This window comes from Bombina bombina, chromosome 3 (assembly GCF_027579735.1).
Source record: "Bombina bombina isolate aBomBom1 chromosome 3, aBomBom1.pri, whole genome shotgun sequence".
Classification (NCBI taxonomy): domain Eukaryota; kingdom Metazoa; phylum Chordata; class Amphibia; order Anura; family Bombinatoridae; genus Bombina; species Bombina bombina.
Window position 1 is genome coordinate 684,318,469 of NC_069501.1, and position 270,178 is coordinate 684,588,646.

The 270,178-nt window shown below is 38.4% G+C and overlaps 1 protein-coding gene across 2 annotated transcripts; it reads right to left on the minus strand.

Moving 5' to 3' along the window:
* Positions 1-73,069: 73,069 nt before the first annotated feature.
* On the minus strand, positions 73,070-223,665 carry PSPH (phosphoserine phosphatase). Of its 2 annotated transcripts, none has more exons than XM_053707456.1 (7): positions 223,425-223,665; positions 193,632-193,671; positions 191,933-192,088; positions 133,721-133,855; positions 114,446-114,591; positions 85,545-85,693; positions 73,070-73,456 (listed from the first exon to the last, which is right to left on the minus strand). In XM_053707456.1, exons 2-7 carry the CDS (start codon positions 193,646-193,648, stop codon positions 73,313-73,315), a joined length of 747 nt encoding a protein of 248 aa, XP_053563431.1. In that variant the 5' UTR covers positions 193,649-193,671; positions 223,425-223,665; the 3' UTR covers positions 73,070-73,312. The 2 variants fall into 2 exon arrangements, with proteins under 2 accessions (XP_053563431.1, XP_053563432.1); XM_053707457.1 differs by lacking the exon at positions 223,425-223,665 and adding an exon at positions 223,135-223,244.
* Positions 223,666-270,178: the final 46,513 nt, after the last annotated feature.

Consider the following 270,178-nt stretch of genomic DNA (forward strand, 5'->3'; position numbering starts at 1 on the left):
CTAATATAGCTACAATATAACTAATAGTTACATTGTAGCTATTTTAGGATTTATTTTTATTTTACAGGCAACTTTGTATTTATTTTAACTAGGCACAATAGTTATTAAATAGATATTAACTATTTAATAAATACCTAGATAAAATAAATACAAATATACCTGTAAAATAAACCCTAACCTAAGTTACAATTACACCTAACACTACTCTATAATTAAATTAATTACCTAAACTACCTACAATTAAATACAATTAAATTAAATAAATTACGAAAAAAAACAAACACTAAATTACAGAAAATAAAAAAGAAATTACAATATTTTAAACTACACCTACTCTAATCCCCCTAATAAAATAAAAAAGCCCCCCAAAATAATAAAATTCCCTACCCTACACTAAATTACAAATAGCCCTTAAAAGGGCCTTTTGCGGGGCATTGCCCCAAAGTAATCAGCTCTTTTACCAGCCCTTAAAAGGGCTTTTTGCGGGGCATTGCCCCAAAGTAATCAGCTCTTTTACCTGTAAAAAAAATACAATACCCCCCCAACATTAAAACCCACCACCCATATACCCCTACTCTAAAACCCACCCAATCCCCCCCTGAAAAAAACTAACACTAACCCCCTGAAGATCACCCTACCTTGAGCCGTCTTCACCCAGCCGGGCTGAACTCTTCATCCAATCCGGCAAGAAGAGGTCCTCCAGAGGGTCCGAAGTCTTCATCCTATCCGGGCAGAAGAGGACATCCAGACCGGAAGAAATCTTCATTCAAGCGGCATCTTCTTTCTTCATCCTTCCGGAGCGGAGCGGCACCATCTTGAAGACCTCCGACATGGAACATCCTCCTTGCCCGACGACTAGACGACGAATGACAGTTCCTTTAAATGACGTCATCCAAGATGGCGTCCCTCGAATTCCGATTGGCTGATAGGATTCTATCAGCCAATCGGAATTAAGGTAGGAAAAATCCAATTGGCTGATCCAATCAGCCAATTGGATTGACCTTGCATTCTATTGGCTGATCGAAACAGCCAATAGAATGCAAGGTCAATCCGATTGGCTGATTGGATCAGCCAATCGGATTGAACTTCAATCCGATTGGCTGATTGAATCAGCCAATCGGATATTTGTCTTTATTTTAACTAGGAAGTTATTAAATAGTTAATATCTATTTAATAACTATTGTGCCTAGTTAAAATAAATACAAAGTTGCCTGTAAAATAAAAATAAATCCTAAAATAGCTACAATGTAACTATTAGTTATATTGTAGCTATATTAGGGTTTATTTTATAGGTAAGTATTTAGTTTGAAATAGGAATAATTTATTTAATTATAGTAATTTTATTTAGATTTATTAAAAATAGATTTAAGTTAGGGGGGTGTTAGGGTTAGGGTTAGACTTAGGTTTAGGGTTTAATAACTTTATTATAGTAGCGGCAACGTTGGGGTCGGAAGATTAGGGGTTAATAATTGTAGGTAGGTGTCGGCGACGTTGGGGGGGCAGATTAGGGGTTAATAAAATTTAACTAGTGTTTGCGAGGCAGGAGTGCGGCGGTTTAGGGGTTAATACATTTATTATAGTGGCGGCGATGTCCGGTCGGTAGATTAGGGGTTAATAATTGTAGTTAGGTGGCGGCGAGGTTGGGGGCGGCAGATTAGGGGTTAATACATATAATGTAGGTGTCGGATATGTTGGGGGCAGCAGATTAGGGGTTCATAGGTATAATGTAGGTGGCGGCGGTGTCCGGGTGTCGGATATGTTGTTAGGGTGTTAGGTGTAGACTTAGAAAGTATTTCCCCATAGGAAACAATGGGGCTGCTTTAGGAGCTGAACGCTGCTTTTTTGCAGGTGTTAGTTTTTTTTCAGACAGCTCAGCCCCATTGTATCCTATGGGGAAATCGTGCACGAGCACGTTTTGCCAGCTTACCGCTACCGTAAGCAACGCTGGTATTACAGGTAGAAGTGGCGCTAAATTTGCTCAACGCTCCCTTTTCTGAGGCTAACGCAGCCATTCAGAAAACTTGTAATACCAGCGTTGTGTAAAGTGTGTGCTGGAAAAAAAAGGCCTGTTAGCAACGCACGTTTTTACCAACAAAACTTGTAATCTAGCCGATACTGTGTTCAAGTGAGTACAAATCAAAAGAAACAAAAGTACAAGTTGATTTATATAAAAAATGGTTTTTACCCCTGTCATTTATGTACAGCATGTAAATATAGTTGCAAGACTGTTAAATCATCTGTAACACAAAAAGAATACACTATAAAATATATGATCAGATGTAGAGATAAGGTAGTAATTTATTTAATAGAATGTTTATGTTCCAAACAATATTTAGGCCAAACTAGCCAATGTCTCAAAGATAGGATTTGTGAACACCTTAATAATATAAAAAATGGGTTTGAAGGACATCTAAACATTTTAAAGAGGTACATAAAAAAGCACTGTAGGTTTTAAATTTTGGGGCATTAAACTGATTAAGAAAAATTAGAGAGGGGGTAATCATGAACGTAATTTTTTATATAGTGAGGCAGAACTGAAATACAATTTTAAAACCCTTCATCCATTAGGATTAAATGCTGAATTAGACCTAAATCCCTTTATACATTAACAAGATCCTTTTAAACAGAAATATAATTATGAAGGAGGCGTGGATATATCCATTTTTAAAAAAAAATTATATAAAAAATGATTACCAGTTTTAATAGTATTTTCTATATTTTTTTATTATTTTTTTATTATATTTTTTTATTACAATAATGAGTTTTAAATATATAGTATTTTTATAAATAATATCGAAGATTGTCCCTTTAAGAAGTTTCTTGATATTTATTTTATAGAGACAATATATTTCTTCATGCTCTTTTAAGAATAAGAATCAAAGGCCTAGATTTGGAGTTTGGCGTTAGCCGTGAAAACCAGCGTTAGAGGCTCCTAACGCTGGTTTTAGGCTACCTCTGGTATTTGGAGTCATTAAAAAAAGGGTCTAACGCTCACTTTTCAGCCGCGACTTTTCCATACCGCAGATCCCCTTACGTAAATTGCGTATCCTATCTTTTCAATGGGATTTTTCTAACTCCGGTATTTAGAGTCGTGTCTGAAGTGAGCGTTAGAATTCTAACGACAAAACTCCAGCCGCAGAAAAAAGTCAGTAGTTAAGAGCTTTCTGGGCTAACGCCGGTTCATAAAGCTCTTAACTACTGTACTCTAAAGTACACTAACACCCATAAACTACCTATGTACCCCTAAACCGAGGTCCCCCCACATCGCCGCAACTCGATTACATTTTTTTAACCCCTAATCTGCCGACTGCCACCTACGTTATCCTTATGTACCCCTAATCTGCTGCCCCTAACACCGCCGACCCCTATATTATATTTATTAACCCCTAATCTGCCCCCCACAACGTCGCCGCCAGCTACCTACACTTATTAACCCCTAATCTGCCGTCCGCACGCCGCCGCCAGCTACATTATCCCTATGTACCCCTAATCTGCTGCCCTAACATCGCCGACCCCTATATTATATTTATTAACCCCTAACCTACCCCCCACAACGTCGCAGCCAGCTACCTACAATAATTAACCCCTAATCTGCCGACCGCAAAGCGCCGCCACCTACGTTATACTTATGTACCCCTAATCTGCTGCCCCTAACACCGCCGACCCCTATATTATATTTATTAACCCCTAACCTGCCCTCCCTAACATCGCCGACACCTAACTTAAATTATTAACCCCTAATCTGCCGACCGAATCTCGCCGCTATTCTAATAAATGTATTAACCCCTAAAGCTAAGTCTAACCCTAACACTAACACCCCCCTAAATTAAATATAATTTTAATCTAACGAAATTAATTCACTCTTATTAAATAAATTATTCCTATTTAAAGCTAAATACCTGTAAAATAAACCCTAATATAGCTACAATATAAATTATAATTATATTATAGCTATTTTAGGATTAATATTTATTTTACAGGTAACTTTGTATTTATTTTAACCAGGTACAATAGCTATTAAATAGTTAAGAACTATTTAATAGCTAAAATAGTTAAAATAATTACAAATTTACCTGTAAAATAAATCCTAACCTATGTTACCAATTAAACCTAACACTACACTATCAATAAATTAATTAAATAAAATACCTACAATTACCTACAATTAAACCTAACACTACACTATCAATAAATAAATTAAATACAATACCTACAAATAACTACAATGAAATAAACTAACTAAAGTACAAAAAATAAAAAAGAACTAAGTTACAAAAAATAAAAAAATATTTACAAACATATGAAAAATATTACAACAATTTTAAACTAATTACACCTACTCTAAGCCCCCTAATAAAATAACAAAGCCCCCCAAAAATAAAAAAATGCCCTACCCTATTCTAAATTACTAAAGTTCAAAGCTCTTTTACCTTACCAGCCCTGAACAGGGCCCTTTGCGGGGCATGTCCCAAGATTGAGCTCGCATTCTAGTGGCTGATCGGAACAGCCAATAGAATGCAAGCTCAATCTGATTGGCTGATTGGATCAGCCAATCGGATTGAACTTGATTCTGATTGGCTGATTCCATCAGCCAATCAGAATATTCCTACCTTAATTCCGATTGGCTGATAGAATCCTATCAGCCAATCGGAATTCGAGGGACGCCATCTTGGATGACGTCCCTTAAAGGAACCGTCATTCTTCAGTTGGACGTCGCCGGATGAAGATGGGTCCGCGGTGGAGGTCTTCAGGATGGAGTCGGTCATCATCGGATGAAGATAGAAGATGCCGCTTGGAAGATGATGGTTGCCGGTCCGGATCTACTCTTCTTCCCGGATAGGATGAAGACTTTGGACCCTCTTCTGGACTTCTTAAGTGGATGTCTAGCCCCCGCTTGGGTTGGATGAAGATATCGGAGCCAGGACGGATCGGTGATACCCGGTGAGGTGAAGACAAGGTAGGATGATCTTCAGGGGCTTAGTGTTAGGTTTATTTAAGGGGGGTTTGGGTTAGATTAGGGGTATGTGGGTGGTGGGTTGTAATGTTGGGGGGGGTATTGTATGTTTTTTTTTACAGGCAAAAGAGCTGAACTTCTTGGGGCATGCCCCGCAAAGGGCCCTGTTCAGGGCTGGTAAGGTAAAAGAGCTTTGAACTTTAGTAATTTAGAATAGGGTAGGGCATTTTTATTTATTTAATAAGAGATAATTAATTTCGTTAGATGTAAATTATATTTAACTTAGGGGGGTGTTAGTGTTAGGGTTAGACTTAGCTTTAGGGGTTAATACATTTATTAGAATAGCGGTGAGCTCCAGTCGGCAGATTAGGGGTTAATAATTGAAGTTAGGTGTCGGTGATGTTAGGGAGGGCAGATTAGGGGTTAATACTATTTATTATAGGGTTAGTGAGGCGGATTAGGGGTTAATAACTTTATCATAGTAGCGCTCAGGTCCGCTCGGCAGATTAGGGGTTAATAAGTGTAGGCAGGTGGAGGCGACGTTGTGGGGGGCAGATTAGGGGTTAATAAATATAATATAGGGGTCGGCGATGTTAGGGCAGCAGATTAGGGGTACATAGGGATAATGTAAGTAGCGGCGGTTTACGGAGCGGCAGATTAGGGGTTAATAATAATATGCAGGTGTCAACGATAGCGGGGGCGGCAGATTAGGGGTTAATAAGTGTAAGGCTAGGGGTGTTTAGACTCGGGGTACATGTTAGAGTGTTAGGTGCAGACGTAGGAAGTGTTTCCGCATAGCAAACAATGGGGCTGCGTTAGGAGCTGAACGCGGCTTTTTTGCAGGTGTTAGGATTTTTTTCAGCTCAAACAGCCCCATTGTTTTCTATGGGGGAATCGTGCACGAGCACGTTTTTGAGACTGGCCGCTTGCGTAAGCAACTCTGGTATCGAGAGTTGAAGCTGCATTAAATATGCTCTACGCTCCTTTTTTGGAGCCTAACGCAGCCTTTATGTGGACTCTCAATACCAGAGTTATTTTTATGGTGCGGCCAGAAAAAAGCCGGCGTTAGCTTTTCGGGTCGTTACCGACAAAACTCTAAATCTAGCCGAAAGAGAGTTGATCTAGATGAGAATATTAATTTAAATGTCCCTATAAGAACATAACGATCTCTTACAAACATTCTTTTATGCCCTGTTAAAAGAAAAAGATTCATAGAGAGTGGATCTAAGATGAGACTATAATTTTAGATGTCCCTTTAAGAATAATACAATATCTTTTACACATAAATTTCATGCATTGTTAGTTAAGGTAGCTCTCAAATAGGGTAATATAGTCAATTTAAGATATTTTATTATGAAATTGTTTTTACTATGAAATTGTTTTTATAGTTGTGAAATTAGAACTGTTTATATTAAAATTAGAAATATATTGTTTGTAATATAGTTGTTTTATAACAGAATTTTATTTGTATCTTCTTGGTATATTTATACATTGTATGAAATGCCTTTAAAATGTCCATTTAAGAGGAGATTGACAGCTCTTGCCCTCGCGATTGGCTGTGCGCGGGCAGGGGGCAGGATTGCACGCGAGCGCAAAATTGCGCTTGTGTGCAATGCCGAATACCTGCGGGTATTTTCGCCCCGCCACAGGCGAGCTGAGACGTACAGGGGCACGTATACGCGCCCCTGTACGCCTCAGCTTTAATAAATCTAGCCCACAGTGTCATCGGAAGGCAGAGAAGTACAGATCTCATATCCCGAAGGTTAGAACACAGGTAACATTTATTGGGAGTAAAAAGGTAACAGCGAAAGACAGTGTGAGAATATAACCAAAGCAACATAACATCATTCAGAAATTAAGGATCGAGAATCTGTTTTCATAAAAGAAGTTTTTTGGTAACAGTAAAAAGATCCTGGAATTTGTATAAAGCGCTTTATACTGTGACATTGTTTTCAGATACAAAGAAGATTAACCGTTACATTTTGAAACTTATAGTAACGAGTAACTCAGCTTCCTATTGGCCCAAAATTAGACACGTGTCTCTTTAGGCATTAATACAAGGGCATTGACAACATATAAACAGGAAATTACCATTTGTTTTTAAGAAGTAATTTTAATTTATGTAGAGTGCGCACTCATAGTATTAACTATATTGCATGTATGTATTTTTAGTGAATGAGATGCCATTGGATTTTAATAATATCTAACTATATTGTATGTATGTATTATTAGTGAATGAAATGCCATTGGGTTTTTAATAATATTTAAGTATTTAGAATTTACTTCAGAGTGTTAAATAAATTGATTATTATAATTGTGAAAATCCTGTGTCTTTAGCTTTTTTAGCGCTTCTTAAATCTATTTTCTATTAATATAAGGTCATTTACTGTTATACAGGAACAGTGTTTTGAGGAGTTTGACACTTTACTATCCCACTACCGTATATTGTATATTCACCGCCGCTATAATAAACCTATTAACCACTAAACCGCAAGCCCCCCACAACGAAATATACTAAACTAAACTATTAACCCATAAAACGTCCGGCCTCCCACATCACTACATAAATATATTAACCCCTAAGTCTAACCCTCACCCTAACACCCCCTAACTTAAATATAATTAAAATAAATCTAAATAAAACTTACAATTATTACCTAAATAATTCCTATTCAAAACTAAATACTTACCTATAAAATAAAACCTAAGCTAGCTACAAAATAACTTATAGTTACATTGTAGCTAGCTTAGGTTTTATTTTTATTTCACAAGTAAGTTTGTATTTATTTTAACTAGGTAGACTAGTTAGTAAATAGTTATTAACTATTTAATAACTTCCTAGTTAAAATAAAGACAAATATCCGATTGGCTGATTGAATCCGATCAGCCAATAGAATGCAAGGTCAATCCTATTGGCTGATTGGATCAGCCAATTGGATTTTTCCTACCTTAATTTTTCCTACCTTAATTCCGATTGGCTGATAGAATCCTGTAGTAGAGATCAGTCCCAGCTGCTCCGGAAAACCGGAAGTGGAACAGAAGCGTCCGTAAGACCAACCTCTCCTGGAGAGCCATAACAATGTAACAGATGAACCAATCCGCAAGTAAAGTATAAAAGTAGAAGGATGTAGGCACTGCAGCCAGTTACTTTGCATATAGAATCCACAAATTTATTGTAAAAAACATGGTAAATACCAATACAACAGCTCTTGGATAGATCCAACAAAAGTGAACTATCAGACATGCAACGGTGTGGAACAAAGGCGTGTGTCTGACGTGTTTCGTGCCCCCTAGAGGCGCTTACTCATAGACATAATACATGCATTAAAGGATGTGCTATTTATACCCCAAGGGAAAAGGAAATTAACCCTAAAATAACCGTTATACAATTAAAAAGTAAACAATGGATAATAACTATCCGATCGTTCTTAAACAAGCACTATTAGCAGAAGTATGTGCTAGCCATATATAACCCATATAGTTTATAATAACCCAGATGATAAATATATGTGTATGTCTCTAATATTAACACCTGAGATACTAAGGTGAAACATTTGAGAAATATGATAAACTTTTAGATATATTACTAATAGATTACAGTGGTCATGAAAAAAGACCCTAGACCATCTGCTATATTATCTCTTCAAGTTTTCATATTGTATACAGTACAGAGAAAACTCAAATAGCAGTAAGTAATAAGGAAAGTTATAAGGTATAAGAGGACTTAACAATAACTAAGAAAAACGCGTCAGACACACGCCTATGTTCCACACCGTTGCATGTCTGATAGTTCACTTTTGTTGGATCTATCCAAGAACTGTTTGGGTGAGGTATGCAGCTCAACGCCACCATATCGCCTGCACAAGCCGGGTTTTTCAAAACCTGTAATAGCAGCGCTATAGGGAGGTGAAATAACGCTGCTTTTGTGCCGGTCGTTAATTTCCCTATAGCGCTCAAAACTCGTAATCTAGCTGACAGTTAACAGCATGGGATCATGATTTCCTAAATATTTCAAACACACTTAAAGGAACAGTAAAGTCAAAATGAAATGTGAATTGACTGTATAAAGTATGACATTTTAAACAACTTTCCAATTTACTTCTATTATCAATTTTGAAATTAATGCTAACAGTGGAACCATTAAAGGGATGATACCCCTAGCAACCCCTAAATTCTGCTTTTCATCATCTCATCTGAGGCATTCGAAACCTGAAATGCATACTACATTAATTCTGACTGTGTGTGTATAGGGTAATCTACTGTGAGTTTCAAATGAAACCTTAGAACAGTCTCTGATTGGCCACAGCAGGGAAGACCAGGAACTTGAATTCCCAGAGGAATAACCCTGAAGGGGTCAGTAAAATGAAAGCCCTGAACATTTTACTACATTTTATTTTATACACATATATTTTGAATGAATATATCTTACTACAGATAGAAAGCGCAAAAATAAGTGATATGTGTCTGTGTTAAAACTCTCTGGAACTATAACATAACAAAAAAGAGACGCTACTCTCTTTTCATTTGCTGTTATAAGCAGAATTAGAATATATTTTAGCAGCAGCGTTTAATACTACTATACAGTTTTGTCCTATATTTTTGACATTGGTTGATATTACTGAGATATAGTTTATGAATATTCCTTTTTATAATATATTTGATGGCGTGGGATCCATCAGTTTTAATTTAATACTGAATGGGGGCATATGGGATCCATTTGGTGAACTGCGGGATATGAATATTTGTGTCCAATATGAACTACTAGTGCTCTTATGTTTCTCTAAATGGACACGATAAACCCTCTGGTTAGGTAGTACAAGTTGAAAGTAAATGCAATCGCTTGAGCGCAATTGAAGTTAACGCTTAGTGCAACCTCAGAGCTCTGGTTAACTTACCTGATAATTTAATTTCTTTCATATTGGCAAGAGTCCATGAGCTAGTGACGTATGGGATATACAATTCTACCAGGAGGGGCAAAGTTTCCCAAACCTCAAAATGCCTATAAATACACCCCTCACCACACCCACAATTCAGTTTAATGAATAGCCAAGTAGTGGGGTGATAAAGAAAGGAGTAAAAAGCATCAACAAAGGAATTTGGAAATAATTGTGCTTTATGCAAAAAATCATAACCACCATAAAAAGGGTGGGTCTCATGGACTCTTGCCAATATGAAAGAAATTAATTTATCAGGTAAGTTCTTACATAAATTATGTTTTCTTTCATGTAATTGGCAAGAGTCCATGAGCTAGTGACGTATGGGATAGCAATACCCAAGATGTGGAACTCCACAGAAGAGTCACTAGAGAGGGAGGGATAAAATAATAACAGCCATTTTCCACTGAAAAAAATTAATCCATAACCCAAAATATAAGTTTATTCTCATAATGAAAAAAGAAAAAACTTAAACATAAGCAGAGGAATCAAACTGAAACAGCTGCCTGAAGAACTTTTCTACCAAAAACTGCTTCTGAGGAAGCAAATACATCAAAACGGTAGAATTTAGTAAGTGTATGCAAAGAAGACCAAGTTGCTGCTTTGCAAATCTGATCAACTGAAGCTTCATTCTTAAAAGCCCACGAAGTGGAGACTGACCTAGTAAAATGAGCTGTAATTCTCTGAGGCAGGGCCTGACCCGACTCCAAATAAGTCTGATCAAAAGCTTTAACCAGGATGCCAAGGAAATGGCAGAAGCTTTCTGACCTTTCCTAGTACCAAAAAAACAACAAAGAGACTAGAACTCTTCCTGAAATCTTTAGTAGCTTCAACATAATATTTCAAAGCTCTTACAATATCCAAATAATGTAAGGATTTCTCCAAAGAATTCTTAGGATTAGGACACAAAGAAGGAACAACAATTTCTCTATTAATGTTAGAATTCACAACCTTAGGAAGAAAATTATATGAAGTCTGCAAAACTGCCTTATCCTGATGTAAAATCAAAAAAGGAGATTCACAGGAAAAAGCAGATAATTCAGAAACTCTTCTAGCAGAAGAGATGGCCAAAAGGAACAACACTTTCCAAGAAAGTAGTTTAATGTCAAAAGAATGCATAGACTCAAACGGAGGAGCCTGTAAAGCCTTCAAAACCAAATTAAGACTCCAAGGAGGAGAGATTGATTTAACGACAGGCTTGATACGGACCAAAGCCTGCACAAAACAGTGAATATCAGGAAGCTTAGCAATCTTTCTGTGAAATAAAACAGAAAGAGCAGAGATTTGTCCCTTCAAGGAACTTGCAGACAAACCTTTATCCAAACCATCCTGAAGAAACTGTAAAATTCTCGGAATTCTAAAAGAATGCCAGGAGAATTTATGAGAATTACACCATGAAATATAAGTCTTCCAAACTCGATAATAAATCTTCTTAGAAACAGATTTATGAGCCTGTAACATAGTATTAATCACTGAGTCAGAGAAACCTCTATGACTAAGCACTAGGCGTTCAATTTCCATACCTTCAAATTTAATGATTTGAGATCCTGATGGAAAAACGGACCTTGAGACAGAAGGTCTGGCCCTAATGGAAGTGGCCAAGGTTGGCAACTGGACATCCGAGCAAGATCCGCATACCAAAACCTGTGAGGCCATGTGGAGCAACCAGCAACACAAACTAATGTTCCATGATGATCTTGGAAATCACTCTTGGAAGGAGAACTAGAAGCGGGAAGATATAAGCAGGTTGGTAACACCAAGGAACTGCTAACGCATCCACCGCCTCCACCTGAGAATCCCTGGACCTGGACAGGTACCTGGGAAGTTTCTTGTTTAGATGAGAAGCCATTAGATCTATTTCTAGAAGACCCCACATCTGAACAATCTGAGAAAACACATCTGGATGGAGCGACCACTCCCCCGGATGTAAAGTCTGACGGCTGAGATAATCCACTTCCCAATTGTCTATACCTGGGATATGAACCATAGAAACTAGACAGGAGCTGGATTTTGCCCAAGCAAGTATCCAAGATACTTCTTTCATAGCTTGGGGACTGTGAGTCCCACCCTGATGATTGACATATGCCACAGTTGTGATATTGTCTGTCTGAAAACAAATGAACGGTTCTCTCTTCAACAGAGGCCAAACCTGAAGAGCCCTGAAAATAGCACGGAGTCCTAAAATATTTATTGGTAATGTCGCCACTTGAGATTTCCAAACCCCTTGTGTTGTCAGCGATCCCCAGACAGCTCCCCAACCTGAAAGACTTGCATCTGTTGTGATCACAGTCCAGGTTGGATGAACAAAAGAGACCCCTTGAACTATATGATGGTGATCTGACCACCAAGTCAGAGAGAGTTGAACATTGGGATTTAAGGATATTAATTGTGATATCTTTGTATAATCCCTGCACCATTGGTTCAGCATACAAAGCTGGAGAGGTCTCATATGAAATCTAGCAAAGGGGATCGCGTCCGATGCTGCAGTTATGAGACCTAAAACTTTCATGCACATAGCTACTGAAGGGAATGATTCAGACTGAAGGTTCTGACAAGCTGAAACCAATTTTAATCGTCTCTTGTCTGTTAGAGACAGAGGCATGGATACTGAATCTATCTGGAAACCTAAAAAGGTGACCCTTGTCTGAGGAATCAAATAGCTTTTTGGTAAATTGATCCTCCAACCATGTCTTTTAAGAAACAACACTAGTTGATTTGTGTGAGATTCTGCAGAATGTAAAGACTGAGCTAGTACCAAGATATCGTCCAAATAAGGAAACACCGCAATACCCCATTCTCTGATTATAGAGAGTAGGGCACTGAGAACCTTTGAAAAGATTCTCGGAGCTGTTGCTAGGCCAAATGGAAGAGCAACAAATTGGTAATGCATGTCTAAAAAAGAGAATCTCAGAAACTGATAGTGATCTGGATGAATCAGAATATGAAGATATCCTGTAAGTCTATAGTTGACATATAATGCCCTTGCTGAACAAAAGGCAGAATAGTCCTTATAGTCACCATTTTGAAAGTTGGCACTCTTACATAATGATTAAAAATTTTCAGATTTAGAACTGGCCTGAATGAATGTTCTTTCTTTGGGACAATGAATAGATTTGAATAAAATCCCAGACCCTGTTCCTGAAACGGAACAGGTATGATTACCCCTGAAAGCTCCAGGTCTGAAACACACTTCAGAAAGCCTGAGCCTTTGCTGGATTTGCTGGGATGCGTGAGAGAAAAAATCTTCTCATAGGAGGTTATACTCGGAATCCTATTCGGTACCCTTGAGAGACAATACTCTGATTCCATTGATTTTGGACAGAATCTGCCCAAATGTTTTGAAAGAATCTTAATCTGCCCCCTACCAGCTGAGCTGGAATAAGGGCCGCACCTTCATGCAGACTTGGGGGCTGGCTTTGGTTTCTTAAATGGTTTTGATTTACTCCAACTTGAAGAAGGTTTCCAATTGGAACCAGATTCTTTGGGGGAAGGATTAGGTTTCTGTTCCTTATTTTGTCGAAAGGAACGAAAACGGTTAGAAGCTTAGGTCTTTTATCCTGAGGCAAAAAACTCCCTTCCCCCAGTGACAGTGGAAATAATCGAATCCAACTGAGAACCAAATAATTTATTACCTTGGAGAGAAAGAGATAGTAATCTAGACTTAGATACCATGTCAGCATTCCAATATTTGAGCCACAAAGCTCTTCTAGCTAAAATAGCTAAAGACATAGATTTAATATCAATTTTGATGATATAAAAAATGGCATCACAGATAAAATGATTAGCATGTTGAAGCAAGCGAACAATGCTAGACAAATAAGGATCCATTTCCTGTTGCGCTAAGCTTTCCAACCAAAAAGCTGATGCAGCTGCAACATCAGCTATTGTCATGTTCTGTCTCAGGATATCATGTGAGAGCCTCATTGTCTGGAACAGTTGCTTTAAAGGAAGATTAGTAGAAGCCATACTGATTGAAAATGATAAATTTATTTAAACAACAAAATACTTTGTTTAAGCAAATACTTGCAGAATATTTAAATATGCTACTCAGGTATGTTAAGACCACATACAGCAGGAGTGAAAATAAACAAACAAAGTAAGCAGAGATGCAGATTCAAAAAGGAAAGTCTTTCTCCTGATAATAACTGAAATGTAAGATTTGCACAAGGCAGAAAACAACTTGTAAACAGGTAGCAGGTTTAAAGGTAAAGTCTTTCTCCTGGTTATAGTTGAGTGCAGGAATTGCACAAGGCAGGATACAAACTTGTGAACTGGTAACAGGTTTAAAGGTAAAGTCTTTCTCCTGGTTATAGTTGAGTGCAGGAATTGCACAAGGCAGGATACAAACTTGTGAACTGGTAACAGGTTTAAAGGTAAAGTCTTTCTCCTGGTTATAGTTGAGTGCAGGAATTGCACAAGGCAGGATACAAACTTGTGAACTGGTAACAGGTTTAAAGGTAAAGGCTTTCTCCTGGTAATACCTTGTAAACAGGTGCAAAGGTGAAGTCTTTCTCCAAAGAAGTACAGGAAACAGATTCTGACTTGACAAAACAGATCCAATGTGAAGACACCAATGCAGACTAAAAGCCATCCTTAAATAGAGAGGTTTTGCACAGGGTTGGTTCTGATTAATTCCAGAATTGAGAACACCTGTGTGTTGCACAGGTGTAATAACAAGTAAGGCAAATAGTTATTTATCAGATCTTTTAAGTTCCTTGCTATTCCTAGAACTGGCTGTGGCTCAACACACAAGCAAACCGACTTGCAAGCAAACAGGAATAGTAACCACAGAGCCACAGGTTCAAATCCCCACACAGCCCTTCTTAGCAGAATGCCTCCCAGACCTTTTCTTTTTCTTTTTAATCTGGAGGCTTGGTTCCTGACAGATGCCCCCTCCAAAGAGCGCACTCTGGGCGCTCAAAGCCTGTTCAAACATCTGAAGGTGGGATTTACTAACAAGTGTTCCATTTGAAGCCCTAATACAATCAGACGGAATGGATTCTTTGCTTGGAACAGCTGCCTGAGATTGGGGACCCTTAGAAGATATCCCTGTAGACATAACAAGAGCTGAAAAACCAAGACAGTTTTGATTTAGAGGTTCTTGATTATACCCAGCAGCTTGCAATGGATTGGCTGATGGGCAGAGTACCTCCGGGTAAAGTATGACCTCTCCTTCAGAGTCCAGGAATTTATTTTCTGTGTCATTTATATCCAATTCAACCATCTCATTCAATTCTTTCTCAGTCAATGAGTAGCTGGGTGAAGGTGGTGCAGGGAGGTGTGGAACTTTAGATTTGTCAGGGTCTGATTCAGCTGGAAGATTTGTCACTTTTATGTCTGATGAGTGACTTTTGTTAGATGGATCTCCAACCAAGGCAGAAACAAGGTAATGTGCAGGATTTCCAGGAGGTGTTTTTGCAGAGTTCCCCAATGTGGTAGATGCAGAAACAGAGGCAGTGGCATGGATAGTGGATGTTGTTGAAGTTGTACTGCCAACAACCATCTGTTTCAAATCAGGTACCATTTCTTGAAGCGTGTTAGAAACGGTTGCTTGTAGAATAGATGTATTCTCAGTAGCTGGATCCTCTCCAGTTGTATCTTTAAGTTTGCTAGTGGAAGAATAATTTGTTCCCTTAACATCAGAGCCCATTTTAAACTTGGCTGTATCTCGACTTGATCCTCTAGGGGGTCTTACTGGACACCCTGTGATGCGGTGACCAGTTCCCCCACAATAGAAACAGAGGTTAAGCTGTCTTCGCCGAGTCTTTTCCTCTTCTGTTAAGGGTTCTTTAAAACCTTTCCTTGTTTGGGAGGTAACTTCAGACAAGGTTTTGGTTGGGAGAGATAACATTTCCACCAGCTCCATGAAGTTAATCAGTATGTCCTTAATAAACTTTAACACTGATTCCAATACAGCAATAATCCCAGAGGGCTCTCTTTTTGGGTCTTCACATTCTGTCATGTTCTGTCTCAGGATATCATGTGAGAGCCTCATTCTCTGGAACAGTTGCTTTAAAGGAAGATTAGTAGAAGCCATACTGATTGAAAATGATAAATTTATTTAAACAACAAAATACTTTGTTTAAGCAAATACTTGCAGAATATTTAAATATGCTACTCAGGTATGTTAAGACCACATACAGCAGGAGTGAAAATAAACAAACAAAGTAAGCAGAGATGCAGATTCAAAAAGGAAAGTCTTTCTCCTGATAATAACTGAAATGTAAGATTTGCACAAGGCAGAAAACAACTTGTAAACAGGTAGCAGGTTTAAAGGTAAAGTCTTTCTCCTGGTTATAGTTGAGTGCAGGAATTGCACAAGGCAGGATACAAACTTGTGAACTGGTAACAGGTTTAAAGGTAAAGTCTTTCTCCTGGTTATAGTTGAGTGCAGGAATTGCACAAGGCAGGATACAAACTTGTGAACTGGTAACAGGTTTAAAGGTAAAGTCTTTCTCCTGGTTATAGTTGAGTGCAGGAATTGCACAAGGCAGGATACAAACTTGTGAACTGGTAACAGGTTTAAAGGTAAAGGCTTTCTCCTGGTAATACCTTATAAACAGGTGCAAAGGTGAAGTCTTTCTCCAAAGAAGTACAGGAAACAGATTCTGACTTGACAAAACAGATCCAATGTGAAGACACCAATGCAGACTAAAAGCCATCCTTAAATAGGGAGGTTTTGCACAGGGTTGGTTCTGATTAATTCCAGAATAGAGAACACCTGTGTGTTGCACAGGTGTAATAACAAGTAAGGCAAATAGTTATTTATCAGATCTTTTAAGTTCCTTGCTATTCCTAGAACTGGCTGTGGCTCAACACACAAGCAAACCGACTTGCAAGCAAACAGGAATAGTAACCACAGAGCCACAGGTTCAAATCCCCACACAGCCCTTCTTAGCAGAATGCCTCCCAGACCATTTCTTTTTCTTTTTGATCTGGAGGCTTGGTTCCTGACAAAGGGCATTGCTGCAAAAATAGTTCTTGGAACATTAAGTCCAGCAGGGTGTGGTATTTATCGACCCCACATCCCTCCACCCACTGAGTCCCATACAAGGCCATGCAAGCCCCATATTCCACGTAGGACTCTTGGGTAACTTTTCCTCAGTCCTGATCCCATCAATCTGATCCGTCCCATCGACAAATTTCCCCAAACTGTGGTGGTCCACTCAGGGGGGCCGATTGCTCCCCATTGACAAGGTGAGAGTGGGGTGCTGTTCCATGAATGGCTGCCAACATCCGAATTCCCTCATCGGTTGTTGCCTCCTCTCCCCATGAGGCCAGGAGTGCGGTGAGTCCAGTAGCCACAGGGACTACCCTGTCCGCGCTCCCCAAAACAAGTCTATCCGTATGCAGATGGTCACCATCACCCTCCACATGTCCTTCTACCACCGGGGCTGGATTAATCTCCTGCACCCTGGGTTGTCTGCTGGCTGCTGCCACTGCAGCTGAGGGGCCCTTCCCCTCCAGACTAGCAAATCCTGCTTCATGAGCTTCCAAGTCCTGCTCCAGCTCTGTCTTGGACTGTCTGTCCGTTGGTAGCCCATAGCTGCTACACCAGTCCACAATCCTGGTGCGGTCCCATGATCGGAATCATCCTGACCACTGGTCCATGTTCACCTGCTGGCACTAAGCTAAGTGACAGAGAGAATCTGTGCCTTTCCTGATCTGTGTAACGTGTGTAAGTCACTATTCATTTTGAGGGCTTGCAATCTGCAAGCTCTCTTTTATGTTAGACCCCACTGCCACTATTAATTTCCTTTTAGAGACTGTCACAGAGACCAGCGCTCTATACCGTTTAACTGGGATCATTTCTTTTTCTTTTTTTTAAATCTTCATTTATTTGGTTTCTTTAAAGAAAAAGAGAAAGAATTATCCACATACAAAAGGAAAAAATCAAATCAAATATATACCATGATCAACAAAAAAAAACTTATATACATTCAGCAAGGTCACATGAAATACATTTCATCTCAAATTCTACTTATATTGACACCAAGTGACCCTTACTTCCATACAGTTTAGTTAACTGGTACTTTTACCCAAAAGAAAAAGAGAAATATATATTATGATATTACTGGCTAAAGAAGAAGAGTAGAGGGGGAAGGAGGAGGGAGACACCAAAAAAAAAAAAAAGAAAGGAGGGGGGGGGATACCCCTTGATCTAGTTAGAGGATATCCAATGTGGAGGCAGTACACCCGCTACTATCAAATTCAGAAAGGGTATAGTATCTTTAAATGGTGCAATGAATTGATGTTGAGAGATTAAGGGCAGTAAACATATATATTTTTTAAATTTTTTGAAAAATGCCCAATTTGTTTCTCTGTACCCTGCTTCAGTCTTATTTGCTCGAGGGTAATCTGCATTCTCATATTACTTTGAAATTCCTTTATAGATGGAGATTTTTTTATTTTCCAGCACTTACATATTAAGGCCTAGATTTGGAGTTTGGCGTTAGCCATGAAAACCAGCGTTAGAGGCCCCTAACGCTGGTTTCTTACGGACTCTGGTATTTCGAGTTCAGTTACCGACACTCAAAAATCACCTAACGCTCAAATTTCTACCGACACCTCAGACCCAGTAGTAAACATATACCGACAAAATAAACATCCACGAATCACAAAACAAATATTACACAAACTACACTTACACTCATACAAACACGACACTATATTTATTTTTCAGATTTAATAATTTTTCATCAAAATACAAAGGATTAAAGTTGCGAGATCTCGGGTGTTAGAAAAAAAACAACACAAATCCATTTTCCCATTGACTTACATTGACACACGGGAAAAGACCCTCGTATACCTACATCTAACTAATAACATTATCACAAACATACACTCATCGATGCATACAAACAATATACACCACATGACATACAAAAAATATTTATTTATCACAAAAAGAACACGATTTAGTTACTTTTTCACACAAGCTCATGACGTCACTCACTTTACGAGGAAAACCAGTCTTAGAAAAAAAAAATTACCAATTTTTAGAGCCTCCATTGACTTCTATTGGGAAGACGTGCTCGTGCACGCGAAACCCACATTTCCCTAACGCACGCAAATAGCGTAGACTGAAAAACTCCAAATACCAGCGCTAGAAAATACATGATTTCATGCGTTAGACCCAGCTATGATAAATAGATCAAGAAATGACTATTTCCCTATGGTGGATTTATGGATTTTACTTATTGAATATTCACAACACCATTGAATTGTTTCAGACTTTTATATTACATCAACTACAAATCAACATCACTAGTAACAAACTTTTATTTTAAAAAATATTACATTTAAACGGACACAAAAATAATGTCAACTTTTCAGGATTCACAAATAGTACACAATGGGAAACAATTCTCATTTACCTTTATTATTGCATTTCAGTTATTCAACTCATATGCTTGCAGCAACAGCATATCTACATAGGCTTAACACATGATCAGTCATGGATGCACATACATTACTTTTAACATTCACTCATACATGTGCATTCAAATGATGGGGGAAAAACACATTACATTCTCTATAGGAATCACAAAACAGAACATATGGATTTTACTGTACTTTTAACATCATGATTCCATCACCAGAAACCATTAGGAATTACGAACATCATTACACCAGATTACAGATGTCACTTTATGGGAAGGAACAACAATGCCAGACCGCTATATAGAAGTCAGCATATGTGGGACACAATCACAATATATATGTACATGTACATAACACGCATCACCCATCACGCAACCACAAAGCACACATTTAGATTTTATTCAGCACACAATAACAATGTAGTCAAATACAACAACACAATGAGGATTTCAGAACTACATAGGCAGGTTAATAATATCATGACGTCATTAGAAGATTCAACCATACACATCACAGATTCACGACTGTACCGCCCCTTTCGGAACTTTAACACTCAATACTACAATACAACATATACGTAAAGAACAGTTTGGAACAGCATTATTAGGGAGATTTGAATGGGACAATTAATAAATATTGTCAGATCGCAAATCACTTATATATATAATACTACAGATGACAGCCGGAAGTTATTCAGCATTAGTGCAATTTGAAAGGGACGCATACAATATTGACAGCTCGGCAATCACTTATATACACAATACTACAGATGACAGCCGGAAGTTATTCAGTATTAGTGCCATTTTAATGGGACGCATACAATATTGACAGCTCGGCAATCACTTATATATACAATACTACAGATGACAGCCGTAAGTTATTCAGTATTAGTGCCATTTTAAATGGACGAGTACAATATTGACAGCTCGGCAATCACTTATATATATAATACTACAGATGACAGCCGGAAGTTCTTCAGTATTAGTGCGATTTGAAAGGGACGCATACAATATTGACAGCTCAGCAATCACTTATATATACAATACTACAGATGGCAGACGGGAAGTTCTGAATTATTATTGCGATTTGAAAGGGACGCATACAATATTGACTGCTCGGCAATCACTTATATATACAATACTACAGACGACAGCCGGAAGTTATTCAGTATTAGTGCCATTTGAATGGGACGCATACAATATTGACATCTCGGCAATCATTTATATATACAATACTACAGATGACAGCCGGAAGTTATTCAGTATTAGTGCAATTTGAATGGGACGCATACAATATTGACTGCTCGGCAATCACTTATATATACAATACTACAGATGGCAGACGGGAAGTTCTGAATTATTATTGCGATTTGAAAGGGACGCATACAATATTGCCAGCTCGGCAATCACTTATATATACAATACTACAGATGGCAGACGGGAAGTTCTGAATTCTTATTGCGATTTTAAAGGGACGCATACAATATTGACTGCTCAGCAATCACTTATATATACAATACTACAGATGGCAGACGGGAAGTTCAGAATTCTTATTGCGATTTTAAAGGGACGCATACAATATTGACTGCTCGGCAATCACTTATATATATACAATACTACAGATGGCAGATGTTACTTTATCGTTTACAAACAATGTTGCAGCAACATTGATCGATCACATTCGATGCACATTTTACACAACTATGCACTTTCATTCATGTTAGCCTGGACGTGTGCTTGTTACTATAAGATCGCGTTTAAGAAATATTGATTACGCATATGATCAAACATTACAAACATGCACTGTATGTGTGATATTTGACACTTTCACATTGAGATTCATTGGGGGAAAACAACATTTCAGCAAACAACAAATAAACGCCCACTGTGAAAGCATTCGCGCCGCTCACATACAAACAAGTGAATACAATTAGCAATCATTACTAACTCACTACCATTGGACTAATTGTACTATAAATCCCCCAAACAACATGGCCAAAGCATCACTTGTGATCCACATCAGATCAAGTGCATACCTTGTTACGCTGTTTTGAAAGATGGATGACGATGACATGGTAGACGCTGCTGGTGCTGCTATTGGCGAACTAGCTGTTGGTCGAATCAGGCAGCCTCGGCGGCTCAGACTGAGACGAAGGGGTCGTCTGGTTCGAGGTCCTCCTGTCTACAGGGTGAGACCCACCTTGGAAAACATGAGCGACTTTGAGGTTTATGATAAGTATCGGCTCGATCGCGAACAGGTCATTGGCCTTTACGATCTTCTTAAACCTCATTTGGAGCCACGTATAAGAATAAGGACTGCTGTTCCCGCCATGAGTAAGATGCTAAGCTGTCTATACGTCCTGGCCTCCGGGAGTTTTCAATCTGGAGAACTGTACATGCATAGCCTGGCTCAAGGTACATTCTCTGTGGTGTTTGATAACTTTCTGGACGCCATGGTACGTATCAGTAAGCACTACATAGGATTCCCACAGAATGATGGTGATTGGAGGCGCCTGAAGCGGGAATTCTTTGATATTGCTGAATTGCCCAATGTCTTGGGAGCCATAGATTGTACCCACATTGCGCTGCGTGCTCCAATTGATGACTTGCCCTTCAGAAATCGCAAACATTTTCATAGCCTCAACGTGCAGTATGTTTGTGACGCACGGATGAGGATTATGCATGTGTGTGCGAATTTTGGAGGGGCTAGTCATGATGCCCGCATCCTCTCTCTGTCGTCCCTGTGGAGACCGTTTGAGGAAAGACAAATGTCCCCTGGTTATCTCGTTGGTGAGTATTTGTGCACAACATGGTTAATTAGTTTGACAATTGCCACTGTAGTTTTAAAATGTTAGCGTAATGTTCAGCTATAGGATGCAATTTAACCATATATTTCCCCCCCGCTAATGTCTACTTTTAGTTCAATGCATGTCTTACCTTAAATGCTCAGATAGAGAATGCAATGTAACCATGTAGTTTGCATTTTACACAAGGCTTGATTTAGGAGAAATACGCATATGTAGCATGTCTTAGCTGAAATGGGAAGATATTAGCTAATGCAATTTAACCATGTCATTGTCTCTTTCCGCTAATGTCTTTTAGTTCAATGCAGATATGTAGCATGTCTTACCTTAAATGCTCAGATAGAGAATGCAATGTAACCATGTAGTTTGCATTTTACACAAGGCTTGATTTAGGAGAAATACGCATATGTAGCATGTCTTAGCTGAAATGGGAAGATATTAGCGAATGCAATTTAACCATGTCATTGTCTCTTTCCGCTAATGTCTTTTAGTTCAATGCAGATATGTAGCATGTCTTACCTTAAATGCTCAGATAGAGAATGCAATGTAACCATGTAGTTTGCATTTTACACAAGGCTTGATTTAGGAGAAATACGCATATGTAGCATGTCTTAGCTGAAATGGGAAGATATTAGCGAATGCAATTTAACCATGTCATTGTCTCTTTCCGCTAATGTCTTTTAGTTCAATGCAGATATGTAGCATGTCTTACCTTAAATGCTCAGATAGAGAATGCAATGTAACCATGTAGTTTGCATTTTACACAAGGCTTGATTTAGGAGAAATACGCATATGTAGCATGTCTTAGCTGAAATGGGAAGATATTAGCGAATGCAATTTAACCATGTCATTGTCTCTTTCCGCTAATGTCTTTTAGTTCAATGCAGATATGTAGCATGTCTTACCTTAAATGCTCAGATAGAGAATGCAATGTAACCATGTAGTTTGCATTTTACACAAGGCTTGATTTAGGAGAAATACGCATATGTAGCATGTCTTAGCTGAAATGGGAAGATATTAGCTAATGCAATTTAACCATGTCATTGTCTCTTTCCGCTAATGTCTTTTAGTTCAATGCAGATATGTAGCATGTCTTACCTTAAATGCTCAGATAGAGAATGCAATGTAACCATGTAGTTTGCATTTTACACAAGGCTTGATTTAGGAGAAATACTCATATGTAGCATGTCTTAGCTGAAATGGGAAGATATTAGCTAATGCAATTTAACCATGTCATTGTCTCTTTCCGCTAATGTCTTTTAGTTCAATGCAGATATGTAGCATGTCTTACCTTAAATGCTCAGATAGAGAATGCAATGTAACCATGTAGTTTGCATTTTACACAAGGCTTGATTTAGGAGAAATACGCATATGTAGCATGTCTTAGATGAAATGGGAAGATAGAGAATAATATTGAACTAGATTTTTTAATTTTAAAATAAACATTTGTTACTGGATTATCGTGTACAAAACTTTTTATTGGACTCCAAATACTATTTTGAGGATTCTGTTAGAATTATGTTCTGTTCATAATTTATAGGTGATTCTGGGTACATGAGCCGGCCTTGGCTCATTACCCCCTAGCGTAGCCCGACTGATGTGTCTGAGGAGCGCTACAATAGGGCTCATAAGAGAACCAGGGCGGTGGTTGAACGGATGTTCGGGCTCCTGAAGATGAGGTTCAGGTGCCTGGACAGGTCGGGAGGAGCCCTCCAGTACAACCCAAAGAAGGTGGCTAAGATCGTTGTAGCCTGTAGCGTCCTGCATAATATTGCACAGCGGGCTGGGATGCTGCAGGCCGTCCGGCCGGACAGAAACCTCCTCAGAGATGAGGAGGATGATCCTGTTCTAGAGGGGCCATTCCGGGACGAGGGGCTCAATGTCAGAGCAGACATCATCAACCGCAACTTTAGACGGTAAAGAATAGAAGTTAGACTGGAGTATTGTCAATAGATGTGAACTCTAGGGAAATGACAAGTAGAGAATTGTGCAAACATGTTAGGATTGTTCATCAAATGCTAAAAATGTGTTTCATTTATTAATATAGGTGATGCTCTGGGCATTGGGTCCTGTAGCGAGTCTTTGCCACCTGGTTTTTAAAGAGGACATCAGCTGGTAAGTATAAATGTATGGACTGTTGCTGGCATGAATTGTACACAAATACATCATATGGCATACATTTTCTAAACTAGTATTTAGTTTACACATTACTTAAAATGTAAATACTCAGAAAGGGATCCTCTAGCATGACTATGGTTCAATGTCACACATTAGAGGTTTGTTCTGCTCAATATGACTCATCTTCACACTTGATAGAACATAACACAAGATGCTACACACGCTTAGTAAGCTAGTGACAGAAATTTATTCTGAAATGGGGGGTGGGAGAGGGGTACAGAAATGATTCACACACTTGTAGTAATTTTTATTAAACTTTTTCTGCCATTAGGGAGCTGACTTAATCTAAAGACTGAAAGGGAAGAATTAGAAGCCTGACAGTGAAGATTGCCCAGACTGACAGTGGAAAAAGCCAAGATTGAAATTGAAGTATACCAATGGGATCATGTCTGGCATTATCTTTCCAATCTGCTGACCTTGAAAACCATACAAAGACATGTTCACATGGTAAGTGCCAACTATTTGATAGAATAAGGCTGTGGAGGCATCCTATTGGAGACACTTAGATGATTTTCTAATTTTTAGATGGTATTTCACAGTCCTCTATTTTTGAAATGATGAATAAGACACCTATTGAAGATCAACTGTTTAGCCCTGAATTGACTTTCAAAGACCATGCATTATCCAGGTTGGTGTACCAATGCATGCTAGTTAAGAATCACAGGAAGAATGTTGAATATTAGTAGCTTACATACATTAGTCATATTTAGTTCTTAATTAGATATTTAGGGATCACAATCAGACGCTTAGCTGATTTTACTTTTTTAGATGGTATTTCACAGTCCTCTATTTTTGAAATGATGAATAAGACACCTATTGAAGATCAACTGTTTAGCCCTGAATTGACTTTCAAAGACCATGCATTATCCAGGTTGGTGTACCAATGCATGCTAGTTAAGAATCACAGGAAGAATGTTGAATATTAGTAGCTTACATACATTAGTCATATTTAGTTCTTAATTAGATATTGAGGGATCACAATCAGACACTTAGAAGATTTTACTTTTTTAGATGGTATTTCACAGTTCTCTTTTTTTGAAATGATGAATAAGACACCTATTGAAGATCAACTGTTTACCCCTGAATTGACTTTCAAAGACCATGCATTATCCAGGTTGGTGTACCAATGCATGCTAGTTAAGAATCACAGGAAGAATGTCGATTATTGGTAGCTTACATACATTAGTCATACTTATTTCATCATTAGATATTTAGGGATCACAATCCGAAAAAGGAATACATATTATAGTTGATATAGAGGTATTTGAATGGACATGAAATATGACATTTATGTTCAACATATATATTATTGAAATGTGATATACATTATTATGTATAATTAGAAATTCAGATATTTTAATTTATTTTTTATTACACAATATAATGGTGTATGTTTTTTTTTTTTTTTTTTTAAATTTTAATTAATAAATATCTTGAACAAATGTTGAACAAAGTTAGAGCATAGACACAAGATGATTGTAAATGTATTTTATGAATATTTGACAACGTGTGTATTAACTTTGTTAAAAAAAAAAATTTAATTTCAGATTGTCATCTGATGACTTCCAGGAATATTTTTTTGTTTTTGTTTCAGAAACTTTTAATTTTTTAAATGGTAATAATAAACATTTTATTATTAAATACACTCTTTTGAACAGATTATAATAAATATCCATATAATCTGTCAATAAAAAACAATTTGACTCCCATGACTGGTAGTTGTCTATTTGACAAGCACATGCATAAGATCAAATAATGCATTAATTTTAGAAAATCCACTGATTCAGAAAATATTACATTAAACTATCTTTTTTAACATTAATTGGGGAGTGAGATCCATCGATGCTTTTCTTTGGAAATTCTTAGATGTTAAAATAATTTCGGATATGTAGTCAAAATTTGTCATAAATTATTTGTTTTCACTTTTAAGAAGGGGAAGTGGTTCAATTACATTAAAGTGACAGTGTTGTTGAATGTAAAATTAATTTTATAAGATCTTGTATCTTCCTTAGGTATCTCAAAACATTATTTGCTAAATTATTTTAATTTTTACATTTATAAATGGTAGGTCATTTAACTTGATATTTTTCACAAGCTAGTTATTGGATGCCAGGTTAATCGATTTGATTTTCTAGTGGAGTCATTTAACTATAGTTATTAATATTATGTAGTTTTTAAAATCTTACCTCTTGGGTTAGACATCACATATCTATATATCATTTTCATTCCCCTTTAGTTTATTTTGACAATGTTAAATCAACATTCCAAATGTTTTGGTCCTTAAAGGGACATTCACAAAGTATATTGTGTATTGATTTTTAAATAATTCATAAAAGAATTTAAACATATTTAGAAAGTACTATAGAATTACATTCAGTCTTTAAATATACTTTGAAAAAAATACATCAATGCACATATCTTAGTCAATTACATAAGGCATCTATGTACAACCAACAATCAGCATCAAAATAGCCTATGTAGATATGTATTTAATCCAAGAATATATATAATTACAATCTAATGATTGAATACCAAAACATATTAAGTTGTTCAAATATTATAATCTTATCCAAAATGCATACATAACATATAGCTTAATGTCCCTCTAAGCTGAAGACTCCGAAATACCTCCTTTACAATATATATTTCAGTCAGTGTGTAAAACAATCCAGAAGTTAATCTAAATTTGCTTTACTCATATGTTATACTAATTTAGCAAAAGGAAGGTGCCTAGGTTTCTGATATTTCAAGCATTATTGTGAAATGTTTATTTAAAGGGACATGAACTCAAAATATACTTAAAGGGAGACAGTTAAAAAATTAATGATTTATACATTCTGAATGAGTATTCTATTTTAAGCAACTTTAAAAATTGTCTCATATTATGAATGCTCCTTGTGATGTTGCTATCATTACTTTAAAAATAAGGCATTAAATAGATAATTTATTTGCTTCAGTACTCTGGACAGAACTTGTTTTTTTGTGGTGGATTAATTTATCCAACAATCATCAAGGACAACCCAGGTTTTTTGCAACAATTGTCCGTAATCTAAAATATCATTATTGATTTGCAAAGAAAGATAACAAGATAATTCTTAACATTTGAGAATCGGATTAAAATATAAAGTTGCTTAACATTTCATGCTCAATCTGAATCACCAACGCTAAATTTGTTTGGACAGTGTCCCTTTAAGAGATTTAAAGAGTGTATTTACTTCTCTTCTTATCTTGACATACTTTGCTTGAAAAGCATATCGAGATAGGCTCAGTAGATGAAGATTGGTGGATGCACAGAGATGCCTTATGTGATTGGCTCAACCATGTGCATTTAAATTTCTTCTGTTGAGGATATCTAAATACTAAGATAAATTGATTTACATTTTAAAGTCTAAACAATTTTCTATCTCTACAGATCATTAGATAACATTGTTTGGTTGTAATGTCTATTTAAAAATAAAGACGCCATTGCACAATAACATATATGAGCACTTCAGACAAATACAAGCTCGAGGTTTATTTACTAATAACAAACAAACCTGTAGTTTAACATTTATAAACAGATTATCCAAGTTACTGACATTATAACCTGAATTTGAACATTCAGAAATATTGCGTGGGAAACGCATCTTGAAACACCAGATTAGCATCTTTAAACATTAGAGTCTAATGTCACGCAATAGCACACAATCAATGTGCATTATGAAATACATTGAATAGAGCAATATCAATACTTCACAATAAGTCAAGAAATGGATTTTATGAACAATAAAGACATACAATATTAAATGTGTATTTGTATTAAAGAAACCGACCGTTATTAAACCGAGAAATGTCTACAACATTTAATAATGTGACAGTATTAGATTTTAAAGAGAATTTAATCATTAATATTTAACGGATCACGGATATTAAATCTGCGTCACACATATCCGCATGACAGGCCCATGAGTTACAAATAAGTCTACATGAAAAATGAAGTTACAGCACCACCAGGAGGTATGTGTAAGGAAGTTACTAAGATATGAAACATTAAGGAACGGCCAATCAGAGTTCATCACACAAACACAACTTGAGTCAGGATGGTCTCACAGACATTCTAACAATATTTCAAACTTTTATCCAATCAGATGTACAGATAACTTGTCCCATGGTGCATCTCATGTTTACTTCACCATATAAAAGTCCATTACACGTTGCCATCTTTGTCAGTTCTCTAATGCCTGCAGGCAGTATATAATATTTTTCAAAAAGTATATTCGACAACCCAGCAGGCATGTCAGCTCCCAGGTTCACCAAGGAGGAGAGCGCTGCACTGGTCCACGCCATCAAGGACTTTTATCCCCAGCTGTTTGGGAACAAGAGGAGGTTGACAGATGCGCATGTTAAGAAGGCCCTCTGGGAGTCTATCACCAATGCGGTTAGATTGGTGTGTGACGTCCAGAGGACCCAGGATCAGATCATGAGGAGATTCGGAGATATGAGGTTGCGGTTAACAAAAAAAGTCAACCTCATAAGGGACTGGGTACAAGCCCGTAAAAGAGGGGGCAAAAGAGAGGCCCCGCGGAAACTGTAACTACTCCCTTATGAGGTGACTTTATGCGAGCTCCTCAATCTCCGGGTCCCCAAAAGATTTAGATCCTCGCCATCCTCGGCCTCCTCTTCTTCCCTCCCAGCTGCGGGATCTGAAAGTCCTGACGCGGGGGCCAGGGCAGCTGCTTCTCCGTCCGGTGGCCTGGGAGGAGATGGAGAATCTGAACCAGGTAATTATCCAACTTCATATAATATCTTAATATTTGATTGTTTTTTAAAAAAATGTGTATATAGTCAGATACTAAACCTATACAGATCTCACAACATACACTACATATGATGTTTAGATATCTGATTTTAGATTAGTGACACATGAAATAGGAATGATGTGTCTTGCGCTCTACAGAATATGCGTCACAGAGCGAAAATGGAATAGCGCATACACGTTAACATGGGTTAGCTGTAAGTGGCATTGCTTTATACATGTTGGTCAAATGACGGATGCGTAATTCCGCATGGAATCATTGCGCAATGATCGCGAAAATGGAATTTCGCATACACGTTAACATGGGTTAGCTGTAAGTGGCATTGCTTTATACATGTTGGTCAAATGACGGAGGCGTAATTCCGCTTGGAATCATTGCGCAATGATCGCGAAAATGGAATTTCGCATACACGTTAACATGGGTTTGCTGTAAGTGGCATTGCTTTATACATGTTGGTCAAATGACGGATGCGTAATTCCGCATGGAATCATTGCGCAATGATCGCGAAAATGGAATTTTGCATACACGTTAACATGGGTTTGCTGTAAGTGGCATTGCTTTATACATGTTGGTCAAAATGAAATGTGAATTATTATATATGTGAAGAATACAGTATTCTTATTTTCAATATTATACATAATAAAAAAAGAAGAATCCAAATAAATTATAGCATATGCCCATCAATTGATGAGAATGAAATAACACCAAAAAATAATTAAAGCTACAGTAAACAACACAACTGATTGAAAATAAGAGTACAGGATATATTTATCATGAATTGAATTGAGGAAACAATTAACTCATGGGACTACCAAAGGATTAATATTTTTAAATTGATTTGCTAATAATGTAAAGATTTTAAACATGGCATGATTTGTATTAATGATATCCAATCCTCATTTAATATATTACAGATCTGGATGTTGGTGCTGGATCCTTAAGGCAGGGCTTGTCACAGTATGGTATGTCTCATTTTTATTGACATTTGTCTTAGAAACATGGACAGAACATTACATACTAAATCCACATTGTTCAATATTTATATGTATCTGCATAATGGATTTTAAAACTTTTTGCAAATAAGAATAATAAAAAAAAAAAATTGGATTACATTGTATGACTACTCTGATTTTGTTTTGAATTTAAGATATCCCATCTATTCTGGATGTCTTAATTTTAATGTAAGATTCTTTGAATGTCCAATTTATGTTCTTCCCTTGTGTATTGCTTAATCTTATTTGTATACATTTTTAAATAATACACACAATTTTGCATATGTTTAGATTTTAAAAATATAGATTCAATTATTGAAATTGATCACGTCATTTAAGGGACATGCCAACTAAATTTTACATAGAATTATTTTTAAACGTGATTTTATTGTTTTGTTTAAACATTTTATGAGCTACATTGGTTCAGTCTATTGTTTTAGTTCATAAAAAAATTAACGGATTTTGGTTTAGGTTAAACAATGCATTACTGGTATTATCCGGCTGTTTTTCTATGCATAAATTGGCATATTTGCAAAAGTTAAAATCATGTGTTCAGTTAACAGTAGTACATAGTTTCAAAAAGTATACAATTACACATTTAGAGCTTAATGTCCCTTTAATAGATGAAAATTAAATAATTCTTCGGATATCCTTAAATAACATATTAGATTGGAATTGCATGCTCAATCCCATTCATTACATCAACATATGGAGTAGAGAATTCATTAACACCAACATTGTCAAATCAATATAATTTTATATTAAAGGGATACTGAGCTAAAATTATTAATGTTGTCATTCAGATAGAGTATGCAATATTAATAAACATTTAAATATAATACTATAATCATATGTGAAATATTCTATTGCTAAATGTATTTTAAAATCAAGAATGTACGTTTATCTGCAGCTCAATTTTGGTTGACCAACCTGGGTTTTGATTGATGATTGGTGGATACCTTCAACAAACAATATTTATTGAATCCAATATTGCTTATCTGCCTTTAAGATTAAAATGTAGCAACATTCAAATTATAATAGGAGTCAATGTTAAATCATTTTGAACAGTTTGAACAGTGAAATCAATGATTTAAATAAATCATGTCAGTGTCCCTTTAAGAAACAATAGATTCATTCATCTTTACATTCTTTGGATTAAACAATATTGATATATAATTCACATATTCACTGTTGGAGTTACTTTATAGATATCAGCATACTCTAACAGCACCATGATTACATATTTGTACTAATCAATTTGGTTTTGTATTGTGATAAATATGTGTTGTGTCCTAAACAAGATTACTGTACATTGCACAAATGGCTCGATGTGCCACATGTCTTTGTTTATATTTGTCAACAGCTGTTCTTCAAAATGTGGTTTGTGTGTATTCTTTTAAGAACATTGATCAATGGGTATATTTAGATATGCAATAGCATCGTATGAGATGAGTTTGATGTCTAATATAGTCAGAAATTAAACATATGTTCAATACATCATTTTTAACAGAATCCCCTTGATTCAATCAAGCATTTTTTTGTTTAATGACTGCTCTATTCTTCACATTTTCAAGTTGATTATTCTTAAAATTCGCTACAGATGTGATTTAGTGATATCCCAAATGTGTTCACTAATATATATCTATATCATTCATAGAGAGAGTTGGTGTGGGGAGCCCACAGGAATCCAGCAGTGACACAGAGCCGCCTTTGCGGTCTCCTGGTAAGTCCATTGACTCATTTATATGTCATTGAAGGTGTATTGGTAATCAATATTATGACCATGATTCTGATGAAGCATAACATTTGAAACAAACATATAATTTACTCCTCTGATTATATATTATTTTTCTTTGAATATTGAAAGATTAATAATTAAAACTTTCTTAGTCTACACATTTGTTATTCAGAAGATGTATAGCATATGTTTGTTTCCATGTTCATTTTTGACAACAGTCATCAAGTGATACACACATGAGAAATCTTAAATGTTCTATGTACTATGCTTTTATGATTTTTAAATTAATACAAACAATACATCGAAAATCTGAATCATTGAGAATAACAAATCTAATGTAATTTGTATGCTCCATCAAAATGATGTAAATCATAACTTTGGGTGTGTATATCTTTAATGCAACATTGATGTGTGTCTTTGATCAACAGTAACATATGTTATAATATCTGATCTTAACGTGTACACAACATGTTATGTTTTACAGAGATTGATTTAACATGTGTGACAGAGGAGGAAGAGGCTGCCTTGAAGTCTGATGGTATGTGAAATATATCTATCATGTTTCCAACATGTTGCTTTATTGGAAATCATTTTATTGAAGACATTCAAAGTCTACAGCTTTTGCACTTTAAAAAGGAAGATTATTTGTCTGTTCAAATACACTACTGCCCCCTTTCTATATCAGGCAGCATGAATTTTTTTTTATTATTTTTTTTTTATTTTAAAATTTATAATTCATGCCATCATTATGTCACATGCATATTCCAGGCCAAAACACAATAATAATGTTATAATTGTACAGACAGTCATTGATATTCATCTGAGTGCCTATATGCATACCATATCCTCATTTCATAATTGTTTAGAAATTCAAACACACTTCGAAGTATATTGAAAACATAATCAATTTGAAATGCGTTGATTTGATTTCATGATGTATGAGATGTTAATATTTTTGGATTATTTTTTTCAGATGGATCCTCCACCTCTGGTCATCTGGTTTCCGCCCCTGCCCAGTCCCCTGACCAGTCACAGACCCCTGCCCATGCCCAGACCACTGCCCAGGCCCAGACCCCTGCCCATGCCCAGACCACTGCCCAGGCCCAGACCCCTGCCCATGCCCAGACCACTGCCCAGGCCCAGACCCCTGCCCAGACCCAGACCCCTGCCGGCCCTTCCCATTTGTCATTTCCTGTCCCTCCCAAAAAACGCCCCTTCACCACCCTTCGCTGCGCTCCCCGTATTATGGGCCGTACAGCTGCCCAGACCCCAACTCACCACTCCCCAGCTGTACGGCCTACCCCAGAGCAGCAGCTCATCCCTCCCCAATCCCATCCCTCCCCAACACAATCCCATCCCTCCCCAACACAATCCCATCCCTCCCCCCTGTCTCAACCTTCATTGTCCTGGGTGTCGGATTGTCCTTCCCAGGCACAGCTGTAAGTATCATTCAAAATCAACATTATAAGATACTTAAAGGTACACTGAAGGAAAATTGTTTCTATTGTGATTCAAATAGAGCATGCAATGTTAATCAAATTTATAATTTACTACTCTTATGAATTATTCTTCATTCTCTTGCTATCTTTATTGAAACAAAGAAATGCCTAGAATTAATTTTAAATAGAAAATAATTTTGGACATCATTTCTTTATTGTTGGATGAATGTATCCATCAACCAGCAGGGACAACCAAAGTTGATAAACAAATATGGCCTGCCCGTAAAACCTACATTCTTGCATTCAAAATCTAGCTAGAGAATTCTAACATTTAAAGAATATGTTTAATTTTTTCTTATTTGTAATGTCATGCTCTATCTGAATCAGTCAATTAAATATTTAGGTTCAGTGTCCCTTTAATTTGATATCACTACATATACCAATCACCACTACTTGGATCCAACAATTTATGTACAAATGTTGATACATTATCTCTTGTCTAACCCAGTGGGAATGTAATTTCTTCAGGTTACTATGTTTACACAGCTTGTCCTCAACGCCAAAATGTTTAAGGATAGGTGTGCCTACCACAGTATAATTAAAATATTTAAATTGCTAATGTAAGTACAATGTAAATCCTTTAACAAGATTTGATACACTCAAGCTGTATAAGTGGATCATCGAAAACCAATTAAAGGGGACAACATGTTTGAGTAAACTGTCCCTTTAATGATTTTGGTCTGTCTGAATAACATATTTAATGTGTAAAGAATCAATTTAAACAAATTGATGTAAAGAATGATTTGTCTTTATGATGACAATGTATCTTTGCTTATTTTTTCGTCTATTGTGTAATTATCCTTAATATTTGATTTATTCTTTATTTTAGGCTGTGACTCAGCATAGCTCATGCTAGAAGGTATAGCACGAGTAGAGCAGGCCGTGTTGAGGAACGCAGCTGTCCTGAGAGGGATGAACGACACCATGCAGGCCCAGCTCCGGGTTCAGGATTTGACTCTGCGGCAGATCATGCTATTAAATTCAAGGCCTGAATCCGGAGCTGGACATGCACAGGACGATGAAGAGGATGACCAGTAAGTGGAGGATCTGGAGATGCTCCAAGGGCGCAGATAAGAATCCTCCGTCCACATGTTGATGTTTTTGTTATTGTTGCCATTTGGCCTTTGTCTAAGTTTATTGTTGTGCCTGTTGCACTCTTTTACCTCGTCATATGTCTCCAATGGGGCTATGCTGGCCCTTGGCAACTCTCTTCATGGACTGTGATGCACTGTGTTACCTTGTCATATGTCTCCAATGGGGCTATGCTGGCCCTTGGCAACTCTCTTCATGGACTGTGATGCACTGTGTTACCTTGTCATATGTCTCCAATGGGGCTATGCTGGCCCTTGGCAACTCTCTTCATGGACTGTGATGCACTGTGTTACCTTGTCATATGTCTCCAATGGGGCTATGCTGGCCCTTGGCAACTCTCTTCATGGACTGTGATGCACTGTGTTACCTTGTCATATGTCTCCAATGGGGCTATGCTGGCCCTTGGCAACTCTCTTCATGGACTGTGATGCACTGTGTTACCTTGTCATATGTCTCCAATGGGGCTATGCTGGCCCTTGGCAACTCTCTTCATGGACTGTGATGCACTCTGTTACCTTGTCATATGTCTCCAATGGGGCTATGCTGGCCCTTGGCAACTCTCTTCATGGACTGTGATGCACTCTGTTACCTTGTCATATGTCTCCAATGGGGCTATGCTGGCCCTTGGCAACTCTCTTCATGGACTGTGATGCACTGTGTTACCTTGTCATATGTCTCCAATGGGGCTATGCTGGCCCTTGTCAACTCTCTTCATGGACTGTGATGCACTGTGTTACCTTGTCATATGTCTCCAATGGGGCTATGCTGGCCCTTGGCAACTCTCTTCATGGACTGTGATGCATTGTGTTACCTTGTCATATGTCTCCAATGGGGCTATGCTGGCCCTTGGCAACTCTCTTCATGGACTGTGATGCACTGTGTTACCTTGTCATATGTCTCCAATGGGACTATGCTGGCCCTTGGCAACTCTCTTCATGGACTGTGATGCACTGTGTTACCTTGTCATATGTCTCCAATGGGGCTATGCTGGCCCTTGGCAACTCTCTTCATGGACTGTGATGCACTGTGTTACCTTGTCATATGTCTCCAATGGGGCTATGCTGGCCCTTGGCAACTCTCTTCATGGACTGTGATGCACTCTGTTACCTTGTCATATGTCTCCAATGGGGCTATGCTGGCCCTTGGCAACTCTCTTCATGGACTGTGATGCACTCTTTTACCTTGTCATATGTCTCCAATGGGGCTATGCTGGCCCTTGGCAACTCTCTTCATGGACTGTGATGCACTGTGTTACCTTGTCATATGTCTCCAATGGGGCTATGCTGGCCCTTGGCAACTCTCTTCATGGACTGTGATGCACTGTGTTACCTTGTCATATGTCTCCAATGGGGCTATGCTGGCCCTTGGCAACTCTCTTCATGGACTGTGATGCACTGTGTTACCTTGTCATATGTCTCCAATGGGGCTATGCTGGCCCTTGTCAACTCTCTTCATGGACTGTGATGCACTGTGTTACCTTGTCATATGTCTCCAATGGGGCTATGCTGGCCCTTGGCAACTCTCTTCATGGACTGTGATGCACTGTGTTACCTTGTCATATGTCTCCAATGGGGCTATGCTGGCCCTTGGCAACTCTCTTCATGGACTGTGATGCACTCTGTTACCTTGTCATATGTCTCCAATGGGGCTATGCTGGCCCTTGGCAACTCTCTTCATGGAATGTGATGCACTCTGTTACCTTGTCATATGGCTCAAATATTCCTTTTTTTTACAAGATTATTTATAAACGTTGTTGATGTTTTCTTACATACTAATAAAAGACATGTCATTGCACGATTCTTTGTCCTCATTCTTCATTTTATTGATTTGAATCTCTAGTTTATCTGGTTGATCCTTAAAGGGACCTACCAAAAATAATGGATTTTCAAGAATCATATATGTAATACAATTGTAAATGACTTTAAGATTAACATCTCCAATGTAATTTTATTATTTGTCTTTATATATTTTTCTCAAAGCTTTATCATTGCATGATTATGATTAGCATAGTAATTCTTTTATATATGTATATATAGATTGTTATTTGTGTATATATGTATATTTCAATTTTCACATCCATGTGTGTATTTAGAAACTCTGCATGAATTGATGCACCTTTAACAAATGATCTGAGGATTGATACAATGATATAATCCCTGTAAAGTGTTCATTTTATTGAAATAGTATTGTCTATGTGTATCCTCTTTTTAAAAACAAAATAATGTCCCTTTAAGTGATGGTGAGCACAATTGTTAATGAATGTATTTCCATTTCTAAAGCGTTTTTGTCCTTTTTACATGAACAAGGACATATAATCTTATTAATAAACAATCTTATTGTAATGTTGACAGCACATGTATTTCATTTTCAATTCTATCTTATTGTAAAAGTGTAACCAAATAAATCTCTGTGTGTTATGCGCATATTTTAGAGGATGAATATTTTTTAACAAATATGTTAACAAAATACTTCTCCTCCCATATATGGCTATAGGTAGGCTGACCATATTTCAACTTGAATAAATGACAAGTTTAATCAATACATGTGTCATTATTGTTATTCCAAAACAATCTAAACATATCTTAAAACATCAATGGAATATGTATTTCTCATGTGTATCTTTTAAATGTTAAAGATATACACCATAACTATAGTTAAAGGGACAGTCAAGTCCGAAAGGATGATTCATGATTTCGTGACATTCCTAGATAGCAATCTACACACATACTAAAATATAAATACGTTTCTTATTGATATGCCAAGCTGTCAACTGAGTCATTGTATTGGATGCGGTTTTTCAGCGATCTCGGATGTGCCATGTTGCTTAAGACATCACCTGCCAGGCTGTCCAATGATTCCTTGTATTGACTGACGTTCTTACGTGATCAAGAATGTGCCTTTTATTGGATTGCGTTTTGACGCGATCAAGGATGCGCCTTTTTTTGGTTTGCGTTCTTACGTGATCAAGAATGTGCCTTTTATTGGATGGCGTTCTTACGTGATCAAGGAAGCGCCATGTTAATTAAGACGTCACATGCAAAGGTAAAAAAACGTCTGATTGTATTACGTAGTCCCGCAATATTTGTTTGTGCACGTTAAACACGTTTGTGAATGAAGCCAATTTTAAAAACCTTGCGAATATGGATTATTTGCATCATGTTACATTGTTGACCCGTAGCTGATAAAGACCACCACATTCTCTTTTGCTGGATGTCTGGTTGAATAAACGAACGAAAGCAAAATGTTTTCATGCATATGATATTTCGAGGCAAGTGCAAATCTCTATAGTCCATGCTGTTTAATATGTTTGTCAACAATATGTTCCTTTTTCTGAAAAATGAATGTTGTGTTTAATGTTAAAGATATCTAATTCATAAATGTGCGCTATTGTGTTTGAATAAAGTAATCAATATGCATTTATCTTTATCATATGCTAAATATATGATGCCGACTTCTTCTAAATGTAATTTCGTTGTATATTTTATTAAAGGTTCATTAGACACTCACATTATAAATCAAATCTTTTAATTTGTTCTCTAGTTAGATAGTCCATTGTTTAACAAATACACGTTTCATTTTGCTTCTGTTCAAATAAAATGTAAGTAATTTTCAGACTCCTCGCCAAGCCTCTAAGTTTCATGTGAGTACCATCTCCAGCTTTCTCCTGTTTTGTGTATGATGGTGTATTGTCTTGTTTTACGGTTGTAATGGGGGTTCATCTATATTTTCAATAGAGCTAACCCGATTTTCTTTGAAAGTGTTTAAAGCTTTGTAATATTGATATCAGTATATGTTAATCTTGTTGTTTCTAGTAGTGTCTATTACATACAGTTCTGTTAAAAATACACACATTGGTTAATTCCACATTGGTTAATCTCCAAATATATTATTGTTAGCATATTTTCACCCCCCACTCCTAAAAGGACTTTAAACCATATTCATTGTTAAAACAAATGTCTTTATAAAAATAAATTAACACAATAATGTCTCTTTAAGAAAATAGACTTTATTTAACACGTCAATATAAATTTGATTTAAAAAAATATTGTTTGAACAAGTACATGTAGATATACCAACAATCTTCAAATATATGTTAGCATATGTAATTTTGTTAAAGGGACAGTTTAGAAAACAAATAATGTTTTGCATTATTCTAAAAGTCAATTTTGTAATATCAATGATATCAAATGTTTCTCACCAATTAATCATTTGTCTGTGTTTATTTTAATTTGCTAGCTAAACCTATGAGGTTTGTGTGCTCATTTCTTCGAGCTTGAAGAGTGCATGTAATCATTATGCAATTTGACCACTAGAGGGCATTTGGATAGCATTTGTATATGTAAAACCTTGTGCTCATACAGCATATTATTTACCATGTATTGATCATTGATATCTAAAATGTTGTTATGTCAGAACAACAAATAAGTGGTCATTTTTCATAGTCATAGATACAAGGGTAAGCACATAAGTCACACGTATTTCTCCATGTTTTGTTGTTTCCAACTTGATAATGCGTAATACAGTGTTTTCTTTGTAATCAATAATTTTCTGACTGTCCCTTTAAGCTGTGTTATTGGCATTCAAACAGTAATATCCCATCATGGATAATTGTAATGGTAATTTTGTTTGCGATTCGGGAAACAGTTTGGACATCACATCACAGAAACCAATATCATGAACAAGGATAGGTATGTGATTATGTGGTTTTCACACACTTATAACCCACACTCTGCAAACAATCTGCCTCCATGGACCCGGTCCCATAGAAGTAGATTATATACAGAGTGTAGTCCACAAGTGTATGAAAACCACATCATCACATACCTATCCATTACACATTAAATAAAAAAAACATTAAACATGAAAAAAAATACTTACTTCCTCTTCCTTCCCCTCTTCCCACGGGGCTGAGGCTTTGGGAGGGGCAACTGCCGACTCCGAAGAGTTCTCCTTGGAGATGTTGTGGGAAGAGTGGAAGGAAGAGTACTGGGACGACCAAGGTGAGGAGGAGAAGATGGCTGAGGAGGAGAAGATGGCTGAGGAGAAGATGGCTGAGGAGGAGAAGATGGCTGAAGAGGAGGAGATGGCTGAAGAGGAGGAGATGGCTGAAGAGGAGGAGATGGCTGAAGAGGAGGAGATGGGCCGGCAGGAGGAGATGGGCCGGCAGGAGGAGATGGGCCAGCAGCAGGAGGCCCAGCAGCAAGAGGCCCAGCAGCAGGGGGCCCAGCAGCAGGAGGCGGACCAGGAGGCAGACCAGCATGCGCCTCCCGGAAAAAATTGAACATCTCTTGGTGTAGATTAATGATTCTGTTTTGCCCTTGTTCGATTCTATTAAGTATGTTTATTATTTGGTTTTGGCCTTCAATTATTTGATTTTGTCCATCAATAATTCGAGTTCGGCCTTCGATATTTTGTATCCGGGAGTTACGCATCTGGTCTATGTAGTCCAGTAGAACCCGCACCTCCGCTATTTCCTCTTGTTGTGCTTGGCGGGGTACCCGTGCACGGCGGGGTGCCCGTGCACGGCGGTGTGCGGGTCCTTGAGGGGCCTCTGGTTCCGCGGCCTCCTCCTCTGCTTCCGGGGCCTCTTCATCTGCTTCCGTGCCCTCTTCGTCACGGGGGGCCTCTTCCCTCCGAAGTGGAAATTCCTCCCCACCACTCTCATCCCGGGGAGATGGAGGAGGCTGTATTTGTTGTGCTGCCTCCTCCCCAGACTCTGTATATTAGAAAAAAAAATGTATATATTAGCATATTTGCAAATCAAGCTTTAAATGACTTAGCTTACGATACAATTACAAATGCAGAATCATTAATCCACTTTGAAATCTAACAATCAATACGATTTGCACATTTTCTAAACCGTGTTTGTGATATCTCTGGTCAATCTGAATGTTTTAGCGTTTGTTTTCAGTCTGTTTAAATGCACACCTAACCTATAGCCTAGATACTGATGTAACCGCAAAGTAATTGTGAATGCGTGTAAAGAACGTTATAGCATTAATCTGATCCTTAAAGGGACATGAAACCCAATGTTTTATCTTTCATGATTTAGAAGCATACATTTATAATCAACTTTCTAATGTACTTTTCTTATCTAATTAGCTTAATTCTCTGGATATTCTTTGCTGAAAAGCATATCTAAATATGCTTATAAGATGCTGATTGTTAGCTGAATATAGCTGCCTCCTGTGATTGTTTCACCGTGTGCATGGCTATTTCTTCATTATCAAATATATCTCAAGAATGATTCAAATTAGGTAATATAAGTACATTTGAATGTTTTGTCAAATTGTATTCGCTACCTCAATCATGAAAGTAAAGGTTTGCGTATAGTGTCCCTTGAAATACATTCGTATGTGAATTTATTCTTCAATGAGCTTACCGTCAGATGAGAATGGCAGGTTCCCGGTATCAATTCCTCCGATACCGACTACATCCACCTCGGAGATGCTGGGCCGCAACATTTCCTCCCATCGGCAGTACTCTATTTCCAGGGCAGGGCCGCCACCGGTTCCTGCGGAATGTCGGGCCTCCAGGCTTAACTTTTTCTTGAGATACATCTTACAGTCCCGGTAGCGATGTTTTATAGAGTCCATATCTCTGTTCCGGCCACCCACTGCATTGACTGCATTCCTTATCTCATTCCAGAGCCTCCTCTTGTCAGTCGGGGTAGTCTTCTGGTGCTGCAGCCTCCTATACCTGGCCATATAGGCCTCTACGAGGGCCTCCTTCTCCTCCATCGAAAACCTTGCCTCCCTAGTCGCCTTGGCCTTCCCCTGTGACGATGCCCTCTGTTTCCCGGACTGTGAAGCCCTACTCTGTCCGCCACTGGGCCCAGCCACTTGTTCATCTTGAACCAAGTGGCTGGGTCCACCCACCGCTTCCACCCCCGCTTCCTGCCCCCCTTCCTGCTCCCCCTCCCTCTCCTCCCCCCTCTACCTCTCCCCTGCCTGCCCTCCATCTGTTCCCTAAACTAAACCCCAAATAATCAAACAAAAAGTGAGTGTGATGAAATGAAAGGGGGTCAAAATAAAGAACTAAAAAGACAAAAAAAGTGCTGAAAGTGTGAGAGGGATCTAAAAAAACAAAGAGGGTAAGGAGTATTTAAATAAACCAAAAGAAGAAGAAGACTAAAAGGAGGATATGTAAACTAAATGTAACTAGGGTATGGGTATGGGATGGGTATGGGGTATGGGATAAGAGTAAATGGGATGAAAGGGAATGGGACTACAGGGAATGGGGTATGGAGTGTAGTATGAGGGGGTAGGGGGTATGGAGTGTATGCAGTGTTATTGATAAGTGTATGTATGTATTGAATGTGTTTGCGTGTAAATGTGTTAAGTGTACAGAAAAATCACTCGCTCGCTAACTCACACTACTACTAATTCTCACTAACACACTACTACTAATTCTCACTAACAAACACTCCCACTAACTCTCACTAACTACCACTAACTCACGCTCCCACTAGCACTAACTCTCACTAACAACTCTCACTAACAACTCCCACTACCACTAACTCACTCACGCTCCCACTAACAGACTCACTCCCACTAACTCCCACTAACTCACTCACGATAACACTAACAACTGACTCTCTCACGCTAACACTAACTCACTCACAATAATGCACAAACTCTCTAATCTTAAACCTCCAATCTCCAAAGACCCACCAGCAACACAGTCAAAGAAGCCCTGCTTGTGTGGTGCTTATATACCCTGTGTAAATGTTTAATGATGTACTGATTTCCGTTGTAAATTGTGTTCAGGTGTGCTTTATTAGCAATTAATATTAGTGCAATGTGTATTAGTTGTGTGAATTTGCGCATGCTCATTTTGAGTTAGTATTTGTGGAATGTGTAGAATGCGATGATGTCATAGTGGTCGTTTTCTCTAACATTGTCCAATAGTATTCTGTTTAAATGTGAATTTGCGATGGTGTGGTATTTGTGAAGTGTTGTATATGTATGTTTGTCCTAAATTATAGTGATATTGAATGCGATTATTTTTCTAGTGTATGTATATATTTTTAATTCCTTGTTGTTATTTTGCGAATTTCCGCATCTTAAAGTATATGCGTATTCCCCGTATTAAATTTTATTAAAATCCCCCCCGGTTGTGAATGTGTAATGCTTGTGTGCTTTGTTGATTGATTGTTGTTGTGACATTTGCGGCGTGTTATTGTTGTGCATGATGTGGTATGCGTCATATGACCGAGCTGTGCGTATTTCTCGCGAGATCGAGTGTTAGGTGAAAAAAGCTATTTTTTTGCTTTTCCATTGATCTCTATGGGAGACTGTCTAACGCGGGCAGGATTCCGCGTGTGACATACACGCGTTAGGAGCATCGTTAGATGGTCTTTTTTGAACTCGAAATACCGGAGTCAAACAATGCCGTGCGTTAGACATAAAACACGCGTGGCGTTAGCAACCCATCTACCGCCGTATGTTTCTTGCCACTAAAATAGATAAATTAATAAACTGTCTATCGCTAGGTTTCTCTGCTGGATACAGAAAGAAAATATATAATGCATTCAATTCTATCTTGGCCGATATATTTTTATTTATCCAATACTGTATTATCATCCAGAACTGTAATATTTTAGGGCACTCCCAGAAGTAATGCATCAAATCCGCATTAAGCTTTTGGCATTTTGGGCAAAAATTCTGTTGTTGCGACCATTTAGCAATTCTGGCTGGGGTTAAATAGAAATTATTGAGTAATTTATGTTGCGATTCCCTCAAATTGACTCTGTCGCCTCGACCATCCTCACCATATTATCAAGTATATCTTTACTTTGTAAATGAGGGAAATAGATTATATTTCTCTCTTTTATTTGATTTATTAGATCTTCTCCCTCTCGTCTCATTAAATATCGATACTATATTGTTATAGATCTAATGCCGGCTTTATATAAAACTAATCCAGATTCAATGTCTGATTGGGACCAGTCCTGCCCAAATTTATCTATATAACAGCTTATCAGGTGGCAGACTTGCAAAAATGCATAGAAATGTTTGGGGGATAGTTTAAATTACCTAGCTAAATTCGCATACGACTTTATTATACCAGATTGAGATTCTCTCAATTGAGAGAGATATACCAGGCCCTGTACTTTCCAATCATGAAACACCTTATTATTATGTCCCGGTGAGAAATCTGGACTGCCAATGATCGGGAGAGAATGTGAAACCTGATATTCCTGACCCAGAAGCTTACAGTATTTTTGCCATGCTAAGACGACGTTTGAGATTGTGACTAATCTGCTTACATTACTGGGTAGTCTTCTATATGGATAGTGGAGAATTGCCTGTAAGTCAAATGGTTTAATTAGCTCTGCCTCCTGTTCATAGTAGGTAACGTAATCTGCTTTACACAGCCAGTCTATACCAAATTTAACTAGTGTAACCAGATTATAATGCTTTATATTACGGAGGGCAAACCCCCCAAATTGTTTCTCCTGTGTTAACTTTGCCAGAGCAATACTGGCTTTTTCTTCCCCCAGATAAAGGTTGTACATGCTTTATTATAGCTAAGTATGTCTTTTTTTTGTATAAAAAAGGTAGATTCTACAACAAAAAAAGCAACTTGGGAAAAATGATTGTTTTGATCAAAGTTATTCTAGCTGATAAAGATAGATAGTATAAATTCCATTTCCCTAGATCATGATGTATCTTCTCAAAAAACTCTTTATAGTTAAGTTGATACCATTCCATGGGGTTTTTGCTGATTCTGATCCCAAGATAGTTTATATTATGTACTTCCTTGATGATCTCAAAATAACTGGTTTTATTTTTGATAAGCCAAAGTACTTCAGATTTACTGGTATTAATTTTATACCCAGAAAATGCACTAAACATATTTATTATCTCCATAAACCGAGGGATACTAATTCTTGTATTACGTAGAAATATTAAAAGATCATCTGCGTATAATGAAACCAAGACCTTTTGACTACCAAACTCAATCGGATGAAGTGTATTTCTAATATAGATTGCTAATGGTTCTAATGCAATGTTGAAGAGTAATGGCGAAAGTGGGCAGCCCTGCCGTGTGCCTTTTTCTAACGTAATATACTGTGATAATTCCCCATTTATAAGTAGTTTAGATTTTGGTTTATTATAGATCAATCCTATCAAGTCGACCAGGGCGCCAGAGAAGTCAAACCTTTCTAATGATGTGAGTAAATGATCCCAGATTATCGAATCAAATGCTTTTTCGGCATCTACAGTGATTATTGCTGCATCTTTGTCTTTGTACATTCCCCGTTTACCTTCAGCGTCCTGGCCGACCTGATATAGGTAGTCTGTTGTAGTCAATACTCTACGCATATTACGGACTGGGTTTCTACCCGGGATAAACCCAACCTGATCGGGATGTATAATTTCTCTGATCAACTTTTTTAGCCTATTTGCTATCAACAACATTAATATCTTATAGTCCTGATTTAGGAGCGATATAGGACGATATGAAGCTGTGTTTTCTGGATCCTTCCCTTTTTTGTATATCAACGTTACTATGGAATCACTAAAATATTTTGAATTCAAATCTTTCTTTAAGTAGTAATTATTATATAATTTAGTTAATATGGTTATTACCTCCTCAGTCATCATTTTATAAAATTCAGCTGTGAGGCCATCCGGCCCTGGGGCCTTACCAGTCTTTGTCTTTTTGATTGTATTCATAACCTCAGCCTCAGTAATCGGTGCATTAATTATTTGCAAGGCTTCTTGCGAAATCTGCGGAACGTTCAACCCCAGCCAGAACTGCTCTTTGAGATTGGCATTAATATTCTCCTTAGCATATAGTTTTTTTTTTGTTTTTTTGTTTTTTTTATTGAGGTTTGAAAAAAGGCATACAAGCTTATTAAGACCAACATAAGTAAAAGTTGCAATACAATGTCAAAATATAACATAAAATATACATGCCATACAATATTTGAGCCTTACAATGAACACAAGGGGCCACTTTTGGACCCCATATAAAACATAAAATATGCAGAAGCCTCATTGAAATATAGGAGACCACTCATGGATCTCACCAAACAAGCCTCATTTTTTCTTTAATAGAATATTGAACAACTAGAGTAAATACGATAATTCAAGAGAAATAGTAATAATAGCTATATGATGGCAAGCTACCGGGATACATAATGGACAAGATAAAGTGGAAGTAAAAAAGGAAAAAAAAAAAAAAGAAAGAAATTATATCCTGAAAAATAATATAGCCTATTGGGAGCTTATGATATGGGTAGGAGCCAATATAAGACATTTCCCAAATGTAAGGTCAAACTAAAAGTGGTGGGCCCAAAAATATTTTTTAAAATCGGTATAGGTAGGGATATTTAAAAGTTTCCCTGTGAAGGCTGATGTCATGGGAGAAACATATATCTCAAAGTAGCCTATTGCCTAATCTCAACTAAGGAAAACTGATATAAGCTAGAGGTTAAGGCTAAGAAGGGTCCCTTGTTTGTGTTATGATGTTCCATAAAAATAAATTTATCTGTACGTGTGCACAAAAACTGAACAATAAAGAAGCCATAAACCCACACAATACCTTCCAGGATTGAATGGTCTAACTGTGCTATCTCGGCCGCAGACAGCACAGAATAAAGAAGAGGAAGTGCGAAGGGTTGAGGGGTAGGCTTACAGGAATATTATAAACACACAACTTGATTATAGTGCATGGGGGTACAGTAGGGAATATATTAGTTTATAATTAGTGCTGCAAACATTATTAAACAATTAAACAGTTATATATGAGCTTTCAGCAATGGTTATGGCATATGAATGAGTTCAGTGATAGTCTATAAAGAGCCACCTGATCTTGGTTTGCTGCATTTCAGATAGCTATGCCAAGGTACTCCGCAGTCTTTGAAAGAAAATAAGTGCCCTCTGCTCAAATTCTCTCACCTATTTGTAGGGCCAAACATGGAGCATGCACGAAAGATGTGGGTGTACAGCCCGATACCATCATACAAAAAATAAAGACTAAACCATGGCTACAGCCCAGGGAAGTTCCTCCATATTATGCTAAACAAATTTCAATCAGGTCATCTACAGTAACACATGCTAAGTTGTATTAGGGACTGTGGTTAATATAATGAAAATCGACAGTGATAAACCTCTGTGCCACCATATTGCGGTTTATTAGGACAGTCAGAAGCCGGTATGTTCAAAGTCCCCTTAGCCATTAGATGAGGGGGATGATGCTTGGGGAGAGTTCCCAAGACAGTTTACTATGCAGTCTTACCCCACTCCGATTCTTCGAAAGAGTCCTCTAAGTGTTTGCGGCACAAAGAGTAGGAGAGACATCTCTATGTAGGAGAGAACCCAGGAGGTGCCGTGTGTTCTGTGTTGTAGCAGACCAAATAGATCAAGGCTCATCGCGGTCGCACTGAAACCAGGTGGCTTGATATAAAGATCGTGGAATTCGGCATCGGTAGCAGTGAAGGCATGCACAGGAAAAAATGATGTGTAGGTTGGTGCAGAACCTTCATAACCCTTCTGCTGTCCATAGATAGGAGGCAAAGTGTTAACTCGTGGTATGGGGCTCCGCTTCTGGGTGTCACAAGTAAGGTGGTATTTAATTTGAGGCCGATTGCAGCACGATTAGGCATGATTTCCCCTGGCTGTATCAACGATCCTAGAGGCTCCGCATGCTCCAGAGGTGCAGCCCCCACATCTAGAATCTCACCCTCTGTGACCAAGTCGCTCTTCACGGGCAAAACATCGGGCGGTTGCTAAGGCAATCTCACATGGGCAGCACCACTGGCATATGCAGGTAAGGGAACGAATGCATCGTGAGGGCAAGAGAAGTCAAATGCAGCTTGTAAAGATTCTCCTAGTGCAGCATGGTGATAAGCCAGCAGCTCCCGGAACCCTTGTAGAATAAAGTCTTCCATCTCCATAGGCTATGTAGACAATGGAAGGTAGCTTGCGTATTAGTTGAATGCTATAGATTAAAGCACATTAAGTGTTGCGTAACGACAGGGCCAAAGACGCCCTGCCGGGGGGTTTAGAGTAGGCCAAGATCGTGCAATGGCTCCAGGCGCTGATGCCCGCAGCTATACCCATAAAACTAAGTTCAGTAGGTGCAGAGTTCAAATGACAAGACAGTTCCAGTAAGACATTAAGCGGATCAGTAGGCTAATATGTGAATTTCTGTGTTTTTTAAGGAAAGGCTGAAGCAGCATACAGCTGTGCGACTAAACATGGCCGCTGCCCGGAAGTTCCTCCAGCATATAGTTTTTGATAGTAATTAAAAAATACTGTCCTTATTTCTTCTGCCTTAGTATGAATTTTCTTGACTGTTTTTATAGCCAAAATTTGATTGGTGTTTTTCCAAAACTTCACCAGCTTGGCCAGATAGCTAGCGGATACACCCTGGTACCCCTGGAATGTTGCCCTGATTTTTAGTTCTTCACGTGCCCATTTTTCTTTTAAAAATTGTTCCCTTTCTGCTCGTGCATCTTTATATTTGCACCATGTTTCATTGTTGGGTTCTCTTATATATCTTATATACTTATTTCTCAATTGGTTAGCTAATTGGGTTTCCCTGGCTCTGTTCTTTCTGGTAAACTTGACCATATAAGCTTTAACCTCTCCACGAATAACAGCCTTACCTGCCTCCCATAGCACCTCTGTTTTATTCTCATACTCAATATTTTGCTCCAGGTATTCCTTCCATCTATTTTTCAACCAATTTCCAAAATTAACATTATTTAACATATAGCTTGGGAACCGAAAAGTATTTAATTGTGTCTGTGGGATAGTTTTCAAATTTATATTTATACTAACAATCGCATAGTCTGATAGAATTATATCTGCGATCTGCGTTTCTATGTTATGTTTCAATACCTGTTCTCCTAATAAGAACATATCAATACGTGAGAAATTTTTATGAGTTTTTCATTCGCAGATATATGTACGCGAATCAGGGTGTTGTATCCGCCAGACATCCTTGACCTTGATAGAGCTGGCAAAATTACGGAAAAATTTTGCTTCTCTGTAGTTAGCCGTCTTTCTACGGAGATTATATCTATCTAAATCCAGACATAGTGTATTATTCATATTTCCGGCAAGAATAAGATTTTGATCTAAATATGGTAGCAATACCTTTTTAAGTTTCTCCCAAAATTTAACTTCAGGTCTATTTGGTGCATATATATTACATAAGGTCCATAGAATACCGTCTATTTTTACCTGAACCAGGATGTACCTTCCCCCCAAATCTAATTCTTGCTTAATGATTGTATATGTCAGCTCTCTATTAAAGAGAATAGCTACTCCACGCATACGTTTGTCGCATGGGGTTGCGATAATTTCTGAGACCCAGTTTGTTTATAGTTTCTCTATCTCACCTATTTTTAAATGTAGTTCCTGTAAGAAAATAATATCAAGTCTATGATTCTTTACCACTCTAAGAATATTCTTTCGCTTAATTGGTGAAGTTATCCCACCCACATTCCAGGAAATTACCTTTAGTGAATTAACCATTCAGGAAAAGGAAAAAAAAAAACAAAAAAAAACAAGGGTGTCTTCCCTTCCCCAACTCCTTTAAAACTTATAACTATCCTCTCCTTGATCATTACTATACGCTTTGAGCTATCCCTGGTAGGTACCTTTATATTTCAATATTATTATCATTACAAAATTCTTTTGCTTCTTCAACTGAATTTAACGCAATTGCACCATCCATACCCAGGACTGTTATTTTGGCCGGATACCTCATAGTAGCCTTTAAACCTGCTCTTATCAATCCTGTGCAGAATGGTGCGATTGCACGTCTCTTTGTTGTGGTTTCTACCGAAAAATCTTGGAAGAGAAGAATCTGCTTTGTGTCTATCATAACTGTCTGGGACTTTCTATAATGTTGCATTACTTTAACCTTGTCCTGAAAGTTGAGATATTTTATCAAGACCATTCTAGGCCGTGTGCTGCCATCTTTTTGCTGTCTAGTGCTACCTACCCTGTGTGCACGTTCTACTTGTAAGATTCTGTTATCTAACTGAATCCCCAATATCTTTGGTAATGTACTTGAACTAAATGTAACTAGATCTTCATATTCTTTACACTCTGGCAGCCCAACTATACGTACATTGCTGCGTCTAGACCTGTCCTCAAGATCTTCTATTTTAGATTTTAGATACTTTATCTCGTCTGTATGATTAGCCATGGTTGCTTCCTGCTTGAAATTTCTATCCTCTATGTTTGATATCCTGGTCTCTGCCTCAGTAATTCTGATTGAAAATTGTCTTATCTCATTAGAAAGTACAGAAATCTCATTTTTGACTAGTTCAAGTATTAAATCTGCGAGTTGATTTGTAGTTAGCTGTCTTTCTACATTGCTATCTGGGCTTCTGAGAGAAGCATCTTGTATATTATCTTGTGGCAATTTCTGCCTTTTTTCTCTTTTTATAGGCATAGCTGGGGACTTATTCTTAGTATTAGTCATATATTTCTCCATAAATTCTGAACTGACTCAGAGCCTAGCTCTGCTATATTTTATTTGTTTGAATTGCTTCTCTTTATATTGTGTAATATTTACTTGTATTGATGCTTAACTGAACTATTTGACCTCCTTTTTATGTTAAAATACCATAAGATTCATCTAGCTCTGCATCTATGCATATTCAGACAACAAACTTTCTTGCAAACGCAGTAAATGTTTACATATACCACAATTCTTTAAATACTTCTGTATTAACCTCTTACGCCTATGGACCTCCCCTCAGAAAAGGAATAAAAATGAAAAGAAAAAAATCACTAGCAACATTTGTTATACCTATATTAACTGCCCACTACAAAAAATAACTTAGAGCAGGACAAGAAAGGATACTTCTGTAATATTTTACACCATCTATCACCTGCCCCTTATTTGGGGCCTCTTAGAGATTTAACGTTATAATACATATCCCTACAAAAACCAATTCAATCATACACAGTAGCTAGTGCTTTATCTTGTGCTCGCACCTATGATAACGATCTTTAGGTGTGTTTAAACCCTGGTCTGACAGAGACACACTATAACATATAACTTTTCAGTTAATATCAAAGATTACTGGCAATCAATATAGTCAATGTCTTGAGTAAAATCCAACAGATCCGTTTCACTGCCCTCTTGTCGAGCGCGAAACCAGACCTAGACTTTCGAGTACAACTTTCAATAGTACCCCTGTTTTTGACTTTTCACTCCAGAATAAATTGTTGGTTGAATGGGGATTATGACACATGTATCGTCACAAGTCCAGAGCAGTCACGCACAATAACTTAATGCTTTTCCTTACAAACCAGGCTGTATTACCTTATTTTACCAGTAATTTGATCCAGATATAACATAGATACATTGAGCCAACATGCGTTTAATGTCAGTGTCTGATAATAACTCTGACCCGCTGTGTACTCCATAATCCCTGCAAGGCCTTGCAAAACTAGAACTTTCCATATAAATACTGCCTGATTTTAACTCTCAGCTTCAAGGTAGAATTATTGATTAGATACAGCGTCACATGTGTACCAGACCAGCATTAATTCCCAATACACAAACAGTATTTGAGATATATAACAATGCGGGGATACAGCCTTACAAAGAACCGCTTTGCTTTCCTCTTTGTCTCCCCTGACTTTCTCTTTTCCTTTTTGCTTGATTAACAAGCAGTCCGTTTATAGTGGTTCAATCCCCTTATTCCAAATTTTTTTTAATTTTTTTTTGCTCCTTTTAAACTGTTTTGCTTTTTTCTTTTATTATATGTTCACACTGACTTGCCTTCTCTTTACATTATAGTAGATATACAGTGACAAACCATCCTTATCTGTTATGCCATATCTGACAACCCTTCTCCTGGGCTGTTGCCTTTTCTCCTATATCTTCACCTTGGAGGGTTTTCTCTGGCACAGCGGCTACATAAAACGGCAAAGCTTATATCACTTGTCACCAACCATATACATAATAGAGGAGCATCTTCACCACAGACACGCACACATGTAATCCATCACCAGTCAGCGATCAAAGTTAATACTTGCGGTTTTCCGTGCTTCAATTAAGCTATTCCGTCTCAGCGTGAGACCCCGGTCTCCTTTGCCACCTGATCCTGGTGCTCCTCTCCAGTCGCGATACCTCATAGCTGTCGTGAAGCCCCAGTTGTAGTGCCGGTTGTACCGGTATAGCAGCGTCCCACCGGGTTTTTCCGTTCTTTTAATACCTGCTGATGGTTGACAAATTTCCTGCTCCTCTGTTGCTCCGCTCTCTGCCAGAAGCACCCGCTATATTGCAACATGCAGCAAGATCCGTGCGTGTCTGGGCCAGTGCCAGCCGTCCAAAACTGTAGCTTAAGATCCGTTTCCGTCCTCCTTCTAATCCTTCCAAGTCTGGGGCATTCAGTCCCCCGACGAAGAGGTCTAACTTTGGGCAATCAGATTACATTCGCTCCACTCTCAGGAGCTCTCCCGAGCACGCTCTCTCCTACACCTGGCTCTCCGCCCACCGGAAACCACTCACCGCTCTTATTTGTTCCTAACTGGGATCATTTCAATGAGCAAAACAAATGGTGAAATAAATTGTACTTTATTCACAAAAAATAGGCAAACACACAGAAGTACACAAAATACAGAAAGAACACACTCACTTTGGGGCTAGGAGAAAAACTACCCTGTTCTATCAGCCACAGTCAGTAGAATCCAGGTAAATACAAATAGTCCTCTTGCACAGTCTTGTTATAGTCCCTTAGAGAGCTCTTGAGTAATCAACCCCTGTATAGTTCAGGCAACTTGGAATAACTCTCCCTTTTTTACCACGCAAAGTTGTTTTGAAAACTGCCCATCTCTCTTGTCAGCTCACAACACGCCCCCTAGCGATGGTCTTAGCAACCAATCATAACCCAGCACACAGAGGGGCATCACTGTTAACAGCTGTCGGTCCCATCCCCTGATCACTGCTGAGATTGTAGTCAGTCTGGCTGAGGATGTACAAATGCAGCCTTTTGAAGTGCCAGATCTGAGGGTAATAGATGGACCAGATATCAGTTTTGTCCCTAGAAGATTTACTGCCATGAGTAATTAACTCTCTGCTTTGAAGCAGCCTTCTCAGATATGTAAATCAGTCTTTTAAGCAGAGACTGGCTTGGGTGCCCACATAGCGGTATTTGTATTTCCTTCAGCTGGCACAGCCACATGTTTAGGAGTCAGTTTTTTTTTTAATTACTGCCTAACTGACCACAAACTCATCCACCAGCTTAGCAGCTTCCACATGGCTTTTAGGTTTACGGTCAAAAATCCATGCCCTCACGTCCGAGGGGCACTGCTGCAAAAGTTGTTCTTGGAACATTAAGTCCAGCAGGGTGTGGTATTTATCGACCCCACATCCCTCCACTCCCTCCCATACAAGGCCATGCGAGCCTCATATTCCACGTAGGACTCTTGGGTAACTTTTTCTCAGTCCTGAACTTGCCCCTGTAAGCTTCTGGGGTGAGTGCATACTGCGCCAAGATAATAGCCTTCACATGGCCATAATCATCCCCATCCTCGCCAGGGATAGACCGCAAAGTCCTTTTAGCCTTCCCGGATAACAATGGGCTTAGTCTCAATTCCAATCCCGGGGTGGCACACGATATCTTCGACACTGGGTCTCAAAATCTCTTAAGAACCCATCGATCTGATCCGTCCCATCGACAAATTTCCCAAAACTGTGGTGGTCCACTCGGGGGGTCGATTGTTCCCTGTTGACAAGGTGGGAGTGGGGTGCTGTTCCATGAATGGCTGCCAACATCCGAATTTGCTCATTGGTTGTTGCCCCCTCTCCCCATGAGGCTAGGAGTGTGGTGAGTCCAGTGGTGGTGAATCCAGTAGCCACAGGAACTACCCCCTCCGCGCTCCCCAAAAAAGTCCATCCGTATCCAGACTGCCATCTCACCCTCCACATGTCCTTCCACCACCGGGGCTGGATTAATCTCCTGCACCCTGGGTTGTCTGCCGGCTGCTGCCACTGCATCTGAGGGGTCCTTCCCCTCCAGACTAGCAAATCCTGCTTCATGAGCTTCCAAGTCCTGCTCCAACTCTGTCTTGGACCGTCCGTCTGTTGGTAGCCCATAGCTGCTACAACGGTCCACAATCCTGGTGCGGTCCCATGATCGGAATCATCCTGACCGATGGTCCATGTTCGCCTGCTGCCACTAAGCTAAGTGAGAGAGAACCTGTGCCATTCCTGATCTGTGTAATGTGTGTAAGTCACTATTCGTTTTGAGGGCTTGCAATCTTCAAGCTCTCTTTTATGTTAGACCCCCCAGGATTTTAAACATAAAAGCTCAATGATCCCGCCGCTGCCACCATTAATTTCCTTTTAGAGCCTGTCATGGAGACTAGTGCTCTATACCGTTGTTTAACTGGGATCATTTCAATGAGCAAAACGAATGGTGAAATAAATTGTACTTTATTCAGTAAAAATAGGCATACACACAGAAGTACACAAAATACAGAAAGAACACACTAACTTTGGGGCTAGGAGAAAAACTACCCTGTTCTATCAGCCGCAGTCAGAAGAATCCAGGTAAATACAAATAGTCCTCTTGCACAGTCTTGTTTTAGCTCTTGGGTAATCGACCCCTGTATAGTTCAGGCAACTTGGAATAACTCTCCCTTTTTTCCCACGCAAAGTTGTTTTGAAAACTGCCCATCTCTCTTGTCAGCTCACAACACGCCCCCTAGCGATGATCTTAGCAACCAATCATAACCCAGCACACAGAGGGGCATCACTGTTAACAGCTGTCAGTCCCATCCCCTGGTCATTGCTGAGATTGTAGTCAGTCTGGCTGAGGATGTACAAATGCAGCCTTTTGAAGTGCCAGATCTGAGGGTAATAGAAGGACCAGATACCAGTTTTGTCCCTAGAAGATTTACTGCCATGAGTAATTAACTCTCTGCTTTGCAGCAGCCTGCTCAGATATGTAAATCAGTCTTTTAAGCAGAGACTGTAAAAAAATTTATTTGTACACTGGCTTGTGACATAATTTGTACAAATATCAATACACCACTGTTATTGACATACATGCATAAGAGACAAGCCCCAAAACACAGAATAAGAGAAACCATGTGGGTCCAACCCCCCAACAGTGAGCCTGGGCACCCACTCTTCCGTCACAAGTATGCTTATTGCTTACTAATACAAAAAAAGAAGAACATGACATGTCACTGGATTGGCATTGCCTGGGTCTCATTAATAATAAATAAGCACATAAAAGGCACACTATTTCAGAACGCACCACTAGTCTCCCTTAGCTTGTCAAACTCATATGCCCAATGCCCAGTCTTAGGTGTTATTGTCTGATCATGTGATTAGTAATGAGCGTCACACACTGTCACAGTTCATTGGCTGCTTGTTTGAGGACATTGGCTAAACGTTAGTGTGACACCACATCCCACATCAGATGAATATACTTGGCTATCAGCCGCACATCCTGCCTGTGTGTTCTGGGTCACCATCTAATACAGCAAACTGTGAGCTCTGTAGGATACACTATACAATCTGGTTCTGTTTATGTGTGTGAGGGGGCTGCTTTGTTACATCTATGTCAGAGTCTGAGACAAAGCAACCCCCTCGTACACAGAAACAAAAACGTATAGTGTATCCGGCAGATGCAGAGCTCACAGTTTGCTGTATCAGACAGTGACCCAGTATTTATATAGGTAGGATGAGCGGCTGCCAGCCAAGCATATTCAGCTGACGTGGATCGGACTAATCGCTGTACTAGTGCGCTACCTAATTACATGCTCTTCTAGCTAGTACTAGTTACCCACGGTCTTCTTCCAACCTTAAACCTACACAACTAAGGGCAAGATTACAAGTGGATGGATGTTTAACTCTCCAGCTCGCGCACTTACTCCGCTAGAAATAAGGTTTTTGGGAGTGTCGGGTATCGCTCATATTAGAAGTTGAAAGTAAAATGTTTTCGCTTGCCCACTAACCTGATGCGCACAAAATGCCAACGTTCGAATATTGCAATCATGTTAACATAATTCCCCATAGATGTCAATAAAGCAAATAAATTGCATATTCTCAAGTACGCTAACCCGACTTGAAATGAGGCGCTCAGTGCGGCGAACCCTATAGACAAATAAAGGAAATTTCAGCATGAAGTATTTTATACTTCATGACTGAAAGTCCCCTTTATTTGTTTCACTGGTAAATCCTAGCGTTTCACAAACACTAGGATTATTATTATTATCAGGTATTTGTAGAGCGCCAACAGATTCCGCAGCGCTGTAAACATAGTCGGTGTATAGGATAGCTTTTGTAGAGGTCAAGTGGGTAGAGGGCCCTGCCGAGAGTTTCACTGTTGTAGTCGGCTCTTATGAAGCGATCTGTAAACAGCTGGGCCCATAGGCTTACAATCTAAGGGGTTCAAGGGGAAAGCAATGGCGATAGGAAAGGTTAGTGTTGGTTTTATGCATCCCTGAATAGCAGAGTTTTTAGGGAGTGCTTGAAGCTGTTAAAACTAGGGGAGAGTCTTATGGAGCGAGGCAGGGAATTCCACAAGATGGGGGCCAGTCTGGAGAAGTCCTGTAAACGTGAATGTGAGGAAGTAACAAGAGAGGAGGAGAGGAGGAGATCCTGAGCTGATCGAAGTGGACAGGAGGGAGAGTATCTAGAGACAAGTTCTGAGATGTAGGGGGGAGCAGTGCAGTTGAGAGCTTTAGATGTCAGGGTGAGGATTTTGTGTGTAATCCTAGAGGCAAGAGGAAGCCAGTGAAGGGATTGGCAGAGAGGTGCAGCAGATGAAGAGCGACAAGTAAGGAAGATGAGCCTGGCAGAGGCATTCATAATGGATTGTAAAGGAGCTATGCAGCAGCTAGGTAGACCAGAGAGGATGGAATTGCAGTAGTCGAGGCGGGAAAGGATGAGAGAGTGGATTAAAATCTTGGTTGTATCTTGTGTAAGGAAATGTCTAATTTTAGCAATGTTTTTAAGGTGGAAGCGGCAGGCTTTAGCCAAGGACTGAATGTGAGGAGTGAAGGAAAGATCTGAGTCAAGTGTGACCCCAAGACATCGGGTGTGCGGGGAAGGGGTAATGATGGAATTATCAACAGCTATAGAAATTTTGGGGGTGGAGACATTGGAAGAAGGGGGAAAAATAAGGAGTTCAGTTTTGGAGAGATTTAGCTCAAAGTAGTGAGAGGACATCCAAGATGAGATGTGAGAAAGACAGTTAGTGACACGGGTTAGTAAGGAAGGAGGTAGAAAAACACAGGAGTATAGCGCTAATAGCTAAAAGAGAACAAGGCCACTCTAAAACAGTCACCCCAGGACTGTCACGAAAAAAACAAAATTAGGAGAAAAAGAGAGGGCGCTAAGAGCTGAGTTCTCACCACACTTGGTCAAATAACAGGAGATGCAAATAAAATTGAAATGAATACCTTTACTCACATTAAAATACAATTACAACATTACACATTAAATAAAGTAGAAGGGACGTCTCCCTTTAAAAATTGGATTACCACCTTAAAAAATATAAAAATATGGAAAAAAATATTTTTAGTTAAAATGTTTGAGCTTTGTAAAAAGATGCAGCAAGATTGTTACAATGTTAATATAGTTCTGCAGTGAGATCTTCACAGTCTTTGTAACAAAGTTTCTTGTGTTGACTGATCGAAAAATGTTACAGTTCAGCAAATAATGTCAGCGTGGAGTTAATATAGTAGGATTTTTCATAAAAGTTAAGCGATCATGTTGAACACCTTATTCAGGTTATACTCACACTCTTCCAAATGATTGTAATAGCGGCTTGATAGCTTACACTTTTGGAGATTATCAAAAGTAAACAATATCTCCAAAGTGTTAGTAACTTTTCTTACTTTCTTGAGTCGGCTGAACCAGGTCAGCGTGATTGGAAACTGCTTTCTTTGCTCCAAATTTCCTAAGCTTGAATCGGCTGAACCGGTCAGCGTGATTGGAGACAGCTTGTTTTTTCAAACCTCTATATGTCAGATATTGCAGGATTTCCAAGGGGATAATGAAAGTCCACAGACCCGCACTTAGCGTGAATCACGCGCGGGTTACAAAGTTAAACTAGGTACCTAGATTTAAAGATAGAGTAAAGTCTTTTGTTGGGAACAACACAAGTAAGTCTACGCGTTTCACCCGATAGGGCTTTTTCAAGATCTTGAAAAAGCCCTATCGGGTGAAACGCGTAGACTTACTTGTGTTGTTCCCAACAAAAGACTTTACTCTATCTTTAAATCTAGGTACCTAGTTTAACTTTGTAACCCGCGCGTGATTCACGCTAAGTGCGGGTCTGTGGACTTTCATTATCCCCTTGGAAATCCTGCAATATCTGACATATAGAGGTTTGAAAAAACAAGCTGTCTCCAATCACGCTGACCGGGTTCAGCCGATTCAAGCTTAGGAAATTTGGAGCAAAGAAAGCAGTTTCCAATCACGCTGACCTGGTTCAGCCGACTCAAGAAAGTAAGAAAAGTTACTAACACTTTGGAGATATTGTTTACTTTTGATAATCTCCAAAAGTGTAAGCTATCAAGCCGCTATTACAATCATTTGGAAGAGTGTGAGTATAACCTGAATAAGGTGTTCAACATGATCGCTTAACTTTTATGAAAAATCCTACTATATTAACTCCACGCTGACATTATTTGCTGAACTGTAACATTTTTCGATCAGTCAACACAAGAAACTTTGTTACAAAGACTGTGAAGATCTCACTGCAGAACTATATTAACATTGTAACAATCTTGCTGCATCTTTTTACAAAGCTCAAACATTTTAACTAAAAATATTTTTTTCCATATTTTTATATTTTTTAAGGTGGTAATCCAATTTTTAAAGGGAGACGTCCCTTCTACTTTATTTAATGTGTAATGTTGTAATTGTATTTTAATGTGAGTAAAGGTATTCATTTCAATTTTATTTGCATCTCCTGTTATTTGACCAAGTGTGGTGAGAACTCAGCTCTTAGCGCCCTCTCTTTTTCTCCTAAGGAAGGAGGTAGGTCTGGTGCAGAGAGGTAGATTTGGGTGTCATCGGCATACAAATGGTATTGAAGCCCATGGGACTTTATTAAGGAACCTAGTGACGATGTGTAGATTGAAAAGGGAAGGGGACCAAGGACAGAGCCTTGAGGTACCCCAACAGAAAGTGGTAACGGGGCAGAGGATGCTCTGGAGAAGGCTACACTAAATGTACGGTTAGTCAGATAGGAAGAGAACCACGAGAGGGCTGTGTCACAGATGCCGAAGGATTGGTGGGTTTCTATTACTTTAAAGGAGCTGCAATGCACTACTGGGAGCTAGATGAAAACATCAGTAAGCCAATGATATATTTGTACAGCCACCAATCAGCAGTTAGCTCCCAGCTCCTGAGCCTACCTATGTATGCTTTTCAACAAAGGATACCAAGAACAAATGAGAAGTAAATTGGAAAGTTGTATAAAATTGTATACTCTATTTGAATCATGAAAGAAAAATGTAGGTTTCATGTCCCTTTAAAAATACATACGGCTAGATTACAAGTGTTGCGGTACGGCTTTTAACGCTGAAAAAATGGCTATTCCAGCGTAATGGCCAGTAACGCATATTACGAGTCGTGTTGGTATAGCTATACCGCAAGCATTTTAACTTAACGCAAAATCCATTCCACACACAAAAAAATGACGTTTTTGTGTGGGATTTTCATAGCGTTGTACAGGTTGTGCGGTCCAGCTAAAATGCTTGCGTTACAGTCTATTCTGACATGATCCATACCGCCATCTGAGAGCAGTAGTTATGGATTTTGTGTAACAAAAATGTTTCACAAAACTCATAACTAAAGTGTTACAAAGTACACTAACACCCTTAAACTACCTATTAACCCCTAAACCCGCAGCTCTCCTGCATAGCAAACAATATTTAAAACTTATTAACCCCTTACCTGCTGCCCACCCACATCGCAACTATTAAATAACTTTATTAACCCCTCATCTGCCGCCCACCCACATCGCCAACACTATTAAAATATATTAACCCTTAAACTGCCGCTCCCCCTAACTTTTAATTAAAATTACAATATAACTATATTTAAATAAATAAAAACTTACCTATGAAATAAAAATAAACCTAACATTAAACTATAAATTAACCTATTCTATTCTAATAAAATAAAAAAAAAATACTACCAATTAAAATATCTAAATTACAAATTTAAAAAAACTAGAAAAATCTAAAATTACAAAAAAAATAAACACTAAATTACAAAAAATAAAAAAACACTAAGCTTACAAAAATAATAAACAAAATAATCAAAAATAAAAACAATTACACCTAATCTAATAGCCCTATAAAAATAAAAAAAACCCCAAAATAAAAACACCCCCTAGCCTACAATAAACTACTAATAGCCCTTAAAAGGGCATTTTGTAGGGCATTGCCCTAAGTTAAACAGCTCTTTTACCTGTAAAAAAATATAAAGTCCCTCCAACAGTAAAACCCACCACCCAACCAACCCCTCAAAATAAAAACCTAACTCTAAAAAAAAACTAAGCTACCCATTGCCCCTAAAGGTGCATTTGTATGGGCATTGCCCTTAACAGGTCATTCAACTCTTTTTCACTGCCATTAAAAGGGCATTCATCACTTTTACAAAAGCCTAAAGCCCTAATCTAAAAAAAAGCAAAACACCCACAAAAAAAAAAAAAAAACCTAACACTAACCCTAGAATATTTACTCACGGTTCCTGAAGTCCGGACATCCATCTTCATCCAGGCAGTGAGAAGTCTTTACCTTTAGTAAATCTACCCCTAGATCTCCACTTGCGCTAACCGGATGCATGCTAATTTAGTTTGTGCCTGAGCGAATGTTTACTTTCAACTTTTAATACGAGCGCAAATTAGCACGGGCACGATATTTCAATATCGTGGCCACACTAATGTAAGCAGGCCACTTGTTATCTAGCCCCTTGTAATCAATTACAAGTTGCTGTAGAATAACATATCAGCAAAGCCTAAAAGTCTTAAAACAAATTCACATAATTTTTACCGCTATTATTTTTTTAATAGCCAAACTACATCAATTATTTGCTTCATTTGGAGGAGTCAATCTGAGCCTTAGTCCACAGACAACAAGGCTTGTGTCACTGTCATAAAGTTAGTATAATGTGCATAGATTTGCAGTTACTATCTGGGACAGTTAACCTTAAAGGGACATTAAACCCAAAAAATTTATTTCATGATTCAGACAGAAAATACAATTTTAAACAACATTCCAATTTACTTCTATTATCTAATTTGCTTCATTCTTTAGATATCTTTTGTTAAAGAAATAGCAATGCACATAGGCGAGCAAATCACATGAAGCATCTATGTGCAGCCACCAATCAGAAGCTACGGAGCCTATCTAGATATGCTTTTCAGGAAAGAATATCAAGAGAATGAAGCAAATTAGATAATAAAAGTACATTAGAAATTTGTTTAAAATGGTATTCTCCATCTGAATCATGAAAGAAAAATTTTGGGTTTAATGTCCCTTTAAGAAATCGGCATGGTTCATTTCAAGTTCTGAGAATTAGAAATTGCTCAATTTTCAGAGCTAAATTACAAGAAAGGGGACAAATAAACAATTAACTATATTGCAAAGTTAATAATACTCTAAATCCCTATAGAATCATGGGAACGCTAGATGTCAGATAAAATGTTTTGGCAATATTACACGGATAAAAAATATCACATAAATGTTATAATGTCCATGTGTAAAGGCACTAATGCCAAAAAATAACGTTTTTTTAGTTTCACAGTCATGTAATCTTGTATATCTCACTTGTGCAATTCAATAGCAGCTCCTCTCTACCCTTTCCAATCTGGGTCTCCTGAAATTCGTAGGTGTAAAAACACAGAAGAGGGCGCTTCATATGCACATCAATATGTCTGACCATTGTTAGAGCTATAGATGTGCACATAAAGCGCCCTCTTCTGTGTTTTTACACCTACAGAATATTGCAAAGTTGTTTCATTATGAAAAACTTAACATTTTATATACAATCTCAAGGTGTTTACTGTCCTTTTCAGTTCCTCCATTTAATAGATAGGGTAAACTAAATGAATGCATTTAGTATTAGATACGGCTAGATTACGAGTTTTGCGTTATGAGCAGCTCGGTACTAACTTGCAAGTTATTTCCACCGCTCACCTCCCTATAGCACTGCTATTACAGGTTTGCAAAAATTCGGCATTAGCAGGCGATATGGCAGTGTTGAGCTCCATTGAGCTCCATACCGCACCCAAATACCAGCGCTGCTTTGAGCTGGTTTTACGTGCTCGTGCACAATTTCCCCATAGACATCAATGGGGAGAGCCGGCTAATAAAAAGCTTAACACCTGCAATAAAGGAGCGTAAAGCTCCGTAACGCAGCCCCATTGATTCCTATGGGGAAAGTAAATGTATGTCTAAACCTAACACCCTAACATAAACCCCGAGTCTAAACACCCCTAATCTGCTGCCCCCAACATCGCCGACACCTACATTACACTTATTAACCCCTAATTTGTCGCCCCGACATCGCTGCCATCTACCTACACTTATTACCTCTAATCTGCCGCCCCCAATGTCGCCACCACCTACCTACACTTATTAACCCCTAATCTGCCGCCCCCAATGTCGCCGCCACCTACCTACACTTATTAACCCCTAATCTGCCGCCCCCAATGTCGCCGCCACCTACATTACAGTTATTAACCCCTAATCTGCTGCCCCCGACATCGCCGACACCTACCTACACTTTTTAACCCCTAATCTGCTGCCCCCAACGTCGCCGCCACTATACTAAAGTTATTAACCCCTAAACCTAACCCTAAGTCTAACCCTAACGTAACCTAACCCTAACACTACTAACTTTAACATAATTAAAATAAATCTAAATAAAAATTACAATTAATACCTAAATAATTCCTATTTAAAACTAAATACTTACCTGTAAAATAAACCCTAAGCTAGCTACAATATAACTAATAGTTACATTGTAGCTATCTTAGGTTTTATTTTTATTTCACAGTTAAGTTTGTATTTATTTTAACTAGGTAGACTAGTTAGTAAATAGTTATTAACTATTTAATAACTACCTAGTTAAAATAAATACAAATTTACATGTAAAATAAAACCTAACCTGTCTTACACCAACACCAAAGATTACACTACAATTAAATCAATTACATTAATTAAAAACAGTTAACTAAATTACAAAAAATAATAAACACTAAATAAACACTAAATATCAAATATTTAAACTAATTACACCTAATCTTATAGCCCTATCAAAATTAAAAAGCCCCCCCAAAATAAAAAAAACCCTAGCCTAAACTAAACTGCCAATAGCCCTTAAAAGGGCCTTTTGCTGGGCATTGCCCCAAAGAAATCAGCTCTTTTACCTGTAAAAAAAAATACAAACAACCCCCAACAGTAAAATCCACCACCCACACAACCAAACCCCCCAAATAAAATCCTATCTAAAAAACCTAAGCTCTTTTAGCTCTTTTCCATTGCCCAAAGTCCCTAATCTAAAAATAAAACCCACCCAATAAACCCTTAAAAAAACCTAACACTAACCCCTGAAGATCTACTTACAGTTTTTGAAGACCAGACATCTATCCTCATCAAGCCGGGAGAAGTCTTCATCCAAGCGGCAGAAGTCCTCAACGAAGCTGAGAGAAGTCTTCATCCAAGCGACAAGAAGTGGTCCTCCAGGCGGGCAGAAGTCTTCATCCAGCTGGCATCTTCTATCTTCATCCTTCCGACGCAGAGTGGCTTCATCTTCAAGACATCCGGCGCGGAGCATCCTCTTCTGTCGACGGCTACTGAAGAATGAAGGTTCCTTTAAGGGACGTCATCCAAGATGGCGTCCCTTGAATTCCGATTGGCTGATAGAATTCTATCAGCCAATCGAAATTAAAGTTGAAAAAATCCTATTGGCTGATGCAATCAGCCAATAGGATTGAGCTTCAATCCTATTGGCTGTTCCAATCAGCCAATCGGAATTCAAGGGACGCCATCTTGGATGACGTCCCTTAAAGGAACCTTCATTCTTCAGTAGCCGTCAACAGAAGAGGATGCTCCGCGGCGTATGTCTTGAAGATGGAGCCGCTCCGTATCGGAAGGATGAAGATAGAAGATGCCGTCTGGATGAAGACTTCTGCCCGCCTGGAGGACCACTTCTTGCCGCTTGGATGAAGACTTCTCCCAGCTTCGTTGAGGATGGATGTCCCATCTTCCAAAACTGTAAGTGGATCTTCGGGGGTTAGTGTTAGGTTTTTTTAAGGGTTTATTGGGTGGGTTTTATTTTTAGAATAGGGACTTTGGGCAATGGAAAAGAGCTAAATGCCCTTTTAAGGGCAATGCCCATCCAAATGCCCTTTTCAGGGCAATGGGGAGCTTAGGTTTTTCTTTCATGTAATTAACAAGAGTCCATGAGCTAGTGACGTATGGGATATACATTCCTACCAGGAGGGGCAAAGTTTCCCAAACCTTAAAATGCCTATAAATACACCCCTCACCACACCCACAAATCAGTTTTACAAACTTTGCCTCCAAGGGAGGTGGTGAAGTAAGTTTGTGCTAGATTCTACGTTGATATGCGCTCCGCAGCAAGTTGGGGCCCGGTTTTCCTCTCAGCGTGCAGTGAATGTCAGAGGGATGTGAAGAGAGTATTGCCTATTGAATGCAGTGATCTCCTTCTACGGGGTCTATTTCATAAGGTTCTCTGTTATCGGTCGTAGAGATTCATCTCTTACCTCCCTTTTCAGATCGACGATATACTCTTATATTTACCATTACCTCTACTGATTCTCGTTTCAGTACTGGTTTGGCTTTCTACAAACATGTAGATGAGTGTCCTGGGGTAAGTAAGTCTTATTTTCTGTGACACTCTAAGCTATGGTTGGGCACTTTATTTATAAAGTTCTAAATATATGTATTCAAACATTTATTTGCCTTGACTCAGAATGTTCAACTTTCCTTATTTTCAGGCAGTCAGTTTCATATTTGGGATTATGCATTGAATTATCATATTTTTCTTACCTCAAAAATTTGACTTTTTTCCCTGTGGGCTGTTAGGCTCGCGGGGGCTGAAAATGCTTCATTTTATTGCGTCATTCTTGGCGCAGACTTTTTTGGCGCAAAAATTCTTTTCCGTTTCCGGCGTCATACGTGTCGCCGGAAGTTGCGTCATTTTTTGACGTTATTTTGCGCCAAAAATGTCGGCGTTCCGGATGTGGCGTCATTTTTGGCGCCAAAAGCATTTAGGCGCCAAATAATGTGGACGTCTTATTTGGCGCTAAAAAATATGGGCGTCGCTTTTGTCTCCACATTATTTCAGTCTCATTTTTCATTTGCTTCTGGTTGCTAGAAGCTTGATGTTTGGCATTCTTTCCCATTCCTGAAACTGTCTTATAAGGAATTTGATCTATTTTGCTTTATATGTTGTTTTTTCTCTTACATATTGCAAGATGTCTCACGTTGCATCTGAGCCAGAAGATACTACAGGAAAATCACTGCCTGCTGGATCTACCAAAGCTAAGTGTATCTGCTGTAAACTTTTGGTAGCTATTCCTCCAGCTGTTGTTTGTAATAATTGTCATGACAAACTTGTTAAAGCAGATAATATTTCCTTTAGTAATGTACCATTGCCTGTTGCAGTTCCCTCAACATCTAAGGTGCAGAATGTTCCTGATAACATAAGAGATTTTGTTTCTGAATCCATAAAGAAGGCTTTGTCTGTTATTTCTCCTTCTAGTAAACGTAAAAAGTTTTTTAAATCTTCTCTCTCTACAGATGAATTTTTAAATGAACACCATCATTCTGATTCTTTGGTCTCTTCTGGTTCAGAGGATTCTATCTCAGAGATTGATGCTGATAAATCTTCATATTTATTTAAGATGGAATTTATTCGCTCTTTACTTAAAGAAGTACTAATTGCTTTAGAAATAGAGGATTCTAGTCCTCTTGATACTAATTCTATTCGTTTGGATAAGGTTTTTAAAGCTCCTGCGGTTATTCCAGAAGTTTTTCCTGTTCCTAATGCTATTTCTGCAGTAATTTCCAAAGAATGGGATAAATTGGGTAATTCATTTACTCCTTCTAAACGTTTTAAGCAATTATATCCTGTTCCGCCTGACAGGTTAGAATTTTGGGACAAAATCCCTAAAGTTGATGGGGCTATTTCTACCCTTGCTAAACGTACTACCATTCCTACGTCAGATGGTACCTCGTTTAAGGATCCTTTAGATAGAAAAATTGAATCTTTTCTAAGAAAAGCTTATCTGTGTTCAGGTAATCTTCTTAGACCTGCTATATCATTGGCTGATGTTGCTGCAGCTTCAACTTTTTGGTTGGAAACTCTAGCGCAACAAGTAACAAATCGTGATTCTCATGATATTGTTATTCTTCTCCAGCATGCTAATAATTTTATCTGTGATGCCATTTTTGATATTATTAGAGTTGATGTTAGGTTTATGTCTCTGGCTATCTTAGCCAGAAGAGCTTTATGGCTTAAGACTTGGAATGCTGATATGGCTTCTAAATCAACTCTACTTTCCATTTCTTTCCAGGGAAACAAATTATTTGGTTCTCAGTTGGATTCTATTATTTCAACTGTTACTGGTGGGAAAGGAACTTTTTTACCACAGGATAAAAAATCTAAAGGTAAAAACAGGGCTAACAATCGTTTTCGTTCCTTTCGTTTCAACAAAGAACAAAAGCCTGATCCTTCGTCCTCAGGAGCAGTTTCAGTTTGGAAACCATCTCCAGTCTGGAATAAATCCAAGCCTGCTAGAAAGGCAAAGCCTGCTTCTAAGTTCACATGAAGGTACGGCCCTCATTCCAGTTCAGCTGGTAGGGGGCAGGTTACGTTTTTTCAAAGAAATTTGGATCAATTCTGTTCACAATCTTTGGATTCAGAACATTGTTTCAGAAGGGTACAGAATTGGTTTCAAGATGAGACCTCCTGCAAAGAGATTTTTTCTTTCCCGTGTCCCAGTAAATCCAGTGAAAGCTCAAGCATTTCTGAATTGTGTTTCAGATCTAGAGTTGGCTGGAGTAATTATGCCAGTTCCAGTTCCGGAACAGGGGATGGGGTTTTATTCAAATCTCTTCATTGTACCAAAGAAGGAGAATTCCTTCAGACCAGTTCTGGATCTAAAATTATTGAATCGTTATGTAAGGATACCAACGTTCAAGATGGTAACTGTAAGGACTATATTGCCTTTTGTTCAGCAAGGGAATTATATGTCCACAATAGATTTACAGGATGCATATCTGCATATTCCGATTCATCCAGATCATTATCAGTTCCTGAGATTCTCTTTTCTAGACAAGCATTACCAATTTGTGGCTCTACCGTTTGGCCTTGCTACAGCTCCAAGAATTTTCACGGTGCCCTTCTGTCTGTAATCAGAGAACAGGGTATTGTGGTATTTCCTTATTTAGACGATATCTTGGTACTTGCTCAGTCTTTACATTTAGCAGAGTCTCATACGAATCGACTTGTGTTGTTTCTTCAAGATCATGGTTGGAGGATCAATTTACCAAAAAGTTCTTTGATTCCTCAAACAAGGGTAACCTTTCTGGGTTTCCAGATAGATTCAGTGTCCATGACTCTGTCTTTAACAGACAAGAGACGTCTAAAATTGATTACAGCTTGTCGAAACCTTCAGTCTCAATCATTCCCTTCGGTAGCCTTATGCATGGAAATTCTAGGTCTTATGACTGCTGCATCGGACGCGATCCCCTTTGCTCGTTTTCACATGCGACCTCTTCAGCTCTGTATGCTGAACCAATGGTGCAGGGATTACACGAAGATATATCATTTAATATCTTTAAAACCGATTGTTCGACACTCTCTAACGTGGTGGACAGATCACCATCGTTTAATTCAGGGGGCTTCTTTTGTTCTTCCGACCTGGACTGTAATTTCAACAGATGCAAGTCTCACAGGTTGGGGAGCTGTGTGGGGATCTCTGACGGCACAAGGAGTTTGGGAATCTCAGGAGGTGAGATTATCGATCAATATTTTGGAACTCCGTGCAATTTTCAGAGCTCTTCAGTTTTGGCCTCTTCTGAAGAGAGAATCGTTCATTTGTTTTCAGACAGACAATGTCACAACTGTGGCATACATCAATCATCAAGGAGGGACTCACAGTCCTCTGGCTATGAAAGAAGTATCTCGAATTTTGGTTTGGGCGGAATCCAGCTCCTGTCTAATCTCTGCGGTTCATATCCCAGGTGTAGACAATTGGGAAGCGGATTATCTCAGTCGCCAAACGTTGCATCCGGGCGAATGGTCTCTTCACCCAGAGGTATTTCTTCAGATTGTTCAAATGTGGGGGCTCCCAGAGATAGATCTGATGGCCTCTCATCTAAACAAGAAACTTCCCAGGTATCTGTCCAGATCCCGGGATCCTCAGGCGGAGGCAGTGGATGCATTATCACTTCCTTGGAAGTATCATCCTGCCTATATCTTTCCGCCTCTAGTTCTTCTTCCAAGAGTAATCTCCAAGATTCTGAGGGAATGCTCGTTTGTTCTGCTAATAGCTCCGGCATGGCCTCACAGGTTTTGGTATGCGGATCTTGTCCGGATGGCATCTTGCCAACCATGGACTCTTCCGTTAAGACCAGACCTTCTGTCGCAAGGTCCTTTTTTCCATCCGGATCTGAAATCCTTAAATTTAAAGGTATGGAGATTGAACGCTTGATTCTTGGTCAAAGAGGTTTCTCTGACTCCGTGATTAATACTATGTTACAGGCTCGTAAATCTGTATCTCGAGAGATATATTATAGAGTCTGGAAGACTTATATTTCTTGGTGTCTTTCTCATCATTTTTCTTGGCATTCTTTTAGAATACCGAGAATTTTACAGTTTCTTCAGGATGGTTTAGATAAGGGTTTGTCCGCAAGTTCTTTGAAAGGACAAATCTCCGCTCTTTCTGTTCTTTTTCACAGAAAGATTGCTATTCTTCCTGATATTCATTGTTTTGTACAAGCTTTGGTTCGTATAAAACCTGTCATTAAGTCAATTTCTCCTCCTTGGAGTTTGAATTTGGTTCTGGGAGCTCTTCAAGCTCCTCCGTTTGAACCTATGCATTCATTGAACATTAAATTACTTTCTTGGAAAGTTTTGTTCCTTTTGGCCATCTCTTCTGCTAGAAGAGTTTCTGAATTATCTGCTCTTTCTTGTGAGTCTCCTTTTCTGATTTTTCATCAGGATAAGGCGGTGTTGCGAACTTCTTTTGAATTTTTACCTAAGGTTGTGAATTCCAACAACATTAGTAGAGAAATTGTGGTTCCTTCATTATGTCCTAATCCTAAGAATTCTAAGGAGAAATCGTTGCATTCTTTGGATGTTGTTAGAGCTTTGAAATATTATGTTGAAGCTACGAAATCTTTCCGTAAGACTTCTAGTCTATTTGTTATCTTTTCCGGTTCTAGGAAAGGCCAGAAAGCTTCTGCCATTTCTTTGGCATCTTGGTTGAAATCTTTAATTCATCTTGCCTATGTTGAGTCGGGTAAAATTCCGCCTCAGAGAATTACAGCTCATTCTACTAGGTCAGTATCTACTTCCTGGGCGTTTAGGAATGAAGCTTCGGTTGACCAGATCTGCAAAGCAGCAACTTGGTCCTCTTTGCATACTTTTACTAAATTCTACCATTTTGATGTATTTTCTTCTTCTGAAGCAGTTTTTGGTAGAAAAGTTCTTCAGGCAGCGATTTCAGTTTGAATCTTCTGCTTATGTTTTTCGTTAAACTTTATTTTGGGTGTGGATTATTTTCAGCAGGAATTGGCTGTCTTTATTTTATCCCTCCCTCTCTAGTGACTCTTGTGTGGAAAGATCCACATCTTGGGTAGTCATTATCCCATACGTCACTAGCTCATGGACTCTTGTTAATTACATGAAAGAAAACATAATTTATGTAAGAACTTACCTGATAAATTCATTTCTTTCATATTAACAAGAGTCCATGAGGCCCACCCTTTTTTGTGGTGGTTATGATTTTTTGTATAAAGCACAATTATTCCAATTCCTTATTTTATATGCTTCACACTTTTTTTCTTATCACCCCACTTCTTGGCTATTCGTTAAACTGATTTGTGGGTGTGGTGAGGGGTGTATTTATAGGCATTTTAAGGTTTGGGAAACTTTGCCCCTCCTGGTAGGAATGTATATCCCATACGTCACTAGCTCATGGACTCTTGTTAATATGAAAGAAATGAATTTATCAGGTAAGTTCTTACATAAATTATGTTTTTTAGATAGGATTTTATTTGGGGGGTTTCGTTGTGTGGGTGGTGGGTTTTACTGTTGGGGGGTTGTTTGTATTTTTTTTTACAGGTAAAAAAAACCTGATTTCTTTGGGCCAATGCCCCGCAAAAGGCCCTTTTAAGGGCTATTGGCAGTTTAGTTTAGGATAGGTTTTTTTTTTTATTTTGGGGGGGCTTTTTTATTTTGATAGGGCTATTAGGTTAGGTTTTATTTTACAGGTAAGTTTGTATTTATTTTAACTAGGTAGTTAGTAAATAGTTAATAACTATTTACTAACTAGTCTACCTAGTTAAAATAAATACAAACTTGCCTGTAAAATAAAAATAAAACCTAAGATAGATACAATGTACTACAATGTAGTTTTTTATTTTATAGCTAAGTATTTAGTTTTAAATAGGAATTATTTAGGTATTAATTGTACTTTTTATTTAGATTTATTTTAATTATGTTAAAGTTAGTGGGTGTTAGGGTTAGACTTAGGGTTAGGTTTAGGGGTTAATAACTTTAGTATAGTGGCGGTGATTTTGGGGGCAGCAGATTAGGGGTTAATAACAGTAATGTAGGTTGCGGCGATGTTAGGGACAGCAGATTAGGGGTTAATAATATTTAACTAGTGTTTACGATGCAGGAGTGTGACAGTTTAGGGGTTAATATGTTTATTATAGTAGCGGCGAGGTACGGAGCGGCAGATTAGGGGTTAATAATTTTATTTTAGTGTTTGTGATGCGGGAGGGCCTCGGTTTAGGGGTTGATAGGTAGTTTATGTGTGTTAGTGTACTTTTTAGCACTTTAGTTATGAGTTTTATGTTACAGCTTTGTAACGCAAAACCCATAACTACTGACTTTCCGTTTACGGTACGGATCTTGTAGTTATGGGCTGTACCGATCACTTTTTGGCCGGACAGGCAAACTCGTAATACTGGCGCTGTGGAAGTCCCATTGAAAAAGGACTTTTTGAAAGCTGCGGTAGTTACGTTGCGTTACGGACAAAAAAAAGTGTGCGGTATAGATATACCTGCAAAACTTGTAATACCGGCGGTAGTGAAAAGGCAGCGTTATGAAGCTTTTTCACTCATAACGCAAAACTCGTAATCTAGCCGTTAGTTAACTTAATTCATGTAGTGAATAAACACATTTCAGATATAGCAGTTGGTTAAAATATTGTCAATTGTGTTTATCAGCTGTTTTTCTGCTCCCAAATCATGTTTTTTTTCACATTGGAACAATCACAATGTAAATGAAAACACCATTACTATATTGGAAAAAGATTAGATTGGATTTCAGGAAAAGTCACCCACACAATGCATAGAATAGCATCAATTTTGGAGATCAAAATCCATTTTCTCGATACTTCTCAATAGAGACCATTTCGCACTTATTGATTTCAACACCTTAGGTGACTTGATAAAGTGCAGAACTGGCTTTTCAACATGTTTGTGAGTATTCCAAGACAATTTAGAATAATTATATAAACTCTAAAATGGCCACAGACGACATGTTATCTGTATATAGGAATATATGATCTAGATTCGTTAAACCGGTATTTATGAAAAAAGTATAATCCGTTATTAGTGGGCAGGATATACATTTACATATGTATATGTATTTAAGAGACATGTATGGTGAGTCTGAAAATCGGGGACTTCCGGAGGAGGAGCCCATGCTGCACGCTGCTCCTGGTTTCAGCGGCAAGCAAGAGCTAACTGTGACCACTGCTCCAAATCGAGATTAGCCCGTAACCGCTTCCACATCGGTTTGTTGGGGAACTACCATGCTGCGGATTACACCGCAGAGCTCGCCGGAAGCCACACTAGTGGATACACTACGACCCGCACTCAGGGAATAGATCTAGGAACCACCTGTCTATCTCCACCAGAGAGACCTGGATGACAACTAGCGGTTTCTCCCTCTGACTGCCACCTACCTCCCAAGTATTGCCTGGCCGACACTGCAGACGACAGGACCTTCACCCTCCTGGTAGGGTGAAGTGGTCCGATACTGCCGGAATTTGCTACAGCAACCCAAGCTGCCGGAGGGTCAGAGTGTTGCTGCTGCGGAGCGATCCGTTGCTGGCACCCTTTACTCACCGGTTAGTATTGTGGCGTGCTGGAGAGCTGGAGAATTCGGCCGACACGCTGTAAGGAGTTTATGGAGTGTAGAGGCTGGTGAGACTCAGAGGCAAGGAGTTCAGCCATAAACGTTACCCAAGGAGTGGGTAAGATTTTCTTAAACGCTGCATTAACGAACTGTAAAATATTTGGCTAAGGTGATTCCCCTGATGTACTGGTTCGCACTATTTTAAATTTGTGGGTTGTTTTGTCCCCCTGGAACACGCTGAAATGACTTTGTCAAGATAAATAACCTGTCTCCTACATAAAGCGCCCAACAGCAGGGTATTCGAAGCAGTGTACAGCATTTCTTTCTTTTCTGAGGGAGGTGTTCCATCTGTGTAAAATCTTAAGGAAGAAGTAAAAAACAAAAAAAACAAAAAAACTCTTTATATAAATCCAGTAAGAAGAATATGCTTTAAAAGGACACTGTGAAGCTGGAGATTTGTGTGTATTGGTTGAACTTATTGAATTTATTCACTGTTGATTCAAAGATTAAATGTTTAGGATGGCTGGTATATGTAGCTGATCTTGTAGCCAGACAGTATAATGATGTAAGAAACAGAATTCTTTTCTCCATAGGTTCTAATTTTGGCTTCTGGGAATCTATATGATATATCTGTGTTGAATATGAGAAAAAATTTTCTCTGTTTATTAACCACCTGAAGAAACGTATTTGTGACATTAGAAAATATTATAGTCTTACATAGATTTAGAGGTTAACTAGCAAAATCTATTGCCCCCTACTGGAATATAGATAGAAACAGACTCTTCCCTTTGTTTCTTTCTCTGTTTTTTCTTTTTTCTCTACTTCATTTTTTTATCTTTTCCCTTTTTCTTTTTTCTTTTCCTCACTATAACACTAAACAAGTTTGTAAGTTTTAGCACAAACACCAGAGAGACCTCCCCCCGGAAACACCTTTTTGTAAAGGGAGGACAGGAATTGTGATTTATTAAAAAAAAAAAAAAAAAAAAGAGACATGTATGGTAATTATTGTACAGCTAATAAGAAAACCAAAGTCACGACCACGACATCTGGAAATGGAATTTTGCAATCCTGTTCTTAAAAATTAATTTATATCATACTTGCATTTTCACTGTGTTAATTTATAGTGTGTGCTTATGTATAATATATATATATATATATATATATATATATATACATATACTGTAATTTGCTTGTCTTTCGGGCAGAGGCTGTCAATGGGAACTCGGTTTTCCACTTATATTTCAAGTAAAGAGCATAACATTTAGAGCAAGTAACTGGTAAACAAAAGTAATGTTAATCGCATTGAAAAGATCAGAGAGATAAAATACTTTACCTAATTAGTTTATTTAAAAACAAAAAAACAAAGGGACAATGAAATGTTAGTAAAACAATTACATCTAAGGGCCTTCAGTATTACACTGGGTTAAGTGCAAAAAGTAACCCTTTACTATTGAAAGAGCTGTGCAAAACAATGTATTACAGTATTTACTAAGAAGGTAACAAACCGCATTCTGTCTTTACCTAAACAATATAAAATAGAATATCCTATACACAAGATGTAGAAAACACTAATAAAATATATTATTATGATTTATTTTGATGCTGTCGCTGTCAAGTTCTTTCATGAGTTCCTCAAAGTCTGTAATGTACCATTTTGCTTTCTCCTTAACTTGCTGTCTTGTCACGTTACCTCCGAAACCAATGAAGCCATCCTAGTGTGGGGAGAAAGAGAAGCTTCCATGTAAATGTTATATAAAGAAAGTAAAAAGATCATAGATAAACTGTTGTAGAAGGTCCTTGGAACTAAGGGATAATCACATTATATACAGTGACCAGCCACCAGTGAAGTAGTATGAGTAGTTAGGACCAGCTACCATACCAATTACCAGCCATGACCAGCTGAGGAATTACAAGGGTTAAGCACATTTTAAGCTAATATCAGTAATGCAAAAGGTATGTGCTCTAACAAAGTAGAGCACATAATCATTCCTTTAGCATGTTCCATTAAGGATATTCCTATATGAGCACTCAGGTCAATTTGTTTTATTCCAGCCTGTGTTGTTAAATTTTAGAGAGTTCAGCTCGAACATGTGAAATATTACTGGGCTTCAGTAAATGTTTCTTGGGTGAAAAACATAATGTATGCTTACCTGATAAATTCATTTCTATTAATGCGGGGAGAGTCCACTAGCCATTACTCCTGGGAATGCAACTCTTGGCCACTAGGAGGAGGTAAAGATACCCAATATTCCAAAAGCTTTTAATCCCTCTCACCTCTCTGATATCCAAGTCTAACGTATAGCCAAGAAAAGGTGAAAAATAGAGAAGTAGTAAAGGACAAAGATGTGTAAATGAGGTGCATACTAAACTGCCGCCAACTAGAAAAATGAAAGATGGCAGGTCTTGTGGACTCTAACCACTATGAAAGAAATTAATTTATTAGGTAAGCATAAATTATGTTTTCTTTCATAGGTGGTGAAAGTCCACAAGTCATTACTCTTGGGATCGAATATTTAGGGCAGGCACCGAATTACCAACAACTGTAGGTTTTTCCTGTTAAAAGCTATCCCAAAAGAAAAGAAAGTAAAGAAGATCTACACAGCAGACTCCTCCTTTTAAAAACACAAAAAGTACAAACTAATCAAGTAGTATGACTGTAAAAATTCTGGAAGGAATTTTCATGCTTCCAAAAAGCCATTAGCTATTAGATTTACTGTGACTAGATCTGAATGCCACAGATCTTATAAGAAACCTACAGGTAAATCCTTGACTAAATTAGGATGTAAGAATTGAAGAAATTCTGGCCTAGATTTAGAGTTGGGCGGTAGCCGTGAAAACCAGCGTTAGAGGCTCCTAACGCTGGTTTTAGGCTACCTCCGATATTTGGAGTCATTAAAAAAAGGGTCTAACGCTCACTTTTCAGCCGCGACTTTTCCATACTGCAGATCCCCTTACGTAAATTGCGTATCCTATCTTTTCAATGGGATCTTTCTAACTCCGGTATTTAGAGTCGTGTCTGAAGTGAGCGTTAGACATCTAACGACAAAACTCCAGCCGCAGGAAAAAAGTCAGTAGTTAAGAGCTTTCTGGGCTAACGCCGGTTCATAAAGCTCTTAACTACTGTACTCTAAAGTACACTAACACCCATAAACTACCTATGTACCCCTAAACCGAGGTCCCCCCACATCGCCGCCACTCGATTAATTTTTTTTAACCCCTAATCTGCCGACCGCCACCTACGTTATACTTATGTACCCCTAATCTGCTGCCCCTAACACCGCCGACCCCTATATTATATTTATTAACCCCTAACCTGCCCCCCACAACGTCGCAGCCAGCTACCTACAATAATTAACCCCTAATCTGCCGACCGCGAAGCGCCGCCACCTACGTTATACTTATGTACCCCTAATCTGCTGCCCCTAACACCGCCGACCCCTATATTATATTTATTAACCCCTAATCTGCCCCCCTCAACGTCGCCTCCACCTGCCTACACTTATTAACCCCTAATCTGCCGAGCGGACAGCACCGCTATTATTATAAAGTTATTAACCCCTAATCCGCCTCACTAACCCTATAATAAATAGTATTAACCCCTAATCTGCCCTCCCTAACATCGCCGACACCTAACTTCAATTATTAACCCCTAATCTGCCGACTGGAGCTCACCGCTATTCTAATAAATGTATTAACCCCTAAAGCTAAGTCTAACCCTAACACTAACACCCCCCTAAATTAAATATAATTTTAATCTAACGAAATTAATTAACTCTTATTAAATAAATTATTCCTATTTAAAGCTAAATACTTACCTGTAAAATAAATCCTAATATAGCTACAATATAAATTATAATTATATTATAGCTATTTTAGGATTAATATTTATTTTACAGGTAACTTTGTATTTATTTTAACCAGGTACAATAGCTATTAAATAGTTAAGAACTATTTAATAGCTAAAATAGTTAAAATAATTACAAAATTACCTGTAAAATAAATCCTAACCTAAGTTACAATTAAACCTAACACTACACTATCAATAAATTAATTAAATAAAATACCTATAATTATCTACAATTAAACCTAACACTACACTATCAATAAATAAATTAAATACAATACCTACAAATAACTACATTGAAATAAACTATCTAAAGTACAAAAAATAAAAAAGAACTAAGTTACAAAAAATAAAAAAATATTTACAAACATAAGAAAAATATTACAACAATTTTAAACTAATTACACCTACTCTAAGCCCCCTAATAAAATAACAAAGCCCCCCAAAATAAAAAAATGCCCTACCCTATTCTAAATTACTAAAGTTCAAAGCTCTTTTACCTTACCAGCCCTGAACAGGGCCCTTTGCGGGGCATGCCCCAAGAAGTTCAGCTCTTTTGCCTGTAAAAAAAAACATACAATACCCCCCCCCCAACATTACAACCCACCACCCACATACCCCTAATCTAACCCAAACCCCCCTTAAATAAACCTAACACTAAGCTCCTGAAGATCTTCCTACCTTATCTTCACCATACCAGGTTCACCGATCGATCCAGAAGAGCTCCTCCGATGTCCTGATCCAAGCCCAAGCGGGGGGCTGAAGAGGTCCATGATCCGGCTGAAGTCTTCATCCAAGCGGGGCAGAAGAGGTCTTCCATCCGATTGAAGTCTTCATCCAAGCGGGATCTTCTATGGTCATCCATCCGGAGCGGAGCGGCAAGATCCTGAAGACCTCCGACGCGGAACATCCATCCTGGCCGACGACTGAACGACGAATGACGGTTCCTTTAAATGACGTCATCCAAGATGGCGTCCCTCGAATTCCGATTGGCTGATAGGATTCTATCAGCCAATCGGAATTAAGGTAGGAATATTCTGATTGGCTGATGGAATCAGCCAATCAGAATCAAGTTCAATCCGATTGGCTGATTGGATCAGCCAATCGGATTGAACTTGATTCTGATTGGCTGATGGAATCAGCCAATCAGAATATTCCTACCTTAATTCCGATTGGCTGATAGAATCCTATCCTGAAGATAAGGTAGGAAGATCTTCAGGGGCTTAGTGTTAGGTTTATTTAAGGGGGGTTTGGGTTAGATTAGGGGTATGTGGGTGGTGGGTTGTAATGTTGGGGGGGGGGGTATTGTATGTTTTTTTTTACAGGCAAAAGAGCTGAACTTCTTGGGGCATGCCCCGCAAAGGGCCCTGTTCAGGGCTGGTAAGGTAAAAGAGCTTTGAACTTTAGTAATTTAGAATAGGGTAGGGCATTTTTTTATTTTGGGGGGCTTTGTTATTTTATTAGGGGGGCTTAGAGTAGGTGTAATTAGTTTAAAATTGTTGTAATATTTTTCTTATGTTTGTAAATATTTTTTTATTTTTTGTAACTTAGTTCTTTTTTATTTTTTGTACTTTAGATAGTTTATTTCATTGTAGTTATTTGTAGGTATTGTATTTAATTTATTTATTGATAGTGTAGTGTTAGGTTTAATTGTAACTTAGGTTAGGATTTATTTTACAGGTAATTTTGTAATTATTTTAACTATTTTAGCTATTAAATAGTTCTTAACTATTTAATAGCTATTGTACCTGGTTAAAATAAATACAAAGTTACCTGTAAAATAAATATTAATCCTAAAATAGCTATAATATAATTATAATTTATATTGTAGCTATATTAGGATTTATTTTACAGGTAAGTATTTAGCTTTAAATAGGAATAATTTATTTAATAAGAGTTAATTAATTTCGTTAGATTAAAATTATATTTAATTTAGGGGGGTGTTAGTGTTAGGGTTAGACTTAGCTTTAGGGGTTAATACATTTATTAGAATAGCGGTGAGCTCCAGTCGGCAGATTAGGGGTTAATAATTGAAGTTAGGTGTTGGCGATGTTAGGGAGGGCAGATTAGGGGTTAATACTATTTATTATAGGGTTAGTGAGGCGGATTAGGGGTTAATAACTTTATTATAGTAGCGCTCAGGTCCGGTAGGCAGATTAGGGGTTAATAAGTGTAGGCAGGTGGAGGCGACGTTGTGGGGGGCAGATTAGGGGTTAATAAATATAATATAGGGGTCGGCGATGTTAGGGCAGCAGATTAGGGGTACATAGGGATAATGTAAGTAGCGGCGGTTTACGGAGCGGCAGATTAGGGGTTAATAATAATATGCAGGTGTCAGCGATAGCGGGGGCGGCAGATTAGGGGTTAATAAGTGTAAGGTTAGGGGTGTTTAGACTCGGGGTACATGTTAGAGTGTTAGGTGCAGACGTAGGAAGTGTTTCCGCATAGCAAACAATGGGGCTGCGTTAGGAGCTGAACGCAGCTTTTTTGCAGGTGTTAGGTTTTTTTTCAGCTCAAACAGCACCATTGTTTCCTATGGGGGAATCGTGCACGAGCACGTTTTTGAGGCTGGCCGCGTCCGTAAGCAACTCTGGTATCGAGAGTTGAAGCTGCGTTAAATATGCTCTACGCTCCTTTTTTGGAGCCTAACGCAGCCATTCTGTGGACTCTCAATACCAGAGTTATTTTTATGGTGCGGCCAGAAAAAAGCCGGCGTTAGCTTTTCGGGTCGTTACCGACAAAACTCTAAATCTAGCCGTCTGAAAATTATGAGAAATACTGGCAAAAATATGTTTATTATGCCAATAATTCAAAACTAGCTACAGGCTGCAATGCCTAAATAAAGGTCTCCCCTATCTCGACCAAAAAAATAAAACCTAGTCCAAGAGTTCAATCTATGGACAGTTAATTGAAAGGCCTGAGAGAAAGGAAAGGAACAATATTGAGTTAGTGGTAAAGACCAAATAGGAAGACTGGACATCCAATTGTCTACATAACCAGTTCAGCAGGATCAAGCTGGGGCAATCAGAATTACTGATTAGCAAAAGAGCTGGATTATAACTATGACTCTCAAATACCAAATAGCTACAAGAGCCTTTGGAAACCGTGAATAAGTATCATTGGCTCTGGAAAACATCTGTAAAAAGAGGATCAAACAAGAGACCATAAAGGTCTAAATGTGAAATATGTCAGATTCACCAAATGGTAGAAAACCCCTTGAAGGAGAAACCCATGACCCAGATGAAGAGATTGTAAACTGAAGTAATCTGCCTCACAAAAGATCACTTCTGGGATGTGAAAAGCATAAAGAGTACAGTATACAGCTCAAGTCAAAGTCAAGTGACTTCCTTCATTCGTAAAGAAACTAGAGGTTTCCCTTCAAAGATCCAAATATGGGAATGGGAGGGGGTGTGTGTGTGTGTGTGTGTCCAGGCAGCAAATTAAGATGGTTGCAATTCCAGGAGCTGCTGAGGGGAATGAAGTAATCTACAGATTACCTGCTTGAATTTACAGCATCCTAGCCTGCAACTATTATCAACAGCTGCCATACATAATGCAGTTTAGATTTAGGAATAGAGTTGTGGCGGCGTCTCAGCTTGAGGAACAGTACACAACTAAATTAAACGGCAGGTGAGAGGGGGAGGAGTAGCCTTATATAAGGTTGGATTTAAAGTCATACACCTCATACCTGACAGGTCCCCCCATCAAAGGTGCTGCACCGCAGCAGGAGGAGCAGGTTTGTCCGGATGAGCCCTGTGGAACCGGGCAATCAGACGGGCGGCATTGAGGTTAGTTGATGGTTCCCAAGAATCTTCATCAGGGGAAAACCCTTTCCAACGGATGAGGTACTGCAGAACCCCCCGGTAAAGCCTGGAGTCCAGGATGGAAGACACTTCATATATGTCATCATCGACCACTATAGGTGGTGTTCCAGGGGCAGAGGTCTGCTGTCTAGTCTGGGTGTACGGTTTCAGCAGGGAAACATGAAAAGTAGGGTGCACCGGAATCTCAGGTGGGAGATTCAGAGTTACAGCATTGTCGTTAACCAGTTTAGTGATTTCATATGGTCCAATGAAGAGATGGGAGAATTTTCAACAGGGTGTCTTTAACTTAAGATGTCGGGTGGAAAGCCAAACACGGTCACCGACTTGGTAAGTAGGAGGAATCCGTCTCTTGGAGTCGTAGTAACGCTTCTGTCTGTCTTGAGCTGCGGTTATATTTTCCTTAAGGAAGGTGAAAATCTCGGACATAGAGTTGGATGTTTCATCCACAAGAGGAGAAGTGGTATTCAGATGTGGGAAAAGATGAAAAGTAGGGTGGTACCCATAGTTGGCATAGAACGGTGTGTTCTTAGTGGATGTATTTAAGGTATTGTTGTATGCGTATTCAGCCAGCGGTAAGTGGAGTTTCCATTGATCCTGTTGGTTGGAACAGTAGCACCTAATGTACTGTTCTATCCACTGGTTAACCCGTTCCGTTTGCCCGTTGGTCTGTGGATGGTAGGCGGTACTGTAGCGGTGATCAATCTTGAGTACTGAACATAGCTGCCTCCAGAATCTGGAGGTGAACTGCGAACCTCTGTCAGATATGATGATAGATGGTAGACCATGGATGCGTACCACATGTGATAGGAAAAGGGCTGCTGTCTCAGAGGCTGTGGGTAGTTTTTCGTATGGAATGAAGTGAGCCATCTTTGAGAGGTAATCTACAACTACCATGATGATGGTCGATTGGTTTGAGCGTGGTAGGTCTACGATGAAATCCATACCAACCGTGTGCCATGGTCTCTCTGGTATCGGGAGAGATTTCAATGTGCCGTATGGTTTGGCATGTTGATGTTTTGAAACAGCACATACTTGACATGTTTTAACGTATTAGTCAACTGTTTGGTGTAGATTGGGCCACCAGTAATTTCTTTTGATGAGCTCAGTTGTTCTTTGGATCCCAGGGTGACCAGCTAGAGGAGATTCATGGTGATCTTGGAGGATAAGATTCCTCAATGTAGGTGGAATGTATATCTTGCCATGCACGTAGCTAATTCCCTTGGAATCCTTTTCTTGCTGATCCTTTGGATAGGTGGTGTCTTTATTCTGGTGGAATCGTAATGTCTGTAATTTATCAGTAACAAGACCAATAAAATGTTCTGAGGGTAATATTGGCTGGGCAGGTAACATTTGAGTAGGACGTTGTAAGTGTCTGGAGAGAGCATCGGCTTTGCCATTTTTTGACCCTGGACGGTAGGTGATGTGGAAATGGAATCTGGTAAAAAAAAGACTCCAGCGGAGTTGACGTGCCGACAATGTTTTACTTGACTGAAGGTACTCTAGATTGCGATGGTCGGTGTAAATGAGTATCGGATAAGTAGTTCCTTCCAATAAATGTCTCCAGTGTTCTAAAGCGACCTTGATGACGAGAAGCTCCTTTTCTCCTATGGGATAGTTCTGTTCAGGTGGTGTCATTATTCTGGAATAAAATGCCACTGGGTGAATAGGATCAGAGGGAGACTTTCGTTGAGAGAGTATAGCCCCTAGGGCATAATCCGATGCATCTACCTCAAGAATAAACTGGAGTTTGGTATCTGGGAACTGGAGAATAGGAGCTGTGATGAATGATTTCTTGAGGTAGTCGAATGCCTTTTGGGCCTCTGAATTCCAAAGAAAAGGTGTGTGAGAACCAGTAAGTTTACAGAGGGGTCTGGATAAGTTGGAGAATCCTTTGATGAACTTCCTGTAAAAGTTGGCAAAACCGAGGAAGCGCTGGACGTCTTTTCGGGAAGTAGGAACCGGCCAATTTTGGATGGCTTGAATCTTCCCATCTTCCATCTTTACACCAGATGACGAGATGTTATAGCCTAGGAAGGTTATTTCGTATGTGTGGAAAGAGCACTTCTCAGGTTTGGCATACAGCTGATGAGTTCTTAGTCGATTGAGAACCCAGCGTACATGTTTCTTGTGATCCTCTAAGTTGTCGGAGTAGATCAGGATATCGTCCAAATATATCACTAGGCACACGTCCAATAAATCTCTGAATATATCATTAATAAAATACTGGAACGTGGCAGGGGCATTACAAAGCCCGAAAGGCATCACCAGGTATTCATAGAGCCCGTAGCGAGTCCGGAAGGTAGTGAGCCACTCATCTCCCTCTCTGATCCTGACCAGGTTGTAGGCTCCTCTGAGGTCTAGTTTGGTGTATATGGTAGCCTTGCTAAGTCGTTCTACCAATTCAGGAATGAGGGGTAACGGATACCTGTTCTTCTTCGTTCTTTTGTTCAATTCCCGATAATCAATAATCGGACGTAGGGACTTATCTTTGTTCCGCACAAAGAAGATGCCAGCACCGGCTGGGGAAGTAGAAGGTCTAATGAACCCCTTTTTAAGGTTTTCGTCAAGATAAGTCTTGAGATGTTCCAACTCAGGTTGGGAGAGTGGATAGATGTGCCCGTAGGGTATAGTGGATCCTGGTAGGAGTTCTATGGGGCAATCGTAGATACGATGAGGTGGTAAGGATTCCGCTTGTTTTTTATCGAAGACATCCAGGAAATCATGATATTCGTGTGATACTACCTCTTCAGAGAGCTGTAAGATATGTTGTTGAGGATAACAAGATTTTTTGCAATAAGGGGAATCTAAATCAACCTGAAGATTTTGCCAAGATATGGAAGGTTGATGTTGTTGAAGCCAGGAAAGCCCTAGTACTATGGGATATAGAGGAGAGGGTAAGACATCAAAAGTGATGTATTCGGTATGCCCCTTACCCAGTGTGACTTTGAGTGGAACCGTGTGGTGTGTTATAGGTCCGGATTGGACATAGGTACCATCAATAACACGAATTGAGACAGGAACTGCTTTGTTAAGGGTAGGTATTTTATTTTTTCTTACAAGGGTTAAATCCAGGAAATTGGAGTAGGCACCCGAGTCTATGATGGCTTCAGCTTGAAGGGCTTGACGGTCCCACTGTAAGAGGAGAGACATAGTACAATAAGCTATGTTTACAATCTTGTTAGTCAAGCATGAGTTTACTTGTCTAAGCTTACTTCTCTTTTGGCGTTGAAGAAGTGGACATTCCTTAACTGGGTGTGTAGGTGATGCACAGTACATGCACAAATTCTTTTGTTGTCTGCGGTGTCTTTCTTCCAGCGTCAGTGGTCCTTTTGTAAACCCAATTTCCATGGGAGTGGTAGGATCTTTTGCTGCTTGGGGTGATGGGTAGTATTTTTGATTTCCTTCAGACTGCTGGCGTTCAGTCCTCCTCTCACGGAGTCTCCTATCTATCTGGATGGATAGTGACATTAGCCCTTCGAGGGTTTTGGGGATCTCAATTCGAGCTAGCTCATCCTTCAATGAGTCGGATAACCCGAGGCGGTATTGGTTTCTTAATGCTATCTCACTCCACTCTGAGTCCTTAGTATAAAGCTTGAACTCGGTGAGATACTCCTCTACAGGTCTTCTTCCCTGGCGCAGGGAGCGCATCTTAGCCTCTGCCGTGAGCTGCTTCTGAGTATCCTCGTATAGGGAACTCATTTGTGAGAAAAAATCATTGAGAGATCCCAGAATAGGATCATTGTTCTCTAGGAATGTATCCGCCCATACTCTGGGTTCGCCAGTAAGGAAAGATATCACAGTCATAACCTTAAGCCTCTCGGTATGGTAAGTCCTAGGCTTCATTTGGAAAAGCAGGAAACATGCATTCCTGAACTGCCTGAAGTGTTTTCTGTCTCCTGAGAATCTCTCAGGTAAACACACCTGTGGTTCTGGGGTGTTGTCTCTCATAGCTGCTCTGAGGTTGTCATTTTGTATTTGTAAGTCTCTTAAACCATGTGACAACTGGTCCACCCTTTGTGTGAGATTGTACACCACAGTGGGTAAATCTGCTGGATCCATAAGTATGGCCGTTTAATATTTCACAGTCTGTCTATGATTCAGAATGAAATTGGTAGTTGGATCTCAACTGCAGATAGAACTAACTGTTTTATTCACTATTATGAGTAGATTCACAGGTTATTCAATAAAGTCTTAGTCTGCATAGAGAGGGGAAGAAAGAGTTAATCACTCCTGTATGAGTTCAGTGTTAGCAGGTTACAGGAGAGAGTCCGGTAATAATCACTACTTATTCCTCTGAGGTAAACCTCTAACTGCGGTAGTTATCAACAACTGGAATTAAGAGGATCAGTAGAATGTCTTTTATGATGTAACTGGAGCGTGAACCCTCTTGCTTGCTTACTGGTAATTTGTGCAGTTTGTATTAGAAATGGGCAGCTGCAGAGGGAGAGCTGTACAGCTGGCGGCAGTGTGCTGTGAGAGAAGGGGGTGTGTGCGTAAGCACCAATCAGCTCGCTGGAATCACGGACAGGCTACGACGGAGCGTAGCGGAGTAAGGCTGTTAGAAATCTTGCTTGTGGGGAGACCCACGCTGTAGGTAATAAGAGTCTGTATTGGAAGCGGGCAGAACCAGCGTAGCTCACAGGACCAATTAGGAAGGAAAGGAGGATGGTAAGAGGCACCGGAGCTGAACCGGTGGGTGATGATCCGCTCTTGGGGTTGTGTCACTCAGAGAACTCCGGAGGGTTTAACTTGTATTTGTAATCCTAGAGAGTCAAATGACAGGGTAACACAGTAGGTAAACAGGTTCTGTGGAAGTAGTGGGATAATCCTTTGAGGGATTAGTATATCAATTCAATACAATTGAGCCAGGAATAGAGTTGTGGCGGCGTCTCAGCTTGAGGAACAGTACACAACTAAATTAAACGGCAGGTGAGAGGGGGAGGAGTAGCCTTATATAAGGTTGGATTTAAAGTCATACACCTCATACCTGACACTGCTGGACCTCTAATACCTTTTAATAAGCAGTAGAAACAGAACAAACAAAAATGATCACCTGGAGCCCGCTGTAACTAGAGCAGAGAAAGACATGCTTGCACGCAGAAAATGTCTGCACAAACCGGAACTGGGAACACACGGTGCAGAGCCTAAAGATGGCTGCTGCCCACTGAGAAGAAGAAAAACTAGCTGTGTTATCAAGAACGGCAAAAGTTGAAAAAAATCAATGATTGCCTAAGTAAACAAAAGGTAAAGTTATAGCACTGTATAACTGTCCTCATATTAATCTGTCCAGCCACATACAGAATACATACCAGAGTTAGTATAAATATGCACAAACTTCGTACATAAAATGTGCAGAAACATAAAACACATGTATAAACTGTGCATAAACCCAATCCTGTCTGTGCTTACCTGTGGCCCAGAGCAAATTGCTATGATGTACAAGAACCCTGTACCTACTAATAGCCTGCGGGCTATGTGAGTGTGCATACTTACCTGACACCCACTCCCCTGAGCTTAACCAGCTACAAACTTATTTCTGGCTACAGTATAGAGCCCTCCCAGTACTGTGTAAAACAGCAGAGGATATTCCATAAGAGTACAACTACAATGCCAAACAGGAGGAGGCAAGTCCCCACGACACCTGTAGCAGACCGTATACAACAACGCCTGCAGGAGAATTATATTCTTGGTAGGCTATAGACAACAACTCCCACAGGAGAATTACATTATTTAGCCTTAGTACTCCTCTATACCACCTTTCTTCTTATCTTGCAATCCAAGGGGGAATAGTAACGTAATAAACCCTTTTTCAAAGAAAAACTGGAGCACCTCAATTCTTCACCTACTCCTTTGAGGCAAATATTAAGACTGGGATATCAGAGTGGTGAGATGGATAAAAACGAAGATGTTGGAATATTGGGTATCTTTGCCTCCTCCTAGTGGCCAGGAGTTAAATTCACAGGAGTAATGGACTCTCACCATCTTATGAAAGAAATCTATTTTCACATGCTGAATTGAAGGTCTAAAGTAGCTAGAATAAAAGTATCAGGGCAGTATGTGTATGAGGGAAATATATTTTTACATAATTGGTAATAGATCTCTTTAAAGCAATATTTGAACTACATTACTTACGGCAGGAGGACATGCTTCCATGTCAGTGGCTCCATCTCCGATCATCACTACTTTACGGAAGCCATACTTCTCCTTCAGCAGACCAATCACTTTTCCTTTACCACCAGACTCTGCTGTGAGCTGGGTCTCATCAAATCCAGCATACTCCCCTTTTATAATTAAAGAAGAATTACATTTTGAATAATTTGAACATTAGACATAAAACAAATGCAGCTATTATTATTATTATAATTTATTTGTATAGCACCGCCATATTCCGTAGCTTTGGGTACAATGATAGGGGTATACAATGACAAGGATTTGTGATAAAATACAAAACATAACAAAACTAAACAAATCTAGTACAGGAGGGAGAGGGCCCTGCTCCGGAGAGCTCACAGTCTACAAGTGGTAGGATAGAATATTGGTGTTGCAAAAAAATGTCAGTATTCAATAAAAAAATAAAAAAAAATCAGCCTTCACAGCACCTCATATCTACTACACTCTGCAACTTGGTACTTAGATGGATGAGGTGAATCTCTACTATCCTGTACTATAGACTGCTATGATAACACTGTTTCATTTATTAAACCCATATTTTTCCAGATACTCTCACACTGATAAAAACATATATCAGGTCATACCTGTCTGAGTAAAGTACTCAGTACTTTGTCTTTACATCCCAACCTAATTAGTGAAATGACTCTACAGTTTAATACTTCTTGTCATCAAGCTTTACTCAAGCCTCTGCACACTTTACCATCGGCTAGATTACGAGTTTTGCGTTATGGGTGAAAAAGCAGCATTATGGCTCTTTTTCACTATCGCTGCTATTACGAGTTTTGCAGGTATATCTGTACCGCACACTTTTTTGGCCGTAACGCAATGTAACTACCGCAGCTTTCAAAAAGTCCTTTTTCAATGGGACTTCCATAGCGCTGGTATTACGAGTTTGCCTGTCCGGCCAAAAAGTGAGCGGTACAGCCTATAACTACAAGATCTGTACCGTAAACTGAAAGTCAGTAGTTATGAGTTTTACGCTACAAAGCCGTAACATAAAACTCATAACTAAAGTGCTAAAAAGTACACTAACACCCATAAACTACCTATTAATCCCTAAACCGAGGCCCTCCCGCATCGCAAATACTAAAATAAAATTATTAACCCTTAAAGGGACACTGTACCCAAATTTTTTCTTTTGTAATTCAGAAAGAGCATGCAATTTTAAGCAACTTTCTAATTTACTCCTATCATCAATTTTTCTTCGTTCTCTTGCTATCATTATTTGAAAAAGAAGGCATCTAAGCTTTTTTTTGGTTTCACGACTCTGGACAGCACTTTTTTATTGGTGGATGAATTTATCCACCAATCAGCAAGGACAACCCAGGTTGTTCACCAAAAATGGGCCGGCATCTAAACTTACATTATTGCATTTCAAATAAAGATACCAAGAGAATGAAGAAAATTTGATAATAGGAGTAAATTAGAAAGTTGCTTAAAATGTCATGCTCTATCTGAATCATGAAATACATTTTTTGGGTACAGTGTCCCTTTAATCTGCCGCTCCGGACATCGCCACCACTATAATAAACATATTAACCACTAAACCGCCACACTCCCGCATCGCAAACACTAGTTAAATATTATTAACCCCTAATCTGCTGTACCTAACATCGCCGCAACCTACATTACTGTTATTAACCCCTAATCTGCTGCCCCCAAAATCGCTGCCACTATACTAAAGTTATAATGATTGGATCAGTCAATAGGATTGAAGCTTAATCCTATTGGCTGATTGCATCAGCCAATAGGATTTTTTCACCTTTAATTCCGATTGGAATTCAAGGGACGCCATCTTGGATGACGTCCCTTAAAGGAACCTTCATTCTTCGTTAGCCGTCAAGAGAAGAGGATGCTCCACGCCAGATGTCTTGAAAATGGAGCCGCTCCACACCAGATGGATGAAGATAGAAGATGCCGTCTGGATGAAGACTTCTGCCGGCTTGGATGAAGACTTCGGCCCGCTTGGATGAAGACTTCTGCCAGCTTCGCTGAGGACTTCTGCCGCTTCGTTGAGGATGGATGTCCGGTCTTCAAAAACTGTAAGTGGATCTTCGGGGGTTAGTGTTAGGTTTTTTTAAGGGTTTATTGGGTGGGTTTTAATTTCAGATTAGGGGTTTGGGCTGAAAAAGAGCTAAATGCCCTTTTAAGGGCAATGCCCATCCAAATGCCCTTTTTTAGGGCAATGGGGAGCTTAGGTTTTTTTTAGATAGGTTTTTATTTGGGGGGTTGGTTGTGTGGGTGGTGGGTTATACTGTTGGGGGTATTTGTATTTTTATTTACAGGTAAAAGAGCTGATTTCTTTGGGGCAATGCCCTGCAAAAGGCCATTTTAAGGGCTATTGGCAGTTTAGTTTAGGCTAGGGTTTTTTTTATTTTGGGGGGCTTTTTATTTTGATAGGGCTATTAGATTAGGTGTAATTAGTTTAAATATTTGATAATTTATTTTTTTGTTTTGTGTAATTTAGTGTTTTGTTTTTTTGTAATTTAGTTAATTGTATTTAATTAATGTAATTGATTTAATTGTAGTGTAAGGTTAGGTATTAGTGTAAGACAGGTTAGGTTTTATTTTACAGGTAAATTTGTATTTATTTAAGCTAGGTAGCTAGTAAATAGGTAATAACTATTTAGTAACTAGTCTACCTAGTTAAAATAAATACAAACTTGCCTGTGAAATTAAAATAAAACCTAAGATAGCTACAATGTAACTATTAGTTATATTGTAGCTAGCTTAGGGTTTATTTTACAGGTAAGTATTTAGTTTTAAATAGGAATTATTTAGTTAATGATAGTAAGTTTTATTTAGATTTATTTTAATTACATTAAAGTTAGGGGGTGTTAGGGTTACATTTAGGGTTAGGTTTAGGGGATTATAACTTTAGTATAGTGGTGGCGACGTTGGGGGCGGAAGATTAGGGGTTAATAAGTGTAGGTAGGTGGCTGCAATGTCGGGGGCGGCAAATTAGGGGTTAATAACTGTAATGTAGGTGGCGGCGACATTGGGGGTGGCAGTTTAGGGGTTAATAACTGTATGTAGGTGTCGGCGACGTTGGGGGCTGCAGATTAGGGGTTAATAAGTGTAGGTAGGTGTCGGCGGTGTCGGCAGATTAGGGGTTAATAAGTATAATGTAGGTGTCGGCGATGTCGGGGGCGGCAGATTATGGGGTGTTTAGACTAGGGGTTTATGTTAGGGTATTACGTGTAAACATAAAATTTTCTTTCCCCATAGGAATTAATGGGGCTGCGTTACGGAGCTTTACGCTCCTTTATTGCAGGTGTTAGGCTTTTTTTCAGCCAGCTCTCCCCATTGATGTCTATGGGGAAATCGTGCACGAGCACGTAAAACCAGCTCAAAGCAGCGCTGGTATTGGAGTGCGGTATGGAGCTCAATTTTGCTCAACGCTCACATATTGTCTGCTAACGCCGGGTTTTTGCAAACCTGTAATAGCAGCGCTATAGGGAGGTGAGCGGTGACAATAACTTGCAAGTTAGCACCGAGCCACTCATAACGCAAAACTCGTAATCTAGCCGTATATCTCTATTTTTCTATCAAGACAAATCTTATTAAAGTACCAGGTTACTTGCTCACAAAATCATATTTCTATTAATGTTGCAAGCTCTGTCTGCAGCATTCAGTACTGTCATCCACCCACTGCTTTTCAAAACACCCCACTTATGTGTGGGAGAAAAATATTTTTTATTGATCTTTTTCTAATGCACAAAAATCCTATTGGTGTATATTTTTAACATCTTTTTGTTTGGGTGCCATTTTGTTCTTTCCTGCTGCATCATCCATCAGTACCACAATCTACCTCTTGTGAATTTCAGCAGCTCTCTCTATGCTGATAGCAAACATAGTAACTTCTATGCCCCTAACCCATCCATCATGTTACCAATTGCATGTATAATATTATTCTCTGGATGCCTGGAAATAAAACTGAACTTATATGGTTTCTTCTTCAACTGCCTCCTTGCTACTGATTTAATTAGTAGTCCCCTGTGTTTATGTACCCTCTGCCATATTCTACTTAGTACTCATTTTGAATGCTCACATAAATATGTTACATTCGAATGTTCTTTACATAGTAGACAATGTTTAAATATATATTTATATATATTTCTATACTATATAGGTATAGATATATATTTCATTTATATATATATATATACACACAAACTCCAATAAGTGAATTTATCCTCTTGGGTCAGCTACCTAGGTGCAAATATGCGGATAATAGAAACCAAAAAGAATGCACTCACAGGACTTTAGGATATCAATAAGTGAAAAGTTTATTGACATTTTGGAGACTAATATATCCCCTTCTTCAAAATAACTATACTGTGCTAAACAACACTCTTATATAGTGTATACAGTAAAACAAAATCAATTAATCCAAACCTGGTGTGAAAATCAAATCAAACAATCAAGATTCGTAGCTGGAATGCACGTCATGCATTCCACAGAACCGGAAGTGACCACACTTCCAGTTTCGGAATAACATAAAAATATATATATCTCAAGACTATTTATACAAAATAGGTGAACATCAAGAAAAATAAACATCACAGACATATGAACCCACGTAATGTGAATAGATTCTAGTGTGTATAACTTCAGCCTTCTATAGATGCGGTGTATGGCGATATTCGCCGTGAGCCAGGCTTGAAGATCATTGGTTGCCATGGTAACTGCAGATGCTGTCAAGTGCGGGTGCCTGTATGCATGATTATACCAAGAGAGTCTCATGTCCTAGATTTCTGTGCATAATAAAATAGTATGAATTTATACAATATGTACATGTTTTCAGTGTTATCAATATTTAGGTTCACAAGGATCCTGTGAGACAAAAAAGCTGGCCAGAGGGACTAAGAGATGTACGATTTATCACATATCCACTCATGTGATAAAAAAAAGAAAACATCTTTTTATATTATGCATAAATTAAAAGAGAGAAGCACTTAACCTGGGAACGAACAATAGCTTGTTCTATGGCTAGTTACCACCCACAAAGCAGCCTCTTTTTGCTCAACATGTGCCTTTCACAGAGAAGAACTTTCCTGTAGCATATCAGTCTGAAGCCGGACAGCTAGCTCAGCATGCTAAGGCACTGTGGCTGAGCTCTGTAGCAACCTAAGGGTTGCAGGTTCGATCCCCGGCGAGGTCCACTCAGCCTTTCATCCTTCCGAGGTCGATAAAATGAGCAGCGCCTTGAGACCCTAACGGGTGATTAGCCGCGCTTTACAAGTACCCAATACAATACATACATAAGTCCAGCCCCGAAATACCAGGCAATCCCTCTCTGAACAAGGGAAATGGCAAAACCCCAGACGTACATTTCGGGCCTAGTGTGGGCCTCATCAGTGAGGTGCAGCCATAGAACAAGCTATTATGCTATTGTTCGTTCCCAGGTTGAGCGCTTCTCTCTTTTTATTTATGCTATCTTTTTATATCAGGATGTCATTTCCAGCGAGTTAAGTATGCCAAATGCTCAGATTCACCATTAGCAAATCGTTTAAACCTAGAACATATCAACAAGTGTATGCAATGCTAGATATAAACATGTTGTATCAAAGTGGTTACAAATTAACCAAATACCTTGAATAATATATACAATATCTACAAGTGTCTTGAACAGATAAATTCAACAGACTTCATTCCTATGGAACCAGGTTAGCAATTGCATGCTGTAATATATGCAATAACATATGTAGAAATATATATGCAAAAACAGAATGTGAAGACACCCTTATTAAAGACTCTAACAATTTAATAAATATCCTTAAAAATTCTAGAGAAGAGACCCTAAAGACAATACAGGTATACCTCACTTTACAGTGCTTCACTTTACAGCGCTTTGCTAATACAGCGCTTTGTGGATCTAAAGTTCAACCTCCAAGGATTTTGAAACAGTGCTGTAATCATTGTGAGATTGGCACCATTTTGTTATGCTGTTCATTTTGTTTACAGCATTACAGTGCAATCTGTGTCTCAGTGTTATAGTCTGGCAAATTTTACTACAGTAATTGTCACTATTTGCAGGTACAGTATTTATTGAATACTAATTGAATACTGTGCTGTGCGAGTGTTAAACTAAAGATAGCACTATTGCACCCCTAATATATGTTAGTTCAAACATGATTTCAAGTTTTTAAGAGAAACTGAGAGAGAGGAAGACTGGAAATGAATATAAAGAAAAACAGACAGTAATGATTGGCAGGCTGGAAAACTCTGAATAAAGACCTTTTAAGAAAAAAATGGAAAAAGATGGAAAGGGATATAAATGATGAGAAAGAAACAAAAGAAGTAGGAAGTAACAATATAAATAATAGAGTAACAAACAGCCCAACTCAGGAAGAACCTGCCTCTAGAGATAGAAGGGAGCCGTGGGCGGTAATTCGCCCGAACACCCAAAATAGACACTATAACAACCACTATCATAAAGCCACAAATAAAAGATATGATGAAAACAGCTATAACTATAACCATGACAGAAGACCCCAAAATAGAGAAAACCAGAAACCAAATCAAGAGATCAAGAAATTATTATTATAATAATGGGGGAGATAGATATTATAATGAGGGAAATAGACATTATAGGAATTGGGACAACACTAGAAATAACAGAAGACACTGGCATATACCTCTAGAGAATAGGTTTGCACCTTTAAGAGAAAACAAAAACGATGAAAATAGATTAACAAACGATGAGAGATCTTTTTAGGAGAAATCCCTCTAAAAGAGGGCACGTCAAGAGACCTACTACGGTAGGAACAATTACAACACACACCATTAAATAGAAGAAAAAGAGCTCTAGAGGAAAGAGAGGACGTCGATCCAGAAAAAAAGGCCAAAAGATGGAGATAGTAAATAAATAGTATAGGAATATTTAATCTCAGTGAAACTACACGTAACAACAATGAAAAGAGAATTCTAAACTTAGGCCTGTCCTTTGCGCAAATGAAAAAATTAAATAAATTCAATACCCATATTCAAGTAAGAAAGTTTGTTTGAAACCTTACATTAAAAAGGCTCTTTATGAAGCAACCTCTAGAAAGACAAATCATTAATTCTACTCCATCTGTAGGGTCATCTCAAAAAAACTTTATACATAGCAGCCTTAAGCCTAAATCACATTTTTACCCTACATATGCACGTGGTAGCAACTTGGATACTTTTGAGAAATCAGTACTTAAAGATTTGAGACATTTGGGGGCCTATTTTGAGCAGTTATGAAGCAGCTGTCACAAAGACCTGCTCAGAGCAGGCGGACAGACATCGCCGGAAATCAACCCGATCAAGTACGATCGGGTTGATTGACACCTCCCTGCTGGCGGCCCATTGGCCGCGGGTCTGCAGGGGGCGGCGTTGCACCAGCAGCTCTTGTGAGCTGCTGGTGCAATGCTGAATACAGAGAGCGTATTGCTCTCCGCATTCAGCAAGGTCTGGCGGACCTGATCCGCACTGTCGGATCAGGTCCGCCAGACTTTGTTAAATAGAGGCCTTAGACTTTAATCCAACTGAAAAAATCAATAAAAAACTTAACGGGATGGGGGCGTGTCCGTGCAGCGTTCTGGTGAGGATGCATCTTCTGAATGCTCCGGCAGAAAAACTGATAATCCGCCGATTATCAGTTCTGCTTTTATGATCCCGGAGAATCAGATTGGAAAAAGAAGGCCTAGGGCGGCTGCCCATTGTCGGGCATACATCTCCCCCCCCTGAGAAGAAACGGGGTATCAGCGCTGTCGGTAGACTCCGACTTGCTGAAATTTCTTCACCGCATACTAAAAACGGGAAAGCAAATTGTTCTGGGGGACAGCAACATCTGCGCCCATTGATCATCTCTCTTCTCTCTCCTGCCACGCTCGGAAGACGCCTGATATAATAGACATGGCAAAAGTGAGACATATGCAGCAGCCTGACAACCACCTATGGAAATTTGAGTTACTCATGCAAAACTTGATGGATAGGGCGCCATATGACTATCTGATACAGCGCATACAAAACAGCTCACACAAGTCTCCAGAAACAGAAACCGTGCTTGATATAGTGCCACCGACTCAAACAAGTACTTCACAAAACCAACATGGCTACCCGCCATTACAGGGAGCCCGCATTCAAAGAGAGCTGATAGCGAAACCTCTCTCACAGCCTTTGTCTCCTCTTGCCGGCATTCCAAGGAAACATAGTGAATATACTGCCCAGCCTCAGGGGATGCCTCTGACGGAGACCCCGCGCCCTCGGGCAAACAAGAGAAGGATGACATACATCACGGCAGATGGGACGGCAGGACTGTGCAACTTATTAATGTCGGCAATGCAGCTGCCAGACCAGATGGCGAGGATACCCACAAACCCATCGCATACCAGTGCCTGGCAAAACATCTCCTGCTCGCACATGTGCGGGCATACCCCGAAGAAAGGAGAGGGGTAGAGGACAGATGCTTCCCTCAACCAGCATGTGGCCGATTTTGCCCTTCACTGCAACATATCCCTTCAGCTAAAGCCACATAAAATGGACACTGGTAACTTTATAGCAGCTATGACTAACTTTTTCTTAAGACTTGTTGAAACGTTTGACATTTACACCTTAGTTAAGATATGCCCCTTATTTATCCTCACTCTCCCTTTCTCTGATCTGGGGATAAATTAGCAGTAGTTTTATCATTAAAAAGCCTGTTTGTTAATTAAATGTATGGAGTAAGCCAGCAAAGCCCCAAGGGAACAAGGAAGAACACCTCTACCTAAAGACACACTAAATGGACGTTAATAAAACTAAGATGGAGGTGTTCACGTTCATGTTGATAGTTTCTGAAATGTACTGAGATTATTGATGCGCATATATTTGACAAGGTGTGTTTGCTTGGTTGCATGTCTTTTTTATTTTTTTTTAAATTTGTGGTGCAATGTGGGAAAAGATTAATGGCTCACATACATTGATAAAACATACCATCTGTATCATGACGCTATCTGGGGGTCAGTGGGTTATGCATTCACGGGCCTGGCATACTGGTGACCTAGATACACTCTAAAATATATATAGAGAGGAGCTAATCTGAATTATAATATCTATGCTATTTTAGTGTGCACATACTAATGCCCCCTAGCTGCACATTCATTCATCTAAGCGCGCGAACAAGTTATATCATCTTAGTCCCCCGATCTCAGTTCTTTATATAATATTCCCATGATTATTTGTCAGTAACTCATTTACCCCCTGTAACCTACAACTACCCCATACCAAGCACCCGCAAATACGGGAATCAGTTTTGAAATATACATGCCTGATATAACCTTAAAGCACATAAGTCCTGTATTACCCAATAGCCTGTTTTGGTTATATTATAATTGTTGATTTTCTTTACCCTCAGCTTCTCCTCACATCCTTATATATACTCAACACTGTTCTTATAGGTATTTATCTTGGGCCCAAGAGTGGTCTGAATAACTAGATATAAGGGAACAGTTATAGCATACACTCAATTTAGAAGGTGTCCTCAAGTGATGAAGTGAATGTACATGACTATATCTCACACATTTTTACAGTTTTTATAATGGTTTATTGTGATGAAGCATTTTAATGTAACAGCTTGAATTTACGATGTGCACATTTAACCTATGACGTGTATGCATAAAGTACCAAAATAAAGCTCTTAAAAAAAAAAAACTTAACGGGATTTTGGAGAGAGGAAAGAAGATTGAGATCCTAAGTGATAAAGAATTTCTATACCTAACATGTAAATACCCTAGGATCTCAATCTTCTACTTACTACCAAAGATACATAAAGATCTAGTAAATGCACCTGGGATACCCATATATTTGGGTATAGGTTCCCTTAGTTCCAACCTCTTACAATACGTGGACTCCTATTTGCAGAAATATGTAAAAAGCTTAACCCCTTAAGGACCACAAATATGATGAAAAAATGGAAAAAAAAAACTTTTTCTAACTTTGACCCCCAAAATCTGTTACACATCTACAACCACCACAAAACACCCATGCCAAATAGTTTATACATTTTGTCCTGAGTTTAGAAATACCGAATGTTTACATGTTCTTTGCTTTTTTTGCAAGTTATAGGGCAATAAATACAAGTAGCACTTTGCTATTTCCAAACCATTTTTTTTTCAAAATTAGCGATAGTTACATTGGAACACTGATATCTGTCAGGAATCCCTGAATAACCATTTACATGTATATATTTTTTTAGTAGACAACTCAAAGTAATGATCTATGCCCATTTTGGTATATTTCATGCCACCATTTCACTGTTAACTTTTTTACTAACTTTTTCACAAACTTTAGGTTTCTCACTGAAATGATTTACAAACAACTTGTGCTATTATGGCACAAATGGTTGTAAATACTTCTCTGGGATCCCCTTTGTTCAGAAATAGCAGACATTTATGGCTTTGGCATTACTTTTTGGTAATTAGAAGGCCGCTAAATGCCGCTGCGCACCACACTTGTATTATGCCCAGCAGTGAAGGGGTTAATTAGGTAAGTTGTAGGGTTAATTTTAGCTTTAGTGTAGTGTAGTAGACAACCCAAAGTATTGATCTAGGCCCATTTTGATATATTTCATGCCACCATTTCACCGCCAAATGTGATCAAATAAAAAAAATCGTTAACTTTTTCACTAACTTTAGGTTTCTCAATGAAATTATTTACAAACAGCTTGTGCAATTATGGCACAGATGGTTGTAAATGCTTCTCTGTGATCCCCTTTGTTCAGAAATAGCAGACATACATGGCTATGACATTGCTTTTTGGTAATTATAAGGCCGCTATATGCCACTGCGCACCACACATATATTATGCCCAGCAGTGAAGGGGTTAATAAGGGAGCTTGAAGGGTTAATTTTAGCTTTAGTGTAGAGATCAGCATCCCACTTGACACATCCCACCCCTTGATCCCTCCCTGACCACTCTCGAACAGCTCTCTTCCTTCCCCCACCTCACTATTGTCACCACTACCTTTAGTACTGGCAGAAAGTCTGCCAGAATAAAAATAAAAAGGTTTTGTTTTGTTTTTTTAAATTTGTTTTTTTAAATTATATATTTTCTGCAGTGTATTATCCCCCCTTATCACCCAACCTCCCTGAGCCCCCCAAACAGCTCCCTAACCCTCCCCCACTAATTATTTGCCAATTTTTTTTTTTTTTTTTAATTTAGTTATTCCCACTTTTTTTGTAGTGTAGCTGCCCCCCTCAATACCCTACCCCCCCCTCTCAGATCCCTTTCACAACATTATTTCCTTTCTCCCTCTGTGTAAAAAAAGGTATTGCAGTGAAGCCTCACGGCAATACCTTGAAAGCGGCTGGAAGCGATCAGGATCGCTTCCACCGCTTAAAACCCCTGAGGACGTACATAGTACTTCCTTGGCGGTTAACTGACATTTTTTTGTAGGACGTACCCTGTACGTCCTTGGTAGTTAAGGGGTTAAATTCATATCTTAGGGACTCAACATAAGTACTTAATACCCTAGGAGAAATAGAATAAGAAGAGGAATTAATTATCGTGACTTGTGACGTAACCTCGCTGTATACGATAATAGATCACAAAAAAGGAATAGAGGCGGTGAGAAATTATTTAGAAAAGGATAGGGAGTTAGAGAGTGAACAAAAATAATTTATCCTACAAAGCATTGCATTCATACTGGAACATATTTATTTTTCCTTCAACAAGAAATACTACCTACAAATTGAAGGGACAGCAATGGGTACAAGGTTTGCACCTAGCTATGCTAATCTCTTTATGGGAGATTGGGAGACAAACTTTTTTTAACAGCATGGGTTATGGTGCAAACCTTGTGCTATATAAAAGATAAATAGATGACATACTGATAGCGGGGGACAGAACTAGTACTAAAACAGATGTTTGAAAGCAAGAATAATAATTCTAAAGGGCTGGGGCTGAAATTTACATACAACCATAGTAAAGAACAAATAGTTTTTCTTGATCTAAAGATTACGGCCATAGATAATAAGATTGAGACAAAAACTTACTTCAAAGAAATTGGCTCAAATAACTATATTCACGCTGAGAGCTACCATCTTACAAAATGGAAGATTAATATTCCAATAGGACAGACCTTATGTATAAGAAAAAAAATGCTCTAGGTTAAATTACTTTGAAGAACAAGTCATACCACTGGTAAACAGATTAGAAGAAAGGCTATGACTCAGAAAACCTTAATAATGCAGTGACTAGGGCGAGAAATACAGACAGAAAGGAACTTTTAAGATATAAACAAAAGACCCAATTACACTCTGAGACTCTAAATGTGCCATTCATAACAGATTATAGTGCTGATCATGGCCTCATCAAGAAATAATAAAGAAACATTGGCACTTACTAAAATCAAAGGAACTTTAAATCAGTATTAGTCCCAAGTGAGATGAAGAGAGCAAGAAAAACCACACGAGACAGAGACATGACTGGGGAAAAACTATCTGGTTTCTTTTCTTGCTAAACTTGCAAGGCCTTTCAACATAGTGCCAAGAAAAAAAGTCTAGCAATTCCCAACATAGGAGAGGAATTTGTTATAAAAGATCTGATTAGATGTACCACTAAAAGAGTAATATACTGTTTGCCCTCAAGTGTAGCTGTAACTTACTTTATTTCGGTGAAACAACAAGGAGCCTTAGAGACCGCGTACGGGAGCATCTCCTATGTATTGAACATGAAAATGACAATACACACCTTTATAGACATTTTAAGGATGTGCACAAGGGCAGAACTACAGACCTACAATTTTGGGGGATAATCAAAGTAGTAGGAAATTGGAGAGGTGGAAATCTAGAATGAAAACTCCTAATAAAAGAGGCAGAATTAATTTATAGATTTGACATCTTGTATCCCAAAGGACTAAATTCCGAACTAGATTTGGCCCCAAATAGGAGAATAACATGAGTATAGGAGTATCCAAGTACATATATGTGTATATATCTATATATTTATGCATGCATATATATGTGTGAATGGGTATATAGTGGTAAGGAAAAAAGACGATTTGCTCCTCCAAAGTTAAAACATCTGTTTATTATACAATTTTAAAAGCAGTACAAACATATGGTGTTAGGCGCAGCACTGGCGGCTTACGCATTTCGGCTGACAAGCCGTAATCATAGCCTGTTAGTGCTGTGCTATTAGCACCTATTTAAAACTGATGCAACATTCCCATTGGCCATTTATATTGCTTCACACCTGAAATTTAAAAAGTAAGCCTGACACACCTTTTTAGTCAACTCTTAATCACTAAAGATTTTTGCCTGGTAATGATAATAATAGCATGCCAATATTTTTGAGTACATATACCCCAATATTAATGAAATATCTCTAAACTTATTTCGCTAATATTGGCAGTGCTGGCAGTATTAGTATAATGGATTATAAACTTAAGAGAATAATTCAGCCCAAAGAATTATCAGTGTTCATTTGAATTATACACACATTTTTAGTTCTAAAACTTAAATTCATATAGGACACTGGTATAATTGATAGGCCAAATAAGGGATCATATCCATACCTTAAATATCAGTAACACTTGTTCAATTTAAATCTGTAACAAACTTATATATAGCAGTATAAATATGTAACATACTAATATTTATACCAAACTCAATTATGTCAATTAATGAAAAACCTGTGACTAGCTTGTGACACTCAATACAATTATCCAGAGATAAGAACCTGTATATTGTAATAATCTACATAGTTAACCTAAAACTATCCTATTTCCAGAGATTGGTTATTCCCAGTAGTTGATCATATCGTATATAGAATTAAGACCATGGGGCACCCTGGTGTCTAACGTAAAGATCCAAAAAATCTCCCTTTTGGCTAAAAGTTGGTCAATATCGCCTCCTCTTTTCAGAAGTACAGGGTATATATGCATATTTTGTACATAATCTGTTTCATAACAAATATAGCCTGATATGAATTCAAAGTTCTAACTTAGTTAGATAGAACTTTTAAAATCTTTGATGATAACCTTATATCCATTTTTAATTTTATACACTAGGTTGCCTGTATACGAAATAAAATCTGGTAGAGGCTACCTTGTCCAATAAAATGAAACTACAGGCCTTAAATAGAGGCATCTAAACTGCTGTCCCTCATCTTGAAAAAGCCCTCAGACTGGGTGAAACGTGTTGATGATAAGGAGAAGACAGCATTACTTTGTGAACAGCATTCTCTACAGAAGTATTCATACCCAGGTATTTGACATTTACAACAAGTCTTGCAGCTATTTGACTAATCATATAAGACAAATTGCCTGAACTCTGAAGTCCCTGCGTGCTTGGTTGCACTAAGAGCAGAGGAAATAAAGAGATAAATTACTTCTGGTTCGCTAATCACAAGTGAAATAATCCATAAGTAGCTTACAAATCCAAACTTACACTTTGTAACTATTTGCAAAGGAGTGGATCACACTGTTTTCTGCAACAGGAGGCTTAGCCTCATTGACCAATAACAAGCGGAGGTGTGTGTCTGGAGCATATCAGGGTGCAAACTTGCTATCACCTGTAACCACAAACATCATAGTGGAACATATGACCGGATGTTGACCGGATGCCAGCTGTAGACGGTAACACTACAGAGCAGCAGAGGAGGAATGCCGTGGTTCTGGGGTGAGTGATTCTGCTATATGCGGGAAAACTCTGAAATGGAGGTCTACAGTAAACATCCTACTAGTACGCCAGACTTTTATTATAACACTGCTTTCTGTGGGCTCCACTTTCTGAACTAATTTTGAGCAACGTTTTATTTAACTAATTTTGAGCAACTTTCATAGTGAGGATATCTTGCACTTTCATTTTGCTCTTATCCAAATTAGGACTATATATATATATATATATATATACACATATACATACAGGTGGCCCTCCGTTAGTAGTAGGTGGAGCTGTCCGCTTGTGTTGCAGCAAAGATACACACAAGCAGGCTGAAATGAATCAGTGTTGCTAGCTAGACATGAGCTATCAAGCAGTTTTTATAGGAACAAAATCTTCCTGTCTATAAATCAGTCCAGATTGGAATGCGAAAAAGGAACTGTTTGCAGAAAAATGCAAGTAAAGTCTGTGTTGTGTGATTATTTCATAAGGTTTATAATGCAGTTTAGCTAATGTTTTTGTTCATTTAACTTAGTTTAATTATATATTCTGTGTTGTGTGATTATTTGATACTGTTTATAATGCTGTTTAGCATTTAAAGTCTTCATTTCAAAGCTTTAAAAATAATGTATTAGGTGTTAATTATGTCAATTTTGAGAGGGGCCTGGAACCTAACTCCCTCACTTCCCATTGAATTACATTATAAACTGGGTTTCAATTTACAACGGTTTCGATTTACAACCATTCCTTCTGGAACCTAACCCCTGCGTAAACTGAGGGCTACCTGTATTAGGTCTTACTTATGACAATTTTAAGAGGGGCCTGGAATCTAACTCCCTCACTTCCCATTGACTTACATTATAAACTGGGTTTCAATATACAATAGTTTCGATTTACAACCATTCCTTCTGGAACCTAACCACGGCGTAAACTGAGGGCTACCTGTATATATATATATATAGATATATATATATATATATATATATATATACAGGGAGTGCAGAATTATTAGGCAAGTTGTATTTTTGAGGATTAATTTTATTATTGAACAACAACCATGTTCTCAATGAACCCAAAAAACTCATTAATATCAAAGCTGAATAGTTTTGAAAGTAGTTTTTAGTTTGTTTTTAGTTATAGCTATTTTAGGGGGATATCTGTGTGTGCAGGTGACTATTACTGTGCATAATTATTAGGCAACTTTACAAAAAACAAATATATACCCATTTCAATTATTTATTTTTACCAGTGAAACCAATATAACATCTCAACATTCACAAATATACATTTCTGACATTCAAAAACAAAACAAAAACAAATCAGTGACCAATATAGCCACCTTTCTTTGCAAGGACACTCAAAAGCCTGCCATCCATGGATTCTGTCAGTGTTTTGATCTGTTCACCATCAACATTGCGTGCAGCAGCAACCACAGCCTCCCAGACACTGTTCAGAGAGGTGTACTGTTTTCCCTCCTTGTAAATCTTACATTTGATGATGGACCACAGGTTCTCAATGGGGTTCAGATCAGGTGAACAAGGAGGCCATGTCATTAGATTTTGTTCTTTTATACCCTTTCTTGCCAGCCATGCTGTGGAGTACTTGGACGCGTGTGATGGAGCATTGTCCTGCATGAAAATCATGTTTTTCTTGAAGGATGCAGACTTCTTCCTGTACCACTGCTTGAAGAAGGTGTCTTCCAGAAACTGGCAGTAGGACTGGGAGTTGAGCTTGACTCCATCCTCAACCCGAAAAGGCCCCACAAGCTCATCTTTGATGATACCAGCCCAAACCAGTACTCCACCTCCACCTTGCTGGCGTCTGAGTCGGACTGGAGCTCTCTGCCCTTTACCAATCCAGCCACGGGCCCATCCATCTGGCCCATCAAGACTCACTCTCATTTCATCAGTCCATAAAACCTTTAGAAAAATCAGTCTTGAGATATTTCTTGGCCCAGTCTTGACGTTTCAGCTTGTGTGTCTTGTTCAGTGGTGGTCGTCTTTCAGCCTTTCTTACCTTGGCCATGTCTCTGAGTATTGCACACCTTGTGCTTTTGGGCACTCCAGTGATGTTGCAGGTCTGAAATATGGCCAAACTGGTGGCAAGTGGCATCTTGGCAGCTGCACGCTTGACTTTTCTCAGTTCATGGGCAGTTAATTTGCGCCTTGGTTTTTCCACACGCTTCTTGCGACCCTGTTGACTATTTTAAATGAAACGCTTGATTGTTCGATGATCACGCTTCAGAAGCTTTGCAATTTTAAGAGTGCTGCATCCCTCTGCAAGATATCTCACTATTTTTGACTTTTCTGAGCCTGTCAAGTCCTTCTTTTGACCCATTTTGCCAAAGGAAAGGAAGTTGCCTAATAATTATACACACCTGATATAGGGTGTTGATGTCATTAGACCACACCCCTTCTCATTACAGAGATGCACATCACCTAATATGCTTAATTGGTAGTAGGCTTTCAAGCCTATACAGCTTGGAGTAAGACAACATGCATAAAGAGGATGATGTGGTCAAAATACTAATTTGCCTAATAATTCTGCACTCCCTGTATATATATATTTAACTGCCTGGAAAGACATCGACTGTATCAACATCACTGACTACGCAATCTGTCAAGACCGGATCCAGCTTAACATCTGCCGGTAAGGCGTTATCGCTATACACACTGACCCGGGCCTATTACCGCCCCAGACGGGCACTCATTTTACAAATGTATGCACAGACGACTCAGCGGTTTATCCCACCACCAGACCCACATCACTGCTGAATAGGGCCTAATCCATCTGCTCACATGCCACCGCAGATAAACTAGGAACCGCTCATACAACGCACTTTTATATCAAGCACTCATTACCTCTGTACTTTGGGATATTACTAATTTTATTAAGTTGAAAAGACACTTGAAAGCTGAGGTTACCCTTTATTAATGGCCTCCCTATATGTATATAGGACCAAAAAGAGTTAGATCTGTATCTGGATTACAAGACAAAATCAATGACGCACTTTTAATGTATATGTAAATTTCTTTTCTGCGTGCTCAAGCTACAGAGAGCAATATTGTACCAACTGTTGAAGTACAGACCCACTACCAAACCCTGTCCGGTCATCAGCTCAACTTAATCCACGCTACTATTATCCCTGAAACAGGCACATCCAAGCAAGGGAATATTTAATTGTGAAACTGGTTGCATGATTTTGCAATTTACTAGCTGCCTTACCCCGGCCTACACGGACTCTCTACCCAGATCATAGAAAATAAAAAGGATTACACAGAGCGCTTTAAAAGCTGAGTATACACATCCTCTCACAGGGGCTACATAACAGATCACTGCTGTCACCAAATACCAGGATTATTACATCTCTTACAGCAAGTTGCAGCACATACCCCTGCTCCGTTTCCCACCAAGCGCAATTGTGACAGGTCATAACCAGCTCTCTTTTTACCGCTAACACCCTGTGTGGGTATATTCTCTGGGAGATACTGTGTATTGGGATTTTTAAGGAAGATTGTAAAAGCCTACCACCAACCTCCAATACCATGTCACAAAGGAAGAACACCCGCCAAGATAAACCACAAAAATCATCACAAACTAATCAGGGCGCAGTACACGCTTTTTTTTAAACAAACAGACCAAGTACCCACAGCCAAATCATTGGAACCCCAGATGGCTCCCATTGAAGAAGATCAAGATAATGGATCATCTATAACTAATGACACTACAACCACAAATCTGACTCAAGATGACGACACACCAATAACCTACAAAGCCATAGCAGCCCTAATCGAACAGGTCAAAACATGTATCAAAAACAAATGTGCTGACTTGAAAAAAGAAATCAACGATCTTAACCACAGGGTCGACACCCTAGAAGAGCATGAGTATGTGGTAGCACAAAAACTGGCAAACCTCTCAACTAACCAGATACGGCAAATCCAACACATCACAGAATTAGAAGACAAAATTGACGATTTGGAAAATCGTACCAGGAGAGGGAATCTCCGTTTTAGGGGGATACCAGAATCAGTCTCAACCAATGATATCCGAGAATACCTTCAGGCTCTATTTACTGTCATATTAGGAGATAACCTTTTGGAGCATTCAGAAATCCCTTTAGATAGAGCTCACAGGGCACTCCAACCAAAACCCCCTGAAGACTCTCCTCCAAGAGACATTGTAGTACATTTTCAGAACTATAGACAAAAAGAGGAGATATATAATGCTGCCAGGAAAAGACAAGTTATTCACTTTCAGGACCATAAAGTACAAATTTACCAAGATTTATCCCTCAGGACACTACAAAAGAGACGAGATTTCCAGCCCTTGACATCACATCTTCGTACACTTCACATCCCTTATAGGTGGGGCTTTCCTACATCTGTTATCGTCATGAAAAATGGGAAAAAAACAGAGTGCTCTTCGCCTTCTGACATCGGTAGATTCTGCAACATCCTGAATATCTCCACACCGGATGAGAACATTCCTCACTCCCCTCACAAGCTACAGAACAGACTTCCCAACTCTTTGCCTCAAAGAAGACCAGGTCCAGATTCCATCCCTAGTCAGAATAAAAGAAGACAAATCTCCTCCACTAGCATGGACATTACTGATACCATGGACACGGACTCTGTCAGATGAGTAACCTTATCATGTTGTTCTAACACTACTTACTTATTTCCCTTGCTTGTCCTTTATAGCCGATCCTGAATGTTGAAGATGAACCTCTCAATATCCTTTTTGTAATGATCTTCAGTTATAGATCTGTAGATAACCATATGTTCTTTTCACAGGTTTTATGTATATGTTATTTTCTCACTGTTGAAATGTTCCCCACATTCTCCCAAGTATACAAGAAATATCTGTGCCTGAACCCAGGACATTTATCCACCTTTTATATATGATCAAGGGGGATAGAAAAAGGCACTGAGCTATATATGATGGAGTCTATATCCCAGACATGTTATGAGGACATTATATTCCTTTTATTTAATGTTTTGTTAGATTCTATATTGAGTTTAACTCATTGCTGTCGTTCACAGTTGATTTTGCTTTGACAATATTGCACAACATACAGATTGCACATTCTATATACAAATTTTCTATAGCTATAAATACAGACCTATAGGCAAAAGAGGCGGCACAACATGATTTAGTTAAGGTCTTTATCACACTATCTACTTTGTAGTTATGGTCTTTAATGATTGTCCAATAAGACCCGAATCTCCGAACTATATTACAAAACATAATCACATATTATACAGCCGCTCAGTCGTTATCATACGACACTCTTAGTGCCATCTTATCATCATTAAGTATAACACCCTAAAAACTAGTAGCAGATCTCGAATCAGACAATCTCCACAACCCAGATATTCCTCATAGCTGAAGAAGTACTACATCTCGCTAAATAATAAATATGTTACCTTTGATTGCACCGACACCCGGCCTGTAACAATAGCTCCCAAAACGAAATTTTAAATCACAACTCCACTTTACATTCATATCTACGTTCTCTCAGGAATTATATTCTATTTTATTGCTGACAGAATTATTGTTGTTCTAATCACTGTTATTTGCTTTCATATTGTTTTTAATACCATTACCCCCTTTTCATCCCTTCCTGCTATATCTGTTCCCTCCTGGTTACTCACTCCACCAATACCAACCCTCTCGTCCCACCTCAACAGGTCCCCTCAACTAACCCCTTCCCCCAACATCCCATCTGGTTTCTCTTTTTAGGTTTGTTCCAAAACCACATACACCAGTTACTATGACAACTCTTCGCCCAAGCCATAGAGCAGAGTCTCTACGCATAGCCACACAAAATGTTAAAGGTTTCCTATCAGCAGAAAAACGCTCTATTGCGTTCCACGATTTTCATAAACGTAAAATTGACATCATAATGACCCAAGAGACACATTTTAAGAAAAATCACGAGCCAATCCTATCCAAGAGATATTTCGACCAACATTTCTGTAGCTCAGGTACACATAGAAAAAATGGAGTTAGTATTTCATTTAGACGCAACCTCCCCTTCGAGTTAATACAAAAACATTCAGACAACGAGGGTAGAATCTTAATTTTGATTGGATTGTGTTATGGCGCTCCTATTACCCTGGTAAATATTTATGCCCCAAACAGACCCACCCCCCACTTCTTTAAACATCTAACCAACTTAATACTAGATACAGCCAAAGGCCCGATTATAGTTGGTGGAGATTTTAATTTCCCTATGAATCCAGTTCTAGACACATCAAGTGGGAAATCATACTTGCGCAATAATACCCTCAAATCCAACTGTATGGCCCTACGAGCTATTAATTTGTTTGATACTTGGAGAATAGTACACACTGAAATGCAGGATTACACTTTCTTTTCACACCCACAGCACACATACTCCAGGCTTGATTACATTTTATGTGATCAAACTCTCCTCTCAGGCCTAGTTAGCTCAAAAATAACCCATACTTCCTGGTCTGACCACAGTATGGTTTCTACTTGCTTTAAGTGGGCTAGTAAACCTAACACTACATACAACTGGAAACTCAATGACCACCTACTAACTGACCAAGCTATAGTTGACGACCTTAAAAAATTTTCAGATGAATTCTTTGCCCTAAATAGACCAGAAGACACGTCGTCCGCAAATAATTGGGAGGCCTACAAATGTTACATAAGGGGGGTCATAATAAAACATAACGCAACTCAGCGCAAATTACATACTGCCCAATTCACCTCCTTAACTAATGATCTGACGACCTGTGAAGCCGCACTTAAGTTAGACCCATCTTCTTCTTCTAAACTTGATAATATGACTGCAGCAAGAGAGGCCCTTAATAGATTTCTAGTTCAAAAAGCCCATATGAGAGCACTGACCACAAAATCTAAATTTTTTGTAGAAAGCAACAAGGCTGGACGTCTACTTGCTAGATCTCTTAAAAAACAGAGACTCTCCAATTTCATTAGAACAATTTGACGACCTACCGGTGAAACCATTCATGCTAATGAAGGCATTGTTAACTCATTTGTTTCTTATTATAGGAAGCTATACAATATTGCAGATAACCCATCCCAAAATAAGAAAGAACTTTTAAATTCGTACCTAGCTACTATTGATACACCTACTATCACGGAAGAAAACAGACAATTTCTAGATTCCCCCATCACCCTTCAGGACATTAGCTCGGTCATAAAATCATTACCGAGCGGAAAAGCCCCAGGCCCTGACGGTTTCACGACGAAATTTTACCAACTTTTACAACAACAGCTTAACCCACATCTCTTATCGCTCTATACTGATATTGATCAGGGTGTCATTTTCCCTGGCTCCCTTCTAGAAGCTATGATCACAGTTATTCCTAAGCCAGGCAAACCGACAGATTCGGTTAGCAATTATAGACCTATCTCACTTATAAATATAGACATGAAAATATACGCTAAAAGTTTAGCCAATCGCTTGAATCTGATATTACCTGATATTATCCACCCTGACCAGGTGGGCTTCATTAAAGGAAGGGAAGCCAGGGACAATACAACCAGACTGCTCCACTCACTGCAATGCGCACATAACGACCGTTCACCACTTACCCTACTATCTACAGATGCTGAGAAAGCATTTGACAGGGTGGACTGGCAATTTATGTGGTCCACACTGTCAAAATTCGGCTTCTCCGAGTTGTTCGTCAATAGAATACAGGCACTCTACCGCAATCCGAGTGCAAAAGTTAAAGTAAATAGCACTATTTCTCAATCTTTCCCCATTTCCAACGGAACTCGTCAGGGCTGTCCACTTTCACCCCTATTATTTGCCCTCACAGTCGAAGTATTAGCACTACAAATCAGAAATTGCCATCAAATTCAGAGCCTCAAGTTCGGAGACATAACCCAAAAATGCCTCTTGTTTGCGGACGACGTGATCTTTACATTGACGTCCCCAACTACTTCCCTACCGGCCCTCATACGAATACTAGACGACTACAAACAAATTTCCAACTTCACCATTAACATGGAGAAGTCGGGCATAATGCTACTTAATCTGACGCCTCAAGATATCCTCAGTATAACACAACACACAAAATTTCTATTAGTCGACAAACTCAAATACCTAGGCTTAACGATTCCCAAAGATATACATAAACTATTTCCTGACAATTTCATTAACCTTCAGAATAACATTAAAACCTTATTAGAAAACTGGCACAGACAAGGACATCTATCTTGGCTTGGACGGATAAGCACAGTGAAAATGATGATACTACCTAAATATTTGTATCTTTTTCAAACCCTGCCCATGGCCATACCGAAACCCTTTCTCCGTAAACAGCAAAAATTGATTAACTCCTTTATTTGGTCATACAAACGACCTAGAATAGCCCAACACACTATGTATTTGAGCAAGGAAGATGGAGGGTTGGGTGTACCTAATCTACTTAACTACTACAAAGCTGCACATTTGGCCAGAGTTGTGGCATGGAATCATGCCAACCCCTCAAAGATCTGGATACAAATAGAAAGCTATTTATCACGAGTTGACCATATGAGAGACTTGCCTTGGATACCCAAAGACTCCAGACCGCATATCATACAACTCAATGATTACACTAAAACCACCTTGGCTATATGGGACGATATACTCACACATACAAAAGGTGTATCCACAATTATATCCCCCTTAACCCCTCTACTTCAATACCACTTATTTCTCAAGCATAGCCGCTTTACACATACCCCTGCCAACAAAATCCTTACGGCTTTACCTATCTACTTAATAACCACCCCTTCAGGTGTGAAAGACAGAATCACGCTTAATGAAGAGCTAGGATCACCCTTTCATTGTTGGTACTCTTACTTACAGATTAGACACGCCATCACCCATAGTCCACATAAAGATATGATTCTGAGACCCTTAACTGCTTTCGAACAGCTATGTGTCAACCCAAAAATGAGTAAGGCGCATCTATCCTTGATGTACAAAATCCTCAGAGGCTCATTCCCTGAGAAAAAACCAACATACTTAAAAAGATGGACAGACGAGCTCCTCATTGACCTAGACGCTGAAACTTGGAGGCGATGCTTCCGCTATACACATTCCTCTTCCATGTCCTTGACCATTTCTGAACTCAATTACAAAATTTTAGCTCGGTGGTATTTAACCCCACAACGCTTAAAAGTTATATATCCTACCGCCTCCTCCAGTTGCTGGAGGAGATGTGGAGAAGAGGGTAACATCATCCATATTTGGTGGTCTTGCCCCCTCCTAAACAACTTCTGGAATCAAATAGAGAGACACATATCCAATATCTTGGGCACTAACATTACGCTATCTCCACAAATCATTCTTCTCAGCCACATCCCTAAACTCACATGTATTTATCGCAGAAAACTACTTTTATTAATGCTATCGTGTGCTAAAAGATTAATTCCTCGATTGTGGAAAACACAAGAGATACCTACGGTTGCCCAATGGCAATGTGAAGTCAGCCATATTCTCACATTAGAAAAGATGCATCATTGTTATCTAGGTAAGCAAGACATGATAACTAACATTCAGTTTATATGGGAGCAGGGCTCCCAAGAACATAATTATTAGGCTTATTCCACAACTTTTCCCTAGCGGTAACAATCATATATCATCCCGTATTTGAAACCTTCATGACATAATTATAATCTTCCAACTCAAACTTTGCATTAAACCAGATGGGATAAAACTCTGTATCCTTCTCTTTTAAACCTTTTTCCCTAAACCCTACCCCACTCCCCATCCCCCACCTCATCATACTCCTCTTCATGAATACCTTCACCCAGGTCTTCCCTGGTGTGATTCACCTCTTCCCTTATCTAACCCTCAAAACTTTTTCTTAAAAAATTGATCATTGATTATTGAAAGTTGCTGTTCTAACGAATTGTCACTTTAATGTTGATGTAAGAAATGTGCCTTTATTGTGTATATTTCAATGTACCTTTTGTCAATAAAAATCATTTAAACATATATTTAACTGCCTGAATTTATTGCAATTTTTTAACACTTTTCTGCATTTTTATGTGACCTTTTTTACTTGGGAGTTGTCCCATTTTTATCAGTATAAGAATATTATGAATTGCCAATATGTTTTATGAATTGTTGAAGAGCAGTGTATACATTGCTGATATCGCTGATAATTTATTTAATATTGCTGAGATTTTATATAATGTTTATGTATTTTAATATTGCTTAGATTTTATATACTGTTTATGAATTACAACCATTAAATATTAGTACTGTTAACTAGGTATCTTTAGCTTTTCCTGTAGCGCACCCACTATCTATACATTGTGTCTTACTAGTTATCTTTCCCTAACAGAGAAGGAGTTAGGGTTTGTGAGGTGTATGATACTCTCAGGTTAGCGCATTTTCTATACCCTTTAACGATGTTTGATTTGATTGTTCAAACCAGGTTTGGATTCATTGATTTTGTTTCACTGTATACACTTTATAAGAGTATTGTTTGGCACAGTGGAGTTATTCTGAAGAAGGGGATATATTAGTCCCCGAAACGTCAATAAACTTTTGACTTATTGATATCCTAAAGTCCTGTGAGTGCATTCTCTTTGGTTTCTATTATCCAGTAGCTGACCCAGGAGCGTGGATTCACTTATTGGAGTATATATATATATATCTATATATATATACCAGTTGTATGCAAAAGTTTAGGCACCCCTGACACCCCTATAGTATAGAGATATATATATAAATATATATTTAAACGTCTACTATGTAAAGAACATTGGAATGTAACATATTTACAGTATATACACAGTAAAATGCATGATTAAATATTAACATTGAATACAAATTATTTATTTTTGTTTGTTTTAAGGTATTTGAGTGGAAAGGGCTCCAAAGTATGTGTGTGTTAATTCACATACATAAATTAATTTAAAGATGATTTGTGCGATAAAAAACAGAATTTATGCTTACCTGATAAATTACTTTCTCTTGCGGTGTATCCAGTCCACGGATTCATCCTTTACTTGTGGGATATTCTCATTCCCTACAGGAAGTGGCAAAGAGAGCACACAGCAGAGTTGTCCATATAGCTCCCCCTCTAGCTCCACCCCCCAGTCATTCGACCAAAGGTTAGGAAGAAAAAGGAGAAACCATAGGGTGCAGTGGTGACTGTAGTTTAAACAAAACATTTTTTACCTGACTTAAATGCCAGGGCGGGCCGTGGACTGGATACACCGCAAGAGAAAGTAATTTATCAGGTAAGCATAAATTCTGCTTTCTCTTGCAAGGTGTATCTAGTCCACGGATTCATCCTTTACTTGTGGAATACCAATACCAAAGCTTTAGGACACGGATGAAGGGAGGGAACAAGGCAGGTACCTTAAACGGAAGGCACCACTGCTTGCGAAACCTTTCCCCCAAAAATAGCCTCCGAAGAAGCAAAAGTATCGAATTTGTAAAATTTTGAAAAAGTATGCAGTGAAGACCAAGTCGCTCCCTTACAAATCTGTTCAACAGAAGCCTCGTTTTTAAAAGCCCATGTGGAAGCCACTGCTCTGGTAGAATGAGCAGTAATAGTTTCAGGAGGCTGCTGGCCAGCAGTCTCATAGGCCAAACGGATTATGCTTTTCAGCCAAAGGGAAAGAGAGGTAGCAGTCACTTTCTGATCTCTCCTCTTACCAGAATAGATAACAAACAAGGAAGATGTTTGTCTGAAATCCTTAGTTGCTTGCAAATAGAACTTTATAGCACGAACTACATCAAGATTGTGCAACAGACGTTCCTTCTTCTAAGAAGGATTAGGACACAGAGAAGGAACAACTATTTCCTGGTTAATATTCTTATTAGAAACCACTTTAGGAAGGAAACCAGGTTTGGTACGCAAAACTACCTTATCTGCGTGGAACACCAGGTAAGGTGAATCGCACTGTAAGGCAGATAATTCTGAAACTCTTCGAGCAGAAGAGATAGCTACCAAAAACAAAACTTTCCAAGATAACAACTTAATATCTATGGAATGTAAAGGTTCAAACGGAACCCCTTGAAGAACTGAAAGAACTAGATTTAGACTCCATGGCGGAGCCACCGGTTTATAGACAGGCTTGATTCTGACTAAGGCCTGTGCAAACGCTTGAACGTCTGGAACCTTAGAGCCGGCAAAGAGAATGACGGGGGGTGGAGCTAGAGGGGGAGCTATATGGACAGCTCTGCTGTGTGCTCTCTTTGCCACTTCCTGTAGGGAATGAGAATATCCCACAAGTAAAGGATGAATCCGTGGACTGGATACACCTTGCAAGAGAAATTAAACATAATTCAATTTAATATTAGCTAATTTTAGCTTAACACTGGCTAACATTTTAGCTGGGTCATATAAAAAGTAAAGCCCTTAAATTTTCATTTAAAAAAAGCAGATAAATTGCAAAGCAAACAATAGCAACAATGAGCATATTAATAAAAGAATTAAAAAAAAAGCTGCACATACTAAACTTACTTTGTGTCGTTGTTCCTAACAACCAGTGAGCAGTGCATTTCTTGGCATATCAATTTTAATTTAGGCAGCATTACAATATTAGAGGTCACTTCCGATTCGGTGGAGCGCATGGCGTGCATTCCAGCTACGAATCTTGCATGTTTGATTTGATTGTTCACACCAGGTTTGGATTATTATTTTTTTTTCACTCTATACAATATATGAGAGTGTTGTTTGGCACAGTATAGTTATTCTAAAGAAGGGGATATATTAGTCCCCGATATGTCAATAAACTTTTGACTTATTGATATCCTAAAGTCCTGTGAGTGCATTTTCTTTGGTTTCAGACTGGACTGGGTACACATCCCATGACCCTGCATCATGCTCAGCCCTGGGTGCTCACTGGCACTCACAGAAAGCTGTGCTGTCCCCAGAGTCACAGGCAGTAACCCCAGGCAGGCCTGGGTGCATGACCCATAGGGAAAATTACAAAAACAAATTAATACAACACATAGTGAAAGCCCAGCACTCACTTACAAGCTCTCAAAGATTAAATGCAAAACTGGAAGGGTTAGTTGCCGCATTTGGCCAAATGGGACAAGCCCAGGTACAAAGTCAAGGTCCCTTCCAAAACTTGGGTCCCTAAAACAGCCACACAATGCAAGCTCTCAATCCAACAAACTGGGAAAAGTAAAGGGTGCACAGGCTTATGTAATCACCCTAGACATATACAAAACACGGAAGGGGACTACACTCTCAGACCGGACCGGGTACACATCCCATGACCCTGCAACATGTTCAGCCCTGGCTGCTCACTGGCACTCACAGGAAGCTGTGCTGTCCCCAGAGTCACAGTCAGTTAACCCCAGACAGGCCTGGGTGCAAGGCCCATAGGGAAAATGACAAAATAAATTAATACAACACACAGAGAAAGTCCAGTACTCATTTACAAGCTCTCAGCTAAGATTAAAAGCAAAAATGGAAGGGTTAGTTACCGCATTTGGACAAATGGGACAAGCCCCAGTACCTAGTCAAGGTCCCTTCCAAAACCTGGGTCCCTAAAACAGCCACACAATGCAAGCTCTCAATCCAACAAGCTGGGAACAAGTAAAGGGTGCACAGGCTTATGTAATCACCCTAGATATATACAAAACATGGAAGGGGACTGCACTCTCAGACTGGACTGGGTACACATCCCATGAACTGCAACATGCTCAGCCCTGGATGCTCACTGGCACTCACAGGAAGCTGTGCTGTCCCCAGAGTCAAAGGCAGTTAACCCCAGACAGGCCTGGGTGCAAGGCCCATAGGGAAAATTACAAAACAAATTAATACAACACACAAAGAAAGTCCAGCACTCACTTACAAGCTCTCAGCTAAGATTAAAAGCAAAAATGGAAGGGTTAGTTACTGCATTTGGCCAAATGGGACAAGCCCAGGTACCTCGTCAAGGTCCCTTCCAAAACCTGGGTCCCTAAAACAGCCCCACAATGCAAGCTCTCAATCCAACAAACATATATATATAGGTCTAATGCGGTGTCGTGTTAGCGTGGAAGTGATAAGTGTTAGTTTGTGTGCGTTCTATTAGTCCATGGGGAGAAGAAGTTATGCAGTTGTGATATCCAAAGTTCTGAAGTTAACATACGTTAGATTTCGCTCGCATGCAAACAATTTACTTTCTACTTGTAATCTGGCCCTTTATAAATTACTGTGTGTGTGATATTTAGAGTAAAAAAAGTGTTGCTGGTGGTGAATGGTAATAGTTTTAGCTTGTATGGCTACTTACCATTAAAGTAGAACTTGAGTCTGTTTGCAAACACATTTGTTGGAGGGATGTCTAGTTTTGTAGCCACATGTTCCACAATACTACGGAAGCCCCCTGATATGAGAAATACCTGGACATTCCTTTGATGTAGTCTGCGGACTAGTTCCCTTCGAAAGAAAAATAATTTCAACAGGAAAAATAATGTACAGTCATAATACATTTTCAATCAGTTGAGACATAAAAAGGACATTATGTTTACATGTATATATATATATATATATATACATTTACACCAACATAACTGTAGATGTTTTTGTTGAAGATAAAGCAATGCACTGCTAGGAACTAGCTGGAAACATTAGTTGAGCCAATGACGATATATATATATATATATATATATATATATATGCAGCCACCAATCAACAGCTCCCAGTAGTACATTGCTGTGCATGAGACTACTTAGCTATGCTTTTCAACAAATGATACCAAGAAAACAAAGCAAATTAGTTAACAAAAATAAATTGGAAAGTTGTTTAAAACGTAATGCTCCGTCTGAATCATGAAAGAAATAGATTGGGTTTCATGACCCTTTAAACTTATACAGCAGTATCAACTATCACACCTTTGTAAGCCTGAAAGCACTGGTTTATTCAGGACAGGCATTAAAAAACTGTAATATATTTTGGAAAAATATTATTACATCATGTTGTTAACATGGCAGTTAAGATTTTTTTTATAGAAAAAAGGATGTTTCTAATTGTTTAAAGGGACATGAAAATATATTTTTTTATTTTGTGGTTTAGATAGGAAATACAATTTTAAACAACTTTCCAATTTACTTCTATTATCAAATGGCATTTGTTGAAGGAGAACAATGCACTGCTGGGAGCTAGCTGAACAAAACAGGTGGCCTAACGACAACAGCCACAAATCACCAGCTAGATTTCAGTAGTGTATTGTATACCAGGAGAACAAAGCAAATTAGATAATAGAAGTATATTGGAATGTTGTGTAAAATTCCATTCATATTTGAATTATGGAATTTTAATTCTCCCTCAGAATTGCGCAGATACCAAAACCAGGATTTAGAGTACAAAATAGTTAATGGTTGTGTTCCTTCTATGGGCTGGGCTGTATGATCTCTCCATTAGCCCTTAATTATGAATTAAGCAGCCAAGCTCTGTACCCATACCCTGCATCACTTAAAGGGACATGAAACCCACATTTTTTCTTTCATGATTTAGAAAGAGAATGCAATTTTAAACATCTTTCTAATTTACTTATATTATCTAATTTGGTTTATTCTCTTGATATTTTGTGCTGAAAAGCATATCTAGATATGCTCAGTAGCTGCTGGGTGGTTGCTGCACATAGAAGCCTCGTGTGATTGGCTCACCATGTGCATTGCTTTTTCTTCAACTAAGGATATCTAAAAAATGAAGCAAAATAAATAATAGAAGTAAATTGTAATGTTGTTTACATTTCTATTCTCTATCTGAATCATGAAAGAAAGATTTTGGGTTTAGTGGCCCTTTAAGGGAGAGAAGAACATGAACTGTAAGCACAAGATTTAAAAGATGGCAAATACAGCTATTACACAATAAAAAAAAAGTCATGAAACTTGGTTCAACTATCTTTAAAGGGACAGTATACTGTAAAATAGTTTTTCCCTTAATGTGTTTACAATTGCTTTTTTTTTACCAACTGCAGAGTAAAAAATGTATGAAAATTAGCTTTTTAAGGTTTATTTCTGTATATTAAAGCTGTGATTTTGTGTTTTGAAGCCACAGCCTAATAAATAGGTTGAGCTTGTAGGTATAATCAGATCTCATTACTGTATCACATTGTGCACATATACCTGCTTCTTTATCTTATATCTGTCCTTAAAACAATCACCAATACTTTGAGAGAACAATGGAAAATCAACATTTTATTACCTTATCTCTGCTTTATCACACTGGGAGTGTAATTTCTTCTGCTGGCTGTGATTACAAAGCTTATCTATAGCTGGTACGCGCGGCCACAAACTTTCAGAATAGGTGGGGATACCACTTGCTAAATTAACAATATCAAATGCCAATATAAGGGTAAAGGAGCTACTTGTAAACAATTTAATACACTCCAGCAGGTAAAGTGGATCATTGGGAACAAATTAAAGGGGAGAAAATTTTTGAGTAAACTGTCCCTTTAACTTAAAAACACAACAATCAAAGTTAAAAACTATGAACCAAATAAACATTACAAATACACTTATCCAACAACTTTCATTGAGAGATTATAGCTGTGAAAGTGTGATGCAGGATATATGCTGCAAAACCATTTTATATGAAAATATTATGGTCTCAACTAACATACTTACTTAAAATGTGTTTTTTGTTATAGTGTGCTTCTTGATCATGGGGTGTCCTGGAGCCAAACAAGTACACTCTCCCTGGAAATGTATACAATTGCCTTTTAAAACAACACCAGCTCTTTAGGATAGTATAGAAAATTACCCACTGGTAGTGTCAACTCAGGGCTGTGAGGAAATTGCTCAGCACATTCTAAAGTTTTCCCATTCCAAACAAGCCCTGCAAACTAATGCAATTTGTCCGAGGCAAAAAAGTGAATGCTATATACCAATCCTAACAATCGATCCTTAACAACTCAGGTACTGTCCTGTTATCATGAGACAGTGGCTCCAAGTTGTACTTGGGGAACTCACAGAGAAAAAGTAGACTTTAAGGGTTAAAGGGAGAGTCTAGTCAAAATTAAACTTTCATGGTTCAGATAGGGCATTCAATTTTAAACAACTTTCCATTTTATTTTTGTCATCAAATTTGCTTTGTTCTTTTAGTATTCTTGTTTGAAAGCTAAACCGAAGTAGGCTCAAATTGATTTCTAAACCGTTGAAGGACGCCTCTTATCTCAGTGCATTTTTACAGTTTTTCACAGTTAGACAGTGCTAGTTCATGTGTGTCATAAAGATAACATTGTGCTCACTCCCGTGGAGTTATTTATAAGTCAACACTGATTAGCTAAAATGCATGTATGTCAAAAGAACTGACATAAGGGGGCAGTCTGCAGAGACTTAGATACAAGGTAATCACAGAGGTAAAACATGTATTAATATAACTGTGTTAGTTATGCAAAACTCTGGAATGGGTAATAAAGGGATTATCTACCTTTTTAAACAATAACATTTTCAAGTGGACTATACTGTTAAGTAACACTATTTCCAAATCATAGTGAAGCAAAACCCTCTGATGCATGGGGCTCTAGTTAATACCAGTGGCCTAATTGGCTTCTCCTCTCTGGATTCATCGTTTAGCCCACTCACTTTTCTCACTCAAAGGCTTTGCCAATAGCACTCCACTATATAATGCTGGTCCAATGCCTCTTGCAGGCTAGGAACCACTAACCTCATTTTTAGTTTTGCCCAGCCTCTCCCACATGCAAGTCTATCACTCACTGACCTAGCCTGGACCCCTCTCAATCACATAGAGCTAATTCAGAATACCCCCAAATATCCACAATGCTAATAACTGTCATGCGTGTTTGCTTTCTGATTTCTATGTTCTCCTAACAAGGTCATTTGTTAAAGCACATGCAATAAACTAATTAAAGGGATATTAAACCCAATTTTTTTCTTTCTTTAATGATTCAGATAGAGCATGCAATTTTAAGCAACTTTCTAATTTACTCCTATTATCAATTTTTCTTTGTTCTCTTGGTATCTTTATTTAAAAATCAGGAATTTAAGCTTAGGAGCTGGCCTATTTTTGGTTCAGAACCTGGGTAGCACTTGCTGATTGGTGTAGTCACCAATCAGCAAGAGTTAACCAGGGTGCTTACCCAAAAATGGGCTGGCTCCTAAGCTTACTTTATTGCTTTTTCAAATAAAGATACCAAGTAGAACAAAGACAAATTGATAGTAGAAGTAAATTAGAAAGTTGCTTAAAATTGCATGCTCTATCTGAATCATGAAAGAAAAAAACATAATTTATGCTTACCTGATAAATTTATTTCTCTTGTAGTGTGTTCAGTCCACGGGTCATCCATTACTTATGGGATATATTCTCCTTCCCAACAGGAAGTTGCAAGAGGATCACCCAAGCAGAGCTGCTATATAGCTCCTCCCCTCACATGTCATATCCAGTCATTCAACCGAAACAAGACGAGAAAGGAGAAACTATAGGGTGCAGTGGTGACTGGAGTTATAATTTAAAATTTAGAATCTGCCTCAAAAAAGACAGGGCGGGCCGTGGACTGAACACACTACAAGAGAAATAAATTTATCAGGTAAGCATAAATTATGTTTTCTCTTGTTAAGTGTGTTCAGTCCACGGGTCATCCATTACTTATGGGATACCAATACCAAAGCTAAAGTACACGGATGATGGGAGGGACAAGGCAGGAACATTAAACAGAAGGAACCACTGCCTGTAGAACCTTTCTCCCAAAAACAGCCTCCGAAGAAGCAAAAGTGTCAAATTTGTAAAATTTGGAAAAAGTATGAAGTGAAGACCAAGTTGCAGCCTTGCAAATCTGTTCAACAGAGGCCTCATTCTTAAAGGCCCAGGTGGAAGCCACAGCTCTAGTGGAATGAGCTGTAATTCTTTCAGGAGGCTGCTGTCCAGCAGTCTCATAGCTAAACGTATTATGCTACGAAGCCAAAAAGAGAGAGAGGTAGCCGAAGCCTTTTGACCTCTCCTCTGTCCAGAGTAAACGACAAACAGAGAAGAAGTTTGCCGAAAATCTTTAGTTGCCTGTAAGTAGAACTTCAGGGCACGGACCACGTCTAGATTATGCAAAAGACGTTCCTTCTTTGAAGAAGGATTAGGACATAATGATGGAACAACAATCTCTTGATTGATATTCCTGTTAGAAACAACCTTAGGTAAAAACCCAGGTTTAGTACGCAAGACTACCTTGTCTGAATGAAAGATCAGATAAGGAGAATCACAATGTAAGGCAGATAACTCAGAGACTCTTCGAGCCGAGGAAATAGCCATCAAAAACAGAACTTTCCAAGATAAAAGCTTAATATCAATGGAATGAAGGGGTTCAAACGGAACACCCTGAAGAACTTTAAGAACCAAGTTTAAGCTCCACGGAGGAGCAACAGTCTTAAACACAGGCTTAATCCTGGCCAAAGCCTGACAAAAAGCCTGGACGTCTGGATTCTCTGCCAGACGCTTGTGTAAAAGAATAGACAGAGCAGAAATCTGTCCCTTTAGCGAACTAGCGGATAAACCCTTTTCTAAACCCTCTTGTAGAAAAGACAATATCCTAGGAATCTTAACCTTACTCCATGAGTAACTCTTGGATTCACACCAATATAAATATTTACGCCATATCTTTTTTTTGGTCACAGGTTTCTGTATTAATGTATCAATAACCGACTCCGAGAAACCACGCTTCGATAGAATCAAGCGTTCAATCTCCACGCAGTCAGCCTCAGAGAAATTAGATTTGGATGGTTGAAAGGACCCTGAATTAGAAGGTCCTGCCTCAGAGGCAGAGACCATGGTGGACAGGACGACATCTCCACTAGGTCTGCATACCAGGTCCTGCGTGGCCACGCAGGCGCTATCAGAATCACTGATGCTCTCTCCTGTTTGATCTTGGCAATCAGTCGAGGCAGTAACGGAAAAGGTGGAAACACATAAGCCATGTTGAAAACCCAAGGGGCTGCTAGTGCATCAATCAGCACCACTCCCGGGTCCCTGGACCTGGATCCGTAGCACGGAAGCTTGGCATTCTGGCGAGATGCCATGAGATCCAGTTCCGGTTTGCCCCAACGAAGAATTAGTTGAGCAAATATCTCCGGATGAAGTTCCCACTCCCCCGGATGAAAAGTCTGGCGACTTAGAAAGTCCGCCTCCCAGTTCTCCACGCCTGGGATGTAGATTGCTGACAGGTGGCAAGAGTGAGACTCTGCCCAGCGAATTATCTTTGAGACTTCTAACATCGCTAGGGAACTCCTGGTTCCTCCTTGATGATTGATGTAAGCTACAGTCGTGATGTTGTCCGACTGAAACCTGATGAACCTCAGTGTTGCTAACTGAGGCCAAGCTAGGAGAGCATTGAATATTGCTCTTAATTCCAGAATGTTTATTGGAAGGAGTTTCTCCTCCTGAGTCCACGATCCCTGAGCCTTTAGGGAGTTCCAGACTGCGCCCCAGCCTAGTAAGCTGGCATCTGTTGTTACAATCGTCCAATCTGTTCTGCGAAAGGTCATTCCTTTGGACAGATGAACCCGAGACAACCACCAGAGAAGAGAATCCCTGGTCTCCTGGTCCAGATACAGTAAAGGGGACAGATCTGAGTAATCCCTATTCCACTGACTTAGCATGCATAATTGCAGCGGTCTGAGATGCAGGCGCGCAAATGGCACTATGTCCATTGCCGCGACCATTAAGCCGATTACTTCCATGCACTGAGCTACTGATGGGCTTGGAATGGAATGAAGGACACGGCAAGCATTTAGAATTTTTGATAACCTGGACTCCGTCAGGTAAATCTTCATCTCTACAGAATCTATAAGAGTCCCTAGGAAGGGGACCCTTGTGAGTGGAAACAGAGAACTCTTTTCCATGTTCACTTTCCACCCATGCGACCTCAGAAATGCTAGAACTATCTCCGTATGAGACTTTGCATTTTGAAAACTTGACGCTTGTATCAGAATGTCGTCTAGGTACGGAGCCACCGCAATGCCTCGCGGTCTTAGTGCCGCCAGAAGCGAACCCAGAATCTTTGTAAAAATTCTCAGAGCCGTAGCTAACCCGAAGGGAAGAGCTACAAACTGGTAATGCCTGTCTAGAAAGGCAAACCTTAGGTACCGATAATGATCTTTGTGAATCGGTATGTGAAGGTAGGCATCCTTTAAGTCCACTATGGTCATATATTGACCCTCTTGGATCATGGGTAGGATGGTCCGAATGGTTTCCATCTTGAACGATGGAACCCTTAGGAATCTGTTTAAGATTTTTAAGTCTAAGATTGGTCTGAAGGTTCCCTCTTTTTTGGGAACCACAAACAGATTTGAGTAAAACCCTTGCCCTTGTTCCGTTCGCGGAACTGGGTGGATCACTCCCATCACTAAGAGGTCTTGTACACATTGTAGAAATGCCTCTTTCTTTACTAGGTTTGTTGATAACCTTGACAGATGAAACCTCCCTTGTGGAGGAGAAGTTTTGAAATCCAGAAGGTATCCCTGAGATATAATCTCCAACGTCCAGGGATCCTGTACATCTCTTGCCCAAGCCTGGGCAAAGAGAGAAAGTCTGCCCCCCACTAGATCCGTCTCCGGAAAGGGGGCCCTGTCTTCATGCTGTCTTAGGGGCGGAAGTAGGCTTTCTGGCCTGCTTAACCTTGTTCCATGACTGGTTGCCTTTCCAACCTTGTCTGTAACGAGCAGTAGTTCCTTCCTGTTTTGGAGCGGAGGAAGTTGATGCTGCTCCTGCCTTGAAATTACGAAAGGCACGAAAATTAGACTGTTTGGCCTTTGATTTGGCCCTGTCCTGAGGAAGGGAGTGGCCCTTACCTCCAGTAATGTCAGCAATAATTTCCTTCAAGCCGGGCCCGAATAAGGTCTGCCCTTTGAAAGGAATATTCAGTAGTTTAGATTTAGAAGTTACATCTGCTGACCAGGATTTAAGCCATAGCGCTCTGCGCGCCTGTATGGCGAATCCGGAATTCTTAGCCGTAAGTTTGGTTAAATGCACTACGGCATCCAAAACAAACGCATTAGCTAGCTTAAGCGTTCTAAGCTTGCTCAAAGTCTCATCCAATGGTGCTGTGCGAATCGCCTCTTCCAGAGACTCAAACCAGAATGCCGCTGCAGCAGTGACAGGCGCAATGCATGCAAGAGGCTGTAATATAAAACCTTGTTGAACAAACATTTTCTTAAGGTAACCCTCTAATTTTTTATCCATTGGATCTGAGAAAGCACAACTATCCTCCACCGGGATAGTGGTACGCTTGGCTAAAGTAGAAACTGCTCCCTCCACCTTAGGGACCGTCTGCCATAAGTCTCGTGTGGTGGCGTTTATAGGGAACATTTTTCTAAATATCGGAGGAGGGGAAAAGGGCACACCAGGTCTATCCCACTCCTTGCTAATAATTTCTGTAAGCCTTTTTGGTATAGGAAAAACGTCAGTACACACCGGTACCGCATAGTATTTATCCAGCCTACATAATTTCTCTGGGATTGCCACCGTGTCACAATCATTCAGAGCCGCTAACACCTCCCCTAGCAACACGCGGAGGTTCTCAAGCTTAAATTTAAAATTTGAAATTTCTGAATCCGGTCTCCCCGAATCAGAACCGTCACCCACAGAATGAAGCTCTCCGTCCTCATGTTCTGCAAATTGTGACGCAGTATCAGACATGGCTCTCGTGTCATCGGCGCGCTCTGTCCTTAACCCAGAGCTATCGCACTTGCCTCTTAACTCGGGCATATTGTATAATACTTCTTTCATAACATTAGCCATATCATGTAAAGTGATTTGTAAGTGCCTTGATGTACTTGGCGCCTCAATCTCACGCACCTCCCGAGCGGGAGACGAAGGTACTGACACGTGAGGAGAGTTAGACGGCATAACTTCCCCCTCGTTGTCTGGTGATAATTTCTTTATCGGTACAGATTGACTTTTATTCAAAGTAATATCAATACAATTGGTACACATATTTCTATTGGGCTCCACATCGGCTTTTGAACATAATGAACAAGCAGATTCCTCTGTATCAGACATGTTTAAACAGACTAGCAATGAAGCTAGCAAGCTTGGAAATTACTTTCAATAAGTTTACAAGCAATATAAAAAACGCTGCAGCGCTTTTAAAAAAAACACAGTTGAATTAACAAAGAACTAATTCAGTTATAGTCAACAATTCTTAACGGTAAATGTATTAATTAGCAGAGGATTGCACCCATTAGCAAAAGGATGATTAACCCCTCAATACCCAAAAAACGGATATCAAATTAAGATTTAACGCTTTTATCACAGTCAAACACACTGTCACAGGTCTGCTGTGACTGATTACCTCCCTCAAAAACGAATTTTGAAGACCCCTGAGCTCTCTAGAGACGTCCTGGATCAAGGAGGAAGAAGCAGGAAGACTGTGCTAGAATTTTAACTGCGCAACAAGGCGCTAAAAAAAGGCCCCTCCCACTCATATTACAACAGTGGGAGACCTGATATAACGGTTTCTATGCAGAAAAATATGTTAGCCATGTGGAAAAAAATCATGCCCAAAAAGGATTTATCACCAAAGTACCTCACAAAACGAATAACATGTCAGTAAATGTTTTAAAAACAAACTTTTTCAATGTCATGCAAAGTTATCACTAAGCCTGCTACCAGTCGCTTCTACTGCAGATAAGGCTTAAGCATTATTTCAGTATTAACAGTATTTTCTCAGTCAAATTCTAGTCCCTAGAAAATAACTCAACTGCGCATACATTTATCAGCCTGATACCAGTCGCTACTACTGCATTTAAGGCTGTACTTACATCATGTGGGTAACAGCAGTGTTTTCTTAGTCAATTCCATTCCCAGAAAATATTGTACTGCACATACCTCATTTGCGGGGGACCCCGCATGCTATTCCCATTTTCTGAAGTTACCCCACTCCTCAGAATGTTGAGAACAGCCAGTGGATCTTAGTTACGCCTGCTAAGATCATAGAAAAACGCAGGCAGATTCTTCTTCCAAATACTGCCTGAGATAGAAAAAACAGCACACTCCGGTGCCATTTAAAATAACAAACTTTTGATTGAAGAATAATTAAGTAAAAACTCCAACTCCTCTCGCGACCTCCTTCTTTGTTGAGGGTTGCAAGAGAATGACTGGGTATGACATGTGAGGGGAGGAGCTATATAGCAGCTCTGCTTGGGTGATCCTCTTGCAACTTCCTGTTGGGAAGGAGAATATATCCCATAAGTAATGGATGACCCGTGGACTGAACACACTTAACAAGAGAAAGTTGGGTTTAATATCCCTTTATACAGCTAATGACACTAAACTAATAAAGCACAACTTATAACTTTGCAAACAATTAATAATGGTGATTAATAATTGTACGTGTAAGCAAGAAATATTTCTGTTTGTTCAAATGCTATCTGAACATCCACAAAAATGTAAGTAGTTTTTTTTTTTTTAATAAATACAAATCAAACAGTCTAGATCTGACATATGATCATGGCCATGGACTGGGGTATTAATGGTTGAGAGATATGCAATGTAAATTAACACAAAAGTTTGCATGATGGATTGAAATGGCTTTAAATGTAAAAGACATGTTAACACATAGGGGTCTATTTATTATTGTGCGGATGGACATGATACGATGTAGCGTATCATGTCCGACACACATTGATAAATGCCGTAAGCATACGCAGAACTACTGGTGCAATGCCGCCCCCTGCAGATTCGCGGCCGCTAGCAGGGGGTGTCAATCAACCCAATCGTATTCGATCGGGTTGATTTCTGTCCGCCGCCTCAGAGCAGGCGGACAGGTTATGGAGCAGCGGTCAGAGCTTGATAAATTGACCCCATTGTGTAAACCATTAGAAAAGCTCTTCCAGCAATCTGAAATGCAGCAGGGATTTTCCATTCCAGTCCTCACAGCCACTAACAGGCCACATTCTGAGGATGACCTTGGGTGAGAGAAGGTTAATAACCATGGTACTGATCAGCTGATTATTTAATCTGTGCTGATTATTTCAAACTGTAAATCTGGCCTATTTGGGTGTCCTGAGGACTGGAGCTGAAGAACCCTGGAATAGAGCTCAAGATCTGCTACACACATCAGCTTTTGGATTGGCTTATTGAATAGAGACTGTGTATTAAAATGATAGATTTTATTTTTTGGAGGCATAAGACATTTTTAGTACAAAAAAAAGACAAAATGTTTCTGCATTTCAAATGTTAAATACATATGTTCAACAGTTCTTGAGCTGCAGAAATCCTAGAAAGGAAACAAATAATGTACTATAATTACTCAGTGAGTCATCAAAGTGGTTTTTCAGTCTGTATATACATTTGATCATTTCTGTTCTATCTCGCTAGTTGCATTTTTCTACTTAGATGTTATGACATGTAGATGCATCAAATTGTCTAGTGTATCTTACATTCAGGCAGAGTTTCCAATTTACTTCTATTATCAACTTGGCTTTGTTCCCACATTATTCTTTGTTGAAGAGATACCTAGGTAGCATCTGGAGCACTAAATGACAGGAAATAGTGCTGCCATCTAGTGCTCTTACAAATGGATAACATTTTTACAAAAGATACCAAGCAAACAAAGAAAAATTGATAATAGAAGTTAATTAGAACGTTTTTTTAAATCGCATGCTCTATCCGAATCATGAATAAAAATTTGGGGTTTCATATTCCTTTAAAATTACAAACCTTTTCTATATTGTTAGGGACAGAAAATGCCCAACAGGGTGCAATATATCAGTTTTGATCTCTGATTTTGTAGCAGTAGAATGTGCGAGTCAATTCAGTGCTTGCACACAAATTTAGCATGCATGAAAACTACTTTTTTTTTGGAGTCAATGGAAGTTCATCGTGGCACCTCATGGCAAAGAACTCTCTGAGGATCTGAAAAAAAGAATTGTTGCTCTACATAAAGATGGCCTAGGCTATAAGAAGATTGCCAAGACCCTGAAACTGAGCTGCAGCACGGTGGGCAAGACCATACAGGTTCCACTCAGAACAGGCCTCGCCATGGTCGACCAAAGAAGTTGAGTGCACGTGCTCAGCGTCCAGAGGTTGTCTTTGGGAAATATATGTATGCGTGCTGCCAGCATTGCTGCAGAGGTTGAAGGGGTGGGGGTCAGCCTGTCAGTGCTCAGACCATACGCCGCACACTGCATCAAAATGGTCTGCATGGCTGTCGTCCCAGAAAGAAGCCTCTTCTAAAGATGATGCACAAGAAAGCCTGCAAACAGTTTTCTGAAGACAAGAAGACTAAGGACATGGATTACTGGAACCTTGTCCTGTGGTCCGATGAGACCAAGATAAACTTATTTGGTTCAGATGGTGTCAAGCGTGTGTGGCGGCAACCAGTTGAGAAGTACAAAGACAAGTGTGTCTTACCTACAGTCAAGCATGGTGGTGGGAGTGTCATGGCCTGGGCCTGCGTGAGTGCTGCCGGCACTGGGGAGTTACAGTTCATTGAGGGAACCATGAATGCCAACATGTACTATGACACACTGGGCCTTCGGAGACTGAGCCTCGGGGCAGTATTCCAACATGATAACGACCCCAAACACACCTCCAACACAACAACTGCCTTGCTAAAGAAGCTGAGGGTAAAGGTGATGGACTGGCCAAGCATGTCTCCAGACCTAAACCCTATTGAGCATCAGTGGGGCATCCTCAAACGGCTCTGTGATATAGTCATGGAGGAGTGGAAGAGGACTCCAGTGACAACTTTGGAACCAATTTGGACATTTCCACTGTGTACTCACTTTTGTTGCCAATGGTTTAGACATTAATGGCTGTGTGTTGAGTTATTTTGAGGGGACAGCAAATTTACACTGTTATACAGGCTGTACACTCACTACTTTACATTGTAGCAAAGTGTCCTTTTTTCAGTGTTGTCACATGAAAAGATATAATAAAATATTTACAAAAATGTGAGGGGTATACTCACTTTTGTGGTGAGATACTGTATCTAACCTATAAATGTTGCACAGATAAATTTTAATAAGGGTTCAGCACTTAAAGGGACAGAGATAGGGAAGACAATTCTAAAGGGATATTAAACAGTCTGTTTCATTGTTGTAATAAAAAACATAATTTATGTAAGAACTTACCTGATAAATTCATTTCTTTCATATTGGCAAGAGTCCATGAGCTAGTGACATATGGGATATACAATCCTACCAGGAAGGGCAAAGTTTCCCAAACCTCAAAATGCCTATAAATACACCCCTCACCACACCCACAATTCAGTTTAACGAATAGCCAAGCAGTGGGGTGATAAAGAAAGGAGTAGAAAGCATCAACAAAGGAAATTTGGAAATAATTGTGCTTTATACAAAAAATCATAACCACCATAAAAAGGGTGGGCCTCATGGACTCTTGCCAATATGAAAGAAATGAATTTATCAGGTAAGTTCTTACATAAATTATGTTTTCTTTCATGTAATTGGCAAGAGTCCATGAGCTAGTGACATATGGGATACCAATACCCAAGATGTGGAGTCTTCCACTCAAGAGTCACTAGAGAGGGAGGGAATAAAATAAAAACAGCCATATTCCGCTGAAAAAATAATCCACAACCCAAAGAATAAGTTATTTTCACTTTTGAAAGAAAAAAACTTAAATCAAAAGCAGAAGAATCAAACTGAAACAGCTGCCTGAAGAACTTTTCTACCAAAAATTGCTTCCGAAGAAGCAAATACATCAAAATGGTAGAATTTAGTAAATGTATGCAAAGAGGACCAAGTTGCTGCTTTGCAAATCTGATCAACTGAAGCTTCATTCTTAAAAGCCCACGAAGTGGAGACTGATCTAGTAGAATGAGCTGTAATTCTCTGAGGCGGGGTTTGTCCCGACTCCAAATAAGCTTGATGAATCAAAAGTTTCAACCAAGAAGCCAAGGAAATAGCAGAAGCTTTCTGACCTTTCCTAGGACCAGAAAATAAAACAAATAAACTGGAAGTCTTCCTGAAATTTTTAGTAGCTTCCACATAATATTTCAAAGCTCTTACCACTTCCAAAGAATGTAAGGATCTCTCCAAAGAATTCTTAGGATTAGGACACAAGGAAGGGACAACAATTTCTCTACTAATGTGGTTCGAATTCACAACCTTAGGTAAAAATTTAAAAGAAGTCCGCAAAACTGCCTTATCCTGATGAAAAATCAGAAAAGGAGACTCACAAGAAAGAGCAGATAGCTCAGAAACTCTTCTAGCAGAAGAAATAGCCAAAAGGAACAACACTTTCCAGGAAAGTAGTTTAATGTCCAAAGAATGCATAGGCTCAAATGGAGGAGCCTGTAAAGCCTTCAGAACCAAATTAAGACTCCAAGGAGGAGAAATTGATTTAAGGACAGGCTTAATACGAACTAAAGCTTGTACAAAACAGTGAATATCAGGAAGTATAGCAATCTTTCTGTGAAATAAAACAGAAAGAGCGGAGATTTTTCCTTTCAAGGAACTTGCAGACAAAACCTTATCCAAACCATCCTGAAGGAACTGTAAAATTCTAGGAATTCTAAAAGAATGCCAGGAGAATTTATGAGAAGAACACCATGAAATGTAAGTCTTCCAAACTCTATAATACATCTTTCTAGAGACAGATTTACGAGCTTGTAACATAGTATTAAACACTGAGTCAGAGAAACCTCTATGACTTAGAACTAAGCGTTCAATTTCCATACCTTCAAATTTAATGATTTGAGATCCTGATGGAAAAACGGACCTTGAGATAGTAGGTCGGGCCGTAACGGAAGTGGCCAAGGCGGGCAACTGGACATCTGAACCAGATCCGCATACCAAAACCTGTGTGGCCATGCTGGAGCCACCAGCAACACAAAAGACTGTTCCATGATGATTTTGGAAAACACTCATGGAAGGAGAACTAAAGGCGTGAAGATATAAGCAGGATGATAATACCAAGGAAGTGTCAGCGCATCCACTGCTTCCGCCTGAACATCCCTGGACCTGGACAGGTATCTGGGAAGTTTCTTGTTTAGATGAGAGGCCATGAGATCTACCTCTGGAGGACCCCCCATCTGAACAATCTGAGAAAAAAACATCTGGATGGAGAAACCACTCCCCTGGATGTAAAGTCTAGCGGTTGAGATAATCCGCTTCCCAATTGTCTACACCTGGGATATGCACCGCAGAGATTAGACAGGAGCTGGATTCCACCCAAACAAGTATTCAAGATACTTTTTTTTCATAGCTTGGGGACTGTGAGTCCCACCCTGATGATTGACATATGCCACTGTTGTGATAATGTCTGTCTGAAAACAAATGAACGGTTCTCTCTTTAACAGAGGCCAAAACTGAAGAGCTCTGAGAATTGCACGGAGTTCTAAAATATGTATTGGAAATCTCGCCTCTTGAGATTTCCAAACCCCTTGTGCTGTCAGAGATCCTCAAACAGCTCCCCAACCTGAAAAACTCGCATCTGTTGTGATCACAGTCCAGGTTGGCCAAACAAAAGAAGCCCCTTGAACAAAATGATGGTGATCTATCCACCATGTCAGAGAGTGTCGTACATTGGGATTTAAGGATATTAAATTGAGATATCTTTGTAATCCCTGCACCATTGATTCAGCATACAAAGCTGAAGAGGTCTCATGTGAAAATGAGCAAAGGGAATCGCGTCCGATGCTGCAGTCATGAGACCTAAAACTTCCATGCACATAGCCACTGAAGGGAATGACTGAGACTGAAGGTGCCGGCAGGCTGCAACCAATTTTAAACGTCTCTTGTCTGTTAGAGACAGAGTCATGGACACTGAATCTATCTGGAAGCCTAAAAAGGTGATTCGTGTGAGATTCTGCAGTACGTAAAGATTGAGCTAGTACCAAGATATCGTCCAAATAAGGAAACACAGCAATACCCTGTTCTCTGATTACAGAGAGTAGGACACCCAGAACCTTTGAAAAGATTCTTGGAGCGGTTGCTAGGCCAAATGGCAGAGCAACAAATTGGTAATGCTTGTCTAGAAAAGAGAATCTCAGAAACTGAATATGTTCTGGATGAATCGGAATATGAAGGTATGCATCCTGCAAGTCAATTGTAGACATATAATGTCCTTGCTGAACAAAAGGCAGAATAGTCCTTATAGTCACCATCTTGAAAATTGGTACTCTAACATAACAATTCAAAATTTTCAGATCCAGAACTGGTCTGAATAAATTTTCCTTCTTTGGGACAATGAATAGATTTGACTAAAACCCCAAACCTTGTTCCAGAAGAGGAACTGGCATGATTACCCCTGAAGACTCCAGGTCTGAAACACAGTACAGGAAAGCCTGAGCTTTTACTGGATTTTACTGGGATACGTGAGAGAAAAAATCTTCTCACAGGAGGTCTTACTCTGAATCCTATTCGATACCCTTTAGAGATAATGCTCTGAATCCATTGATTTTGAACAGATTTTATCCAAATATCCTTGAAAAACCTTAATCTGCCCCCTACCAGCTGAGCTGGAATGAGGGCCGCACCTTAATGCGGACTTAGGGGCTGACTTGGTTTTCTAAAAGGCTTGGATTTATTCCAATTTGAGGAAGGTTTCCAATTGGAGGCAGATTCCTTGGGGGGAGGATAGAGTTTTCATTCCCTATTCTGACAAAAGGAACGAAAACGGTTAGAAGCCTTAGATTTACCCTTAGGTTTTTTTATTCTGAGGCAGAAAAACTCCTTTTCCCCCAGTAACAGTAGAATCCAAATGAGAACGAAATAAAAGATTTACCTTGGAAAGAAAGAGATAGTAATCTAGATTTAGATGTCATATCAGCATTCCAAGATTTAAGCCACAAAGCTCTTCTAGCTAATATAGCTAAAGACATGGATCTAACATCACAAATAAAATGATTAGCATGTTGCAGTAAGCAAATAACGCTAGATATGTCAGAATCCAATTCTTGTTGCGCTAAATTCTCCAACCAGAAAGTTGATGCAGCCGCAACATCAGCCAAAGAAATAGCAGGTCTGAGAAGATAGATGACCTGAATATAAATAGGCCTTCCTTAGATAAGATTCAAGCTTCCTATCTAAAGGATCCTTAAAGGAAGTACTATCTACCATAGGAATAGTAGTACGTTTAGCAAGAGTAGAAATAGCCCCATCAATTTTGGGGATCTTTTCCCAAAACTCTATAAATTTTGCTGGCAAAGGATACAATATTTTAAACCTTAAAAAAGGAATAAAAGAAGTACCTGGCGTATTCCATTCCTTAGAATCATATCAGAAAATAGGAAAAAAAACTCCTGGAGAAACCACAGGAGGTTTTAAAAACAGCATTTAAACGTTTATTAGACTGAACGTCAAGAGGACTGGTTACCTCAATATCCAAAGTAATTAACACTTCTTAATAAAGAACACATATACTCAATTTTAAATAAATAAGTAGATTTGTCAGTGTCAATGTCTGAGGAGGATCTTCTGAATCAGATAGATCCTCATCAGAAGAGGATAAATTATCATATTGTTGGTCATTTGAAATTTCATCAACTAAATGAGAAGTTTCAAAAGACCTATTACATTTATTTGAAGGTGGAAATGCAGACAAAACCTTCAGAATAGAATCGGAAACAAATTCTTTAAAAATTTACAGGTATATTATGCACATTAGAAGTTGAAGAAACTGCAACTGGCAATGTACTGTTACTGATGGACACATTATCTGAATGTAAAAGTTTATCAAAACAACTATTACAAATGACATTCGGCGACATAATTTATACAACTTTACAACAAATGCATTTAGCTTTTGTAGAACCGATGTCAAGCAGCAATGTTCCAGCAGAAGCTTCTGAGGCAGGGTCAAAGTGAGACATCTTGCAAAATGTAAGAGAAAAAAACAACATATAAAGCAAAATTATCTATTTCCTTATATGACAGTTTCAGGAATGGGAAAAAATGCAAATAGCATAGCCCTCTGATAGAGAAAAAATCAAGAGGCAAACATCAATGGGGTATTGAAATAATGAAAAAGTTTGGCGCCAAAAAAATGACGCACAACGTAACTAAACTTTTTTGGCGCCAAAAAATAACCGGAAATGACACACTTGCGTCACTAAAGACGCAACCGTGTGAAAGGTCTCGGTGTCAAGTATGACGCCGGAAATGACGAAGTGTCATAGACGTACCTTTTCGCGCCAAAAAAATTTTCACGCCAAAAAATGACGCAATAAAGTTTAGCATTTTTCGCACCCGCGGGCCTAATACCGCCCGCAATTTGTAAGAAGTAGTCAATTGAAAAAAAGACTAAACCCTAGGTAAGAAATAAATTTCATTTTTAAAAGATGTTTATATTCCCCAAATATGAAACTGACAGTCTGCAGAAGGAAATACATGAACCTGACTCATGGCAAATATAAGTACAATACATATATTTAGAACTTTATATAAATGCATAAAGTGCCAAACCATAGCTGGGGTGCCTTAAGTAATAAAAAACATACTTACCAAAAGACACCCATCCACATATAGCAGATAGCCAAACCAGTACAGAAACAGTTATCAGTAGAGGTAATGGTATATGAGAGTATATCGTCGATCTGAAAAGGGAGGTAGGAGATGAATCTCTACGACCGATAACAGAGAACTTATGAAATAGACCCCCGTTAGGGAAATCATCGTATTCAATAAGTGAAACTCCCTTCACGTCCCTCTGACATTCGCTGTACTATGAAAGGAATCGGGCTTCAACAATGCTGAGAAGCGCATATCAACGTAGAAATCTTAGCACAAACTTACTTCACCACCTCCATAGGAGGCAAAGTTTGTAAAACTGAATTGTGGGTGTGGTGAGGGGTGTATTTATAGGCATTTTGAGGTTTGGGAAACTTTGCCCCTCCTGGTAGGATTGTATATCCCATATGTCACTAGCTCATGGACTCTTGCCAATTACATGAAAGAAAGAAGCACTAAGCGGGGAGGGGGGGGGGGGGGTACTTCACTTGTGCAATGTCCATTACTTCCTGAGGCTAGGGTCTCTATAGGAAGGCTTATCTAGCTTAATGTCATAAATCTTCTAGAGTAACTTAAGCTGGTTTACTATACAGATAATGTTAGAGAGCATAGTGAGTCTGTTTTGCTCATGCTCACAAGATGCAGATTGCAAGTGCTCATTTTCAAGAAAACAAGCAAGTTGTTTCTTTTTATGTTTACTTTGATTTCACATATTTGTTTTTACTAAAGAAGTATGGTTTCATATCCCTTTAAACAACTTTCTGTTTTACTTATATTATCAAATTGGCTTCATTCCATTGATATCCTTTTTGAAGGCACTACTGGAGCTTGCTGAACACTTTAGGTTATTATTACCAAGCAGCGAAAACAGGAGTTAAGAAGCATTTATCTTAAGACCGCTGCTCCTTAACTCGTCCGCCACCTTTTAGGTGGCAGACTGCAATCATCCCGATCAGATACGATCGGGATGATTGACAATGTGCAGGAGGCGGCATTGCACAAGCATTTCACAAGAAACTGTCCCTTTAAATGCAATAAGAAACAATATGTTGGATAAATTCAACAGCATGTATCATATATAGAAAATAATTTCAGTGTTCGAATTTAGTGATGTTCAGTTACCGATCAGTGTCACTTACTTGATCCCTTCAGTAAGTCTTGGAGGATGTTCAGTTATCAATGCCTGTACTTGCTCTCTTGAAGGCCGAATTAATGCCAATCTCTCTGTTAGAGCTGCCCTAAATGTCAGAGATCCTCCCATTGCTTTTCGTGTCCTGTAGAGTAATAAAGCACACATATCCAGGTGAGAATCTTATGCAAACTTTAATTAACAAAAGCATAGATGCAATGCATTTAAAATAGGAAAAAAAGAAATGAATAGTCCAAATTTCAATTTTCAAAAGTATGCACAGCGTAGTACTCCCCAACATTCGCTCTCACATATTACTAGAATTTCTTTAAGAAATAAAGTAGGGATAGACTGATATATCGGAGCGGCCGATATTTGGAATTTCTGAAATAATCGGTATCGGCCAGAAACTTACCGATATGGAGCAAATCAAAAGAGATTTAGCTCTGTGTACTTCAGGAAAACTATGAAGTTTTAAGTCACACAAATCCTCACACAAATCATCTATAGCACATACTGTATAAACTGGACATATCATCTAATAATAAATAGCACTGATAACAGAGTCCAAGCCCAGGTGTTCCTGGGAGCTCAGTTACCAACTACCATACCCCCAATGGCAGGCATGTAGAGGGACTTGCATAAACAAAGATATATGATTTGTGAAATGGAAAATGTGATCTTTAAGTGACACTTAAAGCTACATAGTTTCCCTGAAGTACATAGAGTTAAATTACTTTTGATTTGCTCATAGGGGTCAGCAATACATAAAATCAATTTGCTTGCTAATTGCTGTCACAAATAGAACACTATTTGTTGCATTCTGATAAATTTTACACATTTGAAAAACATTTCACTAAAGCTGCTATATTTGACGATTTTTTAATTTAAATATTTTATTTTCCCCTTTCATGGGCATAGAAAAAAACATTTAAAAAATGATAGTTCAGGCACATGAATTAAATGTCCACAACAACAAACCTTGAGTAGAAAGCTATGCAGTATAGGAGACTTGTATCAATATTCTCTAGCAGTGGATAACAATGCTCTGAACATTAGGTGGCACTGTTACACAAGTATAAAACTGCCCATAAGTGACATAATAAAGAAACTTATAGTTCACTCCTCAGTACCAGGGAAGGTATTTGCAATCCAGTAAATATATGAGCATATTAAAAATAAAAGAAAATAAATAAATCTAGCACTGATATTCCAGCATGTCCTTTCTTTCCCTGTCAAGTGGCAGTATATATACAGTATATATATTTTTACTTTACTTTTAACCCTTATCTGTAAAGTGTACCAAGTGTGTGTTTTTAGTGAAGTGGCAGCAATATATTAAAAAAACAGAAGCCGTTTAACAGGAGAACATGCTGAAATGTTATGCTTTCTGCACTATAATGTTTTTCTACTTAACTGGGAGTATTAATTAAATTGTGTAGTGTCTAGCTTTGCAGTAGTGATTTAAATTTATTTTATATCAGTGTGCAGTTTAAAAGGGATTTATGCCATTTTTCTATGTTTTGGGATGCAATTTAATAAGTTAATTTTCAAGCACTTAATTTTTCCCAGTTTACTTTAAATGTTTAAAATTTTAATAAGCATGTTCAGTTTATACCAGATTTCTGTAGAAATTGTGATGATTTTTCAAAACTTTAAATGTACAGAATATCGGCCCCTGTTATTGGTTATCGGCCTGAAAGGCTGTCAATAATCGGTATCGGCCCTGAAAAAACGATATTGGTCTATCCCTAAAATAAAGTATTTATATAAATCACAGATATGTCTCTTTGAATTCCACCCATCATTTGCCTTATTTGGAGGAGCCAATCTGGGCTTGAGTCTGCTGCTAACAATGCTAGCCCCAGTCATAATGCTAGTATGAAGTGCACTGTTTTACAGTTATCAGTTATCAATTAAAGTCAATAAGGAAAATATATGTAACAGGGTTAGCCTTTCAAATTCTGTACTGTGCATTTCAAGTTCTGAGGTACTGTATATTAAAGTGATGGTAAATGAAGAATGATTAAAATAGACATATGAAATTCTTGTTGAATAAAACATATAGCGGTACCTTTACTTTATTGTAACATTGTTCCTGACGGGGTTAAAAATGCTCCATACTTTATCCTCCTCGTGCCCCCCGCACCTCTGCCATTTTGAACAAAGCCTTTTTTCCCAGCAATGATGCATTCACCGCTCATCCATTGATTGTGCGAGCCATAAGGCAATAATCTGATTCTTGCCTTATGACTCGCACAAACATTAGATGAGCAGTGAAACCGTCACCGCTGGAAAAAAGCTTTATTTAAAGTGGGTCGGCAGTGGTGACGGCGAGGAGGATATACTGAAAATGAGGCAAAATAAAAAATGAAAGTATATTGCAAAGTTATTTCATTACAGATATCTACACAATTTAAATAAAAATTCTCATGGTGCTTAATGTTCCTTTTAATCATAGCAGGAAGTCACAGGAATAGGTTCTGGGTACCTGTCAGTATACAGGAACAGGCAAAGACCAGCAGGAGTCAAGTACAAAATACAGCCAGCGAGGCCCAGTTTTAGAAGCAGGCCAGGTACAGATAATGTACCAAAAACTTAAATCCTAGATAAATGCAACAGTGCCAAATAAAAAATAAAAATTGCATTTATTGTAAATATATGGCTTGCAGTTGTAATGCTGGGTAAACAGGACAGGTTCAAATAATAGCTAGTGGCTACAATAGTGGGTATGACAGAAATAGATCAATAGTATGATCAGAAGCCATCATGGCAGATAAAGACAGTAATTATCAATAGTAGGAGATGAAAAGCAGGATCCAAATGACTGGAAAAGACCAGCTTACACAATTATAGGTATTGCAGGTACAGAAAGCAACAGAAAGAGTAGACCACCAGAAGTAATGGTCAGTGGATACCAGAGCAGCTAAAGCCCGCAGGAAACTAGTAACATCTATTGGCAGCTGTGTTCTGCTGGCCTCTTATGGGCCAACAGAACACAGTAGCATGAACTGGTAAGAAGGACACAAAGCAGAAGTACAGGCTAAGGGGTCAATTTATCAAGCTCCGAAGGCTCACCGGAAACAGACGTTATGAAGCAGCGGTCTAAAGACTGCTGCTCCATAACCTGTCCGCTTGCTCTGAGGCGGCGGACAGAAATCAACCCGATTGAATATGATCGGGTTGATTGACACCCCCTGCTAGAGGCCGATTGGCCGTGAATCTGCAGGGGGCAGCATTGCACCAGCAGTTCACAAGAACTGCTGGTACAATGATAAATGCTGACAGTGCATGCTGTCTGCATTTATCGATGTGCAGCGGACATGATCCGCTATATCGGATAATATCCGCTCGCACCATAGTAAATAGGCCCCATAACATAGTGGATGGTGCCACAGATCCCGGGGGTCCTCCGGTGTCTACTTCTTTTCTTAATTAATACTGCAGACAGAAACCCACAATGGTGTAGTACATACGGTTAAAGAATCATCAAAAAGGAAAATACTCACAAGGAGTTAGTATCCAAAACTCTGAATCTTTATTGCGTGCCAAGCAGATCAGTACAAATGATCAAGCTCTCTTCAAAGTATTTAAGAGTGTGCTATTAAAGCAATTTTAATATTCTTTTAAAAGAAGCATTTAACAAGCTCAATGCTTTTTCCAACGATTCTTTAACGTCTTTTTCAAAAGCAATAAGTTAACAGGAGCTCCTCTGGATCTGCACCACCATCTGCTACATTTATTCGACTTAAACAGTTCTGGGAGAAACTGATGGAGATAGCGGTCCCTACACAGAGGCGAGTACTTTTTAATCATAAACTTGATTGTTATATTTAGATTTATATTCTTTTTCGTCTAACCAGATTATTTTTCACTTCAGATTTTGACTGACAGCTAGATATTGTCATACCGCCGCCGTGCTCCTCCCAGCCGTTGCCATGGCAGCATCTGGTTGTTATGTGGCGCACGGCGGTGACATCATCACTGCACCGTGATTGCTGCTCTGCTCATTTCCAGTACACCTGTGCCTACACCTGGGCGTGAGCCTGCCCCTATTTAAGGTAGGCAGTCTGTAAGTGCCCTAGTATAGGTGTACCTGTATGTACTCATGGGTGCTATTTTTTGCTATTTACTATTGTGCTTTACTGGACTGCCTGTTTATTACTGAAACCTGCATTCCCTATTGACCATTCTACTGCTTAACCCTTTTGATACTCAGAAAGATTGGACTGCCTGCTTGTTACTAAAACCTGCATTGCTTATCGACTATTCTACTGTTTAACCCTTTTGATACTCAGAAAGATTGGACTGCCTGCTTGTTACTGAATCCTGCATTTCCTAATGACCATTCATTTGCTAAACACTTTAAATCTCAGAAACATTGGACTGCCTCATCTCACTAATCACTGCACTGTCTGGTGAGCATTTCTTTTATTTTTGTGTTTCTCATGGGCATAGTACGGTCTGCTTACTTCTGAACCCCAATAATCAGAAAGTTGGGCGACGTTGGGTCCCTGGTTGCTTTTGTTGATGACTTGAATACCACTACCAACCATATCAGATTTAAGTTGGGATGGAGTGAAGAAAGTATAACATTTCTAGACACAAGAATTATCTAAATCTGGTTTACAAGTAGATTTGTATAGGAAAGAAACTGACCGTAACAGTCTTTTGTGTTATAATAGTGCCTATCCCCCTTCTCTATTTAAAGCCCTCCCTAGGAGTCAATTCCCCCACCACACCCACAATTCAGTTTAACGAATAGCCAAGAAGTGGGGTGATAAGAAAGGAGCGAAAGCATCAACAAGGAATTGGAATAATTGTGCTTTATACAAAAAAAATCATAACCACCACAAAAAGGGTGGGCCTCATGGACTCTTGCCAATATGAAAGAAATGAATTTATCAGGTAAGCTCTTACATAAATTATGTTTTCTTTCATGTAATTGGCAAGAGTCCATGAGCTAGTGACGTATGGGATAGCAAATACCCAAGATGTGAAGATGTGGAACTCCACGCAAGAGTCACTAGAGAGGGAGGGATAAAAATAAAGACAGCCAATTCCGCTGAAAAAAGAATCCACAACCCAAATCAAAAAGTTTTAATCTTATAATGAAAAAAACTGAAATTATAAGCAGAAGAATCAAACTGAAACAGCTGCCTGAAGAACTTTTCTACCAAAAACTGCTTCTGAAGAAGAAAAAACATCAAAATGGTAGAATTTAGTAAAAGTATGCAAAGAAGACCAAGTTGCTGCTTTGCAAATCTGATCAACAGAAGCTTCATTCTTAAAAGCCCAGAAGGTAGAAACTGACCTAGTAGAATGAGCCGTAATCCTCTGAGGCGGGGATTTACCCGACTCCACATAAGCATGATGAATCAAAAGTTTTAACCAAGAAGCCAAAGAAATAGCAGAAGCTTTCTGACCTTTCTTAGGACCAGAAAAGATAACAAATAGACTAGAAGTCTTTCTGAAATCTTTAGTAGCTTCAACATAATATTTCAAAGGTCTTACCACATCCAAAGAATGCAAAGATTTTTCCAAATAATTCTTAGGATTAGGACACAATGAAGGGACAACAATTTCTCTACTAATGTTGTTGGAATTCACAACCTTAGGTAAAAATTTAAATGAAGTCCGCAAAACCGCCTTATCCTGATGAAAAATCAGAAAAGGAGACTCACAAGAAAGAGCAGATAACTCAGAAACTCTTCTAGCAGAAGAAATAGCCAAAAACAACACATTCCAAGAAAGTAACTTAATATCCAGAGAATGCATAGGCTCAAACGAAGGAGCCTGTAGAGCTCTCAAAACCAAATTAAGACTCCAAGGAGGAGAGATTGACTTAATGACAGGCTTGATACGAACCAAAGCCTGTACAAAACAACGAATGTCAGGAAGATTAGCAATTTTTCTGTGAAACAGAACAGAAAGTGCAGAGATTTGTCCTTTCAAGGAACTTGCAGACAAACCCTTATCCAAACCATCCTGAAGAAACTGTAAAATTCTAGGAATTCTAAAAGAATGCCAAGAGAACTTATGAGAGGAACACCATGAAATGTAAGTCTTCCAAACTCGGTAATAAATCCTTCTAGACACAGATTTACGAGCCTGCAACATAGTATTGATCACTGAGTCAGAGAAACCTCTATGACTAAGTACTAAGCGTTCAATCTCCATACCTTCAAATTTAATGATTTGAGATCCTGATGGAAAAATGGACCTTGAGATAGGTCTGGCCTTAACGGAAGTAGCCAAGGTTGGTGACTGGACATCCGAACAAGATCCGCATACCAAAACCTGTGTGGCCATGCTGGAGCCACCAGCAGTACAAACGAACGTTCCATTATGATTTTGGAAATCACTCTTGGAAGAAGAACTAGAGGCGGAAAGATATAAGCAGGTTGATAATTCCAAGGAAGTGACAACGCATCCACTGCTTACGCCTGAGGATCCCTGGATCTGGACAGATACCTGGGAAGTTTCCTGTTTAGATGAGAAGCCATCAGATCTATTTCTGGAAGCCCCCATATCTGAACAATTTGAAGAAACACATCTGGGTGAAGAGACCATTCTCCCGGATGTAAAGTCTGGCGACTGAGACAATCCACTTCCCAATTGTCTATACCTGGGATATGAACCGCAGAGATTAGACAAGAGCTGGATTCCGCCCATGCAAGTATCCGAGATACTTCTTTCATAGCCTGAGGACTGTGAGTCCCACCTTGATGATTGACATACGCCACGGTCGTGACATTGTCTGTCTGAAAACAAATAAACGATTCTCTCTTCAGAAGAGGCAAGAACTGAAGAGCTCTGAAAATCGCACGGAGTTCCAAAATATTGATTGGTAATCTCGCCTCTTGAGATTTCCAAACCCCCTGCGCTGTCAGAGATCCCCAGACAGCTCCCCAACCTGAAAGACTCGCATCTGTTGAAATCACAGTCCAGGTTGGACGAAGAAAAGAGGCCCCTTGAACTAAACACTGGTGATTTAACCACCACGTCAGAGAGTGTTGAACATTGGGCTTTAAGGATATTAATTGTGATATCTTTGTATAATCCCGGCACCATTGATTCAGCATTATTATTATTGGTTATTTGTAGAGCGCCAGCAGATTCCACAGCGCTAGCATGCAAAGCTGAAGAGGTCTCATGTGAAAACGAGCAAAGGGGATCGCGTCCGATGCTACAGTCATGAGACCTAAAACTTCCATGCACATAGCTACTGAAGGGAATGATTGAGACTGAAGGTTCCGACAAGCTGAAACCAATTTCAGACGTCTTTTGTCTGTTAAAGACAAAGTCATGGATACTGAATCTATCTGGAAGCCTAAAAAGGTTACCCTTGTCTGAGGAATCAAGGAACTTTTTGGTAAATTGATCCTCCAACCATGTTCTTGAAGAAACAACACAAGTTGATTCGTGTGAGATTCTGCAGAATGTAAAGACTGAGCAAGTACCAAGATATCGTCCAAATAAGGAAAAACCGCAATACCCCGCTCTCTGATTACAGAGAGAAGGGCACCGAGAACCTTTGAAAAGATCCTTGGAGCTGTTGCTAGGCCAAAAGGAAGAGCAACAAATTGGTAATGCTTGTCTAGAAAAGAGAATCTCAGGAACTGATAGTGATCTGGATGAATTGTAATATGAAGATAAGCATCCTGTAAATCTATTGTGGATATATAATGCCCTTGCAGAACAAAAGGCAGAATAGTCCTTATAGTCACCATCTTGAATATTGGTATTCTTACATAACGATTCAAAATTTTTAGATCCAGAACTGATCTGAAAGAATTCTCTTTCTTTTGTACAATGAACAGATTTTGAATAAAACCCCAGACCCCGTTCCAGATATGGAACTGGCACAACTACCTCAGAAGACTCCAGGTCTGAAACACACTTCAGGAAAGCCTGAGCCTTTACTGGGTTCACTGGAATGCGTGAGAGAAAAAACCTTCTCACAGACGGTCTTACCTTGAAACCTATTCTGTACCCTTGAGAAACAATGTTCTGAATCCAATGATTTTGGACTGAATTGATCCAAACATCTTTGAAAAATCGTAGCCTGCCCCCTACCAGCTGTGCTGGACTGAGGGCCGCACCTTCATGCGGACTTGGGGACTGGTTTTGATTTTCTAAAGGGCTTGGATTTATTCCAGACTGGAGAAGGCTTCCAATTGGAAGCTGTTCCTTTAGGGGAAGGGTCAGGCTTCTGTTCCTTATTCTGACGAAAGGAACGAAAACAGTTAGCAGCCCTAAATTTACCCTTAGTTTTTTTATCCTGAGGCAAAAAAGCTCCCTTCCCCCCAGTGACAGTTGAAATTATAGAATCCATCTGAGAACCAAATAATTTATTACCCTGGAAAGAAAGAGAAAGCAACGTTGACTTAGAAGTCATATCTGCATTCCAAGATTTAAGCCACAAAGCTCTTCTAGCTAAGATAGCTAAAGACATATACCTGACATCAATTCTAATGATATAAAAAATGGCATCACAAATTAAATTATTAGCATGTTGAAGAAGCTTAACAATGCTATACACATTATGATCTGGTACTTGTTGCGCTAAAGCCTCCAACCAAAAAGTTGAAGCTGCAGCAACATCAGCCAAAGAAATAGCAGGCCTAAGAAGATTACCTGAACATAAATAAGCCTTCCTTAGAAAAGATTCAAGTTTCCTATCTAAAGGATCTTTAAAAGAAGTACTATCTGCTGTAGGAATAGTAGTACGTTTAGCAAGAGTAGAGATAGCCCCATCAACTTTGGGGATTTTCTCCCAAAACTCCATTCTCTCAGCCGGCAAAGGGTACAGTCTCTTAAACCTTAAAGAAGGAGTAAATGAAGTACCCAAACTATTCCATTCTCTCGAAATTACATCTGAAATAGCATCAGGAACTGGAAAAACCTCTGGAATAACTACATGAGGTTTAAAAACCGAATTTAAACGTTTACTGGTTTTAATATCAAGAGGACTAGACTCCTCCATATCTAATGCAATCAACACCTCTTTAAGTAAGGAACGAATAAACTCCATCTTAAATAAATATGAAGATTTGTCAGTGTTAATATCTGAGGCAGAATTTTCTGAACCAGATAGATCCTCATCAGAGATAGATAAATCAGAATGTTGTCATATAAAAATTCATCTAATTTATGAGAAGTTTTAAAAGACCTTTTACGTTTATTAGAAGGTGGTATAACAGACAGGGCCTTCTGAATAGAATTAGAAACAAATTCTCTCACATTAACAGGAATATCCTGAACATTAGATGTTGAAGGAACAACAACAGGTAATGGACTACTAATGGAAATATTATCTGCTTTTGAAAGTTTATCATGACAACTAACACAAACTACAGCCGGAGGAACAGTTACCACAAGTTTACAACAAATGCACTTAGCTTTGGTAGAACCGACATCAGGCAGCAGCTTTCCAGAAGTAGATTCTGATACAGGGTCAGATTGCGACATCTTGCAATAGGTAATAGAAAAAACAACATATAAAGCAAAATTATCAAATTCCTTAAATGACAGTTTCAGGAATGGGAAAAAATGCAAACAGAACAAGCCTCTAGGAACCAGAAGCAAAAAGAAACTGAGACTTAAATAATGTCAAAAAAACTGGCGCCAAGTATGACGCCCACAATTGACAAATTTTTTGGCGCCAAAAACGTCTGAAACAAACATGAGCGTCATAGATGACGCAACTACGTGAAAACTCTCGGCATCAACTACGACGCCGGAAATGACGTCATAAACGTCAACAAACGTAATTTTCGCGCCAAAAATGACGCATTAAATTCTAGCATTTTTTGCACCCGCGAGCCTAACAGCCCGCAATTTAGAAAGAAAAGTCAATTTGAAAAATTTTCAGGTAAGAAAAAAATGTATTCATATGCATCTCCCAAAAAATGAAACTGACAGTCTGAATGAAGGAAATATACTGATTAACCTGAATCATGGCAAATATAAGTATAAAACATATATTTAGAACTTTACATATAAAGTGCCAAACCATAGCTGAGAGTGTCATAAATAAAATAAGACATACTTACCAAAAGACACTCATCTACATATAGTAGATAGCCAAAACAGTACTGAAACGAGAATCAGTAGAGGTAATGGTATATAAGAGTATATCGTCGATCTGAAAAGGGAGGTAGGAGAAGAGATCTCTATGACCGATAACAGAGAACCTATGAAATAGATCCCCGATAGGATGACCATAGCATTCAATAGGCAATACTCCCTTCACATCCCTCTGCCATTCACTGCACTCTGAGAGGAAAACCGGGCTTCAGCATGCTGCGAAGCGCATATCAACGTAGAAATCTAGCACAAACTTACTTCACCACCTCCATAGGAGGCAAAGTTTGTAAAACTGAATTGTGGGTGTGGTGGGGGTGTATTTATAGGCATTTTGAGGTTTGGGAAACTTTGCCCCTCCTGGTAGGAATGTATATCCCATACGTCACTAGCTTATAGACTCTTGCCAATTACATGAAAGAAATAGTTTCTGAAGAAATGGTTTCCAGGCGTAGATTAAACGAACTGAGTGATAGGTTTTTAGAACAAGGTTACCCTATGTCCATTATTGACAAAGAGAAGCAATTTGTCTTATCTATCCCTGGAGAGTCATTGTTACGCCCGATAAAGGGGAACTGAAAGGGAATCCAAAGGATAAAAAGAATAATAAAAAAAATGGTCTTTGTGTCTGAGTATAATGCCCAAAGTCATATTATCCAAAGAATAATTAGGAAACTGTTAAGTAAGTGTAATCCTGAAGTTGCAGAGTTTAAAAATATCCCTATGCCTGCTTATAAAAGAAGTCCAAATTTGCAACAACATTTGGTCATAGCGGATATTGGCACTAAAAAGTTAGAAAACACTCAAAGTTATATTACAAAGAAAAACAATGGTTGTTTTCCATGTTTAAGCTGCTCTTGTTGTGGTAACCTTATAAAAGGATCAATATTTTATCATCCAACCACTGGCCATAAATATAATATTAATGGATACCTTACATGTCTCTCTACCTTTGTAATTTATATAATTAAATGCCCTTGTGGGCAGAGCTACGTTGTCAAAACTACCCGTAGCATCCGCGATAGGATAATTGAACATAAGAGCAATATACGCACACAAAAAATCACCGCACCAGTTGCCCACCACTTTCTTAAAATGGGCCATGCAATAAACCAACTTAGGTTTCAGATTATTGAATGTGTACAAAAGCCACGTTGTGGTGGAGATAGAGAATGTCTATTGAAACAGAGTGAAGCATTCTGGATTTACAAACTTGGCACATTAGAACTGTCTGGGTTAAATAGAGAGTTAGATTTATCTGTGTTTTTATAAATTTCTCAGTTGAAGATATTGGTCTGATATATTGTGTAATTTATGCTAAAATGTTTCTGAGATTATTTATATAGAGGTATAAAAATATTTTGAATTATTTTCTGTTTTCGTGATGTGTAGGAAATGGATTACTGTACGGAATACTATTGTATTTGTGTACATATAAATGGAATGTCTATTTAGGATAATTTATGTAAATAGGTCTATCAAATTGTTTGCTGCAATTTATAATGCTTTTATTCTGGATATGATAGAGTTAACTTTTGTATTCTCTTGAGCGCTCTCTAGTGGGGGATGTGTATAAATTAACACTTTGCTCAGTGTAAAATTAGCTTGACAAAGGATAACTCCCGAAACGTTGCTCTGCTGTTCCCCTATGTGTTTATAATAAATTCTTGTTGTGCTGCCACATCTCTGTTTTTTTTACTTCTGAACCCCACTCAGGCTTGTAACCTGCTCCTCGTTAAACCTCGCAGCTTGTGGTATCAACTGTTCCTGTACTTCCTCATTCCTTCAAATTATTATATTTAGTTCTGGGATTTTTCCTTATCTTTCCACTTGATGCTTGGGAGTACCAAGCGCACACTGTCAGGGCTGTTTATAAGAGCAAGAGGTGTGAACATGCGCCTATGCAACATATTAAGAGCCCAAGGGGGCGATTTAACAAATGTCTGTCCAACATGATCCACTCAGCAGATCATGTCTGACAGACATCGCTGAATGCCAACAGCGTACTCTGTCGGCATTTAGCATTGCTCCCCCCTGCAGATTTGTGGCCAATCAACCGCTAGAAAGGGTGTCAATCAACCCGATCGTATCTAATCGGGTTGATTGCTGTCCGCCGCTCAGAGGAGATGGACGAATTAAGGAGCAGCGGACTTAAGGTTCGCGCGGAAACAAGGGGAACAGGGGCCATTCGGCCCTTGTTGAATCGGCCCCCAAGTGTGGAAGACACAGGAAATACAACACCCTGGCATCCTGTCAGCTATTCCACATATATAATACCCATTCAAATAGGACAAAAAAAATTGTGTTCTAAATGAGAAATCCTCAATAATTCCTAATAATTCTCTTTTTTTTAAGTTCTAGGGGCCCATTTATCAAGCTCCGGATTGTTCTTGAGGGCCCGTCATGAAACAGCAGTCTAAAGACCGCTGCTGCATAATCTGTCCACCTGCTCTGAGCAGGCGGACAGACATCGCCGCAATTAAACCCGATCGAGTACGATCGGCTTGATTGCCCCCCCCCTGTTGGAATCTGCAGGGGGCGGTGTTGCACCAGCAGCTCACAAGAGCTGCTGGTGCAATGCCGAATACGGAGAGCGTATTGTTCTCCACATTCAGCGAGGTCTCCGCTTAGTATACTCTATATTATTATCATCTGTATTTCTCACAGACGCTAATGTGCAGGAGGGAAACAGCATTGTTTTCCCCTGTCAGGACAGCCATTTACACTCTCTCATCAGATCACAGCATTTTCAGTAATAAAAATACAGAACAAAATGGAATGAAGAAAAAATGCCCATTTTGCTTAGCACAATCAGACATATGAGTGACCTTTAGTCAGCTACATCTCCATTTCCTCTCCCAGCTATTCCCTGTTATTAGCTAACAAGCCATTCTATTCTCAGCACTTTGAATAAATGTGATATACACCTATATGAATAGTAATCTTTACACATTTTTAATTGTTACAATATTAATGTTTTTATCTTCCTAGTGAAGCAGTTTCTCATTCCTTTACTAATAAAAGCATTGTCTAACTAATTCCCGGTGGCAGTGAGCCAGAATCAGGCCTCTTCACTGCGTGAATTCTGCCTTCTCTGAGGGAACATGTTTGCATAGCACATGCCTTGTCCCTCACATGATGTGTATAAAGCTGAGTTCATTTACAAAGATCTTGGCATGATTTTGGCCTGTCTCCATTTACAATTCACTGAGCTTTGGTCAGAGAAAAGAAAGCAGAGGCATCGGCTGCCAAGCAACCAACTGAGGCTCTGAATGGAAAAGTACCACTATGTACAAGTATGTAATATTACTTTATGGGAATACTGGGGCTAACATTCAGTAGGAAAAGCTCAACATAAGGGAAATACTGAAATGTTAACATTTTATAAAACAGTTTGATTTATAGTCATACTTAACCAGGGTTAGGGTTGCCAGTTTCACCTCGGTCATGTTAACCTAGAGGGTTGTGAGTTATACATGCTGCAGGGTGAGCAAATAGCAACCTTAACCGTGATATGCTGTGACACCAAATTTGTAGAGACTTATATGATTCAGAGCTAGGCAGTCATAGCTTCAACAAGACTGGCAAGCTTTTAAAGCAGATATACTTGTTTACACTCTACTAAGCTGAAAACACTTATTTGTGCTGCCTGCAATTCTAAATTTGCAACATGCTACATACTGCTTTTTATATATCATCTCTTATTAACTACAGCAAAAGAGACCAACAATACCTTCTTAAGCGCTATATTACAAGTGGAGCACTATTTAACACTCCTGTTCGAGCGTTAACTGTGCTAGAAGTAAGCTTTTTGCACAGTGAGTTGCACTCGTATTACAAGTTAAAAGAAAAATGTTTTTGCTTGTGCGCTAAACCAACAAGCGTAAAAAGCTGAACATAGAATGTCACGCGCAATAACCTATTTCTCCATAGTAGTCAATGGAGCAAAAAAGTGGGGAAAAACCCTACTCACGCGCAAACACTATTGCATATTCTCAAGTGCAATAACCCGACATTTCACATTCCAATGTTCTTAACATAGAAGAATATGTTATATTTATTCATAAATACATATATTATTTTATTTTTATATTTTTTCTTCCCTCTACCTAAAACATTTCAGTTTGTTTTTCAATTGAGTTGCACAGTTTATAGGTCACATTAAAGGTGGAAAAAGTTCTGAAATGATTTATCTTTGTCTAATTTTTGTGTGTAGACTTTTTATATCCACTGTATATATATATATATATATATATATATATATATATATATATATATATATAAAAAAGATACGAAGGAGAAAGCTGGTAAAAAAAAAAAGTTTGCTTCAAAGTTGAATTTATTGAGAAGTACTCAATACAAAGGGGGAAATTTATCAAGCCGTCGCAACGGAACGAAACTGAATTTAACGTGCGTTGGGAGAGTACGAATTACAATCATAATAGAACTATCAAATAAAAATTATTTAAAAATATGTAATAAAAAGTTATAAGGGCCCAGGTGTTCGAAAAAAAGGCCGCAAAGGGTTTTAAAAAAAGAGATACATACATATACATGTCTAAATATGAATATGTATCTATATTATTATTATTATTATTATTTATTTGTATAGCGCCGCCAGATTCCGTAGCGCTATACAAATATATAGGTGTGTGAGTCTACATATGTATTTTTATGTATATATGTATTTACAGACATATATATGATGAAGGGGCGTGACCCAGAAACGCGTAGTGAGTATATTGTTTGAGTTGTCTGGCCAGGCCAGTAGGTTGCGACTTGCTGTTAACTTTTACTCATTGTTATTGAGATATTTTTATTTTGTATGCACTTGTGTTTATTATTGTGTAGCATTATAACATTATGAACAGTTCCTTTGTACTGTATTGATAGTAGATAATATCACTATACTGCCTGCAGGCATTGATGTATTAAGATACAATTCACTTGTAAAACATTCTCAAGTGTTTAAATTGCTACCAAAACTGTGATTATTCACTCTGTATAGAGGTTGCAAATATGTTTGCATATTTTGCATACTGTGTTTTATATATTTAAATAAACATTAGTATCTACACTATAAGGTTGTTTTGCACAGTTATTTGCAGGGCTGTTACCACTTGTTTTATATATATATATATATATGTGAGCTGGAGCCCTTTGCAGTCAAGTAGCTGAAAACATGAAAAAACAGAATTTATGCTTACCTGATAAATTACTTTCTCTTACGGTGTATCCAGTCCACGGATTCATCCTTTACTTGTGGGATATTCTCATTCCCTACAGGAAGTGGCAAAGAGAGCACACAGCAAAGCTGTCCATATAGCTCCCCCTCTAGCTCCACCCCCAGTCATTCGACCAAAGGTTAGGAAGAAAAAAGAGAAACCATAGGGTGCAGTGGTGACTGTATTTTAAACAAAAAATTTTTTACCTGACTTAAATGCCAGGGCGGGCCGTGGACTGGATACACCGCAAGAGAAAGTAATTTATCAGGTAAGCATAAATTCTGTTTTCTCTTGCAAGGTGTATCCAGTCCACGGATTCATCCTTTACTTGTGGGATACCAATACCAAAGCTTTAGGACACAGATGAAGGGAGGGAACAAGACAGGTACCTTAAACGGAAGGCACCACTGCTTGCAAAACCTTTCTCCCAAAAATAGCCTCCGAAGAAGCAAAAGTATTGAATTTGTAAAATTTGGCAAAAGTATGCAGTGAAGACCAAGTCGCTGCCTTACAAATCTGTTCAACAGAAGCCTCATTTTTGAAAGCCCATGTGGAAGCCACTGCTCTGGTAGAATGAGCAGTAATTCTTTCAGGAGGCTGCTGGCCAGCAGTCTCATAGGTCAAACGGATGATGCTTTTCAGCCAAAAGGAAAGAGAGGTAGCAGTCGCTTTATGACCTCTCCTCTTGCCAGAATAGATAACAAACAAGGAAGATGTTGTCTGAAATCCTTAGTTGCTTGTAAATAGAACTTAAAAGCACGAACTACATCAAGATTGTGTAATAGACGTTCCTTCTTCGAAGATGGATTAGGACACAGAGAAGGAACAACTATTTCCTGGTTAATATTCTTGTTAGAAACAACTTTAGGAAGAAAACCAGGCTTGGTACGTAAAACTACCTTATCTGCGTGGAACACCAGGTAAGGTGAATCACACTGTAAGGCAGATAATTCTGAAACTCTTCTAGCAGAAGATATAGCTATCAAAAACAAAACTTTCCAAGATAACAACTTAATGTCTATGGAATGTAAAGGTTCAAACGGAACCCCTTGAAGAACTGAAAGAACTAGATTCAAACTCCATGGCGGAGCCACAGGTTTATAGACAGGCAGATTCTGACTAAAGCCTGAACAAACGCTTGAATGCCTGGTACCTCTGCCAGACGCTTGTGTAACAGAATAGACAAAGCAGATATTTGTCCTTTTAAGGAACTAGCTGACAATCCTTTCTCCAATCCTTCTTGGAGAAAAGCCAATATCCTGGGAATCCTAATCTTACTCCATGAGTAACCCTTGGATTCACACCAACAAAGATATTTCCGCCATATCTTATGGTAGATTTTCCTGGTGACAGGCTTTCTAGCCTATAACTGACTCAGAGAACCCACGCTTTGATAGAATTAAGCGTTCAATCTCCAAGCAGTCAGACGTAGAGAAACTAAATTTGGATGCTTGAACGGACCCTGTATCAGAAGATCCTGCCGCAACTTCACATAACGGTAATGTGCTATAACAACTTAAGTAATTTTGTGTCTATACAAAAATCATTTGCACATATATATATATATAGATCATTATTTACCTCCAGCAAGGCAAATGCGTGCAGAGCGAGCACTAAGAGGCAGAAACAAATAGGAGATCTCTATTAAAATTGTCAACTTTGAGAGGATTATGTCTCATTCTTTTAACTACATGTTTAATAGTTACATAATATTGGAAGACAAATTTTATTTTATTTTATAAGAAGGGGGCAAAGTCTAATTTTTCATTTAAACCATTTGGTGACAGGGTTTTTAATCTAAATATGTTTCTGCCTCTTAGTGCTCGCTCTGCACGCATTTGCCTTGCTGGAGGTAAATAATGATCTATATATATATGTGCAAATGATTTTTGTATAGACACAAAATTACTTAAGTTGTTATAGCACATTACCGTTATGTGAAGTTGCTTATATTATAGTCAATGTGAGAATCAATAGCTTTGTTCGTTTTTTTTGTGAGCAATAATAAAAATACATTGTTTCAATTTCACCTAAGATATTTTCACCAATCCAAATCATGGGCTGTGTTTAAATAGAACACATATGGAACTGCTAAGTATACGCCCTGAGGAAGCCCCAATGACATTTGGTCACGTGGGGGGTGAAACGGCCTTTGGCGTGTGACGTCATTTTGCACAGCTGAGATCCAGTCCCTGAGTGCTACCCGATGCAAACACAGCTTCTAAACCACAGCAGCAAGCAGGCTCTGTACCCGGACTTAAACCACTCTAAAAAGGAGGAGGATTTTGAGCTCCAGAAGTTATTGTAAAGTATTCATGGACTTATGAGTCTAAAAGGAATGCACTGTCTGGGATTCATGATATGTAATGAACTGTACACATTACAATTTGAACAAAGTCGGAGTGGAACAGAAGTGTTTCTTTCCTTAAAATTTATAACGTTCACTTTGTTTGCTCTATGTATGTGGTTTCCATAATTGCTGTGATTACACATCTATTAATATATAAACATAGATCCCCAAACAGTACCAAGGTAGCGGGTACCTTTTTGCAATATTGGTGCTACCCTCTGGTCGGGGTGTTGTTTATTAAACATAGAGTGTAAAACGTAAAGCATGTACACATTTGCTCTTCTTACTATACTACAGTATATTTATGTGTCTGGCATAGATCCTCAGGTTATTCTCATGATAACATCTTTCCAATCTTGATTGGGTTATCCTCTGAGAGAGGTGTTGCCACTACTACTACTGTATTTTAAGTTATTTTGCATGGATCCCCACTATTAACTATGGTAGCAGATTCCTGTGGATATACAGGGCTACCCGCTGGTAGGGGTATTGCTGAATAACCTAATATGAATAACCTAATATGCCTTATTTTAAGGTTAACATGTGCATCGTGTTTAACTCTTAGTGAGCTGGCCAGCTTTATCTATGCATTTATTCTACACATTGAATACTTAAATGTATACTTTCTATTTCATTTGCACAAATAATAAATTTTTACTTATGCTAAATGTGTGTGTGGTTTTTGCTTAGGGGACCCAGAAGTTGTTTAGTTCACGCCGAAGCTGAGAACACCTGTTTATACATAAAAAACTTAATAATTTCTCTAATGTGTCATTGACCAAATTATTTTATAAATAATATGGAGTGCTGAAATCCCTGTCTTTTTTGGAAAGGACACTACTGTGTTCTTTCCGTACTTCTCTCTGCTTTCTTGAAAGTAAATTTATATATATATATATATATATATATAAACAAATTTGAGTCTTCTTCTAAACAAGTGAAAAGTAATTTATTTACAAAAACATAAAAAACAGAGATAGAAAAAAGGTCTGACGAGTTTCAGCTGTACTTTACGCCGTATTCATAGACCAAAAATCTGGATACCTCTGGGTCTCCTTAAATAGCCCAACCTCTACCGGTACAGGTATGGAGTTAACTCTTTCACTCTAAAAACGAATCATGGGGGAATATCTTAAATTATAATCAGATAAACATTCCCTAGACAAAAAAAACCTTGACACACAACTAACACAAATGGTATATCAGAGAAAAGGATAAACAAAACATATCATTATATACAAATTCATGATTATTTATTGAAAACATCAAACTGGAAAGGAGATCAGTATAAAGATCAATATCTCACCCATCCATATCACCTGTATATTATTTTTAACCCCTAATCTGCCGCTCCGTAAACCGCCGCTACTTACATTATCCCTATGTACCCCTAATCTGCTGCCCCTAACACCGCCGACCCCTATATTATATTTATTAACCCCTAATCTGCCCCCCACAACATCGCCTCCACCTGCCTACACTTATTAACCCCTAATCTGCCGAGCGGACCGCACTGCTATTATTATAAAGTTATTAACCCCTAATCCGCCTCACTAACCCTATAATAAATAGTATTAACCCCTAATCTGCCCTCCCTAACATCGCCGACACCTAACTTCAATTATTAACCCCTAATCTGCCGACTGGAGCTCACCGCTATTCTAATAAATGTATTAACCCCTAAAGCTAAGTCTAACCCTAACACTAACACCCCCCTAAGTTAAATATAATTTTAATCTAACGAAATTAATTAACTCTTATTAAATAAATTATTCCTATTTAAGGCACATACTTACCTGTAAAATAAATCCTAATATAGCTACAATATAAATTATAATGATATTATAGCTATTTTAGGATTTATATTTATTTTACAGGTAACTTTGTATTTATTTTAATCAGGTACAATAGCTATTAAATAGTTAAGAACTATTTGATAGCTAAAATAGTTAAAATAATTACAAATTTACCTGTAAAATAAATACTAACCTAAGTTACAATTAAACCTAACACTACACTATCAATAAATAAATTAAATAAAATACCTATAATTATCTACAATTAAACCTAACACTACACTATCAATAAATAAATTAAATACAATTCCTACAAATAAATACAATGAAATAAACTAACTAAAGTACAAAAAATAAAAAAGAACTAAGTTACAAAAAATAAAAAAATATTTACAAACATTAGAAATATATTACAACAATTTTAAACTAATTACACCTACTCTAAGCCCCCTAATAAAATAACAAAGCCCCCCAAAATAAAAAAATGCCCTACCCTATTCTAAATTACTAAAGTTCAAAGCTCTTTTACCTTACCAGCCCTGAACAGGGCCCTTTGCGGGGCATGCCCCAAGAAGTTCAGCTCTTTTGCCTGTAAAAAAAAACATACAATACCCCCCCCAACATTACAACCCACCACCCACATACCCCTAATCTAACCCAAACGCCCCTTAAATAAACCTAACACTAAGCCCCTGAAGATCTCCCTACCTTGAGTCGTCTTCACCCAGCCGAGCCAAATTCTTCATCCAAGCGGAGCAAGAAGAGGTCCTCCATCCGGTAGAAGTCTTCATCCAAGCGGGGCAGAAGAGGTCTTCCATCCGATTGAAGTCTTCATCCAAGCGGAATCTTCTATCGGAGCGGCAGCATCCTGAAGACCTCCGACGAGGAACATCCATCCTGGCCGACGACTGAACGATGAATGACGGTTCCTTTAAATGACGTCATCCAAGATGGCGTCCCTCGAATTCCGATTGGCTGATAGGATTCTATCAGCCAATCGGAATTAAGGTAGGAATATTCTGATTGGCTGATGGAATCAGCCAATCAGAATCAAGTTCAATCCGATTGGCTGATCCAATCGCTTGGATGAAGACGTCTACCGGATGGAGGACCTCTTCTTGCTCCGCTTGGATGAAGAATTTGGCTTGGCTGGGTGAAGACGACTCAAGGTAGGGAGATCTTCAGGGGCTTAGTGTTAGGTTTATTTGAGGGGGGTTTGGGTTAGATTAGGGGTATGTGGGTGGTGTGTTGTAATGTTGGGGGGGGGGTATTGTATGTTTTTTTTTACAGGAAAAAGAGCTGAACTTCTTGGGGCATGCCCCGCAAAGGGCCCTGTTCAGGGCTGGTAAGGTAAAAGAGCTTTGAACTTTAGTAATTTAGAATAGGGTAGGGCATTTTTTTATTTTGGGGGGCTTTGTTATTTTATTAGGGGGCTTAGAGTAGGTGTAATTAGTTTAAAATTGTTGTAATATATTTCTAATGTTTGTAAATATTTTTTTATTTTTTGTAACTTAGTTCTTTTTTATTTTTTGTACTTTAGTTAGTTTATTTCATTGTATTTATTTGTAGGAATTGTATTTAATTTATTTATTGATAGTGTAGTGTTAGGTTTAATTGTAGATAATTATAGGTAGCTTATTTAATTTATTTATTGATAGTGTAGTGTTAGGTTTAATTGTAACTTAGGTTAGGATTTATTTTACAGGTAAATTTGTAATTATTGTAACTATTTTAGCTATTAAATAGTTCTTAACTATTTAATAGCTATTGTACCTGGTTAAAATAAATACAAAGTTACCTGTAAAATAAATATTAATCCTAAAATAGCTATAATATCATTATAATTTATATTGTAGCTATATTAGGATTTATTTTACAGGTAAGTATTTAGCTTTAAATAGGAATAATTTATTTAAGAAGAGTTAATTAATTTTGTTAGATTAAAATTATATTTAATTTAGGGGGGTGTTAGTGTTAGGGTTAGACTTAGCTTTAGGGGTTAATACATTTATTAGAATAGCGGTGAGCTCCAGTCGGCAGATTAGGGGTTAATAATTGAAGTTAGGTGTCGGCGATGTTAGGGAGGGCAGATTAGGGGTTAATACTATTTATTATAGGGTTAGTGAGGCGGATTAGGGGTTAATAACTTTATTATAGTAGCGGTGCGGTCCGCTCGGCAGATTAGGGATTAATAAGTGTAGGCAGGTGGAGGCGACGTTGTGGGAGGCAGATTAGGGGTTAATAAATATAATATAGGGGTCGGCGGTGTTAGGGGCAGCAGATTAGGGGTACATAAGTATAACGTAGGTGGCGGTCGGCAGATTAGGGGTTAAAAAAATTTAATCGAGTGTCAGCGATGTGGGGGGGCCTCGGTTTAGGGGTACATAGGTAGTTTATGGGTGTTAGTGTACTTTAGAGCACAGTAGTTAAGAGCTTTATGAACCGGCGTTAGCCCAGAAAGCTCTTAACTCCTGACTTTTTTCTGCGGCTGGAGTTTTGTCGTTAGATTTCTAACGCTCACTTCAGACACGATCCCATTGAAAAGATAGGATACGTAATTGACGTAAGGGGATCTGCGGTATGGAAAAGTCGCGGCTGAAAAGTGAGCGTTAGACCCTTTTTTGAATGACTCCAAATACCGGCGGTAGCCTAAAACCAGCGTTAGGAGCCTCTAACGCTGGTTTTCACGGCTACCGCCAAACTCCAAATCTAGGCCTTAAACTCTCTAGATATCAAAATATAGCATAGGTGTGTGAATAATTCATCTGAGAATCATGTATCTAGATGTGAAACATTGTAATTGGTTTGTATAATATCAAGCAGTCAGATATAAACAATATATTTTGTAGACGGCTATTAAAGAGGCAGTAAACCTGCACAATAATGTTATATATATAGTGCATAGTGCAGAATTATATAACATTATTTTAGCACCAAGTTTATAAAACAAAGTATTTCAAATAATTTTTATCAAGAACTTAGAATTTTGTATTAAGCCGCTCCTGGCTCTACTGAGTGGGTCTGTTATTTACCTAAACGCATTGCGGCACGCTGTCTAATCACAGCCGGCCATATCGCGCCATTAAACTCAATGTAGCTCGCTCCCGCTCTGGTCTGGTAGCGGGAGCGAGCTACATTGAGTTTAAAGGCGCGATCGGGCCGACTGTGACTAGACAGCGTGCCGCGATGCACTTAGGAAAATAACAGACCTGCTTAGTAGAGCCAGGAGCGGCGTAATACAAAATTCTAAGTTCTTGATAAAAATTATTTTAAATACTTTGTTTTATAAACTTGGCGCTAAAATAATAATATATAATTCTGCACTATGTGCAGAATTATATAACATTATTGTGTAGGTTTACTGCCCCTTTAATAAATTCAGAAATAACGTTGTAACAAGAGGACCTGTTAATATGTGGGATGTCAGATTACAAGATTAAATTACATACTCTCGTTTTTTTAACCGCTTACTCTCCATGATAATTGTTGATTGCAATATTTTTTGTCAATAACTTGTAAATGTGTGTTATATTCTGAGATCAGACGTTATGCTATGATAGTGAAACAAGTCAGTTAAATGTTAATCTAGAAAAAAACTGCTAAATAGATTCAAAATTTTGTCCTGAGTTTACAAACACCCAGTGTTTACATGCTTTTTTGTTTTTTTTTGCAAGTTATAGGGCTATAAGTACAAGTAGGACATTGCTGTTCCAAAATATATATTTTTTACATTTATCACTAGTGACATTGTAACACTGTCACAAACATAATAATTGGCTGTTACTATCTGCCTCACATACCTGGCAGATAGTAACAGCGGTATTTCGGCGGGAGCGATCGCTGATTAGTATCTAATTACAAAAAATAAAAAAGACTAAATTACAAAAAATAACAAACACTAAATTACGAAAAATAACAAACAAAATTATCAAACATAAAAAAGAATAACACCTAATCTAATAGCCCTATAAAAATTAAAAAGCCCACCCAATGTAAAACAAAACTCTAGCCTACAATAAACTACAAATAGCCCTTAAAAGGGCCTTTTGTAGGGCATCGCCCTAAGTTAAACAGCTCTTTTACATGTAAAAAAAATACAAAGACCCCCCCAACAGTAAAACCCACCACTCAACCAACCCCCAAAATAAAAAAAAATAACAAAAACCTAATCTACCCATTGCCCTGAAAAGGGCATTTGTATGGGCATTGCCCTTAAAAGGGCATTTAGCTCTTTTACGAAAACCCTAAACTAAAAAAAAAAAAACACCCAAAAATGTTTAAAAAATCCTAACAGTAAACAGAGCATCCCAAGTGTACAAGAATGGAAAAAGAAAATAGCTGATTTGTTGAGACTTGAAAGATGCCACTACCTTAAAATTGGGAAATTAGGCACACATGAGTTGATGTTGTTGACTTGGGAAGGGCGGGGAATATGATCTCTTGGTAAAACATCTGTAGCTAATCTTGCAAGTATTCATTCCCCTTTTTTTTTTCTTTTCTCTCTTCCCATACATTTCCCCCCCTCTTTTCCTTCCCCCTCTCCCCCAAGACTGACTGTTCTGTCATACTCTGAATTTCCTTTCCTCTTAGTTAGGGACCATCATATTGGGTACAGCATAGTCCACAGCTGTGTGTTATAAGTAAGCTGTGGAAACGTTATCTCCTCTTATGTTCTGTACTCAATGGCTTATACTTCTCATTATGCACTATTTATTATTTCTAAGAAGATACACCCTAGCATAATAACTCCTATCACTAAACAGCCTAAGTGTATAGTTTATGTAGATTAGTCAGCATGCAATGATATTGTATCTGACGAAATTCTATGTGCCGTTTGTTCTGAATTTATTGCCAACTGCGAAATATTTTTGATAATATGTACAAATGTTAAGCTTTATGTAATATTGGATGATGTGTTGTACTTACAATATTTATATGTCCTTTCCTCCATTTCGCTAATAAAGCTTGTTTGAAAACTAAAAAATCCTAACAGTAATCCCCAAAGATCCACTTACAGTTGTTGAAGTCCCGCTTGAACGATCTTCATCCCGGCGGCTCCATCTTCATCCAAGCGGCATCTTCATCCATCGCGGGACTGGCATCTTCTTCATCCCTGCGGAGGCGGAGTGGTGATGTTCGGAGGTGGAGGTCCAGGCAAAGTGCATGCAGCTTTTCAGAGATATTGCTGTAGGTTTGAGCTTGGAAGTTGCAGGGAGATTTTCAGAGATATTGCTGTGGGTGTGAGCTTGGAAGTTGTAGGGAGATTTTCAGAGATATTGCTGTGGGTGTGAGCTTGGAAGTTGCACAGATATTTTCAGAGATATTGCTGTAGGTTTGAGCTTGGAAGTTGCAGGGAGATTTTCAGAGATATTGCTGTAGGTGTGAGCTTGGAAGTTGCAGGGAGATTTTCAGAGATATTGCTGTAGGTGTGAATTTAGAAGTTGCAGGGAGATTTTCAGAGATATTGCTGTAGGTTTGAGATTGGACGTTGCAGGGAGATTTTCAGAGATATTGCTGTGGGTGTGAGCCTTTTATACTGGGGGTACCATTGCATTCATATTGGCTGAAACATTTGAATCAGTCAATCGGCCAGATTACAAGTTTTGCGTTATGAGCTGTGCGGTGCTAACGAGCAATTTTTTCTCACCGCTCAGTTACCTGCAGCGCTGGTATTACGGGGTTTTTACAAACCCGCCGTTAAAAGGCAAGAAGTGAGCAAAATTGAGCGCCATACCGCACTCCAATACCAGCGCTGCTTAAATCAGCAGTAAGCTGGTCGTACGTACTCATGCACGATTTCCCCATAGACATCAATGGGGAGAGCCGGCTGAGAAAAAGTATAACACCTCACAAAAAGCAGCGTAAATCTCAGTAACGCAGCCCCATTGATTCCTATGGGGAAACTAAAGTTATGTTTACACCTAACACCCTAACATGAACCCCGAGTCTAAAACACCCCTAATCTTACACTTATTAACCCCTAATCTGCCGCCCCCGAAATGGCCGACACCTACATTATACTTATTAACCATTAATCTGCCGCCCCCAATGTCGCCGCAACCTACCTACACTTATTAACCCCTAATCTTCCGCCCCAACATCGCAACCACTATATTAACCCCTAAATCTAAGTCTAACCCTAACACCCCCTAACATAAATATAATTTAAATAAATCTAAATAAAATTACTATCAGTAACTAAATTATTCCTATTTAAAAGTAAATACTTACCTGTAAAATAAACCCTAAACTAGCTACAATATAACTAATAGTTACATTGTAGCTAGCCTAGGGTTTATTTTTATTTTACAGGCAAGTTTGTATTTATTTTAACTAGGTAGAATAGTTAGTAAATAGTTATAAACTATTTAATAACTACCTAGCTAAAATAAATACAAATTTACCTGTAAAATAAAACCTAACCTAAGTTCCACTAACACCTAACACTACACTACAATTAAATCAATTCCATAAATTAAATACAATTACATTAATTAAATTAAATTAGCTAAATCACAGAAAATAAAAAACAAACTACAAGATATTTAAACTAATTACAACTAATCTAATAGCCCTATCAAAATAAAAAAAAGCCCCCCCCCCAAAAAAAAACCCTAGCCTAAACTAAACTATCAATAGCCCTTAAAAGGGCCTTTAGCGGATCAGCTCTTTTACCTTTAAAAATAAATACAAACAACCCCACCACCCACACAACCAACCCCCCAAATAAAAGCCTAACTAAAAAAAACATAATTTATGTAAGAATTTACCCGATAAATTCATTTCTTTCATATTGGCAAGAGTCCATGAGCTAGTGACGTATGGGATATACAATCCTACCAGGAGGGGCAAAGTTTCCCAAACCTCAAAATGCCTATAAATACACCCCCCCACCACACCCACAATTCAGTTTAACGAATAGCCAAGAAGTGGGGTGATAAGAAAGGAGCGAAAGCATCGACAAGGAATTGGAATAATTGTGCTTTATACAAAAAAATCATAACCACCATAAAAAGGGTGGGTCTCATGAACTCTTGCCAATATGAAAGAAATTAATTTATCAGGTAAATTTTCACATAAATTATGTTTTCTTTCATGTAATTGGCAAGAGTCCATGAGTTAGTGACGTATGGGATAGCAAATACCCAAGATGTGGAACTCCACGCAAGAGTCACGAGAGAGGGAGGGATAAAAATAAAGACAGCCAATTCCACTGAAAAGTTAATCCTGAAAAATTAAAAACCCAAATGAAAAGTTTTAATCTTATAATGAAAAAAACTGAAATTATAAGCAGAAGAATCACAACTGAAACAGCTGCCTGAAGTACTTTTCTACCAAAAACTGCTTCTGAAGAAGAGAAAACATCAAAATGGTAGAATTTAGTAAAAGTATGCAAAGAAGACCAAGTTGCTGCTTTGCAAATCTGATCAACAGAAGCTTCATTCTTAAAAAGCCCAGGAAGTGGAAACTGACCTAGTAGAATGAGCCGTAATCCTCTGAGGTGGGGAATTACCCGACTGCAAATAAGCATGAAGAATCAAAAGCTTTAACCAAGATGTCAAAGAAATGGCAGAAGCCTTCTGTCCTTTCCTAGAACCAGAAAAGATAACAAATAGACTAGAAGTCTTCCTGAAATCTTTAGTAGCTTCAATATAATATTTCAAAGCTCTTAAAACATCCAAAGAAAATATCTCTCCAGAAAATTCTTAGGATTAGGACACAAAGAAGGGACAACAAATTCTCTACTAATGTTGTTGGAGTTCACAACTTTAGGTAAAAATTTGAACGAAGTCCGCAAAACCACCTTATCCTGATGAAAAATCAGAAAAGAAGACTCACAAGAAAGAGCAGATAAATCAGAAACTCTTCTAGCAGAAGAGATGGCCAAAAGGAACAACACTTTTCAAGAAAGTAATTTAATGTCCAGAGAATGCATAGGCTCAAACAGAGGAGCCTGTAAAGCCTTCAAAACCAAATTAAGACTCCAAGGAGGAAAAATTGATTTCATGACAGGCTTGATATGAACCCAAGCCTGTACAAAACAATTAATATCAGCAAGTTTAGCTATGACTAAGCACTAGGGGGCCCATTTATCAAAGGGCTTGCGGACCTGATCCGACACTGCGGATCAGGTCCGCAAGACCTCGCTAAATGCGGAGAGCAATACGCTCTCCGCATTTAACATTGCACCAGCAGCTCACCAGAGCTGCTGGTGCAACGCCGCCCCCTGCTGACTCGGCCGCCAGCAGGGAGGTGTCAATCAACCCGATCGTATTCGATCGGGTTGATTTCCGTCGATTCCTGTCCGCCTGCTCAGAGCAGGCGTACAGGGTTATGAAGCAGCGGTCTTTAGACCGCTGCTTCATAACTTGTGTTTCTGGCGAGTCTGAAGACTCGCCAGAAACACGGCCCTTCAAGCTCCGTACGGAGCTTGATAAATGGGCCTGTAAGCGTTCAATTTCCATACCATCAAATTTAATGATTTGAGATCCTGATGGAAAAATGAACCTTGAGATATAAGGTCTGGCCTTAATGGAAGTGGCCAAGGTTGGCAACTGGACATCCGAACAAGAACCACATACCAAAACCTGAGCGGCCATGCTGGAGCCACCAGCAGCACAAACGATTGCTCCATGATGATTTTGAAAATCACTCTTAGAAGAAGAACTAGATGCGGAAAAATATAGGCAGGTTGATAACTCCAAGGAAGTGTCATGCATCCACTGCTTCCGCCTGAGGATCCTTGGACCTGGATAGGTACCTGGGAAGTTTCTTGTTTAGATGAGATGCCATCAGATCTATTTCTGGAAGCCCCCACATCTGAACAATTTGAAAAAAAAACCACATTTGGGTGAAGAGACCACTCTCCCGGATGTAAAGCTTGACGACTGAAATAATCCGCTTCCCAATTGTCTATAACTGGGAAATGGACTGCAGAAATTAGACAGGAGCTGGATTCTGCCCAAGCAAGTATCAGAGATACTTCTTTTCATAGCCTGAGGACTGTGAGTCCCACCCTGATGATTGACATACGCCACAGTTGTGACATTGTCTGTCTGAAAACCAATAAACGTCTCTCTCTTCAATAGAAGCCAAAACTGAAGAGCTCTGAGAATCGCATGGAGTTCCAAAATATTGATCAGTAATCTCGCCTCTTGAGATTTCCCAACCCCTTGTGCTGTCAGAGATCCCCAGACAGCTTCCCAACCTGAAAGACTCGCATCTGTTGTGATCACGGTCCAGGTTGGATGAACCAAAGAGTAGAACTATACAATGGTGATCTAACCACCAAGTCAGAGATAGTTGAATATTGGGATTCAAGGATATTAAATGTGATATCCTAGAATAATCCCTGCATCATTAATTCAGCATTAAAAACTGGAGAGGTCTCATATGAAAATGGGCAAAAGGAATCGAGTCCAATGCTGCAAATAATCCCTGCATCATTAATTCAGCATTAAAAACTGGAGAGGTCTCATATGAAAACGAGCAAAAGGAATCGAGTCCGATGCTGCAGTCATGAGACCTAAAACTTCCATGCATATAGCTACTGAAGGAAATAATAGAGACTGAAAGTTCCAACAAGCTGAACCCAATATAAATTGTCTCTTGTCTGTTAGAGACAAAGACATTGACACAATCTATATGGAAACCTAAAAAAAAGGTGACCCTTGTCTAAGGAATCAAGGAACTTTTTGGTAAAAAGATCCTCCAACCATGTCTTTGAAGAAACAACAGAAGTGAATCGTATGAGATTCTGCAGAACGAAAAGACTGAGCAAGTACCAAGATATCATCCAAATAAGGAAACACCGAGAACATTTGAAAAGATTCCTAGACCTGTTGCTAAACCAGAAAGGAAGAGCAACAAATTGGTAATGCTTGTCTAAAAAAAGAGAATCTCAGAAAATTAAAATAATCTGAATGAAACAGAATATGAAGATATGCGTCCTGTAAGTCTATAGTGGGCAAATAATGCCCTTGCTGAACAAAAGGCAGAATAGACCTTATAATCACCATTCTGAAAGATGGAACTCTTACATGACAATTCAAAAGATTTTCTTTCTTTGGGACAATGAATAGTTCTGAATAAAACCCCAGAACCCGTTCCTGAAACGGAACTGGTATGAATACCCCAGATAACTCCAGGTCTGAAACACACTTCAGGAAAGTCTGAGCTTTTACTGGGATTGCTGGAATATGTGATAGAGAAAAAGACTTCTCACAGGCGGTCTTACTCTGAATCCTATTCTGTACCCCAATCTAAGAAGTTTGGAACGAATTGAACCAAACAACTTTAGAAAAATCTTAACCTGCCCCCTACCAGCTAAACTGGAATAAGGGCCGCACCTTCATGCGAATTTGGGGGCTGGCTTTGATCTCTTAAATGGCTTGAATTCATTCCATTATGAAAAAAGCTTCCAATTAGAAACATATTACTTGGGGAAGAATTAGGTTTCTGTTCCTTATAAAGAACAAAAACAGTTATAAGCTTACGATTTACCCTTAGAACTTAATCTTGAGGCAAAAAAACTCCCTTCCCCACAGTAACAGTTGAAAGTAATGAATCCAACTGTGAACCAAATAAATTATTACCTTGGAAGGAAAGAAAATAGAAATCTGAATTTAGAAATAAAATCAGCATTCCAAGATTTAAGCCACAAAGTCCTTCTAGCTAAAATAGCTAAAGACATAGATTTAACCTCAATTTTGATAATATCAAAAAATGGCATAAAAAATGAAATCATTAGCATGTTAAAACAAATCATAATCCGATACTTGTTGCGCTAAAGTTTCCAACCAAAAAAAGATGAAACAGCTGCAACATCAGCCAAAGAAATTGCAGGCCTAAGAAAAGGACCTGAAAATAAATTAATTTTCCTTAGATAAGATACAAGTTTCCCATCTGAAGGATCTTTAAAATAAATACTATTTTCCATTGGAATAGTAGTACGTTTAGCAAGAGTAGAGATAGCCCCTTTAACTTTGGGGATCTTTTCCCTAAACTCCAAACTAACTGCTGGCAAAGGATACAATTTTAAAACCTTAAAGAAGGAATAAAAAGAAGTACCAGGCCTATTCCATTCCCTAGTATTGGGAACTGGAAAAAAACCTCTGAAGTAACCACAGGAGGTTAATAAACAGAATTAAAATGTTAGCTAGCCTTAAAATCAAGAGGACTAGTCTCCTTAATATCAAATACAATCAACACTTACCAACAAAGAACAAATGTACTCCATTTAAAAATAAAAAAGTAGATTTGTTAGTGTCAATATCTGATGAAGGATATTCTGAATCAGATAAATCCTTATCAGAGAAGGATAATTCAGTATGTTGTCAGTCATTTGAAAATTCATCAACTAAATGAGAAGTTTAAAAAAGATCTTTACAATTTATTAGAAGGCGGAATGGCAGACAAAGCCTTCTGAATAGAATCAGAAAAATATTCTTATAAATTCCCAGGTATATCTTGTACATTAGATGTTAAAAGAATAGCAATAGACAATGCATAAATACTGATGGGCATTTTCTCTGCATGTAAAAGTTTAACATGATAACTTATTACAAACCATAGCTAAAGATAAAAATGAATAACATTAAAATAAATGAACTTAGCTTTGGTAGGACTGATATTAGTAAGCAGGAATCCAACAGCGTTTTCTGATACAGGAACAGTTTTGAGATATCTTGCAAATGTAAGAGAAAGAACAACATATAAAGCAAAATATCAATTTCCTTATACGACAGTTTCAGGAATAGATGACGCAACCATGTGAAAAAACTCAGCGCCAACTAAGACACCGGAAATTACGAAATTACGTCAACAAACGTAATTCTCGCGCCAAAAAAGTCTCGCGCCAAGAATGACGCAATAAATTATAGCATTTTGCGCTCCCGCGAGCCTATCAGCCCGCAATTTAGAAAAGAGAGTCAATTTGAAAACTTCAGGTAAGAAAAAAATTTCTTTTTTTTTTTTTCATATGCATTTCCCAAATATGAAACTGACAGTCTGCAAAAAGGAAATATACTGATAAACCTGAATCATGGCAAAAATAAGTACAAACATATATTTAGAACTTTAAATATAAAGTGCCAAACCATAGCTGAGAGTGTCTTAAATAAAGGAAACATACTTACCAAAAGACACTCATCTACATAAAGTAGATAGCCAAACCAGTACTGAAACGAGAATCAGCAGAGGTAATGGTATATAAGAGTATATTGTCGATCTGAAAAGGGAGGTAGGAGATGAATCTCTACGACCGATAACAGAGAACCTATGAAATAGATCCCCGTTAGGATGACCATTGTATTCAATAGGTAATACTTCCTTCACATCCCTCTGTCATTCACTGCACTCTGAGAGTAACCGAGCTTCAAAAAAGCTGAGAAGCGCATATCAACGTAGAAATCTAGCACAAACTTACTTCACCACCTCCATAGGAGGCAAAGTTTGTAAAACTGAATTGTGGGTGTGGTGGGGGGTGTATTAATAGGCATTTTGAGGGTTGGGAAACTTTGCCCCTCCTGGTAGGATTGTATATCCCATACGTCACTAGCTCATGGACTCTTGCCAATTACATGAAAGAAACCTAAGCTCCCCATTGCCCTGAAAAGGGTATTTGGATGGGCATTGCCCATAAAAGGGCATTTAGCTCTATTGCAGGCCCAAATCCCTAACCTAAAAAATAAACCCACCCGGGGGGGCGGAGCCAGCTACTTTAGAGATCAGACGTGCTTTCCTGAGGCTCTCTCTTACAACTCTAAACTAATTAATTATACTGAAATTTCCTTGCCCAAAACAGGGATTTTACTCTTATAGAGCATTGTGGACAAGTGTCCTTAATAATACCCTCAGGGAGAGCACATTTAGACATGTGTTTAGAGCTGTTTCAGTGGAATAGTGCTCCAGCATGAAGAGGCCTAATGGCGGGAATCAGCTCTCATATTGCTAAGACTCTTCCTACTGTTCCTTTTGAGAGGAGATAACTTCAGGAAAGCTCTTATCCCTTTCTCTACATAAGGGATCAAGGAGAGCCACTGAACTGGAGACCGCTTCACTGACCAGGGTCTTTGAACCCTCCTTCTGCCTAGCGCCTGATAATTGAGCCATAATTGAATGTATATGGAGTCTGGACAGATAAAGCACATACTTAAACGTAAACACCTACAGAGCTCAACACCTTTGGTACATTACCCCACTATGGGGGAACTGTATATATTAGTCAGCTCTCTCCTACGGGATTTGGAAGCCAAAATGGATTATCAGAGTACGCAACCACGGCATTCTCCCTATAGAAGAAATTGTACCTCTTATGGATGGCATGTCTTCTACCTCCCCTTCAGATCCCACAATTCCGTCCAGGAATAAGAAGCAGGAAGGGTCCCTTAGTGCCCCATCATATGACGCACCAAAGTACGACCAGCAATTTCGCCGATCTGTAACAGCCAAGCTCGTCTCTACTGAGCCCTCTGCAGACACCGGGAGTGATGCGGCCGGACTCCCTGGCTCATGCGGAGTATCAAAATTCTTGATCGGCCCTTTTGACAGAGGTACACAACATTCTGGCATGGTCTCCTCTATCCCTAGAACCAGAGGTCAGTACATTAAGAAGCCTGAGAACTATAGAGATGGGGCGCACCAGACACAAATACAGTTTCCCACGCCATTTTGGCAAACCTCTCAGAAGCGATTACCTCATCCCCCGGCAATAGAGCTTATTAGACCGCATCTAGATGCCCCGCTGAAAGTGCAACTGATGGTCGGCAAACCAATACTTTCTACAGACACCGCTATAGGCTGACGTCATCGAAAGGTGTTATGCAATGCAAGGAACAGTACAAAGCAAGGGTAAAATAAACTCTTAAAAATCCTAAATTACACATAATAAAGATGAGCCAGATATGTATGCAAAAGTCCAAAATAACTGTCGAATTGAGACCTCTATTTTTTCAATTTAAAATTATAAAATTATAAAATGATCTCCCCTACAAGCATGAGGTCAGTTATGTACCTCAATCAAGGTATCAATGTGAACTTACGGGGATCTATAATGACATTTTAGGGAGATTAGCTTTTGTAGGACTTATTAGCCGGTCACTACTGGACCAATTGATATAGGTAACACTGGAAGATCTAGTTAGTCCAGTTTATGACCCTTCTGGGCCTATTTATAAACAATAAGGAAAATCCAACAGCGGGTAAGCACCGCTTAAGGCTTTACGCCAATAACTTAATTAGGGAATAGCAATAAAAATAAAGAGAACATTCAAGTTCTACACTGGATGTAGCCTACTGAGAGGCACATGTTAGCGTATGGGGGAGGGAGGGGTTATTTTTATAAGGAGACCTTAGGCTTTGGGAGAAATTATATAAAAAACATTAAACTAGGGTTGTACTATACGCTGAGACATAAATAACATAACAGTAACTCTCACACTACTGGCTGGAACTTCTATGCTTAGGACCTTTTCCCAAATTTACAATTAACTATGATGAGGGACAGGAAAACTGTTCTGAGGAAATATCTTTGGGGGGGGGGTTACATAATAGAGCTATCAAACCTTTCCAACCCTTGCCGGCTGAGGGGAGGAAGTTAGAACCTCTTATGAGCCAGTGTAACATCTGAAATATGAGTATGCATATTAGTGAAATCGCCGTCAGCAATAATAATAATAATGATGGACTGTGGATAACATGTAAGCCACATATAACCCCCATGTGTCAGTCATGCATAAAATAAAAATAATGAAGCCCAGAAGATCCTCATCTATGTGTTTAAGTAAACGTGGAGTGAAACACAATAATAGAACTAACAGAGTGTGAACGCCTGGCAAGTGAGGTAAAGCTACACACAAGTTAAAAGAGAAAGAGGAATACATTACAATAAAAGTGAACTAAAGCTCTATGTATCAGCGCACATATAGTGAGAGCCATATTCATCTACCCTACCCCATATAATCTAATTAACAAAATAAACGGCATATATAGTATGAAATAAAGGGGTGAGATTTAGCATCTTTTGGATCAGAACTTTGCTAGGAGAGCGGCAGTCCTCACATCCTGTCAAAGATTTTTATAGTGTAAAACTATACAGGGCTATTTACAAAAGGAGTACTCTAGTTCTTAAAACATCAAAAAGAAAGATCCAGCTTAGCTATCTGAGTGGCACCTCAGATTGTTGATGATAGGATACTTCATCCAATACCAAATCTCGGGAACAGCATTCTCATCAGAGCGACACCGGAGACTTCCATATCTACGTGTCCTCCTCCTTGTAACTGCGGAGCAACCAAAGAAGCAAGACCCTGGGGCAACAGGCTATCCCACCACAACAATGGCGCAAGGCCTCCCTGTGAAGGCGCGAGATCTAAGAGCTCCAGGTCCCGACCGCGGAAGTCGGCCGCCCCTCCACGGTCAAGGGGCAAAAGCATGTAGGACTCCCTCTGTGTGGTTTTAGTAGCAGGCTTCGGCTCAGGGTATAGATAATGGATCAGGATCCATGTATACCTCTCCGGCCTTACTATGTTGCTTCTGACAGCTGCCACTTGTAGGTATTTACCCCGATTATGGTCAGATGGTTGCGAGTCGACCGGATCTTGCCACATGGCCCCAATATCGAAATTATAGCTGTTAGGTGTTAGGCATTGTTGCGGTTTGTCAGATCGATGATCCAGGAGTTGCTCTATTAGCGTGTCTCTTGGCTCGACGCCACAAAGTCTCTCATCCGTCTCCTCCCAGGCCATCGCCTCTAGGGTGCTATGTAAGTCAAAAAAGCACCTGTCTAGCTGGCGATCAAAGTCCAGTAGTATAGCTTGCAATGACTATCCTCCATCTCCAATGCAGCTATGCTTTAGACGATAAATAGCTATAAAACAGCTATGATGCTCAATGTGTCGGCAAAAGGTGTCAGAGGTTTTGCCGAAAGTCTCCACTCTAGGCCTCAATAGACCAGATCAGTGCATAGGCTGATGAAGTGTCAGATCGGTTATAATAAGTCTGCTATTGACTCCCAAACTCAGCTTTAGAGTATCTTGTATATTTGGGGTAGTCCTCAGAGTAAATTCAGGCTGTAAAAGCTGTTAAATAAGCCCCATTCTATACATCTAGAGCTAGGAGCTCTGCAAAGATGCGACCATCCACTTCAGCGGTTAGCTCCGCCCCCCCAGATCTCTTTGTTTTTACTCAGACAATTACAATACAAGACATAGCTGTATGCTTCACAGCTGTAGCTCTACCATCCCTCCTACAACATGCCTTCTATTGTATTGATAACAAGTACTTGTTTATAATGTTCTACAGAATCGATGTCTAAATCCATAATCTATATGCTTATCTGTTTTGTTAAAGTGATACAGTGAATCAAAATAATTATTTGGTCTCTAAAAGAAGCCAAAAAATTTGGGTATCATAGGCGCTAAAAAAGCTTAAAATATTGTGATAAATAAGCTAACTTAATTAAGTATAAATAATGTGCAAATATAAGATGCAACCAATAAATGTGATAGTGACACAAATTAAAAAGTGTGCAGACTCTGCATAAATTTAATAACAATATCTTAAGTGAACAAAATAAAATTGGTAAAAAAGTATTTAAATTACAAAGTAACGAATACAAAGTGGCAAATGCGTTGATCAGACGCAGTTACAAGTGTAGTATACAATTTGCAACAGTAACTAGAAAAACAAACATCTCATATAAATCTTTCTGAAGAAATAAGAAGTCGCATAAATCCAATTGGTCGTCAGAGGGAATATCTTGTCAAGCCCGAGAAAGGATTTTCAAGTCAAGCTGGAACGAGATAAGGAACCGATGAAACGGCAGAAAAGGCACCAATTAAAGGTCAACACTTTTACTTACACCGGAGTCAGTGATTCGGCGAATAGACCCCTCTTTCTGGCTCAATTTCCGAAGCTGACGGCACCCGCTTCAACACAGCGTTTGAAAATGGCGATGAGTAGGAACGAGGTAATACTCCGAAATCACCTTTGCAGGCAGGTAGCTGAAATCAGATCCTACGGAAGCCTTGGAGGGACACAACACTCAGGCGTTCTGTAAAACTTTCCTCTGAAGAAGAAGGGACCTGAGGGTCGTTACCTTCGAAACGCGTAAGGGACTTTGTACAGAACGGCTTACTGTGTTTTTCCAGTGAAATGATACCACTGTGAAATTGGAGTTACGAATTGACCAGTTTGACTGGTTGTTTTAAATGAGAATACATTACCTCATATTGGATTGAGGGTTGATATTGTAAGCAGCTAGTATTTAGAGTTTTTGTGTCATAGACGTGTCAATAAAAATTACGGTATTGCACTATCTTTGCTTTCTCTTTACTCTAACTGCATGTGATCCGGTACTACGAGCGGAGAAAGAGACTACCATCCCCCAAAAGAAGCGGAGCCAGTAAAGAGCGGAAGATTCTACCATTCTCCAAATAAACAGAGCGGAGATGCTGTGAATACCCCCACGTATTGTTCCTCCTTATGGTGCGGCACTTACCTCATTAGATTGAGGTTAAGGAATGTAATTAGGAACCCCAACAGGGATTTATTTTCTCTCAACACTACTCTGCACTGGGATCATTTATATGAACTTATTCACATTTGGACTTTAGCAATTGTGGTTGAGCACTTTTGATATACAATAAGGGGTACTAACACCCATAACAAATAAGAGCAGTAGTGAATAGGCTATTTTTAATTTATTATATTCGTTTGTACTCTTGCAATTGTGGTTCAGCATTTCTGATACTCATTAAGGTGTACTAATACCCATTACATTTAATAAGAGGAGTATTGAACAAGCTATTTCAATTTAATATATATGTTTCTAGCCTACCCAGAAAGTATACTTATTTCATATGACTATTAGGAATAAGGGTGTCTTTGGTCAGATACTACCTATTAGCAATCACAGTTTTTTTCTATTTAGCGCTGTACTAACTCTTTCAATACACATTCTTTATAGTATTTAGTGCACCACTGAGGGGTGGAACACTACATACCCCTAGGAATAGCTGCTATAAGAATTTAACGTTTATTATTAAATTATAGAGCTTCGAACACAGCACCCAGCGCTTTTTACCTCTTCTGATTCCATATATATATATATATATATCACAGAAAAGAAAAAAGGAAATTGGTTTCCAAAAAAAAAAAAAAAGGAAATTGGTTTCCAAATTTTTTTTTTCCTAATAATATTTAAATAGATAGGTTTAGATTTGTATATATGTAAAATGGTAATTCTACACAACTAATTACATGAAAATGTATATGTGTGTGTATAGACATTACTGTCTTACTAAACCCTACCTATCTATAAATAGCTATACATTTATTTCAACAAAAACATCTATTAATAAATGACAACCAATAAGTACAAAGATGTTATCCTACTTATCCATGGTCCCTTAAGTTATAGCGGGCTGTTATAAGCTGTATGTCAAATGTAGAAATATGATACAAAATACAAGTAGTTTAAAATAGAATATAATATATATAGGTGGACTGTTTAGTCTTAAATATTACATATTGTAATTAATAATATTCTTGTTCTCAATATTATTTTCACTTTTATTCCTATTTTTAAAAATTTGTATTGTTATTCCACATAATATTGCATGTCCCATTCTAAGTTCATACCTAACGGTGATTTTGTTTTCAATTTATAGATCCAAAACAATTCTTTTTTATCCAGGATCTTAAATAAATCACCTCCTCTTAACTATCTTAGCTAAATCAATGATCCTTATTTTAAAATTTGTGACATTGGTGAAATGGAAAAGATTAAAGTGCTTGGCTACAGCCGAGTCTTTGTTGTAATTTTTTACATCTCTCAGATGTTCCCTAGCCCGTGATCTAAGGTCTCTAGTAGATTGTCCTACATACTGAACCCCACAAAATTGGCAGTCAAGTAGGTAAACAATGTTTTTAGTGAGACAAGTCGCATAAAAGTCAATATTAAATTTATCACCTGTGACATGACTAATGAAAGTACTACCAAATTCCATATTGTCACACATCAGACAGTTAGATGAGATCTGAAATTTCCTTTGCCTCTAAGCCATGTACTATTGGAACTGTTTTTAAAAGTAACCATGCTGGGTGAAAGTCTAGTAGCCACGGTGGGAGGTTTTCTAGCTATTAGGGCTGGGCTATATGGGCAAAAAAAAATTGCAATTTTTTTTTTAAAAAAAACCCCCCTGCGATTGCTATTTAATCGCAATTTTCTTATAAATGACTATAACATCTTCATTTTGCATTCTAAAGTTTATTTAACACTACAGAATCTTAATGTACATATTTCTCAATGTCCAATACACTCTTGGAGCATAAAAATACAAACCACAAAATAGTTAAAATTAAATTGGCTGCCTGTGATGTGATTAAATAGTAGCCACTAGCCAGTTATTAGGTCTTATGACACACAACATTGTCATGTTTTCCTGGACAGTCATTCTAACTGTGGACAGTGGTATGATTAACAAATGAAGCAGTATAAGCCACATACACACACAATTACAGTGGATATAAAAAAATAGACAAAGATAAATCATTTCAGAACTTTTTCCACCTTTAATGTGACCTATAAACTACACAACTCAATTGAAAAACAAACTGAAATATTTAAGGTGTAGGGAAGTAAACAAAAAAACTAAAATAATGTGGTTGCATAAGTGGGGATGTAGCTGTGTTCAGAATTAAGCAATCACATTCAAAACCATGTTAAAGAGTCATCACACACCTGTCATAATTTAAAGGGACAGTTTACTCAAAAATGTTCTCCCCTTTAATTTGTTCCCAATGATCCACTTTACCTGCTGGAGTGTATTAAAGTGTTGACAAGCAGCTCCTTTACCCTTATATTGGCATTTGAAATAGTTGATGTAGCATGTGGTATCCACCTATGCTGAAAGTTTGTGGCCGCAGGTCCAAGCTATAGATAAACACACCCAGCAGAAGAAATTACACTCCCAGTGGGATATAGCAGAGATAAGGTAATAAAATGTTGATTTTCCATTGTTCTCTCCAAGTATTGGCGATTGGTTTACAGACAGATATAAGATAAAGAAGCAGGTTTTTGTACACAATGTGATAAAGTAATGAGATCTTATTATACCTACAAGCTCAACCCATTTTATTAGGTTGTGGCTTCAAAACACAAAATTAGAGCTTTAATATACACAAATAAACCTTAAAAAGCTAATGTTCGTACATTTTTTACTCTGAAATTGGTAAAAAAAGCAATTGTAAACACATTAAGGAAAAAACAATTTTACTGTATACTATCCTTTAAGGTGCCTCTGATTAACCCAGAATAAAGTTCAGCTGTTCTAGTAGGTCTTTCCTGACATTTTCTTAGTCACGTCCTACACAAAAGCCATGGTCCGCAGAGAGCTTCCAAAGCATCAGAGGGATCTCATTGTTAAAAGGTATCAGTCAGGAGAAGGGTACAAAAGAATTTCCAAGGCATTAGATATACCATGGAACACAGTGAAGACAGTCATCATCAAGTGGAGAACGTATGGCACAACAATGACATTACCAAGAACTAGATGTCCCTCCAAAATTGATGAAAAGACGAGAAGAAAACTGGTCTGGGAGGCTACCAAGAGGCCTACAGCAACATTTAAAGGAGCTGCAGGAATATCTGGCAAGTACTGGCTGTGTGGTACATGTGACAACAATCTCCTGTATTCTTCATATGTTTGGGCTTTGGGGTAGATGGCAAGACGGAAGCCTTTTCTTACAAAGAAAAACATCCAAGCCCAGCTAAATTTAGCAAAAACACATTTGAAGTTTCCCAAAAGCATGTGAGAAAAGGTGTTATGGTCTGATGAAACCAAGGTTGAACTTTTTGGCAATAATTCCAAAAGATATGTTTGGTGCAAAAACAACACTGCATATCACCAAAAGAACACCATACCCACAGTGAAACATGGTGATGGCAGCATCATGCATCATGCTTTGGGGCTATTCAAGGTAGAGGGAATTATGAACAGTTATAAATAACAGTCAATATTGGCACAAAACCTTCAGGCTTCTGCTAGAAAGCTGAACATGAAGAGGAACTTCATCTTTCAGCATGACAACGACCCAAAGCATACATCCAAATCAACAAAGGAATGGCTTCACCAGAAGAAGATTAAAGTTTTGGGATGGCCCAGCCAGAGCCCAGACCTGAATCCAATTAAAAATCTGTGGGGTGATCTGAAGAGAGCTGTGCACAGGAGATGCCCTCGCAATCTGACAGATTTGGAGTGTTTTTGCAAAGAAGAGTGGGCAAATCTTGCCAAGTCAAGATGTGCCATGCTGATAGACTCATACCCAAAAAGACTAAGTGCTGTAATAAAATCAAAAGTTGCTTCAACAAAGTCTTAGTGCACACTTATGCAACCATATTATTTTATTTTTTTTTACTTCCCTTCACCTAAAATATTTCAGTTTGCTTTTTAATTGAGTTGCATAGTTTATAGGTCACATTAAATGTGGAAAAAGTTCTGAAATTATTTATCTTTGTCTCATTTTTTTACATCACAGAAACCTGCCATTTTAACAGGGGTGTGTAGACTTTTTATATCCACTATATATATATATATATAAACACACAATTTATATATATATATATATATATATATATACATACATACATACACACACACACACATATATAATATAAAATCACATACACAGATGCACACAGATATATATATATAAATAAAAAAAACATTGTAGATGCAGTTAAGTTAACCCAGCAGCAGAGGGGACTGCAGTTTTAGCCTTTTTGGGAGCCGTGGGGTTAACTTCATCTGCTATGTATTTGAGTCAGAGGAGCAGGAGATTGTGTGAGAGGTTCCATAATGTTTACATACCCTAAGTTTCAGACTACAGACGTCCCTAGGGGGAAATATAAGTAAGTGGCTTTCTCTCCTGTTCATTGCTGCATGGGCTCTGCTTTTAGATTTCTAGATTGATCGGCTGCTTATGAGAACAGAAAGTGAAAGTAAAACAGCCATTTTACAAATGTGTGCTAAAAGCAACCACTAGATGGAGCTGGTTTGCAAGAAATCACAAACAAATCAATATTACAGCCACTTCTGAGGATTTTTTTATTTAAGAAAATATTGCGACTCTCGCAGTTTTAAAATCGCAGCAATTAATCACGGTTTTAAATTGCATATGCGATTAATCGTGCAGCCCTACTAGCTACAAACTTGCAATTCTTAACATATGCCTGTAAGGTGTCGTCCCCCTTTAATACACTAAGATGCTTCCTGACAATGTTACAGATAGTATTGTAATGCACAGAATATTCTATGCATTACAATACAATTTACCAAGGTACTCTTTGTTCATAGCCGTACTAGATGTATCATATTTAGCTTCCCACATTTGTATTTCCTCAAATGTCTGTTGTAAAAGAGTCTCATCATAACCTCTTGTTTTAAGCCTTGCTATAAGCTCTTGTCCTCCCTGTATGTAATTTTGTAATGGGCTTGCATTACGTTTCAACCTAATGAATTGTACTCTAGGGATAGATACACCGCTATACCCTTTTGTTGGCTCCACTCCGCCCCTGCACTTTGGCATGTTAACGGACTGAGACAGCTGTTCACCCGGACATGAGTATACTGCAGTGGCACTTCCTCTTTTCTCTGCTTAATATGTTTATTAAAGTGGCGGCGATGTCCGGAGCGGCAGATTAGGGGTTAAAAATGTTTGCTGTTTGCAATGCGGGAGGGCCTCGGTTTAGGGTTTAATAGGTAGTTTATGGGTGTTAGTGTACTTTTTAGCACTCTAGTTATGAGTTTTATGCTACGGCGTTGTAGTGTAAAGCTTATAACTACTGACTTTAGAATGCGTTACGGATCTTGGAGGTAGAGGCTGTACCGCTCACTTTTTGGCCTCCCAGGACAGACTCATAATACCGGCGCTATGGAAGTCCCATAGAAAAAAGGGTTTACGAACTTTACGTAAGTCGGTTTGCGGTAAGGCCAAAAAAGTGTGCGGGGCCCCTAAACCTGCAAGACTCGTAATAGCAGCGGTAGTGAAAAAGCAGCGTTAGGACCTGTTAACGCTGCTTTTTCAGCTTACCGCAAAATTTGTAATCTAGCCGAATAGGAATTAGGGCTGCTAAAATCCTATTGGCTGTTCAAATCAGCCAATAGGATTTAAGCAGCTCTCATTCTATTGGCTTATTCAAATCAGCCAATAGAATGAGAGCTGCTTAATTCCTATTGATTTGAACAGCCAATAGCATTTTAGCAGACCTAATTCCTATTAACTGAAGATTGTTGAATTTTTTTTCAGGTAAAAGAGCTGTTTAACTTAGGGAAATGCCCTACGAAAGGCCCTTTTAAGGGCTATTGGTAGTTTATTCTAGATTAGGTTTTTTACTTTGGGGTGTTGTTGTTTTTTTTTTTTTAAATGGGTATTAGAATAGAAATATTTTTTTTTATTTTTGATAATTTGTTATTTTGTGTAATGTAATTTTTTCGCTTTGGGGTGGGTTTTTATTTTTAGATTAGGGCTTGGGCATTTCATAAAATAGCTTAATGCCATTTTAAGGGCAGGAAAAAAGAGCTAAATGCCCTTTTAAGGGCAATGCCTATACAAATGCCCGTTTCAGGGCAATGGGTAGATTAGGTTTTACTTTATTTTTATTTTGTGGGTTTGGGGGGTGGGGGTTTGTATACTGTTGGTGGGGGGGTTTGCTTTGTTTTGTAGCAAAAGAGCTGTTAACTTTAGGGCAACGCCCTACAAAAGGCCATTTTAAGGCCCCACAAAAGGCTCTTTTAAGGGCCTTTGGTAGTTTATTCTAGATTAGGCTTTATTATTTTGGGGGTTTTTTTTTTAAGGGGATTAGAATAGGTATAATTTTTATTGTTTTAGATAATTTCGTTTGTTACTTTTTGTAATGGTAGGTTTTTTATTTTTTGTAAAGTTAGGTTTTAGTGTAATGCAGCTTAGGTTTTAGTTCACAGGTACATTTGTATTTATTTTAACTAGGTAGTTAGTAAATAGTTAATAACTATTTACTAGCTAGTCTACCTAGTTAAAATAAATACAAACTTACCTGTTAAATAAAAATAAAACCTAAGATAGCTACAATGTAACTATTACTATTAGTATATTGTAGCTAGCTTAGGTTTAATTTCACAGGTAAGTATTTAGTTTTAAATAGGAATTATTTAGTTAATAATTGCAAGTTAAATTTAGCTCTATTTTAATTATGTTAAAGTTAGGGGTGTTAGGTTTAGGGTTACGGTTAGGGTTACGCTAGGGTTAGTTTTAGGGGTTAATATAATTAATTTAAGTTGTTGCGATGTGGGGGGCTGGCAGTTTAGGGGTTAATATGTTTATTTAGTGGTAGTGATGTGGGAGGCCAGAGGTTTAGGGGTTAATAACTTTATTTAGTGGTGGCGATGACGGGTAGTGGCGGAATAGGGGTTAATAGATTTATTATAGTGTGGGCGATGTTGGGGTGCAGGGGAATAGGGGTTAATAACTTTAGTATCGTGGCGGCGATATTGGGAGTGCCAGATTAGGGGTTAATAGTATTATTTAGGTGGCGCAATATCGGGAGCGGTAGATTAGGGGTTAATAACATTATGTAGGTGTGCATACACAAAGACTGAACAGTGGCACTACTCAGTCTTTTCCCGTGGTGTTTACTATAGATTGTCAGTTCTTGTGAGAATTAATATCAGTAGACTATGGCAAATGGTGCTCGTGCATAAAGCAATATAGGAGACTAAACGTGGGGTGGCTGAAAAAAGCCTAGGATACCCACCAACAAGATTGCATCCACAAAAAAAGGGAAAATTAAAATATAACTTTTATTAATAGATAATAAAATCAAATAAAAAAACTACATACATGTTAAAAGAATCCAGATATACCTTAATGATGAACCTAATTGATGTTCAGAGAGGGGATAATGATAAATCTGGCCTAAGTATAATAAATGCAAAGGAGTATTCCCCCTATTGAAAATGAGTATTAAAACCACTCTGTAATGGGTATGAAATAAATATCCCATACGAATGTACGACTGCTATAAACCTGACGTTGAAAATGTATGGTGACTAGGTGGTTGGTCAGCCTCTATTTACACTCTAGCTATCGCTCTATAGGGTGTGAGGTAATTGAAATAGCCACATATACCAAATACACTGCTACAATAGGTTGGTTCTCATTTAGTATAAGATGACATATATCATACATAAGATCATAAAGGAGGGTTAAGTGAAGATGTTAAATTATTAGTCAACAAGTCCTTAATATTGGCCCCCAATAAGTAAAGTATTGGTAACTTATACCAGTAGTCTGACACTAAGGCCTAGATTTGGAGTTCGGCGGTAAAAGGGCTGTTAACGCTCCGCGGGCTTTTTTCTGGCCGCACCATAAAATTAACTCTGGTATCGAGAGTTCAAACAAATGCTGCGTTAGGCTCCAAAAAAGGAGCGTAGAGCATTTTTACCGCAAATGCAACTCTCGATACCAGAGTTGCTTACGGACGCGGCCGACCTTAAAAAAACTTGCTCGTGCACGATTCCCCCATAGGAAACAATGGGGCTGTTTGAGCTGAAAAAAAACCTAACACCTGCAAAAAAGCAGCGTTCAGCTCCTAACGCAGCCCCATTGTTTCCTATGGGGAAACACTTCCTACGTCTGCACCTAACACTCTAACATGTACCCCGAGTCTAAACACCCCTAACCTTACACTTATTAACCCCTAATCTGCCGCCCCCGCTATCGCTGACCCCTGCATATTTTTTTAAACCCCTAATCTGCCGCTCCGTAAACCGCCGCAACCTACGTTATCCCTATGTACCCCTAATCTGCTGCCCTAACATCGCCGACCCCTATATTATATTTATTAACCCCTAATCTGCCCCCCTCAACGTCGCCGACACCTGCTTACACTTATTAACCCCTAATCTGCCGAGCGGACCTGAGCGCTACTATAATAAAGTTATTAACCCCTAATCCGCCTCACTAACCCTATCATAAATGGTATTAACCCCTAATCTGCCCTCCCTAACATCGCCGACACCTAACTTCAATTATTAACCCCTAATCTGCCGACCGGAGCTCACCGCTATTCTAATAAATGTATTAACCCCTAAAGCTAAGTCTAACCCTAACACTAACACCCCCCTAAGTTAAATATAATTTTTATCTAACGAAATTAATTAACTCTTATTAAATAAATTATTCCTATTTAAAGCTAAATACTTACCTGTAAAATACATCCTAATATAGCTACAATATAAATTATAATTATATTATAGCTATTTTAGGATTAATATTTATTTTACAGGCAACTTTGTAATTATTTTAACCAGGTAAAATAGCTATTAAATAGTTAAGAACTATTTAATAGTTACCTAGTTAAAATAATAACAAATTTACCTGTAAAATAAATCCTAACCTAAGATATAATTAAACCTAACACTACCCTATCAATAAAATAATTAAATAAACTACCTACAATTACCTACAATTAACCTAACACTACACTATCAATAAATTAATTAAACACAATTCCTACAAATAAATACAATTAAATAAACTAGCTAAAGTACAAAAAATAAAAAAGAACTAAGTTACAGAAAATAAAAAAATATTTACAAACATAAGAAAAATATTACAACAATTTTAAACTAATTACACCTACTCTAAGCCCCCTAATAAAATAACAAAGCCCCCCAAAATAAAAAATTCCCTACCCTATTCTAAATTAAAAAAGTTACAAGCTCTTTTACCTTACCAGCCCTGAACAGGGCCCTTTGCGGGGCATGCCCCAAGAAGTTCAGCTCTTTTGCCTGTAAAAAAAACCATACAATACCCCCCCCCCAACATTACAACCCACCACCCACATACCCCTAATCTAACCCAAACCCCCCTTAAATAAACCTTAAATAAATCAGATTGAGCTCGCATTCTATTGGCTGTTCCGATCAGCCAATAGAATGCGAGCTCAATCTGATTGGCTGATTGGATCGGCCAATCGGATTGAACTAGATTCTGATTGGCTGATTCCATCAGCCAATCAGAAAATTCCTACCTTAATTCCGATTGGCTGATAGAATCCTATCAGCCAATCGGAATTCGAGGGACGCCATCTTGGATGACGTCCCTTAAAGGAACAGTCATTCGTCGTTCAGTCGTCGGTCCGGATGGATGTTCCGCGCTGGAGGTCTTCAGGATCCTGCCGCTTCGCTCCGGATGGAAGAAGATCGAAGATGCCGCTTGGAGAAGATGTTTGCCGGTCCGGATGTCCTCTTCTTGCCGGATAGGAGGAAGACTTTGGAGCCTCTTCTGGACCTCTTCAGCACCGGATTATGGATCGCCAACCCCCGCTTGGGTTGGATGAAGATCTTGGAGCCAGGACGGATCGGTGATACCTGGATGGTGAAGACAAGGTAGGAAGATCTTCAGGGGATTAGTGTTAGGTTTATTTAAGGGGGGTTTGGGTTAGATTAGGGGTATATGGGTGGTGGGTTGTAATGTTGGGGGGGGGGTATTGTATGTTTTTTTTTACAGGCAAAAGAGCTGAACTTCTTGGGGCATGCCCCGCAAAGGGCCCTGTTCAGGGCTGGTAAGGTAAAAGAGCTTGTAACTTTTTTAATTTAGAATAGGGTAGGGAATTTTTTATTTTGGGGGGCTTTGTTATTTTATTAGGGGGCTTAGAGTAGGTGTAATTAGTTTAAAATTGTTGTAATATTTTTCTTATGTTTGTAAATATTTTTTTATTTTCTGTAACTTAGTTCTTTTTTATTTTTTGTACTTTAGCTAGTTTATTTAATTGTATTTATTTGTAGGAATTGTGTTTAATTAATTTATTGATAGTGTAGTGTTAGGTTAATTGTAGGTAATTGTAGGTAGTTTATTTAATTATTTTATTGATAGGGTAGTGTTAGGTTTAATTATATCTTAGGTTAGGATTTATTTTACAGGTAAATTTGTTATTATTTTAACTAGGTAACTATTAAATAGTTCTTAACTATTTAATAGCTATTTTACCTGGTTAAAATAATTACAAAGTTGCCTGTAAAATAAATATTAATCCTAAAATAGCTATAATATAATTATAATTTATATTGTAGCTATATTAGGATTTATTTTACAGGTAAGTATTTAGCTTTAAATAGGAATAATTTATTTAATAAGAGTTAATTTATTTCGTTAGATAAAAATTATATTTAACTTAGGGGGGTGTTAGTGTTAGGGTTAGACTTAGCTTTAGGGGTTAATACATTTATTAGAATAGCGGTGAGCTCCGGTCGGCAGATTAGGGGTTAATAATTGAAGTTAGGTGTCGGCGATGTTAGGGAGGGCAGATTAGGGGTTAATACCATTTATGATAGGGTTAGTGAGGCGGATTAGGGGTTAATAACTTTATTATAGTAGCGCTCAGGTCCGCTCGGCAGATTAGGGGTTAATAAGTGTAAGCAGGTGTCGGCGACGTTGAGGGGGGCAGATTAGGGGTTAATAAATATAATATAGGGGTCGGCGATGTTAGGGCAGCAGATTAGGGGTACATAGGGATAACGTAGGTGGCAGCGATTTGCGGTCGGAAGATTAGGGGTTAATTATTTTAAGTAGCTGGCGGCGACGTTGTGGGGGGCAAGTTAGGGGTTAATAAATGTAATACAGGGGTCGGCGGGGTTAGGGGCAGCAGATTAGGGGTACATAAGTATAACGTAGGTGGCGGTCGGCAGATTAGGGGTTAAAAATTTTAATCGAGTGGCGGCGGTGTGGGGGGACCTCGGTTTAGGGGTACATAGGTAGTTTATGGGTGTTAGTGTACTTTAGGGTACAGTAGTTAAGAGCTTTATGAACCGGCGTTAGCCAGAAAGCTCTTAACTCCTGCTATTTTCAGGCGGCTGGAATCTTGTCGTTAGAGCTGTAACGCTCACTTCAGAAACGACTCTAAATACCAGCGTTAGAAAGATCCCATTGAAAAGATAGGCTACGCAAATGGCGTAGGGGGATCTGCGGTATGGAAAAGTCGCGGCTGAAAAGTGAGCGTTAGACCCTTTAATCACTGACTCCAAATACCAGCGGGCGGCCAAAACCAGCGTTAGGAGCCTCTAACGCTGGTTTTGACGGCTACCGCCGAACTCCAAATCTAGGCCTAAGTCAGGTAAATTTTGGTTAGGAGTGTATGTCATGCTTAGACACATGTAGTTCAAGTTGTTTATTTCAGTCAAATTGAGACTGGTGATTAGATGAGGACAAATGTGATTCACTACATCGGTATGCTAGTGTGATTGAACACTTGTTTCATTTAATAATGCACCACCAGTATGTTACCCAATATGATCAATATGTTAAAGATCTACTAAGGGATAAAATGGGATCTGACTAGAACCCTTTGGTTGCCGTTGTTGTAACCTATATTGAAACGTAAACCTTTGGTTAGTCTCTATCAGGATTAAATTGCTTATTTATTATATGTGTATTATTAGCAGTATACACTATATGTGCTATTTGGACGGTCCAAAGTGTGAAAGGTCAACTTCTATTGAGAGTATGTTATCAACCACTGGTTTATATATGGCGTAGAGCAGGTTAAATTATAAACCTTATGTAAATCTACACCTAGATCGTATTGCATATGCAGTATTAGCGATATACTCTGTATCCAGTGTTGTAACTTAGTCTTCTGTAACAGGTTAACTTTGTTTAAAAAAATAATAATATGCTCGCTACCATAGTAGCTAGGTTACATGATATATTTAATAAAGTAATGCTCTAAATAACTGGTAAATTGCCTAAAATTGGAGCAATGCTATCTTACGGCTAGATCTGACACAACCCAGATCAAACTGTATTACAATATAGACTCTTTTAGTTAAAATTGTTTATCTAGGTTGCTTGGAGTATTTAATAAAGTAATGCTCTGACTAATTGGTAAATTTCCTAGGATTCGAGCATTGCTATCTTGCGGCTAGATCTGACACAACCCAGATCAAACTATATTACAATATAAACTCGTTATGTTAGAACTGTTTAACTGGTACAACCCAGATCTAGTTAGTAATATTAGGTTTTGTAGCATATAAAACAGAGTGCAAGTTTTCAAAATAAGGTTGACATCTGGCAATTAAAAAATGAGAGCGCAAAACATGCTCAAGTAGCTCCCCTGATGCGTTTCGCCCCTCCAGGCTTTTTCAAAAAGCCTTTGAAAAAGCCCGGAGGGGCAAAACACGTCAGGGGAGCTACTTGAGCGTGTTTTGAGCTCTCATTTTTTAATTGCCAGATGTCAACCTTATTTTGAAACTTTCACTCTGTTTTAACTGCTACAAAACCACTTTTAGTCTCCTAACATTATGTAGGTGTCTGCAATGTCGGGGGCAGCAGATTAGGGGTGTTTAGACTCGGGGTTTATGTTAGGGTGTTAGGTTTAAATGTTACTTTTTTCTTCCCCCATAGACATCAATGGGGCTGCGTTACGGAGCTTTTCTTTCCGCTATCGCAGGTGTTAGGCTTTGTTCTGACCCGCTCTCCCCATTGATGTCTATGGGGAAAGCGTGCACGAGCACGTCAAAACAGCGCTTGGATTGTGTGCGGTATGGAGCTCAACGCAACCATATTGCACACACAAACTGGCTGTTTGAAAACTTGTAATGGCTGCGCTATAGAATTTTGTTGCGTTCGTTAATTTCCCTGTAGCGCACATAACTCGTAATCTAGGCGATTCTTTGTATCTGACTGCTTGATATTATACAAACCAATTACAATGTTTCACATCTAGATACAGGGGTCTGGCTTCAAAGAGTACATACTCTCGTTTTTTTAACCGCTTACTCTCTATGATAATTGTTGATTGCAATAATTTTTGCCAATAGCTTGTAAATGTGTGTTATATTCTGAGATCAGACGTTATGCTATGATAGGGAAACAAGTCAGTTAAACGTTAATCTAGCCCCCGCTATAGAAAGGGCTTAAGCAGATAGAATCTATTACACTGAACAGCTGTGCTAAAGTTAACTGTGTAAGCAAGGACTTTATAATTACAGATAGAGTATTAGCTAGATAGCTTTATGCTCGTAATGTGACATCCCACATATTAACAGGTCCTCTTGTTACAACGTTATTTCTGAATTTATTAATAGCCGGCTACAAAAGATATTGTTTGTATCTGAATGCTTGATATTATACAAACCAATTACAATGTTTCACATCTAGATACATGATACAGGAATTATTCACACACCTATGCTATATTTTGATATTTAGAGAATTTAAGTGTTTTTAAATGTGTATGATTGAATAATTAAACCAATAAAGATAAAGTATGAATGGTTAAACAATCGTTCCTGTATTATTCAGTGAGAATTTCTCCTCAACAATTGTAGGGGTAAAGCACTCTTTTTTGTTACAGACTTTGTAATTCATTTTTCCATGAGTCTCCTTAGTGCTATATTGCCCCCTAACAGGTGCTTGTTGATTACAAAAATATTTAGCACCTATAGGTACTTATCACTAGTACTACTTTACCTACTATCTTGTTACTATAGTGCTCTCTAATACGTGTCTTTACATTCCTTGTCGCCATGCCAACTTGTTGACCCCCACACTGGGAGCACTCGACCAGATAGATCACATATACAGAATGGCATTTAATACATCCTTTGATGTCAAAGGTTTCTCCTGTATTATGTGATCTAAAACTTTTGGTGACCCTGTCATGATCACGCGCTTTGCATCGTGCACTACCACATTTATAAAACCCATTGACAGTAAGCCAGGAGCTCTTTGACCTGGGACTCATCTTTTTGAGCATACTTGGTGATAGCAGTCATATATTTATGAATGAATAAATAGAACATATTCTGCTATGTGAAAAACATTAGAATATGAAATATTAATATTTAATGTCGGGGTTAGTGCACTTGAAAAAATGCGATCGGGTGTTAGTTGTTTCTTTTTTTGCCACTTTTGTGTTCCATTACAGTCTTTGGGGGAATATGTTAACGCGGTCGCGATATTCTAACTCGGACACAAGCAAAAAGCTTACGGAGCTGCAAATAACATTCAATTTTTTAGAGCTTAGTTATTTTTAATATGATGTTGTGGCAAGAGACACGAGTTTGTGCGTGTTAAGTGAAATACAATAGGTTTAGAAGTTGTGGGTTAGAAGTTGCAAGTAAAATCAATGTGTTCGAGCAAAATGTGTCATGTGCTAACTACTGGACTTCGGATATCGCGACCGTACTAACATATACTTCAATGGAGAGCGCAAATAAAAAAAACTGAAAAAAAAAGCTATCGCTCGCATGCTAACCTAACCATATTCAACCAAGTGCGCTATACCAGACATGAATTTTATATTCCAATGTTCTTCACATAGAAGAAAATGTTCTATTTATTTTTAAATATATAAATATTTATATATATATATATATATATATATATATATATATATATATATATATCTATATATAATTATTATTTTGTACATTCAAAGTAAAACACATTATTAAATATAAAATATGAATCATTTTTTTACTTTTTATTTTCAGGTATCTGAGTGGAAAGGCTCCAAAGTATATACACATATTTCTGTATGTGTATACATGTGTTTATATGTATGTACGTATATACATATATACACAAATAAACACAAAAAACATAATTTATGCTTACCTGATAAATTCCTTTCTTCTGTAGTGTGATCAGTCCACGGGTCATCATTACTTCTGGGATATTACTCCTCCCCAACAGGAAGTGCAAGAGGACTCACCCAGCAGAGCTGCATATAGCTCCTCCCCTCTACGTCACTCCCAGTCATTCGACCAAGGACCAACGAGAAAGGAGAAACCAAGGGTGTAGTGGTGACTGGAGTATAATTTAAAAAATATTTACCTGCCTTAAAAAAACAGGGCGGGCCGTGGACTGATCACACTACAGAAGAAAGGAATTTATCAGGTAAGCATAAATTATGTTTTCTTCTGTTAAGTGTGATCAGTCCACGGGTCATCATTACTTCTGGGATACCAATACCAAAGCAAAAGTACACGGATGACGGGAGGGATAGGCAGGCTCTTTATACAGCAGGAACCACTGCCTGAAGAACCTTTCTCCAAAAAATAGCCTCCGAGGAAGCAAAAGTGTCAAATTTGTAAAATTTGGAAAAAGTATGAAGCGAAGACCAAGTTGCAGCCTTGCAAATCTGTTCAACAGAGGCCTCATTCTTAAAGGCCCAAGTGGAAGCCACAGCTCTAGTAGAATGAGCTGTAATTCTTTCAGGAGGCTGCTGTCCAGCAGTCTCATAGGCTAAACGAATTATGCTACGAAGCCAAAAAGAAAGAGAGGTAGCAGAAGCCTTTTGACCTCTCCTCTGACCAGAGTAAACGACAAACAGGGAAGACGTTTGTCGAAATTCCTTAGTTGCCTGTAAGTAAAACTTTAGGGCACGAACTACATCCAGATTGTGCAGAAGACGTTCCTTCTTCGAAGAAGGATTTGGACACAAAGAAGGAACAACAATCTCTTGATTGATATTCCTGTTAGTGACTACCTTAGGTAAGAACCCAGGTTTAGTGCGCAGAACTACCTTATCCGAATGAAAAATCAAATAAGGAGAATCACAATGTAAGGCTGATAATTCAGAGACTCTTCGAGCCGAGGAAATAGCCATTAAAAATAGAACTTTCCAAGATAACAACTTTATATCAATGGAATGGAGGGGTTCAAACGGAACACCCTGTAAAACGTTAAGAACAAGGTTTAAACTCCATGGCGGAGCAACAGTTTTAAACACAGGCTTAATCCTGGCCAAAGCCTGACAAAAAGCCTGAACATCTGGCACTTCTGACAGACGTTTGTGTAACAGAATGGACAGAGCTGAGATCTGTCCCTTTAATGAACTAGCAGATAAACCCTTTTCTAAACCTTCTTGTAGAAAAGACAATATCCTAGGAATCCTAACCTTACTCCAAGAGTAACCTTTGGATTCACACCAATATAGGTATTTACGCCATATCTTATGGTAATCAATCGAGGAAGCATCGGAAAGGGTGGAAACACATAAGCCATCGTGAAGTCCCAAGGTGCTGTCAGGGCATCTATTAGGACTGCTCCTGGATCCCTGGATCTGGACCCGTAACGAGGAAGCTTGGCGCTCTGTCGAGACGCCATGAGATCTATCTCTGGTTTGCCCCAACGTCGAAGTATTTGGGCAAAGACCTCCGGATGAAGTTCCCACTCCCCCGGATGAAAAGTCTGACGACTTAAGAAATCCGCCTCCCAGTTCTCCACTCCCGGGATGTGGATTGCTGACAGGTGGCAAGAGTGAGACTCTGCCCAGCGAATTATCTTTGATACTTCCATCATTGCTAGGGAGCTCCTTGTCCCTCCCTGATGGTTGATGTAAGCTACAGTCGTGATGTTGTCCGACTGAAACCTGATGAACCCCCGAGTTGTCAACTGGGGCCAAGCCAGGAGGGCATTGAGAACTGCTCTCAATTCCAGAATGTTTATTGGCAGGAGACTCTCCTCCTGACTCCATTGTCCCTGAGCCTTCAGAGAATTCCAGACGGCACCCCAACCTAGAAGGCTGGTGTCTGTTGTTACAATTGTCCAGTCTGGTCTGCTGAATGGCATCCCCCTGGACAGATGTGGCCGAGAAAGCCACCATAGAAGAGAATTTCTGGTCTCTTGATCCAGATTCAGAGAAGGGGACAAGTCTGAGTAATCCCCATTCCACTGACTTAGCATGCATAGTTGCAGTGGTCTGAGGTGTAAGCGAGCAAATGGCACTATGTCCATTGCCGCTACCATTAAGCCGATTACCTCCATGCATTGAGCCACTGACGGGTGTTGAATGGAATGAAGGGTGCGGCAAGCACTTTGAAGTCTTGTTAACCTGTCCTCTGTCAGGTAAATCTTCATTTCTACAGAATCTATAAGAGTCCCCAGGAAGGGAACTCTTGTGAGTGGAACGAGTGAACTTTTCTTTTCGTTCACCTTCCATCCATGTGACCTTAGAAAAGCCAGTACTAACTCTGTATGAGACTTGGCAGTTTGAAAGCTTGAAGCTTGAATCAGAATGTCGTCTAGGTACGGAGCTACCGAAATTCCCCGCGGTCTTAGAACCGCCAGAAGAGCACCTAGAACCTTTGTGAAGATTCTTGGAGCTGTAGCCAATCCGAATGGAAGAGCTACAAACTGGTAATGCCTGTCTAGAAAGGCAAACCTTAGATACCGGTAATGATCTTTGTGAATCGGTATGTGAAGGTAAGCATCCTTTAAATCCACTGTGGTCATGTACTGACCTTCTTGGATCATGGGTAAAATTGTCCGAATAGTCTCCATTTTGAATGATGGAACTCTTAGGAATTTGTTTAGGATCTTTAAATCCAGGATTGGTCTGAAAGTTCCCTCTTTTTTGGGAACCACAAACAGATTTGAGTAAAACCCCTGTCCCTGTTCCGACCGTGGAACTGGATGGATTACTCCCATTAACAGTAGTTCTTGTATGCAGCGTAGAAACGCTTCTTTCTTTGTTTGGTTTGTTGACAACCTTGACAGATGAAATCTCTCTCTTGGAGGAGAGTATTTGAAGTCCAGAAGGTATCCCTGAGATATTATCTCTAGCGCCCAGGGATCCTGGACATCTCTTGCCCAAGCCTGGGCGAAGAGAGAAAGTCTGCCCCCCACTAGATCCGATCCCGGATCGGGGGCCCTCAATTCATGCTGTTTTAGGGGCAGCAGCAGGTTTCCTGGCCTGCTTGCCCTTGTTCCAGGACTGGTTAGGTCTCCAGCCTTGTCTGTAGCGAGTACCAGATCCTTCTTGTTTTGGAGCAGTGGAAGTTGATGCTGCTCCTGCTTTGAAATTCCGAAAGGAACGAAAATTAGACTGTCTAGCCTTAGATTTGGCTTTGTCTTGAGGCAGGGCGTGGCCCTTACCTCCTGTAATGTCAGCGATAATTTCTTTCAAACCGGGCCCAAATAAGGTCTGTCCCTTGAAAGGTATATTAAGTAATTTGGACTTAGAAGTTACATCAGCTGACCAGGATTTTAGCCACAGTGCTCTACGCGCCTGAATGGCGAATCCGGAATTCTTAGCCGTAAGTTTAGTTAAATGTACTACGGCTTCCGAAATGAATGAATTAGCTAGCTTAAGTATTCTAAGCCTGTCCGAAATGTCGTCCAGCGTAGCTGAACTAAGGTTCTCTTCTAGAGACTCAATCCAGAATGCCGCTGCAGCCGTGACCGGCGCAATGCATGCAAGGGGTTGCAATATAAAACCTTGTTGAACAAACATTTTCTTAAGGTAACCCTCTAACTTTTTATCCATTGAATCTGAAAAGGCACAGCTATCCTCTACCGGGATAGTGGTACGCTTAGCTAAAGTAGAAACTGCTCCCTCCACCTTAGGGACCGTTTGCCATAAGTCCCGTGTGGCGGTGTCTATTGGAAACATCTTTCTAAATATCGGAGGGGGTGAGAACGGCACACCGGGTCTATCCCACTCCTTAGTAATAATTTCAGTTAGTCTCTTAGGTATAGGAAAAACGTCAGTACTTGTTGGTACAGCAAAATATTTATCCAACCTACACATTTTCTCTGGTATTGCAACTGTGTTACAATCATTCAGGGCCGCTAACACCTCCCCTAGTAATACACGGAGGTTTTCCAGCTTAAATTTAAAATTTGAAATATCTGAATCCAATCTGTTTGGATCAGAACCGTCAGCCGCAGAATGAAGCTCTCCGTCCTCATGTTCTGCAAGTTGTGACGCAGTATCTGACATGGCCCTAGCATTATCAGCGCACTCTGTTCTCACCCCAGAGTGATCACGCTTGCCTCTTAGTTCTGGTAATTTAGCCAAAACCTCAGTCATAACAATAGCCATATCTTGTAATGTTATTTGTAATGGCCGCCCAGATGTACTGGGCGCCACCATATCGCGCACCTCCCGAGCGGGAGATGCAGGTACTGTCACGTGAGGCGAGTTAGTCGGCATAACTCTCCCCTCGTTGTTTGGTGAAATTTGTTCAATTTGTACAGATTGACTTTTATTTAAAGTAGCATCAATACAGTTAGTACATAAATTTCTATTGGGCTCCACTTTGGCGTTGGCACAAATAGTACAGGTCTCATCCTCTGAATCAGACATGTTTAACACACTAGCAAATAAACTTGCAACTTGGAAATATTATTCAAGTAAAACACAATGAAAAAACGTACTGTGCTTTAAGAAGCACTGAAAGATATATAACAGTTGAAATCAATAAACTTTGAAAAACAAAACACAATTTAGCAAAGGTTTGTTCCCATTAGCAAAGAAAAACTAACCCTGATGGCATAAAAAAGTTAAAGAATAAACGTTTTTTATCACAGTCAACTATAATCTCACAGCTTCTGTTAGATTACTTCCCTCAAACAAGCTTTGAAGACCCCTGAGTTCTGTAGAGATAAACCGGAACATGCAGGAAAAAAACAATGAGCTTCTGACTGAAATTTTTGATGCGTAGCAAAAGCGCCAAAAAAAGGTCCCTCCCCCTCACACACAACAGTGAGAGAGATCAGTAAACTGTCATAATTAGATCAAGCAACTGCCAAGTGGAAAAAAAGTGCCCAAACATTTTATTCACCCAGTACCTCAGAAAATGGAAACGATTTTACATTCCAGCAAAAACGTTAAACATAAATTAAGAGTTATTAAAAAACCTGTTGCTTTGCAATTAGGCTAAAGTCTTATATACACAGTGTAATTCCAGTGAAGTACCATTCCCCTGAATACTCAAATGTTAAATATACATACATGATATTATGTCGGTATGGCAGGATTTTCTCATCAATTCCATTGTCAGAAAATAAAACTGCTACATACCTCTTTGCAGATTAAACTGCCCGCTGTCCCCTGATCTGAAGTTTACCTCTCCTCAGATGGCCGAGAAACAGCAATATGATCTTAACAACTCCGGCTAAAATCATAGTAAAAACTCTGGTAGATTCTTCTTCAAACTCCACCAGAGAAAGAATAACACACTCCGGTGCTATTAAAAAATAACAAACTTTTGATTGAAGAAATAAAACTAAATAAAATCACCATAGTCCTCTCACACATCCTATCTAGTCGTTGGGTGCAAGAGAATGACTGGGAGTGACGTAGAGGGGAGGAGCTATATGCAGCTCTGCTGGGTGAATCCTCTTGCACTTCCTGTTGGGGAGGAGTAATATCCCAGAAGTAATGATGACCCGTGGACTGATCACACTTAACAGAAGAAATATACATGTATACACATATAGACATATGATTGTGTATATATATATATATATATATATATATATATATACTGTATATATACATATACACATATTTAGACATGTATATGTATGTATATATACATTATAGCCTTTTCCATTCAAATAACGTGTCATATACCATACACCTTTTAACCCTTATATATATTTTTTAATATTTCTATGAATAATGTTTATCAGATAGTGTATAGATTAGTGTAACACTTTATTTGAATGTATTTATTTTGTGTTTGGTGCAACTTTTTATTACGCCCTACCCCTTTACACGAGGACTTCAGTTGCACTAACCCGACGAGTGCAAATTCAGTTTGCATTTGTAGGATCGCATTTACTTTCAACTTGTAATACAAGCACAAGTTAGCGCAGGCACAATATTTCAATATTGCGCGGTACTTGTAAACTAGCCCTATGGTGGCACAAAATAATGTTCAATTGTAATATTTCAAACAATTCCATAATATTGTACTTACATCTCTGCAACGGCATCTCCTACCCCGCAAAACTTTGCCAACTCATCAATGCCCTCCTCTTTGATAACGGTGCTGTCCACATCAAAGCAAACAGCATCTGCCGTGCGGAAGATTTCTTTCAGTTCCGAAAGGGAAGTCATCGTGTTTCTAATGTTTCTGCACAGAGTGAATAATGCATAAGTCTTGGTTCATTTAGCACATTGAAATTGAGTGTTTAACAAGTTGGTTTAGGTACATTTATATCACTATGAAAGGGACTTTTTAGAAAAACAAGTAGTGACAATATGAATAATTTAACAAAAACGCTACTGAAATGGTTGTTATATAGCTAGCGTTTAATTTGTGTTTTGAAATAGAAACGATTAATTTCATTATTCATTTAAGTTATATAGGCTAACTTAACCCATTACTCATTCATTTTAACACAATGGGTCCCATTTATCAAGGTGTCAACTTGTGATCCACAGGTATTTTCGCATCAAAGTCTGCTTATAGAATTTATCAACGTGCCAACTTAAAGGGACACTGAACCTAAATTTTTTCTTTCGCAATTCAGATAGAGCATGCAATTTTAAGCAACTTTCTAATTTACTCCTATTATTAAAATTTCTTCATTCTCTTTGTTTATTTGAAAAGCAAGAATTTTAAATTTAGATGCTGGCTCCTTAGCTTAGATGCCTTCTTTTTCAAATAAAGATAGCAAGAGAACGAAGAAAAATTGATAATAGAAGTTTATTAGAAAGTTGCTTAAAATTGCCTGCTCTATCTGAATCATGAAAGAAAACAAATTGGGTTCAGTATCCCTTTAAAATGTAATGGATTGTTTACACCAGCGAACAAGTTATTAATTAATCAATTCCTTTTGAACTATATTAGCATCATTTTCAGCAATTACTATTTGCCAGCTTTTAATTAGCATATACAATGAGAATTAATAGGTGTTGCAGACAAATAACGAACAGCATAAAAGGCTCTGAACATACGTTCAGAACAATCATCAGTATGTGTTGCATTTGCCCCTAGGCCTGAGGTGACAGTCCTCCTCTGACCTACACATATCAATACATACATGTTTTGAAATATAAATTTAAACTGTAAAGTGGCATTTTAAATTAAAAAATACACAGTACTTAATAATTCTATATTCCAAAAGCTATTTGTATAAACTCTGCTTGTGTTTCTTTACTAAATCAAAAAAACTTTTTTTTTTGGATATGCATATTCAATTTAGACAGGAGTTTTTCAAAAACAATAAAGCATGGGTACAACACTACATATATAAATAGAAAGAGATGGTTAATTTTACAGAGAGAGAGACAGAGACGTGTTCTCGATTCTTAAATGCAAATATTTGTAAGCCAAAGTTATCATTCGTTCACTGATTTTCACGCAGAATATGGAGCAATATGATTCGGCTGTTTTTTAAATAAATATGGTTGCCGATGCAACTTCCGCTCTAGCGAATCAAAGCAGACAGATTCGCTAATAGAAAAGAGAACAGGTTGACGCCTTGATAAATGGGGCCCAATAAGTAGACTTTAAAATACAACATACCAGTGTATCCCTAAATCTCTTCTCCAAAACTACATTAAGGTCTATTTTTCCTCCCTAAACGTCTAAAATCTATTTGAATAACTACATTAAAATATATAATGGTAGTTATTTATTTCTTAATTACCCATCTTCTATTAAATTGTACCTCAGATTCGCGGACATGGATCAGAAGACAGACGTTTCTTCTAGGAATAAAGAAAAAAAATATAAGAGCAAAGTCTTAACTTTCTGGAAAATAATTAATAAATAAATAATTAATTAGTGACATTGTAACATAAAAATCAAATGGCCTCTCATAATATACCAGGTAAACCTCAACTCCTAATGCTGATCTATTACATATGCAGAAGTTAGACAAATGTGTGATTGCTGGACCCTGGGGACCATAGTCACTGGTATCTGCAGATTCCCTGCTGCCATGTGGGCACATGTCACTCTCCAATTTATAGTTTGACAGAGAGCTGGTTGGTACATTCCTCTGGGATTTTAGGCTACTTATCAACAGCCTATGTGTCTATTAGATGATCTCATAGCTACCACAGGTTTCTATAATAAAAAGTTAAAAGTTCCTTAATAAAATCTTAAAAGTAGTAGAAACATGTTGCTTTTAATTTATTCTTAAAGAGTGTTAAACTTTTTACTATACACTCATGTGGTTTTGTTGTTACCACCTACAGTGCTTTTACCACTTTAACATTTTCCCACTCCTGAGTTGTGGGGGCAGTTTGGACATTAGTATCTGATGATGGTGTACTGTTAATCTAAGTCATCTTGCGGCGGTGTTCCCAGGGCTGGTGGTGAGCTTGCTGGGCAGCTCTGAGGTCCTGATCTGTGTTGTTAGCACTGTTCTAAGCTCCTTCTCACAAGTAAGTATGATCTTCTGACTTCCCAGAAGTTACTGCACCATGAGGTGCCTCCGCTTTTTCTTGTCTTTTAGATGTCTGCAGTCACCTATTGCCTAGGAGAGCAGCCCTGGGTGGAGTGAATTTATTCTCCAGCAGCTCCATTATCTATACTATGATTTTTTGGAATATATATATAATTTTCTATTAGAATGCATGTGTGGGACATTATTTTTAATGCTTGTATAATTATTGATTATACATTATTGACCATTCTTTAAAATTAACTCTCAGTTGATGATATATAGTGGGTGCCCCCTTGTGTTTTGTTTTTTTGCTAATATTCGGCTAGATTACGAGTTTTTGTCGGTAAGGCTTGCGGTGCTAACGCTCCTTTTTTTCTCACTGCTCACTTAAGACAGCGCTGGTATTACAGGTTTTATGCAACCCGGCATTAGCCTCTAAAAAGTGAGCATTGAGCACAATTTAGCTCCACATCTCACCTCAATACCAGCGCTGCTTACGGTAGCGGTAAGCTGGCTGAACGTGCTCGTGCACAAATTCCCCATAGGAAACAATGGGGCAGATTCGGCTGAAAAAAAACCTAACACCTGCAAAAAAGCAGCGTTCAGCTCTTAACGCAGCCCCATTGTTTCCTATGGGAAAATACTTTTTATGTCTGCACCTAACACCCTAACATGAACCCCCGAGTCTAAACACCCCTAATCTTACACTTATTAACCCCTAATCTGTCGACCCTGACATCGCTGCCACCTGCATAACCTTATTAACCCCTAATCTGCCGCTCCGGACACCACCGCCACCTACATTATACCTATGAAACCCTAATCTGTTGCCCCCAACATCGCCGACACCTACATTATAGTTAATAACCCCTAATCTGCCTTCCCCAACGTCGCTGCAACTATATTAAATTTATTAACCCCTAATCTGCCGCCGCTACTATAATAAAGTTATTAAACATAAGTCTAACCCTAACACCCCCCTAACTTAAATATAATTTAAATACATCTAAATAAATTTACTAGTATTAACTAAACTATTTAAAACTAAATACTTACCTATAAAATAAACCCTAAAATAGCTACAATATAACTAATAGTTACATTGTAGCTATCTTAGGTTTTATTTTTATTTTACAGGCAACTTTGTATTTATTTTAACTAGCTACAATAATTATTAAATAGTTATTAACTATTTAATAAATTCCTAGTTAAAATAAAGACAAATATACCTGTAAAATAATCCCTAACCTAAATTACAATTACACCTAACACTACAATTAAATTAATTACCTAAACTAACTACAATTAATTACAATTAAATTAAATAAACTAAATTACGGAAAAAAAACACTAAATTACAGAAAATAAAAAAGAAATTACAAATTTTTAAACTAATTACACCTAATCTAATCCCCCTAATAAAATAAAAAATCCCCCCCAAAAAAATCCCTACCCTATACTAAATTACAAATAGCCCTTAAAAGGGCAATTTGCGGGGCATTGCCACAAAGTAATCAGCTCTTTTACCTGTAAAAAAAAATACAATACCCCCCCAACATTAAAACCCACCACCCACACACCCAACCCTACTCTAAAACCCACCCAATCCCCCCTTAAAAAAACCTAACACTAACCCCTTGAAGATCACCCTACCTTGAGACGTCTTCACCCAGCCGGGCCGAAGTCCTCCAAGAAGCAGGGCAGAAGTGGTCCTCCAGACAGCAGAAGTCTTCATCCGATCGGGGCAGAAGAGGTCCTCCAGACGGCAGAAGTCTTCATCCAGGCGGCATCTTCTATATTCATCCTTCCGGCACGGACCGGGTCCATCTTCAATCCAGCCGATGCGGAGCATCCTCTTCCATCGACGCCCTAACGAAGAATGAAGGTTCCTTTAAATGACGTCATCCAAGATGGCGTCCCTTCAATTCCGACTGGCTGATAGAATTCTATCAGCCAATCAGAATTAAGGTAGGAAAAATCCTATTGGCTGATGCAATCAGCCAATAGAATTGAAGTTCAATCCTATTGGCTGATCCAATCAGCTAATAGGATTGAGCTCGCATTCTAGTGGCTGTTCCAATCAGCCAATAGAATGCAAGCTCAATTCTATTGGCTGATTGCATCTTTTCTACCTTAATTTCAATTGGCTGATAGAATTCTATCAGCCAATCGGAATTGAAGGGACGCCATCTTGGATGATGTCATTTAAAGGAACCTTCATTCTTCGTTAGGATGTCGATGGAAGAGGATGCTCCGCGTCGGCTGGATTGAAGATGGACCCGCTTCGCGCCGGAAGGATGAAGATAGAAGATGCCACCTGGATGAAGACTTCTGCCGTCTGGAGGACCTCTTCTGCCCCGATTGGATGAAGACTTCTGCCGTCTGGAGGACCACTTCTGCCTGGCTTCTTGGAGGACTTCGGCCCGGCTGGGTGAAGACGTCTCAAGGTAGGGTGATCTTCAAGGGGTAAGTGTTAGGTTTTTTTAAGGGGGGATTGGGTGGGTTTTAGAGTAGGGTTGGGTGTGTGGGTGGTGGGTTTTAATGTTGGGGGGGTATTGTATTTTTTTTTACCGGTAAAAGAGCTGATTACTTGGGGCAATGCCCTGCAAAAGGCCCTTTTAAGGGCTATTTGTAATTTAGTATAGGGTAGGGAATTTTTTTTATTTTGGGGGGCTTTTTTATTTTATTAGGGGGATTAGATTAGGTGTAATTAGTTTTAAAATTTGTAATTTTTTTATTTTCTGTAATTTAGTTTATTTAATTGTAATTAATTGTAGTTAGTTTAGGTAATTAATTTAATTATAGTGTAGTGTTAGGTGTAATTGTAACTTAGGTTAGGGTTTATTTTACAGGTAAATTTGTATTTATTTTAACTAGGTAGTTATTAAATAGTTAATAACTATTTAATAACTATTCAACCTAGTTAAAATAAATACAAACGTGCCTGTAAAATAAAAATAAACCCTAAGGTAGCTACAATGTAATTATTAGTTAATATTGTAGCTATATTAGGGTTTATTTTATAGGTAAGTATTTAGTTTTAAATAGGAATAATTAGGGGTTAATAAATGTAGGTAGGTGTCGACGATATTAGGGATGGCAGATTAGGGATTAATAAAATTTAACTAGTGTTTGCAAGGCGGGAGTGCGGCGGTTTAGGGGTTAATACATTTATTAAAGTGGCGGCGATGTCCGGTCGGCAGATTAGGGGTTAAATAATTTTATTATAGTGTTTGCGATGTGGGGGGGGGGCTCGGTTTAGGGGTTAATAGGTAGTTTATGGGTGTTCGTGTACTTTTTAGCAATTTAGTTTAGAGTTTTATGTTACGACGTTAGCCCATAAAACTCTTAACTACTGAGTTTTAAATGCGGTAGGAGTCTTGACAGGAGAGGGTGTACCGATCACTTTCTCCAAGACTCATAATACCGGCGTTAGGAAAATCCCATAGAAAAGATAGGATACGCAATTAACGTAAGGGGATTTGCGGTATGCTCAAGTCGTGGAAAAAAAGTGAACGGTACACCTGTACCTGCCAGACTCGTAATACCAGCGGGCGTTAAAAAGCATAGGACCCCTCAACGCTGCTTTTTAAGGCTAACGCAAGACTCGTAATCTAGGCGATTGGGTCTTGTTGGCTTATATGCTGGGCACTACATGCATATTGTGTCATGTTGTGCATTACATGGATATTGCTTGTCCAGTAGGTCTTTACCAGCATACTGTGTCATGCCGGGCAGTACATACATACTGTGTCATGCCGGGCAGTACATATATACTGTGTCATGCCGAGCAGTACATACATACTGTGTCATGCCGGACAGTACATACATACTGTGTCATGCTGGGCAGTACATACATACTTTGTCATGCCGGGCAGTACATACATACTGTGTCATGCCGGGCAGTACATGCATTCTGTGTCATGCCGGGCAGTACATACATACTGTGTCATGCCAGGCAGTACATACATACTGTGTCATGCCGGGCAGTACATACATACTGTGTCATGCCGCGCAGTACATGCATTCTGTGTCATGCCGGGCAGTACATACATACTGTGTCATGCCGGGCAGTACATACAAACTGTGTCATGCCGGGCAGTACATAATACTGTGTCATGCTGCACAGTACATACATACTGTGTCATGACGCGCAGTACATACATTCTGTGTCATGCCGGGCAGTACATACATACTGTGTCATGCCGCGCAGTACATACATACTGTGTCATGCCGTGCAGTACATACATACTGTGTCATGCCGTGCAGTACATACATACTGTGTCATGCCAGGCAGTACATACATACTGTGTCATGCCGGGCAGTACATACATACTGTGTCATGCCGCGCAGTACATGCATTCTGTGTCATGCCGGGCAGTACATACATACTGTGTCATGCCGGGCAGTACATACAAACTGTGTCATGCCGGGCAGTACATACATACTGTGTCATGCTGCACAGTACATACATACTGTGTCATGACGCGCAGTACATACATTCTGTCTCATGCCGGGCAGTACATACATACTGTGTCATGCCGCACAGTACATACATACTGTGTCATGCCGTGCAGTACATACATTCTGTGTCATGCCGTGCAGTACATACATACTATGTCATGCCGCGCAGTATATGCATTCTGGGTCATGACATGCAGTACATGCATTCTATGTCATGCCGCTCAGTACATGCATTCTGTCATACCACGCAGTACATGCATTTTGTGTCATGCCATGCAGTACATGCATACTGTGTCATGCTGGGCAGTACATACATACTGTGTCATGCCGCACAGTACATACATACTGTGTCATGCCATGCAGTACATACATACTGTGTCATGCCGCGCAGTACATACATACTATGTCATGCCGCACAGTACATGCATTCTGTCATGCCATGCAGTACATGTATTCTGTGTCATGCCATGCAGTACATACATACTATGTCATGCTGCACAGTACAAGAATTCTGTCATGCCGTGCAGTACATGCATACTGTGTCCTGTTAACCTTTACCAACATACTGTATCATGCTGGGCATCCCATGCACACTGTTGGCCTTTACCTGCATGCTGTGTCATATTGCGCAATACATTTATACTTTGGGTCATGTTAGTCTTTACCTAAATACTGTGTCATGTAGGGCACAATCAGGTTCTTACTTGTATGCTGGGTCCTGCTTACTGCATCATGTTGGCCTTTACCAATATACTGTATCATGCTGCACAGAACATGTAAACTCCATAACTCCTAGCATTTCCCAGGGGCTTCCAGGAACAGGGAAGTACATGTGGGGCTGGGAATGCTGATGTGTCATGGTTGGAGCTAGGTGGAATGAGGACAGGACTGGGACATGATGTGGGTGGGATCAGACATAGTTGGGTTCTGTCATGGGTAGAACCAGGGCAGTGTCCAGAATCTGCAACATTTGACCTGGACAGAGGAGCTGTGGGCAGACTTCCCAACCTATGACAATCCAGCAAGATCCTGGACAGTTGGAGGGTTGGATATTAGATCCTGTTGGTCTTTACCTGCACACTGTGTACAGGCTACTGCATGTATTTTGCCTATAGAACATGTCAGACATATGCACTGCCTTCTTGGTTTGACCACCTTGCTGTACTCTGACTTTATTCACCTCTCACTATTTCCTGAGCACTCTCCATTGCTTCTTCACATCTATTGTCTGTTGTTCTCTGTACTTAGTTATACATCATTGGTTATCACAGAGGCATACGTAAAATACAGATGCTACTACATGGAGCACTTATTTCTCTCTGTTTTATTGGGAAGTTTGGCCCCATACTACCAACGTTTTATCACTTACCCCAGAAGATTAAGGAATAATTATAAAATACGGTACATTAGATCCTTTCATTTTTGAACAACACCTTTTTTGAAATTTAGTTGATTATTGGAAATAATATATTGTATGCAAGATTAAAATGCGTCAGAAAATACTACAAATGATGAATATTCAAAACATACACAAATTCAATATTTACTTTAATATATAAGAAAAATAATCTTTGACATACATAACAAAAAAAATAAAAAAAACACCCTAAAAAAAAACAAAAAACTAATCTATAAATATAATACCAATAGCCCTTAAAGGGACACTGAACCCAATTTTTTTCTTTTGTGATTTAGCAATTTTAAGCAACTTTCTAATTTACTCCTATTATCAATTTTTCTTCGTTCTCTTGCTATCTTTATTTGAAAAAGAAGGCATCTAAGCTAAGGAGCCAGACAGTTTTTGGTTCAGACCCTGAACAGCACTTGTTTATTGGTGGGTGAATTTATCCAATAATCAGCAAGAACAACCCAGGTTGTTCACAAAAATGTGCCGGCATCTAAACTTACATTCTTGCTTTTTAAATAAAGATACCAAGAGAATTAAGAAAATATCATAATAAGAGTACATTAGAAAGTTGCTTAAAATTGCATGCTCTATCTGAATCACGGAATAAAAAAATTGGATTCAGTGTCCCTTTAGAAGGGCCTTTTGTAGAGCATTGCCCTAAATTTAACAGCTCTTTTTCCCTGAAAAAAAATACAAAGTACCCCCTAACATTACAACCCCCAAAAATACAAAAAAAAAATAACTAAAAAAACCCCTAATCTAACCATTGCCCCTAAAAGGGCATTTGTATGGGCATTGCCCTTAAAAGGGCATTCAGCTCTTTTACAGCCCATAAAAATAAAAAAGTCCTATTTTTTTTTTTTAAAAAAAACACCCCAAAAAATAAAAAATAAACTAACACTAACCCCAAAATCGGTACTCACCATTGATGAAGTCCGGCGATCCATCTTCTTCCCGGCAGCAAAAGGTCTTCAGCCTGTCAGCTCCATTTTCATCCATTGCGGGCCCATCTTCTATCTTCTTGCCAAAGGTGCAGAACAGTCGGGCGGCAGTCATTAGCGACGTGGAGGTCCTCCTCATGCGATCGTCCACCCCACACTGAAGATTGAATGCAAGGTACCCCTTTTATATTGGGGTACCCTTGCATTCCTATTGGCTGAAAATTTTAAATCAGCCAAATTTAAATCAGCCACATGGATGAGAACTGTTTACAGGTTGTTGTTTTTTTAAAGGGGGTTTTAGATTAGGAATAACTTTTTTTAGTTTGGATAATTTAGTTTATTTTTTGTAATGTTAGCTTTCTTATATTTTGTAATTTTATTTTATTTTGTGTACTGTTAGTTATTTTTATTTTGAGTAAGGGTAGGTTTTTTATTTGCATCAGCCAAAAGGATTTTTCCTACCTTAATTCCGATTGGCTGATAGAATTCTATCAGCCAATCGGAATTCAAGGGATGCCATCTTGGATGACGTCATTTAAAGGAATATTCATTCGTCAGGTAGTCGTCAGCCTGGAAGGATGCTCCGCGTCGGATGAATTGAAGATGGACCCACTACGCTCCGGATGGATGAAGATAGAAGATGCCACCTGGATGAAGACTTCTGCCCATCTGGAGGTCCTCTTCTGCCCTGATAGGATGAAGACTTCTGGCCGTCTGGAGGACCACTTCTGCCCGGTTGGGTGAAGATGTCTCAAGGTAGGGTGATCTTCAAGGGGGTAGTGTTAGGTTTTATTAAGGGGGGATTGGGTGGGTTTTAGAGTAGGGTTGGGTGTGTGGGTGGTGGGTTTTAATGTTGGGGGGGTATTGTATTTTTTTTCACAGGTAAAAGAGCTGATTACTTTGGGGCAATGCCCCGCAAAAAGCCCTTTTAAGGGCTATTTGTAATTTAGTATAGGGTAGGGATTTTTATTATTTTGGGAGGCTTTTTTATTTTATTAGGGGGATTAGATTAGGTGTAATTAGTTTAAAATTCTTGTAATTATTTTATTATTATTTTCTGTAATTGAGTTTTGTTTTTTTTGTACTTTAGATAATTTTATTTAATTGTAGTTAATTGTATTTAGTTTAGGTAATTAATTTAATAATAGTGTAGTGTTAGGTGTAATTGTAACTTAGGTTAGGTTTTATTTTACAGGTATATTTGTATTTATTTTAGCTAGGAAGTTATTAAATAGTTAATAACTATTTAATAACTATTCTACCTAGTTAAAATAAATACAAAGTTGCCTGTAAAATAAAAAATAAATCCAAAAATAGCTACAATGTAACTATTAGTTATATTGTAGCTATCTTAGAGTTTATTTTATAGGTAAGTATTTATTTTTAAATAGGAATAATTTATTTAATGATAGGAATATTTATTTAGATTAATTTAAATTATATTTAAGTTAGGGGGTGTTAGGGTTAGACTTAGGTTTAGGGGTTAATAAATTTAATGTAGGTGGCGGCGGTGTAGGGGGGTCAGATTAGGGGTTAATAAATTTAATGTAGGTGGCGGCGGTGTAGGGGGGTCAGATTAGGGGTTAATAAATTTAATGTAGGTGGTGGCGATGTAGGGGGGGCAGATTAGGGGTTAATAAATTTAATGTAGGTGGCGGCGGTGTAGGGGGGGCAGATTAGGGTTTAATAAATATAATGTAGGTGGCGGCGGGGTCCGTGAGCGGCGGTTTAGGGGTTAAACACTTTATTAGAGTTGCGGTGGGCTCTGGGAACGGCGGTTTAGGGGTTAATAACTTTATTTAGGTGCCGCGGGGTCCGGGAGCGGCGGTTTAGGGGTTAATAAGTATAATGTAGGTGGCGGCGGTGTGGGGGGGCAGATTAGGGGTGTACCTGCTAATTTTTTGATAAATAGCAAAAGTTGTCAGATAGTGCCGAACTTGCGTTCGGAACATCTGTAGTGACGTAAGCATCGATCTGTGTCGGACTGAGTCTGGCGGATCATATGTTACGTCACTATATTCTACTTTTGCCGGTCTGTAGGGTTTGATAACTACAGCAAATCAGGCTTGCCACAAATACGCTGCGGAATTCCAGCGTATTTGCGGTTGACAGCTTGATAAATAGAGGCCACACATATACTGTACATAACTAGTATAACCATAGCTAAGTTTACATTATGTATATATTTACACATTTTTAAGAATTTTTTTTGGAATTAACCAACTGAATGAAAGAACTAAGAGAATACTTCCATATGACAGATGAAGGGTGAGTGCCAACATTTGAGCTGGAAACAGAGAGGCAGAAAGTGGAAAAAAAAGAATTATGTTTACAATGACCACAAGACTTTCAAGTTACCTCCCAAGTTAGGAATTATTCAAAACTACTTATGATCATGGACAGACATTGGAATCATAAATGAAGTTTATATCAGAAGCTCTCAATATGGATGTGAGCTAACCACAACTGATGTTACTGGCAATTACTATAATACTGGTGGGATATGGCTGATCTGCTGGATGGCAATTACTGGAATTCAGGTGGAATGGCTTTGTGTGCGGGAAAATTATTAGAATGAAAAATAATTTAAGATTTAATTTAAAAAAAAAAGAAGATTGAGGGGAGGAAGACAAATAGTGATGTAAGTCCACCTGAAGGAATTAGGAAAACTACTACAAAGAGACAGGTAGAGGGAAGAAAATAAATCAAATATAAGAGAGAATTTTTTTTTTTAAGATCATCTTTTTTTATATATTTTAATTCCACTATTTCAAGCCAAGACTGTATCAACCTCTGCTGACTTTAGAATGGAAGCATCTTCCTCTGAGCAGTGCGCCGGGCGGGAGCAGGTAAAAATACAATCTAGCTACGCAAGTTGCGCAGTACTACGCAACGTGCATAGGGAGATTGTAATTTAACTCCTTCGTCGGTTTTCACTGATGTCCATGGAGTTGCGGTGCGACGGGGTGACACAATCACAGGAGATTAATTCCTGCTTGATAGTGTCAAGGACCACCAACATCTTCTCGTGGACCACCAGTGGTCCACGAACCACTGGTTGGCAACCGCTGTATTAATACATATGTACACATATATAGACAAATAAATATATATACTGTACATATATATACTGTATATATATATATATATATATATACACAGTATATATACTGTATATATATATACATGTATGTGTATGTATCTCATAGGATGCACATTTAGTACTGTGTTGTGCTAACTCTTAAATAACTCCTCAGATGTGAACAAAATGTTATCTATATCGCCCACATGAACTAGTCTCCTGTTGTGAAAACCTAATACAAAACCATGTGATAAGAGGCTGTCTGTAGTGGCTTAGAAACAGGCAGAAATTTAGAGGTTTAAATGTTATAAAGTATATTAATATAACAATGTTGGTTGTGCAAAGCTGGGGAATGTGCATTAAAGTCATTGTCTATCTTTTTAAACAATAACAATTTTAGTGTAGACTGTCCCTTTAGTGTAAAAACAAAAAAAAGTTTTATTTAGCACATGAACAAAAAAGAAATAATTAAAAAACTATTTTTGATTTGTTAAAATAAACTAAATAAATGCTGTTTAAGTCCCTTTAATAATCAGCTATATAGCTATGCCAGGGTCTAGAATTATAACACATGACTGAGCCAGTAATTAAATCCAACTGCACAGGCAATATCTGCGACATGAAATCATAAGTTAGAAATTCAAGACTTGTCAACTGAAACCTCTCACTTGTTTTATATTGGCAGAAATGAGTTAATGTGCATATTCGCCGTATATCTTGTCTCACGCTTAAGAATCAGAGGGTTTCTTGCAGAGCCTGAGTGTATATTTCCATTTCAAATACAGACATGTCCAATACTAACCAGGGAAAGTTGTATCTCATTTACTTTACAGTCAAAGCCCAATAATTGTTTATATTAATTTTATAACGTGAGAAATTAAAACAAATAAGTAATGATAATCATCAGATAAAAAAGTGTCTATGACACCTGATAAATATCAAATGTGCCAGAGTCCATATATAGCTCCTGTTTTTTCCCTACTGATTGGAAGGACCTAGTCAATATTTAACTTCACAGCACACCTCTTTTTCTGAATCTGCTTAATTTCCATTTTTCACATTTGTTTTTATTTCACTCTACAAATGACCTCTGAATCTAAGCTCCCCACTAAATGCTAAATTATGCTTAATACACACATTAGTTTCCCTCTCAGAATCCCACCTTACTGACAGATAAAGTTATCACAAGACTATAACAGCCATCAGTACAGCTGGTCAGTCTTCCAACCAATCATCCTTTTTAGACTAACTTGTGAGGGATCTATCAGTGCTGGAGGATCAAAACAAAAAAACATCTAAAATTACAGGTCAAATCATAACAAACATATCAAAAACTGTAATGCTGTGTTTAAAGGGACAGTCTAGTCAAAATTAAATGTTCATGATTCAGATAGGGCGTACAATTTTAAACTACTTTTCAATTGGCTTCTATAATCAAATTTGCTTTGCTCTCTTGGTATTCTTTGTGGAAAGCTAAACCTAGGTATGCATATATGCTACTTTAAATAGAAAAAGAACCCAGAAGGGAACCAAAAGAACCTAAAATAAGTTATAATATAATATCCAAATGTTACCAGATAGTTGTTTGTAACAAATGTTTCTAAAAGTCCCATATACAGGATCCTTGGTGATGGACAGTATCTCCGATGTGTGACAAGGCAGCTCCTCTTGGACCCGGTGTGCAGGGCAATCTAAATAAATGTGAGAGCAGAAAGAGGCCGCCTCATAGTGTAATCCGTCTCATATAATATGGTATATAATGGTGGTGAATGTGCATACCACATGTATAGGCACGTGCTGTGACTGGTGCAGTAGGGCAGACTAGCACTCAACAATGGCTAGTACACTGAACGGGGTCTCCCTGGTAGGTTCTCCGCTGTAATCCAGCACTGCACAGCTTCCAGTAGTGATACAAACAATTGCTGTATCAACCCGTAGGATAGAAAAAGATAAAAGATGGAGGACAACTTCCAATATTATAAAAGATAAAAACGCTTTATTGTTACAAAGCAACGCGTTTCTCAACCAATCACTGGTCGTTTCTTCAAGCAATAAAAAGCGAATACAAAACATTACAAATGGTAACATTATATACACTTGTAATCTGTAAAAACGGAAGTTGTCACTTATACAAAGACCAATAGAAATCAAACATGTAAACTCAAACCTAAAAACAAAAATTCAACAAGCGGATGTTGTAGCAGGTGTTACTTATTACGTGTATATACATCAGGCTAAAGATTCTAACACATGTAGAATCACAGAGTCTCGCATTGAAGTCAGTGTATATTTCTGATAAAATATCTGTGTATTAAGAGGTGTAACAAATTAAAAAAATTATAAAAAATAATAAAAAATAAAAAGCCAAATTTACAGTAATATCTCCAAGTTCATTAAACCTTCAAAAACGATCACATCCTCAACCCGAAAAGGAAGGGGTTAATATTAAAGTCTCCAAAGAGAATCAATGATGTTGGTTGGTGGGAGTGTATTACATATGTTATTTACTGAGTGAAAATGTTGTTAGATATGATCCTCATATCATAATTAATGTTCAAAACATTGGTAACTATTTCGATGATGAATTGTTTTTGATAATTCCTATGATCACTATGATCACTAATTATTGATATATTTTTTATTACCATCATATATTAATTTCATATTGGTTTATTCTCAAACAAGTGAAATATTTATGCGGATTGGAATTTTCAAAACCAATTCAACATTGAAATAGTTACCAATGTTTTGTTCATTAATTATGATATGAGGATCATATCTGGAATAGAAGAGAAACCAATGGCACTACTTGGATATAATGAACATTCCCATATAGTTGTTTTATAATGTAATAAAAATAAATCAAAAGAGGGGATGGTGCTTGTACTGAACAATAAATTCAAGACTAATCAGTGAGAAACTGAAAAAAAAGTGTACAAATATAGCACTTGTAACGTTCAATTGTGCTAGATAATGTGGACCAAAGGTTTTAATGAAAATTAAAACTTAACTTTTAATATATGAGCTTAAAAACGGGAGAACAAAGACAAATATGAATTGTTAAAATTTGCGAATGCCTGATTCGGATAATGTAAATCAACAGAACAAGAAATCAACTAATCCAGTATCCCCTTAAGATTTTGGGTATCTAGGATTTCTTCTCTGTGATTCAAGATATGGTCATTAGATATGGGTGTGATAATAATTTATTGGTTGTGTTGAAAAACAAACAAGAATGTGTCCCAATAGGTGTAAATATTGCTGTTTGGCTCTTCTGGAAATACCAGAGTTGATATACCTATTAATTGCCACTATATAATTCCTCAGATTGTGGTCTAATGATATCAGAAATCTATATCTGTAAATATCGTTATGAGAACTATATATATATATGGCCTCCAGTTGAAAGCACCTTGTGGTATTCTCTTGATAGAAAACCTTCTGAGGAGCGATAATTGCCCGCTAATACCAATTACCTATTGATTCTTGGGTAGTGCCAATATTGAACTATCTGGTGATACCAGAGACCTATACCTGTTAAATACCGCAAGGATAGTAAACTTGGATAAAAGGTGCTTGGTTATTGCACCCAATAAAGGATTCCCAGCAAAGTGCCCGTTACCTATTGTTACTGTTACCTATTGATACCGAGAGTTAAATTATAACAAATCAATAGTTAAATTATGTCAAATCAGGCATATCTATCTGGCTATACCGGAGACCTATACCTATTAAATACCGTGAGGAAAGTAAGCTTGAAAATAAAGGTACTTGGTAATCGTGCCCAATAAAGGACTTTCAACAAAATGCCTGTTACCTATTAACCATTACCTATTAATACTGATAGTTAAATTGTATCAAATCAGGCATATCTATCTGGTTGTATCAGAGACCTATACCTGTTGAATATCGTAAGGACAGTGAGCTTGAAAATAAAAGTACTTGGTAATTGTACCCAATAAAGGATTTTCAACAAAATGCCTGTTACCTATTATTATCGTTACCTATTAATACCGATAGTTAAATTGTCTATCTTGTTGTACCAGAGACCTATACCTGTTGGATACCGTAAGGATAGTGAGCTTACAAATAAAGGTACTTGGTAATTGTACCCAATAAAGGATTTTCAACAAAGTGCCTGTTACCTATTATTACCATTGCCTACTAGAATCAATAGTTAAGTTATGCCAAATCAGGCATAACTATCTAGTGATACCAGAGACCTATACCTTTTAAATACCGTAAGGATAGTGGTCTGAAAATAAAAATGCTGGATTTTTGCACCCAATAAGGGATTTTTCAACAAAATATCTGTTACCTATTATTACCGTTACCTGTTAATACCATGAGTAAAGTTATGTCAAATCAAGCATTGCTATTAAAAAAATATAAGGGAGAAGGGACGCCACTGACGCGTTTCGCCGTTGTGGCTGTATCAAAGGGCAATCTCACTATCTTCTCGTGGAATTTATATACCCTAAGCTTTATTGGGATTGGCTGATTCGACAACCTGTCATAATGAAGTTAAAGGATTGGCTATTATACCTGTCAATCAAATGTCAAAGACAGGAATTGGTTGATATAATGTTTGTTTACGCCCATAGGTTTCCCATAAAATAAATGAGCAAAAAAACGCTATATAAACGTATGTTGCTATGGCGTTTCAAATATTATATATCAGTCTAACATTGGGTTTCGTGGGGATTAACATGATTAAGCCAATTTTGCTGATATTAATGTGATCTGCAGCGTACAATGATTTGTGTAACTATTGGCCCATGTTATTGTCATTCAAACAGTTGCATTGCTGCAATTGGGTGAAATCACTTATGTTGGTCCAATTGTGTAATATATGGATGTTTGTATACGCACATATATTTGTCATAGAATGAATGAGTGAAAAACATTATAAAACAATATACTGCCACAGCGTTTCAACTGCTACATGTTGGTCTGACATTGAGTTTCGTGGAAATTAACATTGATATGCCGATTTAGCTGGTATTTATTTAACCTTCGGCGTGTACTGATTCGCATGACTATTGGTCCATATTATTGTCAATCAAAAATTCCGATAATTTTGATTGGAAGAGATCACATATATTCCGATTGTGTTTAAAATATAGATACTATGTATTGCTATATTTGGCATATGGTAAAGGCTCACTGAGTTCAAATAAATTCTTGTCAAAGGAAATAAATATTAGTTCCTATTTCTGATAGTATTTCTATTAATATTTTGCTTGCTTCTGATGAAATTCATAACATATATGGTTTGCAGCAGTTAATCAGTTCTTCTGATGCATATATTTATTAACCATATGATTCATTGATTTTACTGGTTTTGGACTATATTATCTATATCATATAAAATGGAAACTATATTACCTTTGGTATTTGTTGTATCGATCTAAAGTTGTCATCTAAACAGATATAGTGCTGGAGCCATATTTTGTATAATATGTATCTATTTGAAATGCATAATAGTTATCAATTTGACATAAATATCTCAAAAATATATATACCAATGCCATTTAGAATATTAATATAAAAATTACATTTAAAATAGATACAACTATATTTTGCGTAATATGTATTCTTAATCGATATCAGAAATAAAGCCGTGCATATGATAGATGGTTTATATCATTTTTCATATAATAGATGGTTTATATGATTTTTCTTAGGAAACATAATATATGAAAAAGATGTATTTAGTTTCTACTACCATTTATTAATCAGTGATGTCATTATTTATTTACTGATCCCAATTCTAATATTATATTATGTATACATGTAAATAGGATCATCTATTAATTAATAAGAAGTTTTTGAAGTAGCAGTTATAGGAGTATGATTGGATTAACATATAAATTACTTTTATTTTATTTTAATAAACTGAATAATGAAGAGCAAGAATTACAGGTAGTACTTGACAGATAGTAGAATGTCAGCCTTTGACTTCTCCCAATTATATGGTTACAAACTATTGGTGAAGAGAGTTCCACATAATTTGTCATGAATTACAAATTATGCATTTCCCAAATTATGCATTTCCCAATTAGTGATAAAGGAAATAAATTGTATACACAAGAAAACTTGGTGATAAAAATCTAATAATATACTATAAGTATATCTCAAATTGATACATATTATGCATTTCAAATAGATACATATTATACAAAATATGGCTCCATCACTATATCTGTTTAGATGACAACTTTAGATCGATACAACAAATGCCAAAGGTAATATAGTTTCCATTTTCTATGATATAGACAATATAGTCCAAAATCAGTCAAATTAATTAATCATATGGTTAATAAAAATATGCATCAGAAGAACTGATTAACTGCTGCAAACCATATATGTTAATAATTTCATCAGTAGCAAGCAAAATATTAATAGAAATACTATCAGAAATAGGAACTAATATTTATTTCCTTTGACAAGAATTTATTTGAACTCAGTGAGCCTTTACCATATGCCAAATATAGCAATACATAGTATCTATATTTTAAACACAATCGGAATATACGTGATCTCATCCAATCAAAATTATCAGAATTTTTGATTGACAATAATATGGGCCAATAGTCATGCGAATCAGTACACGCTGAAGGTTAAATAAATACCAGCTAAATCGGCATATCAATGTTAATTTCCACGAAACTCAATGTCAGACCAACATGTAGCAGTTGAAACGCCGTGGCAATATATTGTTTTATAATTTTTTCACTCATTCATTCTATGACAAATATATGGGCGTATACAAACATCCATATCTTACACACAATTGGACCAACATAAGTGATTTCACCCAATTGCAGCAATGTGACTGTTTGAATGACAATAACATTGAATCATTGTACGCTGCAGATCACATTAATATCAGCAAAATCGGCTTATTCATGTTAATCCCCACGAAACCCAATGTTAGACTGATGTATAATATTTGAAACGCTGTGGCAACATAAGTTTATATAGCGTTTTTTCGCTCATTTATTTTATGGGAAACCTATGGGCGTAAACAAATATATCAACCAATTCCTGTCTTTGACATTTGATTGACAGGTATAATAGCCAATCCTTTAACTGCATTATGACAAGTTGTAGAATCAGCCAATCCCAATAAAGCTTAGGGTATATAAATCCCACGAGACGATAGTGAGATTGCCCTTTGATACAGCCCCAATGGCGAAACGCGTCAGTGGCGTCCCTGCTCCCTTCTCCCTTATATTTTTTAATAGCAATGCCTGATTTGACATAACTTTACTCATGGTATTAACAGGTAACGGTAATAATAGGTAACAGATATTTTGTTGAAAATCCCTTATTGGGTGCAAAAATACAGCATTTTTATTTTCAGCCCACTATCCTTACGGTATTTAAAAGGTATAGGTCTCTGGTAGCACCAGATAGATATGCCTGATTTGACATAACTTAACTATTGATACTAGTAGGCAATGGTAATAATAGGTAACAGGCATTTTGTTGATAATCCTTTATTGGATACAACTACCAAGTACCTTTATTTGTAAGCTCACTATCCTTACGGTATCCAACAGGTATAGGTCTCTGGTACAACCAGATAGACAATTTAACTATTGGTATTAATAGGTAACTGTAATAACAGGTAACAGGCATTTTGTTGAAAATCCTTTATTGGGTACAATTACCAAGTACCTTTATTTTCAATCTCACTATCCTTACGGTATTCAATAGGTATAGGTCTCTGATACAACCAGATAGATATGCCTGATTTGATACAATTTAACTATCAGTATTAATAGGTAACGCTTAATAGGTAACAGGCATTTTGTTGAAAATCCTTTATTGGGCACGATTACCAAGTACCTTTATTTTCAAGCTTACTATTGTTGAAAATAATAAGCAATATCTGTCTCTGTTTTTTGCAGTGCCTTGTGAGGTCTGAATGGGTTAATTTGTATGTGGGCATTATTAGTCAGGAGAGGCCAGTCTGGTTTAAGAGGCTATAAAATGTAGCTAGTTCTGAGTGTATGTGTTTATTTTTTCTAAATCTAATCTTTTTCTATCCTTGTTTAAATTCTTGCATTCCAGCTAGTATCAGTAAATACTTAAGTCCTGGTTATCTTGATAGGCCAAATATATGAATGTATGTACACAACTCATTGTAAACATTGGGAATGTGTCATAAAAAGTAGACATTAGTTCATCCCTGACCTTTGCCTTTCTTTCTTGATATATGGTCAAACACAGTAAAACCTACAATTCTGACGTGTAGAACTGTTATTTATTTATGTTGTAACCATATTTGTTAAAACCCTTGCATTTTTTAGTTAGCCAATCATGAACTGTAAATAGCCTAGATGTGAAATGTATAAATACCTGGGAAGGGGACTGACCCCCCAAGAGAAAACTTTGTATTGTTTCTCTCCATACTGCAGTGTGTAATCAATAAACAAACTCTTTTTAACCTGTCTTGGTCTGAAGAAGTTATTCAGTCCAGGGTGAGTATATCACCAACACAATCCTCACAGTATTTAATAGGTATAGGTCTCCGGTATACCCAGTGTAAGGATGTAACCTTTTGTATCTGTTAAACTGTTTTATGGATCAACAACTGTGGATGTTAATTTGTATCACTTAGCTTTGAGTCAACGTATGTGAACGTTAACCCCTGAGGCTCAGAGTGAATTAATAAACTATTCAGTTAACTCTTCACTGAATAGATATATATATGTGGTTAGTATGTCCTTAAACAAACAACCCGTAATACCAGCAGCCTTTCGATCTTTGCAATATAGATATATGAGTATAAACTGAACTTGTGGTATGGTAGAATCCCCAGATGTATTACTGGTAAGTATTAGGTAAGATAGATAGATTAAGTAACAACATCTGCAGTAGTCTGAGAACACAGAATGGTTCCGTTCAGTGTGTAGTAGAAATAGAAAGGGCACAGCATAGGTACTGCAATAATCAGTGTGCACGTTCCCAGGTTCTGCCAAAACCTTGAATCCAACGACAATCCAAAAGAAGGAACAGCACCACAATAATAATGCTTATGAAATATTTATTGGGACATCAAACAAACACACCACGACGTTTCGGTCCTAATAGACCTTAATCATGTGACCATGGTCACATGATTAAGGTCTATTAGGACCGAAACGTTGTGGTGTGTTTGTTTGATGTCCCAATAAATATTTCATAAGCATTATTATTGTGGTGCTGTTCCTTCTTTTGGATTTCCGTTCAGTGTGTGCCAAGACAGGTAAGCTGCAAGAGAGCGCTCCGTGAGAGCGACGGCTGAGTAGATTTCTCCGCAAGTAGTTCCGTGAATCATGGTCAGCGTAGGCAGTGGAGATCACTTGGAAACCTCCGGATTTCGGAACACGGTTCAGTGCCGCAAAGATTACAGCAGCGGTTACTCACTGTAGGTAAAGTCTGTGTCCCCAAGTAAGTTCTATACCGCGGATGCGGTTTCTCAATACGCCACCACAAGTGAAACAGGTGCGTGCAGGGCAGCGCTGTGAAAGTTCAATTGATGTGTGACAGGCTGGATACGGTGATAGACGTCAGAGTGAAACTTAAATAGGTTAGGAGGGTGGAACAAAGAAGTAAAGGTGGTATTCTCTGAGAGCAGATACAGTTCTTAAGGTGGAGCAGTATTCCTGACAGAACGTCCCCTTCAATCAAGCTGTCCCACGGCTTGAAAACAAGGTCTATGGGGATTCCTCCTATGAAATTGGGATACTAGTCTGGGGGCATTCGGATTGGTGTAGGGTTCCCACGTATCTTCATCCGAAGGGTATCCCTTCCATTGCACTAGGTACTGTAATTTCCCATTGGTAATCCTTGAGTCCAGGATTTTCTGTACTTCATAGACATCGGTCTCCAATGTCTGAATGGGAGGAGGCAGGAATTGGGTTCCAGTAGACTTTGCAGGTTTTAGTAAGGAGACATGAATAGTTGGATGTATGGTTAACGATGGAGGAAGTTTGAGGGTGACAGCATTCTGGTTAATTAATTTTGCTACCTGAAAAGGTCCAATAAACAGACTTGCTAACTTCTTGCTGGGGATTTGTAGCCTGAGGTTTTTTGTAGAGAGCCAAACCCAATCACCTATTGAGTATAGCGGAGGTGATCTTCGTCTAAGGTCGTAGTAGCGCTTTTGTACTCCTTGGGCAGTACGAAGGTTTTCTTGGAGGGATTGCCAAGTCTCAGTCAAACGGTCAGCAAGGTCGTCTACATTTGGATTGAGGCACAATTCTCTTGATGTTAAGGTCATCTTAGGATGATAAGCATAATTGGCGTATAAGGGAGGTATTTTGCTGGAGGAGTTCAGTGTATTGTTGTATGCGAATTCGGCAAGTGAGAGGTATTTTCTCCAATCTTCCTGTTGGTAAGCACAGTAGCAGCTCATGTACTGTTCCAAGCTTTGGTTCAATCGCTCTGTTTGCCCATTGGTTTGGGGGTGATAAGCGGTAGTGTAACGGTGGTCAATCTGTAGTTTTAGACAAAGAGACTTCCAGAAACGTGAAGTGAACTGTGTCCCTCTGTCAGAGGTGAGAATCTCCGGAATCCCATGAAGCTTGATGACGTGATCTATGAATAATTGAGCTGTTTCAGCAGATGATGGGAGTTTGTGATACGGTATAAAATGTGCCATCTTGGAGAAAAGGTCCACTACAACCAAGACAGTGTTCATACCGGCTGAGGTAGGTAGTTCAACAATGAAGTCTAGACCTAAATGCATCCATGGTCTTCCTGGAACAGATATAGGCATTAATAAGCCATATGGAGGTTTTTTGTCGGCCTTTGATATGATACAAGTGGTACAGGCCTGGATGTGTTCTCGAATGTCAGATGTCATATGTGGCCACCAATAAGCTTTTCTCAGTAATTCAAGCGTTCTACGGAATCCAGGATGTCCAGATAGGGGGTTGTCATGATGTCCTTTGATCAGCTCTTGTCTTAGGATCTTAGGTACGTATAATTTGTTTTGTTTATAGTAGAACCCATCGGTTCCTTTCTGTAGGTCAGCTGGATACTCATGTTCGGTTAGTAAGGCTTTTCTGTATCTGGTAGTTAGAGTGGAGATGCTTCCAATGAAGTTCTTATGAGGGATCATGGCTGTTGGGTTCTCATTGTGAGGTGGTTTAGGGTCTCTCCGAGAGAGAGCGTCGGCCTTACCATTTCGGGAAGCCGGTCTGTATACAATCTGGAACTGGAATCTACTGAAGTATAAACTCCACCTGACTTGTCTCGCAGAGAGGGTCTTGTTCCGTTGTAAGTATTCCAAATTCCTGTGATCCGTATAGACTATAATTGGAAGGCGAGTTCCCTCCAGTAGATGTCTCCAAGTACCGAAAGCTATTTTGATGGATAAGAGTTCCTTCTCCCCAATGGGGTAATTCCTCTCGGCAGAGGACATGACCTTGGAGAAAAAGGCAATAGGATGTAAGTGGTGTTTTAAGCTTTCCCTCTGAGACAAAACTGCACCTAGTGCATAATCCGAAGAATCTACTTCGAGGAAATATTGGAAGTCAGGATTTGGATGCCGGAGGATTGGAGCTGAAGTAAAAGAACTTTTCAGAAGCTCAAAAGCCTGTGTGGCCTTGTTGTTCCAAAGAAATGTTGATGTACTACCAGTGAGGGTGGTCAATGGCTTAGCTATAGCAGAGTACCCTTTGATGAATTTTCTGTAATAATTACTAAAGCCTAAAAACCGTTGTAGATCTTTACGGTTTTTTGGTGTGGGCCAATGCTTTACAGCTTCTACCTATTCCTGTTGCATTTGAACACCTTCAGAGGAGATGTTGTATCCCAGGAAGGAAATCTTCTCTGTATGGAATATACATTTTTCAGCCTTGGCATACAACCGATGTGTTTGGAGTCTAGAAAGAACCCAACCAACGTGTCTAATGTGGTCTTGCAAATTTTGGGAATAGATCAGGATGTCATCCAGATAGACCACTACACATTTGTCAAGGAGATCTCTGAACACATCATTTATGTAATGCTGAAAGGTTGCTGGAGCATTGCACAAACCAAAAGGCATCACTAAATATTCATAAAGACCGTATCTCGTTCTAAATGCAGTCAACCACTCATCTCCCTCTCTTATACGGATGAGATTGTACGCCCCCCGGAGGTCCAGTTTTGTGAATATTTTAGCATGAGTAAGCCGCTCAATGAGCTCCCGGATCAGAGGGAGGGGGTATCTATTTTTAATGGTAACCTTATTAAGCTCTCTATAATCAATTATAGGGCGTAAGGATTGATCTTTATTACTAACAAAAAACATACCAGCAGCAGCAGGAGAAACTGATGGCCTGATAAAACCTTTTTTTAGGTTTTCATCGATATATGTTTTTAGGTGAACTAGCTCTGGCTGGCTTAATGGGTATAGATGTCCATGAGGGATAACTGCCCCTGGTTTAAGATCTATTGGGCAGTCATAACTGCGGTGTGGGGGTAGCGTCTCTGCCTCCCTTTTGCGAAATACTTCTGTGTATTGTGCATATTCTTTAGGAATAGTAACCTCTTGGTTAGTTAAGGATATGCTATCCGGTAAATGGTAACAACTAGACTTACAGTAGGAAGAGTCTAGAGTGACTTTCAATATCTTCCAGTCAATAGTAGGTTGGTGGAGACGTATCCACTTGATTCCCAAGACAATAGGGAAAAGCGGGGAAGGTAGAACATCAAAGGAGACATATTCAAAATGACTATTGTGTGTGGTTACCATCAAAGGAACTGTGTGATGTGTAATGGGACTGCTAGAAATATAGGAACCATCTACTACACGGATTGAAACAGGAGAAGTTTTCTTTTCAAGTGGTATTTTATTTGCCTTAACAACCTCTAAATCTATATAATTCCCATAAGCCCCAGTGTCGAGAATGGCCTCTGATGTCAGACGTCTACTGTCCCACTGTAAAGAGAGAGAGATGATACAATAAATAGGTTTATGCTGCAGAGAGACAGAGGAGTAAGTCAATATCAACTTACTTTTCTTGTTTCTCAGTAGAGTGGGACAGTCTTTCACTGCATGTGCTGGACTTGCGCAGTAAAGACATAAAGGACTCTATCTTTCGTCTTTGCTTCTCCTCAGTGGACAGAGGACCTCTCAGAACTCCTATCTCCATTGGTTCCTCGCTCTGACCTCCAGCGATAGCTGGTGGTGAGGACGAGGAGGCCTTCCTGTAGGTGGTCTCTGACCCCTGACGTTCGCTCTTCCTTTCTCTCAAACGCCTGTCTATTTGTATAGACAATTTCATCAATGCCTCCAGGGTGTCAGGTAATTGAACTCTAGCGAGCTTGTCCTTTATATTTTCAGAGAGTCCCAGTCTGAATTGATTCTTCAAAGCCACTCTGCTCCACTGTGAATCAGATGAGTATTGTTTGAACTCTGTAATATACAGTTCAACTTGTTTAGAACCCTGTCTCAAAGCTCTCATTTTTGTTTCAGCAACAATCTGTGAAGTTACGTCAAGGTACAATTCATCCATGGCTGCGAGGAATTCTGGCAGGGAGAACAGTATAGGGTTATTAGATTCATAGTAAAAATCCGCCCAGATCCTCGGTTCACCACGTAAATATGAAATGATAGTTAAGACTTTGAGATGGTCAGTTGGATAGGTCTTTGGTTTTAAAGTGAAGTTGAGCAGACAGGCATTCTTAAATTGATGTTATAACCGTCTATCCCCTGAGAATAATTCTGGGCTGGAAATGTGTGGTTCAGGAAGCAACTCTTGTGCTGGTAGCTTATGAGTTAACGAATCCCTAATAACCTTCCTTAGTGTTTCGTTCTCCACTTGTAGGTTATTCATAGCCTGACCAAGTTGGTCTACTTTCTGTGAAAGTTCATAGACTATCTGTGGTAAATCCACTGGATCCATTTTATTTTAAGGGCTTAGTGATTCTGTAAGGATGTAACCTTTTGTATCTGTTAAACTGTTTTATGGATCAACAACTGTGGATGTTAATTTGTATCACTTAGCTTTGAGTCAACATATGTGAACGTTAACCCCTGAGGCTCAGAGTGAATTAATAAACTATTCAGTTAACTCTTCACTGAATAGATATATATGTGGTTAGTATGTCCTTAAACAAACAACCCGTAATACCAGCAGCCTTTCGATCTTTGCAATATAGATATATGAGTATAAACTGAACTTGTGGTATGGTAGAATCCCCAGATGTATTACTGGTAAGTATTAGGTAAGATAGATAGATTAAGTAACAACATCTGCAGTAGTCTGAGAACACAGAATGGTTCCGTTCAGTGTGTGCCAGACAGGTAAGCTGCAAGAGAGCGCTCCGTGAGAGCGAAGGCTGAGTAGATTCCTCCGCAAGTAGTTCCGTGAATCACGGTCAGCGTAGGCAGCGGAGATCACTTGGAAACCTCCGGATTTCGGAACACGGTTCAGTGCTGCAAAGATTACAGCAGCGGTTACTCACGGTAGGTAAAGTCTGTGTCCCCAAGTAAGTTCTATACCGCGGATGCGGTTTCTCAATACGCCACCACAAGTGAAACAGGTGCGTGCAGGGCAGCGCTGTGAAAGTTCAATTGATGTGTGACAGGCTGGATACGGTGATAGTGCAAATGAGAATGCACAAGGTTAAATCCAGTTTCTCAGGACACAGCAATAAGGTACTAATTGTTGCAGGATAATTCTTATGAACAGCTCAGTAGTCAGGAAAATTCTCAATCACTAAGCACCTGGCTGACGTCAGAGTGAAACTTAAATAGGTTAGGAGGGTGGAACAAAGAAGTAAAGGTGGTATTCTCTGAGAGCAGATACAGTTCTTAAGGTGGAGCAGTATTCCTGACACCCAGATAGATATGCCTGATTTGACATAATTTAACTATTGATTTGATATAATTCAACTGTCTGTATCAATAGGTAGCGGTAACAATAGGTAACAGGCACTTTGCTGGAAATCCTTTATTGGGTGCAATAACCAAGCACCTTTTATCCAAGTTTACTATCCTTGCAGTATTTAACAGGTATAGGTCTCTGGTATCACCAGATAGTTCAATATTGGCACTACCCAAGAATCAATAGGTAATTGGTATTAGCAGGCACTTATCGCTCCTCAGAAGGTTTTCTATCAAGAGAATACCACAAGGTGCTTTCAACTGGAGGCCATATATATATATATATATATTTCTCATAACGATATTTACAGATATAGATTTCTGATATCATTAGACCACAATCTGAGGAATTATATAGTGGCAATTAATAGGTATATCAACTCTGGTATTTCCAGAAGAGCCAAACAGCAATATTTACACCTATTGGGACACATTCATGTTTGTTTTTCAGCACCTGGGTAGCACTTGCTGATTGGTGGCTACATTTAGCCACCAATTAGTAAGCGCTACCCAGGTGCTGAACCAAAGATGGGCTGGCTTATAAGCTTACATTCCTGCTTTTTCAAATAAAGATACCAAGAGAACAAAGAAAAATTGATAATAGGAGTAAATTAGAAAGTTGCTTAAAATCGCATGCTCTATCTAAATCAGTGTTTTTCAACCAGTGTGCCGTGGCACACTAGTGTGCCGTGAGAGATCCTCAGGTGTGCTGCGGCAGACAACAGTGCGGGGGTGTCCCTCTTTCAAATTTTGAAATATTGGGAGGTATGTGACAGGCTCATCAGGCATTATTTACAACCATGACATTGACATTCATTCACAGACAATGATTATGATTGTTTGTGAATGAATGTCAATATGTCATGTATAGTTTGTAGGAGGCATGGCATGATTTGGCATGACAGCACAGCACAGTACAGTGTGTATATATATATATATATATATATATATATCCTGTATTAGGCTACAATGTGTGATTTTGTAAAATCTTGGGATGGTGGTGTGCCACAGGATTTTTGAATGTAAAAAAGTGTGCCACGGCAAAAAAAAAGGTTGTAAATCACTGATCTAAATCATAAAAGAAAAAAAATTGCATTCAGTGTCCCTTTAATAAACCCTGTCTGATCTGGATGGACCAAGTTGCTAACTACATTTGCTAGTCTATTAGCAAATAATTAAGTGTATATACAGATATACAGAATAATATATATATATATATATATGTGTATGTATGTATGTATGTATGTATGTATGTATGTATGTATGTATATATATATATATATATATATATATATATATATAGCTTCTCTCCACTACCTATACTTTGATCTTTATTTTATTTAAGTAATATATATTTTTTTTTTAAGTAATATATATGTTTATTATTTAAATAAACATTTAAAAAACTGTTTTAAAGTGATATGTATGCATGTGCACATACCCAAATACAAATCCACACAGACAAATATATACACCTTTGAGCCTTCCCAGTCCAAAAAATCTGGATATCAAGTTATCAAAATAAGATATACTTTCTGAACATATAATATTAGACATGTATACAATTGTATATGGAAGTTTCTTAAAGGCATATGAAACCCAAATATGTTCTTTTATGCTTCAGACATACAGGGAGTGCAGAATTATTAGGCAAGTTGTATTTCTGAGGATTAATTTTATTATTGAAAAACAACCATGTTCTCAATGAACCCAAAAAACTCATTAATATCAAAGCTGAATAGTTTTGGAAGTAGTTTTTAGTTTGTTTTTAGTTATAGCTATTTTAGGGGGATATCTGTGTGTGCAGGTGACTATTACTGTGCATAATTATTAAGCAACTTAACAAAAAACAAATATATACCCATTTCAATTATTTATTTTTACCAGTGAAACCAATATAACATCTCAACATTCACAAATATACATTTCTGACATTCAAAAACAAAACAAAAACAAATCAGTGACCAATATAGCCACCTTTCTTTGCAAGGACACTCAAAAGCCTGCCATCCATGGATTCTGTCAGTGTTTTGATCTGTTCACCATCAACATTGCGTGCAACAGCAACCACAGCCTCCCAGACACTGTTCAGAGAGGTGTACTGTTTTCCCTCCTTGTAAATCTCACATTTGATGATGGACCACAGGTTCTCAATGGGGTTCAGATCAGGTGAACAAGGAGGCCATGTCATTAGATTTTCTTCTTTTATACCCTTTCTTGCCAGCCACGCTGTGGAGTACTTGGACGCGTGTGATGGAGCATTGTCCTGCTTGAAAATCATGATTTTCTTGAAGGATGCAGACTTCTTCCTGTACCACTGCTTGAAGAAGGTGTCTTCCAGAAACTGGCAGTAGGACTGGGAGTTGAGCTTGACTCCATCCTCAACCCGAAAAGGCCCCACAAGCTCATCTTTGATGATACCAGCCCAAACCAGTACTCCACCTCCACCTTGCTGGCATCTGAGTCGGACTGGAGCTCTCTGCCCTTTACCAATCCAGCCACGGGCCCATCCATCTGGCCCATCAAGACTCACTCTCATTTCATCAGTCCATAAAACCTTAGAAAAATCAGTCTTGAGATATTTCTTGGCCCAGTCTTGACATTTCAGCTTGTGTGTCTTGTTCAGTGGTGGTCGTCTTTCAGCCTTTCTTACCTTGGCCATGTCTCTGAGTATTGCACACCTTGTGCTTTTGGGCTCTCCAGTGATGTTGCAGCTCTGAAATATGGCCAAACTGGTGGCAAGTGGCATCTTGGCAGCTGCACGCTTGACTTTTCTCAGTTCATGGGCAGTTATTTTGCGCCTTGGTTTTTCCACACGCTTCTTGCGACCCTGTTGACTATTTTGAATGAAACGCTTGATTGTTCGATGATCACGCTTCAGAAGCTTTGCAATTTTAAGAGTGCTGCATCCCTCTGCAAGATATCTCACTATTTTTGACTTTTCTGAGCCTGTCAAGTCCTTCTTTTGACCCATTTTGCCAAAGGAAAGGAAGTTGCCTAATAATTATGCACACCTGATATAGGGTGTTGATGTCATTAGACCACACCCCTTCTCATTACAGAGATGCACATCACCTAATATGCTTAATTGGTAGTAGGCTTTCGAGCCTATACAGCTTGGAGTAAGGCAACATGCATAAAGAGGATGATGTGGTCAAAATACTCATTTGCCTAATAATTCTGCACTCCCTGTAGCATTACAATGTTAACAAAGTTACCATGTTACTTCTATGATCAAATTTGCTTTGTTCCCATGGTGTTCTTTGTTGAAGAGATACATAGGTAGGTGTCTAGTATAATGCTGTCATCTAGTGCTCTTGCTAATGGACAACATTCTTGCAAAACTGCTGCCATATAGTGCTGCAGACTTGTGCACATTCCTGAACTATTTTCAACAACAGATATAAAAAAACACAGAAAATGTGATCATAGAAGTAAATAAGAAAGTAATTTATAATTGCATGCTCTATCTAAATCATAAAAATACAATTTTGGGTTTCATGTCCCTCTGATAAGAATAGTTGGTAGCAAATTAAACCTTAAAAGATATGAAAAGCATGGATGTACATTGAAATTGGATCAACTAACATTCATTTTTATATCTAACATATAAGATATTAACCAATTGCTGATTTATTTAGCAATTGTAAAAAGAGCATATATTCTAAATGGTAGGAATTAAAAAGAACTTTACTTTTACTGATGTTACAGTTTACACTAACACTACAATTTCTTTCATATATGTATGAACCACCATACGCTATTTAAATATTAAAAGGTATATTTATAAATATAATAATATATAATAAATATAATATTTTGACTTTCTATGGGTATAGAAGTATAACATTCTAAAATTTGAAACATGCTTATGTTTTTACAAACTTAGACAGGGATATTCTGGCATTATTTTTTCTTCTCGAAATGTAATATTAAAAATCAATATGCAATCTTTTCCATATACCGTATATCTTGCATCATCTTCACAGAATTGCAAATATTTAAATTACCTTACAAAAGAATAATACCAGTGAATATATTACTTGCACGGTTCAGTACTAATGACAAGAAGATGACATGTAAGACCGTGACGATGATGATTGCACTGTGTATGATTGCATCAGCTCTCCTATTCTGGCACAGCAAAAACCTACAAGACAGAGCCCCTAGCATGCAGCATGACCAAGGCACTCAGTGCACATTAGCTTCTAGGTGCAGACAGCAATGGCATTATAGAATCGACGTCCTTTACATAAGAGAGCAACCTATCCAGCCTATCATTTTGCAACAAATAACTTACACAGTATCTGCCGGTTCCTGCTTCGTCTTGTCTTCCTTGCTGCTCCTACAAGTCCAAGGTGCACAGACCTTTGATTTTCAGTTGCCACTGCCAGTTACTATCTAATGTACAGCAAACTTTACTCCGCCTGCTTTATCAGCATACTAACGAAAAAAAATGTAAAAGAGTGCTGAGTAAAGTGTTTTTTGGTGGTGAAAATTAAAACCACTGTTCGTCAAGTCATCAAATTGCAGTGCCTTAAAAATAATTCCCGATTCCACCTTAAAAGCGACTGTTACGTCACGGGTGGCGGTGAATGGCTGGGGATGTCACGTGACATCTGTGAGGTCTTCGGCAGCCATATTAGTTATGGAATTGGATAAGTGGGATAATATATAGAGCTTTATTTGGGTTAACTGATATGTAAATATGCCAACCACATGTGCAGCCTTTGGGTGCACCAACAATTCCAGAAAGAATAGACAGGTTACTTTTCATAGGTAAGCGTTGTGTGTATTAGGTCATATATTTGGTTAGTGAATATCAATAGGGTAATATCTGCGTTGAAATTATATGCATCGTTGATAAACAGATTTATTTTTTTATCAACGTTAAATAATTAACTTGTTCTCTACCAGGGAGGGCTGCAACGTATTGTTTCGTAATATCTTCTATAACCCTTTTTTCCAACCAAAGCGACAGGGGTTGAACGAGCATACAAAAGCATAACTTGCAGTGTTGCAAAATAACCCTCAGTCTAGAAATATGATATCGCAGTCCCTGCAGGGAAATACAGCAGGTGTGCATTGCTGGGTAGATGGCGGGGTGACGTCTATTTAACCTGTCTCCAGGTTTCACTGTACGCATCCCTGCCTGTACTGTAACCTAACCAGACTAGCCACTTGTAGTATACCTAGATAGCTGGGGAGCTGCATCCCCAGACCAGACGATCAACTTTTTCCAGTCCACAAAGCAAATCTCTTATTTATTCGGTAATATTAGAAAATGGTTAGAGGATAAATATAGCAGAGATGACAATATTGTAGAAGGTATGTTGTTATACGAATAACAAGCCAGTGAACCCTATTAGCCAATAGGGTAGATGATGAAAACTATATATATTCTGCATGTATATACTATATATATATATATATATATATATATATATATATATATATACACACACACACACACATTTCCAAAAGCTATTAAGGTGAAAATAAGAAAAACAAGTGTAGCCCAAGACAGTTTTTTTTTCACAATTCATGCTTATATGGTGTATTGATTTATCATTATGATTTCATATACTGTGAAAGGGACATGAAACCCACAATTTTTCTTTCATGATTTATATAGAGTGTACTATTGCTAAACAACGTTCCAGTTTACTTCTATTATTATTATGATATGTTTAATTCTTTTGGAATCCTTTGTTGAACAGCATACCTAGGTAGGCGCAGGAGCAGCAATACACTACTGGAAGGCAGCTGCTGATTGGTGGCTGCACATATGTCTCTTGTCATTGCCTCACTGAATGTATTCAGCTACCTCCATGTAAGTGCATTGCCTCATCCTTCAACAAAGGATACAAAGAGAATGAAGCAAATTGAAAAAGACGCAAATTGAAACGTTGGTTACAAATGTATGCTCTATCTGAATCATGAAGGAAACAATTTTGGTTTAATGTCCCTTTAACATTTCAGTAAATTGCACATTCAATACTATATGCTACATGCTTATATTAAAGGGACATCAAAGTGCAAAAATAAAATGTTGTATGTTAGAGCATTTAATTATTACACTGGTGCTTGTATACACCTATGTGTTTAACTCTGCAAAGGGGTCAAACTAATAGTTGGCTCCAGAGCAGCAAAACACTATTGGGACCTAGCTAACATTTTGGAGTAAACTGTCCCTTTAACTTTGATATCCCTTTAAGTAGCACAGTGTCTTGAAACCTCACACTTTTTTATTATTGTTTTCCATTGTCCATGGTGCTGCATTTTGCTAAATTGTTTGTTGAATTGTAAGTTGTTGTTTTAGGAGACATGATTTAGGAAGAATGTTTCAGCCAGGCTATATACTTTGCTCCCACACAAGTCACCTTTGTGAATTTGCCAACAATAATCTGACAATCAGAATGTCATGGATGGAAATGTAAACTATACAGAGAAGCAGTAGGCTGCATCCGGACACTATAATGTTAGTTGTAAAAAGCTGACTGCAACCATAAACATCAAGGGTGCAAGGGGTAAAGGTGGGACTAGCCCTGTTGTCTACAGACTCAAGCTCATACTGGCTCCTCTAAATAAGGCAAGTGATACGCTCAGTTTGGATATTGAAAAACAATTGCAACAAGCAAGTTCCCCCCCCCCCCAAATGTGAACACTTGGCTGATATGTTAGTCTATAACAAGACAACGGAAATATTTTTGTAATGACAAGGTGCTTAGTGCCCCTTAAAAGGGACAGTGTGCTGTCCCCCTTCATGTGTTTCCAGTGACTTGATATACCAGCTGCAGGGTATTACATGCATGGGAAATTGCTCCTTTAGTTTAATTTTTTATGTCAAATAGCTGTTTTTCGCATTGAAATTACCACATGTTGTGCTGACCTCTTTATATTGCCTTATATTACTCTCTCTTTATGCACAAATGCCTCCTTATCTTATCTTGTTCTAATTTTTCAATAAACCCACTATGAGGTTGATTTCTTTTTATGCTTTGAACTAAGAATACTAAAAATAGGTAAGAATTAAACACTTTATTGAAATAAATTACACGGACACAACATAAATCTAAAATTGGGATATATCACAACCAGTCCTTGTATTCAAATAGTTCCCAACACTAAATTAAAAACAAAAAAATAGGCCAGGTAGCCGGAGGGGGTGAATGGGTAGTTTCAAAATGCTTCGTTTAGTAAATATGGATATAACACAATTTTCATACTCCTATGCATTTAAAGGCTTCCTCCTGCCTGCATGCTTCGTGGGGGTTACCCAGCCAGCCGATTTCTGACTAATGGCCCTATTGCTTATTTAGCCTCAAACATACAGAGAATTAATACATCAATTTCTTGTCTCAGTTATGTCAGTGTATCGTATTCTATTCAAAGTAACAATATCATGTTACTATTACATGTGTTAATTCAAGATAATAACTTTGTATCCTCCGTATGCACACCAAACAAACTTCAAACACGCTACCCTCCTGCCCTGCCCTCCTGGCTGGGTAACTCCCATGAAGCTTGCATTATCCCAATTTTAGATTTATGTTGAGTCCTTGTAATTTATTTCAATAAAGTGTTTAATTCTTACCTATTTTAGTATAATATTAAAGGGACACTAAACCCAATTTTTTTTCGTGATTCTGATAGAGCATGCAATTTTAAGCAACTTTCTAATTTACTCCTGTTATCAAATTTTCTTCGTTCTCTTGCTATCTTTATTTGAAAAGCAGGAATGTGATGCACAGGAGCCGGACCATTTTTGGTTGAGAACCTGGGTTATGTTTGCTTATTGGTGGGTAAATGTAAGCCTCCAATAAGCAAGCGCTATCCATGGTTCTGAACCTAAAATGGGCTGGCTGCTAAGATTTACATTCCTGCTTTTAAAATAAAGATAGCAAGGAAACAAAGAAAAATTGATAACAGGAGTAAATTAGAAAGTTGCTTAAAATTTCATGCTCTATCTGAATTATGAAAGAAAAAAATTGGGTTCTGTGTCCCTTTTAAGTGTGTAATTCTACACTGGGCTTGCAGCCCTAAACCCTTATTGTATCCCGATATATTGGTTGAACTAAGAATACCAAGAGAACAAAGCAAAATTGATGATAAAAGTAAGTTTTTCTTTTGTGATTTGCTTTTTCATGGTATTCTTTGTTGAAGAGCATCCCAGGGAGGCAATTTATGTGAGCTTTTGTTTACTTTACCCTCCCTCCCTAAGCTTCTATGTCACATGCCTTTTAAAATGTGGATTATCAGTTTTTTGCATCACCTATCATGATAGGCAAATCATTCTTTCCAATAGTAGCCAAGTTGAATCAGTGCTAAACCACCTTAAAGGGACATTATACACTCATTTTTTCTTTGCATAAATGTTTTGTAGATGATCTATTTATATAGACCATAAAAAAAATTTTTTTTAAAAAAATGTATAGTTTTGCTTATTTTTAAATAACATTGGTCTGATTTTAAGACTCCTAACCAAGCCCCAAAGTTTTATGAGAATACCGTCATATACCTACTCCAGCTTGCTCCTGTTTGTGTAAAGGGTCTTTTCATATGCAACAGAAGGGGGATGGGGGTGTCTTATTTCCCACTTGCAGTGGGCTTTCTAATTACCTTTTCAACAGAGCTAAAGTGAGAGCTTCTAAGTAAGTTTTTAAACTATTTTATAATGGATTTTTATATCAGTATCTGTGCATCTTATTCTTTATATTTTCCTTTATATATATATATATATATATATATATATATATATATACAGGGAGTGCAGAATTATTAGGCAAATGAGTATTTTGACCACATGATCCTCTTTATGCATGTTGTCTTACTCCAAGCTGTATAGGCTCGAAAGCCTACTACCAATTAAGCATATTAGGTGATGTGCATCTCTGTAATGAGAAGGGGTGTGGTCTAATGACATCAACACCCTATATCAGGTGTGCATAATTATTAGGCAACTTCCTTTCCTTTGGCAAAATGGGTCAAAAGAAGGACTTGACAGGCTCAGAAAAGTCAAAAATAGTGAGATATCTTGCAGAGGGATGCAGCACTCTTAAAATTGCAAAGCTTCTGAAGCGTGATCATCGAACAATCAAGCGTTTCATTCAAAATAGTCAACAGGGTCGCAAGAAGCGTGTGGAAAAACCAAGGCGCAAAATAACTGCCCATGAACTGAGAAAAGTCAAGCGTGCAGCTGCCAAGATGCCACTTGCCACCAGTTTGGCCATATTTCAGAGCTGCAAAATCACTGGAGTGCCCAAAAGCACAAGGTGTGCAATACTCAGAGACATGGCCAAGGTAAGAAAGGCTGAAAGACGACCACCACTGAACAAGACACACAAGCTGAAACGTCAAGACTGGGCCAAGAAATATCTCAAGACTGATTTTTCTAAGGTTTTATGGACTGATGAAATGAGAGTGAGTCTTGATGGGCCAGATGGATGCGCCCGTGGCTGGATTGGTAAAGGGCAGAGCGCTCCAGTCCGACTCAGACGCCAGCAAGGTGGAGGTGGAGTACTGGTTTGGGCTGGTATCATCAAAGATGAGCTTGTGGGGCCTTTTCGGGTTGAGGATGGAGTCAAGCTCAACTCCCAGTCCTACTGCCAGTTTCTGGAAGACACCTTCTTCAAGCAGTGGTACAGGAAGAAGTCTGCATCCTTCAAGAAAAACATGATTTTCATGCAGGACAATGCTCCATCACACGCGTCCAAGTACTCCACAGCGTGGCTGGCAAGAAAGGATATAAAAGAAGAAAATCTAATGACATGGCCTCCTTGTTCACCTGATCTGAACCCCATTGAGAACCTGTGGTCCATCATCAAATGTGATATTTACAAGGAGGGAAAACAGTACACCTCTCTGAACAGTGTCTCGGAGGCTGTGGTTGCTGCTGCACGCAATGTTGATGGTGAACAGATCAAAACACTGACAGAATCCATGGATGGCAGGCTTTTGAGTGTCCTTGCAAAGAAAGGTGGCTATATTGGTCACTGATTTGTTTTTGTTTTGTTTTTGAATGTCAGAAATGTATATTTGTGAATGTTGAGATGTTATATTGGTTTCACTGGTAAAAATAAATAATTGAAATGGGTATATATTTGTTTTTTGTTAAGTTGCCTAATAATTATGCACAGTAATAGTCACCTGCACACACAGATATCCCCCTAAAATAGCTATAACTAAAAACAAACTAAAAACTACTTCCAAAACTATTCAGCTTTGATATTAATGAGTTTTTTGGGTTCATTGAGAACATGGTTGTTTTTCAATAATAAAATTAATCCTCAAAAATACAACTTGCCTAATAATTCTGCACTCCCTGTATATATATATATATATATATATATATATATATATATATATATATATATATATATATATATATATATATATATATATATATATATATATCCAGCAGTATATACCATTGTACAGTACTACACCTTGTCGCACCACGCAGGGTGCCAAGGAGATAATACAACAACAACAAAAAAAGGACAAAGAAAATATGACAATGCATTAACATAATCAATTAATTTCATACAAGCATTACATATTCATATTGCTGCTTTTTTTCCTTTTTTAAACATATATTACATACAGAAAAACAAAATAGCACACAGTGCGACATATTCATAACTCCAGACACAACAAAAAGGGGGAAGAGAGAGGAAAAAAAAAAAAAAGGGAGAGAGGGGGATTGAGTTTATGTTCTGGCAACCCTTTCTTTCCTTTTTTGTAAAAATCATAATGCGCTGCCTCACCTATCGAGTCCCCCTCCGGCCACTATATATCTGGGAATTCGTTCTCAGCAATAGCAAGCTCTAAGTATAAAGTGCCATTAAAAAGAGCAATAAGCTGTTTTTGAGTTTCTATAGGGTATGCTAGAATAATGTTCTTCCATTTATGGAAAAAACGCTTAATTTGATATTCTGAATTAATAGAAATATCCATTTGTTCCATAATTATCAAATTTTGTATTTTCTGTTTAAATTCTACCAGATTGGGCACCTTTTTAGATTTCCAGTATTTCAGAATTAATAATCTACATACTATTATTACCGCATTCAGCTGGCGAGTGTTTCATAGTTGGTTCTCTTTATGGTTATCTACTAAAAAGAAAACATGGTTCTCTATTATTTTAAATCGATCAGAGTTTACTTTATTTAGCCAATAGTTTACCTTATACCAGAATTTCTTTATTTTATAGCAACTCCAGAAACAATGACGTAAATCTGCCTTTCTAAGTTTACATTTATAGCATAATGCACCTGCCTCGTCCCAATAGGCATGCATCTTAGGGGTGATATAGGATCTATTTATTAATTTAAAGTGTGTCTCTCTCCATGATGAAGAAAAAATTGCAGTGTCAGCTAGTTGGACACTTTTCTGTACCGTCTCTACTGTAACTTGCCAGGCCTGTGCAACCTTTTGAAGATGGTTCTGACCCATGAGCCTTAAGACTGTTCTATAAAAAAAGGAGATGGAGTATTTACCAGCCCTAAATAACTTAATTACTGGTTTCAACATACACCAATCCTCCTTGCCATTACCTGATGTCATCAAAGTCTGTATGTAATGGCGTACCTGTAGAAAGGCATAGAATTCTTTGTTTCTGAGCCCAAACTCATTTTGCAGATCCGAAAACGCCCTACATCTCTGTGATCTGTAATTTGGAATATGTACCTTAACCCTTTCGATGCCCATTCTCTGAAAATTTTAGATTCAAGTGCCGGGATAAAGCCGGGGTTACCCATTATATATATAGATATTCTGAAAATTTACTATTGACATTTATTTTTTCAAGTATTTTTTGCCAGGCCCTAATAACATTATAAATGCTAGGTATTTGCTTAACCTTATGCGGGCAATCCATAGCCGAACAGTGAAGGAGAGCTGTAAGCTCGTATGGATATACAATATATTTTTCAAGTTCATGTGATGCGTAATACTCCGCCTCAGTTAGCCAGTCAAGTGCTATCTTTGATATTGTCATTAAATTATAAATCTCTAAATCTGGTAGCGCCATCCCTCCATCCGCCCTAGCTAATGTTACTGTCTTAAAGACCACGGCTCTACATTTATCTCCCCAGAAAAACTTAAGGCATGGTTGTTTAAATGAAATTAAATCCTGACGCTTTATGAACAGCGGTATGTTTTGTATTAGGTACATCAGTTTTGGAAATATTATCATCTTAATCAAATTTATTTTGCCTGTTAACGATAATTTAAATTTAACCCAGTTTTTAAGTTCTTTAAAAATTTTGACGAGAAGCGGGGAGTAGTTAAGATTGTACCATTCATTACTGTCTTTAGATAGTTTAATTCCCAGGTAAGTAAAAACTTCACCAGAATCTTTAAACTGAGAGCAGAGATAAGAATTTTCTTGCTTCTTTAACCAGAAGATCTGACTTCGTAGTGTTTACTTTATAGCCTGAAAAGGCACTAAACTCTTGCAAGATTTGCAATAGCCTGGCGACATTTACTTGAGAATTAGATAAAAATATAAGCAGGTCATCTGCATATAATAGTGTTGTAATTTGTCTTGTGTTGAATCTAATGCCTTCAATCTCCTTCCTGAGGCGGATAGCCAATGGTTCCAATGCCAAATTAAATAAATATGGGGATAGTGGGCAGCCCTGTCGTGAGCCTCGAGATAATTGAAAATTTTCTGTAGTCCTCTCATTAATTATGATAGCAGCATTGGGATGATGGTAAATTATCTTTATAAATTTTGCGATCGGGCCCTCGACTCCAAACCTAGTAATCGCCGTGAACAGGTGATCCCAGGTAATGGAGTAGAAGGCCTTCTCTGCGTCTAATGTTACTATTGCAGCATCAGGTATTCTGTCTCTATTTTTTTTATGTGATTTGTTATGATAATGATTCAAGATCAGCTGGATTTTCCTTATATTACATGATGAATTTCTGCCCGGCATAAAGCCTACTTGATCCCTGTGGATAAGTGGATCAATAGCTAGTTTAAACCTGCTTGCTATAATACTTGTCAGTATTTTATAGTCGCTATTTAAAAGCAAAATCGGTCTATATGAACTTATCTCTTCTTTGTCTTTCCTTTTTTTTAGAATTAAAGCTATTAGGGATGATGTAAAATATTTAGAACATGGCATGCCATCTATATAATAGTTGTTAAATAATTTTACCAAAATTGGGACAATTTCATCTGTAAGACATTTGTAAAGTTCTACCGGGCTCTGATCCGGTCCAGCAGCTTTATTAGCCGGCGCTTTCTTAATGGCACTCATAACTTCTTGCAGGGAGATTGGCTTATTTAATTCTTCTAAATTAACTTTCTCTAGCTTGGGGGTCTTTAACTCTCTCCAAAAATTCTCTTTAATTTCTAAATTTATTTCTTGTTCTGAATATAAATTCTTATAAAATTGTAATATAAAGTCATCTATTCTTTTACTATTAGTAATTTTACCCTGGGGGGTTTTAAGAGATTCAATTGGCGATTTTTTTAGTTTAATTTTAATTAAATTTGCCAAGAATTGTCCTGCCTTGCCCCCGTGTCTATAAAAAGAGAACCTAGTCCTTAGTTCTTCACGTGCCTGTTTTTGTGCCAGGAATATCTCCCTTTGTTTCTTCTTCCTCTGATAAGAGTCCCACCTTATCTGAGATGGCTCATTAATATAACTATTGTATGCATTGCGAAGCTGATTCGCCAATTGTGTATCTCTAGCTGAAAATAGGTGTTTTTGTGTGACTAGATATCCCTTAATTTCTCCCCTTATCACAGCTTTAAATGTTTCCCATAGAGTTTCAGTGCAGATTTCTGGATCATAATTAAATTTATAATACTCCCTCCATTTTATCTTAAGCCAGGCTTTAAACTGCACATTAGACGCTAAGTATTTAGGGAAGAAAAACCTATTACCTGCTATCTGCTTATTCCGGGTTTTTATATTTATAGTAACAATGGCATGGTCTGAAATTAGGATTTCTTTGATATCTGATACTATCTCATACTTAAACAATTTCTCTGCTATCAAAAAGTAGTCTAGTCTGGACAATGTTTGGTGGGCCTGGGATTCGCATGTATACATTTTTACATCTGGATTCTGCGACCTCCATATGTCTTTAACCCTGAGTGTTTTATTAAACAAATTAGCTGATCTGGCTTCCATTTGGATATTTCTAGTTGTTTTCTGTGACAATCTATCTAGTGCAGGATATAAAGTCCGATTAAAGTCCCCGGCTATAATTAAATTTTTCAGACAGAATGGCAAAAGTTTAACTTGTAGCGTCTCCCAGAATTCTTTATCCGGTTTATTTGGACCGTAGATATTATATAATATTAAGTTTACTCCCTCTACCTCTAATTGAAGAATAATGAATCTTTCCCCTGGGTCCATTTCTGTCTGCAAAATTTTATATTGCAGATTTTTGTTCAGTAAGAACGCGACCCCTTTCTTCCTCTGCGTGCAAGGAGTGCCCACAACCTCCCCCACCCATCCCGTGTTTTAATTTAGCTAGTTCTGCCTCCTTTAGGTGGGTCTCTAGTAAAAAGACTATATCAAGTTTGTGTTTTTTAAATTGTGATAGTATCTTTTTCCGCTTCTGAGGTGATGTAATGCCTCCTACATTCCAAGAGGCCATAGCTATAAAACCCTTCATCAACTTAACCTAAAAATAGTGTAACGCAATGGTTTGTACCTTAAATCTGCTCTACCTTCCGCCAGAGGGGGGAGCAGCGTAAGAGGATGTGTAGAAAAAGAAGAGAAAGGAACAGAGAAAAAAAAAAAGGGAGGGTACTACAGACCCAGGGAACAAAACACCCCTCCCTGTGGTAAAATATTGAACTCCACAAGGAGTTGTTAACAAACATATTAAACAAAACCACTATACTCTTGACTACTAAATTACCCCTCATTTTAGTCTTTAGATATAATACCTATGTAGCATCTTATTCTTTATAGTAGTGTCTAGTACATGCAGTTATATGAAAATTAGTGTATACTGCCCCTTTAAGGGAATACAAGAGTGCAGGCTACCCCAGTCTGCACATGTGCAATCTGAATATTAGTTTGTGATTGGTTAGCAGGGGTTCTTTTGTTCTGGGGAGACAGGGAAATCTGTAAAAAGAATAAACATAAAACAATATACTCATTTGACAAAACAAAGCTGCAGTTTATATTTCAAAATTATTCTTATATATGAATGTGTATAATCATGTAGTTTACAATTTGTGTTTAGTGTCCCTTTAAGGTCCTTCACATCTACACTTGTTGAGCTGCATTAGCACCTTGTACTCATGTGACCTCTGTAGTCAGAACAGCTATACAAACTGAAAAAACATGAATATCATTTACAAATGTGGTGACACTTATTCCACAGACAAATATTCAAACCTCCTAAAGAACAGTGAGTAAGGAAATGGAAAATAGTTAAATGGACACCACAAGAATGATGTGCCATAGCTGCATTCAGTATAAAAACTGGTAGAGTTGGAAGCAACATCATTTAATATGGGCAAGGTCCCTATTTTTAGTCAGTCTGGTATCTGTACCCAATGTTTGTCGAGCTGTGTTGTAAATTAATAATGCAACATTCTTTACATCTTAGTGTGTAGATAAAAATTTGAAGAAATATGTTTAATTAAATTAAAGGGACCCTGTACCCAAATTTTTTCTTTCATGATTTAGATAGAGCATGACATTTTAAGCAACTTTCTAATTTACTCCTATGATCAAATTTTATTCATTCTCTTGGTATCTTTATTTTAAATGCAAGAATTTAAGTTTAGATGCCGGCCCATTTTTGGTGAACAACCTGGGTTGTCCTTGCTAATTGGACAGCACCAATAAACAAGTGCTGTCCATGGTTCTGAACCACAAATTGGCTGGCTCCTTAGCTTAGATGCCTTCTTTTTCAAATAAAGAAAGCAAGAGAACGAAGAAAAATTGATAATAGGAGTAAATTAGAAAGTTGCTTAAAATTGCTTGCTCTATATGAATCACAAAAGAAAAAATTTGGGTTCAGTGTCCCTTTAACGACCGACGACGTATGCCATACGTCCTCAAAAAAAAAAGCACTTAACGACCGAGGACGTATGGCATACGTCGCCGGTTTAACAGAGCACTGGAAGCGATCGAAATCGCTTCCAGCTGCTCTAACAGTATTGCAGGCTTGCCTTGATGTCTAGGCATCCTGCAATACTGTTCCCGAGTGCCGGGACCGGATTGATCCCTCCCCCACGAGTGATCACTTCCGGTTTCGCTCCACTTGGAGCCCGGCAGTGTTTCAGAGCATCGGAAGCGATCGGACACGCTTCCGATGCTCTGCTTGTGTGCTAAGTGCCTCGGTGGGTCGAGGCACTTAGTTGGTTATTAAATAATAAATTAAAAAAAAAAAAAAAAAGGATAAATAAAAAAAAAAAAGCCCAAATAGCCCCCCCCCCTCCCCCTTCACTAGGCATCCAAGATGGCGATGCCCAGTGCATCATGGGGCCTCTGGGGGTGTCCCTAGCCTGCATCATCATAGGGGCAAGCTAGGGTCACCCAATCTGAGCCTCCCACCCTAAAAAAAAAAATAATAATAAAATACCCCATTTGTCTGATCATGTCAATATTTGTAAATATTGACACTGATCAGTGTGGATCCCTCCCTCTCCTCACTTGCCATTTTGTTGGAGAGAGAGAGAGACCTGTATTTAGCAGAGAGAGAGATTTATTTCTTTTATTTGTTAAAAAATATAGAACCAAAGGCTCTTTTCAGAGCCATTAACCCCTAGCTTGCCAGTGATCACTATATATCACTGGCAGTAGCATAGGTGCACTTTTCTTTTGCTGCATTTTGCTGTCTGTGCATTTTTTTAGGGGTTAATTTTGTTGTTGTAATTTTTTAAAAACTCAAAGGCTCTTTTCAGAAACATTTAGTTAATTTAATTTAATTTTCAGAGCCATTAACCCCTAGCTTGCCAGTGATCGCCATAAATCACTGGCAGTTGCATAGCTGTACTTTTTTGCTGTCTGTGCATTTTTTTAGGGGTTAATTTTGTTGTTGTAATTTTTTAAAAACCCAAAGGCTCTTTTCAGAAACATTTAGTTAATTTAATTTTCAGAGCCATTAACCCCTAGCTTGCCAGTGATCGCTATAAATCACTGGCAGTTGCATAGCTGTACTTTTTTGCTGTCTGTGCATTTTTTTAGGGGTTAATTTTGTTGTTGTAATTTTTTAAAAACCCAAAGGCTCTTTTCAGAAACATTTAGTTAATTTAATTTTCAGAGCCATTAACCCCTAGCTTGCGGTGATCGCTATAAATCACTGGCAGTTGCATAGCTGTACTTTTTTGCTGTCTGTGCATTTTTTTAGAGGTTAATTTTGTTGTTGTAATTTTTTAAAAACCCAAAGGCTCTTTTCAGAAACATTTAGTTAATTTAATTTAATTTTCAGAGCCATTAACCCCTAGCTTGCCAGTGATCGCTATAAATCACTGGCAGTAGCATAGCTGTACTTTTTTGCTAGTTAATTTAGTTAATTAATTTAGTTAATTTAATTTTTTTTTAGTAATTGTTTTCTGTGACAGATACAAAAATGTCACAGAAAAGATATAGTGCTGAGGAGGCGTATGCCATCCTTGCGTCAGAGTCAGATGCCTCTATTTCTGACTCAGACCCCAATTTTGACCCTGCCATGTGCTCAGATACATCACTAGATGCAGTCTCAACTGATAGTGATGTATCTGTGGCTGCTAGCCCCCCTGCTAGCCCCTCTGCCAGAAGGAGGCGTGTTGCTGCCATTGCTGCTGAAGAGTGGGTAACGCCTCATCTCCAGAGGCCAGATATCCCACCCTTCACAGCAAATGCTGGCATAAATATAGATGTGGCAGGTTTTAGCCCCCAGCAGTTTCTGGAAGTGTTTCTGGGCGATGATATATTGGGGAACATTGTCGCCCAAACTAATTTATATGCCCATCAGTTCCGTGCTGCAAAGCCTGGAACATATTTGGCAAAGCAGCAATGGGCCCCCATCAATGTGCCAGAATTAAAAAAATTCTGGGCATTGACTATGCTGATGGGCATCATAAAGAAACCCTCCATTCGCTCCTACTGGAGTAGTAGCCCCATCTGCTCTACCCCCATTTTCTCCCAGACTATGTCGAGGAAGAGGTATGAAATGATTCTGCATTTCATGCACTTCAGCGACAACAGCCTGTGCCCCCCTAGGGAGCATCCCCAATTTGACAGGCTGTATAAAATCCGCCCCCTGATAACCCACTTTTCTGCCAGGTTTGCAGAGGCTTATACACCTGGAAGGAATATATGCGTTGATGAATCCCTAATGAAGTATAAGGGAAGGCTGGGATTCAAGCAGTATATTCCTTCCAAACGCTCCAGATATGGGGTAAAGGTGTATAAGCTCTGTGACAGCGAGACTGGGTATACTCAGGCCTTCCGGGTGTATGAGGGAAAGGATAGCCACCTTGACCCTCCAGGTTGCCCAGAACATATGGTAACCACTGGCAAGATTGTCTGGGACCTGATATTACCCCTAATGAACAAAGGGTATCACTTATACTTAGACAATTTTTATACAAGTGTCGTTTTGTTCAAGCTACTGTATTGCTTTGATACAGTAGCTTGCGGTACAATTAAAAAGAACCGCACAGTTTTCCCAGGACAACTTGTACGCACCCGGCTACGAAGGGGGGAGACCTCAGCTCTGCGCCAAGAGGAGCTGTTGGCACTTAAGTACAGAGACAAGAAGGATGTATACCTTCTTACCACCATCCACACAGAGAGGACGGTGGCGGTTTCTGTACGTGGCAGAGCTGAGATCATAAGGAAGCCAGTGTGCATCAAGTCTTATAACCGGCATATGGGTGGGGTTGATCTGGCTGATCAGCTGCTGCAGCCCTACCTAATTATGCGGAAGACAAGGGCCTGGTACAAAAAGGTTGCAATTTACCTAATGCAGATTGCAACCCACAACGCTTTTTTGTTGTTCAAAAAAGCAAACCCCAGAGTTAAAAAAACTTTTTTACAGTTTCAGCTCCAGATTATTACTGGGATTTTGTACCATGATGCACCTGCTCCCCGGGCGGTGATGGGAGAGAGCAGAGTTGGGGCTACTCATTTTATTTTTAAAATCCCCCCCTACTGCCGCAAAGCAGAAACCACAAAAAAAATGCAGAGTCTGTACCAAGAGGGGGAAGAGAAGGGACACCATATATCACTGTCCTGATTGCCCTGGACAGCCTGCACTCTGCATTGGGGACTGCTTCAAGCGGTACCATACAATGGTCAATTTTTAAAAAAATAAATACATTTGGTGTTATATATATATATATATATATATATATATATATATATATATATATATATATATATATATATATATATATATATATATATATATATATATATATATATTGGTTATGTTTACTGTTAGATGGTTTTTTTTTTATTTTTTACTTTTACTGTGCCAGATTTTTACATTTCACTACTCCTATTTTTTTCTAAAATTGGGCCTGGTTTTTTTACATTTTTTTTTATTGTTTTCTTTTAACAACATACAAAAACAAATACACAAACAAATACACATGCCCAATAATAACATAATGAATCACTTATTTACTATCAGTAAAAAATAAATAATAAAAAGTATAAAGGAAACTTTGCCAAAAAATATTCTCAGCCCTTTACCTATGGCACCGGGAGAGGTGGAGGCCCCTTTATTAATTTTTCCCAAATAACCTTTGCTTCCATGGGGATGTCTCTATTGTTGTTATATAAATAAAAATATTCTTCATTCAGCAAATTTTCATTAACTTTATTAATCCATTCTTCTTTTGTGGGGATTTCTACTGTCTTCCATTTGCTTAATATTAAACTTTTTGCACCATTGAGTAATATTTGATATAAGTATCTTCTAGGTTTACTTACTTTGAAATCTATATTATTTAATATTGCTGTGAGGAAGTTATTCAATTTCTTCCTATCTTCCTTATTGTATATAACTTGTAAAATGCTAGTCCAGAATTGCTTAACTTTTGGGCAAAACCACACAATGTGGGATAATGTACCCCTTTCTCCACAGGTTCTCCAACAAGTATCCTGGGTATGTGGATAGATTTTTTTAATTCTAGTTGGTGTAAGATACCATCTTGTTAAGATTTTTAGATTTTGTTCTAACATTCTAGCTGATATGGAGGATTTGGCTGTGCAGTGAAATATATTTGACCATATTTTGGGGTCACTATCCATATTTAATTCTATTTGCCAATTCTTGACATATGGGGGGAAGGTGTCTATACTATCCTGTAAAATTCCATATGCCTTAGAGAGGACATGTTTGATATTTACCCTGGAGTTACACAACATCTCCAATTTTGTTAATGGTCTGAGTATCTTATCTTTTTCTTTATTAGTTAGTATATAGTGACATAGTTGTGAGTACTTAAACCAATCGGTTACTCCGAGGCAGCCTTTAGTCTGTAAATCTTTCTGGGATATTATTTTCCCCTCTTCGGTTAAGTCTACTATTCTATATTTATTATTCTTGTCATCCCCTATGAAGTGACCCGCTAAAAATGCGTTATTTTCTACTAACGCAAGTAATGGGGATGGGATTGATGAGATCTCCTCTTTTTTTCGGATCAACTTATCCCACATTTTAAAACTTGTTTTCAAAATACTATAATTATCCTAGAAGATCTATCTTTTGGTCTTAGCCAGCATTGGTTACTAATCTCCTTCCTACCTATAAGATCTCCTTCTATTTTCACCCAAGTTTTAGACTCCTTTTTAGTGTGCCATTCTATTACCCTTTGCAGCATGGATGCCTGTCTATATTTAACTAAATTAGGGAGGTCCAGTCCTCCTGCTTGTCTTTTCCCCAACATAGTCTCTTTGGCTATCCTAGTGTGAATTTTGCCCCAAACATAATTGTTAATCATTTTTTGAACTTCTTCCATATATTTGGGAGGTAAAGGGATAGGTAGGGCTTGTAGTACATACAAGAATCTTGGTAAAACATTCATCTGTATAATATTTATCCTTCCCAACCATGAAATTCTTTTAGGATACCATGATAATAAATCGTTTGTTATAGTATTTTTAAGGCTTGTATAGTTAAGATCGAACATTTTATTCAAAGATTTAGTAAGGAAGATTCCTAGATATTTTAATTCTTCCGTCTTTTTAAAAGGTGATAACCTGGATAACTTTTCTTTTAAGTTGTCGTCTATTTCCACATACATTATCTCAGATTTATTCATGTTAACTAAGAAATTTGACATGGTCCCAAATAATTTAAATTCTTCCTTCAAAGCTACAATTGATGTCACAGGGTCAGACAGGGACAGGAGGATATCATCTGCGAATAAAGATGTTTTATATTCGTTATCTCCTAACTTAATCCCTTTTATGGATTTATTTTGTCTAATGCGGGTTGCTAATACTTCTATAATCAAAGTAAATAATATTGGTGAGAGAGGGCACCCTTGTCTTGTCCCATTATAGACCTCAAATCTATTAGAGGATTGCCCATTTATTTTTAACCTTGCTGTTGGTTTTGAGTATAGTGCCATTATCCTCTTAATCGTGGTCTGGTTGAAATTAAACAATCTTAATGTGTCTTCCAAAAATGACCACCTAACTCGGTCAAATGCTTTTTCAGCATCGACCGAGATGAACACTGATGGGATTTTTTCTAGTTGGGTAAATTCTAGTAGGTGTATATTTTTTAATGATATTGTCTCTGGCTTCCCTATTCTGCACAAAGCCCACTTGATCCAAGTGAATAATACGTTCCATAATATTTTTTAATCGGTTAGCCATGATCTTTGCATATATTTTTAAATCTAGATTTAAGAGTGAGATAGGTCTATAATGTTTCACTTCCTCCTTGCTCTTTCCTGCTTTAGGGATTACAGTTATACTGGCCTCCTGCATTTCTATAGAAAACTTATATCCTTCATCTATTGAGTTATACAGTTTCAATAGGAATTGGGACAAAATTTATTTATATCTTTTATAATACATGGCTGTATACCCATCGGGCCTGGTGCTTTGCCTTCTGTTAAATTCTCTATAGTCTCGTAAATTTCTTGCAAATTTATAGGTTCCTCTAATTTTTGATTTTCGAGTTCTGTTACTTTATTTAATCTAAGGTTGCTTATATAGGATCTCCACTCTGTTTCCTCTCTCTCTTGCGAATCTATATTATATAGGGATTTATAAAAGATTTCAAATTGTGTGCTAATCTCTTTTTGGTTTTTGCAAAAATTTTTATTCTCATTCTTTATTTTATAAATGCCATTACTTATTTCTTTTTTCTTAATGGCCCTAGCCAGGAGCCTTCCATTTTTATCTCCTTCCGTATAATATTTACGTTTTAGCCGTATCGCTTTCTTTTTATTTATATTTGACCAATATTCCTGTATAATACTCCTTTCCTTCCTTAATTCCTCTAAGATGTTTTTATTATCTGGGTATTGCTTGTGGGTCCTCTCTAATATTTGGATCCTTTTCAGAGACTCTAGATACTTGTTCTCTCTTATCTTAGTCTGTACTGCCTTTAATTTAATTAACTCACCCCTCAAGACGCATTTATGTGCATCCCAGAGAACTGCTATTGAAATATCCTCTGTATTATTAATATTAAAATATTCTTCTATTGATCTTGCTATCTTGTCTTTTTCTTCTAATGTATTCAAAATGGAGTCGTCTAGTCTCCAACTATACTGTTTTCCCTCCTGAATTCCCCATCTTAGTTTTAATCTTACTGGAGCATGGTCAGACCATGTCATTGGGAGTATCTGGATTTCCTGTGTCTTTGTGAGTCCTTTTAAATCTAAACAAAAATAGTCAAGTCTAGAATAGGACATATGGGGGTGTGAAAAAAAGGTATAGTCCCTTTGGACTGGAAAGAACAGTCTCCATACATCCTGAAGGGCCGTCTGGGCTAGACTCTTATTAACTTGTGATATAATGTATTTAGAAGTGGAAGATTTTCCTTTTGAGTTATCTAATTTTGGTTCTAATACCACATTAAAATCTCCCCCCAATATAGTAACCCCCTCTTGGAAGTCCAATATGAGGCTAGACAGTTTCTTAAAGAAAACATTCTGCTTAATATTGGGGGCATACACATTAAATATTGTCACTTTTTCCCCCTGTAGTGACCCTTTTATACCTATATATCTCCCCGCTTTATCTTTAAGTTGTTCTTTTAGTTGAAAGTTCAATTTTTTATGAATAAGAATACAAACCCCCTTCCTCCTGTCATTTTCTGACGCCATATAGCATAATTTATATTTTTCGTTAATAAACCTAGGTTCCTTATTTCTCCTAAAATGGGTTTCTTGAAATAATAATATATCCCCTTTCGACTTCTCCAACTCTCTCAATGCCATAGATCTCTTCTGGGGGGAGTTCAATCCTTTAGCATTTATAGAAATAAAATTAATATCTGACATTAATGTTTGGAGCTCCCCCAAGGGTTAAACCTAACTGTTTCCTATTACCCAAATAAGATTTGATAACCTGGCAATTTTCTTCCCAAGTTGATTCTAATAAAATTTGACATAAACCTTTTACATCTGGGCATGACATGTAATAAAAAAAACTTAAAAACTTAAAACATACAAAAACATAAAACATCACTAACATAAAAGGGTAGACCCCAGGAAGTAAAACATTCTCCCTGTCGGGTTTATTCTATTATCCTTATAGGAAAGAAGGGGGAGAGAGGAAAAAAAAAAAAAACCCACTGCCAGTGACAGGTGGAAGGAAGTTTCCGAAAAAGGTAGGAATCTTCTATTGTGAAAAAACAAAACAAAAAAAAAAACACTACCAGTGTCCAATGGGAGGAAGATTCTAAAAAAAAAGTGGGAATCTTCTATTGTGAGAAAAAAAAAAAAAAAAAAAAACCACAACCAGTGTCAAATGGGAGGAAGATTCAGGAAAAGCGTGGGAATCTTCTATTGTGAGAAAAAAAAAAAAAAACTAAGTAAATAAAAAAAAACACAATTCCAGTGCCAAGTATAAGGAAGATTCCAGAAAAAAGAGGAGTCTTCTGTTGTGAGAAAAAAAAAAAAAGGCAATTCCAGTGCCCAATAGGAAGAAGATTCCAGAAAAAAGGGTAGGAGTCTTCTATTGTGAGGGGAAAAAAAATAAATAAAAAAATATAGAGAAAAAGAACAAAATGCTAAATATAAGTGACCTGAGAAAAGGGGGGCGTCTTCTGTGGTGTGACATAAAATAACAACCCACACGTGCAATTCCTTAATCAAATAGTTTGTGAAGTGATATGTGGAATGCTAAAAAAAAAAAAAAAAAAAAAAACAACAACCCCTTACCCAAACATCTATATTAAACTTAAGTTTTCCCCCTCTTTCCCATTTTTTTTTTTTTTGATGCACCTGCTTCCCGGGCGGTGATGGGAGAGAGCAGAGTTGGGGCTACTCATTTTATTTTTAAAATCCCCCCCTACTGCCGCAAAGCAGAAACCACAAAAAAAATGCAGAGTCTGTACCAAGAGGGGGAAGAGAAGGGACACCATATATCACTGTCCTGATTGCCCTGGACAGCCTGCACTCTGCATTGGGGACTGCTTCAAGCGGTACCATACAATGGTCAATTTTTAAAAAAATAAATACATTTTGTGTTATATATATATATATATATATATATATATATATATATATATATATATATATATATATATATATATATATATATATATATATATTGGTTATGTTTACTGTTAGATGGTTTTTTTTTATTTTTTACTTTTACTGTGCCAGATTTTTACATTTCACTACTCCTATTTTTTTCTAAAATTGGGCCTGGTTTTTTTACATTTTTTTTTATTGTTTTCTTTTAACAACATACAAAAACAAATACACAAACAAATACACATGCCCAATAATAACATAATGAATCACTTATTTACTATCAGTAAAAAATAAATAATAAAAAGTATAAAGGAAACTTTGCCAAAAAATATTCTCAGCCCTTTACCTATGGCACCGGGAGAGGTGGAGGCCCCTTTATTAATTTTTCCCAAATAACCTTTGCTTCCATGGGGATGTCTCTATTGTTGTTATATAAATAAAAATATTCTTCATTCAGCAAATTTTCATTAACTTTATTAATCCATTCTTCTTTTGTGGGGATTTCTACTGTCTTCCATTTGCTTAATATTAAACTTTTTGCACCATTGAGTAATATTTGATATAAGTATCTTCTAGGTTTACTTACTTTGAAATCTATATTATTTAATATTGCTGTGAGGAAGTTATTCAATTTCTTCCTATCTTCCTTATTGTATATAACTTGTAAAATGCTAGTCCAGAATTGCTTAACTTTTGGGCAAAACCACACAATGTGGGATAATGTACCCCTTTCTCCACAGGTTCTCCAACAAGTATCCTGGGTATGTGGATAGATTTTTTTAATTCTAGTTGGTGTAAGATACCATCTTGTTAAGATTTTTAGATTTTGTTCTAACATTCTAGCTGATATGGAGGATTTGGCTGTGCAGTGAAATATATTTGACCATATTTTGGGGTCACTATCCATATTTAATTCTATTTGCCAATTCTTGACATATGGGGGGAAGGTGTCTATACTATCCTGTAAAATTCCATATGCCTTAGAGAGGACATGTTTGATATTTACCCTGGAGTTACACAACATCTCCAATTTTGTTAATGGTCTGAGTATCTTATCTTTTTCTTTATTAGTTAGTATATAGTGACATAGTTGTGAGTACTTAAACCAATCGGTTACTCCGAGGCAGCCTTTAGTCTGTAAATCTTTCTGGGATATTATTTTCCCCTCTTCGGTTAAGTCTACTATTCTATATTTATTATTCTTGTCATCCCCTATGAAGTGACCCGCTAAAAATGCGTTATTTTCTACTAACGCAAGTAATGGGGATGGGATTGATGAGATCTCCTCTTTTTTTCGGATCAACTTATCCCACATTTTAAAACTTGTTTTCAAAATACTATAATTATCCTAGAAGATCTATCTTTTGGTCTTAGCCAGCATTGGTTACTAATCTCCTTCCTACCTATAAGATCTCCTTCTATTTTCACCCAAGTTTTAGACTCCTTTTTAGTGTGCCATTCTATTACCCTTTGCAGCATGGATGCCTGTCTATATTTAACTAAATTAGGGAGGCCCAGTCCTCCTGCTTGTCTTTTCCCCAACATAGTCTCTTTGGCTATCCTAGTGTGAATTTTGCCCCAAACATAATTGTTAATCATTTTTTGAACTTCTTCCATATATTTGGGAGGTAAAGGGATAGGTAGGGCTTGTAGTACATACAAGAATCTTGGTAAAACATTCATCTGTATAATATTTATCCTTCCCAACCATGAAATTCTTTTAGGATACCATGATAATAAATCGTTTGTTATAGTATTTTTAAGGCTTGTATAGTTAAGATCGAACATTTTATTCAAAGATTTAGTAAGGAAGATTCCTAGATATTTTAATTCTTCCGTCTTTTTAAAAGGTGATAACCTGGATAACTTTTCTTTTAAGTTGTCGTCTATTTCCACATACATTATCTCAGATTTATTCATGTTAACTAAGAAATTTGACATGGTCCCAAATAATTTAAATTCTTCCTTCAAAGCTACAATTGATGTCACAGGGTCAGACAGGGACAGGAGGATATCATCTGCGAATAAAGATGTTTTATATTCGTTATCTCCTAACTTAATCCCTTTTATGGATTTATTTTGTCTAATGCGGGTTGCTAATACTTCTATAATCAAAGTAAATAATATTGGTGAGAGAGGGCACCCTTGTCTTGTCCCATTATAGACCTCAAATCTATTAGAGGATTGCCCATTTATTTTTAACCTTGCTGTTGGTTTTGAGTATAGTGCCATTATCCTCTTAATCGTGGTCTGGTTGAAATTAAACAATCTTAATGTGTCTTCCAAAAATGACCACCTAACTCGGTCAAATGCTTTTTCAGCATCGACCGAGATGAACACTGATGGGATTTTTTCTAGTTGGGTAAATTCTAGTAGGTGTATATTTTTTAATGATATTGTCTCTGGCTTCCCTATTCTGCACAAAGCCCACTTGATCCAAGTGAATAATACGTTCCATAATATTTTTTAATCGGTTAGCCATGATCTTTGCATATATTTTTAAATCTAGATTTAAGAGTGAGATAGGTCTATAATGTTTCACTTCCTCCTTGCTCTTTCCTGCTTTAGGGATTACAGTTATACTGGCCTCCTGCATTTCTATAGAAAACTTATATCCTTCATCTATTGAGTTATACAGTTTCAATAGGAATTGGGACAAAATTTATTTATATCTTTTATAATACATGGCTGTATACCCATCGGGCCTGGTGCTTTGCCTTCTGTTAAATTCTCTATAGTCTCGTAAATTTCTTGCAAATTTATAGGTTCCTCTAATTTTTGATTTTCGAGTTCTGTTACTTTATTTAATCTAAGGTTGCTTATATAGGATCTCCACTCTGTTTCCTCTCTCTCTTGCGAATCTATATTATATAGGGATTTATAAAAGATTTCAAATTGTGTGCTAATCTCTTTTTGGTTTTTGCAAAAAATTTTATTCTCATTCTTTATTTTATAAATGCCATTACTTATTTCTTTTTTCTTAATGGCCCTAGCCAGGAGCCTTCCATTTTTATCTCCTTCCGTATAATATTTACGTTTTAGCCGTATCGCTTTCTTTTTATTTATATTTGACCAATATTCCTGTATAATACTCCTTTCCTTCCTTAATTCCTCTAAGATGTTTTAATTATCTGGGTATTGCTTGTGGGTCCTCTCTAATATTTGGATCCTTTTCAGAGACTCTAGATACTTGTTCTCTCTTATCTTAGTCTGTACTGCCTTTAATTTAATTAACTCACCCCTCAAGACGCATTTATGTGCATCCCAGAGAACTGCTATTGAAATATCCTCTGTATTATTAATATTAAAATATTCTTCTATTGATCTTGCTATCTTGTCTTTTTCTTCTAATGTATTCAAAATGGAGTCGTCTAGTCTCCAACTATACTGTTTTCCCTCCTGAATTCCCCATCTTAGTTTTAATCTTACTGGAGCATGGTCAGACCATGTCATTGGGAGTATCTGGATTTCCTGTGTCTTTGTGAGTCCTTTTAAATCTAAACAAAAATAGTCAAGTCTAGAATAGGACATATGGGGGTGTGAAAAAAAGGTATAGTCCCTTTGGACTGGAAAGAACAGTCTCCATACATCCTGAAGGGCCGTCTGGGCTAGACTCTTATTAACTTGTGATATAATGTATTTAGAAGTGGAAGATTTTCCTTTTGAGTTATCTAATTTTGGTTCTAATACCACATTAAAATCTCCCCCCAATATAGTAACCCCCTCTTGGAAGTCCAATATGAGGCTAGACAGTTTCTTAAAGAAAACATTCTGCTTAATATTGGGGGCATACACATTAAATATTGTCACTTTTTCCCCCTGTAGTGACCCTTTTATACCTATATATCTCCCCGCTTTATCTTTAAGTTGTTCTTTTAGTTGAAAGTTCAATTTTTTATGAATAAGAATACAAACCCCCTTCCTCCTGTCATTTTCTGACGCCATATAGCATAATTTATATTTTTCGTTAATAAACCTAGGTTCCTTATTTCTCCTAAAATGGGTTTCTTGAAATAATAATATATCCCCTTTCGACTTCTCCAACTCTCTCAATGCCATAGATCTCTTCTGGGGGGAGTTCAATCCTTTAGCATTTATAGAAATAAAATTAATATCTGACATTAATGTTTGGAGCTCCCCCAAGGGTTAAACCTAACTGTTTCCTATTACCCAAATAAGATTTGATAACCTGGCAATTTTCTTCCCAAGTTGATTCTAATAAAATTTGACATAAACCTTTTACATCTGGGCATGACATGTAATAAAAAAAACTTAAAAACTTAAAACATACAAAAACATAAAACATCACTAACATAAAAGGGTAGACCCCAGGAAGTAAAACATTCTCCCTGTCGGGTTTATTCTATTATCCTTATAGGAAAGAAGGGGGAGAGAGGAAAAAAAAAAAAAACCCACTGCCAGTGACAGGTGGAAGGAAGTTTCCGAAAAAGGTAGGAATCTTCTATTGTGAAAAAACAAAACAAAAAAAAAAACACTACCAGTGTCCAATGGGAGGAAGATTCTAAAAAAAAAGTGGGAATCTTCTATTGTGAGAAAAAAAAAAAAAAAACCACAACCAGTGTCAAATGGGAGGAAGATTCAGGAAAAGCGTGGGAATCTTCTATTGTGAGAAAAAAAAAAAAAAACTAAGTAAATAAAAAAAAACACAATTCCAGTGCCAAGTATAAGGAAGATTCCAGAAAAAAGAGGAGTCTTCTGTTGTGAGAAAAAAAAAAAAAGGCAATTCCAGTGCCCAATAGGAAGAAGATTCCAGAAAAAAGGGTAGGAGTCTTCTATTGTGAGGGGAAAAAAAATAAATAAAAAAATATAGAGAAAAAGAACAAAATGCTAAATATAAGTGACCTGAGAAAAGGGGGGCGTCTTCTGTGGTGTGACATAAAATAACAACCCACACGTGCAATTCCTTAATCAAATAGTTTGTGAAGTGATATGTGGAATGCTAAAAAAAAACAAAAAAAAAAAACAACAACCCCTTACCCAAACATCTATATTAAACTTAAGTTTTCCCCCTCTTTCCCATTTTTTTTTTTTTTGATGCACCTGCTTCCCGGGCGGTGATGGGAGAGAGCAGAGTTGGGGCTACTCATTTTATTTTTAAAATCCCCCCCCTACTGCCGCAAAGCAGAAACCACAAAAAAAATGCAGAGTCTGTACCAAGAGGGGGAAGAGAAGGGACACCATATATCACTGTCCTGATTGCCCTGGACAGCCTGCACTCTGCATTGGGGACTGCTTCAAGCGGTACCATACAATGGTCAATTTTTAAAAAAATAAATACATTTGGTGTTATATATATATATATATTTTTTTTTTGGTTATGTTTACTGTTAGATGGGGTTTTTTTTTTTTTTTTTACTTTTACTGTGCCAGATTTTTACATTTCACTGTTTTGTTTTTTTTTAACCAAAACCCCTGTCAAACCTATGCATGGGGGACATAGGTGTTCTCAGGGTGCCTTGCAAAAAACAACCTGAAGTATGTTTTTGTAATAACTTACAACAGTCTCTCCTAAATCATAGTCAAAAAGCAATGTGTCTGTAAAAAGGAAAATTGAAAAATAACCACCATACACTTTCTCCAACGGTTGATTCAAAGGCATCAAAGCACACCATATACAATACCTTGGGGTGTCAACATTTAAAAAATATACACTTTCATGGCAATAAATAAAAGTGGGGTATGCAATAGGCCACAAACTAAAGATAGGCCTATCAGAAGAAATACTCTCATTGTTAATAACTAAAATCACAAGTCATAAATTTGTAACATAACCTTCCCAAAATCCTGGCAAACCTATGCATGGGGGGCATAGGTGTACTCAGGGTGCCTTGCAGAAAACAACCTGAAGTATTCTTTTGCAATAACTTACAACAGTCTCTCCTAAATCCATAGTCAAAAAGCAATGTGTCTGTAAAAATGAAAATTGAAAAATAACCACCATACACTTTCTCCAATTTTTTGGGCTAAAACGGTTGCTTCAAAGGCATCAAATCACACCATATACAATACCTTGGGGTGTCAACATTTAAAAAATATACACTTTCATGGCAATAAATAAAAGTGGGGTATGCAATAGGCCACAAACTAAAGATAGGCCTATCAGAAGAAATACTCTCATTGTTAATAACTAAAATCACAAGTCATAAAATTGTAACATAACCTTCCCAAAATCCTGGCAAACCTATGCATGGGGGGCATAGGTGTACTCAGGGTGCCTTGCAGAAAGCAACCTGAAGTATTCTTTTGCAATAACTTACAACAGTCTCTCCTAAATCATAGTCAAAAAGCAATGTGTCTGTAAAAATTAAAATTGAAAAATAACCACCATACACTTTCTCCAATTTTTTGGGCTAAAACGGTTGCTTCAAAGGCATCAAAGCACACCATATACAATACCTTGGGGTGTCAACTTTTCAAATATATGCACATTCATAAAACAAATAAATTGGGGTATGTTAAAAGACCCCCCAAAAAGACGATAGGCAAAGAAAATATGTTAAATGTGAAAAAAAATCACAAATGCATGTCAGACATTTGGCATTGCACCCCCCAAACAAGCCACCAAACCTATGCATAGGTGGTATCACTGAACTCAGGAGATGTTGGTGACCACATATTGGTGTCTTCTTTGGTAGTAACACATAACAGGAGCTGTGAAACCATGTCTAAAGTACAATGTATGTGAACAATAACACAAAAATATGAATGCCCAATAGTTTGACAGAGACTAGTGGTTAAATTAGTGCATGGAAAGTGTTAAAATACCTGCATTTGAAATACCCTAGGAAGTCTACTTTTCAAAAATATATGGTTTGATTGAGGTAAATTACATTGGCCGGCTTCAGAAATGTCTTAAATAGGACATGGGTGCATGGGATGTGAAAATTCAAAGTGGAAAAAATGGAATGGGCTTCCTAAAAATAAGGCCTTTTAGCCCCCAGAGAACCCAACACACCTATACATGGGTGGTATCACTGTACTCAGGAGAGGTTGTTGAACACATACTGAGGTGTTTTTTGGCAGTAACACATAACAGGAACTGAAAATCCATGCCTAAAGTACAATGTGTGTGAAAAATAACACAAAAAAATGACTACCCAAAAGTTTGACAAAGACTAGTGGTTGAATTAGTGCATGGAAAGTGTTAAAATACCAGCATTTGAAATACCCTAGGGTGTCTACTTTTCAAAAATATATAGTTTGATGGGGGTAAACTCCATTGGCCAGCTTCAGAAATGTCCCAAATAGGACATGGGTGCATGATGACCAATGTGAAAATTCCAAGTTGAAAAACTGGAATGTGCTACCTAAAAATAAGGCCATTTAGCCCCCAGAGAACCCAACACACCTATACATAGGTGTTATCACTGTACTCAGGAGATATTGTTGAACACATATTGAGGTGGTTTTTGGCAGTAACATATAACAGGAACTGAAAATACATGCCTAAAGTACAATGTGTCTGAAAAATAACACAAAAAAATGACTACCCAAAAGTTTGACAAAGACTAGTGGTTGAATTAGTGCATGGAAAGTGTTAAAATACCAGCATTTGAAATACCCTAGGGTGTCTACTTTTCAAAAATATATGGTTTGATGGGGGTAAATTCCATTGGCCAGCTTCAGAAATGTCCCAAATAGGACATGGGTGCATGATGACCGATGTGAAAATTCCAAGTTGAAAAACTGGAATGCGCTACCTAAAAATAAGGCCATTTAGCCCCCAGAGAACCCAACACACCTATACATAGGTGGTATCACTGTACTTAGGAGATATTGTTGAACACATATTGAGGTGGTTTTTGGCAGTAACACATAACAGGAACTGAAAATACATGCCTAAAGTACAATGTGTGTGAAAAATAACACAAAAAAATGACTACCCAAAAGTTTGACAAAGACTAGTGGTTGAATTAGTGCATGGAAAGTGTTAAAATACCAGCATTTGAAATACCCTAGGGTGTCTACTTTTCAAAAATATATGGTTTGATGGGGGTAAATTCCATTGGCCAGCTTCAGAAATGTCCCAAATAGGACATGGGTGCATGATGACCGATGTGAAAATTCCAAGTTGAAAAACTGGAATGCGCTCTCTAAAAATAAGGGCTTTTAGCCCACAGAGAACCCGACACACCTATACATGGGTGGTATCACTGTACCCAGGAGATGCTACTGAAGACATATTAGGGTGTTATTTGGCAGTAACCCTTACCATTTTATCAGTAAATGTATTCTTAAATTGCTATTTGTCAAAAAATCTAATTATTTTTTTCCCCCCCAAAACTTTGGCATAGATTGGTGGTAAAATGGTTGCATGAAAAAAGTCAAAATACCCCAAGTTTAATACCTTAGGTTGTCTTCTTTTAAAAAATATATACATTTGAAGGGTTATTCAGGGATTCCTGACAGATATTGGTGTTACAATGTAACTATCGCCAATTTTGAAAAAACATGGTTTTGAAATAGCAAAGTGCTACTTGTACTTATTGCCCTATAACTTGCAAAAAAAGGAAAGAACATGTAAACATTGGGTATTTCTAAACTCAAGACAAAATTTAGAAACTGTTTAGCATTGGTATTTTATGGTGGTTGTAGATGTGTTAGAGATTTTGGGGCTCAAAGTTAGAAAAAGTGTGTGTTTTTTCATTTTTTCCTAATATTTTATAATTTTTTTATAGTAAATTATAAGATATGATGAAAATAATGGTATCTTTAGAAAGTCCATTTAATGGCGAGAAAAACGCTATATAATATGTGTGGGTACAGTAAATGAGTAAGAGGAAAATAACAGTTAAACACAAACATCGCAGAAATGCAAAAATAGCCTTGGTCCCAGATGGTCAACAAATTGAAAAGTGGCCTGGTCACTAAGGGGTTAAGGGGGGAAAAGGCAGGTGTATGATGGAAGATCTAAGTTTGCGTTTCATATGGGAATATGGAGATTACATAAGCCTTCTTATTTTTATCTGCTACGTAAACCATTGTGTGTAAGAGTGCTTAGTTGTCTGTGCAATGAGTATATACATGAGTGGTAGACTGTATCCGTTTGGCACGTTGTATGTTTTATATGAGTGTATACATAGTCATGGACTTGCATTTAGCTCACATGAATCTTAATGCAAGATAACTATATAACCGGGCATACCTCTAGCATAGAGCTTCTTATACTTTTTTTGACTGAGACTCCTTTTTGCATTTGAAAATGTTCTGTGACCCCCATTATTATAATATAATTTAAAACAAACCCCTTGACAGACAAATATACATTTTTTTGTTTTTTATACATCAAAATTCCACACAAGTGAGGGGATTATTAGCAAAAAATAAGTAAATTCAACTGTCGTAGCCATTGCTAATCACTAAACGTTAGACTCACTGTTTAATTCCATATACCTTATTTACAAAATCATTCTAAAGGACTGACAAAAGGATACTGTTTAAGCACTCTATTAATCCCTTTTGCATGGTGTGTGGTTTATTTATTAAACATTATACTTTATTCTTTCTTTATTAAAAGTGGGTATACTATTAAAAACAATAGTACTCATATATGGCTTGTAACACAAATATAATGTTCAGTATGTCCCTTATGATTATTATACTTCTGAATATATTGTGTGATTTAACTTGTGTTTTGGTGCAAATGTTTGATTATTGGTAGCAGGAAAAGATAATATTTCACCAAATCTGGTATTTCCATGTAGGATATTATATCAATTGTGTCCCCTCCATCCATAACCATCTGATACATATCATCTGAAACCTCTATAATATTGGCTAAGTAAGAATAATATTGACTAATCCTGATATATATTTACCTGGATAATAAAGATACTGTGTAACTGTGGCTTTAAAGGGACAGTCTACAATAGAATTGTTATTGTTTTAAAAGACAGATAATCCCTTTATTACCCATTCCCCAGTTTTGCAAAGCCAACACAGTTATATTAATATACTTTTACCTCTGTGATTACCTTGTATCTAAGCATCTTCTGACGGCCCCTGATTACATGACTTTATATTTATTATCTATTGACTTGCATTTAGTACTGTGTTGTGCTAAATCTTAACTCCTTGGGCGTAATCACAATGTTATCTATATTGCCCACATGAACTAGCAGTCTCCTGTTGTGAAAAGCAAATAAAAAAGCTTAGTGGCTTAGAAACAGGCAGAGATTTAGAGGTTTAAATGTTATTAATATAACAATGTTGGTTGTGCAAAGCTGGGGAATGGGTAGTAAAGGCATTATCTATCTTTGTAAACAATAACAATAACTAAACTTAAATACTTTCTCAGGGTACTGAAAAAATAATATCTATTGCAGTTGGTCACTTAAAAAAGCGAAACTATACAAGTATACTATCTTGAGATCATGCATGCACTTTGTTACTTTGTATCTAAACTATCTTTACGACATTTAGTAACGACTGAGTAGAGTTTATCTCAGTGTTAAAAAAAGTTACGGTTAAGTTAGTGATTGCCCTGCATGTATTTTTTACATTGGTATTTAAGTACTCTCAGTCTAAAGTTACTTAAATGTTCGCCATACTATAGAAGTAAATCAGTTTGGGTCTCAAAATCGGGCCATTACTGAAGTATGGTTATATCCCTTGTTGTAGGTTATGTTATGCTGCAAATCAACCGTTTTTAGCATCCGATCTTTCAATCTACCAGATATCATCCAGCAACAATTGCTATATTTATTAAGATGTTCAATTCAAAGCCATAGTTTGTACTTTTGAATTAAAAATGTAAGACTTCCACCAGCCCTCTCCCCTTTCCCTTTACATGTTTTGCCGGCTAACCAGCTTTCTCAAAAAAGTTGTTTTCTTTCCTAAGATATGGTGAGTCCATGGCTTGAGTAATTACTGTTGGGAATATCACTCCTGGCCAGCAGGTGGAGGCAAAGAGCACCACAGTTAAACTGCTAAGTATTACTTCCTTACCCACAACCCCCAGTCATTCTCTTTTGCCTTCGGTGCATGGAGGAGGTGAAGTTTAGGTGTCTGAAGAAAAATTTTGATTTAATCTACAAGCAAGTTGTGGGCTATAGCCTTATTCCACGTCATTCCTTGCAGTCGGGTAGTGGTGGCTTTAAAGCAGTTAGGAACTTGCAAAGAGGTACTTACTGCGTTTTCCTAACAATTGCTGCCCTAGTTTAGAAACCCAGAGTTGGCTACTCTGTTCTTTCTTTTTCAAAGGTCTCTGTGAGGAACTGTGTCCTCTTATACCTTGTAAATGTCTACATGTCAGATAGCGGAGCAGGTAAGTGCTTTTTCTTCCAGTTGGGAAGACCATGCACTTAACAAATTAAAAGACACTGCTTTTTTATTGGGACATAGATAATCCTGTTGTATGGGTTACACTGGGGCATGAAGCAAGCACTGTAGCATGTGTGAGACTAACATTTAAACTCTTTTAAACAGAAAGGGTAAAATGTTTTTAATAGGCTTTATTTTCTGACACATATTTACCTTTGCTTTAACATAAAACGATGCAACATTTTAAACTGTCCAGTTTGAAAAAACGTCTATTTCTGGTATTCAGTGTACCAGGAAGCTTTTTTTAGTGCCTCTCTGTGTCACAGCAGTAATTTGAGCGTGGCAGTTGCAATCACATGACCGGCTGTACTTCATAACGTTTCTGAGGAAAAAGTTGTTTTTCTCCATTTCTAGGTGATCCGGTCTTAATTGGTAGCGGTAAGGCACCTCAGTAATTGTGGTGTGGGGTTGCCTGAGGGGTATTTTAGAAGTTTTATTTGATGTTCATTAAATGTTTTTTCTTAACTTTTCTCACATAATTTTAGCTGGGGATTGATCCTAATTTGGGATAAAATTTTAAGTGTATTTTTTCCTTGGCTTATTTTAATTGAATATTAAAATCTGTGAAACTTATCTGTACAAGTTTATTTACTGTTTGACAACATGTCTGATATGGAGCAAGAGCCTGCTCTCATGAATTCATGCTTATTATATTTAGATACACACATTGCAGCTCCTATGCAATTTTGTTCATGTGTCAAGAAAACCTTGCAAAATAAAGGTAACAATTTTGAGCCTAATGTCTCTCAGGATGATGCTGTTAAAATAATACCTCCGCTTTCCTGCTATGTCCCAAGCCTCAATGGCGTCACATGCAGTGCCCTGCGGTTCCTCTATAACTCCTAGTGGAGTTTATTTAAAAGAAGAAATTGCTGCCCAGGTATCTTCAGCGGTATCTGCGGCATTAGCTGCCATTCTCAGAATACAGGGAGAACGCAAGAGGAAATTCAGAAAGTAAGGTGCCTGTCCTCAGTTCTGCTTCCCAAGTTGCCCTTTCTCATAAGTCTGATGAGGAAGATACATCGGGACTATCTGAGGGTGAAATCTCAGATTCGGACAGTATAATTCCTTCTGAGACTGAGGTGGTATCCTTCAGATTTAAGCTTGAACACCTTTGTGTATTGTTAAAGGAGGGTTTAGCTACTTTTGATGACTCCGATACGCCTGCCGTTGTCACTCCTAAGAAATCTATTAAACTTAACAGTTTCTTTGATGAACCTTCCACTTCAGAGGTTTTTCCTGTGCCGGACCATGCTAGGGAGATTATCTCACAGGAATGGACTCCATTAAAGACCCTTGGTATACTGTACCTAAAGTTGAAGGGGCTATTTCCACTCTGGCTAAGAGAACCACTATTTCTTTTAAGGATCCAATGGACAAGAAGATGGAGGCTTATTTTAAAAAGATTTATGTTCATCAAGGTCTCCAATGACAACCTGCGGTGTGTATTGCCACCGTGACTAGTGCAGCATCTTATTGGTTCAACACCTTGTCTGATTCTCTTCAAGTAGAGACTTCCTTGGATGAAATTCAAGATAGGATTAAAGCTCTTAAGTTGACCAATTCCTTTATTGCAGATTCCATTTTGCAGGTTAGACTAGGAGCTAAAACTTCTAGTTTCGCTGTCCTAGCCCGCAGGGCGTTATGGTTGAAATCCTGGTCTGCGGACGTTTCCTCTAAAGTCAAGCTTCTGGCGATTCCTTACAAGGGCAAAGCCTTGTTTGGACCTGGTATCGCAGAAATGATCTCTGATATTACGGGTGGAAAAGGGTCTTTTCTATCTCAAGATAAGAGGAATAGGCATAAAGGACGTCAGAGTAATTTTCGTTCCTTTTGTAACTTCAGAGGAAAGCCTTCCCCTTCTTTTTCCAAGCAGGAACAATCCAAGTCTTCTTGGAAACCCAATCATTCTTGGAACAAGGGGAAACAATCAAAGAAACCCGCAGCTAATTCCAAATGAGCATGAAGGGTTTGCCCCCGATCCGGGATCGGATCAGGTGGGGGGCAGACTTTCTCAGTTCTCTCAAGCCTGGATACGAGATGTCTAAGATCACTGGACTGTGAACATAGTATCACAGGGTTACAAATTGGAATTCAAGACTTTTCCTCCCAGAGGCAGATTCCATCCCCTAAGATGATCTGCAGACCAGATAAAGAGAGAGGGGTTCTTGAAATTTATACAGCATCTTTCCTCCCTGGGAGTGATAGTTCCAGTTCCAGTGCAGGAACAGGGTCTTGGGTTCTACTCCAACCTATTTGTGGTTCCCAAAAAAGAGGAAACTTTTTGTCCCATTCTAGACTTGAAGTGTCTAAACAAGTTTCTCAAAGTTTCATCCTTCAAGATGGAGACTATATGCTCCATTCTTCCTTTAGTACTAGAGGGTCAGTTCATGACAACCATTGACCTAAAGGATGCATATCTTCATGTTCCTTTTCACAGGGACCATCACAGATTCCTAAGATTTGCCTTTCTGGACAAACATTTCCAGTTCGTGGCCCTTCCATTTGGTCTAGCCATGGCTCCCAGAATTTTTGGGGGGCTCTTTTGGCAGTGATCCGTTCTCGTGGAATTGCTGTGGCACCCTACCTGGGTGACATATTGGTTCAGACGCCATCTTTTCAACAAGCAAAATCTCACACAGAGATATTGTTGTCTCTTCTTCATTTCCATGGATGGAATGTGAATCTGGGAAAAAGCTCCCTTTCCCCTGCTACAAGAGTAGTGTTCTTAGGGATCATAATAGATTCTCTATTGATGAAGATTTTTCTGACAGCGGTCAGGAAAAACAAAATCATTTCCTCTTGCCTCTCTCTTCAGGCTACTGCTCATCCTTCAGTGGCTCATTGTATGGAGGTAATCTGTCTGATGGTTGCTTCCATGGACATCATTCCTTTTGCTCGATTCCATTTGAGAGCTCTCCAGTTGTGCTTGCTGAGACAATGAAATGGTGCCCATGCGGATCTATCTCAGAGAATAAAGTTAGATCAGTTGTCAAAAGACTCTCCCATGGTGGATTTCTCAGGAACATCTATCTCAGGGCACATGCTTTTGGAGAACTTCCTGGGGTATTGTGACCACGGACCCCAGCCTGCTGGGCTGGGGAGCAGTCTGGAGCTCGTTAAAAGCTCAGGGCCTTTGGACTCAGGAGGAGCCTGCTCTTCCCATCAACATCTTGGAGTTGAGGGTAATTTACAATGCTCTATTGGCTTGGCCTCAGTTGTCCCCAGCCCAGTCAGGCTACATAACACCTGTGGTTTACATGAATCACCAGGGAGGAACTCTGAGTTCTTTAGCCATTAAGGAGGTTACTCAGATTCTTCAGTGGGCAGAGACCCACAATTCTAGAAAAAAAGGAGAAGGTGCCACATAGCGTAATTCTGCAAGATATACCATACAATCATATGCTGAATAGTATACACTCACATTTGGTGTAGCACTGTAATGTAGTGCAAACTGGGCTTTAGATCCTTAGAGTTGTCTTGAAAAACTCTCTCCTCTCAGTGCAGGAAACACAGAGTGTAAATGTGCCACTTCACTCGCAGTAACAGGGAGGATTAGAAGGCCTCCTTACTGCTACGAACCAACCAGTGGTGGAAAGGTCACTCAATAAAGTTAAAAGTAGCAAGTTGAGTAAAAACAAGTGTTTTACTAAACACCAAGATGCACAGCAACGCGTTTCTCAGTATTGCTACTGTTTCATCAGTCTGATACAAATATTTGATGCTTGCTACATTAAATACACATATGCAACCAATGATAAGGTTGCTAAAATCACGCCCCCTCTAGGTCACATGACCTCACAGGAGTAGCGTGTTGCATAATTAAAATTTTAATCACAAACATTTACATTATTAAAAAAGTCATTTGTCATTAATTCAAAATCAAAAGAATCTACATCTATAAAAATCTAAATCTACAATTTTTATGTTCTAAAACTATATTGCAATCATACATATCAAGCTACGTCCTTATACGTATAAGCTGAAGGGTGTGTGTACTACGGGAAACTCCTATTGGCCAGTAATACTGTTTTTATTTCTATTTAAATAGCCAAATTAATAGTATCATAATATGGTTGGTAAATCCCATAATTATTATGCCAAAGCTCAATACTCAGTAATACAACGGCTTCCAAAAGTCTATTGCACATCTGCTAATGTTTTTTTTTTTTTTTTTTAAATGTGATCAGAAAAAACACATTTAATTTAACCAGCCCAGTTCTCAGAAGTGCAGCGACTTCTAAGAGTTTAGTGCTCATCCACTAGCATGTCAGATTAAGTAGTGTGAATGATGCGACTTAATGATTTACGATCATAAGTAGCACATGTACTTTGTTTACATCCAGGCTATTTCTACGGTGGCCAATAGAATAGTAGTTAGTCTGAACTCTGATCGTAATTGGTCAGTTGGTGCCATGACGATAATTCGTCATAACAGGGTAGCTGTCAAATTAGACTTTTATTTAAATTGAACATTACAATAGAGTCAATATTGCATCTTCTTAATTAGATGTCTATAAATTAAATACTCCAATGCAATTTACATTAGCTACCTGACCCAAAGCGTGTTTATAAGCATAATGTATATAACATATATAACACTAAGCTCAAATCATGTGAATCAATTGTGTAAAAAATAAGGCATAATAAACTATACATATTTAAATATATAGTAAAGGATGTTACTGTAAATAATGTGAGTAGTACTTTTCTTTTTACAGAGGAAGAGGTTTCAATGGCTTTAGCAAAAATAAAAGTAAATAAGTCTGTGGGTCCAGATAATATTCATCCAAGGGTTCTAAGAGAACTTCGATCCGTGATAGCTACTCCATTAGCTGATTTATTTAATCAGTCACTTCTAACAGGAGTTAGACTGGAAAATTGCCAATGTAGTCCCTCTTCATAAAAAGGGTAGTAGGGAAGATTCTGCTAACTATAGGCCAGTCAGTTTGATCTCAATTGCAGGGAAATTAATGGAAACTCTTTTAAAGGAAATACTTGTATCTTTCATTCAAACAACTTAGAAGACAAAGGACAGCATGGTTTCACTGCTGGAAGCTCATGCCAGACTAATCTAATTGATTTCTTTGACTATGTAACTAAAATAATAGACCAGGGAGGAGCCGTAGATGTTTCGTATCTAGACTTTAGCAAAGCATTTGACACCGTCCCACACAACAAACTTATTCACAAAATGTATTGCCTTGGAATAGATGCTAAGATTGTTAAGTGGGTAGAATGCTGGCTTAAAGATAGACGACAGAGGGTTTCAATTAATGGAGTACATTCAAATGAGGCCTCAGTTACTAGTGGTGTTCCACAAGGGTCAGTTCTTGGGCCTGTTTTGTTTAACATGTTCATAAGTTATATTGGAAGTGGGCTTAAGGGAAAGGTTTGCTTGTTTGCTGATGATACAAAAATTTGTAACAGGGTAGGTGTTCCTGGAGGAGTTGATCAAATGAACTGTGATATTAATAAACTAGAGAACTAGTCAAATAAATGGGATCTGAAATTTAATATTACCAAAAGCAAAATTATGCATATAGGATCCAAAAACCCAAAGGCCAATTATAGTCTCAATGGTACATTACTTACTGTCATTAAAGAAGAAAGGGACTTGGGAATTATTATTTCAGATGATTTAAAATTTGGTACACAATGCAGCAGTGCAGCCAGCAAGGCCAGTCAAATGCTTGGTTGCATTGGAAGAGGTTTTAGTAGCAGAAATAGCAAGGTTCTTATGCCACTTTACAGATCATTAGTTAGACCAAATATGGAATACTGTGTACAGTTCTGGAGACCATGGGGCATATTTATCAAGCTCCGTATGGAGCTTGATGCCCTGTGTTTCACAATGACCGCTGCTCCATAACCTGTCAGCCTGCTCTGACCAGGCAGACAGACATCGCCAGAAATCAACCCAATCGAGTACGATCGGGTTGATTGACACCCCCCTGCTGGCGGCCCATTGGGGGCGGCGTTGCACCAGCAGCTCTTGTGAGCTGCTGGTGCAATGCTGAATTCGGCGAGCGTATTGCTCGCCGTATTCAGCACGGTCTGGCGGACCTGATCCGCACTGTCGGATCAGGGCCGCCAGACCTTGATAAATAGGGGCCCATATCTTCAGAAAGATATAAATAAACTAGAAGTTGTCCAAAGGAGGGCTACTAAAATGGTACATGGTCTAAAATATAAAACGTACAAAGAAAGACTCTATGATCTAAATATGTATAGCTTAGAGGATAGAAGGGAAAGAGGTGACATGATAGAAATCTTCAAATATATGAAGGGACTTAATAAAATAGAAGCTGAAAGCATTTTTCACAAAAAAATAAATGCCAAACCAAGGGGTCACAATCTAAAGTTAGAGGGTAGCAGATTCAGGAGAAATTTGAGTAAGCATTTTTTTACAGAAAGGGTGGTGGATTCATGGAATAAACTTCCATTTGAGGTGGTAAACACAAAGACTGTAAAGGAATTTAAAAATGCCCGGGATATGCATTATTCTATCCCAAGGAAAAAGTAACATGTAATATGGGTAGACTTGATGGGCCTTTTTGGTTCTTATCTACCGTCAAATTCTATGTTTCTGTGTTTCTATATTATAGGTTTAAGACCTATGGACTATAGTGACTAATAAATATGGTTATATGTAATAACTAAACATGTATATATCTCATATTTAGTCCACTATAGTACTAAACAAGTGAGTGTGCCAAAAATATATGGTAATTATAATAGCCAATTATATAAATCTCTCATATTATGTGCTCATTAATGTTGAATGGATATGTATATAAGTGACTTATTCTATCAAAAATAGTATTAGATCCATAAATACAATTATAAGTGTCCCCTACCTTAGCTAATAAGTGTTTGTTAAACTTAATATAAGTGAATAAAGAAGTCTGTGTACGCTAAGAGCTGAACGCAGCCAAATCCATATTCCTGTTGAGCCCATTTGGATCCAAAGTGCCCAACTGATAGATCTAAAAGGTCTCACGCTGGCGTTGCCTACTGAACCTATTATATACCGTATATTTGAGGCTGAGATAAATTCAATGGGAGTTATATCATAAATGTTAAGGTCCCCTATGTGTGTTAAGTTGCAATGTCTAGGGATACTATGATTTTTAAAATTATTTTTCAGATTTCGATAGTGTTCATTCCATCTAGTACGTATGACGCTGAAAGTAAGACCTACGTATTGTATGCCACATAGCTTACGTGTCAGTAAATAGACCACATATGTGGAAGCACAGGCTAAGCGATGTAAAATAGAATGTGTTCCCTGTAGTTTTCGATGTAAACTGTAATGTTCTTGGTTTGATGTGAGTACACATCCTACATTTTTTGTTGGAACATTTAAAGATACCTTTTTTGTTTTCTAATTTTCTACAACTCTTCAAAGGGCCCTGTATTTTTCGTATTTTGTTCACTACTACCTTACTTGGAGCTAAAAGCTTTTTCAGAGTTGGTGCCCTTCTAAACACACACCTGGGTTTGTCATTAATATTTCTCTTGCAAGGTGTATCCAGTCCACAGATTCATCCTTACTTGTGGGATATTCTCATTCCCTACAGGAAGTGGCAAAGAGAGCACACAGCAGAGCTGTCCATATAGCTCCCCCTCTGGCTCCGCCCCCCAGTCATTCTCTTTGCCGCTCTAACAGATAGGGCATCTCCACGGGAGGGTAAAGTGAATGTGGTGTTAGATTTGTAGTTTTATATCTTCAATTTAAAGTTTGTTATTTTTAAATAGTACCGATTTGTGCTATTTACTCTCTGGCAGAAATGTGATGAAGAATTCTGCTGAGAGGAAAATGATTTTAGCATGTTGTAACTAAAATCCATTGCTGTTCCCACACAGGACTGAGGAGTACCAGAAAACTTCAGTTGGGGGGAACAGTTTGCAGGCTTAATTGCTTTGAGGTATGTTTCAGTCATCTTTTTTCTAGTCAAGACAAGATAATGCTAGAAGACTGACAAGATTCCCCATGTGGGAAGGGTAAGCCATGTTCTGAGACTTAGTATAGAACTAGAGGCTTATTTAAGAGGGCTCAATAGACTGGTTAACACTTTTGCAGGGCCAACGATTATTTTATTTAACAAAATACTCTTTATTGACACTTTTGAAGCACTTTTGGTGTGTTTATTTGGGGTTTTATTCCACATGGCATTATTTTTAGTCACCTAAATTGGGTTCTGAAGGCCCCACAGCTCCGGAGTGGGAGGGGCCTAATTTTGTGCCTCGGTTGCGCAGTTTATTCTGACAGATTTCTTTGCATGCTGCTTCACATGGGTCCAGAGACTGCTTGAGGACTTCAGGAGGCTTGCTTTTGTCAAATCCAATCCTTAAGGGAAGGTAGGGCCACAGCAGGCTGCTGTGGCAAGGTGCTGTAGTTTATTAACCGGTTGTTTGCTTTAGGCGGCTCTGGTTTGGGTATTAAAGGGTTAATCAGGCTGAAACTTGCTGTGTAATCATATCGAAGCATTAGGCACATACTGTAAAAATTTCAAGAGTTTTGGTTCATTTTTCACCGTTTTGTAAAATTGTGTGCGCTTTTATTTTCTTAAAGGCACAGTACCATTTATTGCAAATTGTATTTTATCTTGTTAAAGTGTTTTTCCAAGCCTGCTTGTGTATGATACCAATCTGTTAAACATGTCTGACACTAAGGAAAAGCCTTGCTCTATGTGTTCAGAAGCCATGGTGGAACCCCCACTCAAAATGTGTCCCAAGTGCACTAATGTGTCTATACACTTTAAAGCTCATATTGTGTCACTTAAAAATATAGCCCTAGATGATTATTTGACTGAAGGTAATGAGGATAGTCCGCCTTCCTCTCCCCATGTGTCATCACCAGTTACGCCCGCTCAAGCGATACCTAGTACCTCTAGTGCATTGGCACCTATTACATTGCAACAACTAGCGGCAGTCATGGATAATTCCCTTGCGGCCTTTCTATCCAAACTGCCAGTTTTCCCTAAAAAGCGAGATAGCTCTGTTTTGAGAACAGATGAGGAGCAGTCGGAAGCTTTGGGAGGTTTATCTGATGTACCCTCACTACACTCTAAAGTAGGGGCGAGGGATGTAATGTCTGAGGGAGAAATTTCTGACTCAGGAAAAGTTTCTCAGCGGGCAGAATCAGATTCACTAGCGTTTAAATTTAAATTGGAACACCTCTGCGTACTGCTTAGGGAGGTTTTATCAACACTGGATGATTGTGACCCTATGGTGGTTCCAGAGAAATTGTGTAAAATGGACAAATATCTAGAAGTCCCTGTATACACTGATGCGTTTCCGATCCCTAAGAGGGTGGCGGATATTGTTGCTAGGGAGTGGGAGAGACCAGGTGTACCTTTTGTTCCCCCCCCCCCCTATCTTTAAGAAAATGTTCCCCATAATTGATCCCAGGCGGGACGCGTGGCAGACGGTCCGTAAGGTAGAGGGGGCAGTTTCAACACTAGCCAAGCGCACAACCATACCAATTGAAGACAGTTGTGCTTTCAAAGATCCTATGGATAAAAAATGAGAAGGTTTACTAAAGAAAATATTTGTTCAACAAGGTTTTCTTCTCCAACCTATTGCCTGCATTATTCCTGTAACTACTGCAGCGGCTTTTTGGTTTGAGGCGCTGGAGGAGTCGCTCCAGCAGGAGACTTCATATGACGAAGTCATGGATAGAATTAATGCTCTAAAACTGGCTAATTCTTTTATCACAGATGCCGCTTTGCAATTCGCTAAGTTAGCGGCGAAAAATTCTGGTTTTGCCATTATGGCGCGCAGAGCGCTTTGGCTCAAGTCATGGTCGGCTGACGTGTCGTCCAAAACAAAATTACTTAATATCCCTTTCAAAGGAAAGACCCTTTTCGGGCCCGAGTTGAAAGAGATTATATCAGATATCACCGGGGGAAAGGGCCATGCTCTCCCGCAAGATAGGCCTTTTAAGGCTAAAAACAAGGCTAATTTTCGTTTCTTTCGCAACTTCAGGAGCGGTCCTGCTTCAACCTCTGCAACCGCAAAGCAAGAGGGTAACGCTTCACAGCCCAAGGCAACCTGGAAGCCTTTGCAGGGCTGGAACAAGGGTAAACAGGCCAAGAAGCCTGCAGCTGCTACTAAGACAGCATGAAGGGGTAGCCCCCGATCCGGGACCGGATCTGGTAGGGGGCAGACTCTCTCTCTGTTCGCTCAGGCTTGGGCAAGAGATATTCCCGATCCCTGGGCATTAGAGATCGTTACTCAGGGATGTCTTCTAGAATTCAAGGACTCCCCTCCAAGGGGAAGGTTCCACATTTCTTGTCTGTCTACAGACCAGACAAAGAAAGAGGCGTTCTTACGCTTTGTAGAAGATCTACTCAAGATGGCAGTGATATATCCAGTTCCAATCACAGAGCAAGGACTGGGTTTTTACTCAAACCTGTTTGTGGTTCCCAAAAAGGAAGGAACTTTCAGGCCAATCCTGGATCTAAAAATTCTAAACAAATTCCTCGGAGTTCCATCACTCAAGATGGAGACCATTCGGACAATCTTACCTATGATCCAGGAAGGTCAATATATGACTTCCGTGGATCTAAAGGATGCGTACATACATATTCCTATCCACAAAGGTCATCATCAGTTCCTAAGGTTCGCCTTTCTGGACAAGCATTACCAGTTCGTGGCCCTTCCCTTCGGGTTGGCCACCGCTCCCAGAATTTTCACAAAAGTGCTAGGGTCCCTTCTGGCGGTACTAAGACCGCTGGGCATTGCAGTAGCAGCTTATTTTGACGACATCTTAATACAGGCGTCGTCTTTTCCCAGAGCCAAGGCTCATACGGAGATTGTTCTGGCCTTTCTAAGGTCTCACGGGTGGAAGGTGAACACCGAAAAAGTTCACAAGGGTTCCCTTCTTGGGAACATTAATAGACTCGGTAGAAATGAAAATATTTCTGACGGAGGTCAGAAGGTTAAAGCTTTTAACTACTTGCCGAGCTCTTCATTCCATTCCTCGGCCATCTGTATCTCAGTGCATGGAGGTAATCGGATTAATGGTAGCAGCAATGGACGTAGTCCCTTTTGCTCAAATTCATCTCAGGCCACTGCAATTGTGCATGCTCAAACAGTGGAATGGGGATTATGCAGATTTGTCTCCTCAAATCCAGCTGGACCAGAAAACCAGAGATTCTCTTCTCTGGTGGTTGTCTCAGGATCACCTGTCTCAGCGAATGTGCTTCAGCAGACCGGAGTGGATCATTGTAACGACCGACACCAGTCTGTTAGGCTGGGGCGCGGTCTGGGACTCCCTGAAAGCTCAGGGCCTATGGTCTCAGGAAGAGTCTCTTCTCCCGATAAACATTTTGGAACTGAGAGCGATATTCAACACGCTCCAGGCATGGCCTCAGCTAGCGGCGGCCAAATTCATCAGATTTCAGTCGGACAACATCACGACTGTAGCATACATCAATCATCAGCGAGGAACAAAGAGTTCCTTAGCAATGAAGGAAGTGACCAAAATAATCAGGTGGGCGGAGGATCACTCTTGCCATCTATCTGCAATTCACATCCCAGGAGTAGACAACCGGGAAGCGGATTTCTTAAGTCGTCAGACTTTTCACCCGGGGGAGTGGGAACTCCACCCGGAGGTTTTTGCTCAGCTGACCCAGCTATGGGGCATTCCAGAGTTGGATCTGATGGCGTCCCGTCAGAACACCAAACTTCCTCTTTACGGATCCAGGTCCAGGGACCCCAAGGCGGCATTGATAGATGCTCTAGTAGCGCCTTGGTCCTTCAGTCTAGCTTATGTCTTTCCACCGTTTCCCCTTCTCCCTCGGCTGGTAGCCAGAATCAAACAGGAGAAGGCCTCTGTAATTCTGATAGCGCCTACGTGGCCACGCAGGACTTGGTATGCAGACCTAGTGGACATGTCATCTGTTCCACCATGGACACTGCCAACGAGGCAGGATCTTCTAATACAGGGTCCATTCAAGCATCCAAATCTATTTTCTCTGCAGCTGACTGCTTGGAGATTGAAAGCTTAATTCTATCCAAGCGTGGGTTCTCTGATCCAAGCTAGAAAGCCTGTCACCAGGAAAATTTACCATAAGATATGGCGGAAATATCTTTTTTGGTGTGAATCCAAGGGTTACTCGTGGAGTAAGATTAGGATTCCAAGGATATTGTCTTTTCTCCAAGATGGATTGGAGAAAGGTTTGTCAGCTAGTTCCTTAAAGGGACAGATATCCGCTTTGTCTATCCTTTTACACAAGCGTCTGGCAGAAGTACCAGACGTTTAAGCGTTTGCACAGGCTTTAGTCAGAATCAAGCCTGTCTATAGACCTGTGGCTCCTCCTTGGAGTCTAAATTTAGTTCTTTCAGTTCTTCAAGGGGTTCCGTTTGAACCTTTACATTCCATAGATATTAAGTTGTTATCTTGGAAAGTTTTGTTTTTGGTAGCTATATCTTCTGCTAGAAGAGTTTCAGAATTGTCTGCTTTGCAGTGTAATTCACCCTATCTGGTGTTCCATGCAGATAAGGTAGTTTTGCGTACCAAGCCTGGTTTTCTTCCTAAAGTTGTTTCTAATAAGAATATTAACCAGGAAATCATTGTTCCTTCTCTGTGTCCTAATCCAGCTTCTAAGAAGGAACGGCTTTTACACAATCTTGATGTGGTTCGTGCTTTGAAATTCTATTTACAAGCAACCAAGGATTTCAGACAAACATCATCTTTGTTTGTTGTCTATTCCGGTAAGAGGAGAGGTCAGAAAGCGACTGCTACCTCTCTTTCCCTCTGGTTGAAAAGCATCATCCGATTGGCTTATGAGACTGCTGGGCAGCAGCCTCCTGAACGAATTACAGCTCATTCCACCAGAGCTGTGGCTTCCACATGGGCTTTCAAGAATGAGGTTTCTGTTGAACAGATTTGTAAGGCAGCGACTTGGTCTTCACTGCATACTTTTGCCAAATTTTACAAATTCGATACTTTTGCTTCTTCGGAGGCTATTTTTGGGAGAAAGGTTTTGCAAGCAGTGGTGCCCTCCGTTTAGGTTACCTGTCTTGTTCCCTCCCTTCATCCGTGTCCTAAAGCTTTGGTATTGGTATCCCACAAGTAAGGATGAATCCGTGGACTGGATACACCTTGCAAGAGAAAACAGAATTTATGCTTACCTGATAAATTACTTTCTCTTGCGGTGTATCCAGTCCACGGCCCGCCCGGGCAATTAAGCCAATTAAGCCAGGTTAAAATTTCTTGTTTAAACTACAGTCACCACTGCACCCTATGGTTTCTCCTTTTTCTCCTAACCGTCGGTCGAATGACTGGGGGGCGGAGCCAGAGGGGGAGCTATATGGACAGCTCTGCTGTGTGCTCTCTTTGCCACTTCCTGTAGGGAATGAGAATATCCCACAAGTAAGGATGAATCCGTGGACTGGATACACCGCAAGAGAAAGTAATTTATCAGGTAAGCATAAATTCTGTTTTTTGTTTAATATCAGATTTTTCATTAAAATTCCCCAGTGTTTTTCAATAATTTTTACTTATTTTTTTGTGACTGGTATTATATTGGGTAATAAACATGCATTTGCTATCATTAGTATAGTTTGATTCTTGTGTGGGCTTTATACAAAAATAGTCATCTCTATTATCGTTTTTAGCTCTATTGAGACTAGTTTCTATTAGCGTAATTGGATATCCTTTTTCCAGGAATTTTTCTTTGAGTACTAGGCTTTGGTTATCAAAATCTGATACATTTTTACAATTTCTCCTTAATCTTTTAAATTGTCCATACAGGACATTATTTTTCCAAGGTGAGTGGTGGTTACTAGTGTAATCCAAATACCTATTACAGTCAACGTTTTAAAAGTGAGTTTTGGATACAATGCCACCACTCACCTTGCAAAAAGATAAAGAAAGGTCCAGAAACGCTATAGATTCGGTATCTATTGTGCTAGAAAAGGTCAGTCCCATATTATTAGTGTTAGTGAAAGATTCTGCAGTAGCTCAATCGCCATTCCATATTATAATAAGATCATCAATGTACCGCCCATAGTCTGAGTTGTATGTGTATATATATATATATATATATATATATATATATATATATATATATATATATATATATATATATATATATATATATTCTTTTTCAAATATACCCATAAATAGGTTGGCAGAGAGACCCACAATGGCTGTCTGCCATCCACATTCCAGGAGTAGACAACTTTGAAGCAGATTTTCTGAGCAGACACACTTTTCATCCCGGGGAGTGGTAACTCCATCCGGAAGTGTTTTCCAGCTTAGTCCTCAAATGGGGGGTGCCGGAGTTAGAGCTGATGGCATCCTGTCAGAATGCCAAGGTACGGTTCAAGGTCAAGAGATCCGCAGGCCGTTCTGATAGATGCTCTGGCGGTTCCTTGGGTTTTCAGGTTTGCATACCTGTTTCCACCGTTTGCTCTCCTTCCACGAGTCATTGCTTGTATCAAACAGGAGAGGGCGTCGGTGATTCTAATAGCCCCTGCGTGGCCTTGCAGGATCTGGTTTGCAAACCTAGCGGAGATGTCATCTCTCCCACCTTGGAGACTACCTCTGAGGAAGGACCTTCTGATTCCGGGTCCTTTCCTTTATCCAAATCTTGTTTCTCTGAAGCTGACTGCTTGGAGATTGAACGCTTAATTCTGCCTAAGCATGGTTTATCTGAGTCGGTCATTGAGACCATGATTCAGGCTTGCAAGCCTGTTACTAGAAAGATTTGCCATAAGATATGGCGTAAATATCTTTATTGGTGTGAATCCAAGGGCTACTCTTGGAGTAGAATTAGAATTCCTAGAATGTTATCTTTTCTTCAGGAAGGCCTGGAGAAGGGATTGTCAGTCAGTACCTTAAAGGGTCAGATTTCTGCTTTATCAGTTTTACCACATAAACGTTTGGCGGATGTGCAAGATGTGCAATCTTTTTGTCAGGCCTTGGTCAAAATCAGGCCTGTCTTTAAGTCTGTTGCTCCTCCTTGGAGCCTTAACCTTGTTCTTAAAGTTTTACAGCTGGCTCCGTTTTAGCCGTTGCATTCCATAGACATTAAGTTGTTATC

Bases quoted from the DNA above. Each gene is read 5' to 3' on its own strand.
- PSPH (XM_053707456.1), bottom strand. The intron at 114,592-133,720 runs GTAAGTGACACT...TTTCTTTCGAAG, and splicing joins AGACTTACTGAAGGGATCAA to GGAACTAGTCCGCAGACTAC. The intron at 73,457-85,544 runs GTAAGTAATGTA...TCCCCACACTAG, and splicing joins TGGAAGCATGTCCTCCTGCC to GATGGCTTCATTGGTTTCGG.